The sequence below is a fragment of the Melanostigma gelatinosum genome (assembly GCF_949748355.1).
Source record: "Melanostigma gelatinosum genome assembly, chromosome: 22".
Lineage (NCBI taxonomy): Eukaryota > Metazoa > Chordata > Actinopteri > Perciformes > Zoarcidae > Melanostigma > Melanostigma gelatinosum.
In genome coordinates this window covers 9559958-9848315 of record NC_136655.1, presented here as the reverse complement: position 1 = coordinate 9848315, position 288358 = coordinate 9559958, and the positions used below count along the sequence as shown (strand labels likewise).

At 44.0% G+C, this 288358-nt stretch overlaps 4 protein-coding genes across 4 annotated transcripts; 2 read left to right on the top strand and 2 right to left on the bottom strand.

Moving 5' to 3' along the window:
* Positions 1 to 9248: 9248 nt before the first annotated feature.
* On the bottom strand, positions 9249 to 10382 carry gpr85 (G protein-coupled receptor 85; the record flags this gene model as incomplete). The annotated part of the gene is made up of 1 exon (XM_079294813.1): positions 9249 to 10382. One exon carries the CDS (start codon positions 10380 to 10382, stop codon positions 9249 to 9251), a length of 1134 nt encoding a protein of 377 aa, XP_079150939.1.
* Positions 10383 to 83472: 73090 nt separating this feature from the next.
* On the bottom strand, positions 83473 to 90562 carry ppp1r3aa (protein phosphatase 1, regulatory subunit 3Aa). The gene is made up of 4 exons (XM_079294161.1): positions 89821 to 90562; positions 88803 to 88861; positions 88341 to 88432; positions 83473 to 87853 (listed from the first exon to the last, which is right to left on the bottom strand). The coding sequence occupies exons 1-4, from the start codon at positions 90552 to 90554 to the stop codon at positions 84746 to 84748; spliced, it is 3993 nt and encodes a 1330-aa protein (XP_079150287.1). The 5' UTR covers positions 90555 to 90562; the 3' UTR covers positions 83473 to 84745.
* Positions 90563 to 104690: 14128 nt separating this feature from the next.
* On the top strand, positions 104691 to 193120 carry foxp2 (forkhead box P2). Its single transcript, XM_079294049.1, has 17 exons — positions 104691 to 104757; positions 135778 to 135964; positions 152807 to 152896; positions 162020 to 162157; positions 163796 to 163885; positions 165666 to 165846; positions 167099 to 167387; positions 169270 to 169374; positions 175402 to 175489; positions 177257 to 177340; positions 180429 to 180639; positions 181666 to 181769; positions 181939 to 182040; positions 184400 to 184521; positions 184806 to 184875; positions 185669 to 185994; positions 190177 to 193120. Exons 2-17 carry the CDS (start codon positions 135788 to 135790, stop codon positions 190319 to 190321), a joined length of 2322 nt encoding a protein of 773 aa, XP_079150175.1. The 5' UTR covers positions 104691 to 104757; positions 135778 to 135787; the 3' UTR covers positions 190322 to 193120.
* Positions 193121 to 215070: 21950 nt separating this feature from the next.
* Positions 215071 to 237061, top strand: mdfic (MyoD family inhibitor domain containing). Its single transcript, XM_079294357.1, has 5 exons — positions 215071 to 215304; positions 215591 to 215788; positions 217684 to 217794; positions 228859 to 229224; positions 234404 to 237061. Exons 2-5 carry the CDS (start codon positions 215695 to 215697, stop codon positions 234652 to 234654), a joined length of 822 nt encoding a protein of 273 aa, XP_079150483.1. The 5' UTR covers positions 215071 to 215304; positions 215591 to 215694; the 3' UTR covers positions 234655 to 237061.
* Positions 237062 to 288358: the final 51297 nt, after the last annotated feature.

Below are 288358 nucleotides of genomic sequence, written 5' to 3'. Positions count from 1 at the left end.
CATCAATATACCACAAATGACCCCCTTCTTGTGTTTCCAGAAGGGAAGTGGATCAGCATAGAAGCAGAATGCAATTTAAAGTCAAGTGGATGATAGATTAAGTATATAAAAAAGAATCACAAGGGAGGAAACTCCCAGTAAATGGACCTTCATCCCGGGTCAAAGCAGCTGACGGCTCATGTCTGCCTTCATCGTGTGCCTTTTAAGACTTAAGCATACAGTTGTAGGGACCCAATTTAAGATTAAAATATGAATGGGTCACATTTACAATATAATCCAATTATAGAATTACATGATTGAAAAAAACCCAGCAATGTACGAGTAGATTAATAAATAGAATAATCTGCATATCACATACAACGCACACAACCTTTCATTGTTTGTTCAAGTGCAGGTGTGTACAGCTAAGTAGCTAATACAAGCAGAGTGTAATTCAATTAACACCAGCTCAATATCATCACAAACCTGAATTCCTGTTCACACACACGCATGTCATGTAAACTACCAGAGCAGATGCAATAGTGCTGCGCTTAACTTGAGTTGCAGGTTTTCCGTTTGCACTGTGTGCATTTGGCCCACGGGGATCTGGGGCCCGAGTGGCTGGAGGAATGGCTGCAGTCTTTCACAGCACTGTGCTTTGAGGGCCCATGTGCTGTTGTTGGTGACTAATGACGAAGGCTCTGTGCTGCTTTGGGCCCTTTTTTTAAATCAGTTTTTAAGACTATTTCACTGCTCTCCGAACACCATACAAACATGCAGAATGCATCAGGGAGGGTTCAATGCACACTGAGCGGGTACACCTTATCTCAATTAACACGCCGTGCTTGTTTTCAATGTGGACTTTGCCATCTAAGATACATCAGGACATTTAATGGTGCAGTATGTACATAAAGAACGGCCTCATATAGCATGCACTATGTGTGTATATTAAGCCTTTATACCAGCAGTGTAATCAATCCCTGAGATGAAAGCTATTACCTATTAGCTATTCTCGGCAGCAAATATATTTCTTCATGAGGAAAATTGAATCCCTTGGACGCAGGAGTTCGAAAATTACTTTTTCACTGTGACCATGTTTACAGAAGAAAGACACATATTGTTTTTTTTAGGCAAGCTGCTGGGCTTGCTTTGGTTCCGAAACATCACATTAAAGGTTTGTGGTTACAATGGAACAAGACTTTAAAACAATTTCAACTTATTTTCCCACCCTAAAGGATGCAACAGAGATTCTAAGAGAGTTGATACATTTAGAGACGATGCCTGCAGATATGCATCCACAGGAAGTTCAAGTGAATTCCCCAGGGAGGCTCACTTCAGCTCATTCTCTTGATCTGAATGTTACCCACACGGGCAAACAAATAGAACAACACAGCAACGGCAAATAACGAACACATTCAAAATGGTTTAACACTCAGCTCTTGGCTAGAGCCAAATTAAATCCTTATCCAACACAACAGAAGTCCTTATTATTATTGTTGTTTTTGTTGCAGTGCAGAGAAGGTTTGATTTGTTCCAGGTGGTGAGCTCTATAATTAGCACAACGAAAGATGAATCATCCCGTTCCCACACGCACACAAATATTCTTTTCTGCAAATGATATGAAACACAAAACAAGCAACAACAACAACAAAAAAGAGTCCATCTCGATGAGCCATTAAATCCATTCGGTGCCCAAACTCAGCCAGGATGAAGTCAGTGTTTTGTTGTGTCATTTTAGTGTTTCCAAGGCAACGCAATTCAGCAGATTTTCCTGGAAGTGATCTGCTTCATTTGCAAGAAAACTCTTCAAAGCAATGACTCTGCACCGCAGACACGACAATTAGCTCTCGTCAATGTGGCGCCACTGCAGTTAGAAGAAGAACGATATGCATGCGTACGTGTTTAAAACAACAAATGGACAGCAGAAGTGCAGGCGACACGGCTATCACTCAAGTCGGGTATCATCGATCAACACGGCCATCAACACATGCTCTAGAAATTAAGATGGATGCCAAAAATGTGGTTGCATCATCACATGGATTTTGTTCCACAAATGGAGCATAAATGCAGCAAGTTTCAAATTTGCAGTCGCAGGATGGAAATTGCTGCCTGTCACCTTCCCAAGGCCCCTTTCTTCAGCCTGTTATTACACCCGTGATCGCACACATATCCAGCCATTACCTGTCACCGAATGTAAAGACGGTGACTTAAGAGTTCACAACGCTTTAATTCCCCCATCTCCCTCCCCTGTCTGAGAGATGAAGAGTTCTGTTTCCTCCCTTCTGTTCTAATATCATAAACGGCAGAGAGGAGGAGGAGGCGAGAGAGCTCGCTAGGCCGAGCCTTTGTGAGCATGACGGGCCTGACTCACGAGAATGAGATGTTTCCAAAAATAAAGCAAGGAGGGAGATAGAGTGTGCGCTGAACAGGCTGGAGCACAAGACAACGAGTGGATTAACTCCCTCGCCACCCCCTCCTCCCTCCCCCCCTCTTCCAAAAGCCCTTGGATCCATCACAAAACATGCCGAATTAGTGGGAACAAATCGTCTGTATAAACACACGTAAACACTTTCCCCAATTGCCGTGATGCAGGAATTAGATAAATAAATAACCAGATCAATCCTCGCAACAACATTGGATTCCTAGCTTTAAAAAAAGATCTCTGAATGCGCTTAGAAAGTCTTTTTTAACATTTATTTTTCCTTTGCTCCTGGCGGGGACATCGTGCCCCACTGTGAGCAGATGTAAGCAGCTGGTTGCATGTTGTAAATAGTTACCATAATGTACATGTTTGGCTTTTAATCGCGACAGATTGCCCTCCGCAAATACAGTGCTCTGAAAATATGGCAGTCTCAGCCTCCTTGCTGCGAATCGTAATACTCTGAAAGCCCCTATAAGCCAGATAGCAGCTTCTGAATGTTTTAGTCTGTTGGGGAAATGTTTGCAGTGCCTGCTAGTTTTGTCAGTTTTATCCTACAAGCTTGCTGTAATTTGAGTGGAATAAAAGGACAAGCCTGCTCTTTGGTGGAGAGGCTTTTTTTTTTTCAGGCAGATGCTAGCAAGTCGCTAGCAACTGAAATCATTGCAACACTATTCAATTTGCATGTGACCCAAATATTTCTTCTCCTTTCTGCTGACTTCTGTGGGTACGTCATCCAGATCACCTCATTTCAGACTCTGTGTGTGTGTGTGTGTGTGTGTGTGAAGCCTCTGGTGGGTAAGGTGATTATCTCAACAAAACTTGCAGAGAGACACAGACAGCGAGAGAGCACTGGGCTTGCAATTGGTCAGCTTCCCCAAATCTAGAGTAATGAAGGACGAACAAAGCCCCCCAAATGACAGTCCTTACAATAAGATAAGAAGACAGGATGTCAAAGATGATGACGCTGATAATTTGTCATCCAGCGCATTGATTCCCCATCAGGACTCGGACAGCCGGACAGGGTATCATGGGACCCTTTAATCTAGCATGAAAGACACGGGTAATCCTTGTTGGAGGATTACTCCCGACCAGTACTCTCTCTTCGCATATACTCCAACTGGTGTACATGCTTAAGTACTAGCCCACCAACCGTGATGTACCCGTGGCTCCATCACTCATCCTAAAACGAAGGGGACATGTTTACTCTTGACTCCCAGCGAAACCAAAGAGCATTTAAACGGTCAAGAAACAGACCCTACGTGAGCGTACATCCTGACCTGTACTCAAAACACACACTGCAGCTGGCTCAAACCATCCATTCACAGGTTGGTGACATTATGCTGCAACATTTGCATTCCTATGAACAGCTCAATTTCTGCACAACACAATGTACATACAGTTATCAAAACATTGCTGACGTTTTTTCTTGCAGGAATAACCACAATCATGGAAGCCACTTGTAACCCTGCATGTGTCCTGCATTATCACAACAACCTCCTTTTGTAGGGTGGAGCAACAGAGCAGCAACAGTGCAGTCGTCGTATAAGAAGCAGGGATCCTGACCAGGTGTGACGTTGAGCTTGAAGGAGGAGTTAGCGTATTTTGAGAATACACAAACTCACTTTCTTGCAGAGAGTTAGAGAGATAGAGAGAGATACTGGTTAAATATGCACGACGGAACCTTTGAAGCTCCATCCGCAATTTAATCAGTTAATATTTAAAGCAGGGATATTCTTTATATCAGGCATTTGCATGATTGGCTGCAGGAGTTGGGTGGGTGTGTGTGTCTATGGGGGGGGGGGGGGGATTAAGACATAAAGACTATATACTATACATAAAGATATTATGAGGAGGAATCTTTATCCACTTGCACATTCGTATCAGGCATCCCGTTGATCATTGGAATTCAGAGGCCTGCACTGGCTGTCAGACAATAAATGCAGCAACATTTTTTTTCAAGGGCCGTTCCCCCCCCCCCACCCCCAACCCCCCCAGGGAAAAGAAATCCTTATTATGTTGTGTTTTATTGCAGTGTCTCTCCTCCTGTATATTTACCTAACAACATCCTATTCTTCATTAACATGGGGCCATCTTGTATTATCAGAATATAATGCAGGAGGTGATTCACGCACATGTTTTGCAAAATGTATGTTGTTTCAAATTCTGCACATGCATTTCTCCCCTTTTTAAAAAAATCCCTTTTTGTCGAGTGAACCAGCATGTTTTTGAAAGGATTTGCCTGCTGTCCCAGATGTTTTAGTGACAGCGGTGGCCTCTGGATATTGTATCTAATTGCTTTGGAAAATGACAGACATTTATTTAACGATGAATTATGAATGGACAGAGCGCAAGGCAGGATTAAACTCTAACAGCAGCAAAAAAAAAAAAACAATGTTAGTAACACCTACACATGTCGACACACGGTCACACGTTTGTGATCATCGCATTGTCATTCATTTGATCATTACCAATTTGCTGAGGCACATAAGCCATAAAGCTGCAAAGCCATTAGAGAGAAGACTACTGCAGCTCTGCAGTTCGATGACTGTTAACCAGGTAGTCTGCTGGAAACCTCACTCCTTGTACCGACAACACACACACACATCTGCACACAAAGAGCAGAGTAAATCATTTGACCAAACATCCCACGTAAAACTCCACCAAGCACACGTTGTAAGTAAATGTCATTTCACAAAAAAAAACGCCCTGGAGAAATTATGCAAAGCATATTGAACCAGTACTTCACCAGCTCCGTTCTCAAGCGCTCACACAATCAAACAAGTATGCAGAGTATAGGTCCTTCCGTTATCCTGAGTAGCTTGACAGAAGATTGAGTCGACCACTCCGTTCCATTCAAGGCAGCTTTTCATATCTGAGTGCTTCTCGGCACAGACCCTTACTGCACTTCAATTAAGGTTTGACGTGCATTACACAGATAGAAAATGCTGAATAATGCAGAAAGACTCACATGAGATGAGCTCCCCCCCCCCCCCCTTTTTTTTTTTTTTAGAAAAAAAGCCAATGTTTCTCAGTCAACAGATGGTATTTACTCAAATTATAGACAGCAAATGAGGGCTAGGGTGAGATGCTTTTTTTCAGAGCCCATTGGCAGTCCATTAAAAAAACTGAAACTGTTTGTGCAAATCCACTGAGATACAAGGAGAGTGACATGGAATTAGGGACGGCTGTGTTATTCATTGGCATCCAAAATCCAACAGGAAAGTCCTCTGATGGTGAAATGAAAAGTATCTCCATGCAAAGCCTTATAATTGCCTCACCAAAAAAAAATGATCCATTTTCGCTTTCTTCCACGATCTGAACACAAGTGCAAAGAAGCGATCTCAGTCAGATGGTCCAGCACACTACAGCAGTCCTAATTGCTTTGATTATGAACAATATGTTTCTCGATGTTTCTCAGGAGACATGTTACCTCGGAAGTAAAGAAAAAAGAGTTCAATGTGAGAGCTTGTCTGGCTTTCAAGCCGACCACCTCTGCCTGTCTTCTTCGCTCTGACGTGGAGGGAGACAGAGAGTTACTGGGACACTCAAAAGAGCATGCGAGGAAATGGGCCAGTGCTCAAAAGTGACACACTTTGTGATTTGCAGATGCTGAATGAGGCTAAAGTATACATAAGTGGGATATTAATTCCCGCTCTCGTCTCAAGAAGCACAGCGTCAGCCCCACTTTAAAATCCCACAAAATATAATGTTTAGTTTCATCATCATCATCATCGTCGCCTCATTCATCAATTTCAAGAGGCATTGTACAAAAAAACCAACAAGAAAAAGACAATATGTGAAACCAGACTGGAGCATTTGCAAATATCTAAACATTCCTTTAAATTTCAAGAAATGCTCTCACAACATCTCACTTGGCCTTAGTGGCTCCGAACTGGAACGACCAAAGTCCAAAATAAAACGGATCCCTAATCGATATTTCTCATCGGTGGAACCTGCATGCAATACCTGGAGTGTTTTACAAGCCATTTCAGCACCATATGTTGTGTTTTTTCAGGCACCCAGACTCAGGTCATTACTTATTTCTTGGTTTCTTTCCGAAATATGAAATAGGACAGCGGAACACATTTTGGTTAAAAAGCAAAAAAGCAACAATGATGTCTGAATCGTAAAAAACCTGTCATATAATCTTGAATTATTTAGTTCACACTCTATTCTTGCAGATGCACATATGAGCTTTGAGACACTGCTGAATGAATCCTTGTATGTAACAATACAACTTTTCCTTATAATTTGGTAACATTTATTAATCACTGGGGCATTCAAGGTAACAAATGTCTTGCAAAACGAGTATGCATTTGAAGGAAATGGGCTTCATTTGTTCATATTTCCGTCGTTCTCCGTTCCACATTTTCCGCCAATTCATTTTCAGTGCCGCTGCACATCAATGTGACCTTAAAGATGAGGGAATGGGACAAACCATCATGTCATTTGTGGCTACAGGGCTCAGAGCAAGGGTATTCATGAATCCATAGTGCTTTGCCATTATTCCATATGAGTCGCACATGTTACATCTGAAATTCAGTGGTATTCCCCTTTTAACACAGAGTGAAACACTGCCATGGTGAGCATGCCCTGGGATATATTCATGGGGAAGTGTCAAACACACTTCACATTCAATGTTTGGCACATATTCTGTTTTGACAAGGGCTCAAAGACAGAGACGACACATTCTCATACAGAGAATAGCGTGAACATAAATGACACATCCTTGTAGAAATACCACTTCACTGGTCACTTCAGCACCAAATATGGACATGATAACAGCAGCGGCTTCAAAATATGTCGCAATCACAATGTAATGAGTGTTCTGTAATGAAGCCTGATGAATTCAAGTGACAAAAGGACATTTTAGAGAGACACATCTTTGACCTGCAGGGGGTGAGGATGTTGGCGAATTCATCACTTGACCAAGCACCATTTTAAAACACCACCATGACAGCACCAACCGCTGAGGGGTTTCCCCAGCTGTTAGCATCGCCTAACATGATCTCCACCCAATGAGAGGGATGAAAACGAATGTTGTAAAATGGAAACTTTTTATTTTCAAAAAGCAACAGATTACACAGTTTAACTTTCAGCAAAATGCAATCCTAACTGAAACTGTACTCACATTCGGGACTTCAAACTGAAAGACTCACATACTTACACACAGTCTAGCTATATTATACAAAAAAGAATACATAATAAATATTAAAATGGCCACAAGAGAAATAAAGTAAGTCATTGAAAACAATCAGTATTGAGCAAATGTAGGGAAAGTAGAAACAAGACGGTGTGCCTTAAATGTCTTTGTTGTTTTGTGTTTTTTTTTTTTGTTGTTTTCTTGAAACATTTTTTTACAAATTGTGCAAGATTTTCATACTAAGGCTCTGGTCTTGAAGTGACTGTTGTCTGATCCACGCAGCACACGCGCTCTGAGACGTACACACATGCACCCACCGACACACACACACACACACGCACACACACACGCACACTCCCTGTGCTCTGAGCACTCTGTGGAGGTGTAGCAAACCATCGCAGAATAAAAATGGGCTGCTCAGTGTATGGCCTGCTGTGATGCTCATGGGAGTGGACCAGCTTTTAAAAAAAATATGGACATGCACTTCACATTGATGTGAAAAAGAAGAAAAAGAACCTCCCCCTTGCATCTGGAAAAAAAGCGACTTTTTAGGAGTGAATGAAATCAAAATAAATGAATAAATAACCCAACAACCAAGAAACATGACAATATCATAACCATTAAGGCAAGAACACCCGGAGTGGCATCAGCAATACTGTAACAATATGATAGTGATTAGGTACATGGATATGATGAAACATTAACGACTTCTTCAATGTCTTTTTCAAGCACAAGTTTGTTCTTAAAAGTAACTTCTTTTTTTTTTTTCAAAATCCAAACAGCATTTCATCTTTATTTCCGCTTTTTTTGTTTGTAAAAGGTGATAAGAAAATAACAATGCCAGACACGAGGGACATATGGATTGTAAAACTACCAGAAATTATTTCTAGTTTTAAATTGCAACTTCAAAACCACACATTGTAAATCCCCATCGTTAAGCCCCCACCCCAGTAAATGAAAAAAAGATATCACTTACATTAAAACCATTTTATCCTCTTGTGACGGTGTATTCCAACAGTGACCAAGCTTTGCTTTACTTACAGCGATTGTGTAGTCTGTTGCAAATTAAAGCATTCATTGTTCAGTTTGGAAAAAAAACGAACAAAAAGGAAAGGTTGTCCTTTGCAATGCAACTGGCAACTGTTGACCAAAAAAAAAGCATCTTTACATCTTCTTTTTAGTGCAACTCGTAAAATGTAAAACATTTCCAGTGATTCCTTGAGAGGTATCGTTTTTTGTTTTTTAATATTTTTTCTTTTTCTTTATGTATTTCACACCTCACAGAATTACGCATATTCAAAATATCCAAAGCAAAAGGTTTTGTTTTTATTGTTTTGCCCATTCGGTTGTTTTTTTTCTTCTTTTTTTTCAACTTTTTGCTTCTCTGCATTGGCATGGCCTTCCAAAATGTCTGTTTACTAGAACATAAACACAGGAGGGGATCCAGACCTCCTGCGCATTCCCATTCTCTTCAGCCTCCATGTTTCAATCGTTTCATATTCAATCATCCCGGCAGAGCCTCGTGATTGACAGTCCACCTTCCACCTCTGAAAACAAGGGTTAGGAGAAGGAGGAACAGCAGGAAAACTGGAGGATGAAGAGAAGAGAGATAGAAGAGAGAGCGCGCTGTACAATGGGAACGAGCCCAGATCAAGATCAAGCGGGGCAATAGAGACGGAGGAGAAAAAACCCACAGCAAAACCTTCATATAACGCAGTAGGGTTCCCTTGGTAACCTGGATTTTCTGCAGTAGAGGAGTGTGGTGCTGAAGCAGCGCCGGAGCTCCCTGTTGGAGAAGATGCAGATGAAAGGATTGACCCCAGCCTGGGCAAAGCTCATCCACACGGCGGCCGTCAGGTAGCCCCCAGGGACCACAGGGCCCCTTGCAAACACCCGCCAGTAGCAGGCGACCAGATAGGGCCCCCACAGCGCCAGGAAGAAAAACGTCATGATGTAGAACATCCTGCTAATCCTCTTCTCTGTTTTGAATTCATCCAACACCAGTAGACGCCTGCGGCCCGCTGCGTTGCTGTTCTGCCGGATGCCCAGCAAGGTAGGCGGGGTGGGGCCTCGACCGAATCCGGCCAGCCAGTTGGCCGCCGCCTGCCCGCTGGCGCCAGGCCCGTGGAAGGTCCAGTTCTGGCTGACAGCAGGCACAAACTGGACAGGCTTCATCTTTCGACGGTCGTGGACGAAGAAGATGAGCTTGAGGTAAACCAGCTGCGTGGCCAGGAGGATGAGCGCCAGCAGGAGCATGAAGCCCAGCGAATCATTCGCCCTAAAGGAACGGTGCTGGAATGTGCACTGGTCCTCCTCCCGGATAAAAGAGTACGTCCCTACATCTAGCACCGGCGGGAACGCCATAGCCACCGACAACGTCCACACCATGCAGATGACAGCTAGACAGGTCCAGAAGGTCAGCCTCTTGGTGTAGAAACGGTGGTGTGCGATGGCCAGGTAGCGTGTGACGCTGACACAGAACAGCATAAACGCTGTGTGGAAACAGGAGAGCACACCCAGGAAGGCGATCACTTTACAGGTCAGCGTGCCATAGGTCCAGGTGGATCCATTCTTGACCGAGGTGAAGACAAAGGGGAAGCAGATGGCAGAGCGCAGGATGTCAGAGGCGCACAGGTCCAACAGGAAATAGTAGGGCGCTCGGTGCAGACTCTTGTCTTTGACCAGCAGGATGGAGATCAGGAGGTTTCCAACCACACCGACTCCAATGATGAAACCAAGAGAGGTCAGTTTGAGGAACGTGGCGAGAGGAGAGACATTCTGCAAGATGGTGTGGTCCCCTGCATGGCTATAGTTCGCCATAGATGGAGGAGGGATCATAAAGATAGCGGAATAGCTTCAGCCAAGTATCATGATCTGGAGGTGGCAGGGGGAGGCGTTAGATCCATTTGGCGGTGGGCTTTGAAGAGGTTTCCAGGCATATAGGCAACCTCTCCTCTAAGGCATCCTTTGTTCCTTTGTCTCATCACACCTAAAAAAAAAAAAAAAAAAAAAAAAAACTGAAAAATATTATCCACCCATCAGCATTCAGTCCCACACAACAGCTGCATTGTTTTCAACCGCACATTCACAATCCAGAATGAGATAAGCACTCATTTCCTTCTGTCTGCCGTTATTTATTTATTTCACATTTTAACATCTAGAGTGGCACAGTGAAGAGCCCTGTCTCAGCTTGAACACTTTGTCTAGATCCAGACAGACAGACAGACAAGCAGTGATTGAGCTTGATAAGATGAAAGCATCAATCTATTACATTGTTACAATTATTTCTAGTGGCTTTGGCATTTCCTGAACAAAAGATAGCAAAAGGCACAGCCCAGCCTTCATGAAGAAACGACGCATCTCTACCCCTCGGAAAGCAACGGTTTAGACAAAATAAAAAGGCTCGGTTTGGTTCGATTTTCTTTTCTTTTTTTTGGAGTGGGAGACATTTTTTCAGCGCACAGTGAACATTAAGAGAAATGCGGTCCAAAATATGCTCTTCTTGATCACATCCTACACCCTGCAGCACAGAGGACGGCTCTCTAAAGCGGAGGATGCCTCGAATAAACTCGCCCTGCCTTCGTGCATTGTGGCAGATCGACGGAGGGAGCATACATAATAAAGCCTTCGTGTTTTTTTTGTTTTTTGCTTGAATAAATGTTAACCGGATTACTGCTCTCACTAATAAGCAGTGTTCCCATTTAGGCGTTTATTGAGCCTGTCGATTTTCCAGATCATCTGTTGTATTCGTAATTACCAAGAGGTGCGAGAATATACTGTGATACTGACACCAGAGACGCATTTCGACATATATTGGGCTTGTTAGTGCGCGGGTGTGATTACCCAATATGGGTGGTTGGAAGTGATAACAACAAACCTGCTGGTAATAATATTACGGGTTGTTATACTCGATATCTATGTTTTTACTGTCTGGAAAACGACACATAGCATGTGGTAACATCTGATTCCATGAACATTGGCGTTTGTGTGTGTCTACTTACGCGTCTCTAAATGTGTCCTCTGATTGTCGGTCGAGTGTTCTACGCGCGTCTGAATCCGACCGATTTCGGTGAAAAAACACGGCAGGTAAAAAGCATCGTCCGCGCGTCCCAATCGGCTGGATGAAGCATAACAGTGTAGCGGATCCGTACGTCCATTAGACTGGAATAATTCCCAGGTCCCCTCTATGAATTGCACAGAATCGCAGCCACCACACAAGCCAAGGCCAAAAAAAAAAAAAAAAAAAAGAGAGAGAGAGAGAGAGAAAGACAGATAGACGATCACAAGATCAATCGGAATCCTACCTGTTGATAATCCTATTTCGTCTCGCTCCTGGAGGTTATTTACATTGCACGAGCCGGGGTTTTGCTGTTTTTAAAAAGCCTGTTTTGTTGCCTGCCCCCTTTTTTTTTCCTCCACGGTGAATATCCTACAGTAAACGGAGCCCAGTGCGCATGCGCCCTGCATCCCTATTTGTGATCCAAGACGCGTCTTGTCTCTTGTTGCAGCAGCAGCAGCAGCAGCAGCAGCAGCTTCCTCTCTCTTGGTAACATCTGCTCAACGGGGCCGCTGCTGGCCGGTAACGCGTTACAGCAGTTGGATACTCATTATTTCCTGTGTAGTGTAAGGGATACCTATTTTACTGGCAGCTTCAGAAGAAGAGTCCAGATAAAAAAAATACATCTTAATTCATTGTGCTCATATATGTTTCACTCCACACAAATGTCCCCATTATGTAGAAAGTGAAGGGTTAAATCAGGCAGCCTATAAGGTAGAATGACTTCTCCTGTACTGTATATGCATAATTGACAAGCACTTTGGGCACCGTTGTTCAGGGCAGCATGATAAATTCATAGGATTTGATTTTTCAGCCATGTATGGAGAGAAGGGATGTCATGAGCAGCGTAACAAGGGAACACTGATTCAATCAGCCACCTGTACACACACTGAGACGCTGTCATATACCTGGGCTGAATGTAGGGAATGTGTGCGTTACAACTTCAACATGGTATATGGACGATGTGCAGATTTCCTTTTGTTGATGATTACAAAGGAATGCGGATGAGAACTGGCTCCTTTCCATGCAGTTTACCATATATCACAGACTACTCATTGATAATGAATACAAACGGTCACATCAGATACAGTAGAGGCTGAATCATTCATTTCACTGCAAAATAAACTATTTTACACCCATCCAGATCCATCGAATGTCAATAATTGTATATCATTCTAAGTTCAAACAATGACGATTATATTAGCTGCGGAAATACATTTACAGAAGTTGAGTAATTCAACTTTTTACGACATTACATTTATCTGACAGCAAGAGTCAGCGGTCAGAATTTACATGAAGAATATAAATAATAAATTACAAGACATCGTCGAAGATTAAACAAGTGGATCCCATCGTTTTGGCTTGTAACCCCAAAACAGAAATGTCTACTTGGAGCCCATGTCACATTTCAGATGTATTATGTGTTATCAGTTTATCCAAAGAGACGGTTCCTCTCTTAACTTTTCTGATGGTTTCATTAAATGATTTAAGTATTTGAGGCCCAAAGAGGTAAAATCATTTTTTCACACAAAAAGATTCTTCTTCTTCTTCTTTCCAATTCCTTATCTCACAACTCCTCAGACTAATCCTGCGACCCTTAAGGGCCTGACCCCGTTAGGATGAACAACAACTTATATAATGTCACACAGGGGAAATTTTATTTTACTTTTGATACTTTAATTACACTTTGCTGATAATACTGCTGTACTTTTACCAAGTCCAACATTGAATGCTGGGCTATAACTTTCAATGCAGTATTTTTACATTATATCATACTATTTTTCCTTAAATTGAGGATATTGCGTGACTGCCCTAAACCTTTGTGGCGGCTTCCATTTTTAAACATGGTAGTCTGTCATAAAAACCAAAAGAGTCTAAATATCTGGGCTTGAAAGCACTCTATCCACACCAAAATGAAAGAAGAGTAGAGGTGTGATTATACAGCAGATCACTCATACATCAAACAAACCAGAGAGCTGTGAAGAGCATCAGATGAGCAATTTATTATTCGCAGAGCTACTGTCGCATGTTCTAACAGCGGCAAGTACAACAACAGCTCCACTCTTTCCATGTAATTATTACACTTGTCACATTGTGCTTTAGACAATGGTGTGTTGCAGACATGAACACATCAGGAAATCACAGTAATCACACCAAGCATGGGAAATATGCGCATTATACACTGCAAGCATCTTTGTGACAATGTACAGGAGCTACAGCATGTATTTTCATTTATGAAGGCAACAGTGTTTGGTCTTCAGCTTCAGCAGTGCAACAAATAACAGCTCCTGTTTCGGGACTTCCTGGTTGTCTCCCTCCACCTCCTGCAACAGACTCCACGTGATTCCCATTGCGCGTGACGCATTAATTCCAATAAGGCACGTTTATCGTCAGTCGCTTCGACACAAACCATCGTGCCAGAAGGTCCGCATTATATCAGACGGATAGGTATTAATGCGGTCGGTGATGGCAAGACCGTCGCTCTCACAGCTGTCCGTTCCGCCTCCGCGCGTACCAGCCGAGGAAGGCGCAGACACCCACCACGGCCAGGATGGTGCCCAGGAGCAGGGCTAACGCGTCGCCCGCATCGTAAGCCTCCGCCGGGTGGATCAGAGACAGAAACGTCAGCCAGACGATCGCCGCAGCGTTCGTGAATTCAACTTTGGGAGCCATGTTGAGCGTTTCCGCGGTTGCTGTTGACTTTCGGGAAGTGCCTGCGTCAGAGGCACATGACAGCACCAGCGGATGGACTTCCTGGTGCGCTCAGCCAATGGCAGCGCTGTTTTATTCTAACCTGTGTGCTTTCTGGGTGCTTCCCCCTCTCTCTTAAAGAAGATACACTTTGTATTTCGGCAAGCATTTGCCCCGTGATATAACATGTTGCATAATTCTGCTGTTGTTTTGATTTCTGTTTCACAGATCAAATAAATACAATCTGGTTCTGGGATTCAAACTAATTATTGTACACGGTGAGTGGATTTGCGACAACGCCCCCCTTATTAGTGACGATCAGTCTGACAGGCTGTCAGTGCCCCCCCCCCCATCAACATCAACAGCTCTTCTCTGAAGCTTGATATTCCCTCTGAAGACAAACACGTGTTGACATGCATAAGCTATACTGTGGTGTGAGACATTGGTTGGTCAAGGTCTGATCAGATGCCAAACACAGCCACAAGAGTAAAGTATTTCCACATTAAGCCTGCCTCGAGATTGGGGAACTTTTGTGGTTTACTATTTTAGTTTGAATGGGAAGAGGTTTTCCACACTAAAATAACTCTTATCTCCATTTCCTACCCGGCTGCTGTGCCGTGCCTCAGTACACCCCTGATCTCCTGAAATATGTTGAAATTGCTGCGAATCAGCCCTGTTGCAATGACTAAACACGGCAACGTCTCGGCTAATGCTACAAATTGTTTGGCTTGCAGAGCTGGGTGGAGGGGTTGCGCGGTCTATATCTCTCTATGTGCTCTCCTGGGGCACTTTGCCTGGAATGTAATTCGCGAGCACACAAGCCAAAGCAAAATATTGACCTTGTAGGGCTGCCATTCCTCTGTACCTGCCTGCTCCTGGCGAGGAGATGAATCGGCGCACATTCCCTCTGCTCACTCTTCCCGCTTTCTCATGATACACTCTCTCTCTTGGTCCTGCTGTCTGTTTGGCAACACGTCCCACATACACACGTGTGTGTACATACGCTTTGCACGTTTCTACGTCTGATCTCTGTGGTTGCGTTTGGCTGACCACGAGGCCGGTACAAGCTTCTTATTCAGAGCATAAATCATGAAACAGATGAAAATCTGTCTGTTTATTCCTGAAAGTTATATTCAGTACCTAAACTGAAGTAAATTTGAGCTCTGAATAACAACATAAAACCCAACTTAAGAGATGTTTTTAATGTGATAAGCCATCAGAGGTGTCCTCCAGATTCACACTCTGCACTGGTAGATACACACAGCAGCAGCGGCAGCGGCACTTATCCCGCATCTCAGCAGTGTTGGTAATTGATCAGTGGGAGGATGAGAGAATATCCAGATATCAGAGTGTTTGTCAAACAGGCCAGGACAGTGACATTCATCTTCCCTACTTATGTGTTCTGCATCGTAATGTGCTGCTCAGCACATGAAGGCTCCATCCCTACATTCGTACACTTACTGAAAAGGACTCATATGGATGTGCATCACAGAGAAACAGAGTATCTTCATTCTCCTCACTTTTTGTACAGGGAAATATAGACTACAATATTGCAGCTATTGTGCAGGTTAGATAAAACCTTTTCTGCTCACATTTGTGGAAACGGCTATCTTTGCTAAGAGGCATGCTGTCTCATTCTGACTTCTTTGGCGTGCCATACGTGGTGTAGATGTTTTCCCATCTTTTTCAAAAAGGACACATAATGGCGATTATGTAGTGTTGGCGACATCATTCAACATTTGTGTGCTTATAAGTTTGTATTTCACCAGGAAAGGGGAAGCCAGCAGGCCAGGCTGACTGTTAGCTTTGCTTGCTACTGTTAGAATTGGTTCCCGCTGGATGTTTGCCGCCGTTCATGTTATTTCAACTGCTGAGTAAATTCAAAGGAAAAGGGTGCAGCTGGTATATGTCTTTCTTTCATGGGTCCAGTTGCGGTGATGGCAAAAGACCTGTAACCTGAATTTAAAGTTTCTCTGTGTGTGTGTGTGTGTGTGTGCGCATTTCCAGTGACTCCACTTTTTTATCTATCCGTTCCCTTTTGACTTTAAGAGACATTTCTTCCCCTCAATGGAGTTAAAGTGCTACTGCCAGGAAGTCAGTGGCATACCTGGCAAGGAAGGCACTCCATCAAAGTATCAATCTCAACTGGTCTTTTAATTCAGTATGGGCTATGTGGGTATATGCATGAGGGTTAGTGGATTATGTTTGTCTCACAAAACAGAAGAATTACAGTTCGTTCTGTAATATATCTGTGTATTTATATTTACCCAGTGGCGGCTGGTGGAAAATGTTCTAGGTAGGGCTGTGTGCCACATCCAATCAATTTCAGCAAACATCCCAGAATGATTTAATGCAAAACAAAATGAAGGTATCAAACACGCATTACTACTTTGCAGTTAAATATTTAACATTTATTCCAACATGAAAGAAAGCAGTAAATAACACTTAACACTTAAACAAACACATCAGGACATCGTATTGTTGTCCCCCTCACAAGCAATTCAGTACAATATAATAATATATATATATCATATAATAATATTCTGTATGATATAATAATATATATATCATATAATAACACTCACTATAATATAAAACACAGACATATAGACATATAATTATTTATTTATAACTATATATCCATTTGCAGGTGCTTCTTATCCCTTAGACCGCTGTGTTCATTGAAAATAGCATGGAGTCTGGCGTAATAGTCTGCTACAGTTCCACCAGGCTTTTGCTTGCATGATGTTGTTTTTGTCATGTTGATTCTCGGCGGGAAAGCAATTGTCAAAGCTGTAACCAGTAGGTAATCATGTCTCGATATGCAGCATTGTCAGCGTGATCCCAGTTGGTTTGTACCTGTCTGGCATTTCCTTGACATGCTGCTCGAACCGTGGCATAGTTGGCTGGGCAATGTTTCTTCATGAGGAGGCGTCTGAGTTCTCCTTCAGTGGGGCTAAACTCACGGCAGAATACGATAACTTCATCACCAAACTTTGTGCCTGATACTTGAGGGTCTGGCAGATGTGCCAGGGCGTCGGTCATGTCTCTGTCAGTCCAGGGTCTGTGGACCATCATTGCTCCATCTGGACCTGCCACTTGGACCATCGGGAATGAGAGTTCAGGTCTTTCCTCGTCGTCGTCGGTTCATGGTCCTCGTCCACTTCTGGTGTCACACGAGTGGTTGTAGGAACCTCTCTCCAGTTGTTCCCAGGTCCTCATGTGACTTGGCTGGGCTGCCTAGTTGGGACATGGCGTGTGCAGCCTGCTGCATGAGGTTGGCGACGGAGGAGATCGTGCTCGTGAGGTTGCTGGCAGGAGTGCTGGTTGGAGATGTGTCGAAGTCAGGCTGTCTTTGGTGTGGGCGGGCCTTGCTGTGCTGCTGGACCGGGTGGAGGGGCCACATATGGTGGAGGTGGGGGAGGACATGCGTCCAGTTCAGGATCCACCCTGTGCAGTGAGGGATAGAGAGAAGAAGATTTCTGAGAAGCTTTATCTGCCTCTTTCTCATGTGGTTTATCTACTTTAGACATATTTTTACACTGTTTCTTTCTTTCCATTCTTTCAGATTCATCCTTCCACATTTTCAAACTTATTTTTGTGACTTTCTATCATTTCTATAACTTTTTTAACCTGATCTGTGAAATGATCCTCCTTGAGGAAACCCACATTCATTCACCCATTCATTCAGATGTTAACAACTCATTTCACCATACTTTTTCTTCATGAAAATGACATTAAGCCCTTCAGGTGGAGGAACCTGGTTACTTCCCTGTAATGCAATTGTAAGTAAAATTGCATTTAAAGAACTGAAAAACGATAAAAACAAAATAAAAAGTTCATGTTACAATTGGTTATAATCACTTCATGGCAACTGCAAAATTGTTGATTTTCATATCAGTTCAGTATCTAGTGCTGTAAGATAATTAGTTTCCATCCAGATTGACTGGTCTAGCAATGTTTCATATGTTATGTGTAGTTATAATCTCCATAAAGAATCTCAACTACTTTCCAACGGTGCGGATATATCCCAGCAACTAGTCTTATAATGTTGTAGATGTGAATTTAGCTGCTTTGATTTCGTGTTTAGAATAATATTGTAGATCTTATATGAAAATGTAGCATCTTTTACAATGTTTAAAATGTGAAGTACAGTTGTTTCATTTATTGAATGAGTTACAACTTTTGTACCGTCCATGCTGACTGGACTAGTCTGGGAATGAGCTATAAGTTACACATTTATCTTTAATGTCAAATGTATTATTGTTAGATGAATTAAGTGCCCAGTGCCATACAGTTTGTTTTGTCCAGTTTGACATCATATTCTTGTAATGTTCAATTTTAACACAGTTCAAGGAAATTATTTTAATAAAAGAGTTGAATTATTAATTGACACTTATATTTGTTAATTTTTCCACTAAATGTCCAATGACATCAGCACATTCATTATTCTAGTGTTGTAGTTGTGGGTAATTATTAAAGCATATTTTATTACCTACAAATAAGACACCAAGATCATTAAAATCGGGGAAATACAAAGTTTTATTAAGAAACCAAATTTTCGGGAGGCCCAATTAGTGGCCATCTTGGATTTTTGAATGGCCAATCAGGCAGGTTTGACCAGATACCAAGATTTCATGCTTGTATCATAATTTGCACCATTAATCTACTATCTGCCCAACTACATAAAACATGACACAATCATTTATATCAGCATTTTAAGAGTTTATATTTTTTATTTTTATATATATATATATATATATAGTTTCATTTCTTTGCCATATTGTAAGGAACATGAGAAATCATTACATTCATAAATTCAAAGATAAACATTCAATCTGGTATCCATAGTAACGACGCCATCAAGGACTCCATGGACAGAATGTTGTCCTGATGACATCACGCATTCTGTGCCTTTAATGTTGAGGTCTCCATGGATATAGAATGTTTTCCTAATGACATCACGGATTCTCAGCTACATATAGTCCCTCACCGTTGTTAACAGCTGATAGCAAATTCTTTCAGAGACACACTTGACAATTGCATTGGATAACTCTCATACAGTATCTCAAAGTACTCATCAAGTTGGTTCAGAAACACAATTGCAATGGAAAACTCTCGTACAGTATTTCACACCAGAAACCAAGTTGGTTCAAAGATGGAATTAAATTCCAAAGAGGTTGAACCTCCAATGGATTTTTACCTCAGTTCACTGGAGGAACAAGTAAGATGTGAACTGTTGGACAGTGAGGCGAGGCTCACCCGAACAACAACCAAGGACAGAGTCCTCCTAGAAATTAATGAAGACCGTCTTCAACATTTTCTAGATGTTCTCCACGAAAAGACCGAGGAGGAGATGGACATATCTAAGATGTTCTGTCAGGCTAACGCCAAGCTGAAGCTGAAAAATTGTCATCTGCGATGGCAAGAGGAGAAGTCTTCCTATCAAGCCCAGTTGGACGAACAGAGAGCGGCGACAAACAGGATCGCAGCAGTTCTGAAAGACACACAGGACCTGCTGGAGTCTGCCCGTCACGTTCAGCCTAAAACTACCACCGAGGAGGAGATGGAGGTATTCAAGAACTTCTGTCAGGCTGCTATTGATAAACACTTAGATGTCATCAGTCAGCTCAGCGAGGCTCTTCATAAGGCCGAACAGGAGCTGAAAAATGGACATCTACAATGGCAAGAGGAGAAGTCCTCCCTCAAAGCACGCCAGCAAAACAACTGTGACCACTTTCACTCCCAGGTGCAGGTCATCGCATCCATTCGCGCACAAGAGCAGGAAGCAGTAAAACAGAAGCTGGAAACAGCTCAGGCTTTCTATACAGCCCAGCTCGACGAACAAAGCGCAGAGACAAACAGGATCGCAGCAGCTCTGAAAGACACACAGGACCTGCTGGAGACTGAGCGTGTTCAACATAAAACTACCACCAAGGCTGAGTTGGAGATATCTAAGAATCTCTATCAGGCTAGAATTGTTGAACTGGGAGATGACAACAGTAAGCTCAAGGCAGCCTTTATCAAGGCTGAGAATGAGCTGAATAACAGAGTTGTACTGTGGCAACAGGAGAAGTCTTGCTACTTGGATCGGAATAAAAAAGCCTGGGGACTTTATCATACTCTGGTGAAGACCACAGCTGATTCTGGAAGAATGGAGGAGGAGGCTAAGCAGACCCTGCAGAGATTCCAGGCAGACCATGAAGGCCAGCTGGAGGAACAGAGAGTGGAGACAAACAGGATCGCAGCAGCTCTGAAAGAAACACAGGACCTGCTGAAGACTGAGCGTCTCCGTTCCCAGGAACAGTCATCCCTCACGGCACACCTGGAAAAAACCTGCAGGGACCACGATCATGCCCAGCTGAAGAACATAGCTACTCTTCAAACATTGGAGGAGAAAGCTACGCAGATGGTCAAAAGAGACCAGGCATCCCAAGCCCAACTCGACGAACAAAGAGTGGAGACAAACAGGATCGCAGCAGCTCTGAAAGAAACACAGGACCTGCTGGAGACTGAGCATCTTCAACATAAAACTACCACCAAGGCTGACTTGGAGATATATCTGAATCTGACAAAGAGGATCATAGCAGCCCAGAAAAATACAGAAGATCTGTTCGAAACTGAACGTTTTCTTTGGCATCAGGAGAAGTCTTCCCTCCTTCAGGCCACCGAAGATCTTCAGGCCACTGAAAAAGATCTTCAGAGCCAGATCAAGAACAAGCAGAAGAAGAAGAAAAAATGGTTCAAACTCTTCTAATGCCCGGCTCCCTACTGTCAAAACATCAGACAGTAAACATCAGACAGTTTGGAAAACAGTTACTATACAAAGAGTGGTTCTTAACCCTGGTTCCAGATCCTTGACCGGATCAAGGATCTGGTGCCCCTAACCCTAACCACTCTTTGTGTATGAACTATTTGCCAGACGCAGAAGTCCTGCATTCAAAACCTTAAAAAAAATATATATATATATATACAAAAAAAAAATATATATATATACATATAAAAAATAAAAAAAGTATGTATATATATATATATATATATATACACATATATATATATATATATATATATACATCAAAAAAAAAAAAAAAAAAAAGAATAAATAAATAAATCTCCTCCGCGAATCGCCACCTTATCGTGGTGGAGGAGTTTGAGTGGCTCAGTGATCCTGGGAGCTATGTTGTCCGGGGCATTAGCCCAAGGCAAAGAGGTTTCAGGGGAGAGCCCAGACTAAGAGCGGTTCAAAACGACCCATAGATAGCCCACGGACTTTAGCCACCTCGCCCGGACCAGGGAAACCGGGGCACCCTCCCGGAGCCAGACCCAGGAGGGGAGCTCGTAGGTGAGCGTCTGGTGGCCGGGCCTTTGCCCATGGGGCCCGGTCGGGATCAGCCCGAATAAGTTTTCAAACATTTTAATATTCAATAAATACAAGACTCCAGTTTAATTCTCCATCTCCGTGTTGTCTTAGTTAAGTTTGGTCTCCAAAGTTATTCTGGCGATCTAGAAATGGGGTACCGTGTTCTGTGGAAGATATTTTTGAAGCAAAATTTAACATTGGTCTCTATGGAGCAGAAAGTTGGTTTTCCTCTCAATTAAAGGCTTCTGTGCCAAATGTGTAAGTCTGTGGGATTCCACAGTCATTTGTCTACGACAAGGACAAGATTAGCTACTTTTACATCCAGAAATTATGCATAAAGAGTGAAGATTGTGGACACAGTGGCAAAATGTTTTTTTCACAAGAATCTCAAACTGCTCTTCACTCTAGCGGTGACATCACGCACTCTAAGCTGTGCAATACACACCCATTATAAAGTCAGAAAAGGACTGAAAAATCATATAAGTTAAATTGCTGCAGTTCAAAAAGTGTAAAATATATAAAAAAGCTGAATCATGTGGCGATAGCTCAGGGTTTTCTCAACATTGTAAAGTTGAAATGGTGTCTGTAGCTGAAAGTATGAGGAAGTATAAGGATTTGAAATTTGAAGAGAGGATTTGAACATTTTCTCCATAGAAACCCAGTCAAAAAAAACTGCAAAAAGCTTAATAATTCAAAAAGTTTAAAGGTTAGAAATATTGAAAGATATAGCAGGGATGTCCTTAAAGAGCTGAACATTTTGATAGTTGAACGGTTTCTGTAGCTTAAAGAATGTGGAAGGAGTTAAGTAGCAAAAAGCATACGGAAGAAATATAAATTAAAGAGGACCAGTATACCATCTGTATGCAAGTCTTTTGAAATGCATGTGTATTCATGCAGGTCTGAACGTGTGAGCGTGCCAGCCGTGTGTGTACAGTACGTGTGTATCTGCCATTATGTGTGCTCATAAGGCGGGCTGATGTATTTCTGTCCAATTAGCTAGTGACCCAATTCTCTCTGGCTGTCTCAGAGTCACCGTGTGGTTGTAATGGATTCTCTCTATCATCGTATCCAATCTCCTTGTTTTACAGTGTTTAAGTTTATTTACAGTGGAACACCACTCAATTTAACTCGCACGTGACTTTTCTCTTACCAAGGCGAGTTCAATCAATATATGTAGATCTGACCCCCGTCAGAGCGCGCACACACACACACACACACACACACACACACACACACACACACACACACAGAAGCGGGAGCTCTTCCACTGACACTGATATGTTTTGTGGCTTTAAGGTGGATACATCCATACACATAACTAGTAAATTCATGTATCCAATCTCCAAGTATAAGATTGTCAGGCTCTTTTAGCAGAATCATTCATTCTTCTCTCTTAACACCACATAGAGCAGGGGTCTCAAACTCCCCGCCCACGTCATTTTATGTGGCCCGCGAATCCGCCAGCAAAAAATAAAAGATTTTTTATTTTTATTTTTTTAAAGTTAATCAAAATTATGAGATTGAAAGTCAAAAGGATGAGATACTTAAACACACAGTCATAGAAGCAGCTCTTTGGCTGGTTTCTGTATTTGACATGGAAATGTATTGTGAGTACATTGAAGGCTATTAAACTTGGCTTTAAAACACATCAAGTACTTCATGTGGGATTGTGCAAACGTACCCTTGAAAGGATTTTAAGCATTGAACAAATTTATTGTAATAACTTGTGTTTGATATTTGTCTTTGCTATTTTCTTTAATAGTTTGATCTTTGATAGACTAATGTGGGTTTATTAACCCTAAATTAAAAAGATTTAAGTTGTGCAGAAATGTGCTTAAATATATTTTTTACAATACAAAACAATGTACAATATTTTTACACTTGAATAAACAATAATCAAATGCAGACAGTTATTTAACAACATGTTACGAGTAGTTACATTTACAACCGGCCCTTTGTGGGCGACCATGATGCTGATGTGGCCCGGAGTGAAAATGAGTTTGAGACCCCTGCATTAAATCATTCTGGGATGTTTGCTGAAATTGATTGGATGTGGCACAGCCCTACCTAGAACATGTTCCACCAGCCGCCACTGCATATAACCATCTGATACTAGCCCAGAGTTAAGCATATTCATCCAGCAAACTATACTTACCTTGGTGTGTTACAATAGAGTATTATTTTATTCAATATGTCCATCCAGGCAAATTGGTGGATCCAAATGTTGTAAAAAACCCATATATGATATAATTTCTTTGTAATCATCCAAAATAATGTTCAGTGTATGGGTATTTTTCATGACCACATGGTCAAGTATGTTTTTGTATACTCCTGTGACTTCAATAAATGAAAAGTACTGAGAGTTTTCTCTTTTTTTTTTTGTTCAGAACTTAAAAGCAAAATGAATACAACAGTCTCAAGTGAACTTATAGAAAGGGAAAAATATATGGTCCTGGCCAAGGGGACAGCAGAATGTAATATAAATCAAAAACAGCTGCTAAATGCATTTTACAGGACAGGTGGCAACATTAAATGTGTTTGAGGTACGATGAAGTGACAAAGCCAGTTCTCAGAGTCCCTGGTTTTGTAATCATCATCTGTCCTCAATTACTTTCCGCAACAGTGAAGACTGAGTTCCACCTTTACCAAACAGCACAAAACATCTCTCCCTGAAGATTAATTATGTTCTGAAATTGGTTTCTTCAGAGAAAAGCTGAAAATCAAATGTATTATTGTTAGATGAATTAAGTGTCCAGTGCCATACAGTTAGTTTTGTCCAGTTTGACATCATATTCTTGTAATGTTCAATTTGAACATAGTTGAAGGAAATTATTTTAATAAAAGAGTTGAATTATTAATTGACACTTATATTTGTTAATCTTTCCACTAAATGTCCAATGACATCAGCACATTCATTATTCTAGTGTTGTAGTTGTGGGTAATTATTAAAGCATCTTTTATTACCTACAAATAAGACACCAAGATCATTAAAATCGGGGAAATACAAAGTTTTATTAAGAAACCAAATTTTCGGGAGGCCCAATTAGCGGCCATCTTGGATTTTTGAATGGCCAATCAGGCAGGTTTGACCAGATACCAAGATTTCATGCTTGTATCATAATTTGCACCATTAATCTACTATCTGCCCAACTACGTAAAACATGACACACTCATTTATATCAGCATTTTAAGAGTTTATATTTTTTATTTTTATATATATATATATAGTTTCATTTCTTTCCCATATTGTAAGGAGCATGAGAAATCATTACATTCATAAATTCAAAGATAAACATTCAATCTGGTATCCATAGTAACGACGCCATCAAGGACTCCATGGACAGAATGTTGTCCTGATGACATCACGCATTCTGTGCCTTTAATGTTGAGGTCTCCATGGATATAGAATGTTTTCCTAATGACATCACGGATTCTCAGCTACATATAGTCCCTCACCGTTGTTAACAGCTGATAGCAAATTCTTTCAGAGACACACTTGACAATTGCATTGGATAACTCTCATACAGTATCTCAAAGTACTCATCAAGTTGGTTCAGAAACACAATTGCAATGGAAAACTCTCGTACAGTATTTCACACCAGAAACCAAGTTGGTTCAAAGATGGAATTAAATTCCAAAGAGGTTGAACCTCCAATGGATTTTTACCTCAGTTCACTGGAGGAACAAGTAAGATGTGAACTGTTGGACAGTGAGGCGAGGCTCACCCGAACAACAACCAAGGACAGAGTCCTCCTAGAAATTAATGAAGACCGTCTTCAACATTTTCTAGATGTTCTCCACGAAAAGACCGAGGAGGAGATGGACATATCTAAGATGTTCTGTCAGGCTAACGCCAAGCTGAAGCTGAAAAATTGTCATCTGCGATGGCAAGAGGAGAAGTCTTCCTATCAAGCCCAGTTGGACGAACAGAGAGCGGCGACAAACAGGATCGCAGCAGTTCTGAAAGACACACAGGACCTGCTGGAGTCTGCCCGTCACGTTCAGCCTAAAACTACCACCGAGGAGGAGATGGAGGTATTCAAGAACTTCTGTCAGGCTACAGTTGATGAACACTTAGATGTCATCAGTCAGCTCAGCGAGGCTCTTCATAAGGCCGAACAGGAGCTGAAAAATGGACATCTACAATGGCAAGAGGAGAAGTCCTCCCTCAAAGCACGCCAGCAAAACAACTGTGACCACTTTCACTCCCAGGTGCAGGTCATCGCATCCATTCGCGCACAAGAGCAGGAAGCAGTAAAACAGAAGCTGGAAACAGCTCAGGCTTTCTATACAGCCCAGCTCGACGAACAAAGCGCAGAGACAAACAGGATCGCAGCAGCTCTGAAAGACACACAGGACCTGCTGGAGACTGAGCGTGTTCAACATAAAACTACCACCAAGGCTGAGTTGGAGATATCTAAGAATCTCTATCAGGCTAGAATTGTTGAACTGGGAGATGACAACAGTAAGCTCAAGGCAGCCTTTATCAAGGCTGAGAATGAGCTGAATAACAGAGTTGTACTGTGGCAACAGGAGAAGTCTTGCTACTTGGATCGGAATAAAAAAGCCTGGGGACTTTATCATACTCTGGTGAAGACCACAGCTGATTCTGGAAGAATGGAGGAGGAGGCTAAGCAGACCCTGCAGAGATTCCAGGCAGACCATGAAGGCCAGCTGGAGGAACAGAGAGTGGAGACAAACAGGATCGCAGCAGCTCTGAAAGAAACACAGGACCTGCTGAAGACTGAGCGTCTCCGTTCCCAGGAACAGTCATCCCTCACGGCACACCTGGAAAAAACCTGCAGGGACCACGATCATGCCCAGCTGAAGAACATAGCTACTCTTCAAACATTGGAGGAGAAAGCTACGCAGATGGTCAAAAGAGACCAGGCATCCCAAGCCCAACTCGACGAACAAAGAGTGGAGACAAACAGGATCGCAGCAGCTCTGAAAGAAACACAGGACCTGCTGGAGACTGAGCATCTTCAACATAAAACTACCACCAAGGCTGACTTGGAGATATTTGAGAATCTCTGTCTGGCTCTGGCAGAGACAAAGAGGATCAAAGCAGCCCAGAAAAATACAGAAGATCTGTTCGAAACTGAACGTTTTCTTTGGCATCAGGAGAAGTCTTCCCTCCTTCAGGCCACCGAAGATCTTCAGGCCACTGAAAAAGATCTTCAGAGCCAGATCAAGAACAAGCAGAAGAAGAAGAAAAAATGGTTCAAACTCTTCTAATGCCCGGCTCCCTACTGTCAAAACATCAGACAGTAAACATCAGACAGTTTGGAAAACAGTTACTATACAAAGAGTGGTTCTTAACCCTGGTTCCAGATCCTTGACCGGATCAAGGATCTGGTGCCCCTAACCCTAACCACTCTTTGTGTATGAACTATTTGCCAGACGCAGAAGTCCTGCATTCAAAACCTTAAAAAAAAATATATATATATATATACAAAAAAAAAATATATATATATACATATAAAAAATAAAAAAAGTATGTATATATATATATATATATATATACACATATATATATATATATATATATATATATACATCAAAAAAAAAAAAAAAAAAAAGAATAAATAAATAAATCTCCTCCGCGAATCGCCACCTTATCGTGGTGGAGGAGTTTGAGTGGCTCAGTGATCCTGGGAGCTATGTTGTCCGGGGCATTAGCCCAAGGCAAAGAGGTTTCAGGGGAGAGCCCAGACTAAGAGCGGTTCAAAACGACCCATAGATAGCCCACGGACTTTAGCCACCTCGCCCGGACCAGGGAAACCGGGGCACCCTCCCGGAGCCAGACCCAGGAGGGGAGCTCGTAGGTGAGCGTCTGGTGGCCGGGCCTTTGCCCATGGGGCCCGGTCGGGATCAGCCCGAATAAGTTTTCAAACATTTTAATATTCAATAAATACAAGACTCCAGTTTAATTCTCCATCTCCGTGTTGTCTTAGTTAAGTTTGGTCTCCAAAGTTATTCTGGCGATCTAGAAATGGGGTACCGTGTTCTGTGGAAGATATTTTTGAAGCAAAATTTAACATTGGTCTCTATGGAGCAGAAAGTTGGTTTTCCTCTCAATTAAAGGCTTCTGTGCCAAATGTGTAAGTCTGTGGGATTCCACAGTCATTTGTCTACGACAAGGACAAGATTAGCTACTTTTACATCCAGAAATTATGCATAAAGAGTGAAGATTGTGGACACAGTGGCAAAATGTTTTTTTCACAAGAATCTCAAACTGCTCTTCACTCTAGCGGTGACATCACGCACTCTAAGCTGTGCAATACACACCCATTATAAAGTCAGAAAAGGACTGAAAAATCATATAAGTTAAATTGCTGCAGTTCAAAAAGTGTAAAATATATAAAAAAGCTGAATCATGTGGCGATAGCTCAGGGTTTTCTCAACATTGTAAAGTTGAAATGGTGTCTGTAGCTGAAAGTATGAGGAAGTATAAGGATTTGAAATTTGAAGAGAGGATTTGAACATTTTCTCCATAGAAACCCAGTCAAAAAAAACTGCAAAAAGCTTAATAATTCAAAAAGTTTAAAGGTTAGAAATATTGAAAGATATAGCAGGGATGTCCTTAAAGAGCTGAACATTTTGATAGTTGAACGGTTTCTGTAGCTTAAAGAATGTGGAAGGAGTTAAGTAGCAAAAAGCATACGGAAGAAATATAAATTAAAGAGGACCAGTATACCATCTGTATGCAAGTCTTTTGAAATGCATGTGTATTCATGCAGGTCTGAACGTGTGAGCGTGCCAGCCGTGTGTGTACAGTACGTGTGTATCTGCCATTATGTGTGCTCATAAGGCGGGCTGATGTATTTCTGTCCAATTAGCTAGTGACCCAATTCTCTCTGGCTGTCTCAGAGTCACCGTGTGGTTGTAATGGATTCTCTCTATCATCGTATCCAATCTCCTTGTTTTACAGTGTTTAAGTTTATTTACAGTGGAACACCACTCAATTTAACTCGCACGTGACTTTTCTCTTACCAAGGCGAGTTCAATCAATATATGTAGATCTGACCCCCGTCAGAGCGCGCACACACACACACACACACACACACACACACACACAGAAGCGGGAGCTCTTCCACTGACACTGATATGTTTTGTGGCTTTAAGGTGGATACATCCATACACATAACTAGTAAATTCATGTATCCAATCTCCAAGTATAAGATTGTCAGGCTCTTTTAGCAGAATCATTCATTCTTCTCTCTTAACACCACATAGAGCAGGGGTCTCAAACTCCCCGCCCACGTCATTTTATGTGGCCCGCGAATCCGCCAGCAAAAAATAAAAGATTTTTTATTTTTATTTTTTTAAAGTTAATCAAAATTATGAGATTGAAAGTCAAAAGGATGAGATACTTAAACACACAGTCATAGAAGCAGCTCTTTGGCTGGTTTCTGTATTTGACATGGAAATGTATTGTGAGTACATTGAAGGCTATTAAACTTGGCTTTAAAACACATCAAGTACTTCATGTGGGATTGTGCAAACGTACCCTTGAAAGGATTTTAAGCATTGAACAAATTTATTGTAATAACTTGTGTTTGATATTTGTCTTTGCTATTTTCTTTAATAGTTTGATCTTTGATAGACTAATGTGGGTTTATTAACCCTAAATTAAAAAGATTTAAGTTGTGCAGAAATGTGCTTAAATATATTTTTTACAATACAAAACAATGTACAATATTTTTACACTTGAATAAACAATAATCAAATGCAGACAGTTATTTAACAACATGTTACGAGTAGTTACATTTACAACCGGCCCTTTGTGGGCGACCATGATGCTGATGTGGCCCGGAGTGAAAATGAGTTTGAGACCCCTGCATTAAATCATTCTGGGATGTTTGCTGAAATTGATTGGATGTGGCACAGCCCTACCTAGAACATGTTCCACCAGCCGCCACTGCATATAACCATCTGATACTAGCCCAGAGTTAAGCATATTCATCCAGCAAACTATACTTACCTTGGTGTGTTACAATAGAGTATTATTTTATTCAATATGTCTATCCAGGCAAATTGGTGGATCCAAATGTTGTAAAAAACCCATATATGATATCATTTCTTTGTAATCATCCAAAATAATGTTCAGTGTATGGGTATTTTTCATGACCACATGGTCAAGTATGTTTTTGTATACTCCTGTGACTTCAATAAATGAAAAGTACTGAGAGTTTTCTCTTTTTTTTTTTTGTTCAGAACTTAAAAGCAAAATGAATACAACAGTCTCAAGTGAACTTATAGAAAGGGAAAAATATATGGTCCTGGCCAAGGGGACAGCAGAATGTAATATAAATCAAAAACAGCTGCTAAATGCATTTTACAGGACAGGTGGCAACATTAAATGTGTTTGAGGTACGATGAAGTGACAAAGCCAGTTCTCAGAGTCCCTGGTTTTGTAATCATCATCTGTCCTCAATTACTTTCCGCAACAGTGAAGACTGAGTTCCACCTTTACCAAACAGCACAAAACATCTCTCCCTGAAGATTAATTATGTTCTGAAATTGGTTTCTTCAGAGAAAAGCTGAAAATCAAATGTATTATTGTTAGATGAATTAAGTGTCCAGTGCCATACAGTTAGTTTTGTCCAGTTTGACATCATATTCTTGTAATGTTCAATTTGAACATAGTTGAAGGAAATTATTTTAATAAAAGAGTTGAATTATTAATTGACACTTATATTTGTTAATCTTTCCACTAAATGTCCAATGACATCAGCACATTCATTATTCTAGTGTTGTAGTTGTGGGTAATTATTAAAGCATCTTTTATTACCTACAAATAAGACACCAAGATCATTAAAATCGGGGAAATACAAAGTTTTATTAAGAAACCAAATTTTCGGGAGGCCCAATTAGCGGCCATCTTGGATTTTTGAATGGCCAATCAGGCAGGTTTGACCAGATACCAAGATTTCATGCTTGTATCATAATTTGCACCATTAATCTACTATCTGCCCAACTACGTAAAACATGACACAATCATTTATATCAGCATTTTAAGAGTTTATATTTTTTATTTTTATATATATATATATAGTTTCATTTCTTTGCCATATTGTAAGGAGCATGAGAAATCATTACATTCATAAATTCAAAGATAAACATTCAATCTGGTATCCATAGTAACGACGCCATCAAGGACTCCATGGACAGAATGTTGTCCTGATGACATCACGCATTCTGTGCCTTTAATGTTGAGGTCTCCATGGATATAGAATGTTTTCCTAATGACATCACGGATTCTCAGCTACATATAGTCCCTCACCGTTGTTAACAGCTGATAGCAAATTCTTTCAGAGACACACTTGACAATTGCATTGGATAACTCTCATACAGTATCTCAAAGTACTCATCAAGTTGGTTCAGAAACACAATTGCAATGGAAAACTCTCGTACAGTATTTCACACCAGAAACCAAGTTGGTTCAAAGATGGAATTAAATTCCAAAGAGGTTGAACCTCCAATGGATTTTTACCTCAGTTCACTGGAGGAACAAGTAAGATGTGAACTGTTGGACAGTGAGGCGAGGCTCACCCGAACAACAACCAAGGACAGAGTCCTCCTAGAAATTAATGAAGACCGTCTTCAACATTTTCTAGATGTTCTCCACGAAAAGACCGAGGAGGAGATGGACATATCTAAGATGTTCTGTCAGGCTAACGCCAAGCTGAAGCTGAAAAATTGTCATCTGCGATGGCAAGAGGAGAAGTCTTCCTATCAAGCCCAGTTGGACGAACAGAGAGCGGCGACAAACAGGATCGCAGCAGTTCTGAAAGACACACAGGACCTGCTGGAGTCTGCCCGTCACGTTCAGCCTAAAACTACCACCGAGGAGGAGATGGAGGTATTCAAGAACTTCTGTCAGGCTACAGTTGATGAACACTTAGATGTCATCAGTCAGCTCAGCGAGGCTCTTCATAAGGCCGAACAGGAGCTGAAAAATGGACATCTACAATGGCAAGAGGAGAAGTCCTCCCTCAAAGCACGCCAGCAAAACAACTGTGACCACTTTCACTCCCAGGTGCAGGTCATCGCATCCATTCGCGCACAAGAGCAGGAAGCAGTAAAACAGAAGCTGGAAACAGCTCAGGCTTTCTATACAGCCCAGCTCGACGAACAAAGCGCAGAGACAAACAGGATCGCAGCAGCTCTGAAAGACACACAGGACCTGCTGGAGACTGAGCGTGTTCAACATAAAACTACCACCAAGGCTGAGTTGGAGATATCTAAGAATCTCTATCAGGCTAGAATTGTTGAACTGGGAGATGACAACAGTAAGCTCAAGGCAGCCTTTATCAAGGCTGAGAATGAGCTGAATAACAGAGTTGTACTGTGGCAACAGGAGAAGTCTTGCTACTTGGATCGGAATAAAAAAGCCTGGGGACTTTATCATACTCTGGTGAAGACCACAGCTGATTCTGGAAGAATGGAGGAGGAGGCTAAGCAGACCCTGCAGAGATTCCAGGCAGACCATGAAGGCCAGCTGGAGGAACAGAGAGTGGAGACAAACAGGATCGCAGCAGCTCTGAAAGAAACACAGGACCTGCTGAAGACTGAGCGTCTCCGTTCCCAGGAACAGTCATCCCTCACGGCACACCTGGAAAAAACCTGCAGGGACCACGATCATGCCCAGCTGAAGAACATAGCTACTCTTCAAACATTGGAGGAGAAAGCTACGCAGATGGTCAAAAGAGACCAGGCATCCCAAGCCCAACTCGACGAACAAAGAGTGGAGACAAACAGGATCGCAGCAGCTCTGAAAGAAACACAGGACCTGCTGGAGACTGAGCATCTTCAACATAAAACTACCACCAAGGCTGACTTGGAGATATTTGAGAATCTCTGTCTGGCTCTGGCAGAGACAAAGAGGATCAAAGCAGCCCAGAAAAATACAGAAGATCTGTTCGAAACTGAACGTTTTCTTTGGCATCAGGAGAAGTCTTCCCTCCTTCAGGCCACCGAAGATCTTCAGGCCACTGAAAAAGATCTTCAGAGCCAGATCAAGAACAAGCAGAAGAAGAAGAAAAAATGGTTCAAACTCTTCTAATGCCCGGCTCCCTACTGTCAAAACATCAGACAGTAAACATCAGACAGTTTGGAAAACAGTTACTATACAAAGAGTGGTTCTTAACCCTGGTTCCAGATCCTTGACCGGATCAAAGATCTGGTGCCCCTAACCCTAACCACTCTTTGTGTATGAACTATTTGCCAGACGCAGAAGTCCTGCATTCAAAACCTTAAAAAAAAAATATATATATATATATACAAAAAAAAAATATATATATATACATATAAAAAATAAAAAAGTATGTATATATATATATATATATATATATATATACACATATATATATATATATATATATACATCAAAAAAAAAAAAAAAAAAAAGAATAAATAAATAAATCTCCTCCGCGAATCGCCACCTTATCGTGGTGGAGGAGTTTGAGTGGCTCAGTGATCCTGGGAGCTATGTTGTCCGGGGCATTAGCCCAAGGCAAAGAGGTTTCAGGGGAGAGCCCAGACTAAGAGCGGTTCAAAACGACCCATAGATAGCCCACGGACTTTAGCCACCTCGCCCGGACCAGGGAAACCGGGGCACCCTCCCGGAGCCAGACCCAGGAGGGGAGCTCGTAGGTGAGCGTCTGGTGGCCGGGCCTTTGCCCATGGGGCCCGGTCGGGATCAGCCCGAATAAGTTTTCAAACATTTTAATATTCAATAAATACAAGACTCCAGTTTAATTCTCCATCTCCGTGTTGTCTTAGTTAAGTTTGGTCTCCAAAGTTATTCTGGCGATCTAGAAATGGGGTACCGTGTTCTGTGGAAGATATTTTTGAAGCAAAATTTAACATTGGTCTCTATGGAGCAGAAAGTTGGTTTTCCTCTCAATTAAAGGCTTCTGTGCCAAATGTGTAAGTCTGTGGGATTCCACAGTCATTTGTCTACGACAAGGACAAGATTAGCTACTTTTACATCCAGAAATTATGCATAAAGAGTGAAGATTGTGGACACAGTGGCAAAATGTTTTTTTCACAAGAATCTCAAACTGCTCTTCACTCTAGCGGTGACATCACGCACTCTAAGCTGTGCAATACACACCCATTATAAAGTCAGAAAAGGACTGAAAAATCATATAAGTTAAATTGCTGCAGTTCAAAAAGTGTAAAATATATAAAAAAGCTGAATCATGTGGCGATAGCTCAGGGTTTTCTCAACATTGTAAAGTTGAAATGGTGTCTGTAGCTGAAAGTATGAGGAAGTATAAGGATTTGAAATTTGAAGAGAGGATTTGAACATTTTCTCCATAGAAACCCAGTCAAAAAAAACTGCAAAAAGCTTAATAATTCAAAAAGTTTAAAGGTTAGAAATATTGAAAGATATAGCAGGGATGTCCTTAAAGAGCTGAACATTTTGATAGTTGAACGGTTTCTGTAGCTTAAAGAATGTGGAAGGAGTTAAGTAGCAAAAAGCATACGGAAGAAATATAAATTAAAGAGGACCAGTATACCATCTGTATGCAAGTCTTTTGAAATGCATGTGTATTCATGCAGGTCTGAACGTGTGAGCGTGCCAGCCGTGTGTGTACAGTACGTGTGTATCTGCCATTATGTGTGCTCATAAGGCGGGCTGATGTATTTCTGTCCAATTAGCTAGTGACCCAATTCTCTCTGGCTGTCTCAGAGTCACCGTGTGGTTGTAATGGATTCTCTCTATCATCGTATCCAATCTCCTTGTTTTACAGTGTTTAAGTTTATTTACAGTGGAACACCACTCAATTTAACTCGCACGTGACTTTTCTCTTACCAAGGCGAGTTCAATCAATATATGTAGATCTGACCCCCGTCAGAGCGCGCACACACACACACACACACACACACACACACAGAAGCGGGAGCTCTTCCACTGACACTGATATGTTTTGTGGCTTTAAGGTGGATACATCCATACACATAACTAGTAAATTCATGTATCCAATCTCCAAGTATAAGATTGTCAGGCTCTTTTAGCAGAATCATTCATTCTTCTCTCTTAAAACCACATAGAGCAGGGGTCTCAAACTCCCCGCCCACGTCATTTTATGTGGCCCGCGAATCCGCCAGCAAAAAATAAAAGATTTTTTATTTTTATTTTTTTAAAGTTAATCAAAATTATGAGATTGAAAGTCAAAAGGATGAGATACTTAAACACACAGTCATAGAAGCAGCTCTTTGGCTGGTTTCTGTATTTGACATGGAAATGTATTGTGAGTACATTGAAGGCTATTAAACTTGGCTTTAAAACACATCAAGTACTTCATGTGGGATTGTGCAAACGTACCCTTGAAAGGATTTTAAGCATTGAACAAATTTATTGTAATAACTTGTGTTTGATATTTGTCTTTGCTATTTTCTTTAATAGTTTGATCTTTGATAGACTAATGTGGGTTTATTAACCCTAAATTAAAAAGATTTAAGTTGTGCAGAAATGTGCTTAAATATATTTTTTACAATACAAAACAATGTACAATATTTTTACACTTGAATAAACAATAATCAAATGCAGACAGTTATTTAACAACATGTTACGAGTAGTTACATTTACAACCGGCCCTTTGTGGGCGACCATGATGCTGATGTGGCCCGGAGTGAAAATGAGTTTGAGACCCCTGCATTAAATCATTCTGGGATGTTTGCTGAAATTGATTGGATGTGGCACAGCCCTACCTAGAACATGTTCCACCAGCCGCCACTGCATATAACCATCTGATACTAGCCCAGAGTTAAGCATATTCATCCAGCAAACTATACTTACCTTGGTGTGTTACAATAGAGTATTATTTTATTCAATATGTCCATCCAGGCAAATTGGTGGATCCAAATGTTGTAAAAAACCCATATATGATATCATTTCTTTGTAATCATCCAAAATAATGTTCAGTGTATGGGTATTTTTCATGACCACATGGTCAAGTATGTTTTTGTATACTCCTGTGACTTCAATAAATGAAAAGTACTGAGAGTTTTCTCTTTTTTTTTTTTGTTCAGAACTTAAAAGCAAAATGAATACAACAGTCTCAAGTGAACTTATAGAAAGGGAAAAATATATGGTCCTGGCCAAGGGGACAGCAGAATGTAATATAAATCAAAAACAGCTGCTAAATGCATTTTACAGGACAGGTGGCAACATTAAATGTGTTTGAGGTACGATGAAGTGACAAAGCCAGTTCTCAGAGTCCCTGGTTTTGTAATCATCATCTGTCCTCAATTACTTTCCGCAACAGTGAAGACTGAGTTCCACCTTTACCAAACAGCACAAAACATCTCTCCCTGAAGATTAATTATGTTCTGAAATTGGTTTCTTCAGAGAAAAGCTGAAAATCAAATGTATTATTGTTAGATGAATTAAGTGTCCAGTGCCATACAGTTAGTTTTGTCCAGTTTGACATCATATTCTTGTAATGTTCAATTTGAACATAGTTGAAGGAAATTATTTTAATAAAAGAGTTGAATTATTAATTGACACTTATATTTGTTAATCTTTCCACTAAATGTCCAATGACATCAGCACATTCATTATTCTAGTGTTGTAGTTGTGGGTAATTATTAAAGCATCTTTTATTACCTACAAATAAGACACCAAGATCATTAAAATCGGGGAAATACAAAGTTTTATTAAGAAACCAAATTTTCGGGAGGCCCAATTAGTGGCCATCTTGGATTTTTGAATGGCCAATCAGGCAGGTTTGACCAGATACCAAGATTTCATGCTTGTATCATAATTTGCACGATTAATCTACTATCTGCCCAACTACGTAAAACATGACACAATCATTTATATCAGCATTTTAAGAGTTTATATTTTTTATTTTTATATATATATATATAGTTTCATTTCTTTGCCATATTGTAAGGAACATGAGAAATCATTACATTCATAAATTCAAAGATAAACATTCAATCTGGTATCCATAGTAACGACGCCATCAAGGACTCCATGGACAGAATGTTGTCCTGATGACATCACGCATTCTGTGCCTTTAATGTTGAGGTCTCCATGGATATAGAATGTTTTCCTAATGACATCACGGATTCTCAGCTACATATAGTCCCTCACCGTTGTTAACAGCTGATAGCAAATTCTTTCAGAGACACACTTGACAATTGCATTGGATAACTCTCATACAGTATCTCAAAGTACTCATCAAGTTGGTTCAGAAACACAATTGCAATGGAAAACTCTCGTACAGTATTTCACACCAGAAACCAAGTTGGTTCAAAGATGGAATTAAATTCCAAAGAGGTTGAACCTCCAATGGATTTTTACCTCAGTTCACTGGAGGAACAAGTAAGATGTGAACTGTTGGACAGTGAGGCGAGGCTCACCCGAACAACAACCAAGGACAGAGTCCTCCTAGAAATTAATGAAGACCGTCTTCAACATTTTCTAGATGTTCTCCACGAAAAGACCGAGGAGGAGATGGACATATCTAAGATGTTCTGTCAGGCTAACGCCAAGCTGAAGCTGAAAAATTGTCATCTGCGATGGCAAGAGGAGAAGTCTTCCTATCAAGCCCAGTTGGACGAACAGAGAGCGGCGACAAACAGGATCGCAGCAGTTCTGAAAGACACACAGGACCTGCTGGAGTCTGCCCGTCACGTTCAGCCTAAAACTACCACCGAGGAGGAGATGGAGGTGTTCAAGAACTTCTGTCAGGCTGCTGTTGATAAACACTTAGATGTCATCAGTCAGCTCAGCGAGGCTCTTCATAAGGCCGAACAGGAGCTGAAAAATGGACATCTACAATGGCAAGAGGAGAAGTCCTCCCTCAAAGCACGCCAGCAAAACAACTGTGACCACTTTCACTCCCAGGTGCAGGTCATCGCATCCATTCGCGCACAAGAGCAGGAAGCAGTAAAACAGAAGCTGGAAACAGCTCAGGCTTTCTATACAGCCCAGCTCGACGAACAAAGCGCAGAGACAAACAGGATCGCAGCAGCTCTGAAAGACACACAGGACCTGCTGGAGACTGAGCGTGTTCAACATAAAACTACCACCAAGGCTGAGTTGGAGATATCTAAGAATCTCTATCAGGCTAGAATTGTTGAACTGGGAGATGACAACAGTAAGCTCAAGGCAGCCTTTATCAAGGCTCAGAATGAGCTGAAGGACAGAGTTGTACTGTGGCAACAGGAGAAGTCTTGCTACTTGGATCGGAATAAAAAAGCCTGGGGACTTTATCATACTCTGGTGAAGACCACAGCTGATTCTGGAAGAATGGAGGAGGAGGCTAAGCAGACCCTGCAGAGATTCCAGGCAGACCATGAAGGCCAGCTGGAGGAACAGAGAGTGGAGACAAACAGGATCGCAGCAGCTCTGAAAGAAACACAGGACCTGCTGGAGACTGAGCGTCTCCGTTCCCAGGAACAGTCATCCCTCACGGCACACCTGGAAAAAACCTGCAGGGACCACGATCATGCCCAGCTGAAGAACATAGCTACTCTTCAAACATTGGAGGAGAAAGCTACGCAGATGGTCAAAAGAGACCAGGCATCCCAAGCCCAACTCAACGAACAAAGAGTGGAGACAAACAGTATCGCAGCAGCTCTGAAAGAAACACAGGACCTGCTGGAGACTGAGCATCTTCAACATAAAACTACCACCAAGGCTGACTTGGAGATATATCTGAATCTGACAAAGAGGATCATAGCAGCCCAGAAAAATACAGAAGATCTGTTCGAAACTGAACGTTTTCTTTGGCATCAGGAGAAGTCTTCCCTCCTTCAGGCCACCGAAGATCTTCAGGCCACTGAAAAAGATCTTCAGAGCCAGATCAAGAACAAGCAGAAGAAGAAGAAAAAATGGTTCAAACTCTTCTAATGCCCGGCTCCCTACTGTCAAAACATCAGACAGTAAACATCAGACAGTTTGGAAAACAGTTACTATACAAAGAGTGATTCTTAACCCTGGTTCCAGATCCTTGACCGGATCAAGGATCTGGTGCCCCTAACCCTAACCACTCTTTGTGTATGAACTATTTGCCAGACGCAGAAGTCCTGCATTCAAAACCTTAAAAAAAAAAATATATATATATATATACAAAAAAAAAATATATATATATACATATAAAAAATAAAAAAAGTATGTATATATATATATATATATATATATACACATATATATATATATATATATATATATATATATATATACATCAAAAAAAAAAAAAAAAAAAAGAATAAATAAATAAATCTCCTCCGCGAATCGCCACCTTATCGTGGTGGAGGAGTTTGAGTGGCTCAGTGATCCTGGGAGCTATGTTGTCCGGGGCATTAGCCCAAGGCAAAGAGGTTTCAGGGGAGAGCCCAGACTAAGAGCGGTTCAAAACGACCCATAGATAGCCCACGGACTTTAGCCACCTCGCCCGGACCAGGGAAACCGGGGCACCCTCCCGGAGCCAGACCCAGGAGGGGAGCTCGTAGGTGAGCGTCTGGTGGCCGGGCCTTTGCCCATGGGGCCCGGTCGGGATCAGCCCGAATAAACACCATGGAGCAGCCACCCTGTGGACCCACCACCCGCAGGGACATGCATCGGGGTCAGGTGCTATGCAGACCGGGCAGCAGGTCGGGCAGGAGGCCTGGGCATGCCGATCGCCGGCGGCATGGACTAGCTCTAGGGACGTGGAACGTCACCACGCTAGCGGGGAAAGAGTCGGAGCTGGTGCAGGAGGTGGAGCGATACCAGCTAGATATAGTTGGACTCACCTCCATTTACCCCTTTTACATTTTGAACTTTTGTTGAAAAAAAAGTTTTCAAACATTTTAATATTCAATAAATACAAGACTCCAGTTTAATTCTCCATCTCCGTGTTGTCTTAGTTAAGTTTGGTCTCCAAAATTATTCTGGCGATCTAGAAATGGGGTACCGTGTTCTGTGGAAGATATTTTTGAAGCAAAATTTAACATTGGTCTCTATGGAGCAGAAAGTTGGTTTTCCTCTCAATTAAAGGCTTCTGTGCCAAATGTGTAAGTCTGTGGGATTCCACAGTCATTTGTCTACGACAAGGACAAGATTAGCTACTTTTACATCCAGAAATTATGCATAAAGAGTGAAGATTGTGGACACAGTGGCAAAATGTTTTTTTCACAAGAATCTCAAACTGCTCTTCACTCTAGCGGTGACATCACGCACTCTAAGCTGTGCAATACACACCCATTATAAAGTCAGAAAAGGACTGAAAAATCATATAAGTTAAATTGCTGCAGTTCAAAAAGTGTAAAATATATAAAAAAGCTGAATCATGTGGCGATAGCTCAGGGTTTTCTCAACATTGTAAAGTTGAAATGGTGTCTGTAGCTGAAAGTATGAGGAAGTATAAGGATTTGAAATTTGAAGAGAGGATTTGAACATTTTCTCCATAGAAACCCAGTCAAAAAAAACTGCAAAAAGCTTAATAATTCAAAAAGTTTAAAGGTTAGAAATATTGAAAGATATAGCAGGGATGTCCTTAAAGAGCTGAACATTTTGATAGTTGAACGGTTTCTGTAGCTTAAAGAATGTGGAAGGAGTTAAGTAGCAAAAAGCATACGGAAGAAATATAAATTAAAGAGGACCAGTATACCATCTGTATGCAAGTCTTTTGAAATGCATGTGTATTCATGCAGGTCTGAACGTGTGAGCGTGCCAGCCGTGTGTGTACAGTACGTGTGTATCTGTCATTATGTGTGCTCATAAGGCGGGCTGATGTATTTCTGTCCAATTAGCTAGTGACCCAATTCTCTCTGGCTGTCTCAGAGTCACCGTGTGGTTGTAATGGATTCTCTCTATCATCGTATCCAATCTCCTTGTTTTACAGTGTTTAAGTTTATTTACAGTGGAACACCACTCAATTTAACTCGCACGTGACTTTTCTCTTACCAAGGCGAGTTCAATCAATATATGTAGATCTGACCCCCGTCAGAGCGCGCACACACACACACACACACACACACACACACAGAAGCGGGAGCTCTTCCACTGACACTGATATGTTTTGTGGCTTTAAGGTGGATACATCCATACACATAACTAGTAAATTCATGTATCTTATATCCAATCTCCAAGTATAAGATTGTCAGGCTCTTTTAGCAGAATCATTCATTCTTCTCTCTTAACACCACATAGAGCAGGGGTCTCAAACTCCCCGCCCACGTCATTTTATGTGGCCCGCGAATCCGCCAGCAAAAAATAAAAGATTTTTTATTTTTATTTTTTTAAAGTTAATCAAAATTATGAGATTGAAAGTCAAAAGGATGAGATACTTAAACACACAGTCATAGAAGCAGCTCTTTGGCTGGTTTCTGTATTTGACATGGAAATGTATTGTGAGTACATTGAAGGCTATTAAACTTGGCTTTAAAACACATCAAGTACTTCATGTGGGATTGTGCAAACGTACCCTTGAAAGGATTTTAAGCATTGAACAAAGTTATTGTAATAACTTGTGTTTGATATTTGTCTTTGCTATTTTCTTTAATAGTTTGATCTTTGATAGACTAATGTGGGTTTATTAACCCTAAATTAAAAAGATTTAAGTTGTGCAGAAATGTGCTTAAATATATTTTTTACAATACAAAACAATGTACAATATTTTTACACTTGAATAAACAATAATCAAATGCAGACAGTTATTTAACAACATGTTACGAGTAGTTACATTTACAACCGGCCCTTTGTGGGCGACCATGATGCTGATGTGGCCCGGAGTGAAAATGAGTTTGAGACCCCTGCATTAAATCATTCTGGGATGTTTGCTGAAATTGATTGGATGTGGCACAGCCCTACCTAGAACATGTTCCACCAGCCGCCACTGCATATAACCATCTGATACTAGCCCAGAGTTAAGCATATTCATCCAGCAAACTATACTTACCTTGGTGTGTTACAATAGAGTATTATTTTATTCAATATGTCCATCCAGGCAAATTGGTGGATCCAAATGTTGTGAAAAACCCATATATGATATAATTTCTTTGTAATCATCCAAAATAATGTTCAGTGTATGGGTATTTTTCATGACCACATGGTCAAGTATGTTTTTGTATACTCCTGTGACTTCAATAAATGAAAAGTACTGAGAGTTTTCTCTTTTTTTTTTTGTTCAGAACTTAAAAGCAAAATGAATACAACAGTCTCAAGTGAACTTATAGAAAGGGAAAAATATATGGTCCTGGCCAAGGGGACAGCAGAATGTAATATAAATCAAAAACAGCTGCTAAATGCATTTTACAGGACAGGTGGCAACATTAAATGTGTTTGAGGTACGATGAAGTGACAAAGCCAGTTCTCAGAGTCCCTGGTTTTGTAATCATCATCTGTCCTCAATTACTTTCCGCAACAGTGAAGACTGAGTTCCACCTTTACCAAACAGCACAAAACATCTCTCCCTGAAGATTAATTATGTTCTGAAATTGGTTTCTTCAGAGAAAAGCTGAAAATCAAATGTATTATTGTTAGATGAATTAAGTGTCCAGTGCCATACAGTTAGTTTTGTCCAGTTTGACATCATATTCTTGTAATGTTCAATTTGAACATAGTTGAAGGAAATTATTTTAATAAAAGAGTTGAATTATTAATTGACACTTATATTTGTTAATCTTTCCACTAAATGTCCAATGACATCAGCACATTCATTATTCTAGTGTTGTAGTTGTGGGTAATTATTAAAGCATCTTTTATTACCTACAAATAAGACACCAAGATCATTAAAATCGGGGAAATACAAAGTTTTATTAAGAAACCAAATTTTCGGGAGGCCCAATTAGCGGCCATCTTGGATTTTTGAATGGCCAATCAGGCAGGTTTGACCAGATACCAAGATTTCATGCTTGTATCATAATTTGCACCATTAATCTACTATCTGCCCAACTACGTAAAACATGACACAATCATTTATATCAGCATTTTAAGAGTTTATATTTTTTATTTTTATATATATATATATAGTTTCATTTCTTTGCCATATTGTAAGGAGCATGAGAAATCATTACATTCATAAATTCAAAGATAAACATTCAATCTGGTATCCATAGTAACGACGCCATCAAGGACTCCATGGACAGAATGTTGTCCTGATGACATCACGCATTCTGTGCCTTTAATGTTGAGGTCTCCATGGATATAGAATGTTTTCCTAATGACATCACGGATTCTCAGCTACATATAGTCCCTCACCGTTGTTAACAGCTGATAGCAAATTCTTTCAGAGACACACTTGACAATTGCATTGGATAACTCTCATACAGTATCTCAAAGTACTCATCAAGTTGGTTCAGAAACACAATTGCAATGGAAAACTCTCGTACAGTATTTCACACCAGAAACCAAGTTGGTTCAAAGATGGAATTAAATTCCAAAGAGGTTGAACCTCCAATGGATTTTTACCTCAGTTCACTGGAGGAACAAGTAAGATGTGAACTGTTGGACAGTGAGGCGAGGCTCACCCGAACAACAACCAAGGACAGAGTCCTCCTAGAAATTAATGAAGACCGTCTTCAACATTTTCTAGATGTTCTCCACGAAAAGACCGAGGAGGAGATGGACATATCTAAGATGTTCTGTCAGGCTAACGCCAAGCTGAAGCTGAAAAATTGTCATCTGCGATGGCAAGAGGAGAAGTCTTCCTATCAAGCCCAGTTGGACGAACAGAGAGCGGCGACAAACAGGATCGCAGCAGTTCTGAAAGACACACAGGACCTGCTGGAGTCTGCCCGTCACGTTCAGCCTAAAACTACCACCGAGGAGGAGATGGAGGTATTCAAGAACTTCTGTCAGGCTACAGTTGATGAACACTTAGATGTCATCAGTCAGCTCAGCGAGGCTCTTCATAAGGCCGAACAGGAGCTGAAAAATGGACATCTACAATGGCAAGAGGAGAAGTCCTCCCTCAAAGCACGCCAGCAAAACAACTGTGACCACTTTCACTCCCAGGTGCAGGTCATCGCATCCATTCGCGCACAAGAGCAGGAAGCAGTAAAACAGAAGCTGGAAACAGCTCAGGCTTTCTATACAGCCCAGCTCGACGAACAAAGCGCAGAGACAAACAGGATCGCAGCAGCTCTGAAAGACACACAGGACCTGCTGGAGACTGAGCGTGTTCAACATAAAACTACCACCAAGGCTGAGTTGGAGATATCTAAGAATCTCTATCAGGCTAGAATTGTTGAACTGGGAGATGACAACAGTAAGCTCAAGGCAGCCTTTATCAAGGCTGAGAATGAGCTGAATAACAGAGTTGTACTGTGGCAACAGGAGAAGTCTTGCTACTTGGATCGGAATAAAAAAGCCTGGGGACTTTATCATACTCTGGTGAAGACCACAGCTGATTCTGGAAGAATGGAGGAGGAGGCTAAGCAGACCCTGCAGAGATTCCAGGCAGACCATGAAGGCCAGCTGGAGGAACAGAGAGTGGAGACAAACAGGATCGCAGCAGCTCTGAAAGAAACACAGGACCTGCTGAAGACTGAGCGTCTCCGTTCCCAGGAACAGTCATCCCTCACGGCACACCTGGAAAAAACCTGCAGGGACCACGATCATGCCCAGCTGAAGAACATAGCTACTCTTCAAACATTGGAGGAGAAAGCTACGCAGATGGTCAAAAGAGACCAGGCATCCCAAGCCCAACTCGACGAACAAAGAGTGGAGACAAACAGTATCGCAGCAGCTCTGAAAGAAACACAGGACCTGCTGGAGACTGAGCATCTTCAACATAAAACTACCACCAAGGCTGACTTGGAGATATTTGAGAATCTCTGTCTGGCTCTGGCAGAGACAAAGAGGATCAAAGCAGCCCAGAAAAATACAGAAGATCTGTTCGAAACTGAACGTTTTCTTTGGCATCAGGAGAAGTCTTCCCTCCTTCAGGCCACCGAAGATCTTCAGGCCACTGAAAAAGATCTTCAGAGCCAGATCAAGAACAAGCAGAAGAAGAAGAAAAAATGGTTCAAACTCTTCTAATGCCCGGCTCCCTACTGTCAAAACATCAGACAGTAAACATCAGACAGTTTGGAAAACAGTTACTATACAAAGAGTGGTTCTTAACCCTGGTTCCAGATCCTTGACCGGATCAAGGATCTGGTGCCCCTAACCCTAACCACTCTTTGTGTATGAACTATTTGCCAGACGCAGAAGTCCTGCATTCAAAACCTTAAAAAAAAAATATATATATATATACAAAAAAAAAATATATATATATACATATAAAAAATAAAAAAAGTATGTATATATATATATATATATATATACACATATATATATATATATATATATATATATACATCAAAAAAAAAAAAAAAAAAAAGAATAAATAAATAAATCTCCTCCGCGAATCGCCACCTTATCGTGGTGGAGGAGTTTGAGTGGCTCAGTGATCCTGGGAGCTATGTTGTCCGGGGCATTAGCCCAAGGCAAAGAGGTTTCAGGGGAGAGCCCAGACTAAGAGCGGTTCAAAACGACCCATAGATAGCCCACGGACTTTAGCCACCTCGCCCGGACCAGGGAAACCGGGGCACCCTCCCGGAGCCAGACCCAGGAGGGGAGCTCGTAGGTGAGCGTCTGGTGGCCGGGCCTTTGCCCATGGGGCCCGGTCGGGATCAGCCCGAATAAGTTTTCAAACATTTTAATATTCAATAAATACAAGACTCCAGTTTAATTCTCCATCTCCGTGTTGTCTTAGTTAAGTTTGGTCTCCAAAGTTATTCTGGCGATCTAGAAATGGGGTACCGTGTTCTGTGGAAGATATTTTTGAAGCAAAATTTAACATTGGTCTCTATGGAGCAGAAAGTTGGTTTTCCTCTCAATTAAAGGCTTCTGTGCCAAATGTGTAAGTCTGTGGGATTCCACAGTCATTTGTCTACGACAAGGACAAGATTAGCTACTTTTACATCCAGAAATTATGCATAAAGAGTGAAGATTGTGGACACAGTGGCAAAATGTTTTTTTCACAAGAATCTCAAACTGCTCTTCACTCTAGCGGTGACATCACGCACTCTAAGCTGTGCAATACACACCCATTATAAAGTCAGAAAAGGACTGAAAAATCATATAAGTTAAATTGCTGCAGTTCAAAAAGTGTAAAATATATAAAAAAGCTGAATCATGTGGCGATAGCTCAGGGTTTTCTCAACATTGTAAAGTTGAAATGGTGTCTGTAGCTGAAAGTATGAGGAAGTATAAGGATTTGAAATTTGAAGAGAGGATTTGAACATTTTCTCCATAGAAACCCAGTCAAAAAAAACTGCAAAAAGCTTAATAATTCAAAAAGTTTAAAGGTTAGAAATATTGAAAGATATAGCAGGGATGTCCTTAAAGAGCTGAACATTTTGATAGTTGAACGGTTTCTGTAGCTTAAAGAATGTGGAAGGAGTTAAGTAGCAAAAAGCATACGGAAGAAATATAAATTAAAGAGGACCAGTATACCATCTGTATGCAAGTCTTTTGAAATGCATGTGTATTCATGCAGGTCTGAACGTGTGAGCGTGCCAGCCGTGTGTGTACAGTACGTGTGTATCTGCCATTATGTGTGCTCATAAGGCGGGCTGATGTATTTCTGTCCAATTAGCTAGTGACCCAATTCTCTCTGGCTGTCTCAGAGTCACCGTGTGGTTGTAATGGATTCTCTCTATCATCGTATCCAATCTCCTTGTTTTACAGTGTTTAAGTTTATTTACAGTGGAACACCACTCAATTTAACTCGCACGTGACTTTTCTCTTACCAAGGCGAGTTCAATCAATATATGTAGATCTGACCCCCGTCAGAGCGCGCACACACACACACACACACACACACACACACACACAGAAGCGGGAGCTCTTCCACTGACACTGATATGTTTTGTGGCTTTAAGGTGGATACATCCATACACATAACTAGTAAATTCATGTATCCAATCTCCAAGTATAAGATTGTCAGGCTCTTTTAGCAGAATCATTCATTCTTCTCTCTTAAAACCACATAGAGCAGGGGTCTCAAACTCCCCGCCCACGTCATTTTATGTGGCCCGCGAATCCGCCAGCAAAAAATAAAAGATTTTTTATTTTTATTTTTTTAAAGTTAATCAAAATTATGAGATTGAAAGTCAAAAGGATGAGATACTTAAACACACAGTCATAGAAGCAGCTCTTTGGCTGGTTTCTGTATTTGACATGGAAATGTATTGTGAGTACATTGAAGGCTATTAAACTTGGCTTTAAAACACATCAAGTACTTCATGTGGGATTGTGCAAACGTACCCTTGAAAGGATTTTAAGCATTGAACAAATTTATTGTAATAACTTGTGTTTGATATTTGTCTTTGCTATTTTCTTTAATAGTTTGATCTTTGATAGACTAATGTGGGTTTATTAACCCTAAATTAAAAAGATTTAAGTTGTGCAGAAATGTGCTTAAATATATTTTTTACAATACAAAACAATGTACAATATTTTTACACTTGAATAAACAATAATCAAATGCAGACAGTTATTTAACAACATGTTACGAGTAGTTACATTTACAACCGGCCCTTTGTGGGCGACCATGATGCTGATGTGGCCCGGAGTGAAAATGAGTTTGAGACCCCTGCATTAAATCATTCTGGGATGTTTGCTGAAATTGATTGGATGTGGCACAGCCCTACCTAGAACATGTTCCACCAGCCGCCACTGCATATAACCATCTGATACTAGCCCAGAGTTAAGCATATTCATCCAGCAAACTATACTTACCTTGGTGTGTTACAATAGAGTATTATTTTATTCAATATGTCCATCCAGGCAAATTGGTGGATCCAAATGTTGTAAAAAACCCATATATGATATCATTTCTTTGTAATCATCCAAAATAATGTTCAGTGTATGGGTATTTTTCATGACCACATGGTCAAGTATGTTTTTGTATACTCCTGTGACTTCAATAAATGAAAAGTACTGAGAGTTTTCTCTTTTTTTTTTTTGTTCAGAACTTAAAAGCAAAATGAATACAACAGTCTCAAGTGAACTTATAGAAAGGGAAAAATATATGGTCCTGGCCAAGGGGACAGCAGAATGTAATATAAATCAAAAACAGCTGCTAAATGCATTTTACAGGACAGGTGGCAACATTAAATGTGTTTGAGGTACGATGAAGTGACAAAGCCAGTTCTCAGAGTCCCTGGTTTTGTAATCATCATCTGTCCTCAATTACTTTCCGCAACAGTGAAGACTGAGTTCCACCTTTACCAAACAGCACAAAACATCTCTCCCTGAAGATTAATTATGTTCTGAAATTGGTTTCTTCAGAGAAAAGCTGAAAATCAAATGTATTATTGTTAGATGAATTAAGTGTCCAGTGCCATACAGTTAGTTTTGTCCAGTTTGACATCATATTCTTGTAATGTTCAATTTGAACATAGTTGAAGGAAATTATTTTAATAAAAGAGTTGAATTATTAATTGACACTTATATTTGTTAATCTTTCCACTAAATGTCCAATGACATCAGCACATTCATTATTCTAGTGTTGTAGTTGTGGGTAATTATTAAAGCATCTTTTATTACCTACAAATAAGACACCAAGATCATTAAAATCGGGGAAATACAAAGTTTTATTAAGAAACCAAATTTTCGGGAGGCCCAATTAGCGGCCATCTTGGATTTTTGAATGGCCAATCAGGCAGGTTTGACCAGATACCAAGATTTCATGCTTGTATCATAATTTGCACCATTAATCTACTATCTGCCCAACTACGTAAAACATGACACAATCATTTATATCAGCATTTTAAGAGTTTATATTTTTTATTTTTATATATATATATATAGTTTCATTTCTTTGCCATATTGTAAGGAGCATGAGAAATCATTACATTCATAAATTCAAAGATAAACATTCAATCTGGTATCCATAGTAACGACGCCATCAAGGACTCCATGGACAGAATGTTGTCCTGATGACATCACGCATTCTGTGCCTTTAATGTTGAGGTCTCCATGGATATAGAATGTTTTCCTAATGACATCACGGATTCTCAGCTACATATAGTCCCTCACCGTTGTTAACAGCTGATAGCAAATTCTTTCAGAGACACACTTGACAATTGCATTGGATAACTCTCATACAGTATCTCAAAGTACTCATCAAGTTGGTTCAGAAACACAATTGCAATGGAAAACTCTCGTACAGTATTTCACACCAGAAACCAAGTTGGTTCAAAGATGGAATTAAATTCCAAAGAGGTTGAACCTCCAATGGATTTTTACCTCAGTTCACTGGAGGAACAAGTAAGATGTGAACTGTTGGACAGTGAGGCGAGGCTCACCCGAACAACAACCAAGGACAGAGTCCTCCTAGAAATTAATGAAGACCGTCTTCAACATTTTCTAGATGTTCTCCACGAAAAGACCGAGGAGGAGATGGACATATCTAAGATGTTCTGTCAGGCTAACGCCAAGCTGAAGCTGAAAAATTGTCATCTGCGATGGCAAGAGGAGAAGTCTTCCTATCAAGCCCAGTTGGACGAACAGAGAGCGGCGACAAACAGGATCGCAGCAGTTCTGAAAGACACACAGGACCTGCTGGAGTCTGCCCGTCACGTTCAGCCTAAAACTACCACCGAGGAGGAGATGGAGGTATTCAAGAACTTCTGTCAGGCTACAGTTGATGAACACTTAGATGTCATCAGTCAGCTCAGCGAGGCTCTTCATAAGGCCGAACAGGAGCTGAAAAATGGACATCTACAATGGCAAGAGGAGAAGTCCTCCCTCAAAGCACGCCAGCAAAACAACTGTGACCACTTTCACTCCCAGGTGCAGGTCATCGCATCCATTCGCGCACAAGAGCAGGAAGCAGTAAAACAGAAGCTGGAAACAGCTCAGGCTTTCTATACAGCCCAGCTCGACGAACAAAGCGCAGAGACAAACAGGATCGCAGCAGCTCTGAAAGACACACAGGACCTGCTGGAGACTGAGCGTGTTCAACATAAAACTACCACCAAGGCTGAGTTGGAGATATCTAAGAATCTCTATCAGGCTAGAATTGTTGAACTGGGAGATGACAACAGTAAGCTCAAGGCAGCCTTTATCAAGGCTGAGAATGAGCTGAATAACAGAGTTGTACTGTGGCAACAGGAGAAGTCTTGCTACTTGGATCGGAATAAAAAAGCCTGGGGACTTTATCATACTCTGGTGAAGACCACAGCTGATTCTGGAAGAATGGAGGAGGAGGCTAAGCAGACCCTGCAGAGATTCCAGGCAGACCATGAAGGCCAGCTGGAGGAACAGAGAGTGGAGACAAACAGGATCGCAGCAGCTCTGAAAGAAACACAGGACCTGCTGAAGACTGAGCGTCTCCGTTCCCAGGAACAGTCATCCCTCACGGCACACCTGGAAAAAACCTGCAGGGACCACGATCATGCCCAGCTGAAGAACATAGCTACTCTTCAAACATTGGAGGAGAAAGCTACGCAGATGGTCAAAAGAGACCAGGCATCCCAAGCCCAACTCGACGAACAAAGAGTGGAGACAAACAGGATCGCAGCAGCTCTGAAAGAAACACAGGACCTGCTGGAGACTGAGCATCTTCAACATAAAACTACCACCAAGGCTGACTTGGAGATATTTGAGAATCTCTGTCTGGCTCTGGCAGAGACAAAGAGGATCAAAGCAGCCCAGAAAAATACAGAAGATCTGTTCGAAACTGAACGTTTTCTTTGGCATCAGGAGAAGTCTTCCCTCCTTCAGGCCACCGAAGATCTTCAGGCCACTGAAAAAGATCTTCAGAGCCAGATCAAGAACAAGCAGAAGAAGAAGAAAAAATGGTTCAAACTCTTCTAATGCCCGGCTCCCTACTGTCAAAACATCAGACAGTAAACATCAGACAGTTTGGAAAACAGTTACTATACAAAGAGTGGTTCTTAACCCTGGTTCCAGATCCTTGACCGGATCAAGGATCTGGTGCCCCTAACCCTAACCACTCTTTGTGTATGAACTATTTGCCAGACGCAGAAGTCCTGCATTCAAAACCTTAAAAAAAAAATATATATATATATACAAAAAAAATATATATATATATACATATAAAAAATAAAAAAGTATGTATATATATATATATATATATATACACATATATATATATATATATATATACATCAAAAAAAAAAAAAAAAAAAAGAATAAATAAATAAATCTCCTCCGCGAATCGCCACCTTATCGTGGTGGAGGAGTTTGAGTGGCTCAGTGATCCTGGGAGCTATGTTGTCCGGGGCATTAGCCCAAGGCAAAGAGGTTTCAGGGGAGAGCCCAGACTAAGAGCGGTTCAAAACGACCCATAGATAGCCCACGGACTTTAGCCACCTCGCCCGGACCAGGGAAACCGGGGCACCCTCCCGGAGCCAGACCCAGGAGGGGAGCTCGTAGGTGAGCGTCTGGTGGCCGGGCCTTTGCCCATGGGGCCCGGTCGGGATCAGCCCGAATAAGTTTTCAAACATTTTAATATTCAATAAATACAAGACTCCAGTTTAATTCTCCATCTCCGTGTTGTCTTAGTTAAGTTTGGTCTCCAAAGTTATTCTGGCGATCTAGAAATGGGGTACCGTGTTCTGTGGAAGATATTTTTGAAGCAAAATTTAACATTGGTCTCTATGGAGCAGAAAGTTGGTTTTCCTCTCAATTAAAGGCTTCTGTGCCAAATGTGTAAGTCTGTGGGATTCCACAGTCATTTGTCTACGACAAGGACAAGATTAGCTACTTTTACATCCAGAAATTATGCATAAAGAGTGAAGATTGTGGACACAGTGGCAAAATGTTTTTTTCACAAGAATCTCAAACTGCTCTTCACTCTAGCGGTGACATCACGCACTCTAAGCTGTGCAATACACACCCATTATAAAGTCAGAAAAGGACTGAAAAATCATATAAGTTAAATTGCTGCAGTTCAAAAAGTGTAAAATATATAAAAAAGCTGAATCATGTGGCGATAGCTCAGGGTTTTCTCAACATTGTAAAGTTGAAATGGTGTCTGTAGCTGAAAGTATGAGGAAGTATAAGGATTTGAAATTTGAAGAGAGGATTTGAACATTTTCTCCATAGAAACCCAGTCAAAAAAAACTGCAAAAAGCTTAATAATTCAAAAAGTTTAAAGGTTAGAAATATTGAAAGATATAGCAGGGATGTCCTTAAAGAGCTGAACATTTTGATAGTTGAACGGTTTCTGTAGCTTAAAGAATGTGGAAGGAGTTAAGTAGCAAAAAGCATACGGAAGAAATATAAATTAAAGAGGACCAGTATACCATCTGTATGCAAGTCTTTTGAAATGCATGTGTATTCATGCAGGTCTGAACGTGTGAGCGTGCCAGCCGTGTGTGTACAGTACGTGTGTATCTGCCATTATGTGTGCTCATAAGGCGGGCTGATGTATTTCTGTCCAATTAGCTAGTGACCCAATTCTCTCTGGCTGTCTCAGAGTCACCGTGTGGTTGTAATGGATTCTCTCTATCATCGTATCCAATCTCCTTGTTTTACAGTGTTTAAGTTTATTTACAGTGGAACACCACTCAATTTAACTCGCACGTGACTTTTCTCTTACCAAGGCGAGTTCAATCAATATATGTAGATCTGACCCCCGTCAGAGCGCGCACACACACACACACACACACACACACACACACACAGAAGCGGGAGCTCTTCCACTGACACTGATATGTTTTGTGGCTTTAAGGTGGATACATCCATACACATAACTAGTAAATTCATGTATCCAATCTCCAAGTATAAGATTGTCAGGCTCTTTTAGCAGAATCATTCATTCTTCTCTCTTAAAACCACATAGAGCAGGGGTCTCAAACTCCCCGCCCACGTCATTTTATGTGGCCCGCGAATCCGCCAGCAAAAAATAAAAGATTTTTAATTTTAATTTTTTTAAAGTTAATCAAAATTATGAGATTGAAAGTCAAAAGGATGAGATACTTAAACACACAGTCATAGAAGCAGCTCTTTGGCTGGTTTCTGTATTTGACATGGAAATGTATTGTGAGTACATTGAAGGCTATTAAACTTGGCTTTAAAACACATCAAGTACTTCATGTGGGATTGTGCAAACGTACCCTTGAAAGGATTTTAAGCATTGAACAAAGTTATTGTAATAACTTGTGTTTGATATTTGTCTTTGCTATTTTCTTTAATAGTTTGATCTTTGATAGACTAATGTGGGTTTATTAACCCTAAATTAAAAAGATTTAAGTTGTGCAGAAATGTGCTTAAATATATTTTTTACAATACAAAACAATGTACAATATTTTTACACTTGAATAAACAATAATCAAATGCAGACAGTTATTTAACAACATGTTACGAGTAGTTACATTTACAACCAGCCCTTTGTGGGCGACCATGATGCTGATGTGGCCCGGAGTGAAAATGAGTTTGAGACCCCTGCATTAAATCATTCTGGGATGTTTGCTGAAATTGATTGGATGTGGCACAGCCCTACCTAGAACATGTTCCACCAGCCGCCACTGCATATAACCATCTGATACTAGCCCAGAGTTAAGCATATTCATCCAGCAAACTATACTTACCTTGGTGTGTTACAATAGAGTATTATTTTATTCAATATGTCCATCCAGGCAAATTGGTGGATCCAAATGTTGTAAAAAACCCATATATGATATCATTTCTTTGTAATCATCCAAAATAATGTTCAGTGTATGGGTATTTTTCATGACCACATGGTCAAGTATGTTTTTGTATACTCCTGTGACTTCAATAAATGAAAAGTACTGAGAGTTTTCTCTTTTTTTTTTTTGTTCAGAACTTAAAAGCAAAATGAATACAACAGTCTCAAGTGAACTTATAGAAAGGGAAAAATATATGGTCCTGGCCAAGGGGACAGCAGAATGTAATATAAATCAAAAACAGCTGCTAAATGCATTTTACAGGACAGGTGGCAACATTAAATGTGTTTGAGGTACGATGAAGTGACAAAGCCAGTTCTCAGAGTCCCTGGTTTTGTAATCATCATCTGTCCTCAATTACTTTCCGCAACAGTGAAGACTGAGTTCCACCTTTACCAAACAGCACAAAACATCTCTCCCTGAAGATTAATTATGTTCTGAAATTGGTTTCTTCAGAGAAAAGCTGAAAATCAAATGTATTATTGTTAGATGAATTAAGTGTCCAGTGCCATACAGTTAGTTTTGTCCAGTTTGACATCATATTCTTGTAATGTTCAATTTGAACATAGTTGAAGGAAATTATTTTAATAAAAGAGTTGAATTATTAATTGACACTTATATTTGTTAATCTTTCCACTAAATGTCCAATGACATCAGCACATTCATTATTCTAGTGTTGTAGTTGTGGGTAATTATTAAAGCATCTTTTATTACCTACAAATAAGACACCAAGATCATTAAAATCGGGGAAATACAAAGTTTTATTAAGAAACCAAATTTTCGGGAGGCCCAATTAGCGGCCATCTTGGATTTTTGAATGGCCAATCAGGCAGGTTTGACCAGATACCAAGATTTCATGCTTGTATCATAATTTGCACCATTAATCTACTATCTGCCCAACTACGTAAAACATGACACAATCATTTATATCAGCATTTTAAGAGTTTATATTTTTTATTTTTATATATATATATATAGTTTCATTTCTTTGCCATATTGTAAGGAGCATGAGAAATCATTACATTCATAAATTCAAAGATAAACATTCAATCTGGTATCCATAGTAACGACGCCATCAAGGACTCCATGGACAGAATGTTGTCCTGATGACATCACGCATTCTGTGCCTTTAATGTTGAGGTCTCCATGGATATAGAATGTTTTCCTAATGACATCACGGATTCTCAGCTACATATAGTCCCTCACCGTTGTTAACAGCTGATAGCAAATTCTTTCAGAGACACACTTGACAATTGCATTGGATAACTCTCATACAGTATCTCAAAGTACTCATCAAGTTGGTTCAGAAACACAATTGCAATGGAAAACTCTCGTACAGTATTTCACACCAGAAACCAAGTTGGTTCAAAGATGGAATTAAATTCCAAAGAGGTTGAACCTCCAATGGATTTTTACCTCAGTTCACTGGAGGAACAAGTAAGATGTGAACTGTTGGACAGTGAGGCGAGGCTCACCCGAACAACAACCAAGGACAGAGTCCTCCTAGAAATTAATGAAGACCGTCTTCAACATTTTCTAGATGTTCTCCACGAAAAGACCGAGGAGGAGATGGACATATCTAAGATGTTCTGTCAGGCTAACGCCAAGCTGAAGCTGAAAAATTGTCATCTGCGATGGCAAGAGGAGAAGTCTTCCTATCAAGCCCAGTTGGACGAACAGAGAGCGGCGACAAACAGGATCGCAGCAGTTCTGAAAGACACACAGGACCTGCTGGAGTCTGCCCGTCACGTTCAGCCTAAAACTACCACCGAGGAGGAGATGGAGGTATTCAAGAACTTCTGTCAGGCTACAGTTGATGAACACTTAGATGTCATCAGTCAGCTCAGCGAGGCTCTTCATAAGGCCGAACAGGAGCTGAAAAATGGACATCTACAATGGCAAGAGGAGAAGTCCTCCCTCAAAGCACGCCAGCAAAACAACTGTGACCACTTTCACTCCCAGGTGCAGGTCATCGCATCCATTCGCGCACAAGAGCAGGAAGCAGTAAAACAGAAGCTGGAAACAGCTCAGGCTTTCTATACAGCCCAGCTCGACGAACAAAGCGCAGAGACAAACAGGATCGCAGCAGCTCTGAAAGACACACAGGACCTGCTGGAGACTGAGCGTGTTCAACATAAAACTACCACCAAGGCTGAGTTGGAGATATCTAAGAATCTCTATCAGGCTAGAATTGTTGAACTGGGAGATGACAACAGTAAGCTCAAGGCAGCCTTTATCAAGGCTGAGAATGAGCTGAATAACAGAGTTGTACTGTGGCAACAGGAGAAGTCTTGCTACTTGGATCGGAATAAAAAAGCCTGGGGACTTTATCATACTCTGGTGAAGACCACAGCTGATTCTGGAAGAATGGAGGAGGAGGCTAAGCAGACCCTGCAGAGATTCCAGGCAGACCATGAAGGCCAGCTGGAGGAACAGAGAGTGGAGACAAACAGGATCGCAGCAGCTCTGAAAGAAACACAGGACCTGCTGAAGACTGAGCGTCTCCGTTCCCAGGAACAGTCATCCCTCACGGCACACCTGGAAAAAACCTGCAGGGACCACGATCATGCCCAGCTGAAGAACATAGCTACTCTTCAAACATTGGAGGAGAAAGCTACGCAGATGGTCAAAAGAGACCAGGCATCCCAAGCCCAACTCGACGAACAAAGAGTGGAGACAAACAGGATCGCAGCAGCTCTGAAAGAAACACAGGACCTGCTGGAGACTGAGCATCTTCAACATAAAACTACCACCAAGGCTGACTTGGAGATATTTGAGAATCTCTGTCTGGCTCTGGCAGAGACAAAGAGGATCAAAGCAGCCCAGAAAAATACAGAAGATCTGTTCGAAACTGAACGTTTTCTTTGGCATCAGGAGAAGTCTTCCCTCCTTCAGGCCACCGAAGATCTTCAGGCCACTGAAAAAGATCTTCAGAGCCAGATCAAGAACAAGCAGAAGAAGAAGAAAAAATGGTTCAAACTCTTCTAATGCCCGGCTCCCTACTGTCAAAACATCAGACAGTAAACATCAGACAGTTTGGAAAACAGTTACTATACAAAGAGTGGTTCTTAACCCTGGTTCCAGATCCTTGACCGGATCAAGGATCTGGTGCCCCTAACCCTAACCACTCTTTGTGTATGAACTATTTGCCAGACGCAGAAGTCCTGCATTCAAAACCTTAAAAAAAAATATATATATATATATATACAAAAAAAATATATATATATATACATATAAAAAATAAAAAAAAGTATGTATATATATATATATATATATATACATCAAAAAAAAAAAAAAAAAAAGAATAAATAAATAAATCTCCTCCGCGAATCGCCACCTTATCGTGGTGGAGGAGTTTGAGTGGCTCAGTGATCCTGGGAGCTATGTTGTCCGGGGCATTAGCCCAAGGCAAAGAGGTTTCAGGGGAGAGCCCAGACTAAGAGCGGTTCAAAACGACCCATAGATAGCCCACGGACTTTAGCCACCTCGCCCGGACCAGGGAAACCGGGGCACCCTCCCGGAGCCAGACCCAGGAGGGGAGCTCGTAGGTGAGCGTCTGGTGGCCGGGCCTTTGCCCATGGGGCCCGGTCGGGATCAGCCCGAATAAACACCATGGAGCAGCCACCCTGTGGACCCACCACCCGCAGGGACATGCATCGGGGTCAGGTGCTATGCAGACCGGGCAGCAGGTCGGGCAGGAGGCCTGGGCATGCCGATCGCCGGCGGCATGGACTAGCTCTAGGGACGTGGAACGTCACCACGCTAGCGGGGAAAGAGTCGGAGCTGGTGCAGGAGGTGGAGCGATACCAGCTAGATATAGTTGGACTCACCTCCATTTACCCCTTTTACATTTTGAACTTTTGTTGAAAAAAAAGTTTTCAAACATTTTAATATTCAATAAATACAAGACTCCAGTTTAATTCTCCATCTCCGTGTTGTCTTAGTTAAGTTTGGTCTCCGAAGTTATTCTGCCAAGTACACAATGCTGAGGTTATCTGTCCTTAAATGTGTTTGAGGTACGATGAAGTGACAAAGCCAGTTCTCAGAGTCCCTGGTTTTGTAATCATCATCCATCCTCAATTACTTTCCGTAACAGTGAAGACCGAGTTCCACCTTTACCAAACAGCACAAAACATCTCTCCCTGAAGATTAATTATGTTCTGAAATTGGTTTCTTCAGAAAAAAACTGAAAAGCTGACCCTTTAAAGGAATTGCTGCTTTTGTAGTGGTTCAGTGCCCCATCTATAATGAATTGTACTTGCGAGGGACATGACAAATGGATTTTCTTGTGTCTTTTGTGGCAGTGTTGGAAATGTTAAAATACTTAGGAGGCCCTGAATCAACACAAGAAAGGGCAGCTCGGCTCTGCGTAACAGTGTTGGACCACACTGACTCACACACACCGTTAGGGACGTGGGATGAGCTGAAACACATCACAAGACCTGCAAAAAGATGAATGACGCAGTGTAATTATCTATTCATATTGGAAGCTGAGAGCGAGTCTGAGGGTGGATGCTTGACAATCACGCATCTGAGTGTTACGCTGACAGTTGTATTATGCTTTAAAGGGCAATCAATTCATCCTTGAATTTTTGCTTTGTTTTTACAGAGACCAGAAATTAGCTTGAGATCATTTTTCCCAGCGAATATTTAGCCATTTATTGTATCAATGTAATGTTATCATATGCAGTTATAACCTTATTTCTCAGTGCGTTCCACTGATATTTGAGAGCTTCTCTTATTTGTCTCTGTTTTTGGCTGAGTGCAGCTGAGGGCCGAGTCTATGAAAAGATAAAAATCATGCTATGTTAAAAAAAAAAAAAAAAAAAAATGAAAGGGGAGCTTTGGTATTTGTCAATCTGGACTCATGACTAATGGGGACAACAACTTTTCAAAATCGGCCCAGTTTTGAGAGCAAGAGTGCTTTAACTGCCAGTAGCAAAACGACCTGTGAGGACAAATGAGCAGCGGCAATGCAACATGATGTTTACTAAAATGACTTGTTTTCTTTCCACTGAAAGGCTCAGATTCTTATTGTAAGTGTCAGACAACATTGTGGAAAATAACCCTATTCATACCTTTTGCATGTTCAGGTCCGTTTGTTATTGTGTAATTACCGTTAGTCTCGTTCTGAAATCTGAATATGGGGCAGCAACAGGTCCCACTCTTTACAGCACTCTTCCTCTGTGGGCATCACGTCACAGCACCCACAGGAACAGCTTCGTGGCCTTGCAGCTGCTGGTTCATCCTCTTCTGCCTGTTGTCCTCTCTCTCAGGGGCGGGCTGGCCATGGGGGATGCCGGGGATTCAGGCCGACGGGTAACCCCGGTCCAATACCGGCCCACGGCCATTACTAACCGGCTCTCGCTCTGAGATCGCCGATACCGACTATATTCTATGCTTCACAGAACACGTTAAATGTACTCTAATACTTAAAGTCAATAATCGCTGACTGAGATTTATACTAGTCCTCGCGATCTGTATTCACACTCATGGTTTCCATCTGCGAGCCGGCAGCACCCCTACACAATCACACACCCAGCATGCAATCTGCCCCAAAGAGGCGGGTCTATGAAGCAGTTTAGCCAATGATGCTTTAATGCTGATTAAATATATAAATGAGTGACATACAATTTAGCCAATCAGCGTCCTCAAATAGATTTGCGCGTTTCCGTCCGGACTAGTCTCTACAGGCGAGCGCGAGCACTGCTCCTCCAAGAGCCATTTGAGAGGAGAACTTTGGCGGAGAAGCTGCACAATCAGACAGCAGACTAACGGGAAAGGGAAGCAGTACATGCGAAGCTTCTCTACTCGCTGAACACCAGACAGGTTTGGCTAGCTGGATGACGTCATGCTAATAACTGATTTAGCTTTTTAAAACAATAGGGACAGATCCAGCACGGACAGTTTGGGAGTGAGAGACATGAAGCACCTGCTGAGAAATGATATATACCGTAGTTATAAATAAATAAGTATATATATGTGTGTGTGTGTGTTTCATATTATAGTGAATATTATACGCTATATATATAATTATATTATTATATGATTTATATTATACTGAATTCCCTGTGTGGGTGACACAAATGAGATGTCCTGAAGTGTTTATCAAAGTGTTATTTCTGCTTTTTTCATGTTGGAATAAAAGTTAAATATTTAACTACAAAGTAGTAATACGTGTTTTATACCTTAATTGTTTTGCATTAAATCATTCTGGGATGTTTGCTGAAATTGATTGGATGTGGCACAGCCCTACAGAGAACATGTTCCACCAGCTGCCACTGCTTATAACCATCTGATACTTGCCCTGAGTTCAGCATATTCATCTCGCAAACTATACCTACCTTGGTGTGTTACAATAGCGAGTATTATTTTATTCAATGTGTCCATCCAGGCAAATTGGTGGATCCAAATGTTGTAAAAAAAAACATATGATATAATTTCTTTGTAATCATCCAAAATAATGTTAAGTGTATGGGTATTTTTCCAAGTAGGCCACTGACTGGTCGATACGTGAGATGCATTGAGTGGGCAACGCGCCGTGTATTGAGTGGGCCGGTCTGGCAGTAAACTCCCGGGCCACTTCTTTCCCCCCAGTCCGCCCCTGCACCAAGCTGTGCTTTCTTTACTCCAACACAACAAACTCTTCCTGGTACTCCTCTCCCCACCTCTCACTCACTCACCTCCCACGAGATCAATACATGACCAATTTCAAAAAGTGTTGTCCCCACTAGTCACTTACACACAAAAACATGGGGAAGCAGGATCCAAGCTGAAAAATACCCAGGTTCACTTTTAGGTTTTAGGTTCACTCTGCTATGATTTCTTTCCTACCTGAAGGTTTCTTTCCTACCAGCTACTGAAAGTTAATTTACTGAAATATAATATTCATTGAAGCAAGCTTTAGATCAGGGACCATCTTTGAAGCATCTCCTTCAAGCAGGACTTCAATTTAGAAAAATAATTGGCATTCTTTTGAAATGTTAGTCGTGTTTCTTCAGACTGGTATTCAATGGGCTTCAATGGGCGAACCAGCTACTCAGTAATGTAAAGTTGTGGGCTGCAAAACCAAAACAATCAGCTGAAAGACAGTAAAACACACCCTATTAGGCTACAGGTAACTGTAGAATCAAGTGATAATACTCTGGGTTTGTCACTATGACAGACTTCTTGTCCATTACAGATGAATGTTTCTTTGTAAAAATTTAAAATATGAATTTGTACATTTTAAAGTATTTGCTCTTAACATTAAAAATAAACGACCACGCTTTCTGTAAAGTTTATTTCAACACTTGGTTCATTTGGTGTGGTGTATGAATAAAATAAGAAGAAAGGAAAGCTAAAATGATCATCATATTACGGCTGAGCTTCAAGAGAGATACGTAATGGTTGTCATAATCGTGGTTGTGTCTCCCCGTGATTTGCCCAGTGGAGTTTCTCTCTGAAATGAGTCGAAGCAGAGTGAGTCCGAGCAGTGTGTAGCAGAGGGCAGCAGTTTGCCTTTGGGCTTGACAGAGCTACGAGAAATGTATTTCAAAAAGAAAATATTCCACAACAATGACTACTACTACCCCGTCAAAGTGATTTATTACAAAACTTTTAAATACGAAAAAAATGAATCATTTTGGGATGAAACCTCAGTCTTAGTTTACAAAATGATAACTCCATCAGGCTGGGTCCTTTACATTTTTCATCTGTACATTTACATTTACTACATTTACATTTACCTTCCATAGCTTTATAGTGTCTTTACTGAGCTGTTCAAATGGTTTCATTTCATTAGCACGTTGACTGTTGAGCCTCTCCGAAAACAAACTAGATGGCCGCCTTTGAATAGATGGAATAAAAGTACAGTGCTGATGTATTCAAGGTGATCGAGATTTCTTCAGCTGCACACTAATGTGTAGCCTGCGTCAAATAGGGCCCACAGCTGAGTACATCACAGTTACTCAGAGCATGTGTGAGCGTGTTTACATGTATATGCATGAGAGATTGATAGCTCATCACATTTCCTGTCATGGTGTTAAATTTCACCTCTGTAGCTTGCAATTATGAACGCAATGATGTGGTTGGTTCAGCATCTGCAGTGTTCACTTCCACAGAAATGTCCGTCCAAGCACACAGACACAAAAGTCACAGGCTAAAAGACAGAGCGGTCTAGAAGAATTTCATGGTTTGATTTATTGATATGATGCTTGATGCTTTTTTGAAAATATTGATGAAATGAATGTCTGTGCATGGGATGTTGAATCCATATTTTTCACCTTATTGCAGACTGCTAGTTGAAAACATCAATGCCACTCTCAAATAAATAGAAAGCTGGTGAGCTTAGCTTAGTTTAAAGGCTGCAAGCAAGAGGAAGCAATTACTTCTTGGCGTGTTACTCAGTTTGATTTTGGCCTCTTTTTTGTTGTTGTTTTTCTTTGTCTTACCCTTTATGATATATTTTGGCTGATTATGTGTCAATGTACTTCACTTGTTCCAAAAATGCCAGCAGGTAACATTCTTTTTTTCTTTACGTTGGGACCTCCCGCTATAGCTGTTTCCCCATTTCAAGACTTGTGCTGAGCTACTAAGCTTTTCTGTTTGCTGCTGCCTTTAATTGAACCACATTCAATTCATATATGAATCAATTTCCTGCATTTCTGCATTTTACTACTGTATTTTATTTCTTACACTGTTTTTAATGTTTTAATGCAATGAATGTTCTTAATTGTTTTTAAATCTCCTTTTCTTTTGCCTCATGTTTTGATGCTTTTAATGGTTTTATGTGAAGCACTTTGAATTACCTTGTTGTTGAAATGTGCTATACAAATAAACTTGCCTTGCCTTGCCTAAGCTAATTGAAAGACTCGAGATTCATATTTAACAAACACATATCGTGTTCTCAATGTTCTTGTCGAACCCTTATGGAAAAAAGCAAATCAGCATATTTCTCTATAGTAATGGCCACAGTGGTGCTAATTGCATTATTAGTCAGAAAGAAGTTGATGAATGTCACGTTAATGCTGCATTATCAGGGTTGGAGTATTTAATTTGATCTGATTCCTCTGGCAGCTCTAAAACACATTTCGCATGAAAAAATAAACCACTGAAGCCGTCACATTTAAGATATAAATGTGTTGCCATTGTGGGCCCCATTTGGCCAAAATGAATGAACTATAACATGGAATTTCACATTAATTAGCAATATACGTGTTGATTGTATTTTTCTATGATCTATCTACTTTGGTTCAGATTCAGACGAAGCTAATGCTAACACACTAAAATAAAACTGTGAAGATAGTCAACATTATACTGCTGAACTGTGGCATTTTGCCACTGTGAGCATGTTAGCATTTAGCTCAAAGCACCACTGTGCATGTGTCTACAGCCTCGCAGAGGCACTATAGCATGTCTGCAGACTATCAAGTCTATAAAGGGTCTCAAAAGGTCTACCATGATGACATACATTTCTAATGCAGTATGAGTGGCCTTGGTGGTAATCATATTCCTCGCTTGAACTGTATTAATGGTAGACTCCTCTCACTGGATGACAGAGAGTTTAGTCACTCGTGTTGGAGAGGTGCTGACCATGCTGAACATTCACATTGGTAGAATCTTGCAGCTACCTGATGCATCAGGCATTAAGAACTAACATCAGAAAAACACATTAGAAAAATAGTTTGAACAAAAAATGTATCATCTCTCCTCTCTGCTCGCCCATTCTTTTTATTCATTTGCTGCCATAGGGAGCACCCTTTTCATTTAGGATCTCATTTGTGTACGAGGAAGGACACAAAAATAGCTGCAGTAAAAGGCCTCGAAAGAGCATCCCTGGCATCAGGTGAAACTGAAGAAGAGAAAGGAATAACTGCAATAGTTCAGCAGTGCAAGGGAATTATTACAAAATGATGAAACGGGGAAATAACCTCGGTTTGCTGTCGCATTCATTATCATTCCAAAACATTTCTAAAGGGGAGCCTATGTGCATACAGCCAGGAGCTAGACCCCTGTTCCCTCATGCGTCATGTCAAATTGCCGCCGTAAACAACCTATTGAGTGACCTATTTATCTGGGCCAATTCTGCTGGCTCACTCACCCCAATTACTTTGCCGGTGGAATGTTTATTCTGGACCACTTCACATTGGTTTACACTTAAATCAATACTTCTGCAGAACCAGAAACAAGCCCATGTGCATGGTCCCCTCACCACCACTTCTCATGCATCCTGAACATGTTATATATAAGTAAGTTAAGGGCTTCGCAGGGAGAGAGCGTGTAGCTGTACATGTGATATTCTTAAGGGGCAGGAAGAGAGGTTCATACGAACTATTTTGTCTGTTTTGTTTTTCCTTTGTCGTTTCAACTAGGGTTGTCAAAGATAAAGCATCTGTTGGGAACATGCATCTCAATGGCTGCCAGACAGAACACAACAATGTTGTTCATTTGTGTCTTTGTGTTCTTGAAAAATATCTCCGAGTGCAGCCTCCCAGGCTGCAGAATGCATCAGGACGTCCGTTCCATTTACTTATGAAGTCGTACCAGTGCCTTTTTTCTGCAATTGAGCCGTCAGCGGCTGTCAGTCGGGGTAAATTAACGAGTCTGCTGATTGCACTGCTGGTCATGACAGAGTGCAGCTGGAGCAGTGCTGTGTCAAGCCTCGGAGATATTTTCAGCTTACGCCTATCCTTTCTCCCAAACAGCCAGGTCAAGTAATGCTCTGCAGAGGATCAACTGAGGGCTCCATTCTGACCACAGCCGATATCTGCTACCAACAGGAGTGTCTAGTGGTTAGAGACATGCTGCCGTCACCAGAAAGCCACAGGCTCATGTCCTGCAGGGGCTGATGCATCTATAGTGTCCTTCAGCAAAACACTGCATCTTAACTTTATCTCTGCTCCTAGAGATACATGCGAGAGACATAGCACTGCGTACTGTAGATCAGACAACGGACACTTTCACTCGCTTAGTATAGCATGAGCAAAGTATTAGATCATATGCTGGATTGGTCAATGGAGAACATTTTGGGTACGGATTGTCTTCGGTGCATCTTCTCTTTAAGACTCCCAGGATTTCTACAATGCAGCTTCCTAGTCTGATAAAACCATGATGATTCACTTAAGAGCTGCAATCTTCCCAGTTCGGCAGGGAACATTATTCAAAAAAAAACTAGGCTGTGTCATGGACTGAATAAAGTTTAAGTGTTCTTACAGCAGTCTATGAAACTGTGTGTAACAAATGACCCTGCCACTTAGCCTCCACTGTGGCTTTCAACAGAGCTATCTGGCAGAGAGAGAGAGAGAGGAGATGAGGAGACAATGTAACTGGCCTCAGCAGGTCCATTTATCAGTCCACGCACATGGACTTTCCACGGTGCAGACACATATTCTGCACACATCCACTTTCCAAAGGCCTGTGCTCACTGAATAAATGGGAACACTGAGAGTGGTGGCGTATGCATATTAGCATGCAGCTAATGTTTTGATGCTTTTAATGGTTTCATGTGAAGCACTTTGAATTACCTTGTTGAAATGTGCGATACAAATAAACTTGCCTTGCCTTGCAGCGCTCTCTCTCCAGCTGACGCCTGACTATTCACAAAAAAAGTCAAGATGACACCATTTCCATATCGCCTGCGTCGCCACTTGTCGTCGTGTCAAACATCGGGGTCAAAGTTCAACAAAGCCGCCGACATCAAGTTTGACTTTTATTAACATTTTTGTCGGTGTAAAATATTTGCTGGCTGGAAAACAAAATAATTACACAACCACAATACATATTTTGTTCTCGTGTGCTGATGAGAATGTAGCTCCAGTAAGATGCTTGTCATGGCAACAGCACCGTCTTAGTTTATTTTTGCATCATTTCTGCTCATTTTGTCTCTTCCTGTCACTCAAGAGATGGCCTTTTTTACCCAGCAAGCAGTATTCCTCAGCCCCCCCCCCCCCCCCTCTTCAGTCAACTCAGCATCACCTGCTAGCGACCCGTCATTCATTCCCTTAATAAGCCACTCAGTATATATGCATCCCCCACCTACAAACTGTGAGTTTGAGGCAACACAACATTCACCAGAATTGTCACAATGCTAACACTTTGGAAATAGTCCTCCGATTGAACATGTTAATTGGCAATGCTGCAACTTTTGGGTTGCGGGCCAGACATTGTTGATATCATTTGTGATCGTTAACAAGGGTTAAAAGCAATTCAACATTTGTCTCATCACGCTCCCACCGCTTCACAGGCTCAATTTACATAGTTAGCTACTTGGAACTGCTCACAGGCCATACAAAAGCGAGTGGGCACGCTCTCTGAAGAGTCAATCAACCAGAGGGGAAACTAAATCACACAGGTCTGTGCCAGTGCAGCAAAGATGCTATATTGAGATGTTGTGCATAGCAGTACTTCAGATGGATGTTTTCACAAAATGTAATACGGACACACAGAATCCCTAGTCTGTATTCCATGTCTCTGGGGTCAAAGGGCAGTCTGTTCATATGTTCATATGTTCCTTTCATCGCCTCCAGCCAGCACCCAGTCGTGCTCACCGAGAAAACACAATGTCAGAGAGCGGGCACGATTTGACCCGATCCGAGCCAATCAATCTGACTCGAAAAGGTGTGCCAGCTAGCATGATGGGAAAGGACCCAAATCCATTCTCTCCTCCCAGCAAACACACCCGGATACACACACACACCACTCCCGAATAAAATATTCTCCTTTCAACCAGCAGTGACTGGCCTGAGTAAAACAGGTGTAACAATAGAAGGTCAGGTCAAGGAATGAATGTATAAGTGGGGTATATTTCTTGGTCATTCTACTGTTGTGACTCAGCTGTCCATGCATTAGTCACACGGCTCTCAAAGCCGCAGCCTTCAGACACTCTCCAGTCAAGGCTTAGTACATTATAAAGAAACAAATCACACTTTGTAAAGAGGCTCAGTGCGTCTTGTTCTTAGCAGGGGTAATTCAGAAAATCTAGTTTTAAAGATAACCTTGATTAATAATGGGAATTTGGGATTCCAGTTCATTCGGAAGTGTTTTTATGCCTCTGATGTTGCACAAGCATTGACGAGTTAGACGTTTAGACCTTGTGTATGTGCATGGTTTGTGTTTAGATGTCGTCATTCAGCAAAGGAGTGCACGATCTGCAGCTGAAGAATAAACTGAGAAAAACACCTGGTACCCAAAAGTGAGTCGAGTAGAGTCGAGTTGGGCAGAATCATGCAGTGGCAATTAGGCAAAGTGAGTCAATGGCACATTTCAGAATTCTCCTTGGATTTCAAAACATATTATCGCACAAATGACTGTGCTATTATAAAGACCTGCCAATGCCCTCATAGCTGCTAAGCTCTTTAGGGAAAACAAGCCTTCGAAACAGACAAGGAATCAACAACCAATGCCAAAGACACAGCTTATTGGTCGGAAGGGAACACTTCAGAAGCTGCGTACATTGAGAGCATGATACAGCAGGTGCATCTAATTTCAAACCATGTTTAGTGGGAGGGGGGGGGTATTGCTGTCTTCCGAACAAGATCTAACACCCCATCTAATCCAAACTGCCATGCTTAAGTGTGCAGTGACTACCGGCTTCCGGTGTCACTGCCCTTACGGGGCTGCATTTCCTTTATAAATAGAGTAAATGAAAATGATGAGTATATGATGAAAAAACAAACGAAAAAACAAACACTGGTTGAAAAAGATTTAGAAAGCACCACTAATTATCACAATGCTTTACACAATCCATAATAAGTTATTGGTAAAAATTGTTGTAATGTTATAAAGTGTCTGCGGAAGCAAAACACAACTTCTCTGAGAAAAGTCACACTACTTTGGCATAAGCAGCTCTCCAAAGCTTTATATGAAGCTTGATATTATTTAAGTGTAAAACAAAGCAAAGTATTGTCAACGGTCGTATTTTAAAGACTCGCAGAGTTCTCAACCAAACATGAGTGCCTTTCTTGGAAAACCATTGGTTCAGGGTCACCGCTTCAGTTGAGCGTGAACCTTTCATCCAGGGGGCAAAGCGTTACATCTTCATCCTCTGCCTCACAGTGGACAGGCCCGGGCCGCTCCGTATCTCTGTGTCTGCATTTCGTTCAACGCTCATGTGCTTGCCAGCGTTCTTGTTTGGAGATGTATGCATGCTCGTGTGTCCACTGAGTGCTAAGGTTCCCTGAGCTGGTGCCAGGAACGTAGAGAGAGGAGTGATGTCAGGGATTTAACAACATAATCCCTATACAACCTCATCAAAACAGCAAGGGAGATGTCTTTGGAGTCTAATTTAAAAACAACAGCAACAATGAAACATCATTATTTTTTCCCCCCCTCACTTTCTTCTGTGAATTAATTTCTCCCTGCCATCACCGTGGCTTCATAGGTATGGCGTTGCCATCTCTGCCTGGAAGAAATATTCACAACGCAAAGAAACTTTGCCTTGTCTGGTTTGTTTGTAAGCACTTTTGCGCCAATCTGTAAATGCATGATTTTGCACACAGGGCTTACATAGATTTGTTTTTGCAATCCTGGCATTGATTGGCGATGCAATTTCCCAACCTCTGAAATCCTTCAGGGCAATTTCCATATACTTCTTGCTCGCATAACAAACAATGAAAAACAACGAGTGGGGAGTGGAATAATGTATTTTGACAATGCAGTGCAGTAGGGAACAGATGGTAGACCGAAATGAAGTCTGCATTAACTTCATCTAACATTACATAACATAGAAAAGCTGCTGTTGTGTCACCTTGCTGCATGGTTGTATGGCTGCACAGCTACATTTGATCATTTGGTTGCAATGAAAGGAAACCTTGTTAAATATTGTCACGCTTGGGTGAATTATGCAGACAAACACAGCATTATGGCATAAGTCATCGTACAGCCTGAATGCCTGCAACCTTTTGATGGCAAGTGTTTGTGTTACGTAAAAATCACACTGCAGGCATGCATTCACAGAGGGGCATTTTCCTTCCAAGACATTTGACACAGAACAATACGACTGTCGTGCATTTCCTTCTTCTCACACGTTCGGGCCTCGCCCTCGTGCCAGGCAAAATGAACATGGAGAAGGTTCTTGGCCAACAGCTGTTGACCCTCCATCTGACCTGGGAGACTTGTGGGAACCTCTGGCACTTGGCCGCGTCATCACACACACACACACACACACACACACACACACACACACCAAAACTCATCCGCAGTTTGCACTTTCTTTTTTTCTGTGTGGGGAGAGATATCAGCCTGACTGAACGTTATTGAGAGCCAGAGGACTACATGCACTCAGGCATGCATGCACACACACACACACACACACACACATACACAAACCCTAACCTTGAAAAAGCTCCGGTCCCCAGGGAATATCCCTGAATGGCCTGTTTGCAAGAGCAGAACAATTGCTCGTTCACTCCATCTTTTCATCCCTCCCTCCATCCTTCTATCTATCCAGGGAAACGAACGCGTGAAACCTTGATTCATGAGCTACTCGTACAGCGGACAGATGTTTTCCTGGGACACTGGACTATCTAATTTGTAATCATGAAAACAAGGAAGTAAGAAAGCCAATGAGGAACACAATTGATATTCACAATTCCATAACGCACTGTCATTTTTTAACATAGCTTTACGCACTGGGAGGTTATGACCCAAACACATCCGTGCTCAATTTCCACTTTCCATTTGTCCAGAACATCTAATAGGAGTTGCTATTGCTGTGACAAGGACACATGATCCCTTGCTGGCTTCCCATTCATGAACACTACCAATTGACTGTTCGCTTAACCCCTGCCCCCAACATAGATTGTCCAATTATAGTTCACCAATGGCTTTGCCTGCCATTTTTGAAGCCATGGATTCAATAATTGCAGTGCATTTTGAATGGTACATTGTGGTGGGCAAGTGTTTTCCCCTATACTGCCCATACATTGGGATTTGGTCGGTTAATAATCACACAGGTGACAAAACCTGGCAAGGATAAAAACTGTGAGGAGGATTTGTGGCGCCTCTTACTTGAGAGGATGCCACCAGCATCGATATCTTCACTCCATTCACACCCCTAAGCTCCTGTGCAAAGGGTTCATCTCAAAGAAGTCATGTAAGGTTATCTCCGCCAAGGTTCAATCCCAGCCATAATGAGGCTCAAAGCACTCAGCAGAATAAAACATAAAGAGTGGAATGCTAAGTTGTGCCCTCAGTTGGCAGAGGCAAGAGGCTTTTTTGACAACCCTAATATCATGCAGTAACAGAGATAATACAGCTGCTGATATGACCAGTCAAATGTTACTGTGATTCCATATCACAATATAATAGGTACAGCATATCTGCTCTAAGCCTTTAAAGCGATGAAGGCTTTTATTCTGGATTTACCTCGGCTATCTTTTGCATTCTTCTCCAGTTTCACCTCCTCTCCACTGGCAGGTTGATTTACACATTCATGCTTCAGCTGTATTGGACCACAGCAGAATGAACAGGCCCTCATTTCGAGATGTGATATGTTCTTCTCTATCTCTCTCGATCTCTCTCTCTCTACTCTTTCTCACTCTCTCTGTTGGTGGCTAGGTTCTGTCATTGGCTCAACCTGCCCCCAAAATGAGTACCGGTATACATTTGCATGCATTAGGGCTCTCCCGTGGCTTGCCTTCTACCCGCTGTGCCGTCGAGTCTGATTAATGATCCGAGTGTGCCACTTCTCACAGCAGCTGAGCAGACTGCCTGCCTGCCCTCACAACACACCAAAATGGGGGGAAAAATGTAGATTTTCATTTGCTACAACAACAAACAAAAAAAACAGATGCTTGCCCACATGCATGCAAACACTCAATAATACTTTATCTCACGGAATGTGCATGTGGCATCTCACGGCATGTGCATGTGGCATAAAGAGTGGAGAAACAGGACCTTTTTAGCCATATTTAGTCCAGTATGTAAATCAACATTTTTTTTTTAAATTAAATAATACATCCATACATTTTCCCCATTATTCTTGTTGAAGATTATCATTTGAACTAGTCCGTAATAGGTCCAAATTGTGAATTTCTTACATTTTTTAACACCATATCGCATAATAATAATACAAAATACAATGTTATGTACAAAAGAGTTGAAGCTACGAGGGCATTGTACTGTACATTGTGAGCAGAACAAAAACTAAATGAACGACCTACAAACTTGACATCAATCATGGCGAGGGTGTAATCTGCCTTGCCGAACATGACCAACTACGACGGTCATTTGGTGCAGCCGCATGCGCTGCTGTGTTTATTAGCCGTTTGACATTTATTTCAAGGCAGAGGAGAGGAGGATGGAAGGGAAGAGAGAGAGAGAGAGAGAGAGAGAGAGAGAGAGCTAGAGGAGGGAAATGGGAAGGAATGATGCTGAGGAAGGTTGGGGGTAGCCGTGGAAACCCTCCATGCGTCGGCCCATGCGTGAGCTGCCATTGGCGGAACGCTCGCCATGTTGCTGCTAAGGATTGCATCGCCTGGTGCATGGAAGACACCTCTCACGCTCTCGTCCTCCTTTCTCTCCTCCTCCTCTCTCTCTCCCTCTTCCTCCCTCTCTTTTTTCTCTCTCTGAGTCAAGCTGTCTCCCACAAGCGGAGCAGAGGCTAGTTCGTTCAAATGGAATCCCCCCCCCCACCCCCATTTTCAAAATGAGGGCAGAGAGAAAGAGCGAACAAGAGCGGGAGACAGATTTGAGAACAGAAGCCATATAAATACATTCATTTCTTTAACTCTCTCGCATGCCCTTCTGCAGCTGTGTTTGTGGAGGTTAACGAGTGCTGTGTTGGTGTCACCATACCACAGTGGTCACATCTCATTTCCGCTGTGTTTACATTGCAGTGCACTCAGCCTGTCAGGCTCGTGATTACTCTCCCCCCATCTCCAGTGTCACAGATGCTGCCTGGTGAGCTTGGGCTGGATTGAACCCTTTGTACTGTGATATTTTATGGACGTTGAGGGATTATAGATGGGCTAGCTATCTAGTCAACAACTATGACGGCGCCTTCTGTGTACGTGTGTAGATGTTTATGTGAATAAACACGGCTGTCATTTGGTTTTTCAACACGGAAACACCCGTACTGTTTTATCTTCCATTTGCTTTGGCAAAGCAATGATATGAACCAGCTGCAGTTGAGTCCCCAGAGATCACAACACATGAGAAAAACAATCTGAATTCAGTCGACTAAAATGGTCACTTCTTTAGGTGGAGGCGACGGTAGAGCGTTGTCATGGAAATAGGCAGTACAGTGCGTGAGACTCTAAAACCGGTCTGTTACCATGGCAAAGGCTTCATTTATCCAAGCATCAGTTGTAGTTGTGTTAATCATGGCGCGCTCTGAAATGTATGCCTGATAGCGCTTTTTCAAAAAACACACTCATTTCCCAGAGATCAAGCATCTGCTACAGAATGATCATCATGTTCCCGCGCATGCAGGATCCTTTCTGCCGGTTCTAGTTCTATGATATGAACCTGCTAATCTTTCTCTGTCCTCCTTGTTTTTGCATCAAAGACACATTTGATCAAAGGAGAATTGGAATGACACGTAACACAAGACCTTACACTTTTACCATTATCTACTCATCAGAAAGGGATGGAGAAAAAAAAGAGGCATTTGTAGTAAAGCGAATGAAAGGGAACCTGAGGTCTTTGTTGATTCTGATGCAAGGCTTTGAGACTCGACCTGCCGATCCTCAAAGGCGACCTGAGGAGAAGTCAAAAGTCGTTGCCACCTTCACTTCGCTTCATCGCCATTCTGTAGGTATCGGCTGCATTTCATTATGCTGGAAATGCTATTTCGTCAACCTGATTTGTTTCTATGTATCTTCCCTTCCATCCCACAGATGGAAATGAGTGATGAGGGAGGTGAAAGGATAAGACCTCTGTAAATTGCCCACTAAGATGTGTGTCCATTCCTGAACTTGTGATTAAATGTGTGTGTTGTTGTTGATGGTATTTTTGTGCAACAATGACAGAAGGCAACAACGCCTGCAGGAAGAAAGAAAGAAATAAAGTAGGTCCGGCAGAAAGAGAAGCAGGGAAGTGTGTCTCTTTTCTATCGATTCAATGCAAAGGCAGTCGTCATGGCAACACAGCGGTCCCACTGTAAGCGGCTTTCACCCTCCGCCCCCTCGTGCTCTGCTCGACAACAAGGTATACAGGCACCCGCCGACACCGGGCGATTACGATATGATGATATGTTGCTCTTCTGTTGGAGCGTTTTGACAGGTGGGCTCCAGTGCTTTCCATTCCTTTTCTGAGTTTATCTGCATTTCTGTGTTGGTGAGGATGAACGAGTGTGTGTGTGAAAGGGCAGGGAAGGAAAGGAAGGGATGTCAGGAAGAGAGAGGGAGAGAGTGGAGAGGCAGTGATTCACATAAGCTGACAGTAGCAGGCTGAGGTGCTGTTTCCTTTCGCCTGTCACTCAAACTAAAATCAATTGGTGTATAAAGCAATGAGGGAAACTGGACTTGGGCATCCTGCTCTCTTTCTCTCTTTCTCGCTCACTCTCTTACAAACACACACCATGTCCATTCCAACGCTATTCTACTGTACACTCTCTCACACACACACACATTTACAGTATACCACACACACACACACACACCCATCCTCTCACATTTCAATAGCCTGGTAGCTGGTGAACCATAACAGGCCTGTCTCCTCTTACTCTCGGCTTGTTAGCAGAGTGAGAGAGGGAGGGAGGGAGAAAGAGAGAGAAGTGAGAAAGAGAACTACTGTACATTTGTGAGAGAGGAGGTCACGGAGTGCGAACATGTGAATGTGAGTTAATGCACTTCATAGGAGAAGGATAATAGCTGCTTCCCAGAGACATAATGTCAGCTTAGTGAAGAGAGACTTGATATACTTTCACTGATATCTTTGGTATATACTGATGAAGGTCCGCTAAACCAAAAGCTCAAATACAGTGTAACACTGCATGGATCTAAGTGAGCAGCTATCTCGTGATACCTTTGATGAAATAAAATCATAATTCTGTCCTTTTTTAAAAGCCTATGAATGTGTTTTCAATGTCTCATGTGGTCAAATGTACCTTAACGATCCATAGTTGTGGCTGTTCTTCGGTGAAATGCTTACACCAGTATGCCAACGTGCTTGACAATGACCACGTTAACGTGGTGAACTTTAGCCGGTAATGCTTACTTTGTTCACCATTTTAGTGAAGCGTGTCAGCAATGCTAATATTTGCTAATTACCACTGAAGACAAGGCAGGAGGGGTTCATCTTCCGGGGACCCGTAGAAAATTGAGCCTCATGCACTCTAGACACACCTGAGATATCGCTTTTGCAAGAATAGGATGGATGCGAGGTTCATCCTTGAGGTGGACGTTGGTACAAAATTTGGAGAAATTCCCCCCCCCCCCCCCCCAGGTGTCCCTGAGATATCGCTCTCAATGGACAAGACGGACGCACGGACAGATGCACAGACATAAAGACGCTCAGACGGACAACCCAGAAACATAATACCTCCGGCACAGACGCCATGAAACCTTTTTCCACTGTAAGTCAGAGGACACAAAGGATAAAAACACTTTAGATCTGACTTAAAAATGGATCACCATTGTTTTTCTCATTTGCGTCTCAGGGCTTTCATACTTTCCATTAACAGAAAAATCATCATCAGTGTGTCGTTTTCCAATACTTTTATATTGGGTGAAATAAAAAATGTTCTGAAAGATAGACTAACCTGGCATAACAGGAGCTAGAGAAGCAAATCATTTGCTTTTGTGGAAAGATATTGAAAACTAATTCATAACATCCAGACAAATTGCTTGCTGTGTTGAACCCCTTTCATTGAGGCACAAAGGCAATTTTACAGGGATTCTTCCTCGGCGAGATAAAAACATACATCACTCCGTGAGATAAACCATTCTCAGATCCGCTTAAAGATGAGCGGAATGATGAGGTTACAAGAGTTTGGCTTTCCTGCTGTGGATTGGAGCGTTTTTAAAAGTGCGGTTTGTGTCGTGAGTGCCTGTGTGCAATAGTACGCGTAACCATCTTCACAAAACTGAAACACACACTTCCACAGCATTCAATGAACTGCAATGAACTCCGCAGAAAAGAAATTGCTTTTTGTACCACAATTTAGAGGAAAAACAGTAATTTTATTATCTCTTGGTCTTTTATAGGGACACTATTATTTGTCTGTGCTGTGAAAGTCTGGTGCAATCTCTCTCTCTCACACATACACACTGATGAGGTAACATATTTCCATACAGAAAATGTCCTCTCCTAGCGCCATATTAACTCTGAAGGCATGGTTAGCAGGTCTCATGTTGTACTCTCAGTATGTGGCAGTGTGTGCATGCATAAACTACAGCAGAGTGTGTGTGCGTGTGTGTGTGTGTGTGTGTGTTCTCATATTGGGAGTTCTGTTGAGAGAGCATTAATCAGACCCAGGGGACCTGGGGCTCAGACAGGGCCTTCTACAAGATGTGTGTGTGTGTGTGTGTGCGCGTGTGTGTGTGTGTGTGTGTGTGTGTGTGTGTGTGTGTGAGATGCGGGATGTGGAGCAGTGTTGGAATGACTGCTTTTGACAGACATCTGATCAGCGGACCCAAACGGAATCTGAATTTAATGGAATGTTTTTTTTGCTTGTAATGTAATATTATTATTTTAAAGGGAACAAAGCAGCATCTCTGTTCGTAAAAAACTAATCGGCGGAAAATCTGCTTTTTGGTGCCCAGTACTTTTACGGGATCTGAGTCAACGCAAACCAACATTTCCATTCTTTATGATCGGTGTGAAGTGGAGCTGGGGGATTATATGTACAATATTTGTGTGTGTGGAGAGATCAAAGAAATGTACCCTGAGATGGATTCTATGTGCAGCGCTAACACAAGGCCATCAGACAGCAACCTGCACTGAGGACTTTAACACTGGGTAACACTTCGGACAGGTGATTTAAGTCGCACACACTCACATGCATCACGCATATTGACACACACACAGAAGCGGACAGACAGTCTTTTGCTGGGGATCTTTGGTAGCGGAGCAGTTTGGATTCAGGGTCGCCTCATACACAGCATCAATGGTCACTTCTCATACCTCTATCTGTCTTATCCTCCTTTCTTTACATCCTTTAGAATCCATCCATCTGTTCAACACCTAACATCTCACATATTTATCCTCTGATTTTGTCCATTCTATTCCATCCTTCTTTCGCAACACTTGCCTGTTCTTCACCTCATGTTTCCACATGCATGTAGCTCCTCATAAATTAATGCCTTGAATTTCCCTCCTCTGCCCTCTTAATCCTTCTCCTCCACCCCTGGCAGTCTGTTCCATCTGTGTCTCACTCTCATCCATTGTCTGTTGTTAACCTCACATTGCATGTATGTGTGTGTGTGTGTGTGTGTTTACAGTAGCTATAATAGTCTTGTGTGGCAAGTCAAGAGGATTACTGCTGGGCATATCAGTGGGAGAAAAGAGTAATCGTTGAGGAGAGAGGGAGGCAGGGGTAGGTGAAGTAGCGACACAGACAGGCAGAAAATAAGAGGAAGTGGCTGGCAGCAAGAGCATCAAAGGGATGATTGGTGTTACAAAAGCAAATGAGAGTGGACAAAATATTCCCTTTCAAAACAAGTCAATTCGACGTTACAGTAATTGCACCGCTGAGATTTTAGATTCTTCATAAAAAAAAGCAAAAATGTCAAAACACTTGTTGCGTAATTTGACAGTCAGAATTTTCAATTTACTTCATATATACTGAAGACAGAGTGCAATTTCCGAGCCAGATGAAATGTATGTGAAATGATGTGATTCAACCCTGCAAAAAAAATAGCCTGAGACGATTGCTGCAGGGTGAAATGCAGGGGTAAAAACAGCAGCAAGAGAGGGTAGAATGAAAACACAAGTTGAGATGAGGAAAAAGATTGAAGCCAAATCAAAAGAGAAAGACAGATCACACTCATTGTGTGACCTTTTCCTCAAACAATGGAGAGACAGACAGAGCGAGTGAGGGAGAAGGCTCTGTGATGAAACCCACTTGTGTAAGCCCGGCTGCCAACAGTATGTTGGTTCTCAATATGGTGCACTCTTTGTGTAATCCGAACTGCCCACACACAGCCATATAATGCAGCACACTAGCAGAGACACACGCACTCTACACATTCTGCAGCAATTCACACACCCGTACAGCCCACACGCCCACACGTGCTCAGGCATCGCTATGGGTGCAGGCACACATGTGAAGTGAGGCTTCCCACACCTTACACGCAAGGGTGCAGCACACAAACACACATGCATGCGGTACGCAGGCACAACACATGACACAGTTTACCTAGGCTCCAGACTCACTGAATGAATCACCCTGAGATCTGTCCCTTCTGTCCAAAATGCTTCGCCTCAAAATGCCATTCTGCTGTAAAGAGCAGGCAAGGAAATCATTGGATAATGTTCCTGTATGTCTGTTTGACTGGTCATACAGAGGACAAGGGCATGATACAAAAAATGCTGTAAAAAAAAACAAATCTTCAGAAGAAAATGAACTCATGCATTGTGGCTTTTTCATTCTTTTTTTTTTTACACTTAAATAAGAACCAAAATCAAAGTTGCCATATGGTTTGGGCTCCACAACAGAAATATGTATCTTTAGGCATCACAATACCCGTGCAGGTCCCATTTTACTCGTCTTAAAGGATCCTGAGGGCCTTCAAAATGAACAGACACCGTGAGCTGTGAGTGATATAAACCTTTGTACGACCAACATCCAGGATGGAGAGGAGAGAGAGAGAGAGAGAGAGAGAGAGAGAGAGAGAGAGAGAGAGAGAGAGAGAGAGAGAGAGAGAGAGAGAGAGAGAGAGAGAGAGAGAGAGAGAGAGAGAGAGAGAGAGAGAGAGTAAATGTGAGTTATATGGTTCGTTCGAATGTTGCTCTGACATTTAGGTCAGGCCAATGCTCTAAATGGCATGCAGACAGATTTACTGAGGGCTTTCAGAGAGACCAACTGCTTGTCTTCTGACTGTCAAACACTCAGGGCCTGCCTGGTCATCACTGAAGCTTTTCTTAACCCTTTGCTTCCTTTACCTACATGTCAGTTTCAAAAAGAAAGCACTCCTGAATAGCATGCATGACTGTAGGAGGCTCGCATTCAACTGCTCTGGTTTACTTACCAATCTGCAGAGTTTCAAATGTTTCACTCAGTCTTAACATTCTGTTCTCGCAAATGTGGAACAGCAAACCTAAGCCCAACTAAAAAAGACGGACCAGCCTGAGATACACGAACACTTTCTATCGCTGCAGCGATAGTGAATTAAGCTAGTTTAAGTGTAGCTTTTGCAGCTGGGTTAGTTTAAGGGGAAAATATCGGAAAGCTTAATATTGTATCAGCTATAACAGAGTGCGGTCAACCTTTGAAAGAGAGATATCTGTCCTTAGGTTTTCGTTAAAGCTTCCACCCCAGTTCAGACACTACATTAGCGTGAAGTTAAAAGTTAAAATGCTTAGACTGGACTAACCGAAGAGCGTTTGTGCCTGAACATTTCCACTGACTCAGGATATTTGAGCAACGTTGTTGAACATGTAACGATGCCATGCATCTACATTAGTCCTGTGTTCCTACATTGGTCTCATATTTACAACATCAAGACCTCATAGTGATGAGGTTATTGATAGAAAACCATTTTTTCTTCAGTCAATGTAATGCAACATGTCTGAGGGTACAGGCACATTTTTTAAAAGCAGATGTTCTTTGTGTTAAAGGGTGCTTTAAGAGAGTGTTGCATTATGGGTTGTTTGTATCGCCTCAGTGTTGCTATGCTTCTGAGTTTCTGCCCTGTCTGTCTATAGTGTGTCAACCGGTTGTCAAGTGAGTTGAGCAGCTCATGTGTTTTTTCTGGCATCGGGAAAATCAGTGTGAATTGTCTCCTGATGTTTTTTTTTACTGTTGCCTGACAGAGAAAATATTCCTGTGGGGCCCAAAGTGCCAACATCCAGGAGCTGGACAGGACAGCGACACCACTTAAAAGATTCACATTTAGACTTCATTGGACGTAGCTTTCAAATGATATGTTCAACTTTACAAGAGAGAAAGCTTCAAGAGACGAGCTCAAGTGATTGGTTCCATCCTGACACATGGCTAGCCTAATAACAAGCACCTGAGTCCACTGATTATTGCAAATCCTCTGCATTTGGAGATAGTAAAACACAAAAATGATTCCTCTTTCTGATGACATGCTGAAAACTCTTGTTGTTGTCCTCAGTGTCAGCCCTAGAAAACATTTATTATAAACTGAGGTAAACCGGGAGGGCAACACTGTTTTGACAGGAAGTAGTTTAAGTTGGAAATCCCTCTTCTTCACAGAAGACATTTTGGCACGTCGCAGCAGGAAAAGCACAGTTATAAATGATACGATTAATGACGGCTGGATTCCATTTAGCTGTCTGGGTTTCAGCTGCCTGGTATTGTGCATACTGGCTCAATGTGGCACTGCTGTGGCTCACTGGGACAGAACAAAGCCACTGTTGGTTAGTAATTAGCAACGGCCATGCTTTTCCTACAATGACGTTTGTTGTGAAAAAAAGGCAAATAGTTCGGCCAACGAGGCTTGGGATTGATTAAAGTCATTCATATACATTTAGTCGTGGTGGTTTCTGCCATGCACTATAATTAAGAGCAGTGATCTTAACTGTAAATGGCAACATTGAGACTTCAAGAATGTCTTCTGCTTGTCTATCGTACAGAGCTAAATGAGAGAATCATAATTAAAAGAGCATTACTGTAAACCACAGGATAGGGTTTATACACTTCCTATACTGCCATCCTCAACACGCACAAGTAAATCACTTTCAAATGTGTGTGTCTACGTCAAAATTAAGTATCTTAAAGACTTTGGAAGCAATGAGTGATCCATATACCTGAAGTATAGCCGTATGTATTGGATGGATGGTTGGGTTGCTGACTACGTGTTTTCCATATTGTTTGCTTTTGAGAAAAAAAAGTCAAAAGTGGGTTCCTGGCCTTGAAAATATTAATGAACAACAGCTCGTGGCTTGTTTTCTTGCAGTGAACAAAGAAGTGCCTGGCACCGTGGTTTTCTACAAGGTTCAGAGAAAGGCCGCCGAAGGGAACATTTCCTCAGGAATGGCATGTCTCCTTGTATTCGTTGGCCGAGTTGCAGGACAGCAGAGAAAAACAGCTCAGCGTGATTCACTCTGCACTGCAAAAGCACATATCACAACTGCTGGCTGAAGAGGGCTTCAGCCAGCAGTTGTGATATCATGAGGTAAAATGGGGTGAGAGTATTTGGCTACACACATTTTAAGGTTTAATACTGTATTTATTGCTTTTGTCTCCAATCATTTGGTGCTGGGCACCAAAAGATTCACCTTTGCACTCCTTCAAGTTCCCTCTCCTTGTCACACTCTTCTCCCTATTCCCCGTTTGGTGCCAAACCCATGACTAAATGTGACATAAGCTCATGCATACAGTATATACAGCATTCCTCATGAGTGAAATATCTGCCCCTCCTCCTCCTCCTCCTCCTTCTGCTCATCTTCCTCCTCGTTCGTTTTTCTCACACCTCCTCGTTGTGACGAAACAAACCCGGCCGGCAGCACTGAAGATGACAAACGGCACCGTCATCTCATGCTAATGCAGCAAAGCAAGCACCCTGGAAAACAAAAAGCCATTAAAGCGCAAGATATATTACTATTTATATTATTTAAAATGCAAAATAAAGACTGCTATAAAAAACATATATATATGGCCATGTTGTGACTGCTTCTTTCCTTAAAGAGGCAAATTATTTAAACAGTAAACACATTTCTGAGTGAATAGTTTGGGCAATGAACTGCAACACAGCTGTATTGGCCTCATGATACCACTCCACTGCCTTATTCTCAGATGAATATTGCAGCAGTCAGTGTGGTGCAATTAGTGCGGAATGGGAGGTGACGGTGTGCCAAGTGACAGCAACAGAATGCCTGGCTGTCTCAGCGATGCAAGAGCCAGCGGACATCTGGGAATGTCGAGTTGCTGAGGGTAGCGAGAGAAGGAGGCAAGGGGTAAAGGGGGGGGGAAGATGAAGCTGGCAAGGTCGAAGGTTGAGAGAGCGGGTTCAGGCCGCACAACGTGGCCCTGCACTCGCATATACCGTGTCCTCATGCACCCTCTTGTCCCCGCTCGTGCACTTCACTGCACAGTGATTTTCGCAACGGGGAGTAAACAAAAAAAAAAAGAGATTGTCATGTCTTTGTCACTTTTTCTTGTTCGGACTACTCGTCATGCAAAAAACTAATTACATCAGTGTTATGCAGATGGTGTCAAATGTTTTGCTCGAGGTGATTTTACGTTTCCTGTGTTATTTCAGTGTCAACCAAAACCATCAGCTATGATTTTGGTTTTAGACGCGCATGTCTTTGAAAAGTGGCGCTGCGTTGTCATCTGCTGGAAGACATGTAGCATTGCAGTGAGGTCTTCATAAAAATATAAATAAATGAATATAATCCTTTGGTGTACAGTCAAAGTATATCCAAAGTGTGCAACAGTATCTTGACATGACATTTGAACTGTGGGTCACCTCAGCAGAAAAAAAAGGTTGTTTCTTTCTTTCGTCCTCATTTTCTCTTTGTTATTAAATTCCCCAAATAATCACAAGACAACAGTAGAGCTTTTAATCTCTTAAGGCTTTGATGACTGATATCTGGCCACAGGAAGCTTGTGTTGAACACCAATATCGGAATGCTCTCCTGAGAATATCTCTCACATGATGACCCTTATTATAGTTTGCCTGCATACGCACGTATACCGAGACGCCAACACAATCCAGTGTCCACACTGTAATGTGAGAATGAGGAGAGCGTCAATGTGTGATGATGGGCTCTCAGTTTAGTCACGACTTGTATCACAAGGTACAGGGTGTGATCCGGAGAGTTGATAAACATGTCTCCCCCTCAATTACCTCGTATGAACCAGAGTGGAAGCTATCGCAGGATCATTCTTGAGTTTTAGCATCCATTTTTACTACAAAAGGATCTGAAAAACAGTCCACGATGTCAGACAGTTTTGGAATTAACAACTTTCACTGAATGAAGGGCCAGAATAGGCATATTTAGAAGTAATTCTGACCTGAAAACAGGTGAAAAAGCAGTTAATCATGATTTCATGATGTGTGGATATTATTTTCTCACTGCTATCTGGATTTGTAAATGTGCCACCGTATCCCTCTACCGAGTGCAGCCCTGATTCTGTTCATGTTGACATGTGATTTAGTAAATAACACAAGTAGCCTTGCCCCTCATGGTAACCCCCAGCTCATCAAGACTCCTCGTTTCTCACTTTCTTCCTGTCACTGCTGCTTCTTGTGTGCACTCGCGCTACAGTAGTGGTGCCCTGTGAAGAGTATAGCCTCGCCTTCACCAGTGCCAACGTTGGCTTTTTGGCCAGTTTTGCTAAAGGTGTCAGCGTGGGATTGGAACCAGCTTACAAAAGGTCAACATACCCCAGACGGCATCGAGTGACTTCTGCTGAGCCGCAGTGTCACTCAGAGAGGCCACTTTATCGCACACGGTGTCGCACAGGGAGACTTATCTGCTTGCAGCTGATAAGCAGATACTATGTAGAGTGACACAACAGCCTCGCCGGCACTGATGTATCTGTGTAAATATAGTACCAGGACGAGAGACACTTTATGTTGTCATTATTAGCTGTGAAGTGCATAATATTGTAAAATCCGTAGAGCTAAAAGTAGCTTAGAAACACATGTCAGTCATGTTTTGTTGATTTGTGTGCTCGTTTAGGGTTGGACACAGCTACCATTTTGCATGCTGCCGTCCATCAGATGCTTGCCGGACGGGTTTTCTCATCAGTACATAGAAGATGGAAGCATATACGTAAGTACACACAACTGACAGACGCATTATAAAAACACCCATGGACACATATGGATACATACAGACCTTTTTCCACCCACTCCACATGCTTGAAGATGTAGAAAAGTATGTTTCGAAATTTGTTTCTGAAATTTGTATAATTTTTTCCAGTGGAATATTATTAACTTCAATGACTGACTTCACAATGATCAGGCAATCTACAGTGTGGGTGTAATACAGCTACCGACACATTTGAATTATCATCAAGGTGAGCAGTTGATTAGTTATCTTCGTTGAAAAGACCTGTGTCACTTAGAACACATTTTGATAACTGTATTATTTACAATTATTTTCTATTACATCCCAAAAATACTCAATACCGTGTGTATATAATTCACTTCTTCCTGTGCATACTTGTTGCACTTGCTTGTTATCGTGTGGTTATTTTTATGTTCCAGCATATGGACAGCAGGCTACCTCACACCAGTACCAATGAAGGGTTTCCCAAATGGCATGTATCCATTTAGAAAGGCATCTGGCACAAGCAGTGAATTGGACATTGCAATGTATCCTATTGTATTATTAACCTTGTTATATAGTACATTTAGTAAGTCACATGAGCAACATGAGCTGGGATGAAATGGACAGTTCGCTATGTTAATTTCACTTAATCCCAGCTCCTGTCAGCAGGCACTAAAAATTGAAACGATAAATGACTCCGTAGAGACGGAGGCAGAGATGGGAGCCTGGTCCTTACATTAAAGACAGCCTGCTAAGGTTCAAAGAGTTGATTTGTCTGATACTCGACGTGTAATTCGACCGAAGCTTCCGAAGATTAAATTCTTCAAAGATCATAATTCTGACATTTTTCTTAATGCTACAAGTTCATCGAAACAACGAAATTACCTTTTTGAAGCAGTCTCCAAATCCAAGAAGGAAGAACTGCTGACTGGCCCTCCGGTCTGTGAAGGGTCTTATCTCAAAGTCAGTGACTTGTTTTATGAGAAATACTGATAATAATAAAGAGTATGTGGCTGTTAATACACAGTCTGTGAACAATTGCCGGGATCCTAATCCTAAAACCCAGAGATAGCAGATAGAACATGGCTACATATTGGGCACAGATAGATCTAGCATACTTTTTGCATTCGTCAACAAACATTTTGACGAGGAACTGGTTACTTCTTGTTGAGTGTAATGAAATAAATATACAAATTGTTTCTAAACTCTCTCTGCTGGTGTCATTTGCTATGAATGGGTCCAAAATTAAGTAAAAGAAGTAGAAAATGAATCAACATATTTCACCAAAAATGTGTAAATGTTGTAAAAGAGCCAAGAAAAAGTTAAAAGTTTTTCTTTTATTGAAGAAAAGCAAAGAAAGAGAAACATTTCAAATCTCCAATGCCCCACAATGCATCGTTTGTCTATATCAGGGCTCTCAAACTCATTTTCACTCCGGGCCACATCAGCATCATGGTCGCCCACAAAGGGCCGGTTGTAAATGTCACTACTCGTAACATATTGTTAAATAACTCTCTGCATTCACAGTTTAAAGTAGTCTTCAATGTACTCACAATACATTTACATGTTAAATGTACAGTAACCAGCCAAAGAGCTGCTTATAACTGTTTAAGTATCTCATCATTTTGACTTTCTATCTCATAATTTTGACTTTCTATCTCAGAATTATGACTTTCTATTATAGTTATGACTTTCCATCTAATAACTTCGACTTTCTATCTCACAATTTCGACTATGGGGATATTTTTATTATTATTAGTCTAACTTTTAAAAATTGTTTTAAAAAAAACCGGGCCGGGAGTTTGAGACCCCTGGTCGATATGAATCAAAGACAGACTAACTTTGTTCCATTTGGTGCATTGTAAAGTGATATTGTGCCCATACACCACTGCAAATATACACACATCATACACATAATTCTTTACACCAAACCAGCATGAACTAACGCATTCAACAATCTAATATTAATTTCGTCAAAGAAAGAAAAGATATATACTTTTTATTTGGATTTGAATGTTAAGATGATCAAAGTTAATTCAAGATTTGAAAAGATACATTTTGTTGAAAAATCGAACCTCTCCTGATTCACTGATTTAGTGGTTCCCAATCTGGGTGGTTGGGAACCACCACAACGGGTCTATATTTACATTATAGAAAAACACATTTCTACTACACACCAAAGTGCATTTGTCATAATTTCCTCTCATCATTTAAATACAACAAAAGCAAAATCACTAATAATAATAATAGTAATAATCTGTAGACTTGCAACAAGTGACAATGGGTCACAAGTAGGAAGTGCTTGGTTAGGAGTCACAAATCAGAAAAAAGGTTGTGAAACACTGCACGAAGAGCACTTAGAGTTAGAAACAACCAAATATAAACACACAACCAAACACACGCTCGTGCTGTGGGCAGCATTTTGTTTTATTGCAGCCATTTTTGTAGCTTCCAATCTTTTTATCAATGGCCTACCAGCCTGAATAAACAGTATGACGATAGTGAAGACATGACAACTAATTTGAGGTTGATGTACTGATACAAATGCTACACACAGCAGTTTGTAACACCCTTATATATCTCTAAACTCCCGGCCTATCCCTCCATCACCTTGTCTTTCATCCCTCGATGTCTCTTCCACTTAGAAAACCACCAGCACAGTGAAAATATGTAGAGCGCAAAGAATGCTGGGAAGTCATACAGGAAAGCGATGAAGACGAACCCAGCAACTATGAGGATGCAGAGTAGACTGAGGATGTATAACACACTCCGCCATACGACACTATTGGACTCTTTTAGTTCGTCAGAGGAGGAACCCGGATGTTTGTGAGATGTATGTGCTGATGGATTGAAACTCTCCCTGTGGGTGTCTTCCATTTGTCTGCCTGTGTCCTGACGGGTGACTGATCTTTCCTGTATTTGAGTGTAGTTTTCCTGATCCTTTAAATCTTGACTGAGATGAGCTATTGAATTGAGAGGTTCTGGGAGAAAGTGAGTTTGCTCTGCTGTGGTGAGTGACTGACTTCTCTCTTTTGGGGAGTATTCATTGCTCTTAGTGGCTACGGTTTGCTCTAGGCCTTGACAGGGGCTTGGATTTGGATCTGTTGGCAGATCTGTCAAGGAAAATACACCCGAATCAAATGCATCATTCAAGTCCTTCTCAAATGGATCGTGGCAATCTTGTCTAATATCAGGTACATCTGCCAGCTTGCCCGCCATTCCATCAACAATATCCGTGTCTCTATTGGAGGCCTGTTCTTTCCGACCGAACACCTCCTCCCAAATCCCCCTGACCAAATCGTCTGCAAATCTTTCTATGAACATCTCCTCTGATCCAGACTCCATCACTTCAAGTGCGACAGCATTTTCTGCTGTAATAGGGTCTTTTGTTCCCTCTGACAATTTCTTACACTCAACACGTGGAGAGCCCTCAACTTCTGCTGACAACTCTTGTTCTTTCAATTCAGCCGGCGCATTCTCCGTCTCCCCCTGAGCGTTCTCCGCATTTCCCACCGACTCCCCCAGTACTTCTATTTTCAGCTTTCCAATACTCACCCTCTCATCTTTGTCTCTCTGACTCACATCTCCCTCTGTTCTTTCTAATGTCTCAGGTTGGTGTTGAAGCTCTGTTGAAGTGTCTCTCTTTGCAACGTTCTTCTTCTTCTTCTTCTTCGCTTCTTCAGGGCTTAATTCACAGCCTTCATCTTCTTCCTGACCCTTCATGTCGTCCTGGGAATGAGTCGATCTCATTTTCACCCCCTCCATGGGAGTTTGGCTGCATTTATCTGTTAGAAAAGGTCTGAATGTATCATGGTCACCTTTCATTTCCCTGGGTTCCGCTGTTTGTCTTGACTGTGCTGCTGGGTTTATTCCCTGTTGCTTCTCAATTATTCCATCACAACTCAAACCTTTTCCTTCCTCCCTCTGATTTGAGACGAGTACTTGTTCATCTGTTTTAGATTCCACTGCATTTTCCTGTATTTGTGTCAGTGTTGAGTCCTCTGATTTCTCAATGCACTCCTCTTCCCCTGCTCTCCCCTCCCCTCCCCCCTGCCATGGTAAAGCTTTGTCATAATGTTCCTCATTTAACACCTGAATAATTCCCTCTTCTGCATCAATTGGTGTCCTTATTTCATTGATTGCTGTACACAAGCAAGGTTCCACCTCTGTCTTTTTACATGCTTCCATGTCTTTGTTATTTGATGCAACATCTTCCCTCTCGGATTCCTCCAATTTGGATTCACTTGCCATAATTTGGCTTTGCCTGAAAGATGTTTGGCTTGAATTGGATTCAACTGCATTTGTCTGTGCGAGTCTTATTTCGTTTTTATCACTCTCATTCTCCTGTAATGGATTTTCACTGTTTTGGTTCAGCCTGAATTCCTCGCGTTGCTTTTCATCTGCATACCACTGGGAGATTATACACTCCTCTGTTTTCCGCGGCCTAAATATCTCCTCATCTGTAGCTCCTTTATTTTCCGTACAGTTACTCCCTTCCTCCATTCCTTGTCTGGATGCGGAAAAGACAAACCCCTCCCCATCCTTTGTCCCCTTTCTGATTGTCCCCCTAAATGCCAGCGTGTCATCCGTCACATTGTGTGCGGTACCTGTAACCTCCCCTTCTCTGCTGGAAGAAAGCCCCTCATCCAGCCTCGCTCCCTGTGAGATCCTATCAACGGCGGTGGCATTCTGAGACTCTGGCATTGCCGTCATATCTGTTGTCTCTGACTCCCCTGAGCTTGTTACTAAGTCAGCTGTGTGTGGTGCTAAGGGCTCGTCTCGTCCTACTCCTTCTGCTTTCCCTTCTCTTTCTTGCTCCCTGATCGCATGCTTGTGACACTCAGCTGAACTGTCAGCATAGCCCTCGGACACAGGCGTTGCCCCCCTGAGGCAAGACTCCCACAGAGTGTCTGTTACGGGTTGTGTCGGTGACCTTTGGGATGCGTCTTGTGTCGCTGTGTTGTCATCTCTTGGGCTGTCGACACATGCCTCTGCCGGCTGGTGGTCTTCGGCGTTCGCGGCAACATTTGCCGATGCTATTTGGCAAGTATCTGACAGCAGCTGACATAAAGCTGAGGTGTATGCGTGTGAGGTGGTGGGCGCATCTGTCTCCACCTGAAATTCATGCTCTTGACTGCTTGGTACATATTGAGCATTGGGCTCTTTATCATTTGAGGGAGACACTAGCGCCGCTGTCTGCAGCCATTCTGACTCTGGAACAGCAGAATGGTCCGCACAGCTTGGCCCATTAAGAAAAGCCTGCCATGCGTCGCACACGGAGGTGTTTTTATCAGTGGTATCATCTGTACCGTTACCAAAGGTCCCCCACATATCACTAACAGAAGGTGTGTCCTCTTTATTTTCCTCTGAGGCTTTTGACAGGGTCACTTCAGCTCTTCCGGTCCAGATGTCGTCCATGTCAGCAGCCCTCCACTGCTGGTCTTTGTCATTGTTCCAGTCCAGCGTAAGCAGAGGAATCTGGTGGTAGGTGAGCACCTGTGGACTCCCGTTGGATTGTTTCTTTTGCCGTTTATGGAGGAAGCCGGCAGAGTCGTCCCACAGAGTTGGCAAAGGCTGAGAAACTCTCAGGCCGTTGGCTGAGTCGTGTGAATAAGCCTTTGGGACTTGCTGCCTCCTTTGGGAGAGGTAGTCCTGCACACGTGCCATACGTGCTACTCTGTGTCGGCTTTTTATGCTTTCCACCTGTCGAAAAAAGGCCAAAAGTCAAGCCAAGGGTTAATGTTTGATCCAGTTGAACTATAACTAGAGGCTACCAGTTTTGTCGGTCTCTAAGGTCACAAGCTACTTCAAATCCTCACACTTGATGATAAAACTGGATGCAATGGCCCATTCAGTTTTCTTAACATTACTGTGATGATGCAATGCATTGCAACAAAGCTGCTACCTCAGCACATAAGCCTAATTTTGTTTACATCACCACCTTTACTGCACCTTTACAAGCAGGTTGCATTTATTATTAATAGTTTGCACAACTCAGACATGCTCTCAAGTGTCAGGTGAGCTGACTTTTCATATCCTTTTGGGGCCCACTGAGCACCGTGTAGTGTGACATGCGTCTTTGCTTCAGCTGTCGTATCTTTGCAGAAACAACACAGATACTTCCTCACTTTATATTTACAGCGGTGTCAAGAAGAGTCTGTTCCTCCAGAAGATGATAAATGAACCTCACCAAAGGTTTGTGTTCTTCCTGGTAGAGTAACGATTGTACATCTGTGCTGTTCTTTCTGTTCGCCTCCTCTGCTTTAGGTGTAGCCTCTGCATCTGCAACAAAAAAAAACAAGGGTCAAAATTAGCTTGCACGCTCATATACACACACACACACACACACTTAATTCATGTACATGCATGCATGCACACACATGGAAACATTTAAGGGGAACAACGACCATTTTAAGAAAAAAAAGATATTATTATGGAGGCTATAAAACGTGATGGAGAAAGAAATACTGCAACCTGCTCATGAAATCCACTGGAACGGTGAACTCCATGACAGGATTTGGACAGCAGCTAGCTTGTAGTTACAGTGAGGAACAGCACTCCAGGAAGGCCATCATGTTACGCAGCCTCCAGAATCATGTCTTTTTTTGTTTTTGTTTTGAAGTGACCGTTGTTCCCCTTTAAGTATACACACCTGCAGCAGCTGTTGATGGGTTACTGGTCTCCCTGGTCTTTTCCTCTGCAGCTCCCCTCCTATGGTTCAACATGAATCAGAAATAACATTACATGAACTAACAGGTGGTTGTTTTTACAGCTGTTAAATCCCATTCTTTTTACATTCTGTTGTATTGTGAGGGGTTGCATTTCAAAATGCAGTTTCAACTTTTTGACAAAATGTTGCCAACATTCAAACAGGGGCTACAATGAAACTCTGTTGTATTCATGTTTGGCTGTATTTGCCTCTGTGGATGGTGACGGTCAAACCATTCCAGCTTTTCAAAGGATATGAGCATTTAAATGACTAAAGTTCCATGAAATTGTAAAATAAACATTCTGCATTTTATCTGATATCCTCAATACCCTTTATTCTGCTGTTTTTCTTCGTCTCATCTGCTGCACCTGCTAAGATGATGATACACAGTAAGAGGTGTAACACTAAATAGCTGGGATCCTTATTTCCATGCAGAGAGCATAAGCTTGTACCAGCAGCCTTTGAAACTGAGACAATGTAACTATTAATCGTGTGTAATGTGTTTGTCTGCTCTATTATCCCGTTTCCAGAGCTTTTATTCTGCAGCAAGTCAGACCAGAACAAGAGGAATGAATGTGCATATAAAGCAGAAACAAAGCATCTTGTGAATTGGAGTCAAAGAGGAGAAAGTGAGCATATCTGACAGTCTAAGCCACGGTGAGACGTCATGGAAACCTGGACAGACACCTGACCTTAAATGGGCAATATGTGTTCTGCAGCCCAAACATCCATTGCTGAAAAGTTACATCAGCGCTGACTGTAAACACACAATTGCCCTTCCAACTTCCTCCTAATGAGAGAGCAGCACCGTTTAAACACTCGCACTGTGTCACATTTCTTATCATGGTTATTTGGGACCTTTTCTTGTGACAAAAAAATAACTTTTGCCAAAAGTGTGATGTGACTTCCTTCAGCAGAGGCATGTTTTAAAAAAAAACGATTGAGAATTAGCTTCTCTCACCTGATAGCTTTGAGACAGCTCCTCTTGCTCTTGTTGCCGATACTCTCCTCTTGCACTTGAGCCCCATTCGCCTTTGCATGTCCTTTCCGGTGGCAGAACAGCACATAGTTCATTTCCTTGTTGTTCGCCCAAAAAGTGCCCACTGAAGTGTCATAGCGGAGACATATCTCCACTCTGGTCCCCCCTCGTTCAAAGGGAGGCACCAGAGTATACTTGAAGGTAAACCTGTCTGTTTTCCTGTCACTGGATCCAGGCACATACTCCGCTGACAGGTCAAAGTAGTTTGTCCAGCCATCCAGGGTCATCCGGGCATTGACAGACTTGCTGTAGCACAGGTTGACCACCCTGACGATGCCACGGAGTGTGGTGGTTCCCGGGAGGAGCTCGATGTTTTCGAGCTCAACCATCTGGTCTTGGAGCCTCTGGTCTAGCTCCTCTTGGGATGAGGGAACAGTAAACAGACAGGACATGGAGAACTCCTCGAAGGGATGGGTCGCCCCATTTTTAGGGGGCTGGCTGACGTCTAACTCTGCTACTTCAGGGTTGTCAAACTCCTTGACTGACACCAGGTTTAGGCCGAATGCATCTGCGAATGACACCTTCCTCCGACTGACCTGCGGGGGCCCCGGTTCGGAGTCCTCATCTGTTTCATCGTCCGTGGTGGAGCCCATCGGAGACGAGGCCTTCATCCCTCCCTCTTCCCGCTCCCCGTTGTTTTCCCTCTCCTCCTCCATAATCTCCCCTTCCTCTTCCAGGGTTGGGATGTGCAGACCCTCCATAATGCGCGGTGGTCTGAGAGGCAGCTGTCTGCCCGTCCTGCCGTCCGTCTGGCTTGGAGGGTGGCACGGATCAGAGTGCCCCTAGCCTGGCTGCAGTGATACTGTAGAAAGGAGAGCAGGCAGAGGACGCGACTTGACAGATGGAGTTCGGTTACAGCTGAACATTGTGAGTCTGAGCCAGGCCTATTAATAGGACGCTTATAACTGGACCAGGGCAGGCCAGTTATCCTCTCAGTTATCCCCGCACAATATGTTTGCAAGTTACCAAATAAATAAAGGGAAATACAGCCTCTATAAAGCACTTTAGAGTACAACTCATGTCTAAACAGGTCCATGTTTGAAATATATTGACAGGGTGTCTGTATTTTGCTCCTTCAAATGTGAAAATTGTCCAAGATCCAAACTAATAATCTGTTTTTTTAACTTTGTTGCGGCATAATAAAAAACACAATAATGACATAACTGAGATGGGAATTTTAATCCGAGTGTAGCGGAATGACACGATGTCTTCTGGTCATGGTGGCAGGTGATAACCGAGACTGTCGTGTAACCATATAATTTTATTAGCATGAGAATCCGTGCATGTAAACACACAGCTGGACAGCTCTGTCAGATGGTGCTTCTCTCTGGGTTTGCATGGAATTGGAAACTGAACTATGCGTAGTGTAGCATGTTAGCATGCTAACATGCTACACTACGCATATTGTAATCATCAGCATGTCACCATTGTCATTGTGAGCATGTTAGCATGCCAACAGTAGCATTTAGCTCAAAATACTGCTGCGTTCAGCATCACGGAGCAGCTAGTGCAGCAAGTCACTCGCTGTACAAAGATGCTGTCATTTGTCACATATATTCAATTACACACAAATTACTATTAGCAACACTGTTTTTTGGAGAATTGACATAATGTCGTGCGGCAGGATGCTACAGTGAGTTGACCTGCAGTTGAATAAGCAACGTTTAAGAAGCACTGACGTATCCCCAGCACACTGTCGCCCCTACCTGCTGCATGGGAAATGCTCTGGAGCTGATTCTGACCTCTGACCTCCATGTGCAGAAAGCAAAAAGTAAAAAAAGAAAATTCCCTGTTGAGATCGACAATGTCTCAAATTATTATAAGTGCTGGTACTGTGCTTGAAAGGTCTCTGGACTGAGTATCTACAGATCCTCTCGTATCATTGTGATTGCAGGCAGCCTTCATTCTTTAGGTTCACTGCATCGTGGAACAGAAGACTGAGGATTGTTCTGTTCTTTGCAGCGAGCTGAGTTTTTTTGTGTGTGTGTGTGTATGTGTGTGCCACCGTCTCGGATAGGAAGTTCAACTGATCCTCGATGTGCAGTGTAACTACACCCCCAAATCCAGTATATCTTGTAAATAGACTTCAGGGCTGGTTATACAATCCTTCACAGGTAGGTGAGCAGCTTTGTGTCCTCAAAGGACCGTTTGTTCTACGTTTTCTAAGCCAAAGGTTCTCTTGTTACTTTTAATTGCAGTTTCGGACTTTAAATAGTATCAGAAATTCTCATTTGCAACTTTTGTAAAGGCAGATGTATACGAACAAGTGTTAAAAATGCTATATATTAAAAGTTACAAACAATTATTCAAGACACTGCCAACACCTCTATGCATACAGTCTGTAACACTTTAATAACATTCCAAAAAGTAATCAGCTGCTACTGATTTTTTGTTTTAATTCCATTTTAAGGGTTCACAATTAGACAGTAAGCTGACAACGTATGAGGAACAACTTGCACTACGACAAAAAGCAATCAAACGCCAAATCAACACCTCTTTAAAAGTGTTAAAACAAATGTGTTTGCTCCAATTATTTTGTGAATTCTATGTCGAATGTATATCGGTAGATGGCACTACGTGATCAGATTAGAAAATATGTCAAATTAGACGACACATCAGCCAAATTCATTTGCTTTCCCAGTTTGTGATAATGAGTTCCAATTGTGCAGATTGTGTTGGAGGAAAAAACTCAAACATTCAACATAAAGAGAAAGGAGAAATAAGAAAAGTTCCCAGTTATTTACAGTCCATTGTCTCATGTTACCTCGGACAGACTGTTAGTAGAAGTGACCAGTAGGTGGCAGCACGCCACCACAATTCCACCATACACGCTTCCTCATCACATCCGAGACACTGTTTCCTCCTACCTTTTTATTTGATGGATTTTTAATTAGCAATAAGGAACTGTTCCACAAACAAAAACACAAAAATCCAACAGACCAAATGATTGCATGTTAGGCAATATGATACTTCTGTCCCATTTTTACAACCCGGACAATACTTGTTTTGTAGCACATTCATTTTCATTTTCTCTGACAATTTTTCTTGAAAGCCATAGGCCAGTCTTGGGACATTTTGGATGAACTGAATAGTAACGGTGCATCATATTCCCATTAATGCCCACCAATGTCGGAAAGTTTGATAAGTAGACCTACTGGGAAGGGATGACACTATTATATTAATATGAATAATAATCACTCATAAGAAGTCGAGTATTTTTTTATGCGTTTACAAAAATCTCCGGGGAAACACACTGGATGCAAACTGTGCTTCTTTCATTAAGGGAAAAAAAATCACATTTAGCACAATCAGCCAGTATAAAAATTGATATTAACAACATTAAATATAATAAAAAAAAGTGTTGACAGTAGAGAGAATAAGACAAAAATACACGTTTCTTACATTTTTAAAACGTGTCCCCCTCCCTTTCTTTGTTTTCACTTGATAATAATCTGGTCATTCATTTCTTGACCGTCTCGGCGGTTTGAAAAAAAAGAGAAGAAAAGAAAGAGGAGACAGAAGAGAGCAATGCCTTACTGTTAGATGTATGACCTCCTGTTAAATGAATAAATAGGCTAAATTACCTTGTGGAGGTATGAGAGAGTGGATAAGAATAAAAAAAAATCCTTCAGTCAAAAAGTGCATCTAGATCTTTTTGTAATAAAGTATTGATTTAGCAGTGATTTTATTGGAGTGAGTCTCAGGTAGTCTAAACTTATGTTTACATTAAAATACGCAATTGCGTATGATGATAATTGTAATATAATGTAAGATATTACCGTCATTGATCACCCATCATTTCTACACGACCATTAATGCATTTATGTTTCACTGCAAACTGAATAATACGGTGGATGTCAAATGTATTTCAAAAATAAAGCCTTATTTAAAAAAGTGTGCCACACGTGATGCTGAGATTTAAATCCAGGCTTGGAGGATGCTGAAGATATAGTCTATTTTGTTTCCTGCTTTACACAATCAAAAACATGTTATCTTAATATTGTATCGACGTAATTCCTATTGATTCATTTCTCCAACAATGTTTAGCCTTCTGATTTATTTTATAGGTATAAATAGAGTGTGCGAGCGATGTAGTTTACCATACAAATATAACACACAACTTCCTATAAGAATATCTTAAAGATCAGAGGGGAAAATAATAGGTGAACGTTAGATCTCGGTCACTGTTGAAGAAGGACACCACAGAAAAAGTAGACTTGTTGATGTATTACAGGAACATCACGGGGATATTCATTGTTTTGTTTGTTTTCATGCTGTTTCCACTTGTGAGGAATAAACATTCTCAGATCGGGCAACGGGCGAACTCAGCCTGTCTTTCGCTCGGAAGAAACCGTCCCGTTACTGGAAGGTTACCGGTTCACTCCCCGACAACAATGCACGACTATCGCGGAAGCTTCCTTTAACGCTCAACTCTCCGATATGAGCGACCGCTCACGGGAGAAATACCACACCGCGAGACGTTTGAAAAACGGGAAACAAACTTTTATTTTCTTTATTACTTTTTGTTTACATAGCAGGTGGCCCTGACGTCACACGGGGTCGCAGTACGCCCAAGAATAACAACACACACCTCCGCGCACAAGCAAGTGCCTCCCCTGGGGTGTGTGTGTGCGCGCGCGTGTGTGTGTGTGTGTGTGTGGGGGGGGGGGGGGTGTTTCTAGTCCCAAATATACTTGCTTGCTGGGATACTGCTTGATGTGTGTTTGAATCGCAACGAGGAAAAAAAAAAAACAAGCCGCGTCTTCCTCGCATTGCGCGTCATTCAAACAGGACTCGGTGTACTGCTTTTCCCTCTGTTGCATTAGTAATAACAGCGGCGTTGACGGGAGACAGCAGGAGCGAGTGTGTGTGTCTCCGACAGCGGTGCCCAGCGGAGGAATATTCGAGCTTTTTTTTATTTACTCTGCAGCTTGTTGTTCATCTGCGCTATGGTGAACTTGGACAGTCACGTGTGAAGACATCTCTGCAAACACGCGAGAACGGCGACTCCTCACCTGGTGTGTCCCTTTCGACTTTTTTTTGTCCGCGAGGAAAAATAGAAAAGGCTACCTGCCATTTTTTTTTGTTGTGGTAAGTTTTTCTGCCCGAGAGCATGTTTCCTCTCCGCACTCTTTAGACTTTTTGAAATTAGGAAGTGGACCGCCGGCCACAAGTTTGTCCTGTGTTGTCTCGCGCTTTGCGGCTTGACTTGCGACATCATTATTTACACGTTGCGCGTGGACTTCCTGTGTTTTTTTTTTTTTTTTTAAATTACCGAGCGGCTGTTAACATATTTCACCCAGGCTATTGTAGATCGCCCTATTCATGTTGGTCCTTTTAGACAGCTCTGTCCAGGCTTTGCCTGCTCTGATCGCTGCACGCGGACTTCTGAAAAGCCGAGTTATTGTTTCCCATCTGCACATTGTCTTAACATTTTAATCCAAGTTGTAAATGCGGCTCGCAAATTGGAGCGATTTGTGTTCACCACCAAGTGATGAATGACATCTAAAACTAATTTGGAAAGAAGTTGTCAGAAATGTGCTGAACTAGGTAATATTTGGCTGTTGGTAAGTTATATTTTAATTTGATCTACTCACTTTGAACAATATACAATGTCAGATTATATCTCCATTAATGTTCCTGAAAACCATTTTGACATATATTTAGTGTGTGCTGTCATGTATTGGTTATTGTTAAATTGCATTAAGTACTGAAAACAAGTAAACAGTGAAATAATTGTGTGTAATACATCTCGTTATTGTTAAATCCTATACAGAGTACATATGGCATATTTTCTTATTTTTTTAGATAGTCCAGGATTTCTGCTGTTTTGAAATTCCTTTAGTGTTGTAGCCATGGCATCATCTGTGACACACAAGGGTGGCATGTAGTTTTAAAATATCTTTTAATGTCAGTCCTCATGTTTTGAAAATAGCATTGTCACAGTTTCTTAAGATCAAACCTACACAAAAAAAATGAAATGCATAAAGCACACGATGCACTTGTTTGTAATTATCAATGCTTTATCTGCACGATGATCAATAATCTATGATTATCTGCAGTCAACACCTTACCGTGCTTTGCTTGCTCCATTTTAATATTCCATTTTTGTCCAGAAACAAACGGGGATGCTGGTAGAATGTATCAGAATTCATGATGATTGATCTAAAATCCTACCTCATCAATCAAAGCAGTAAAAGCTCAGAAAGAGCTCCCGCTGAGTCTCTCTATTTCACTCTCTGTGTCTTGCCACTGTGGCCCAAAAAAAAATCAATCGATGTAACTTCTTCATTTTTTATTTATTTTTTTGGTAAAGAAAAGGCTAACAAGGCAGCGAGGACTGCTGAACTCGTCGGGCCTGTCCTCTGATCAGCTTTCACCCCTGGATTAGCTGAAGCGACCCTCCTTGTTCCAGCCGCAGGGTGCACAGGTGTTCCCTCCTCAGTTATGCAGGTGTGGGCCAGTTCCTCCCCCCCCCCTCACTCAGCAGCTCTCACTCTTCAAAGGCCAGGCGGCAATAAATGCCCCTTGTGAAATATGTCATAGACGGTGGGTGCACAATCAGCCCCTTTGTTGAAGAGCCCCCCTGTAATCATTTCTTAAAGCATGTTTAAAACAGTGCTTGTGTACTTGCTGTCGGAGGGGGGGTGCAGTAAGTAAGGCGACTTGCATTTTGTGGAAACAGAATGCATTTTTTTTTCTTCTCCCCAAGGCAGTGGCAGAGCTGGAGAGAGGCTTGCCATTAGTCTCCCTCCAACACTGACCGTTGTATGGGAGCAGTGCACTTATTACCCTGACTCTCCCCACTCTGCGTCCGTCTTTTGATTGCTGCATTTATCATCGGGCAGTCGTGCTCTACATTATGGTAATAGGAAAATGAATGTCCTCCACAGGATTAATGTGTATACCCTGTCATACGTTTCAATCATTTATCAATATTAAGATTCAGCTTTCAGCTCAGTGAACACTGGTTGATGCATGATTTTTTTTTTTTTATCTTTTAGATATGGAAATTGTTGCTTCCACCTGAGCTGAAGCAGAAAATGCTTTGCCATTTAATTCTTTTTTTAATTCTGAGAGTCCTGTATGGAAAGGCAGTGCTGTGAATGCAGAGGCTGCTCGAACAGACTTCATGCAAAATGGCGACTCCAGGATCACATTCAGAGTCCAGGAAGGGGATTTTCTGCACAGATCACATCCATTCCGTGTGGAGTCCGAGTACTTCTTCTTTGGCAATGAAACACTTGCTCACGTTTTGGATTAGGTTTTTAGAATTGCACCATCACCCATCCCCCAACACCTCTGTAATGAAACAGACTGCTCGCTCAGCCCTTGAGGTGTTGCTGCATTTTTTGGGGGGGAAAAAATGGGTAAAAAAAAAAAATCAAGGGAGTGGTGCACCAGCTTCACTTTTCCAAACATCTCCCTGATCCCCATCCACGCGAGCTACACCGTGAGTTTTCAGATACCGCTAACTTGGCCCTTAGCTTCAAGGCAAGGCAATGCAATGGCAAATGTTCAGGTTTTTTTTTTTTATCCCAGTTAACTTCATAGAAATGTTTCCATGACAACCTCCATGCAAGTTAAAGCAACCAGAAGTGATCAAGTTCTTTTTTTTTTTTTTCTTTTTTTTTTTCTTCTTCCTCCTCCCCCTTATCCCCCTCTCTCCCACTTTGGTTCCCCTGCCCCCTCCTCCTCCTCTCCCCCCGTAAGAATGGAATTTGTGTTGACAGTTTTGGCCTTTTAATGGCACTTTTGTGCCACGCAAAAGTATTTGTTTACGAGGATCATATACTGCAGGCTGTCGGCTTCGGAGAGATTGACTTCTCCAGATAAAAGAGTGCATTACATGCTTAAGAGGCCACCCCGTTTGCACTGTAATTATCCACATCACAGTAATGATGTGTTGTGTGCCACAGTTACAAAAGAGTCTTGAGACAGCTCAGACTTTTCTTAGTTACGCTCTTCTGGGTCACTTCTTAAGCCCGACTCGACTGTGAGGCAGAAACGTTGTGACTCTTTGGCTGGAGAAAGCCGTGCAGGGTGGGGTCAGGGGATGGGGATTAGAAAAGGAGATTGCAGGCTGCTCACACACTGAACTATCTGAGGAGAGAGTCAGCCGGTGACTTATTCTCTTCACACCAGCCAATCGTTTCATCTCAGTTCATGATCACACGTAGAATTTCATTTTCACGGTTTTTTGCTCGGCCAGGTTTTTTTTTCCGCTTACGTATTTACTCAGACCGAAACAATCAAGTGTCAAAACATCTCGCAAAATATCACCTCTTACGTCATCCTAGACCCCCCTCCAAGGATCGTAAAAAGCCGCGAGAGGTGTGTAGCGTTTGGCTGGTGCGCGTGACCTCGCAGTGCGTCAGATTCCGAAATGGAAAGCGACATGCATGTTGAGTTCTCAAGCAAACGTTTTTGGTTTGCTTACACAGTGTTTCTTCAAAGCTGTGTTCGATAATTTATGCCTCTTCATGAGGTTTAGAGTTCACCTCTTGGCACCGTCGTCTTGACGCTGACGTTGTAGTTCAAAAAGTCTCCCGTTGGGCTGACGCTCCAAGCCGCCATAAGCTTGGCCTGCAACACCAGCTGACTTGTCGGTGTGTTTATCCAATAAACGATGTAGTCATTTGAATCGCAGTACAGAACAGCAGCCACAGACTGTCCCCCCCCCCCTCCACTTTCTTCTGCTTCCCTTGTTGAGTCAACAATTGCATGTTTACTTGCTGGTCAGTGTGGTGTGAAGGCATCACGGCAGCTTTTATACAGGTCACGGTCAGATGAACAATGTCCTGGTGTGAAAGAATGTGTTGGTTTTGGGGTCTCGCCCTGAATTAAAGATAGAGGGTCACTCATGGTAAAAGGCAAGGTCGCTGTTGCTTCCGACCGCATTCAGCCGCATTCGGCCTGTCACTCGTAAACAGTCAAACCTCATGTGAGACAGCGCCGGGGGCTAACAGCGGTGGCTGAAAGTCAACCTCTTGTTGAGAGGGCCTTCATCAAGACTTCTCTGGCATCTTTTAGTCACAACGACAGCGTTTGATTGTTAGTGGTGTGATGGATTCTGGTTGCTGCACATTTGACAAAAAAAACAACAAAAAAGGAACCCTTCTTTGGGTCAATCCCAACCTGATTAATGTCTGACAAGCAGGGGGTAATGATCTCAAATAATAAGATGGGTTTTTAATCTATGCGTGGCTATAATAGCTGAGCTTCAGCCATAGGCCGTTGCGTCCAGGATACAGAGGCATCAATGCTTAACACAGTGGCTGTTAGCTCTGCCTCACATCGCCAAGGACCTTTCCTCTTTACCCAGAGAGACGAAGAAAGGACAAAAAGAAAATGTTTATTTCAAACATGTTGTGAGAGGTAAAAAAAACATTTGGGGGGGGGGGGGGGGTATTCGTGACAGTAACAGTTTTTGACAGGCACATTAGGCTGCAGAAAGAGCATCCAGCTCGGGGCTGAGGGCATATGGTGCTGCCTTCTGCCGGCGTAGCTCTAGACCAAGTTACAACACTCGCGCAGGGTCACGACTGTCTCAGGTTTGTTCCTTCTCTCTCGCTGATCAAAATAAAAACAGGAGGAGAAAAAAGAAACATGGAAGTGGGGGGGTCGGGTGGTGGTGGTGGCGGTGGCGGCGGTGTTGAGTGGGTTTGGCGGGCAAAGGGGTGTTGTACAGTATAGCTGCGTCTCTCAGTAAAGGACAAAAGGGAATGCTTCCAGTCGAGCCCTTTGGGCCAGGATGTAATTTGGTCCAAAATGTGGAGGAGAGACATTTGACATTGCATCACTGTTAGTTTGTGTTGTTTCACGGCAACACAATTTTTTTGTCTCTGGCATGGCATATAGGGATTTGCGTAATAGCAGTTATCTGGTTCCAAGCAAGTATAGTGTCGTGTTTTCATCTCCTCTCACCATCTGAACACCCGGCGTGTGCTCTTAGATGGCAACCCCGGATACTACTCCAAACAATTACCTTGTTTTCACCACATTGGCTCCGTTGTGTTTTTCTACTCTGTAATGTGGAGAGGATGGACTTTGGATAATGTGTAGGATGACGCAGGGCTCTGGTCTGAAGACAGCGGATCGGCGGGGAGGGTAATTACAGGCTACTGTGCAGCTTTCTGGATTTTCCCTGGATCACGGCTATAGGCCTCCAAGCTCAGCCTCCATTGCTCGTCTCTGAGAAGGAAATGAAATAGCTACAACATATGGAGGCAGCAAAACAATGGTTTATTTTTATGATATTTGATGAGTGGTTTTTAATTTAGATTGTCACTTCTGGCAAGCAGCAAGGCAGATGGCGCAGACTTGAGTGCCCATTAGAGCCTAAATACCTCCAGGCAGCTGTTGGTCATAAACATTTTTTTTTTTTTTGAGTTTTTTCTCTCTGGTCATAAACTTGTTTTTTTTTTGCTTTTGCGTTTTCTCTCTCCAACATGGCTTGGGTCAAGAGGAGTCAAACCTGTTACAACACCTGTTTCTACATATGCAAATCTGTTGTTTTGTCATTTCATTAGGCAAGGCGAAAAGACAAGGGTCCCTTGTGGTTGCAAATGCGACTGGCACCGGGCCCAGTTGGCATGCTAACACAGCAGAAAGATGCTCGAGGCGGGGTTGAGAGGGGAGGGACGAGAAGTTGGGTTTCTGTGGCGGAGCGACTCAGCCGTTGGATGCCTTCACATTACAGCTCAATCCGGATGATGGGCTCCCAAAAAAAAACAATTCCAAGGCAAAGTTGTCTTGGAATTGAGGAGGGCGGGGGCCCCATTAACCGGCTTTGTCTTTTCTGTAAAGAGTAGCGGGAAGTGAATGACGGAGGACATGCCCAGTAGCCAACAAAAACTGGCACACGCGTGTCTGGCACACGCAACACGCCCCCCTCTCCCCCTCCCAGTGTCCTCCTCCTCCTCCGCCTCCTCATCCCTTCATCATCTGGCACTCTCCCGCAGCGCTCGCCTCTTAACCACATGTGCCAGTGCCGGGCCTGCTCTTGCTCCGGGGCTAATTGTTCACTGGTAAACTGCATGCTTGTTGGTGGGGGTCTCCCCTTCATCCAGGCACACTGCTACAAAGCAGGGTGGTGGTGGTGGGGGGGTGCAGATCATGATCTCTCCATGCAGTTTATTTTCGCTGTATAAGTCTGAAGATTGTCGGTTGTTATCCAGCCTTTGCTCTGAATGCAACAAATACACTGTGAAATTAAAGGGTATTGCAGGAGCGTAATGCAAAAGCTCTGTTCGAGATTACCAAAGCTGTTTGCAGACCTGGGGGGGGGGGGGGGGGGCAGCGGCAGCAGAGTATGGTGTTGTTTCATGTTCATGACAGTCAGCCCAAGAAGCTCCCTTTGGGATTGGATAGCTTTTATCATTTTTTTTAACAGGTATTTATTGATGTTCTTTGACTAGCCTGCAGTCGGTTGTAAAGAGAGATCCTTAAGGACACTGCATTTAGGTTGATTTTGAAGGTTGCTTAAAGTTGAGATTACATGTTGATATTTTGCTCCGTTTGTTTTCTTTTCTAGTTGTCCTGTGAATCTGAACTGTGGCCGTGTCCAGTAATCCGTCACTTGTTCAAATCAAGTGCTATTGTAGTCAATTTCTGAGTGCCTTCCTCAGCCTCGACCAAAGAGTCGGCTGGATGGATGGAAAGGACTAGTCCCGGTTGTGAGTTAATCTCATCAGATAACGAGGCCTTCCTCCTCCTCCCTCTCCTGTCTCTCCTTTTCTTTTCTCCGCCTCTCTATCTTCCTCCTCCCTTCTCTACCGTGGCTCGGTGGGTCTGATTTGTAGTTCTGCTCCTCTCTCACTGCGCAGACGGCATTAAAGCCAGGCCCCCACAAGCCCCCTCTGATATGGGAGAGTTCATTAGAGATGTGCCTTTGATGGGCAGCCTTTTCATGTGACGACCGGTTTTTCAAATACCTTGATGTAGAAGCTTAAGAAGGCATTGTGCAGTAAGCCCTCCTTTTGATGCGACTTATTTAGATCTGCATAGTAAATCAGGGGGGAGTAAATAACCAGCCAACAGATGGAAGCAAGGAGATAAGGCCCCAGCGAACAATCGCATTTGTATTTTGTTATGATGTTGACAGCAGCTAAAATTCACTAATCTAGAGCCACTGATCTGCATTTCAAAGAAATCTCATTTAGCAGCGGGAAGGATAAAGTTCCTCTCATTGTGTCTATTTTATTGCATTCTTCGCTAATTTATCTGGCCACAGATTTAACGCGCAGGGCTCGGCGGCAGGAGCCGGCGTCCGCACGTTGCATAGGGGGGTCTTAAATACTGTGAAAGCGGTTACGTCTAGACTGTGAGCTGAGGGTAATTACACGTCTGACCGTGAATAGAATGAGTTTGAAGACTCATCTTTCTTCGGGCGGGCCCGAATTGCTCGACTAACACTGATAAGGAGCATTTTGGTCCCCATAGAAATATTGCCAGTGACTTTCCATAATGCCCCCCCCCCATCCCCTCCTTTTACAACACCAAGGATGGTATTTACTTTTAAGATAAAGTTGTTGTGTACAGTAATCTGACTTGTTAGCATAATGTCCGCTTTCATCGCAGGACCTTCCTTTTTCTGCCGCGTGGAAGTATTTGTGGTCCGGGTCTTAAATAGTTTATCTTGACTTAGTGCACGAACGCTTTATGTAAATATCAGCCTATAGCATTATTAGTCCTTCATGAATACTTGAATGCATTTTTCCGTATTTATAAGTTGATAGAATTTACCAGTGGTTTTGTATTTGGCATGAAGATATGTGCGGTATTTGTAAAACCCCGCGAATTGGAGGTCATACAGACTAATAGCATTCCTAATGCTTTTGCAGTGAATAAAATATGACATCCGCACAGCCCAGAGGTGTTGTGATATTGAAGTCTGCTCAGCACCAAATCATTTTAAGTAAAGGGGCATTAACTTGAAATAGTGTTTTATATCTAAATCATATTTAAATCAGTTTTTCTTTACTTCAAGGTAAGGTTGGCAGCTGTAGTCATCCCATGCCGTCTTTTTGCAAAACCACATTACATCTTTTAGTCCTTCAGTTGTTCACTGATATGTAGATTTTAAATGCAAATGAATCTTACGATTGCATATGATCCGAATCTTGGCAAACCAGCAGCGCATCGGTCGGTGCCCGCCCCTACCTCAAACCCTCTCACCCCATTCTGAGTAAATGCAACATTTTCCACCAACTCAAAACATCGAACAATTATAGCAGTTGGCATGTTTTGTTTTCAGCCGTGCTCGTTGAGCTGAGGGCTTTTTGTACAGTTCAGAGAGCAAATTCCTTAGAATTCAGCTGTCGTTGGGTGCCTGTAGGGGTCATTGGAATTCTGGGAGAACGAAGGGAAGAAGAGAAGAGAAAAAAAAAGAAAGTCTCGGGAGGGGAACATCCAGGCCATTTTCGTGCCCCACATGCCCCCCGGCAGCCAGAATGTTTCCCCCACAACGCTCTTCAACGAGGGGAATAATCTATTTTGTTTAGCCTAATGCTCTAAACTGCGACTGTGCAGTAAAACTGTCCAAAGTAATCTGTAGCTGCAGTTGTGGGTTTGTACACTGCTGTAGATGTGGGATTAACACCATCAACTCATCAATACTAATGGTCTCTAAATTATACCGATGCCAGAGCATGTGTCCTTAGATGTAGACGGCTGAATGGACCTACAGTACATGAGCGGTCAATTGTGTCAGTTTAATAGTGTGATTTACTTGGCGTTGAGCGCTTGTGCCTTCCAGGCACTCCACCTTTTAACTTGAGAGAGTGAGAAGTGTGTGGGTGGGGGGGGGGACAGTACAGCTTTAACTGTACTGTCTGCTGCCTGTTTGTGCATGCACACACACACACACACACACACAAGCTCTCATGCTTCACAGCTAAATCCAGGTGCACTTTGTTGTTCCAAAGTGTATTGCTTTCTCCGACAAGCCATGCAGACAATAGTTGTGCAAGACACAATCTAGCCCACACATGTCCACGGCAGCACTGAACGCACCTAGCAAACATACAAAGAGATCAGTCGCTCACGAATAGCTTGGGTCTAATGGTATGCTCTCTGATTTGTCTCACCTCAGACAGCCGACATCGCTGGACTTCTTCTCCTGCTCCCGTGACGGACACCAACGGCGAGTTCTCTCCCTCAGGGTGAGTATTTGAACACGGCCCCCTCGTGTCCATCTGTCAAAGAATCCTTAACCTTGAGGAAGATTAGACGAGCATTACCGGTGTCTTTCCAAGGATCAGTGTTCGAATGAACAGTAAACTACTGTGAAACGCTCAAGCGTCATTCTTCTTTCCAAGTAGAACTCTTTTTAAGGCATGTCTGTCTTGTCTTTGAATAAAACGACAAACTAATTTCGCTTGTCTTCTGTTCATCGCGGACCCCGACTGTGTCTTTGGATATGGTTTTACAGTATTGTTAGCCCTACTGTGTTTGGGTGATTGTATTGGCTTGGCGAGGTCAGGGGCGCCCCATTCCCCACTCAAATGTTACAAATCTTCATCTTGTCCACCTTGATAGAATTCCCCCTCCACTGGGCAACCTTTCAGTTGTGCCTGTTTGGTTTTCACACCCCACGGATTTTCAATCTACTCTAGCTTAGAAGTTATGATATGCATTATGGCCGGCCAATGTGGGCAAGCCTGGATTTACTTTGTTGATGTCTTGATTGAGATTTGTTGCCGAACAGAACGGAGCGTGTACAGGGTTCTGGTGTGTGTTACTCTATACTGGCTTTACAGCAATGTGCTCATATTTGTTTATTTCTTTTAGGATGAAATATGCACACTCTGTGCCCGTAGAAAAAAGCAGACGACACACACTGTAAAGTCCAAACTGGTAAGTGAAAGCAGTTTTCCTTGTCTTTGTATGCCTGGTGTTGCGTGTGGTTTTTTCCCCCCAGATAGACGTGTCCGCTGTAAAGAGCCACGTCAGTCATAACTGTTGGTGAGGTTTGGCTTCAGAGTAACACAATCCTGGGTGCTGAAATGACAAAAAAACAGCAGAGCCAGGTATGAGAAAAACATACCCGTTAGTGCACGGACCTAACTTCATTCAGAACCGTTGACTAAAATGGCATCATTTAAATAGTGCATGTAGATTTCCGGTAGTAACTTCTCAAGGACAGCGTTGTTTTAGCTTAGCATCGAATAATAAACACGTGTGAGTGAAAATATGTGGGTGATATCGAATATGATCTGTCAAACGGTTAATATCGAATGAATCCGACTCTTCGATCGATCCTGCATCGTTGCAGGTCTGCAAAACTAGGACATGATCAAGGATAGCTTCCTTTTCCGAGCTAATGATGCGAGGTGGTGTTTGTCACCAAGTCAGCCCACAAATGAAGGCGAGGAATCTTAAGTTCACGTCATGGGAATGGCCAATTATATCTCCATCGTGACTAACGTGGCCATTCTATTGATTAGAGCTCTCGTATACACTCCTGCATCCATTCCGAACACTTCCATGTGGTGATGGTGAGAAGAGACACTTTTAATGGTGTTTGTTTGGCAGTATATCAAGTAAACATGGCAGTGAATAATCACGTTTTTGGTCAAAAGAATGGTGTGTGTGAATGTTTTAACAGAATGATTTGCTACAGGTATGTTCCATGTGCTGCCACTCAATAGTCAGTCATGACTCTATGAATTGTTTTAATTTAGTCTGCCCAATTATTCCCAATAACAATGAAATGTATGGTGACTTTATATAAACGAGTAATGGTTGGTTTGAAGCTGGAAACTGTTTGTCCGTTTGCTTTGAGGTTTATTGAGGTATTCTCCTCCTGACCTAAGGGAGGAAATCTATACAGCATCGTGAGGAGCGCCTTTGAGGTCCAGATGTGATTAAAGTGTGTGGGCAGGCGCTAAGACGCTGGGTGGCTGGGTCCACCTCCCCGAGAGTCCTATCTTTCCAGAGTCCAGATTTCCTCTTCCACCTAAAAGAGATTTAAATATTAGTTCTTAATTTGTCTAGTATTCAGTTAAATCGTCAAAGATGAACTCTTACTGCATATCTGCTGGCCTGAAAAAAAAAGGTCCTTCTAATCATTGCAAAAAAGAAAAGTGTAATTGCCCCAACACTGCAAGCAGTACTTCCAATGTAGACATATATAAAAAATCTACAGCAATTAAATATATCTTTGGCTGCTTTAGAGAAGCTGCAGTTCGGACTGAACAGCCCTCTGCTCACATTTCCAGTTTGGAATTGATTTCTTGTCATAGATCAGAGGCCTCTTGTCCTTCCACTTCCAATCCTCAAATGGTTTCCCTGAGCCTGCTAACTGTCGTCGCTGCGAGCGGCCAAACGGGGGGAAACCTCCACGGATCTTTACCCAGGGCACTCGGAGCAGTCGAGGGGGTAGAGGCAGAAATCAAAGGGACTTGGATCATTCCCCATCGGCAGCCTCCATTGTCTGGCTGATTTTGGGATTGGTGGAGAAGGTGAAAACTGCGGGCTGGAGTGTGGGGGTGGATGGAGATCAGGCAAAAGAACCCCCTTTTTTTCCCCCTAATCTTCATCCACCATTAACCCCAGTGCCCCAGTGTGTGGCTGAGATCAGGGCCATTGGTCAATCCCCCATTCACTGCCACCCAGAATATTTTAAAGTTAAGCCCCCTCGCTTAACAAAAAAAGTCTTACTCATCAAAGGTTCACTTTCCCCTCTCTCCCTCTCGTCCTTCCTTATGCTCCCAGTCCCTAGGATCTGCTGCCGTTCTTCATGCACCCCTCTCTCCACGGTCAACTGTTTTGTCTTCACACTTAGGCAAGAGGGAGGGGGGGGGGAGAGGTTGGAAGTTTTTTGGAAGTTCCCCAAGTTTCCATATTCCGATTTAATGCGGTTGGGTTTGGGGTCTGATAGTGCCGTGCTGTGAGCAAATTGGAGCAAAAGGGGATCGACCAATGAGGTCCTGCCCTTTGCTGATCTCTGTGATTTGGAGCTGTCCTGTTTTTAAATAGACTCCGGATTTGTACTTATATTATTTCCGCAGAGGAAGTATTTTTCACACCTGTGACGTATAACTTTCCAGCTTTTTTTTGGGGAGGGGGGTTCTTTGCTGCTGAGAGGGCCCCATATGAAACCCATCACACGTCGACAACATAACCATAACAAGGCTGAATTCACTCCAGACCTCCGACTCCATACGAACATTTCAGATTCTCTCCTGTTTCGCTATACCATACCTTTTTTTTTTCTTGGCAAGTGTCAGGTAATTATCTTGCACATGTCTGGGTGTGAAAGAGAAATGACTGAGGGACAGAATAGAAAGGATGTTGGAGATACAGGGCAGAGACGGTGAGGAGTGAAGGGGAGAGATTGCATGGAGAGTGTTTGTCCAGAGTGCACAGTTGCCATGAGAATGGAGTTAGAAAGTGGGGAGGTGAGTATAGGCTCACAATGAGTATTGCCATCATTTCTTAAGGAGAAGATAAAGAGGCTCAATGAATCTATCGATCCTAGTGGCTGCCTGTGCGGGTCTTTTCTTTTTTTTTTTGTCTTTCCCCCGAGCTATCTTTTAGACAGTTTTCTTTTTCAAATACCAAATCTTCATGTTTTAGTTTTTTTTTAACAGAAGAATATGTGATAGTAAAAGATACATTTCACCCTGAGCAAACTTAGCCTCAGCATACATAAGGCCCCATCAATTGCTCCGCATGTGTGCACCTCATATTAGAAATGACTGCTACTTTAGAATTGACTGATTGCAAAACGCTGCATATGCAGGGATCTAGTGTTTCACGTGTTATTCTTTCCGTGCAGCTTAATTGAAGAAAGCTTGGGTGCGGAAGCTGGGAGTTGATGGCGTCTCTCCAACTCGCCTGAGATTATTGTGAAACCCAACCTGAGGCAGGCATGACATCAGAGCAGCCTGACATTAGTTTGAACTCCTCATTTCAGGTGGGAAGAATTATGAGTGGCTTCACTCGCAGGTGATGGTGTCCAATGAATCGGTCGCACACAGTCGCACATTCTTCTCCCAAGGTCTAAATGCTGATTGTCTTGACAGATTGAACTCGCGTGTTATCGCCAAACTGTCACGCGGCCTCATTTTTTAGCCTGCACACATAGCCCTTTAGTTTATGTTAGCCCTTCACAGTCCAGTGTTTTATAGGGATATTGTCATTATGACATCAACTAAAGCTGCACTATTTGAACCCCGCTGATGAGTTCGATTAATCTCAGAGATGGCATACTAGGTCTCAGTGCAAAGGGCTATTTTGAGACAAGTCGATGCTGAATTCTTAGTCTATGAGACATTTCCAACACACAAACATTAAGTTAATATTGTCACATCCTCCTGTGTTATCCAAAGAAATTGGCTTCGAAAGAAAATCAACCTCAGCAAAAAAAAAAAAATGGCAGCAATGAGATTGTGGCTTCCTGTGGAGAAATAAGTCTTACTTTGTTTAAGTATTCAAGATACAAAGGAGGTTTGTATGAATGTAAATTAGATAGTTTGTTCTGTTCCATGCTATGTGTATATGATGAGATTTTGTTTCATGCGTATGGTTCAGATGGTTTCACTCAGAATCTATTTTCTCATTGGTGATGTTTATTATGAAAATGACACATTTGTATTGTCTTAACATTCTTAAGATTCCTTCATGAGATAGTGCCCTCCTCCACTGTAGCTCACGCTCTCTCTTTTTTTTTTTTTCTCTTCTTCCCAGTGAAAGTTTCAAATCAAACCACACGGTCACAGCCGATGAAAAAGCTTTTACTCCAGAGGCAACAAGCCAAGTCCTTTGTTCATAATGATCACTTGATCGCGGGCCTGAAAAGGGATACAGGCGGCGGTGAAATCCGACAAGAGCTCGGAATCTTGACTTCCTCACCGCAAGCCGCAAGCTCAGACAGTGCAACTGTTACTACCTGGTTGGAGACGAAACGGGCAGAAAGCAGCCGCGTGTGTGTGTGTGTGTGTGGGGACAAACCTACACACACACACTCACACACAGCATGCTCGATTTGGGTCACGGAGCTGACAGACAGTGGAATGTGAATGTGTGTATGTTGACAAACTCCACTGCACTCTGAATGGGGTTTGTGATTACACCTCATCATGCGTGCTGCATCGCTCCTGTCCCCGGCCCCCGATCCTTCTCCCTGTGTCTCTCTCTCTCTCTCTCTCTCTCTCTCTCTCTCTCTCTCTCTCTCTCTCTCTCTCTCTCTCTCCCCATTTCTCCCTTCTCTCACCACAATGCCTCATGGGCAATCATGTGGTCACACTACCTGACTCGTTGCTGCTCAAGACTGCAGTTGACAAAAACAGCCCGAGGCCCGTCATGTGGAAAAGATTCAGTCGGCACACAGCGTACATTCTACCCCCCCCCCCCCCACGCACCCCCCCACCCCACAACTCCTCACTTTCCCCCACTAAGTAACCGAAGCACCGGGGTGTTTCCTTCTCCTGCTCACCTGTGAAGGGAAGTAGCACAGCCAGCTTTCCTCCGTGTCTGAGTGTGTGCAAGAGTGGATATTTTCGTGTTAGCAACTTTGCGGCCACAGTGCGTGGAATCCCGCTTTAAACAGCCTTGTGTGCACAAGTGCGTATACGTGTGTGTGTGTGTGTGTGTGTGTGTGCTTTTGCCAACCCGTCTCCCTCCCACACTCTGAAAGACGCAGGCAGTTTCTCTCTGTCAGTTGAGTTGCACTCCTCATGTCATGTAACATAAAGCTGGCGGTCAGTGAGAGCTCTCAGCTGTCAGTCAGCTTGGTGGTCCTGGCCTGTCGAGCTGCTCACCTGTGTTTATTGGACAAGACCTGCTCCACACTGGCCAGGGAGAGCACCTTGTCTCCGTTCCTTTTCTTTTTCTTTCTTTCTGCCATGCTCTCGCTTCCACTTTGTTTTTGTCTCTTCCTATCATTCCCTTTGTCCGTCTTCCTCACTCTTTCTCCCTGTCTCACAGCACACTATCACTTTTTATTTAGCTTCTGTCTTTCATTTTTATTTTGTATTATTTCGCCACCTCTTTGTCAGTCCTTCGTTGGAAGCCGCGGCGTCTCTTTCGGCGGCGGTGTTCATCTCTTCTCCGCACCTGGCTGAGCACACGCCGCTAGACGGCTGATTGAAACCCGTATCTCAAAGTTGCTAATGTTCACTGAAGCATTATATTGTAGATAAAGTAAATAAACTAGGTTACCATGGGAGAAATCTCTGGAATAGACTGCAGTGATCGGGCAGATGACACACACACACACACACGTACACACATAGCCGTGCACAGAGGCTTTCTCTTTTTCACATAAACAGGCGCGCACACACACACGCACATCATGGGAATGGCTGCAAAGGTGTCAGTGATGTTGAGGTGTGAGCGGAGCAAAGGGTCGAGAGATATTTGCTGTGGCTCAGGAGTTTCACAGGTTTAATGTTTTTTGAGGCGCTCTCTCTAAAAAAACGAACAGTTGGATGCAAGAGCCTGCAGTCAAGGGGCTGCTTATGTTGTCAGTCCTTAGCATGAATTCAGTATATTGTACAACATTTTTTTAATGCAGAGGTCATTTATTCTTCGCTTGGTGAATTCCCCGGAAGCCATACTTAACCAGATAGTTAAAAAGATGTTCAAAAAGTATGAAGAAGGAAAGTTATGAACTTACCCACAGCCAAAAGGTAGTCTCAATCATTTCAACTTCTTTTATTCACCTTCTCTTCAATCTGAACTCTGTCATTTTGCCTTTTCTTTTCGGAGGTTCCTTCGAACCGTTGTCGGTCTGTCCAATTCAAATGTTTTTTTGTTGGAAAGATTCATTAGCTGGGCCAGTTAGCATATAGGTCAAATGCGAGGGCGGCCTCTTTGTGGCCACAGGGTTTTAAACCAAGGGGTCCGCTGAATGATCCCTCGGGTTGGAGTGCTGGCGAGGCGCTGAAGCCACACATCGAAAGAACGCGGCGTTCATATTTTCCGCCATGGTGTTATATGAAACTCCCTTGTATTTGCCGTGGTTCCATTTTGTGCCGTAAAGTGGTATAGGTGACATGGTAATACATTTGCATTGTGCCCAGTGATAAATACTCTACCAGGTCTTACTCACTCCGCTGCTTCCGAATGTGTCCGGACGGCGCCTGCATTGTCAAACGCACCGGGTTCATTCAGAACCTCAGTCTCCCCACCCCCCCTTCCGCCTTTTGTCAAATATTTCTGCGCGGGTGATAGTTTTCTCATTTATTTAGTGAATAGTCGGGCGGGTGGAGAAGAAAGAGAGTTTTTACATTATGGAAATGATGGAATGGGTTATAATCTCCCATGTATTCATCACGGCAGACATTGGACCCTTGTGATACCGTCCTCCAATTGGCCATTGTTCCGGTTCCCCTTTTTCCGCGAACTGTTCCCCTCAATGGGCAAAGCGGGCTTTAATCCTGTCTCTCTTTGGAATGACAATGTTTACCAGCCATCATTCAATAAGGAGCCACGGGCACGACACACCTCTCTCTGTCACTTTAATGCTGCGTGAATGTACGAGACCCAGAGTCAAAAGAAAGGTATTGTTAGCCCTCTGAGCGATAGGATGGAAGGGTGAGGCTCGTTCGACAAAGTGATCGGACGTTTGTGCGCGTGTTTCCTAACCCGCGAAACCTCTCGATACTTTTTCACCTGAATTTCCTGTCTCACGATATACATTACACTACAGTTAAAACATAAGCCCTGAACAGGCCTTTGGAGTCCAACACACTGACATGGCAATGTTGGGTAATTATTGCCTGTAAGTAGGGATTAGGGTTATGGATGTTGACAGTAAAATGGCTCTCAGAGCATGCGGATCAGACGCATTCTTGCAAAGAGTGAAGGTGTTTGTGCGTAACACCCTCTTCTTTCACGTCGCCCCCTTGTCATGTGTTTACAGTTCACCAGTAAATACGGGCTTATTTTTCCCCACTCACGTCTCTCTTATTGTGAAAGGACGCACAAGCCAGCTAATGCGATTTCTGAATATATGAAAGGAAGAAAAATCAAAAATCCAAAGGAAGCAAAGATGTTTGTCTGGCTTTATTTGCGCTCCGCTTCCCTTCCTCCCTTCCAAATTGTTTCCCCTTCAAAGTCTTGACAGCGATATGGATTAGTGCCATATCTGCTAACAATCATCAGTGTGTTTTCACCATTGTGTCATGCACTGTTTTCTACCACCACCGCCCCCCCCCCAGCCTTACCTCCTGCACGTGTCTCCTGCTTTCGTGCCAAGCAAGAAATGAAAAACAATCGCAGCGACCTCCAGCAACCCCTTCTGACGCACAGACAGTTAAATGGTTTGTAAGACGTTTAATTACCAAATGGTACAATCGTCATTCATCTCATCATTAGATGTATGATATTAAGTGAATTGCCTCCCTTGGGTCTCTGTGTTTCACAGATCAATAGATTTAGATGGAGCTTGAAGGGGGGTGGGGGGGGGGAGGCAGTTAAAACACTTCTGAGGCCCCTGATATGAACATGTGCATTGTTTGTGTGGTGCACCACGGTGACATTCCCTCATTTATTTATGCAATTAGCTTTTATATAGGTTTAATTATGCTAATTTATCTGTCTGAACCCAGGAATGGCTGCATGTCACTTTTTTCTTTGAATGGATTTGCGGCTCGTGGGTTTATTTTGATGGTGAAAGGACATGAAACAATAGACAAGGTTATGGCACCGCCGACTTCCCATCGGCAGAGTGCTTGCGTTTGCACTTTGGGACACTTTGTTGGTATCAAGCATTGTTTGAAGGCATTGTGGAGATTGCTAATGCAGCGTGTACACCTCCGAGGCCCGGTAGCCTGCAGCTTGATATCGCCTGTATTCCCAATGTGAATATGGCTGAGTGGTGATCGGGGACTTGCTGCACCACAAGCTGCTATTCACTGCAGCCGGCACTACTAGCCTGAGTTAATTGTCCATTATCTGCTATTATCTAAGCTCTACCCCTCTCTGTCTCTTTTATTCTCTCTCTCGCTCGTGATTCGAGCCGTCTCCACCAGTTTCACTCTCTCATCAACAATATGCTGTGTCCACTGCTTCCCCCCCTACTTACTCTAGCAACCTTATACCAGTGTTGTAGCCAAGTCCTGGCAACTGAGTTCAAATAGTAATAATGATTCCCTTTGTTCCAGAGGCACCTCGAACATGAAGTCAGCACAGCATCATTTTCATCTCTTGTCTTATCGTCTCCCTACTCGAGTGGGAGGTGCTCTTGTGTCTAGCATTCCCACCCAGAGTAAAGATTTGAAGAGTATTTTCTCTGAAAACATATGCAGATGTACAGATTACATTTGAATTACGCTTTTTCAAAAGGAATGTTTTATACGTGTTGGATGCGTATCTGTTTGACGAGAACAAAGATCTCTTGTTCGATAAATAAATACCATGAATTGGAAGTTTACAGAAGAAGACTCTCCTCTTAGATTGATCAGGTGATAGATCTGCTGAGGAATCCTCAGAAATTTCACTTGATGGCACTGTTTTCCTTTTTGATTCAGCTGAAGCAACAGGGCATGTTTTATGTATGCTGGGCACAATGTGAAAAAAAGAGAGGCTGGCTGTGCCACAGATATGTGCGTCTTCCTTTCTCTTCCTGTCCTTGGGCACAGAGGAACACGCTGAAACACTGACAAACAATAAGATCATGCACTCTACTATTAAAAAAAAAAAATCATCATGCATCAGATAAAATGCTTGAAAAATCAAGTACATATTGGCACAGGTACTGCACAGTTGTTCATTCATTTTTTTGGGTGTTTTGCTCGATGCTTCTTTTTCTTTCAAAAAAAAAGAAGAAGTTTGAGGGCTTTATTCTGTGTTTCATTTCTTGCCTGCTCGGAAAATGTGATGTATATTTTAATGTAAATTTTAACTGTCACTATTCAGCAGTTTAAATGAATTAAATTGCATTTCCTCCTGTGCTGCCAGGCGATGCTTTAATAATTACATCAACAAGATGATACAAATTATAAAGCCTGGAGTGTTTCTGCAGTTCATTTCAATCATACACCTCTCAACTGATATAGTCGGATCTTCACCTGCAATTAGTCCCCCCCCCCCACACGCACACACACGTGCATACACACAATGTAATGCATACATTATAAAGTGCTACACTTTTTATTCGAGTTTAGAAATAAATGCAAAGTATCAAAGCATAAAACTCAGTTGAAAGGGAGAAATGGTTGCCCTTTGTCCATTACTCTCCCTGCTGTCCAACGGGGAGGGAGGGGGGATTAAACCAAGTTTAAATAGAGGTTGGATGGATGGATCGGGGGTGCGTAGGGCGGTGGGGGTCAAGATCATATTAAGAGCTCACAAAGCAAATGGTTCAGCGTTGGTCTGGTGGCCCTGCCTCATGAGCAGCCTCTAAAGACGCCATATATCACCGTGAAAAATAGCTGGAGCTTGTGTTTCAGCCTCGTGCGCATCATAAATAAAGGTGTGCCGCGTATAATTGAGGCTCGTGCATGGGGGAACGCGGCTGGAGATGAGAAATGGAAATCTGTGTACTGGTAAATAGATAATCACACAAAAGTAATTGAGGTTTTCAAACCCCAATCTAGTCTGCCAGCATGAGCTCGTTTGCATGTTAATCACGTCGGTGATTTGCCTTCATCACAGGGAAGTCCGTGCACACTCCCATAACCAGCTTTTAATTGCATTTAAAATGTCACAGAGGTGGAACACATGTAATTTAGCCAGAACTGTGTCCAAATTAATGGGTACTACTGAGCCGCTCCATTGGACAGGGTTGGAAATGAGAGAGGCTGTCCATTGTTTGGGTCTTTATTAGAGAGTCTTTCAGTCGCTCCACGATGGCATCTCTTCAGTACATATCAAGACTTCAAAATGAAATCTGACGAGCATTTTGTGAAGGACTGTAACACGACTGTAGATGCCAACTTCTTGCAAAAATAAGCCAAAATGGATGGACATTAGAAAGGTGGGGAAAGAAACATGAAAGGGAAAGACCACAAAGCCAAAGTGTTGGGTTTTAAATGGAGAAAGAAGGGGGAATAGTTTATTTTCTATCATCACCAGGTGTTCTGTGGCGGATAAATTACCAAGATGATGTTTCCATAACACAGCTTAGGGCACTCTAGAGAGGGGGAACCTGCAAAACAGACCTATTTAATTTTTCATTGAGGTAGACCATCAGGAGCAATAAGCCAATATTCCTCTAACCCCTTTTTCCAGATGCCTTCCACACGACTGTACCTTACCAAAACCCAAGCCCCTCTTACTGCTTTCTTTTCCAAAAAAAGGAAAAGTTCTGCCGAGACCTACATGAAAGGAAGGAACTGTTGAAATGTTAATTTTACCATCTGCTATTGAGGCCTGCTACCTTTTTTTGTGTGTGTGTGTGTGTGTGCATTTTCTCCCCCCCCCTGCCTTCTTTAATTCCCAGTAGTTCTGTTCTGTTTCATGAATGTGCTGCTATTTTGGCTGTTTGAAGTCATGGGGTCTCTGCTTCAGCATGGCTTTGACCGGCTGCAAAATACAATGCCACATGCTGGATGGTGGAGGCCGTCCATTCGGTCCCTGTTAAACGCCCGGTCCCTCCCGGTAACCCCGTTTCTCATACCAGTCCCAAGGCTCCAGTTCCGCTGCCGTGCCCACCTCCAGCACACCGTCTGCCCGTCTCCCTCGCTGACTTAGTCTTGCCCTTGATCTCTTTCCTTCCTGAGTGTTCACATCTTTGGGGACCTATTTAGTGTGTTTATCTTAATGCTGAGGATTTTAATCGCTCGTTTACAAGACCCCTAGCACCTTTAGCCAATCAAAGTTTTTTGCTCTCTCTCAGCACACATTATATTAGTTTTCCTGTAAGCTCAATAAACCCCAGCACATCCAAGATAGAAATTAAATTCCTGACAACTGTGTTCCTCCATCTTTTTTCTTTTTTCTTTTTCTTGTGTCCCGTCTTCTCATCAGACAAGTTGACACATTTAAAAAAAAAAGCCAAAGCATATTGCCAAGTTTGCTGTGAAGATTTTGCCAAATGGAGAGATTCCATTGTGAGATTTGATAGTTGGCAATTAGGGTGAGACATCCTGTGTGCAGAGTTGCTTAGCATTTTCCTTGGCCGGGACCAGATTGTTTAGTCTGCTCTCATTGTGAGCTGTTTCTGAGCTGCACTTGACGGTTGTTTGCAGAGCGCTGGGGGAAAATGTGAGAGGGGCCAGTGCCTTTTTCTCTATTTATTTATTTTCCCCGTCCTCGGAGCTGGAATCTGATTTGTGTTCATGTTTCTCGATTCTCTCTGAGCGTTTTTTAAGTGTGGCTGCTGAAATCTAGACTCTGTATGACCTCACTGTGCGGCCTGTGTTTCATTAATGACCAGCCCTGTGGTTTTGGGGGAGAGGAATATTTTTCATATGACACCGCCTTGCATTAGCGCGGAGCGGCAGCTGCACAACCACAAAACCATCCAATTTTGTGGCTTTGAAAGGTGTGAAAAGTTCAGCTCCCTATAGCAAGCGTTGCATTCATAATTACAGTCCGTGTGTACGTGTGCGTGTATGTGTCAAGGAGCGGAACTACTGAAGACTTGTAAAAGTAACAACTCAAAAAGGAAAAAAAAGAAAAAGTCACCTGCTAATGAAACATTTGTCTTTCATTCTGCTCGGCTGAAGTAAATAGTGGCGATATATATTTCAGAGTGAGACGTTTACACACTCCCAGGGTTGACATGCTACGCCTAAGAGAAGCCACCTAAAATAACACGCAGACATTCAAAGTGGTGTAGATAGCATTTTGACAGCTTGATTCATTTGGAATAAATATTTCATTTCAACATGGTTTCATACTGTTTGGACCCTTAGAGCACCTAATACAAGCAAGTCTTTTTAAGTCTTTAAAAAAAAAAAAAAAGAAAAAAAAAAATATGTTTTTAAGTGCCACATCTGGCATAAGAGGTATTTCTTCGCAGATTGATTGATTTCCCAGGCTTTGGTGGAAGCAACTCACGCGGCAATTGACTAAAAAGCAACGATTCACAGACACCCCTCCCCTCCAAATATAACCCCAGACACTAGACTACTGTAACTCTGTCTTGTACCTCGCAGGATATTGAATATCCAAAAGGAAACCTCGGATTTGTCCCGTCCCCAAAAACAAAGAGCCCTTGTGCTGCCGCCCTCCGCCTCTCGCTCGCGCTCGCTTTTAAAACCAAACCGTTGCCGTCACCGCAACACAACAAACGCGACTCATTTGAATACACCAGATAGCTTGTGCGTATTTCCAGATCATCCCTAGCCATTCATCACTGCACTCCCATGGCCCTGGCAGCATTAAGTGTGGTGGTTGTCAGCTTGAAGGCAGGAGGTGGAACAGGGAGAGATTGAGGTTAGTCACCAGGGCTCAGGGAGAGTGAACAAAGGAGAAGATTACCTAATAGTCCTGCTATGTATTTTGAAGTGGAGCTGTTTGTTTGGGGAGGTTCGGGGCTGGATGTGCAGGGAGATGTTTCACAGGCAGCTGATGGCTACTTTTAAGCTGTCAGAAACACCACCTTTGCCATTCGTCTTCCCCAATAGACGGCAACAGGCTACGACAGGGCCAAAGAGGCGATACAGAGAGAAAGTTAATGATGTTTCCAGAGTTCGCAAACTCTGGAAAATGTTGCCTCCAAGTATAATTGGGTGCCTTATTGTAAATTAAAAGTCATCCTTGACAAGTGTTTTTCAGCCACTGATGCACGCTCCGCACACTTATTTCGGGGTCCGGTGTTACGAGATCTCTAATGAGTCTGCTCTCGACTTGTATGTGTTTTGTAAACAGGTTGTCACCGAGAAATAAAAGTTCTCCATTTTGCTCACGACGGAAACGGATTTGCTGGTGTAAACGACTTGATTACATGCCAAGACTGCACACACAACAGACTGAAACGGGGATATGCTTGTGCGCATCTGAGAGCAATTTGTTTAATTTGTTGCATCGTTTTCCTAAATTAACCTCATTAAGGAAACGTAGCGTTGGAAAGGTACACAGATACGTGATACGTGCAACGTATTGCGAGTAATTCACCAGGTGAATCGATTTTGTGAACAAAAGACTTTTCTTTCTTGGATTTCTTAAAGGCGTTGTTGGACAGTATGGCCCAAACCAATCTGTTAAAAACTTTGAAAGTGGTGTCACTGAATTTCTTTTTCTTAACCCGTAAATTGCAGTCTTCCTTTCTCCCGTGATTTTGAACAAACGGTTCCATCTCTCGATTCTCTGAAATCCCCGCCAGCCTTTTTCTGTTTTGATAAATTGTTCATCTCGTCCTATTTTCAAAGTCATCAGCGATTGCTTTTTAGCCACTCAGAGTACTGAACATGGACGGCTTTTAAAGGGAGTGAGTAGCTATGATAAGTGGCTCAATCCTTGTACGAAAGAATTTTTTTACTGAAGATTTAATAGCGACTGTATAATGAATTGTAATGTATTCTCTCCAATTGCAAATTTCCTCTCCAGCTCTTCTGCCGTCGCAAAAAAAGTCCATCTGAATATTATTGTGACCGGCTTTTTAAGAACACAAATCAATTGCATGGCTTTAAGTTGTTAGATTCATACTTTTGTTCCCCCCCAATGCCAAATTAAATGGTGCTTGTACATCCGGAACATCTAACCAATTTCAAGTAGTGACATCATGGTCAGCTCCAAGTCAACTATATGTTTTAGCAGAAAATACAACCGTTCAGCCGAACATTTCAGCCTAGTTTGAACTCATTGAAAAGCGGCAGGCTTATGAATCATCTTTGCTGTTCCCAATTTAATGGAACATACCTTTTCAATGGCAGCGTGTACCCGCACATCATCAAAGTGAAACTTCACAAAGTTCCGCTTAACTTGTTGCCGAAATAGTTTCTCGTTTTTTCGAGGAAATTGCAGCGCGCCAGGTCTCAAGAAGTGTATCGGGTTGGAATCTTCTCTGAAGGAAAAATTGCCACTTGCATACTTGTCTTTGACCAAAGTGAAGCCCTCACCCACTCCAGGGGGAACACGCACTGTTTAGGAAGATATAAAGGAGTAATTTTATTACTCGGTACATCGCCCCCTCAGAAGCCATTTCATTTCTCCTTTCAGCTTCCACAGAAGCCTTTATTTGATCTCATATTCCAGAGTATGACGGGCCTCAAACCAGTCGGACTCCGTTTATTTTCATTTGGGAAAACACATTTAGTGTTGGTGGGGTGGCAGTGGATGGAAGTGGAGAGCAGGGGGTTCGGATGTGGAAGTTTCTCTCTCACATGCTAATGTCCTCCTGCAGGGATTTTTTATTTCCACTGTGCCTGAGATTGTTGGGAGCCAAAACTTTATATTTAATTCTCCCAATTTGATCAGTGTGGGACTTCCTTCAGCGTTATCAAGACTCCTCTCCTCTCCACACAAACGCGTCCTTGCAGATACCTGTTCGGTTTGCATCCAGACAGTGAGACCGATCCAGCTGGATGCCCTTGACTCAGCACGCTTTGAAACTGCAGATCATTGCAAATTGTGCCATTTTATTAGGCAGCCCACTTAGGCAGCCCAGATGTAGCTGGTCACTCGGGAGCGAGACGTCCTCATAACTTTGAGACGTTAGAGCGGCCACAACACACGATTGTGGAGTCAAAATGAACCCCCAATCCCCCCCCCCGTCCTTAAAACTCCACATCTTTGGCTGCTTACCAAAACCCTGGACCAGCTGTCTGGAAGAGCTCAGACTGTACCAGAAGTCCTGCATATCCTGAAACTCTGTCTCTCCTATTTAATAGTGTCTCTGTCTGTGCCTGCAGCACCTACTGTATATCCTCTCCAGCCCTTTTACTGGTGACAGCACAATGAAAACATTTTTTGTGAAAAGTGTCGTTTCAGTGCTCCGGAAGTCCCACTCACGGAAATAGTTCCTCTATGTCTTGTGTGTCTCTGTTTTCTTTTATTTTTCTCCTTTTTTCGGGGGGGGGGGGGGGGGGGTCGTAGCCTCCACTGGGCTCAGTTCCACTCGATGAATTACCTCCAGATGTATTTCCTACCCCCCCGCCTTTCGCCCTCAAATTAGTGGCTAGTAAAAATTAGGTTTGAATTAGCCACGGTGTGGAGAATAGAGGTGTTTGAAATTTCCATTTAATGAGTTTATTATTCTTCGCTGGAATGCCGCTTTTTTTTCCTGAATTAATTTGATCAGGGCGGGTTTTTAGGTGTTATTGGTGTCTAGTTGAATGGCGTTTTAGTCATGAATGGATGGCGACCGTGTCAGCAGTAAGTCAGAAGGCCGGGGGTAATCGGAGGACTCTGAAGTCCGCACTCCAGCAGAACGCTCCGTGCCTCAATAGCTTCTGGAGATGATTCCCAAACCATCTCCATTATCCAATTCATAGTCTGTATTTAATTTGTCTGCCGTCCCGCGTGGAAGTACTTTTCGTCGCTACTTGCAAATGCATCGGCAGGATTCCTCGGGCCTTAGACGGCGGTTGTTGCTTAGCGTGTACAGGTGTTGTGCTCTTTTGACTGCCAGTGGAGCTTGTCTTGCTGCCATTCAACTGTGTAGTCACGGTTCTGGGAATGATAATCTCTTTGGCAGAGCTTGGAGCTGTGGGATCCTCAGACGCTACAGATCACTGTCATAAATGGGTTTCAGATTCATCACGAGCGTCTGAAAACGACTATTGTGTCTCTTCTTTTATTTTTTAGCTGTTCCTTCATCTCGATGACATCCCAGTGGCCGGTAACATGAAAAAACAACAACTCTGTAGCGTGTAGAAGGAATCTAATTTAAACTGCAACCGCCTTCACTGTATGATAATATCTACTGCTGTGACAAAAGGGGAAGTTGTCTGCCATGCTCTGCTCGTTCATCTAATTCCAATCTGCTGTATAACAGGTAAACTGCTGTGGGCCGCACTTGCTTGTTTGAATTTACCCGGCTCAGCCCGAGCCTTTGATTTCAGCATCTCCTTTAATTCGAATGTGCTTTTGAAGAAAAGCGTTTTTATTTATTTTTGCCTTTTATATTTTCATAAAGAAGTGCGGTTGGGCATTGGAGGCAGCTGTGGCGGTGGGATAATAAGAGGAGGCGCAGGGAGGGCCAATTTAACCGAGAGTGTCTGTCGCTAGTCTACCGGCTCCTTTCCTTTCAAGAGGCCCGGTCAGCTCGAACTGTCTTGACTTCTGCCATTTCGATCTCGTTTTGTTCCGCTGCTGTAATGTATACTTTAATTCCCGCCCGCCTGCTGTCTGCGTGCGGCAGCGGCGTCTGCAGGAGCAGCTGGATGGGGAGGTGCAGGTATCATTAAGCCTTGGAGAGGCACCAGCAGAACGCTGCTGAGTGCCATACGTGGCTCCTCGCAGCGCGTGTTGATGTTTCTGGGGGCCAGCGAACGTACAGCCTGGTTTATTTTCAATAGGAACCCGAGGCCGGGCTTGGCCAGAGAGTACCCCCCCTGGCCCCCCCCCCTGGCTTCTTACTCGGGCTGTTGATATTGAGTCAAGCAAACACTCTCTCAGGGATGTCCTGTTGGGCACTCAGCCAAAGTCGCATATGGAAGTCACATGTGGAGACTCCCAGAGGAAGGCAATTCACACCCATCGCTATGTATTAAAATACATAGCGATCTATGTATCCTTGCATACGTTTTGTGAAAAGCACTACATATATAAATAATAGCTATTTTGTTGACCGAATCACCGAGCCTTACGTTTGTCTCACTCGCTGATTTAGAAATTGTATATTTCCCAAAAGGACTGCTATTTCTCAAACATCAAACGGAATCATGTGTTATTGTGATTGCAGTAATCAGGTCCCTCTTTACCTTCACTCCCTGCTCTCAGGTTTTTTCGCAGTGAAACGCGTATGCAAATATATTTTGGACACTGTCATTATCAGCCACTTAATAGGCATTTCATTAGGGGTTTTCTGGATGCACGGTGCAAAGGCAAGTTGCCATGGATACCCTGGTGCTTAAGTACAGTATATTAAAATGGTTGCTGCCTTCCAGCCACTTATATAATCACTGGTCCGTAATGGTCTCTGCTCTCTGGCCATAAGCAACACGTTGCGTGATCGACATTGCACCTCCTCACTAAGCCGTATTTGTTTTTTTACTGATTTATTAGTAGGCAGGACGAAGTGGCTCATGAATTGTGCTTGTGAAACATTTGTGTGACATGTGATGGATGGTGTGTGTGCTCCGTTTCATATGTTTTTGCTCTTTGGAAACTGGTTATCATTGTGTGGGAGTTTGTTGGGGGCAGTTGAGCACATTTTAACAGACGGTGAAATCCCTTTATTTTGTCTGACTGGCTCTTAAATGTGAGGAGGGAGGAGGGAAGTCAAAAGCTAACATCATTGATGCTCTTGGCAATTTGGCTTCAATAAATATACAACCCCCGCAGTCAGAGAAAATCCACAAAGTCTTTGTCTCCCTGTGCCATTCTCTTTGTCTTCTGTCCTCACGCCACGTGTGTGTATTCAAAAGGTCACGCATCCTTTTTCATTTAAACGCACACTAAGCGTTTTTCTCTTGCAAACTTCACTCATTTCTGTCATCAGCGTGCCACGTTTTTAGGCTAATGGCTGTTTAAAGGAGCGATTCACGCGGCTGAAGGCCGGGCTGCCTCTGACTGACAGAGCTCAGGGCGGCGAATGCACTTCGCGGTGGATGCGTGTAGGTGGCAGAAACCGGCGAGGGAAGCCGCTGTGATGGCCGCTTGACTTTGTCTTGTGCCCCGGAGGCAATGCACTTCACTCTGGCTTTAATTGAAAATGAATAGTTAGTGGTGGTGTGTGTGTGTGTGTGTGTGTGTAAACTGTGAAAACGATAGCGGTGCTGGGAGACGGGGAGCGTCGTGGCGTTGCGCTGCATCGCAGATCCACTGCTCTGCCGCTGCTGCTGCTCCTGGGTTGGCAACCAGCTGCTGCCAGCCTCGCCCCTCCCCACTGTACCCACTACACATGTCTATCTCTCTCCCACCCCACCCCCCTTCTTTTTCTCTCTCTCTCTCTCTTTCTCCTTTCACTGTTCTGCTGCCGCCACATCGGGACGCTGGTGGGCCTGTTCGTCTCCGTTGACCTTGGCAGCGGGAAGAAGAGACACGGGGAATAAACACCTGAAGGGAGGAGGCACGCGATTGTCACAGATGTGTAGAAATAGGCATAGCGGTCCCCTAGTGAAGCCAATGTTTCTAAGGCCAGGGCCTCTTGTTTGTCTTTTCCAGTGAGGCACTCTGAGTAGTTTATTAAAGGGGCTGAAGGAGCTTTCTAGCCCGAAGCCCTGAACGTTGAAAGAGAAATGGGAGAAATTACTGGCATAATGTGGATGCTTAGAGCAATTAACAGCAGTTGTTTAATGTTAGCCCCCTTTGCCTCTCTGTCGCTGTGTTTTTTTCTCTCTCTCTCTCTTGTCATCCCCCTCTCTCTCTCCCTTTCTCTCGCTTGCTTCAACTCCCACCGTCTCTCCCACTCTGCCGAGATTGTTTAGTGTTTACCTTTCCCCGCTTCAGAGCCCGCTAATGAAAATGCTACATCTTTTGGTCTGTGTTGGTCTCTAAATAATGATATCATACGGCTGAAATATGCTCCAGCGGAGCCTGGGCGATAATGTGCTACTCGGAGCCTTTTTAAATCACGCCAGTGCGCCGCTCAGAGCTGCGAGTTCAAGTGGGCTTTACCCCGTGTTCGGGGCGCCACGTCTTATCCTAAATAAAGTTATCATAGTTGCCGTGGGTGCCTCTCTTTTCAAACATAAAAGTTCTGGCACTCTCAATAACCTCTTGCTGTGGCTGTCTGTATGCCTTTGTGCACGTGTGTGTGTGTGTGTGTGTGTGTGTGTGTGTGTGTGTGTGTGTGTGTCTGTTGGTGGGTAGCTCATTTTATTTTGGTGTTTCATCTCTGCCAGATTTTAAAATGTGTGTCTGTATTTGAATTTACGTACAAACTTATGTCGGCAGATGTTTAAAAAAAAAAAGAAATAAACAACAACAACAAAAGTCCCCTCTTGTATTACATCTCTCAGGCCCATGTGGCAGAGCGAGCTGGTGGCAGATGGACTGGCTTTCTGCATCTGCTGTGTGCAGACTGGGGGCTTTGTACTCCTCTCTCCTGGGGAAGACCGAGCCTTTCTTCTTGCCAGTAGATTCCTGTCTTTTGGAGCGACGAAGAAAAACATCTGTGGCATGCAAGGGAGAGAGAGAGAGAGAGAGAGAGAGAAGGAAAGGAAAAAGACGGAGGGAATAAAAAAGAAAAAGACAAAAGAATTGGCAAACACCATTAGCCCTAAATGTTCCAGCTCATTGCCTGTTGTGCATTGTTTACAGAAGGGGAAACACGGTGATGCATCCCATTCAGCACATCTGAGCCCAAGCCCGGCTTAATTCAGCTCGCTTCAAGCTTTCGTCGGCTTCTTTAGCAGGCGGTGGGGACCGGCGTTTTTTTTTTTTTTTTGTGTGGTCCCAGTTAGAGATACTGAACTAATTCATTCGGGGAGAATTGTTCAAATAATTGAATCCTCGTGTAAGACATCTGCACATACACGTGTGCGTTTATGTGCAGTGGTAAACCAAGCTTTTAAAAGCTGTGGCAGAAGGGAAAATGCTGTGAAATGTTTGTCAGCTTGTGTGTTTAACTTATTTTTACACATTTGTTTTTTTTATCGACACAATATTAAAACCCATGGACTCTTCACTGTCTTGAGAATACATTTTTAATTTTGCCAGGCGTATTGTTTCATTCTTAAAAAAATGTACTCGGAGTGGAGACAAGTGGTGGTAGCATATTGGCAAAAAAAAGACTGAAAAAAGCGTGGTCCTTGTGTTTTGTATAAGAAAAAGTGAGGGAGCATGAGGCTTGTGGAGGTCCCCCACCAGTTCTGAACCTTTGTGGTCTCCCTCCCCTCTCAGATTCCTCCACAAAACGGCTCCTCTGAACCCCCGTTACACACACACACACACACACACACGCACACGGTTCCACCCCCCTCACCATTTCTTTGCCAACTCTCGCCACCCTCCGCCCCCTCCTCCCAGCCCCCCCCCCCCCCCCCCCCATACCCCACCGATCAAGCCGCTGGTTTTTGTGTACTATTGGTCCTCCGGCGTCAAAACAATCCAGTGGGGCTGCCCGACTTGTTTTAATTAGGCAGCACTGAAACGGCAACTGTCTCCCAGACGTGACCAGGCAGAGGTGCTCTCCCCTTGCACTACTGTAAATACGGCTGTAAATACTTCTCCGGTGATGTCTGTCACAGGAAGCGTCAGCTAGTTTTCTCTTTACTTTTTCACCCCCCCCCCCCTCTTTTTTTCCCCCCACTTTTGATGCTCTGATTTCGACTAGAGGCATTTCCCCATCTCTGCATTTTTGATACACACTTACGCTTCCAGGCTTCTGAGAATACTTCTTCAAATGCTTCTTACTGGGGAGAGTGGATTTCTCACTCATTGTTTCAAAGGTAGGTCATTTTGTCCGTGACTCTGTCGCTCTCTCTTTTGCAGTCTATTTATGTTTGGATGTGTACTTGTGGCATCGTAGCAGCGCTTTGTGATCGAAGTGTTACTTGGTAACGCATGGATGTGATATGGCTAATTGTTTTTAAGAGCCCTATGCACGCCGGAGCACAGTGTGGAGGCTACCGACTGCCACTCAGCCCCTCGCTAATCCCATTCAGACTCTTTACATCCACACGCGCACGCACTTTGACATGCACACAATCGGAGCTGAAAAGAAAAGCACTGAACTGTGCTAGACTGAAGCCAGACGCACATACCTTTTGCGCCGAACGCACCTCTCGTATCGCGGCGACCTCCAGCCCTTCTTCTGCCTCCGTTTCCCTCTCGTCTCAGCGACACCGCGCACATAGAGCAGAGAGCCAGTCGGGCAGGTTGTGTGTGAGAGAGAGAGAGAGAGTGTGTGTGTGTGTGTGTGTGTGTGCGTGCACTTGCACAGGAGAGAGAGAGAAAGAGAGAGAGAAATCGAGAGTGTTCAGAGAAGCAGATGTGCGATTAGAGCGTGAGCCGGGGCAGCGTGCAGCCGAGGTGCAAGGGGAGAGAGCCGGCGAGCATCCTGCAAGGAGTCCCAGCACTCCCCGTGTGAAGATCCCCTCACGCACACTCTCTCATTCACACACAGGACCCACCCACACACACACAGGCGACCTACACACAGTGCACATTTTCACCCAAATTCTCATCAAAAAAATATTCCTCTTTATGCTTACTTGCAAAAAGTAGCTTAATATAAATAAATATCATCATTTGAAGGCAATGCCCTAAATTAAAAGACAGCAAAACAGAAGTCTAACTCATAATTGCTGCGTCTCATTTCCAATAAGATGTGGTATGAAATGATATGTGTTTTCCAGTAATTGTGATATATTTCATCAGCGGCAGGCATAAGAAATGATGGTTTAATTATTTCCAGTGAAGAGAGAGAAAGAATCCACCGTGTCTCTGTCATAAATTTCCATTTTGTACACTGCCCCCCCCCCCCCCCCCCTTCCATTCACACTCGCGCACACACACAAATGCACACACACACACACGGTCTCTCCCTCCGCTGTCCCACTCTTTTCCTTCTCTCCCCCAACTCAAGCCTCTCCTATCGGGCCTGCATGTCCGACCCGCACAGGGGGCCCCGGTCGGTAATTGCCCCGGTGACAACTGGAAATGATAGAATAATTGTCAGGAGAGGCGTCTGGGCTTTCTTTTTTCTTTTTTTTTCTTTTTTTTTTTAATGGGGCGAGGGTTGATTTAAGTATGCATGAATGGCACGGTGGTGGTGAGGTGGCGAGAGGGAGAGTAGAGGTAGTGAGCGGGAGCGGGGGGATACTGGGGCGGGGGCTGGGTGGGGGTGGGGGGGGGGGGGGAGCTGGCTTGTTTATGATGCCATCCCCCATAAACACGGCTGAAGTGATGACACAGATAGTGTTGCCTCTCCACGGGGTGACACCAGTAGACTTGCGGCCGTTGCTTCTAGACTCCCTCGGCATTGGCAGAGGCAGGCGCTCTGTTCTCTGGTCAAGCTCTCTGGCACTCCTCACCTTCAGGTAAAAAAAAAGAAAAGTCAGGCAGACTGTCCATCCATCCGTCATCCATCCATCAATTCTGTGTCATCCGGAGTCGACTCCAGGCTCTTGGCTGTGTTTAATGGTTGTGTTTTATTGCCGGGCTGTGTCTCCAGCCTTCCCCGCTGCTCGTCTCACTGTGTAACCGTGCAGCCTCGGTCTGCGGGCTCTGTTAATCTGCTGCTTAATTAGTGCTGATGAATGGCTCAGTGTGTGTGTGCCTGTGTGTGTGTGTGTGTGAGTGCGTGCGTGTGCACGCGTACAAGTGAGCGTGCACGCACCGCTCTGTGTTTGCGTGTCGGTTTTGCGAGCGTGCGCGTGCGTCTGTGAACTCACTTGCTGTGGTAGTTTCTGCTCTCGCATTAGCTGTGGTGTTTTTCAGATGTTGCCACTTGCTTGCTAAGCCAATCATTGATCATTAAAATCAAGAGGACGGAGATTTGCTGTTGCAGTTCAACAGAATGAAAGGGCACAGCCACTGTACAACCTTTCAAAAGCTAATAACAGTCAAATATGAATCGGTTGCAGTTGTGTGTTTTGCGAGGGCAACGCTTTTGCTTGGAGTTTGACTTATTTGTTTTTCTTCCATCTTTTGGTGTTGGGGGAGAAAACAAAATCTTTGGAGCAGATGTTTAGTTTGAAGAGAGGAGAGGTCACCAGACTGACAATCGGTGAAGCACTAATTATCTTTATCAAAAGGCGAGTGGGATCATTTGTTTACTTAAATATTGATGAGGGTGAGCAAGGCACGGTATTGGGCGATTGTGGGCATATTATTAACATTTCATCGGGCTTTGTGCAGGAATGCGAAAGGGACTCCTCTTCATAATTTAATACCCGAATGCATAATGAGCTATGTGATTAGTTCACATGGAGAATTGGCCAAACCCTATTTTGAAGGCAGATAATTTACATTGTTCTCAAGAGTCTGGCATATAATAGCTTCTTTAGCGCAATGAAATTAAATGCTACACATTTTATATTTCAGCTTACAAATCCCCCTGGCAATATTCAGCTTTGAGTCCCTCTCTGTCCACGTCTGTCTCATTTTCTTTGAAAAAAAAAATAAAAAATAGAAGCAGGCGAGGGGAAATGAATTTTAAAATAGTTTAACTAAAACACATGTTTACCTACATGTTTTATTTAGAATGCACGCTGGCCAATTAACACTGTTCATTAGCAGAGCCGCGTTATTTGTTTTGAAAGTTGAACCAATCACTTTGTTCTGCTAATTGTGATGTAATTTCATTTGAGTTCCCGTAATGATGATGCCGCTATTATCCACATAAATGATGCAGTTAAGCAGCACGCTCTCATTTGCATGTGCTTGAAGGGGAGAGAGGCTGAAAGGAGCCGGCTCGCGTATCACTCTGCTTTCATTTTCCAGCTCTGTTCACTCCTGCCCTATGGGTCTTCCTGGCCTGTCGCTGGCTATTGATGATCACCACTTTCATCTGCATTTTTGTTTTTAATGACAAAGAGGCCTTTATTTGTCCGCTAACAGATTCCTAGAACCGCGTGTGTTTTAGAAATGAAATCGTGGAAATATGAGACTATTAAAAAATGCTAATTAGTTTTTTTCTCTTCGTCTATGTATCAAACAGGAATTGAACAATTGATTTGTGTGCCTCCGTGACACACACCTATACACACAGACGCACTCCCCTCACTTCACATTTTCAGTGGTTCTGTTTTTTGATCGTGGCATGTGGACACGGGGGCTTCTTGAATTTCATATTTCCATATCAAAGTGGTGCTTTGTTGGCAAGGGCTTCATTTTGAATCTGTTGATTCCATCGTCATCTTTCGGTTTGGACATTATTCAGATGTGGATTGAATAGTCGGTTGTGTGTGTGTGTGTTTTTTTTTTTTCTTTAAATGGAGAGGTGCAGTCAAGCTGTCAGGCAGTACACAGTCAACCGGTCTCTGCATATTTTTTTTGTAAAATCAGTTTCTTCCGAGCAGTCTTGAAGTCCCCAACCGGGGAAAGTGTGACTAAGCCGCTGTTAAAGGCTGGCCCATTATCTATTTCTTCCTGGGTTAGACTTCAGTCATTTTCCTGTGGACAGATTCTTTTTTTTCTCCTGACCAGTCCCCCCCCCCCTCTTCCCCCTGTTATGTGCCTAATTGGTTACATAAATCTTGTCTGGTATGAATGAGGAATGTTGCGGCGTTGTCAACTGCAATCTTCACCCTTATTTACCAATTCATTAAGATCTATCGATGCAGGACTGCTGAGGGGGAATGACAACATAAATCAGAGCTGCAGACATAATGGCCCTAATCAAGCAGAAATAACTGGAAACGTCACAATGAGCTATGTCTCTGTAGCTGCGCCCGGCCGCTCGCTCGCTCCCTGCGCCTGTCCGCTGGATCTGCCGCGCTGCGGAGAGGACCGGAGACTCGGGCCATCCAACTGTGATTAGTTCCTCCGATTTTTTTCTCTTCTCCCCCTTCGACAAGTCACGAGACCAGTGTAAAAGAATTTGTCCATTTTTCTCCTTTTTTGTTTTCCAACTCTTGCTCCATGTCAAACGCCGGCTCAGTCCTGATCGCTTCAGCTCAGGTAGGGGGATAAAACGTCTTTTCTGAGTGGAACACTTCCACGCATTTGGGGGTCTATAAATACAGTTTGGTCTGTAAGCACTGCGTTCACCGGCGCACCTCCTCTGCTCTTGGTAAAGATGATTGGACGAGACAATGAGGCCTCCCCTCTTTATAGGTCAATTAGCCCTGATTAGGTGGGCCGAGTTAATTAATGGAATTGGCAAATATGCAAATGAGAGCCGACTGATCGGCTTTCGTCACTGTCTCGCTCAGCCACAGCGGCGGGTGCTGACTCCTGCTTCAGCACAATGAGGTGCCCGATGTGTAACGATGATATGGGACGAGCCTAAATGCAGGAGGGGGAAAAAAAACCGAGTTTCTCTCCTCCTCTTTTACTCTGCTGCTATAGGGGCGTGCTGCGCTATACAGTCGTATATTTAAGAAGTGCGGATTTACTGCTTTGTCAAGCAAAAAGGAAAGAAACTGTAAATGAGGATATTTCATCTTAAAATGTTCTTCCCCTTTAAGAGCGAATGATCCATTGTTGATTTTAATTTAACGTTTTCACGTTGGCCTATCATTCGCTTTTTTATTAGTCATTGGAAAGCCCATGTACAACACCTGTTTTGTTGTATTCCAGAGCTGGTTGTGTTCATATAAAATGAATTTGTATGAACATAGCATCACGCACACTATTCATGAGTGCCTCTTGCATTTGATTCTGAGGAGACATTGTGGAGACTCTACAATTGAACATGCACTTTACACCCTTTCCTCTGGTTTTCTTTGTCATTTTTTACCCCTTTCTGTACTCCACAAACACTGACTCTGACACACACACACACACTCCCACTCCATTCAGTGACACTCACACACTGTGGCAAATAGTCTGTCTTTTATCTTATTCTGTCTCATCTCCTTATTGTAAATAGAGGAGAATTAAGTTCTGAACATTCTTGACTGAATGTCTCCGATCACAGAACTGCGATGTATTGTCGGCTCAAATGAAGAATTGAAATATGACTGAGCTTTTCCTCAATGTAGGGCTCATTGGACAGGAGATAACCACATTTGATTCTGTTGCTTTGAATAATGTTAATCCCGAAAAGTCCATTATTCATATTCATCTCTTTTCATTTGGCCCCACTCCTGATTTTGTAAATATGATTTCGTCAGCCCCCCCCCCCCCCCTTTTCTTCATTCTCCATTCACCGGTGAAAACACTTTTGAAATTCCTCTATCTGAGAGCAGAAACCATTACCATACACAGAAGTAGTCATTAATGCTCTTTTATGGTGGCCATTTAGTGCCAAAAAGGAAGCTTTTAATTCTAAGGCACGGCAGCCTGGCATGCCTTACTTAATCCGTGGGACTGGGTTTCGTCGAACGTAGCTCTCGAAGTGGTCGTTTTTTTTTCCATCTCCGACTCCAAACTCACTGCTTGAAGCGGAAGGCTGTAATAAACTGCATGTGGTCTCCCTTTGCTGTGACAACTCATTCGAAATAAATTACAGTGCACACCCAAGTACAAACAAACATATGATCATAATCAACAGTTCTTTGAAGGCAAAAATGTACGGCACGCCAAACAGTTTCCGATTTAAGTTATTTTAAACTTCTTTGCTCTCCATTATTTTAGATTACATTCATCATTTTGAAATGCAGTGGTTTTAAGCACAATTATTTTTTTTTTGTCAGCACATATGTGGCATTTTGATTTATTAAGCAATCTGAAGTGTTGGATATGTGAGCCCTTGCCCTTGCCCAGTTACTTCTTTATTTTGTATGCATAGTAACTTATGGCAATGATGAATTAATTTCACTCAAGCACAGAATCTGTGATTATTTTAAAATGGTGACCATATCTCGACTTGATCAGAGAGCTGTGAGGAAGTCAGCAGACTGTGAAATGTAATTTCTATTATCATTTTTTTTTTATTTTGATCTCTCAAACCAAAAAGAATTCCAGCCAGCCACCTGAAATGCAAACTGATAATGAACATGCGTCTGGGATCACAGATTTACAGGTCACTCTTTTCTCCTTTCTTTGCAATAATTTTCTTTTTTTTGCAACTCATGCATATAAAATGAGGGAATGGATCAGTGTTCTAGATCGAGACACAGTGGAGAACATCCTCACGCTGAAAATGGATAGGCCTGCAGACTCGTAACGAAAACCAGTGTCAAAGCCCGCTGTGTGTTAACAACGTAACGCGTGTGTGTGTGTGTGTGTGTGTGTGTGTGTGTGTGTGTAAAATTCCCCCGCGTTCCCCAGACAGTGTTGGAGTACAGCAGACAGCTGTGTATTCCCATGAGATGGATGGCCAGTGTCATAGTGTGTGTTTACTGCACATGATGGAGCGGGAGACAGGCCAGGTAATGAGGCTACATTAAGGGCTTTTAGAGCTCGCAAACAAAGATGGAGGGCTGCTTCTTTTCCCTTTAATGATAGGTGTGTGTGTGTGTGTGTGTGTGTGTGTGTGAGTGTGTGTGTGTATATGAGCGAAAGAGAGAGAGAGAGTCTGTGTTTGAGGCGACGAAAGGCTCAATTCTCCTCACACCTTTGCTGTGTCACTTCTCCGGAGATAGGGCAGACATTCTCCCAATCTCTGCGGCAGATGCGTCGTCGGGACGGTTTCCCAGATTCCGCACCTGATGGAGGAGACAGATTTGTGAAGTGCGAGATTTGGAGAGTAAATATTTGCTCCAGCTGAAGAGGAATAGCAAGCAAAGGCTGTGGTTGCACAAGGAATGAGACAAAAGCTGGAGTTGGTCGGAAGCTTTGCAAATAAAGTGCCTGCCTGCGTCTATCTTTCCTTCATCGGGAATGCCTTTCTTTCTATTGCGCCTTCCACCTTAATAGAAATGTTGGAGCCATCAGCGATCTTTCGGCGACAGTAAATTTAGAGAGCGAGTTATCTCCGTCTCTCCACTATCTTTCCACCACCCCCACAACCTAAACACTTAGTATCGCTATCATCTTCCTTCCAAACGCTATACGTCGACAGAATCACCAGCATATTACCACGGCAATAACAGCCGTCCTCCTCTCTTTTTCCCTATCGCGATAATAAGTGGTCTAGGTTCTCCCTCATTGGAAGATTATGGCTTGAGGAAATAGCATCAAATAGTGGGTGTGTTGGAACGCGGGACACCGGCAATTTATGGGATGTCAAACACGCGTGTGGGCAAGCCGGCAGCCTCGCTCACGCAGCATTAAAGCCGCCTGCACCGCCGCGGATGACAGCGAGGGCCCCCGGTCGATATTGTAGCCGGGGGGGTGCCGTGGTTCCCTTCCGACCCAGTTGGTTCAGGACAGCCTGAGCCAGGGTCAGGGCTGGTATCCCTCAGGGAGAGGGCACGGGGCATTGTGGACCTGTAGTAGGCACACACACACACACAAATATAGATACATGCATACAGGCACACCCTCAGGTGCCGAGTATTGTCACTATCTGTCTCTCTTGAGTATTGTGTGTGTGTGTGTGTGTGTGTGTGTTTGTGTGTGACAGTTTCCATCACCCCCACAGTCAGATCCGCAGTTCGGTCGCCCGCTCATCATTGCAGCCTGGCTGTGTTTCTAATTGACATTCTAATTGGCAGATTTGAATGCCGCCTTTAGATGGCTAATTAATTTATCTCACCGCTGTCATTAAGGTTAAAGCACCATCTGATCTCTGCGAATATACTTTGCATATATCTGCATTATCATTATGTTGCTGTTAAGACGTATTGCACCGATTGTATTTTGGGTGAGAAGACTATGGCACTGAGATTAAGATGGGTGTTTGGGCTTTTATTGTTTGTGTGTTTTAAATTCAAATTATGTCTCCAGGTATTTTTTTTATTTCAATTTTTATTACTTAAGCTGTGATGTTTAATTTCTTATTTTCATCCCTTTTTCTTTTGATCATATTCATATTTTGTAGATCAGTAATCACGTGTAAGTGCATTAAAAGCACATTTAATTCGCAATTTTCCCTTGGATTCCCGTGGTGGTTTTGCGTTGCATTCAGACGTTATTAACAATCCTTATTTCCTTGCCTCATATATCTTCAAGTTTTCTGCACATCCATCGCTGTTCCCAGAAAGAAAGCGGGGAGAAAAAAAGAGAGATCCGGGCTCCATTAGAATGTTCATAAAATTGTAGTAAAGGCAATCAGACAGTCTTTCTCTGAATATTTTAAACATCGGGCATGTAAAATTTATGCCTAATTTGAATACTTATTAGCTGGCTGATCTCGGCTGCAGCCTTGAGTTTCTTATGCTGAGATTCATCACCGGATTGGTTGTCACATTGTGCCAGTCTTCCCCCTCCTAAACCACCACCACCACCACCACCTTCCTCCCTCCCACCCACTCTCCTTTTCTCTCTCTTTCACTCTCATTCTTTTCATCTGTCTCTCTCCGTCACACCCCACCTTACCCTCTCTGCTCTCTCTCTCTCTCTCTCTCTCTCTCTCTCTCTCTCTCTCTCTCTCTGTGTCCCTCTGTCTTTTTTCTGTGTCTCTCCATCAGTAGTGAGCGCTGCGGTGTTTAACAGGGGCCTGTTTGTTCACAAGCACGCCTTGTCCTGGCCTCTTCCCTATTTACTTGTGTCCCGGGCAGCTGTCGCCCTGCTCTGTGTAACAGCTCAGCCCTGTTTGTTCTCCCTGCCTGGATCCTGTTTATCCTGGCTGTGGACATCCTTTAAGGCCTGTCCTGTATCTGCCCCTCGTCAAACACACACACACACACACACACACACACACACACACACGCACACACACACACAAGGACGTGTACACACTTCTATTAAAACGGTATTTACTGGCCAAAGAATACACATGGTACCCTTGTGGGCTGGGCACAAATGCTCACACGCACACACACACACACACACACAATCATAATCACCATTCGCCCCTCTTTTGTTGCATGGATGTGGCTTCGCTGGCATTGGGATTGCACGGAACTTCCTCCATAAGGTAGCGAAAGTTCTTCCAGTTTTTTTGTTTTTTTTATCCCCTTTTTAAAAGATGAACTTTCTCAAATATCCCTTTTTAAAGATTATAAATCATTGTTTTTCCAAATAGAGAAGGAATCCATGACTGTGGCTTACATTCTGAGTTGCCTTTTGTTGGGTCTGAGTGTCATTTATTTATTGTGAGACTGTCGACTGATGTTGGGGGGGGGGGGGGGGGGGGGGGGCTCCTCTCTGCCCCAGTGAAGGTGCAGAACATTAAATGCAGGAGAAAATGATAAAACATTTATTGCTGGAGAGAGAGGAGGTAATATGCATAATTTATGCTGTTTTTAGCACAATCATTAGTGATATTCGTGATAGATTTTTTTCTCCTTTTCTTCCCTCTTTCACCAGTTTTACATATCTATTAGATGCCGAAATAATTCATTCAATAACTTATATTTATTTTTTAATTTGTTGTCTTGCATTTTAGAACCTCCGCCATAAACTTTGATTGCAGCGTGGTTTAATTGTGTCCCGTTAAGAGAGGATTTTTTAATTTTTTTTTTTTTACATATATCACAAAATATATGAATATATCAGGTTTGAATAAAGAAGATAAAGGAATCAATCCAATGGATGACATATGAGCATCCTGCCTATGGAAGCCTGTGATTTTATTTAGCCACAGCACAGATGACAAACCCATTATGGTGTTCATCACCAGCCTTGCACCATGTGATTTGGGGCCACCTCCTCCTCCTCCTCCTCCTCCTCCTCCCCGCCACCAAATTTTAATTTTGCATGATTAGCTTTGCGTCATTAGGCAACTTCATTCAGATGCGACGCTCTAAAAATCTCGCAGCCTCAAGACGTCAAATATTTTAGGAGTGCCCGCGCTTCTGTGTGTCTGTCTGTGCAGCCTGGCTGTCCTGGAGATATTAAGAATCAAGCATATGCTCATTTGGGAATCACACAATGACGCAGTTATGTTTTTAATCCTAATTTCCTACAAATGTATTTAATATCGATGACAAAAATAATACAACTTTTTTTCTGAAAGCCAGATGCTTAGATGCATGCCCAAATTGTACGGATGAAAAACATTTGCCACATTACCCCTCCCATTTTAAATAGCACCAGGACGTGCATCTCTTTGTATTGCTTCATTTACACAATGAATGCATAATTGCTCCTCCTGCATCCCCCCCCCCCCTCCTCCTCCTCCTCTTCTCCTTTCCCCCTCCCTCTTCTTTAAATGCTTTAATTTGCAGTGGGGGACTGAGGGCTTGATAATGGAAGTGTAAAAAAAGAAGGGGAAAAAGGGGGGAATTGTGACTAGAAGAGCCCTAACCGGTGCCTCTTAATCACTTCTAGGTTTTAAATCATGATGATGCAGGAGTCGGCCACAGAGACAATAAGCAACAGTTCAATGAGTCAAAATGGAATGAGCACCCTAAGCAGCAGCCAATTAGAGGCTGGCAGTAGAGATGGGAGATCAAGCGCTGGTGACACGAGCAGCGAAGTAAGCACAGTCGAGCTGCTGCATCTGCAACAACAGCAGGTAAGTTGTGTTTCTCCCCCGTCTCGTCTCTCTGCCGCTCTCTCTCTCTCTCTCCCTCTCACTCTGCTTTCCCCTCGCTCTCCCGCTCTGCTCTCTGCTCAGGCAGCGCTGGGGTTTTTCTACATAGACACGAGGCACAGTGAAATATTTTTGCTGTGTTTTGTATGTTTTTTTTTTTTAGTACAAGGGGGGGAAAAAAACAAACATTGTTTATTTTATCGGCTGTTTGTGTTGTTGGGAAATGTTCCCGGTAGTTTGTTGTGCTGTCAGCATGTTTTTGCCTGAAGCTTTTGCCTGTAGAGTGATGGAAATGTTTTGCAGTGACTGTTTTAGTTGGTTTTATATTTGTTTGTTTTGGGGGGGGGTTGCATTGGTGTTTGTAGTTGTATTTATAGAGAGCATGTTGCAGCAACATGAGGCCATGTTAGAGTGTTAGTGTATGTGTGTGTGTGTGTCAGTGAGAAAAAGAGGGAGATAGACAGAGAAAGGGAAAGAATATGTGCGTTGGAGCGTCGTACGGACCCGTTTGGGAAGTGTGTATGTGCGCGTGTGTGTGTATGTCATGGCAGCGCTGTATCCACCAGAGGGCCTCCTAACTCGGCACTAGTTGGAGGCTCACACACACACACACACACACACACAGACACTCTAACCACGGACCCACCAGCGGCAGAGAAACCTTTGACCGGGACACTTTTGAAAGACCTATTCGCAAGCAGTTCCCACAACTAATTTGGATTTTTTTTCTCACTGTGAGACTATTCCTTCTCTGACTGACTTGCTCATGTTATTGTCTTCTGTTGGATATTCATTGTCTCGATTTCCCTTTCTTGTGTCGGAGGCACAAATAACTAATGCCAAATATGTGATGCTCTGTTTTCAATCTCTTAAATATCCATGTTTTATTGTACCGGCTCTATTCTTCTCTGTCAGAGCAAGTTGAGGGTGAGGGGTGAGGGGGGGGGGGGGGGTGCAGGAGTTGTGAAAGTCAGTCGCCAGCAGAGTAGAGGAGTCAAGTGTCTCTCGTGTCTTTTCACGGTGAATGATGGCTTTGACAGTTTGCCAAAAGAGCAGTGGGAGATGAGGTCAGAGGGCCATGCTTTGGGGTGGATGGGGGACAACGCCGCGGGTTTGTAATGCTGCGCGCTGTCCTTTTCGTTTGATGGGAATTTTCATGCAAGCTTATATTCACTTGTGTGTGTGTAAATTTGGAGGCAGCTGAAAGCCTGTGGCCAGTGTGGTCGGGGCAATACAATAGATTACGCCGTGTTTCTGTGTGTCTGCATCTGTATGTGTGCAGAGGGGTGGGGGGGGGGGGGGTGTATTTGGTGTAGCAAAATGAAGCATGTCCCACAGGCAACCCCCGACTCGCCACCTCTTCCACCACCCCCCCCCCCCCCCAACTCACCACCCATCCTCCATCCACAGTGCAACCCCAGTGGTCCTGCTGGTGGCTGCAGCGGCATCACAGCGCTGTGGCCTTGCCCGCCTGCCCCCACCCCCCCCCCCCCCCCCCACACACACATTTATCACCACTCTGCCATTCTTCCTATACACACTCACCTGATTGGGGTCAATTCTCTCCCTCTCTCAGTCATCACTCTTTTACATTTGAAGGTGTCGGGCAGAGGACTGCTCTCTATCTGTGTCGATGCTCTCTGCAGATAGAGAGGGTCAAATAGAAAGAGATGGAGCGCAGGATAACAAGGCAGTGTTCAACGGCTGTACCATGGGGCCGCACATTGATGCCTTACGTTGCACTAGAAAGTAGAAGGAAACTGTTCTGTAAAAATCATTTTTAGATTACATTTAATTATTCTTTTCTTGCATTTAAAATGCTGGAAAATATAAAAAAGTGTAAGTGATTGTATTTCATTGACAACTGCCTGCATCTATACTCATTTAGAGAACGTTACTAAGATTAGTGTCATTGGCCTACGCAGAGAAAAGTGTATGTGAATGTGTGTATGTATATGTGAACTCAACAAAGCTGTGCCTTTTTAAAAAAAAAAAGAAACGGGCCGTGAGAGAGAAAAGCGACGTAAGCATAAAGTGTCTAGTTAAGTCTCTGAGATGGACGTATACGGCTAAAGAGCTGGTAGTGGTGGGTGGGGTTGTGGGGCAGTTGTATGACAGTGTGAGCCTTGTAAAGGGGCCAGCCCAAGCCAGAGACAGACACATTGAAATGAGCAGTCCAGCTAACAGGTCTCTGGAGGCTTTTTAAAACAGGGGCCCTGTGCTGTTAACTTCACACACACACTTCCTGTGGCGTGCTCACACTGCGGCTCTTTGGAGAGAGAGAGCGAGAGAGAGAGAGAGAGAGTGCAGTCCGACGAAATATGCAGTTCTTTTTATGCATTTCTGTTAGCACAGAGCTGTGCTATTAGTTGTTAGTGTGCTCATCTGAAGATGGTGATGTTGTGGCAGGTGTGTGTGTAAGTGAATGACAGCGTGCATGTGTGTAGGAAGCATGCATTTGTGTGGTCATAAATTCATGCGTCCATCCATCCTTGCACTTTTTTTTTTTTTCACCTGTGCGAAGCTAAAAAACAAATCCAGTCCACGTCTGCTCTGAGTCCATTTTGAAGGGAGGCTGTTGGGCGTAATTTTCCATCCGTATTTGGAATGACATTGAGTGGTCCGGTGGGTATAGAAGCTCCAGTCTCTCATCACGCTGCTGGGGGGATGATTAATAATAAGCACTGATGAATTCTCCACTGTCCCTGTGGGTTCTGCCATTACCTAGCAGCTCCAAAATACCACCTGCAGCTATAATTAGAAAAGCAGCATCTTAAGGTCTCGTCGCCTCAGATTCGGCCAAAGGGCTCATAGGACACGGATCAAGACTTAAGTTACAGGAGCAATTTTTCCTCAAATCAAATATAGCACTTGTTCTTATTTTATTGCAAATCCTGTCTACAATCTGTGATGCTGTATATACGGGTCGTCGTGTTCCACGTGAAAGCCACACGCACACTGTTATCCATGTATCTGAATGATAACCGTTGTGTCACAATTGAATTTCCAGCCCCTAATTTCTGCCAGGGTTTCATCACCCCATCCCCAAGGTTGTCTAAATAGACCTAATTAGATTTGCGATCACAGATTAGATACCCACTGTATCTGATTGCAATTTGCCAGCTGCAGATATGTATCAGAGCAAATGATGAATGTTGCTCAGCCCTAATTACTTTGCTAAAATGATCACTATGAAAGCTCCCATGTTCATAAAAAAAAAAAAAAACCAAGAGCAAAAAAAAAAATTGTGCTGAGCTCACATTACCGCTCAATTTATCATTGGCCATAGTATCTCGTAGTTTTGTGTTTTAATAATATATGCTGCTATGTATGTACACGGGAGCTATATGCATTGATCTTTGGATCTATACCATAATGTCCCATAATGAGGCTGTTAGTTGATTACAGTGGTCTGTAGACTTAATCCTGCACAGGGTTATCAGTGGGATTGATGAGCCAATACTCAGGACCGCTGCCCCTTCTAAATGCACTCACTACTGTACGGAGTGTATTGATACTCAGAGCAAGATGGAGGCGCCGGCTTATCTGTCGTGGCCCGGTCAGGGGTTTCAACCGAAGACCTCTGGATCGCTGTAGGGGACCGCCTTCTGTCACTACAACCTGCTCTACTCATCCAGATCACTGACTCGTTAAACTGAGACATAATGAGGAAACGGCCGCTTTACAGAATTAGACTCTCTTGTCCCAAATCACACATCGGATTCCTCTGCTGTTGGCTGTTTACACCTGGACTTTACAAGAGAGTGTCGCGGGGGCCGACGTGTTTGGTAAACTGGTTAGCTATGCATTGCGGGTGTTTTCCTGAGGCACGTGATGCAGCAAAATGCAAACCCATCCACCCCCCCCCCCCTCCCCCATTTAAAATGACTGCAGCATTGTGACATAAATTACAATAAGTGCGCGGAGGTGCCATCTTACTTCCAAGCTATATACCCTTGTCGCTACACGAGAGCTATGCAGTGGTCCAACTTGAGAGTGACAGCAATTAACCTGCCTTCCTAGCTGCTTAGCTGGAGGAAATAGAAGGGATGAGAAATATGACAGCAAGTGATGGGTAATATTTAGGGTTTAGGGGCAAATTAAATTCTCCCCCAAAATGAAAGCCATTAGGGAGAAACTTACCCCACAGACAAAGGACAAAATGACGGTGTGTGTGTGTGTGTGTGTGTGTGTGTGTGCACGCTCACACACATGAGCTCACCTCCCTCTTTTAACAACCCAAGTTTGTTGTTCAGTGTCGTTAAAGGCCGAAGATACTGACACACGATGTTCAAGCATCTTTCTCTCCGTGCCCTTTACCTGCCTCCCTGTCATTCCCTCCGTTACATATTTGAGACACACTCAAACACACACACACGCGCCCGCACACACACACACCTAAGATGCAAATCTGGGCTTTGCCCTTGAGCATAATTTAAAGGCCTAATCACCCAGACTGTCCCTTTGGATGGAAAGGGGGAAGGAGGGAGGGGGAGGGTGGTGTCTCTCATTTGCACCCTTACACAAAGAAGCTCATTAGGTTTATCTTTCAGGCCGGAGATTGCCCCACTCAACTGTGTAAATAAGACACTGGCCTTCGCCTGATGCATCAATCACCTCTCCGGACAGGAGACAGACCTCGGCTGAAATATGAACGATTTCATAAAGGAGCCTTTTGTTAACCGTCGTCATCTGTGTGAAGATAAGGCTTTTCTGTAAAGGCGGGAGGAAGCATTAGGGAAGCGTGTACTGTATGTCTTTGTGAAATTATTTCCCCCTTTCAGTTGAAAGGACGACTCTTCCCTGGCAATCCTTGTGTCCGACTTTATTTACAATGAAAGCCATCCTTCTTTTTATTTCAAGCCTGTGTATCGGCCGACAGTCCCTACAGAATGGTACATGCAGGCCTGAGATATATAGGCCTGTAGTTTCCCCCTTTGTGATGACACTAAAGATATAGGTTGTGAATGACAGCATAGCTACTGTATGCCCACCCTTCCCCAGACAAAACACAGTATTATTCTATTATCTGTATAGACGCCACTTCTCCCTCTGTCTCCCCTTTATTCCCCCTTTCCCCCCCCCCCTCCGTCTCATTCTTCAGCTCCTCGAAACCCGGGCTGTCCATCTCTGTTTAAGACACATTACATGTGGCCTCCTGGAATTTACAGTGGCACTCTCCCCAGTAACTCCATTTCGCACCGGAGTCCCCCGGGAGCGTGGCGAAATGTCAAGCTGCAAGGCTTGAAAAGAGAGACGACAAGAAAGGGGACGGAGAGAGCGAGCAATGGAGGAGAAGAGACGAGAGGATGAGGGAGATGGACAGAGTGAAATGTGCCGGACACAAATACTTATGGCTATTTTATGCTCAAGCAGTCGGGTGCTGTGGACGAGGCAGCGTGGCCGACAAGTCGAGGGGCAGCGCGGGTGGAAAATACACACGACCTGTCGTGTGTGTGTGTGTGTGTGTGTGTGGTTACAGGATATCAGATCAATGCCACAGAGGTCACTTGCTGTGATAAGCTCCCTTTTTCCCGCTCGTATGACAATAAATTTACAATAAAACAGAAAGCGCATGTAGATAAATATTGTTATATATTTTAATGGAAGCCAGTTGACATCATTCAATCTAGATTAGGCCTTTGGTTTGACCCGACAACGTTCCTCCCCCCCCCCCCCCCCCCCCCCCCCTTTTTTCCCTGTGTAGCGCATTAGCCCAGTGATAAATGAACTGGGTCAGGGTTAACCACCTCAGTATAAATAAGAGGCCGCCATTCAGAAGCACATACTGTGGCCAATAGTCCTGCAGCCTCAAGCCAACCTCATGCAGGCCAGGATCAATGGCCACTTCACAACTCATTTCCTTTTACGCCTCCCTAACTGGCCCGCTCCAGCTCTGGGAAATAAATGGCACTGGGATCTATAAGTCCACGCACACAAACACACACAGGCGTGCATACGCACACGCGTACAAAGACACACCTGCACATGCCCCCGAGTGGACTTGAGCGATTGCTCCGGCTCGATATCCCTCCGCAATAATTTATTTGCAAACCGCCTCGGTGGTGAACGGCGTATCATCTTTCCCGGGCCTCACAATCGAAAAACAGGCATTCTGTCATTGTTTGTTGCCACTCCCCTGTTGTTGGCTTAAACAGAGTGCCAGTCGTTAATACGGTCGGGGTGGAGCATTACTGTCACCCGCAGCCTGACAATACACGTGTAAATGGCTCTGTTTTCCTCTAATGTGGAGTTAACAGCAGGATAGAGAAAACACGTGTGGAGGGGGCTGCTTTCACATGCACACAAGGTAACGCATTGCTGTCTGCTTTTCCTGTAAATGCCCCCCCCACAAAAAAAAATAAGGCAAGTGGCTTATAGTCATTTGATAGGCCACGACACCGCTATCCATTTAACAGAGCTTAGAAATCCTACATATGCATATGCCGGGGTGTCTTAAGCTGACAACCAAAAGACAGGATTTGCTAGAAGGCAGCTTTGGAGTGTTGTGAATTTAACAAGCATGTCTAGTATTACAGTTCCCTCTCCGCTTTAGCCATGAATAGTAACAAATCAGACTCTGAAACGCATGCCCGATGGTTTGTTGTGTGTACACCCCCCCCCCCCCCCTCCCCTCCTCCCCTTCTCGAACTAACATTAAAATGACTTCAAATCTGGTTTAGAAGACGACGAGCGAAAAGTAGTGGCATCTTTGATGTCACCTGTGCTCTCTTTCTCTAATGCGCCCGGAATCTCCACTAACAGATTCCAGTTTTTTGTTTTTTTCCTTGCGCTTGTTAACACTCCCTGTTGCTCCGATTACCTTCATCCCTGACCCATTTTTTGAACATATAAATGGCTCTCTCCTCCTCCCCAACTTGTTTGTAGTTGTAACGCTTACCAGGCTGCAAGGGGGAGATGCTTTCTTTTTCTTTTTTACGCATTGCCTCCGAACACTGTATACATATGTAAGAGAGCCAGCCGGGCTCTCAGCCCTCTCCTCTTCCGCAGCTTTTCATACGAATGCAGTAAATAAGCTCAGGCCGTGGGGAATTGAAGGCTCCAAACAGACGAACTGACTGACATGTCACTTAGCGCTGGCTTTGGTCTCTCTTCACTGCGGGCTTTACGGCTGAAGCTGCTGGGTTTTTATTGTGTCCCAGCCAAGGCCAGGCCCTCACTTTGCTGTCATCTGTATCATTTTCAACTTTGTTACAATGTCAGACATATTATTCCCTATATTTTTAAATGTGGGGGGGGGGGGATAGAGCAAGCGGTTTGGCATATATTTCGTTTAGTTTGGGAGGATATATACTGATCGTTTGTCTTGGGGCGGATACAGAGAACAAGATGTACTCTCGCCCGAGGTTAATGATGGAAGTCACACTCGGAGCCCTTTGCAGCAGAGATAGACAGGCCCCGCCGCCCTCCAGCCTATGGTCCCGCTCAGACTGCCTGCCATTCCTCATCAAGACCTAACCGCTGCTTATTTACACACACACACTGTGGGACTTAACTCGCACGAATTGATCAGCGATAGCACTGGAAAGCTGCTTGTTCCACCCCGATAAAGAACGACGCCCGTGAGCATATGCAGAACATGCTTTGTGGGTCAGGCGGCGGCACTTCAAGCTTGACGAGACACTAAGCTGATATTGGTTTCACGCTTGAGCCCGTGGTGCAAAAAAAAATCTTCCAATTGAAACCCAGAGATTTGATTTGTTTCTGCGTCTGCATTTATCAGAAGTTTACATGATAAATATACATTAGCCCGGTGGCTTGGCCATGCGTGGTATTGTTTCAGCGATGCTGTTTCTCATGCATTCCTTTCCACCTGTTTGGACTTCATCATCCAATTCGGGCGTGAACCTGATCATCATGATTTGCACAAAAGCTTCAAAATGGTTTGTCGGAGTTTCGCTCGTCACTAGACTTTCCCGGGATTTTTGTCGGAGACGAAAAACGTCTTTGTCGACACGAGTTTGAAGTGCGTGAGTAGAGAATTCCTCTCAAATTCACTGGAAACGGCGTGTATTTCTTTTCACTCGTAACATATTCTTTGTGTTAGTAGTGTGCCAACTAGCCCAGCGTCTGTACCTCTTGGCCCTAACTTAATTGTGTAATGCCTTGACTGCAGTCCTAAATGATATGTCATTTATCTTTTCATACAGATTTCAAGCAGAGGTTTTATTTTCTTAATAGCCACAGTAATTGTTCTGTCCTTGTACAGAGTGCTGTGAAGGGAGCGATCATGCTTTTGGCACATTTATCAAAGCCCAAGGGGGGAAAAAAAAAAAAATGCAGAAAGGAGGCCTTTTTCCCCTCACATCAACGCACTAAGTGTGCGACAGAGTGATACATTTTCTTGTTCGGAGAAATTACATCCACTAACTTGAGCTACTTCAGCATGAAATTGAAAAAGAAGCATTTCTTGTGAATTTCCATTCTTGATTCAATGAAAGATGTAGATTAGCCCTTTTGGAAAAGGGTTGGGGAGCAAGAACGAAACTAAAGAAGTGTGACTCTGCTCACGCCGGCTTGTTCTCAGAAGCGTGATATAGGATGCTGTTGGAAAAGGCTTTGTTTATGGAAGTAAAGCTCAGTCAGGCTGGTGGCAGATTAAAGAAAAAAAATCCCTCTCTCTCTCTTCGTCTGTGTTTGTGTGTACGTGGTTTACATTTATGTATTCACACAAAAACCTGATGCAATTTTCCATTTGTATCACTGGGACTCTCCAAGCCTCTTCGCCTACCTTACCCCAGTCACAGTCTGTGCTTGTGATAGCTCCCCTCTCTCCTTCTCTTTCTCACTTTTCACACACACACACACACACAAACACATTTCACCAGACCCGGCTCCGTCTAACAGCGTGTTCTGGTTGAGGGTGGTGGTGGTGGTGGTGGTGGGGGTGGAACACTGATTGATAGACGCTGGGTGTCAGAGTGGAATGCAGATAACTATATCTTCCACAGCTCACTTAAAGGTCAAACACACATCGCATGTAATTGGAATATTCACAAGACAACCACCAAGGTACAATGCCGGGTGGAGGGAAGAAAGGGAGGAGCAGCAGCACAGGAAGAGAGAGGTGTTACATAAGCAGAGCGACTGAGGGAGGAGGAGGGGGGGGGGCAATGTGATCCGTCCACTGGCCGATGTAGTGGCTGTTTATTGAGATGATCTTTAGGGGGGAGTGTGGCATTCATTGAAAGATACGCCTCCCGCAATGGAGAGCAATCCTCCTTGAGCCGACTTGGGACTGATGGCGAGACAAAGCAGTCCCATAAACATGTTTAAACTCGGTAATGGCCACGATGTGAAGCCATAAACAGTTGTGTAACCGTTAATGGGAATCTTATAAGCTTCAAATAATTGTCTGAAGAATAAACAATTTGGAGAATGTCCTGTTTACAGAATATGTTTTGTGCTTTGGCGGGTGAGGTGAGGTCATTCCTACAGCTAAAGGTCAGGGTGCTCTCTCTCATCGACCCCAGAACAACAGAGTAACAATTAGACTCAGCACTTAACCTGAGCTCTGCAAGACGAGACAGACTGACACTCGCACTATTGACCTTTATGTTCGTGCACGCGTCTCCAATGCACTCGTTTGTGTCAGCACATTCATCTATGTGGTATTGGCATTCTGCACAAGACGAGCTCTTTTTTTTTTTTTCCGCGGCGGCTGCTAGTTGCCTGGTTGCCACAGTGAGATTGCCAGTCGCCTCTGGCCATGTTTTTTGGAGTGGGAGCCTCTTAATAAGGCCTTGTCAACAAAGACAGACACAAGCTCTGTGGAAAAACAACTTCATTCTGTGTCTGATCCGCTGGCAAGAATGGCGAGAGAGCCCTCGTCTGTGCAGAAACACAACAGTGTTTGTTTTTTAAAATAATAGCGTTGTACTGTCATATTCACAGTGTGTTGTTGCCGCAGGTGACTTTATGATACCACATCGTTCACTCACATTTACAATTTGTAAGTGTTAAGATCATCACTGTGCTATTTATTTATGAGCAGCGAGGTCGAAGCAAAGGAGTTCTTCCTCGCTCGTCTCACAATTCCAACTTCCCCGCTTGGCTCGGCCGCTTTTCCAAAATGAACCACTGGCTGGCCTGAATGCAGCGTTTCATATCAGGTATTCATCCCGCTGTGTGACCTCCGCTCGCCTGGAACTGTGAAAAGGAGAGGGATCATAATCACCTGAAGAGGAAATCAAGCGCTTCAGGGGAGAGAGAGAGAGAGAGAGAGAGAGAGAGAGAGAGAGAGAGAGAGAGAGAGAGAGAGAGAGATACGGCACAGGTCAAAGTAAAGACTTTGCTCAAGCCACCAGCAGAGATGGGGGGGCGATGGGGGGGCGATGGGGGCGCTGTGGGGTGAATTGAAGCAATGAAGCAGGGAGGAGATGTGCTGAGACAATGGACAGAAGAACGGCTGAAGAGCAGAACCAGTTATGACATCTGTATGACTAATAGACTCATAAGCAAGTATTCTGTATGTTATGTCAGATTATTTTGAAAACAAGTGTTGTCAGGTCTTTCTAAACTGATAAAAAAATTGTCAAAATGATCTCTTTTTTTCTTTTAAGGAGCTGAAAACAATTCCTCTCCTTTGCTGGAACAGATGGAATATTGTGTTTTGCACAGAATATCCGTGGCGATAACAGCAGGAGGCGAACGTTAGCGGTTTGCAGTGAACGGCAGGCAGGCAATCGCTCCTTCGCGGTTGCTGGCGCCGTCTCCCGACGTCTCGGCAGACACGAACGTATCGGCACATATGCACATATATTCAACTCCCTCTCGCAGACATAAACACACACTTTACCCGCGATAGGTAAAACAGACACGTGTTTTGTTTACGTTAGGGGAAAATCTAATGCGAGGTTACACAATGGAGCTCCACATCCCCAAGCCCCTCCTACCGCCGCCCGCCACTTTTCTCCCCTATACCGAGCTTTCTTGCTGGGGTAGGAGCGAGCAAATTCATCTCCTCAATCCTCCCGGGAGGGTGTAGCTATGCAGCTCTGTTTACTGTGGCAGAAAGTTAATATAAATTTTCATCAGTGGGGGAAGTTTACACATATGATTCTATTTGTCCTTCATTATTAGCACCTGAGTCTGAGGCTGGGTAGGCATAATTGTCTACAGACACAGGCCAAATAGATGCAAGGGAAAGGCAAATAAGCACACCCCGAAATAATTTGATGCTTGTGTGTTACAATCCTCCACCCTAGGAATTCTTAATCTAGAGAATCAATAAACAAGGGGTGAGCGACGTGGGAGAGAAGGGGTAAGAGAGACAGAAGGATGAGAGGAAGAAATGAATAATGTGATATGAGCTGTGAGGAGGCGGGAGGGAGGGGGAGGGAGAAAGAAGTCGAGTTGAATTCAAAGTGCGGCGGAAGAGGTGGAAAGGAGTTGACGAGAGCAAGCGATCGATACGGAAGGTTTCCTTCCCAAACACCTATTATCCACTTCAGACAAGAAAGGAGCCCACGACCGTAAACGAACACAAGCCACATTTTCATTTTTCCGATGAACTGCTTTATATGTAGAGCCGGTGGAAGCTGAAGTAGCTGAAGACGCTGAGATAGAGGGAGCAGAGTGGGACACAGAAGCCCATTGTTCTGCTGGATAGCTTTTACCTCCGTCCTGAGGCCCAAGCAGATCCTCCATGGACTTCTCCCCCCCCCCCCCCTCCCTCCCTCGCTCACTGCAGACTGTTGATTTATTGAGTCAAACATTAAAATGCTCATTACTCCTACATGCTTTTCCCTTTCTCCCTTCGTTCTGTCTCTCTGGTTTCTCTCCTGCGTGGTATGTTCTCATGGAAGCACCATCTGAGAAATCACCCACAGGTTCCTGTTGGGACACTGCTTTCTTTGGGATGGCCCACTTGCTGCTTCGCGTGCTGTTATCAGAGCCAGACAGTCCAAAGTTCAGTAACGGGAAGGGAGCCTGGGTGGAACTGATGCGTAGTAAATACACTCCGTCATGTACCCTTTCTTAAAGCAACAAATTTGCTTTTGGAAGGCACTTTCACATTAGCGTCACATAATCTCAGTCATTTTTTATTATTTCCTTTCCAAGTACTCAACCAAGCAGAGGTGACTGAAAGCAGGCGTGTGCATTGTGCTCTGTGCGGGTTTGTGGAGGAGATAGGGGAGTCTGGAGCCATTGTCGAGGCACCGGCGCGTCATCGCCAGTTCTGACCTTTTCACAAAAGGATCGGAGTCGCTCTTCTCCTGTGGCCGAGTTTCTCAAGGTGAAGGCGATCAATAGCAACCATGGAGCCTGAAAACGGTTGTGACTGAATTGCTGGAGTGAGTGTTAATTTGAGCGTTTGAAGATCATCACTAAAAGTCATTACCCAATCACTAATCTCAGGTTTTAGCTCGAATAGATGTCTTTGTAATCTCAGCGCCATCCAGCTGTGTCCGTTCTACTATTCCTGCGTGAAACCAGTTGAGGGGCCTCTGCTGTTCCGACGATGTTTTCACAAACTCAGGGCCCCACTTCTGTATTCAGACATTGTATGGGACATCTTATCCCCCCCCCCATCTCTTCTCATTTGTCTATCCTCTCCAACCAGCCCCTCCAAATCCATATCCATCCATCCATCTGCCCTGAATCCACTTTTCTAAGAAGATGGCGTGTAAATATTTTGGTGTGGAGTGTCAGCGCATATCTCCCCCGCCAGCGGGGCCGGCAGCCTCGGTCCAATCAGCCATGTTTGTTTGTTCAGCTTAAACTGTTTGTGCCTTGTTTTCCGTGGCGTGCGACTCTCTCCAGCCTGAACAAAGTGTCACACTTTTTCCTTCCCCCTCTTTCGCCGTCTGTGTTTCCTGGAAGCGAAGATAAGCCTGGTGATGCGTGTTGTGTGTGTGGGAGTTGTCAAAGCTGTCAGCATGACTGGAGTTGTTCTGGCCTGCAGCCTAGTGTTGAACAGCAGCACTTTACTCCCCACAACAAACACATACACACCGAACACGACATCTGCTCTGCACACCACAGACGCAACCCATTTCTTCTTGATCAACAACTGATGCGCCATGTTTACTGCTACTTTCTGGAACATGGCCGGGTCCTGTAGAGGCCACAGTGTTGTGAAGACCTGTTGAGGGCAGCTTATTTCATACCCGGTGTCATCGTTCCAATATGGGCTATATTTCCCCCCCCCCTCCCCCCCCAATAACCACAGCTCCCCATGTGACCTACGCCGGGAAAGTGATCCGCACTGTCCAAACACAATGTCACAGCCCCTCAGTTATATCCAATTCCAATGCCATGGCTGCATCTCGTGCATGCTCCAGGTGGATTTCTTGCACGCGAACCCCCCCCCCCCCCCCCATCCACCATGTGTGCAAATAAGCAATCTGGAGATTTGTAATGGTCCGGGCCCAGTACTGCAGGACCTGTTAATGTATTTCATGCTTGTTTAAGATCTTTGCATGCTCCTTACAAAGGTGCATTGTGATAGGTGCTCCTTATTACCCTGCTCTGTACAGTCTAAACACTGGGGCTGGGACACTGGAGGATACTGGGAAGGGCGGCGGGGGGGGGGGGGGGGGGGGGGGGGGTGAATGGATGGCTGATATGTTTTTTTTCCCCTCTTCCCCTCCCTGTCAGTCTCCTCTCACTCGCTCCTTTTCTCCCTCTCCAGTGATCTCTGCATGCCTATTAACGTGGCAGAGGAATGCCTGTGTAAACATTCTTGTTTCTCAGTCCGTTTCGCATAATAGTTGCCTGTATCGCCTTTCTCCTGACCTCACTATCTGAAACCAATTACACCGGATCCATTTGGGCTGAATCTTATTTTCATAAGGATCCCCGTGTCCCTGTGGTCTTGGTCGCTCTGTGTGTTATTTTCCCTCTTATTTTCTTCCCTCTTTTCCAACCTCAGTGATGGATATCAACATCAAATATGCCTCTGAGTGCCTTGTTATTTATATAGCGGGGGCCTGGCTCTTTCTCTCTTTCACTCTCTCTCTCTCTCTTTCTTTCTGTCTGGCTTGCTCTCTCATTCTGAAGAATGTGTCACATTGTGCTGTTTATACAATGTGTGCATTAATAGGCCGGGGATGTCATTTCTTCTTTGCATAGCAACCCAGGTTAAATAGGCCGGTGCGCCTGCACTCGTCTGTGTTTTTGTGTCCGCTCCGGCGGCTCTTCAGCAAACTTTTGATGACTTTCCTTGGCATGTTGCGCTTTTCTTTTTTTTTTTTGTGCTTGGAGATGAGCTCTCCGGCTTGCCATCTCTGTGGAGTGGAAAGTGGGTGGCACAAATTGGTGCTTTTTACTGTAATGGCTGAATACTCGGAGCCAGTGTAAGTGAGCGGACAGGACTTTTTATTTATTTTCTTTCTCCCACACCTTCCACGCCGTCACTGACTCTCAGAGAAAATGGCTAACCCCACTTCCACAGAGGAAGTGACAGGTAGTTTCAGGCGCGTCGAGCCACTCTGGAGAAGTTAGGCCGGTGTTGATACGGTGTTATGTTTGGAGAAGTACTCTTTATGCAGTCTGAGCAGACTTCTTTTCCAATAAGCCGCATGTCGTTGATCTCTGTGCTTCACCCCTGTGTGTCACCTCTCATACCCGCACCTCCCTCGGTATTTACCTGCCATGGATATTGGAAGTGCAGTTAAAAACATCTCTTTCTTCATACTCTTGACCCTGTGTAATATAGCGCAGGGCTCTGTTGACTTTGGCTTGATTCACACACGAATAAACACTTCCTCCTGACAGCTACCTTGGTTTTGAGCAGCCTTCCCTCCAACTGCTGTGCGCGGGGCTCAATAAACCTCATAATTGCTTTGATTCACCAATCATGGTGCGATTAATTAGGCCCCGCGTTTTAATTAGCAAAGCGATTGGCTGCATTCAAGGAATTTTGTTTCTGTCTTTCGCCGTCGGTGAGAGGGAGCCAGAGTCAAGCAGCGTTTGATTTCCCGTCCGTTTTTGAAAAAGTCCACGCGCAACCAAGCGCCGCGCGGCTTGCGCGTGCCCGTCTACTGCAGGTGTGTAGGTACTTTTAATGTGTGCCACCACAGGCAACCTCGTGTGTGTGTGTGTGTGTGTGTGTGTGTGTGTGTGTGTGTTCTGAAAAAAAATCTATGGCTCAGCTTACAGTTGTCACACACACACACACACACACACACATACACATAAACCGGTGGCGACTAGGATCCTCTTACCAAGGAGACAGATCAATGCAGTTAGGACCCAGTGCCAGTGTAATGTGTTTGTTTACTTTAGTTCAGAAAGCCTGGCTCCTCCTGAGCATCCAGCCAGACAGCCCCCCCCCTCACCACCACCTCGTCAAGCACCCCCCCCCCCCCCAGCTCTGTCTTTTCATAATTGATCAGGAGGTGGCTGCGTTCCCTGAGGGGTTAAGACGTGGCAACTTTTCTTTTTTTTCCTCCTCCCTCTCTTTTTTTTTTTTTTTACTGCCTCTCCCTCTCTCTCTCGCTCTCTCTCCCCCGTCTTCTCCTGTTGTTTGCTCAGGATCTCAATGTACTAGTTCAAACATTGTTCCCACCAGCTGGCAGAGCTGCGCCATATGCACGCCCTGTCAAGGCAGCTGTTGTCATGGATACTGGCAAGCACCAGAAAATAAAAAATGAGCACCCCTGATTCCTGAGGAAGTGTCACTCTCCATCTTTGAGTTTTATTTTCTTCTCATTTCTTGCATCCCCTCACTCGTCCCCTTCTTTTTTCATAAAAAAAAAAAGGAAACACCTGTGAAGTTGTTGTGTTGTGTGTGCATATGTGTTTTTCCTCTCCCACTTGATGCTCGTGGGCCTGAAGAATACAAGGTATACACGGCTGTGTGGAGCAGCAGCTGTGCACAATGTTCCTTTCTGCCACATTCTTTCATCCGTCTGCTCTTGAAGAATCGGAGTGAAGCTGCTAGCCCAGCTGCCGCCGTTACCTGTGAAGCTGGAGCTCGCTCCTTGCGCACGTTCAGTGCACACAAAACCGGGGCGGGAGGGGATCTTAAATCCCATCAAACCCTAGAGGAATGAATTGCACCACATTCCAAACCTCTCCGATTCGCAGCATCTCCATGTCTGGCAAACACATCAAACGGCGTTGATGACAAATTTTACAATTTTCTTTTTTTTTTCTTTTCCGTGTGTAAACAGCTGAGAACTAATTCCATCAGACAGCGAAAAGGTCTCTCTTTCTCGATGTACCTGTCCATGTTTCTATCTATCTATCACCCATCCCCTGCTCATGAGCATCCTTAATGCATAGTGTGAAACCTGGGCCTGCTAGTTAATTGACTCGGAAATCTGATGTTGATTTTGTCAACTTTAATTACAGCTCCCAGGGACACTTCACACGGCGCTGCCTCTACTTCAAATTGATATTATGAATATGCAAATGTGGTGGTAATTTGCCGAGAGAAGTGGGTATTTCAGTTGAGCACACACTAGACGGGTCAATTCTACCGACGCTCTGTCTTTCTTTTCTTTTCTTTTTTTGTTCAGCCCACCACCACCCCTCTCCACCCTTCTTCTTCGGGGGTGCTCGAGACAAACTGTATTTATCCTTGATCACAGCTCGGCGACTTGTTACTAAAACGCACCTCCGACGCGGCGTTAACCACGTCGGAATGTGTTGCGGAAAATACCAGCTGATATTTGACGGGGTTTTCACTCAGAGATGACTGTTTTGTCTCTGAAAATGTGAATTATCGCTGCTGTCAGCTTCAGGAAATGTAATAGTTTATTCAGTCTTTTCCTCCCTCCTCCCCATCTTTCTTTCTCCTTTTTTTTTCTTTTTTCTCACACTCTCTTTTGTCTTGTGTTTCTTTCTTCCCAGGCCCTACAAGCAGCGAGGCAATTACTCTTGCAGCAACCAGGCAGTGGCCTGAAATCTCCAAAGAGCCAGGACAAGCAGCGTCCACTGCAGGTACGGCAGCTCCCCGTCTCATCTCTTAAGTCCATCCATAATACATGCTCCTCCGAAAAAGAAGATTTCCTCTGCTCCACAAGCGTGTTTGATTTGCCGACGCAATCCTCGGACCTGCCATTTGAGTCCTAAAGCCGGGACGAGGCCAGTCCCCGGGAGGCTAAGCGTCGCACAAACGCAAGAAAAAAACACACAACACAGACGGATCTCAGGGAAAAGTTTCAAGAATACATTTTATTTCTCAGTGAGGCCGCCATCAAACTGAAGAATAATCAATCCGTGAAGTAAATCCAAAAGGTTGGATGACAAATAGTTTGATCTGCATGGTGTTCTGCAACAGATCCATAGAATCGTTGACAGTGGGGAGATCCAGAGGTTCGTTATTCTTCAAAAGACATGTCAGCCTAACTAGTGGGTTACACAGACAGCTAATTTTAACTGCCTGCCATTTCCACTCTTCACAACTAATTTGCCTTATTGATTCATGGAGCTGTCTATGTCTGTTGTCAGTGATTTGGGAAAAGGTCACACATATGCACACACAAGAACAGTTGCGCACCGACACCACGGTCACACACACACACATACACACATTAACTCATCCTCACACTAGCGAGTCTTTTCATTCTGCTCATTGAAGTCAACAAGACAGTTGGTTGCTTTCCCCCCCCCGTCCTCAAATTACGGAAGGCCCCTTGACATCTGCTCTGTGTTTTTATTATTAGTATCTTTTTTTTTTTTTAAATTCAGTTTGAAATTGAAGTGTGGGAGTTTGTGCCCTCCACTCGGCTTAATAAGTGCTATCAAGGAGCAATGGTTGAACTCATTAGGGGCTCTGTGCATTTCATTAATGTCAGGGAAATTGGCGTTAACCTCACCCAGCTGATATTTTCACAGAGTCTAACAATGGCGACACCTTCAATTGGAGTCACACCCCTGTGTACCTAATTACGTACTGGCGAAGAGATAAGGGTCGGCGAAGACTCGGATATGCGTTCGCATTTAAATAATTCAACTCAACCCCATCGATATTACCGGTATATTCACACATAGTGGCATCAGAGTTGTAAACATGTTTTTTAAAAGGGTGTTTATTTATTTGTGTGTGTATTTTCTGTCTGTTTAGCTGTGTGTGTGGGGGGGTAAAGAATTCCTAATTGAACAGAAGCTCTCTGTAGCTTATTGTTGGGGTCCATTGCACTTCTTCTATTTGAGGTTCTGTATGCCGGAGCGAATTGATTCAAACAAATGGGATCCTGATCTGCACATGCCTGCATAGTCTCCAAGTGCAATACATACATGGCAGGAGGACCAATATTGGTTGAGTGCAGTGTTGGGTGCATGATAACCGTCAGCCCATGTCCAAGCCCCTGCCTCTAATAACACCAGCAGATGGTAAATATTGAATATTTACATTTGCTTACTCCATCCTTGCCTCGCGTTGCGGCGATATGAATCAATATGAATCAGAAGGGCCCTGCCGATCGGCCCTGTCCTCCCAGCTCCCAGCTAATCCATCTGTTGATCCAGCCTTTATTAACGTCCTCACCTCTTTGTTCCAAAAAAAAAGTCTCCATGCAGAGCGTCAAAGGGAGAGGCACTGCTGACTCCCCCCCAGTGATACACACTGGCAAACAGGACGCAGTGCATTCTGGCCCAAGATCATCCTTACAGTGGGAATATGCTGCTGTGTGCCCTTGAATCCACTCATTTCAAATGACATTTTAGCCTTAATACTCCACTGTGCAAATATCAGTGCGAAGCAGAAGAAACTCCGACTTGATTAAAAAGCCTTGTTTTGCTGTTCTTATTGTTCTATTTCTGCCCTCCTGTCACTAACCAGTTGTCTGGAGGGAGTTTACACAATAAAGCTGCATTATTTACCTGGATTACGAGGCCACAATGGGTGCTACAGTGCAATATTTCATGAGCGTCACGGCTCGGCACGAGTGAATAGCAATCAAGCTGCATGTTTTCCACCAGAGGAATCAGGCGGATTGATCCCTGTGTATGATTAGCAAAGTAGAAAGTGGGAAAGGGATTAATATTACCATGACATCCTGCTTATGGTAGAGATACTGATAAATCCTCTGCCAGTCTTTTTTTTTTTTTTCTTCTTCTTGTTCTCCCATCTTTGGTATTTAAGAGCGGGAAATGATCCATAGATCATGGCATGTAAATTATTTAGTACACAAGCATCTAAGTGCCTCAGCTTGCAGTTTTAATTACGCGTATTAGCAGCTAAAGGCTCTCGCCTGACTAATTCTATCCGCTCGCTCATCGCTGCTCCTCAGGAGTTGATGATGCGGAGGCAGGCAGCTCTGGCATTCACATGCACACACACACACACATGTATAAACCAGCCCCACAAACACACATACAAACACGCACACAAGCTGCTTCTCCACATTTGCGTAATGTGACAGGTCTATTATTACACAGTAAGCCCGTGGGAGCACTCAATAAACACCTATTTCTCCCTGTAAATCCCCCTGCCTCCGCCATGCTGCTTACACGGCTCTCCCAAGGCACACAACACCCTCTCGTCTCTGCGCCTCTCTGTGGCAATATCCCCCCTCTGAAAGGCATTTATACACTGACATTTGGAATACAAATAAAGGAACGCGGACAAGGAGAGGCGGAGAGGATTACAGCGGCCTATGAATCTGACAGTTGTTTCGCTCGCGCGCAAGCGTACATAATGCATCGACACACAGCCTGCGCTCAAACGCGAGCAGAATGCAACTTAAAAGTTTTCTACATTGCCAGAAGTGACTTTGTGCAACGACTTGTTTGTCCGTGGCTCCGTGGTCCGAGCAAAGTTAAAGCTAAAAGTTAAAGCAAAGTTAAAGCTGCTTAGCGACGTGTTTTGGATGAATTGCTCAAGATTAATGAGAAATCCCACAAAATAAACTGCAAAACTGAACTGACTATCTCACCACATCTGCTCCTCACATGTCCACCCCGAGGCCCCCATTGTGACACACCCACCACCTCTATATGTCACGGGGCACATTTAAAACCGCTCGAATGATCCGCCACCTTTGACAGTGTGAAGGTACCCCCCACGACCCCTCCTCCCCGTCGTTAACATCCAGTTCAAAACCTGCGACTGCTGCTGCTTGTCCTTGTCTTTAAATGTGTCGTACTTCAGGTTTTTACGGTGTGTGTGTGTGTGGATCGGGGGAGATGTTGGTTCAGCCCTGTTTTCTGTGATTCTGCAGCTTCCTGCCCGGGCCAGTCAGATTGGCTGTGGTCACTGGGCCATCCGAGGAAGTGTCACACTTTTAAAGGTCAGGTCCACGCGTTCTTACCGCTGAGCGAATATCACCTCGATAGCAGAACTCATCTGCTTATTGGCTTTCATCCGGAACACACGCGCAGATGCGGTGGAAAGGGCTGCGACGCTATAGGCTCGGGTTTAGGTTAGCTGACTCCAGCGTGCGTGGCTAAAGGATTGTGGTTCACATTTACATTTATGAATATATCTTTGCGCTGCATCCCCTCTGGTTGGATCTGAAAAAAGAGGGAGAAATTATCACTGCGAAGGTAAAAAAAAAAAAAAAAAATATTATGTTATTCATGAGGAAAACTTCTGTTGACTCTGAGAGAGAGAGAAAGAGAGAAAAAAAACCATCAGCACATTTTAAGTCAAACACCCTTGGTTACTGCTTTTGTAACCAGAAAACAAGATTTTTTTTCTCTCCCTCCCTCGGCTCTCTGCATTTACAACACCTACAGGACAAGATTGCTAAATTGCGAGCACAGAGAGCAGGTTCATCATTGTGATGCAAAAGAAGTTGAAATGCAACCCCAAGGCGAGGAAGCTGAGTTTGGTGGGGGGGGGATCAAGAGAAAGTGAGAGGGAGGGAAGGATAAAAAAAAAAGTAGCTCAGACCTTTGATGTAGCAGCAACAAATTTACCTTGTGACAGAAGATACATGGGTGCAATAAACGAGTTATACCAGCCCTTACACATGCAATCAGATGATTCCGGCCAGGGTGTTAATTGGATCCTAACCGGCAGATCTGATACGCCTGGGCCCCGGTGGTGAGGGGGAGAGCCTTTCCAAGTGATGAACTATAATTCACTGAGCTGCTTGAAGCACTTGTAATTTACTGTGTGTCACTGATGAAGAGGCTGATCCAGTGGAGGCCATATTACCTGCAACATCAGAAGGACGTCTCCCCCCCCCCCCCCACCACTCCTCTCGCTCTCACTTGTGCTCTCGCTCTCTCTCACTTTCTTTCTATTCCAGCACACTTGCCTCGCTCTCTCTGCACTTCCCGTTTTAATTCTCTCCCCCCTCTATCTTGTCGCTCCCATTTACTCTTGAAATACGTGCACCTGCAGGGAGGAACAGTCGGGAGTGAATTGTGCCAGTTTAATGATAAAGGTGTAACAATTTGCACTGATAATGACACAAACAATGTGCACGAGCAGTGTCACACACAGCTACAATGTTGTACACCACGTTCGAGGGGGCTTAATCAATGACTATCTGCATGTAGAGATAAATCAATATGGAAATTGCGCTAAGCCCGTCCCAATCTCCTCAGGCTTTTTTTTTTATCAGAGGCTTTTGCATGATGGGTCTTTATGTTATGATAAATTGCACTTCCCATGCACTGCTGCCAAACTGCTATGGAAATTGATTTTGGAAAAACATTCTGTAATCTACTTAGCTTCGGTCCTGACAATCTGGAGTATCGATCTCCCGGAGCTGAAGACACAACATGCGTTTGAGACGTGTGGCTCCGATGTGATTTTTACTTCAGTGAAACACACGAGTACTTCTTGCGGACCGCGCGCTCGAACTTCACAGCGACGCACACACCCGCCAGGCCAGCTGCCCTCTAGCTCTGGTGGTCCTCAAGTGGAGGGTCCCAGCTATCAATAATCCCGTGGCCATATTTGGCCAGTAATTGGCTCTTAAATGAGCAGTGTCAGCTGAAAGGGAGTTGAGAGGTCAGAAGTCCACAAGCTATGAGGGGGGGGGGGGGGGGGGGGGGGTCTGGGTTAGGGCCCCCTGGGAAGCTCAGGAGATTGAGATGAAATAGGGGCGGGGGGGGGCAGGTCACTCTCCTTTTTCTCTCTCGATTTCTTTCTCGCTCTTCCTGTGTGTGAAATGAAGCTAGTGGTTTAATTAGCAGTGATTCTCTCTGCCAAGGATCCACAGTAATTACCGACGAGGACTCGTCCATTTCTCATTGCAGTTATCTTTAGCAGTGTCTGTAAAGCAGCTCAGTCCAGTGCTGTACAGGAGCAACCTCTGTCGTTGATAACCGCCCCGCATTCGTTGCCCCCGCGATGTTTATGGCCGACATCTAATCACTAGTCCCCCCCCCCCCCCCCCCCTCCCCCCGCTTATTACTGCTAAGTGAATTGTACAGAAGGAAATCAAATCACAGGAATTCCTCTCATGCTGGACTTTAATTGTTTAAGTTTGAACTCTGGAACACCACTTATCTCCTGCTTTAGGTAATTTGAGTCATAAAAACCCATTGCTGTACAGATAAAGTGCCACACAGCCGAGTGGGTCTAATTGCTGGAAGTGTATTTGTCCATGAGTCCAGGCAGCAAGAGGCAGAGAGCTGCGTTAGCCAGCCAGTGGAGGTGAAGGCGTTTTCTGTTCAATGACAGCATGCCCAGTTAGATCAAGCATAACGAGAGACTCGGGTGCCAGCTTTGCCTGGAAGAGATACCGGAGCTCTCCGTGGAAGAGCTTGACCTTTTTGCGAGACATCGGACAGGCTGGTTACAGCCTGCGGGTGTAACAAGAGTGGTGTAATGATCGGCTTGTTCTGGTGAGGGCCCCACCAGTGTTTTCACATCAGGAGCCAATTTAAAGGTCCTTTGTTGGAGCTCCCCAACTTTGAAGGCAAACCACATGGCTGCAAAGTGTATGTCAATACAGCTCATGGTTCTCTTTAAGACAAGGCACACAAACAAATAGGGGTTAGAATGGTGTACACAGTTTAAAAAAAACATGTTAGCGAAGCAGGGGTTACATTTAAATGAATTCATTTGGCAATTGTAATTTGAAAACTACCCTTTCCATCCGATTGTGCTCCATTTAAAAGCAGGAGAAGCACCTTCTCTGTTATTAAGTTCCCCAGTGGGCGCATCAGCTGCAGCTAATTTGAAACGATTTAATAAATCCCATCAATGTTTTTTTTTGTGCGCTAGATTTGGAAATGTATCATTACAGTGCAGCAGAGGCAACGGCCCAATTGGGTATCATGGCGCGTGGATGTTTACGCCGCTGCCATCGTCGAGTAAATGCTCATTAATTTTATCCCGCCGTGGCAAAATCATTTCTGGGAGAGGCAATTCAGCCGCCTGCTCCTTTCAATTCACCGCTCACGTCAATCAAGCCCTCGTGCGGTATCCTGCAAAATGGAGGTGTTATATTCCTGCAATTATCATGTCATATACTCTAAAATGTAAATGAACGTGTGTGTAAAATTAAATTTATGGGTTGTCAGTGAAGAATAAGAACCAGGAGAGCAATTACTTATCTGCTTTCATCTTGGAGCCTCCGATACGTCAAGCAGAAAAGCATGCAGTTAAACGCTGGAATTAGCATTGTGCTGCACTTCACAATGGACGTGGGCCAGTGCCTTTTCTCCCCTCTTTCTTCCTCCTGCCTTTTCTCCCTTTTCCTCCCCCTCTTTTTGTTTGGAGCGCTGGTGAAATGAAGATGATTATCACCTGTAATGTCTCTGAAAAGCTCATGAACATGTGAAGGGAACTTCCCATTTTCATAGCCAGGTTGTTGTTTGTTCTTTGTTGAAGTCTTGTTTGGTTTCGCTCTCCGGTGCTGAAATCCTCACATTCTTCATTTACCGGTATCTGCCTATGAATGCTTATATTTCACAACTTACACAATGAGGAAACAGTGTGAAGTACAATTTCATTTAATTCCACTTTATATATGCGCGTGCATACGTTGGTGTTAAATCCTACATGTCTAAGCCTGCATCCCTTTTGTGAACCAAAACATCTTTGTGCAAGCATCCAATTAATAGTCTTAATGAGTGCATCACTCATGTTGTTTCTCAGCTGCACTCGTCCCATTGTCACGGCATCCAACACAAAACCAGGAGTGACTGCGGGGGTAATTACTTACCCAGCAGATGTACCTTTAAGGGTTAATAACGTTGAAGGTGTAAGCAGAGCATTTGCATAATTACACACGGACTGTTTAATTTGCAACTTTTTGACGGCTTTTGTTCAGCACTTCGCGTATTTTGTGAATGCATTTTCATCTGGTACTCTTGCATAGAGGAGTCCAGAGAAGAAAAGAGATGTACCACAACATCCTCCTCCTCCTCCTCCTCCTCCTCCTCCCACCTTAGATGGAGTCCCTTCTCTCTAAGACCCTAATGAACAATGGAGGCAGGATTTGTTTGAATATGAATATGAATGTGCAGCGGGGCCGGCTGGAAGTTGACCTTCAGCTGTGATTTTCAGTTCATCAGGATTAGTCAAGGCGGGCGATCAGGAGCCACTAATGCATAATGACTTCTAAAATGAAAAATGTGTAGTGACCATGCAAATGTCTCGGCTAATCAAAGAGGGGGGAAAACCTGGGGTGGGGGGGGGCGGGGGGCGTTGAGGAGAGGAGAGCTAAACAAGGACGTGTCAAGGCCTGACAGAGAGAGGGAGAGAGAGAGGGAGGGAGGAGAGACATGCATGGAAAGTAATCAAGGCAGCTTGATTAGCTGGCGATGAGGACAGGGATGTCTTATTGGCCCCTTGACACACCATATAGGCGAGCTACTGTCATGGCAGCTCCAATGCCAAACACTGTCGCAATTAACGTCAGCGAAGGTGTTACGACGTGTTGATGTTTTAATTGTGTTACAAAGCTTGTCTTTCACCAATCTTTCTTGACAGGATGCAACATTTCAGCGCTAAAAAAAAAAAATGCTACATGAGTACATTGTTGTGCTAGAAGAGGCCAGCGAAGTGTGCGCACGTAAGGGGAATCGACTGGTGAACCGTCACGCTCACGGTTTGATTTTGTTTTCCAAAGCACCACTCGAAAAGGCAACACAGTGTTTTCTCTTCCCCAAGAAAGTTGTTCAATTTTTAAGCAGCTGCGAGGAGCTGAAACTCCATAATGGGACTGTTGGCCCACACTCCACCCTGTTAGAATGTGTGCACACTGCACGCAATCAAAGCGCGGATGGAAACGCATCCTTTCTCGATTGATCCGCCGCCTCTGAAGTCGCTCGCGCTGCCGCCTTAGAATAATTCGGCGGAAACACAGGATATGTGTCTTTAGTTTTGTTTTTTGGCAAAGTTCTTCCACTGCAGTTTTTGACGGCTCGCATTTCAATGATTATCTCCCTAAAAATGACGTACATTTTTTTAAATGGCATGTCGGCAGAGCGCAAGACACAATTGTGCTTTTGTGAGACAGAAAAAACTGAAAAAAAGTCACTGCAGTAAGCATCGAGTAAAGAAACTTCCATCTATATAAACACAAGTGTCCATGTCTTTTTTTTTTTTTTTTAACACATCTCCCTCCCCTCCGACATAAATTTATGTTAAGGGTGAAGCCACGACCCACCTCATCATGCGGCTGATGTGTCCACTTCATCAGTGTAGTTTTAATCAACTTTTACAGTTGTGCACTCCCGCTGTTTCACCATCGCAGCACTGATAGGCGTGCCAAAGTGGGGGAGTTCAAGGGTCGTGCTAATTAAGGTCTACGTCTATTTAAATCCTCTCCTCTTTTCCCAGCGGGGGTGGAGGCAGAGAAAAATAATATGAGCAACACAAAGGCACAGCACCCATCTGTCCTTCAGCATCTCCTCTAGGCTGCCAAGCGTCACGGCCATGGGAGGCCTGCTCTCCCTACCTCTCAGTCACCAATTACTACACTCCCAGTAGATCCACGCCAGTAGGCCTGACGCACCTCTCTAATGCTCTATTTTTCCAACCTACTCTTTTTTTTTTTTTTCAACTCGTCCCTGCATCTATTTCCCACCTATGTTTTCATTGCTTACCCTTCTCCCTCTGTTTTTCACACACTTTCCGTCTCCTTTCTGCCTAACGTTCTCTCTCTGTTCTGCCTCTCGTGCCCTCCCCCCCCCCTCCCCCCCGTCCAGGTTCCAGTGTCAGTGGCCATGATGAGTCCCCAGGTGATCACGCCGCAACAGATGCAGCAGATCCTCCAGCAGCAGGTGCTCTCCCCCCAGCAGCTCCAGGCTCTGCTCCAACAGCAGCAGGCTGTAATGCTGCAGCAGGTACACACTCTCACCCTTGCATGCATGCATGCACCCCAGTAGACAAACATTTTTTGGCACAAACACGAATGGAATGCGATCCGTGTCCCGTCACACAAACATTAACTTCCACCGACCTGGAGAGACACATACACAGAACGACACGCATCCAAATCTCGACCCGCAATTACACGTTACTTCATTTAATCCTTAAAACATCGTCATCAGGCGTTGTTCTTTGTCCGACGTCCGTGCAAACATCCACACGGACCCTCCTTAACTCGTTAACCCTCCGCATCCCTGAGTCACTCCGACGCCCCGCTGTATCGCAGCCACCAGTCGCTCATGCCGACTCATAACAGCCCCGTGTCCTTGACACGCTTTACCGAGAGGAATCTGGAATTGACGTACTTGTCTCGGCGTGTCGCCGGTTCAATTCCCTGACGAGCATCCGTCAGGGACTGAGAGAGTAGGGCACAGTTGGGTTGAACACCAGGCGCTGAGTGATGGGTGACGGATGATGTAATATTTGGAATCGGCTTGAGAAAGCGCACACTCGGCACAGTCTGGTGTCAGAGTTGGAATGCATTTGTCATTCGTTGATTTGATTAAGGGAAAGAGAATTGTTTAATTAAGAGTGTCAGTCATTCTGATTATTCCTCTTCATTAAGAAGCACCCAGACTCCAGATGTGGTTTCAGTACGGCGGCGTGCAGCCTTTGCGCTGCCTTTTTCCCACAGCAAACCCACTTAAAATGTTCAGTTTGCCTGTTTTTATAGCAGTTAAGCATCCATAATCCTAAATCACAGGCTCACGACCTGTCCTCAGTCAGCGTAAGAGTGAAGTTATATTATTGATTTATGTTGATTAAGTGACGACAGCAAGAGTTACAAAACAGGCTCCCAAGAGCTCACTATTATTGTCGATAAAATCATATGGATATTTATATGGCAGTTAGCAGAGAACCATGTATTCCATCGGCCTGTTTCATGAACGTCTCTTTCAGGCCAAAAAGCCATCTTGAAGATGATATGAAATACAACTGAAATCACTGTGTAAATAGCCGTCATAGCATGTGTGTTAAAGGTATCAGTTCAATGTGGCGAACCTGTTCCTGAGAGGGTTCATTCTGTTCATTTCAGCTCCTCCAAAGGAAGCCAGTGCACTCTGGCAGCCAAATGCGTAGTTACTATGATGAATTGTTGCCCCCCTACAGAACGGTGGGACGATTAAAAGTCCATATGGAGAGGACTGTGAACGACAGCAAGGATACAAATGCCAAAAGCAGTCGAAGATGTTATTTACAATGCGAAACAGTGTATGCATCACCAACATGTGCAGGCTTAGGAGTAAATGTCGACTTAATTATTAGGGATCTACATTGAGGTTGTTGTTTTTTTAGCATGTGAATCTATTTGAATTAGTAGTACAACCGCAAATTGACATCACGTCTGAGTAATATCATTTAGAAAAATGAAAATAAATACATCTTAAAGCAACCCTGCTTCATGGCCTTTGAATACAGCAGCATTGTTTCGGGTTAAACATTTGCATTTGACGCAGTTTAGAGATGTGTACTTAGACGAATATGGATTTACCCATTCTCTTACTCTTCACTCTTTCGCCGTCTCTCGTGTGTGTGTGGGTGTGTGTGTGCAGCAACACCTGCAGGAGTTTTATAAGAAACAACAGGAGCAGCTTCATCTGCAGCTTCTCCAGCAGCAGCACCCTGGCAAGCAGGCTAAAGAGGTATGTGCACCACATGCACACTTATTGTCACCTGTGATGTTTCTACACAACCGATGATTCCAAATGAGTACAAAACCATTAGATACGTTAAAAACAAATGGGAAATTCGATTATTCTCTCCAGATGATGGGATTTCTTGGTTTTTATTTGAACAAAATCACTCACTCGCTCGCTGATTTAAAAGGCAGACCAGAGACAAAGGGTCCTCGGTCGAAACTCGTTAATGAAGTGTTCCTGCAAACGTAACAACACATGCACCGCCGCCAAAGTTACAGCGTACGGCGCCCATAAATCACATTGACAGGCAGCCGGTCGACGCGACAGACATGGCTCCGTCTCGTACTCTTTGGCTGTCGGAGAAGAAGAGACGAGCAAGACAGCCTGAGCCACATTGAGCATCGTCGCGTTTGAGAGGCAGTTCCAGGGCCACATCCAGGCAACACTGTACGAAGCAGTTAAATTGATCAGAAAAAAAGGTATCACACAACACACACTCGGCCTTTCAGGTTTCCCCTCTCTCTCTCTGCGTCTCCTCATTATGCTGCCCCTACAGGAAGCTGCAGCTGACCTCCCGGCGGCTTTGTTTCTGTTTGGATTTGTGAATAGAGTTTTTCAGGGGCCCCCGCCATCAAATATGGAATAGAAATTGCTCCCTTATTTCTCTTGAGGCAGGGTGTGGGGGGGGGGGGGGGGGGGGGGCGGTGGTGTGGACAAACTGCCTTCCTCCATCACTCCATTATGCAGCCTGTTTTCCAGTGAGCGCATCACAAGTTTTACCCCCCCCCCCCCCCCCAATGCTTTTGAACGTCCACCGTGATGCTGACATACAGAAAGACGTAAGCATACCATGCTGTGTGCACATACACGTGTATATGGAGAGGAGAGGAGCGCAAAATACTGACAAACATCAACATCACAGCCAAAATGTGACCTTTGTGCGTCCTCTCTTTTTGACATCACAGGCTGGAAGGACTGAACGTGTTCCATCAAATCTAATAGTGTGCACTTATAGCCAATTACGACCTGCGTTTTCAGATTCAAAGCTTTTTGTTTCCCCCCCCCTCCTAAAAATTCACTCCCTCTCTGACTTGTTTTGCTGCGGTCACTGAGTTTGGTGTTTTTCGTTTTGTTGTTGTTTTTGTTTTGCACGGCGCTTACGCAATTGGCTTTCTGGCCCAGCGATAAACAACTGTGTGAGGCAGCGAGGAGAGCTTCAACGGGAGAGAGAGCGGGGGGGGGGGGGCGATGTGCGTGCATGTGTTTGCACTTGTGTCTGTGCATTCACACGCGTGTGATGCTGTAAATCTCTCATTCTGCCAGCTCCCTCTGGCCACGTAAGCTGTAACAGACCATCAGTGAAGGCGAGAAAATGAACTATCATGGGTGTTGGAGGGGGTTGTGGGATGGGGGATTATACCAGAGGCTTAGTATCATACACAATCACAAGCCACGTACACTGATGGGCTTGAGAGCTGGTATATCAGTCTGTGTGTGTGTGCTCACAGGCATCAACACTGTGGTACAGCCCAAAAAACTGGAGGGAAGACTAAGTGAGCACAAACAGAGAGGGAGAGCGTGCGGAGGTATCGCTAAGGTCACGGCAGAGGCGAGTGAGCTCAGACTCTCTCCACGCACAGCGCAAACACCGCTCCGTCTTCTCTCTCCTCTCCCACTAGTCAGTTGTGAATTTGTCTGTAATTTTCCCCTCCCTCCTCTTCTTCTCTTCGCTCCTCTCTTGCTCCTCTCCTCCTCCTCCTCCTCCTCCTCCTCCTCTCTATAGCAACAGCAGCAGCAGCAGCAGCTGGCCGCCCAGCAGCTCGTCTTCCAGCAGCAGCTCCTGCAGATGCAGCAGCTCCAGCAGCAGCAGCACCTGCTCAACATGCAGCGGCAGGGCCTGCTGTCGCTGCCCGGGCCCGCTCCCGGCCAAGCCGCCCTTCCCGGACAAACCCTGCCCCAGCCAGGTAAGAGGAAGAGGAGGGGAGGGGCCGTGAGGGAGAAGAGGGAGGAGGGAAAAGTAGTCGTGTTGTAGTCTGGAGCATGTGACTTGCAACAGTGGTCACATGCTTCCTGTGTTTAGCCCGCAGGTGTAAGTTTCTGCTTCTTTCCTTCCTGTCAGATTTCCATCTCACATCTCCCCGTCTGTCCCGTTCCTCTTCTGTCTTTCCATCATTCCTGTTTTTGTTGTTCTCATTGGTATGCACCTCCTGCGTTATCTCTAAGTATGTCTGTATGTCTGCTTGCCCCTCATTGGTATGCTCTTCTACCATCCACTTTGTCCCTAACTCTCCACATGATCGTTTTATTTTGTCTTCCATTCTTCCTATCTCTCTCTCTCTCTCTCTCTCTCTCTCTTCTTGTCTGATTGTGGCTTTCTTTGTCTACTTCTGTTTCTCTCTCAGCTCTGCCTACGTTTGTGTTTGTTGTTTTTCCCATCTCTGTTCCTATTCCCCCGCTCCCCAGCCCCCTCCTTCCTTTCCCCGGGTTGTTGTTGTTGTTGTTGTTGTTTACTGCCTTCACTGAGAGCCAGTGAGAGGAGAAAGAATAAAAGGACAGCGAGAGAGAGAGGGGAGAGCAGGCTCCATTTTCTTCTGCTGAGCCAAGTAAACACCTATGTTTGTTGTTTACCGCCAAAATGGCGCTGAGAGAAAACAACAGGGGGGGGGGGGGGGGGGGGTTAGAAGGAAATCAAAGTAAGTGAATATTGCCTGATTAGTTCCCAAGCTGAAAACAAGCAGTTGGCAAATCTGGTTTATCTCAGATAAAAACGTGCACACACTCATTGCAATCAAGGTTCTGTCGTTCCTCCTTGTTGAAAACACAACACATCTTTGACACTGAGGTCGACATGAGTGATCTTTCAGCAAGTTTTTAAATCATGACTTACAGGGGCAGAGAAGAAGAACACTCTCGCGTTCATTGAGCAGTGCAGTATCAGTTCAAAGTCAGGTCGGCAGTGAAGCAGCATCGGATGAGAGTCTCACTGAGGGCAAGGCCGTGAGTCATGCGGCTTTATGCAACTTTTATGGCTGTTGGATAAAGTTTGCAGAGTTTAGGCTTTAGTCTCTTTCGTTGAGCAGCCATATTGATACAAAACTGGATACATTTGATTCAATTGTCTCTTTTTCTCATCTACTCCCTCCTCAACCCCTTTTTACTCTCCTCTCCTCTCTGTCCTTCCCTGTCTTGCCTCCTGTGCCCTCTCAATCCTTCTAGCTGGCCTGAGCCCAGCAGAGCTCCAGCAGTTGTGGAAGGATGTGACCGGAGGCGGCGGTCACGCCATGGAGGACAACTGCATCAAACACAGCAACAGTGGCACCGGCAGCGGCGGCGGGGGTGGCGGCGGTTTAGACCTCTCCACCAACAACTCCTCCTCAACTACCTCCTCCTCCAATCCCGCCAAAGCGTCGCCGCCCATCTCTCACCATTCCATTGCCAACGGACAGTCCCCCGCCCTCAACCACAGAAGAGAGAGGGAACGGGAACGGGAACGGGAGCGAGAGAGGTAAAGCAATTGAAATGCCCCCCACACACACACACACACACACACACACACACACCTTTTTGATGCAGCAGCAAGGAAAGAAAGCGGAGAAGATGAAAAGTTTGCAGCGGCTTGTTTTCTACCCGTCACACGAGCTTGTTTTTGTTTTCTGTGCCATGATTCCATGTAGGAGCACATCAGAACGCCGCACTCCCATCCGGAGTATTTGTCTTCGTTTAAAATCACAGCATTGATGCAACGGGGGGAAACGAGATGTTTTGTTTGTTTGTTCAATAGTTTATTAGTGTCTGGGTAATATTAAAAAGGTAACAGCCTTGTTCTCCCAGGGGAGCACGCGTGCCATTGAACGCACTTAGCTTGCACACGCATATCAAACGCAGGGAGAGGAAGCCATGCAGGCAGGCGCACTTACAACAAGCCTCTCTGGCAGGCAAGACGAGGTAACCTCCTTGTACATTCAGTATTTAGTGCTTTCTCTCGCTTTTTTTCTCTTTCTTTTGAAAATTACCTTCTCTGCTTGCTTGTCATGTAAACAGAATACGTGATGCCTTGAGTGGCGTTTCCAGGATGTTTATCCTTGTGATGGCGTCTTTTATAAATGCACCCAGCACCAAAACACCGACTGTTCACATATCTGCCTATCTAGCCCATGCATTATTCAAAGGCTTTTCTTGGGCGATATTATAATAAGGACTTAGGGTAGCAGTGTGCGTGTGTTCCTGTGTGTGGATGCTGGGTAGAGGCTCACACTGGAGGTGGAAGTGCTGTGTAATTGGTTTAAAGTAGATGCTATCTCTCCAGCGCCACTAAAAGGAGGCTTGAAAAAGATACCTTTAGTAGGACGACAGAGGGAAAGACAGAGGTTGGGAGGGAAGGAGAAGAGAGGGAAGAAGAAGAAGAAAATACGTTTTATCTGCCTCTGTCCCGAGGGGTGTGTGGTGTCTCATAATGATCGAACAAGGAGTATTGTCAGGAGCACTGCTTACTAACATGCCATGGATCGATGTGGGGAAAGCCCCTCTGTAAAACATAGTGTGAGCTCTGCCAGCACTAACACACACACACACACACACACACGTATTCTTGGGCCACACACAGGCACGCCGGCACATAACGGTCGACCACACACACGCATGCACAGGCCGAACCAACAAGCAGACACACGGACAGACGCACACGCCAGCGCCAAGCCTAAAGGTTAAACTGTCATCTTTAATAGGATGTGCTGTCTCGGCAGGGTCGTAACTTATTTGGGTGCCATTTGAAGAAACGCCAGAGCACCCCTGCCCCCACTGTCCTCAAAGAACATAAGTTACACAAGAGTATTAATCTCCTGATGAAAATGATATGGCTGTCTGGATTTTGAATGTTTGCTTGAAAGCGTCCACCCCTCCTCCCCCGTAACGGCTTGACAAGAGGGGACGGTGGCTGCAGATCCTTCTAGACTCCCATCGGGGACGTTCGCTCACACATTCGTCTCCGCTGCCTCTCAGTTAATGGAGTAGCCTATCGTGGTCTTTCTTTGACTGATTGGAGAGGAACTGTTCGCGACGGTAACACACTGTATTGTTTCTCGCACCCGAGTGTTCAAAGGTTTCCCATTTTAATCGGCCAATATATTTGTATGTTTCTCTTTCACTCTGGCTTTCCTTTCTATCTTTGGTTATTGACCAATTCAATACCTGACCTGTTTGACCGCTTTCTTGTTGATTGTCACCTGACATGCACAGAACTCCTCAAGCCTTTGCAGATTCCGTCATGAACTCCATGCTACCCTCTCCTTCTCGCGCTCCTGACCTGCCTTCCCTCTTCTTCTCCTTTTTTTTTTTGTTGCTTTCTTTGTCGGCTTATTTCTTGTTTTCTCTCTTGTCTTTTGCTTCAGTTCACTACATGAAGAAAGTGGAGGGACCCACCCCCTGTATGGTCACGGTGTGTGCAAGTGGCCCGGCTGCGAGAACATCTGCGAGGACTTCGGACAGTTTTTGAAGTAAGAGCCCACTGCAGTGACATTTCATTGGTGTCTGTACATCTATTTTACACACACACACACACACACACACACACACACAGCATCCCCTTTCTGTGGCTACAGAGTGGCCTGACAAAGAAAGCATCACCGCCTTTCAAAGAGTGCATTTTGACCTTCCAGACAGCCGGTTGACAGGGTTCAGCTCTGGCAGTGCAGGATGCACACCAACTCTGATCCATAACAAATCTCCTTCCTGGCGTGGAAGGCCCTGATAGGTTTGTGGAAAAGCGTCAAAAGCTAATGGCAACTCGCACGGCCGCACACTTACCTCCACAACAAAGGCCCCCATTCACTGTTGTCATGGTGCAGGCGCCAGAGCGAATTAACTCTTCATGCTCCATCAACAATTTAGTTAATTAGCTCATTTGTAATTGGCCGGCTTTGTTGCCAGGATGTTAGTGGGGGGACATCAAAGGAAGAAGGTGTTTGCAGCACTGCCGATTACAGGTTATCACATTGCCACTCACCAAGAACCTCTCTCCCTCTCCCTCTCTCTCTCTCTCCCTCTCTCTCACTCATACACACTATCACTCTTTTCCTGGCTCCCTGCTCCCACACAGAGAAGAAAAGAAAGGGAACGCTTTCATTTGAATATTCTAATTAGATTTGTAATTAACTGTGAAATAACGATCTGGCGAGTGTTTTTCACGGGCTGTAAATGTCCATGTGAATTCACATAAACTGCTGAAATCAGGACATTGTTCGGGTGTATTTTCCAAATTATGCATTTCTCTACAGTGTAGTGACTGTAATAAGTTGCAGAAAGCTAAAAAAAAAAATGTACTGACACAATAAAACTAGTCCACCCATGGGGGAGCCGCTGCAGGATTTAGGTCAGGCTTTCACTAATTCTACAGCAGCTTCTGAATTATAGCTAAAAGGTGTATCTGTGAAAGGATGTGACTCTAATATAAAAAAACGAGTGTTTACCAGTATTTGAAAGACGCAGCCAGACATGACGTGAAGCTGCATTTTCACACTCTATCAACACATACAGCACACTCAAAGGAACAATAACAGTGATGGATTTAAATGAATCAGAGGTGAATATATATATATATATATATATACAGTGTATATCCCAACTATTGCCTGACAAGTGTGTTTGCTTATCCCCTTTGGAAAATGTGTCACAAGTCAATGCCAAAATCCGTTTTCTTCAGCCAACGCAGCACATCCAGCTCGTATGATTTTAGAAGCCGTGCTTATGAAAAGCCAGTTTGCTGCGTGCACGGCATCGTCCAACACTGGACCACACGTCCACAAGTCCAGGTGGAAGACTTTGCCTTGCAGCTCGGGAACAAACGTGAGTGTGTGAGGAGGCAAGCCTGTATAAGATTAGCAGGTTTTCTGATTTCTTGTCCTATCACCTCAGTGCACTTACTTCAAGAAGACATCCGGCTGTCCCTCTGCACCGTGCGCTCTGTTCACGCGCAAACAGAACCTAAGTCTGTGTGCACTGAGGATACTGTGTCTAGGTAGCTTAGCATGGTTATTTAGGCGAGGGGCCCGAGACGCACTGTAGAAAGCGATGTGCCTGTGAATCCGGTAAGCTGGTAAGCCAGTGCAAAAAGGATGCACGGCTGCAAAGACAAACTGAGCGACGCGAGCGATGCAGACAGAGAGAAAACAGGTCGATTTCAAACTTTAAAGCGAGAGCACAGGTTGGCAGACTGTTTTGTAAGAACGCTTGCCAGAACATTGGCTGCTACAACACAGAACAGTGTCTTGGTTCAGCTCCCCCCCCCCCACACACACACACACACACACACACATCCCTGCAATGTCAGAGGCTGGCTCCATACTGTAACCCAGCCAGCACATGAAAACAGGCACCAACAAAGAAGGCAGACTCGTCATCAGAACAAAGATGGCTGCTCGGTGGCGTGCCTTGGAGCAGTGATTGTCGGTGTCAGAGGGAGTCCTTTTATGTTTCCGGAGATGCCAGTCGGCTACACACACACACACACATACACACACACAGGCACAGTTTAAACGGGGTTACATAAAGCGGGTGTCAGATTTAGATGACAGTTTAGATGTTGGTAGTTGGGAGCGGGGAGGGAGGGGGGGAGGGAGGGGGGGGGTGCCCAAGTCAAGCTGGCGTCTCGTAGCTCGCTGTAGGGGCTCAGCGGCGGTGACACGTTTAGTCATCCGTTGTTTTGTTGCATGAGGAAACTTGTCAAGATCAGCATTTAATAGCTCTTCAGTGCGCTTTTAAGTGTTCTCACCTGGAAAAGGTAGCCGCGAGGTGGCTGGCACCCTGAATTAGCTCTCTGAAGTTCAAAATGAAATAATATTGCTTGGGAATGTTTCTGGAGTGGTGGGTGTTGGTGGTTTTGTGTGTGTGTGTGTGTGTGTGTGTGTGTACTTGCGTTAGAAACAGAAGAAATACAGAGGGTGAAACATGAATACTATTAGTGCATGTGCTGGAGCTATTTGTGTGCCTTTATGGGAGACACAGAAAATAGAGAATGCAATTAATGCTTGAACATTAAGCCACTTCACATGCACCATTTTGCATATCTGTATAAAGCCATGCCTGTACGAAACCTTCGTCTTACTTACTGCAGTTTATATAACGACTACAACACTTGTGGATATAAATCACTCCTGTTTTCAAGCTTCTCTAAGCTTAAAAAAAACAACCAGATTGTTGTTTTTCTTCTTCTATACATACATGTCGTGTCCCCCCTCTTTTTTGGCCTTTCACCGTGGTTATCAATATCCTCCCACCTCAATAAAATGCAATCTTATCCCGACATAAACAGATAATTGCTCCCACACACACACACACACGCTGAACTCTTCCACTCTCTGTCACCCATCTGCTCTCCTTATTCCTGGCAGGAATGCCGGCTCCATGTTAAAATGGCAAGCTCGGCCGCTAACGCCAACCACTGTGTCTGTAACCCACTGCTAATTAAACCCACAAGGCTGTAGCCAAGTGTAGCCGTCTCAATGTAATGTACACACACACACACACACGCACACTGTGGAGGCAGGCCCCTGGATAGCTGAGCTCCCCTCCACATGTCTGCTGCACTGTGACAAGACCTTTAAAACGGAGGGCATTACTTATGCACCACCACCATGGGGAGTGTGTGTGTGTGTGCGTGTGTGTGTGTGTGTGTGTGTGTATATACTCTTGTTTATGCATGCCGGTAGGTGTGCAATGTGTGTGTAGTTACATATGAGTGTGTATGCATTAGTTTGTGTTTGGTATCGGTGTGTGTTTGTGTGTCACGTGCACAGTTTGGGGGCCTAACGTGCTGGTCTCTACTGGGCCTTTGTAGCCCCTGATAATACACACAGACAATTAGAAAAGGTGCACCATCAATATCTGCTGGCTTGAGTAGATTTATGTTTGGGCCCTTAGTGGACGTTGATGGCCTATACATATTCATATGCACAGCTGTGGGGGGAAACCTTTGAGATGTTTTGTTCCCTTCTCTTAAGCGAGTAGAGAAACTGCAGCATCCAATAAAAAAAGAAATCGTTATCAACGTCTGTGTCTCACCTCTCCCTCCCCCCTCCCTCTCTATTTATCACTCTCTTTGTCTCTTTATTTGCTCTGAGTTCTCTACCTTTGCCACATCCCTCTGTTTCCATCTCCATTCCCTTTCTTCCCTGTTCACACATGGTCTCTTCATCACACGAGTAATTCCCTCTTCAAGGCAGAAATCGATGTTGCTCTAAACTGTCAACATAAACAGCAGCCAGCCAGGCCTGACAGTGAGACCTCGACCTCTAGGTCTAACCGATTACACCTGGATGCTCCAGTTAGTTATGAGTCACTTCGACTCTTTTGTTTTTCTATTTCCTCGTACAAAATGTTGTTTGTTTTCACCTGCAGATGATTTAGATGTGTTCATAATTACAGGACCAGCGACCAAACGGCAGCAAGGATCAGAGCTACAGTGTAATGACAAGTGGAGAAAAAGAAATCATACGACAGCGATGGGATGGAGGGAGATAAAATAAGAGATGGGAATAACACAAAGTACTTTTTTGCCCACATTTCAGTAAATAAGGCATCCTTTCATTCATGTTTTCTGTCTGCCCCCCCCCCCCCCCCCCTCTTTGTGCAGCATTATTAATGCACACTAGGACACTGCCATTCGAATATTTCATAAATGCATGCGGTAATCTGGCTGTAATCGCCTCGCTAACTGGCCAGCGGTGGAAGGTGTGAGTGTGGAACTAGCTGGAGCGCCATCGAGAGGCCTCATCACGATCACACGCAAACACACACACACACACACACACATTGACAACATGTGAGGAAAAACAAGCAGCTTGTCGATGAGAGGCAAACTGAATAAAGATTTTTACCCTCCTCTCTCTCTCTTTTTTTTTTTTTTTTGTAATGAGGTATCTTCAGGGACAGCGAGCAGCCCGCTCCGTGCTTTTGAAGCAGCTGTAATTCATGACACACGCCATACATCAAGTGCATAAGATAGCATTATGGGCAGTGAAATGAAAAGGGTATTTGCAACATTAGTTCCCTCATCCTGCGAGGGACGTGATTAAATGATGAATGTAATGCCCCCTTTTTGCATGCGCATTCTGAAACAGCAATTAGGCACAGGGCTGGAGAAATCCACCAGTTCGTCCCTCCCCTCATCCATCCCACTCCCCACCCCTCCTTTTTTTTTTTTTTTTTTTTTAATGCAACCTCATTCTTGATTTATAATGAAAAAAAATTCTGAGCATTCGACCTGAAATGGTGACAAAAGTATGAGCGGGGATGAGATGGACTGCTTCTAAATGTGTGCAGTGTAATTGAAAGGTACAGAGCTATTGTGATTACAAATGTTCTATTCAGCTTTTGATTGGCAGCCCAAGAAGAATCCGGCTCAATGAGTTCTTGTTTTGCAGATAAACAAGAAGTGAGGGGTGTGGAAGACAATCGAGGAGAATGTGGTGCGCGTGTGTATTTCTGTGCGTGTGCGGCAATCAGTGTTTGCGCAAGTTCATGATAATGTAAGTGAGTGTGTGTGTGTGTGTGTGTGTTCTTAGATAAAGCGAAAGCCAGGGAGAGAGGGCGAGAGAGAGAGATTTTGTTCTCCCTCTAATGCACTGGAGGCAGCGCTGTAAATGATCATTGAAGGGTCTGCAAGCTAACCTATAATTACTGGAGATAAAGTGGCAGCTCTGGCATTTCATAAGCATGCCTCCTCAAAGCTTGCTTTGTGAGTTTGTCACCAATGATCATTTAGATAGAGGCTCATTACCCAGCATCACAACACTTTAGAAACCCCTTTCGCCCCATATTTGCACGCTCGCTTGTGTGTGCATATGTGTGCTTTACCCAGGAATAAAGGTCTATCTTAATGGCGAGGCTCTTTTGTTTCCGACAGACGAAATCCAATCAAGACAAAAAAAAAAAGAAGCTCATTGACTGTTATGGCTGTCTGGCTGCCTTTTTCCTTTTAATGAGGCGAACACACCAGATACATTTAATATGTCTGCTGCTGGATAATGCACCTTCAGTGGAAGAGCTGCTTTTGTGTGTCAAATGTTGCCCGGGTGTTAAATTGTGTGTATTGTTTTCGGTAAACGGAAGGAGACAAAGTCGTTCTGCTGGGCAAGCATCTTTTATTCTCTGCAGAAAGCAGCGCTCGGGGTGGTGCTGAAGTTAGCCATCTCAACTGGCACGGGCCCATTGTCATGTAAAACGTGGCACCACACACACCGTCGTGTTGCTTCTAATTACCTCGTTTCAGAGTGGAACAATGGTTCCTAACAGTATCCTATAGATGATTGTCCCAGTATAGAAATATTATCATTAAAACAAAACAGTGGTGAAGTTGATACTGTAATTATCATCCTCCGCCATTTGGACCATGGTGAAAATGAATGGAGTTTGCTGTCCTCTGCTGTCTTTGACATATTTGATAGATTTTAATTTTCTCTCTCTCTCTCTCTCTCTCTCTCTCTCTCTCTCTCTCTCTGTGTCTCCCTCCCTCCCTCCACCTCCAGGCATTTAAACAGTGAACATGCCCTCGATGATCGGAGCACAGCCCAGTGTCGAGTCCAAATGCAAGTCGTACAGCAGCTGGAAATACAAGTAAGTTTTCTGTCGAGTAATACAGAGCAAAAAACACACCTCAGTGCAGATTTGGAACAAAGCTATATGTATTGTCACACGTTCTTTTTGCCATTGTCCCATTCTACGATATCGCGAACTCGTTTCTCATTTAAGTCACTTTATCATCCAGTGACAACAAATTTTTCCGAAAGTTATGTGAGCGAGAGAAAGGCCATACTGTGGTCTGCTTAATACTTCCAGACGAGCAGGACATGCTGAATTCAACAAAGCCACTAAACAAAGGAATCCTCAGGCCTTACAACCAAAGCCATTATGGCTGTTTTAATTGAATTAAGCGTGTGCTTTATTTTCCTCTGCTTTCTTTTCCTCTTTCCAATTAATAGCGAGCGCATCTCTCCCGCTCTGCCGTGTTAATTAACTGCACTTTGCACCTGAAGAAAGCTCAAAAGGAGGGAACTATTTCCAGTAGGTGGAGCGTGACCTTATTAAGAAGTCACGCTGGCTCGATAATGAGAGCGCTGATTGAGCGACATTATTACTCAGCACTGCCGACAACCGCTCCCCCTTCCTTTGAGAAACAAATAGATACGTATGTTTTTTAAACTAGCCTCAAACAAAGTGTCGGCTGGAAATATCCAGTCTGCCAGTTGAAACCGGGCCATCGTGCTTTGCACGGCAAGCGTGTTTTGGGTCAGACACAAAAATGATCATAATTAAAATCAGATCAATGCTTTATGATTTAACGGTAAAAGGGTTTACGTTCTGACGAGATCCATTTGGAACTTGTGTTCTCTTCCTAGTAAAGCCGAGCATTTCCTCACCCACATACGTATCTTCTGGTGTGATAAGCAGTTTATATTTAATTGTTCGGCATCTGGTCTTAAAAGTAAATAAATTCTGTTGGCCTGTCAAAAAAAAAGGATTTATGTTATTTTATTTCATTTTCTGTTTGTTTTTTTTGTCATTGAAAGGAATCTATTGAAGCTTGTGCTTTACAGTGTGACCAATTACAGTGCACTTGTGTTGTCTTGTCCTGTCTCTTCTCTTTCCTCCCTTTTCTTTCATTCCTTACTCCCACCATCCCTCTCTTCCTCTTTTTTTTTTTTCCACGAGAGCCGTCACTAGTAATGAGGCCCAGCTCTGTCTGAGTGTGCACCTCTGTGTGTGTGTGTGTGTGTGCACGCCTACTCGCGTGTGTGTTTCTCCGTGTGTTTGGTTCTTGTGTGTGTGTGTGTGTGTGTTAAGGGTGTTTGGGGGGGGGGGGGGTTGAGCCTTTCACTTGGTCCAGTCCCTGTCACTCCCTGTGAATTAGATTGATGATAGACGATGGCCAGGACCACTAACTGGACCGGGGAGGCGGGGGCCGCCTGGCACCCTGTTTGGAAGACCCCTTCACCTCTCAGCAGCGGCTGGCTGCGCTCCATCCCCCCAACGGTGTCCACGGGACTTTGAGCAGACGCTCAGCACCACCTAATTTATGGCCCAACTAGCTTGTTACTGTCAGAGTCTCGCTGACCTAAATTCTGCTATTGACAAAAAGATGAAATGCTATTTGTTTGGCCTGACCTGTCTGCACCCTGTCCCTCCCCCCCCCCCCCCAACCTCTTGTTCCCCTTACAAGCCCGGCAGAACCGTCTCTTTCTCGCTCGGTTTCTATGAAACATCTTTCTTTCTGTCTGTCCACCACCCCAAATGTTATGTCTCATGTTATTTATTCTCCTCCTCCTTTCTGTTCCTCTCCTCTAATCTACCCTAATGTACTCTCTTCTTCTTCTCTCTTAACAGCTTTCTAAAGAACGTGAGCGTCTTCAGGCGATGATGGCCCACTTGCACATGCGGCCCTCGGAACCCAAGTCATCTCCCAAACCAGTGAGTGCATATTGCTCTGGCCACCGTTAACAGACTCGGCTGTGAATGAGGGCCCCCGCACAGAAAATGAACAGTTTAACCACGCGGCAGTTGTGTGAGCGACGGAAGATGAAGGGGGGGGGGGGGGGGGGGGGGGGGGGGATGGGATTTGTGATACAAAGTTCTATCTGCTGTATCAGGTATTGTGCGACCGTGAGAGGACAATAGAGTTCGCGAGTGTATTAGATGGCAGTGGAGTCCTCGTCTAAAATACGGGGTCATTTCTTCGTGATGGATATAATAGCCAAAACAACCTGTTGGCTGCTGATGACTGTTTGGCTCGGTCGGCTGCGGCAGCACTCCAAAACGGAATGAGAGAGGAGAAGACATGTCATTTTAACAACAAACTCCTGTAAATTACAGCCGAGTGGAGAACGATGGTGTGGTGTTGACATAAATACCAGCAGTGCTGCTGGAATTGGTCGCAGAAAAGAAATGGCCCGAAATTGTGAAAGGGGTCCTCGAAGAAGTGAAAAGATGTCATTCGGCGTTTTCTTTCTCTCGCCGTTTACTTTCAGATGGACATGATTATGAATACACGTCTCACAACCAGTGTTTGAATTTAATAAGATGATACATTTGAGCAAACGTTATTTCTTTCCAGTTTTAGACGTTTTTTTTAAAATACTTCAGAGCAAAACATTGTTGGCGTGTTTCTGCTGCTTAGTAAGTGCCTACTTTCAATGGAATCATTTTCCTCATCACCTCTCATCATAGAATGTAGATAATCACAAGATAGCATAATTATCCCATAATTCCATCAGGAATCAAACTCCCTTTTTATTATTCAATCTCTCTCTCTCTCTCTCTCTCTCCTTCTGTAGCTTTTTTTTGTTTAATCTTCAAAACTCCAGCAGCTTGGCTCCTTCTCGCCCAATAAAGAATTTTGCAGTCTATAATCCACGCCTGAATATGAATGAATGACGCTTATGAAGTATTGCATTACATAAAGCACACATGAAAGCGCGGCTAATTGCATTTGATGGTGGGGGCAATTCAGACCGAATTCTTAAACGAACAGTTAAGTCCTCAGTTTTAAGGCTCCCCCGCTTTTTAAGATGAAGACTTGGCGCGGCGAACAACATGCGTGCGTGTGTGTGTGTGTGTGTGTGTGTGTGTGTGTGTGTGTGTGTGGCAAAAGTGACCAGACATAACAAAAGAGAGATGCTTGTCTTTATTTTGAATTTAGTTTCCATATTTCCAGTATGTGAGTGTTTATCAAATTCTCTTTTGAGCAAAATGCTGTTGGGATTTCACAGACTCTAGTCTGGTTTGGTTGCATGTAGAATGCAGGGAATGAGCAATCATATTATACACACACACACACACACCATTTGCAAAAAGACTGACCATAATTAGTAGTTTTCTGAAAGCAATGTCCAGTACATGGCTGTAGTTATTGTTTTATTTAGATGTTTTTGACTATTGGCTGTGTATATACATTCTATTGTGTTATTGTTTCATGTTGTTGTCTAATGTTGTGCACCACCCGCCATGACGAATTCCTTGTATGTGAAACATACTCTGGTAATAAACGGTTGTGATTCTGATTCTGATTCTGAAATGTAATAATAATACTTCTATTAATAAACTTTGTTCATACAGCACTCTGAACTGTGTTACAAAGTGCTTCACAAAAGGAAAGGAAACCAAACAAGATCAAATGAGAATAAGGCCAAAGGAAACGAAGACGGTAACGATTAGATAAATGGGAATAAAAACAGTATAAATCAAAAACGTTCACAAATAGATGGATGTACTTTCTCAACTGTACTCGGTATATATGCACCAGCCCTCACTGTGTAGCGGCTCATTACAGCTAAGTGGGCATATAATTATCATCTGCAAACGCACACGCATCCACTGGAGTCTCTCAAACTTGACATTTCATCGTATTTATCAACACATGCCACAAATGACCGCCCGATACCTTCTCCTCAGCCTCGCTCCTCCATCTCTGCGTGCCTTCGCCCCCCCCCCCCCCCCCATTCCCTTCCTTCCTTCTTTCAAGTCGCTTTTAATTCAAACTCTCGCATCCAATGCATTCCACTTGTAGACTCACAATTAAGGCAATTTGGTCTGAATATGTAACGATGTCATTACCATTCCAACCAAATTAGCGCAGAGACTAAAAGGTCAGTTCGGAATTTTCCAGTCAGTTAGAGCCTCTCACATGAGATTTGGGAAGCGGCTGCAAAAAAAAAAAAAGTGCTGGAAAAGCCGGACGATTAGCGAGCCCAGTTGGCATTCGTGCCAGAGGTGACGAACACTCTCTGGTCCCAGATGTTGAAGGAGTGGAGGAGACACAGACAGAGTGAGTGTGAGTCCATGCAGTATTTTTTTTTTTTTTACTTAAAAGTGTCTTTTTTTTCGACCTTCGAGAAAGAACATGAACCTCTACTAATTGTGATACTTCCTCGTGAAGTCTCACTGGATGAGGGGGGATAAATCAACTATAACTCTATTAATGACTTCCAGCGATCAGAGTCGCTGCCAATATCTACGCCGACGGCGCCGCAAACAGCAGCTTCAGCGTTTCCCTTTCATACCAAAGTAGAACATCGTGTCACGAGTTTGGGTGGTGGTTCTGCAACCCGGCTCGGATAACCCTTGTCGCCCGATTCGCACCAGCAGCGAGTGCGATTTTTCACCAGCTGATCGCTCCAGTGTGGAAGGAGTACGGGTGATTGTAGTGGGGGAGATAGGGAGTGATAAATAGAGAGATAAAGAGAGATGGGGCTGGGATAACACGGAGGCTGATCGTTGGATAATCTTGAACAGCATGCTCTAATTAGAATTCTTATGATACAATTTGGTGGTTGTAATTAGTGGCGATGGGCTGGCTCCTCTCCACGAGCCTTGTTAGTGGAAACACAGCTGTGTTAGAGAGGAGGAGAGCAGACACTCTGCTCTGTCAGAGAAACCACGAAATAATGCCACCCTCTCTCTGTCTCCCTCCCTCTCTCTCTCTCTCTCTCTCCCTCTCCCTGCTGCTTGCATCTGCCTCGTTCTCACCCTCCGCCCGCGCTCTATCTTCCTCCAACCCCAGCTCAACTTGGTGTCCAGCGTCACCATGTCCAAGAACTTGCCCTCAGCATCGCCCCCCAACTTACCTCAGACACCCACCACGCCCACAGCACCTGTCACACCCATGGCCGCCATGCCCCAGGTGCCATCAATACTGGGAGGAGCAAACGTCCCCAGTATGGGAGCCTTGCGCAGACGCCACTCGGACAAATACTCCATGCCTCTGTCGTCAGGTAGGACCAACTACTCGGCACTGAACATGACACAGAAATATGATCGTACGGGGCAGAAAGTCCACTGTCAAGCGAAGTTTTACAATATGCTTGATTGCATGTGAAGCTTAGACAATAACAATGTAAAGGTTTTGTGTTGTGAAAATCAACTCCTAAATTGCTTGAATATAATGTGAATTGAGCCACAGACTGGAGCATTAAGACCCTGAGCCTATTAGATGTTCATTTAGCTCAAATTCTCATTCTGTTTCGGCACATTTGACACATTTGATTCAAATTTCAATTCAGAATTTGTTGACTTATTTTTTCCCTTTTTAAACGGAATTTCTATTATAATATAATGACATCGAAATTGCAAATTACCTCAACCCTGAACACTGCACTATTAATAGTACTCAACCCATAATTGCAATACAGTGCTTTTTTTTTTTTTTTTTGCACACATAGACACACACGCACACACACACACACACATACTGACATAAACACACACACACAACCACATAGGCTTGTTGGTCTTAGCAATGTGAGACGTCTGGTGGGTTTATAAAAGCAAGCCTGTGTTTAATCACTCTATATGTAAATAGACACGAACTTCCTCTGCATAAATATTACATGAATGTTAATTAAGTTCAAATAATGGTGGAAAAATACAATATTTATTACATCAAGACATTCGGTGTATTAAGCTTAGCATTTTAAACGGTCCGTCTTTGATGTTGATATTTACTCTCTCCATGTTTAGTGTGGCGACGTATAAATTATTCAACTTCAGCCGAACTAAGTACACGGATCTCATTTTATGGACGTATGAGTGTTTAAGATCTCTCGCGAGAGAGATTAATTAAAAATGCATTTTGTTAGACATAGGAAATGCTGATTTGATGTGCCCCCTCTAACCCCCCTCCCACCCTACCCTCTTTTTCTCCCCTTTCTCTCTCTCTCTCCCCCCCCCCCCTTTTAATTTAATGTAACCTTGGGTAAATTCAATACCTAAAGGACTAAAATTTTACCCAATTATTTCAGGTGGTGACACAGTATTTATTTTTCCAGAGATTGCCCCAAACTATGAGTTTTATAAGAACGCAGATGTCAGACCGCCATTTACTTATGCAACCCTCATAAGACAGGTGAGTGGGAAATAAATTAACTTTGCCTGATTAGATTAAAATTAATTGCTGCATGAATCATGGCAGCTTTCTCAATCCGTTGGTGTGTGTGAGAGTGTGTGTGTGTGTGTGTGCGCGTCAGTTACGTGGTCTCGTTAGTAAACCATTATTTGATGTCATCTCATTTCAGGCTATCATGGACTCTGCCGACATGCAGTTAACGCTTAATGAAATCTACAGCTGGTTCACGCGCACGTTCGCCTACTTCAGACGCAATGCTGCAACTTGGAAGGTAACCCCAATGTGCCCTCAGCCCTCCACCTCCACCTGGCTATGCCCTTTCCCTCGTCTTCCTCCCGCTGAAGTCAAAAACCAAAGCTTAAGAAAGCACATATTTACCCAGCGCCCGAGCGATGAATACTCCTCTCCTCTTCTTCCTCACCTCTCTCTTGGAATAGAGGCCATTGTTCCTCTTATTTATTTGTCCCTTCATTCCGCCTTTTCTGCTCGGCGATGACAGCTGAAGGAATTGTTCTGCCTCAGCTATCGTTTTCCTAATTTGGGTGCAATTAATAGCGGCGGCTCGGCGTTCGAGAGGAGAGCGCCGCGATGCACGAATTATACAGCAGCCACTCCATCATCAGCACCTTTTGTTAAGAGAGACACCCCACCTCCTAGTCCTGCAACCACCTTCTCCCGCATATCATTGGTGAATTAGTAAGAAAGATGGCTGTTTGCCTGCTAACCAGCTCTCGGCTGTGTGAAGGGTGTAGGCTCACGGGAACTCGCATGTACACAAACGCATACACTGTGTCTGAGAGTGGGTTCAAGGGTGTGGAACGAAAGACGGGGAGGAAAGTGAGAATTGGCCTGTCATGGAGGTAGCACTCCTTATTTACCCACACAAAGGGCCCATTTGTGTGTCTGTCCCTACAACTTCATTCTCCACAAAGATAATAAAAAACAAAGTCTTTCCTGCAGCACATGTGTGTCTGCCTGCTGATAAAGAAAGCCTCGCTGAGCGTCAGTGTTTTGTCCCCGTGGCCCCTGCGCGTCATTCGTCAGCCGCCTTTAGCCTTTGTGGCTGAGCGGAGGACTGGAGGGAAAACCCCGACCGCAGCCGCTCATCAGCATGCAAGACGTGTGGCGCGGCACTAGATTGAGCAAAGTGAATTAATTTGGATTTGGGATGCAAATGAGCACATTGGGCGTGTGATCGGCAATTCAGGAGGGCATGCGAAAAAGATCGGTGCCCTTTTCCAGTTTGTTAGGTACAGTGCGCGCCATGTTTTTGCTGCGTAGTTATGTTGTGACAAGATGTGTTCTCAGAGGTTTTGTGGCTGTTGTTTGCTGCACAGCATCTCAAATGTTTTTTTCTTGCTTTCCTCTGTTCCCCGCGATAAAATAGCAATGACCAAAAGGTGATCTATTTACAGCCACATCTCCACAATTCCCTTTGTAAGCGTTCGTGGGATGATCAGCATTTTGGGCTTGTCATTTGATTAACGGACCAAAATTAGTTTTTTTTTTTTTTTTTTTTAAAGAGGGAAGAAGAAAAGAGAGACTGAAATGAAAGGTAGTTTAATATCTCAGCTTGGTCTCAACAGCTCAAAAGAACGACCCCCCCCCCCCCCCTTTCCTCTCTTTTCCTCTCACCCAGAAGCTTATTAGTTCTAACTATATAGCATGCATAATAAAACTGCTCATTTGCTCATTAATATTAAAATTATCATATTCAGAGCCATGGGCATTAAGATCAATCAAATCCTGGGATTTTCAGGTCAGATGCGAGATCTGCTTATGAGTTTTTTTTTCTTCGTTTTTTTTTTTTTGAGTCCCTTTTTCTTGGAGAAAGAGCAGTACACACACCGAGCTAAGGCAGATGATAAATATGAGCGGCAGGGATATTAAAGCCAAGGTTATTATTTGTAGAGTCTGATGCATGTTTTAATTATGGTCGTATTCATTTAAGAGGGCCTTTTTCTCAATAGGTTTTCCTTATTTTGTAATTAATGAAAACACCTTACTGGTTTATTGTGTGAAAGATTAATGCCGCTTTAATTTAAACACAGCTTTTCATAATACATTGGAGAGGTAAAGTGTCATTTAAGCATGTATTCAACACCCGATGTGACACCACATGGAGAATATTTGGACGTATTAGATGTCAGATACAGTTCACCTTAATCCTCCTTATTCTTTCAGGCCCACACACACACTCACACACACACACTGACACAAGGGCCTCCTGATGACTGTCTTTTTTCTTGCAATACTGTCATCTTTTAAGCGATGTGTCCATTAAGAGAAATGCTTTTCTGGAGCAGAAAGGGTTACTGACATCACCATTATCAAGGCCGGCATTACCACTTCTGTCACCACCATAAGCCATTCGCTATGCTGATTACCTCCTTTTAGCCTACTTACTCTGATTGATATGTACTGTGTGCAGGACTTGTAAGAGCATTCGCTCTCACTCAATTTTCACTAATTAAATCAATGGTGCGTGAATGTTAAGAATTTCTTCAAAATGCATGAAAAAAAAAAATCAATTTCCAAGCTTTTTTTTTTCTTTCTTGACGCTTAATGAATGAATGTGACTCGTTTTACCTCATCCCTCTCTCTGACCTGCGTGTCACGTCTCTCTGCAGAACGCTGTTCGCCACAACCTCAGTCTGCACAAGTGCTTCGTGCGCGTGGAGAACGTGAAGGGGGCGGTGTGGACGGTGGACGAGATGGAGTACCAGAAACGCAGGTCGCAGAAGATCACAGGGTACGAATCATTTCACCCCTCCTTAGATCTAGATCTGAAGGGCAACGACATGGAGAGGATCAGAGGGCCCGAATTCAGTCCTCTTCTTGGAAATGCACCCTCTCTCCGCCTCCTGTTTCTGTCCAGTTATTGCTTACTTCTTAATCACATGGACTGTTTTGTCTTTCTGCTGTGCAATTGGTTCTTTAGCTGCTAATATTAGATATATTTTCACAACATTATTACGAACACGGCAAGTTACAGGTTGAACTCATTTCTTTTTTGTTTTGTTTGAATGTATCCAGAAGCCCTTCACTTGTCAAGAACCTGCCCTCCAGTCTTGGCTATGGAAGTGCACTAAACGCCAGCTTACAGGTATGAACCCAAAGCTCTGACTCACCAGCTGCCTGTTTGTTTGACTGACAGGCAAGACCACTGCCTGACTGATTGACGGAATGTGTGACTTGAATGAGCACGGTTGCCGTGAACAATAGGGCTCCACATTAGGACACACACACACACACACACACACACACACATAAGAGAAAGCAGGTTATTTTTGTCCTTATTCTCAGGTTTCTGTATCTCTTCTCCTACACCTTTCCTCTCTCTCTGTCTTTCTCTCTCCTTCTCCTCCTCTCTTCTTCCTGTACACCATCAGACTCAGAAGGCCACCCTGTGGTCGAGTAAGGAAGCACCCCCCCCCCCTCTTTCTTTCCGTCCTTTTTCCCCCTTCTTTTTGCTGTGGCAGCCACCCTAGATTGATAGTGGCATGTGCAAATGCAAGGGCATGTGCATTAATATTTATCTAAGCTGTCATAAATGATTTGGCTTCATAGGGTACACCGGCGAAGGTGCTCATGGCAAAAACTTAAAAAATTGAATCACTGTATATAACTTTAATGCGCAGCAGGCGAAAGTGTCAGGAGTTTTTATTATTTTGAGGTACGGTTTTGGGGGAGTTTTTTTAATAGCCGCACCACGCAAGGGCATATGAATGGCGGCTGGGGGGGAGGTAGTTGTCCGCAAGGTGTCACATGGGGGGGAAACAGCCAGCAACAGAGTAGAACAACTTGAGCATGAGACAACTGTGATGAAACATCCTTCCTCCATCTTCCTCCGAACTCTAATCCTCAATAAGCCTTCTCCGTTTCCCTCCGTCCTGCAGGCTGCCCTGGCTGAGACCTCCCTGCTGGGGACCCCCGGCTTCATGAACAGCGGCTCCAACGGCCCGATGGGCGGCAGCTGCCACGGCCTCCTGGGCGGAGATCCGTCCATCCTGGCGGGCTTGAGTCCACCCGGACTGTTGGGCGGGAGTCCGCACGGAATGTTGGGCGGGAGTCCGCACGGACTGCTGGGTGGCAGCCCCCCAGGTATGCTGAGCGGCAGCCCCCCCAACCTGTTGCACTCTGCCCACGATGGTTTCAACGGCTCACTCGACCACCTGGACACCAACGGACACGGCAGCCCCGGATACTCCCCACCAGTACACATGTGAGCTCCAACAGATTACTCCTGCAGCCGATACTCCATCCAAGCATGAATAAAAGATAACTACTGTTTTTATTTATTTTTTAAACAATGTATTGGTGTTCATTTGATTATTATTAAAAAAAAACAGTAGTCAAGTCAAAACAAGAATGTAAACCATCATTATCCTTTATCCCAGAATCCCTTCTTGAGATAATTATGTCACACATCCTCCATTTTTTCTTTTTTTACGAGTACCTATTTGAGAATGCGAGCACATGTTCAACCACCCACCTCCACGCCTCCACTCGCTGTCCTTATGCCCTTTGTTAGTTTAATTGCTTGATATTTAACCCACAGTACCAGTATGTTCTTCAGTATGCCATGACCCCGGGGGCAGGGTTCAGTTTCCACTATCTTATCGTATCAGACTTCTCTCTCTGTCTCTGCTTTGGTTTTATTTTAATGGCATTGTGCTAGTACCTGAGGTGAGCCTGAGGTTTTTGCATAACAGTTGCTTCAAACTCTATAAATAGGCTCTATTACACATTCATCTTTAATTACACCACCGTCTGCATTATAGGGTTTTAGCTGCTATGTTTTATGCAAGACTGTTCCTATTAATATTGAAGTGTAATTACTTTAAAAAATCTCTCCTTTTTCCCCCATCTCTGTTTTAATGGAGCCGAGAGAGAAAGAGAGTGTTTTTTTTGTTTTTTTTTAAAGAATCTCATGCGAGTTTCAGGAAATGTCTGAAACAACCTGAGCGGGCCATGTCCCTCGCTGTGGTGAAAGCAGCATGCAGGGAAAACACACACGCTCACGAGAGACAAACAGAAATCGCACATTAATGATTCTCATCCGCTGCCCATCAAAGCCCATGTTGCAAAGTCGGGCGACATCAGCTAACCGCTTCTGTAATGGATAAAGGGTGCACTCGGGCTGCATGCCTCTCTCCGAGTGTGTCTGTGAGAACAGGGAAAAGAAGTGTTTGGTTAGCCCGACCAGACATCTATACGTTAATCTCGTTGGACGTGTTTACCCCTCTCTGAAATGGGGTGTTAAGTGGAGCAAATCTGCCCCGGCTCGAGACAGAACCCCAGTGTTACCACTCCCCCAGGTCATTTAACTTTTACTAACCGGACGGCATTGACTTTCTCTTTCTTGCTTTGCTCTCTCTTCTCTCTGGCCACGCTGCCTTGACACTGACATGAGTGGCTGTGGAGGATGAGATGCATCCATCCATCCCTCCCTCCCTCCATCACCGCCTGCCTTTACGCAGCCACGACAACCTCAAAATGGAAGAAATGTGTTTTTCACGACTGGCTTTTGCCGGGATGTTGTTTAAATAATGGAGTGGCTTGTAGCACTAAACTAAATAGCACGTCACCTTGAAGGCCTTTCTCAGGAGAGTGACTCCTCAGCACAACCAAGTCAATCCAACAATGAGACAAACCTCTCCTTCCCCGCAACGTCTGAAGGTCAACGCTATCTGCTTAACCGCCAACCAGATCGCCCCAGGCCATGCTGGCTGTGTGTGTGTCTGTGTGTGTGTTTGCGCTCGTGTGCAGTACACTCATGTCGACCCTAAGGGGTGAAGCTTAAAAGAAGTAGTACTGTATATTAGGAGAGACTGTGCGACTGTATAATCAGCGTGAGCGCATTAGCAACTCCACACCAAATGAGGATGACCGGAGTGGAGCATGTATTCCTAGAAAGCAACTTCCGGAGTGCTGGAGTCAAATAAAAGCAAATCAAATCGACGTAATATCACTCTATTTCATCGGCCGCGTCTTGTGCTGTCACATCAAATTGTTTGGTGTTCGTCAATGAATCACAGTGAGGTGTTATGAATATCTTTGGTTGCCCCCCCCCCCCCCCCCTCAGTCCTCACTGCCTCCCTTTACTGCCCCCCCCCACTCCCCGCGTCCTCCCCCACCTCTCCCCGTCCCCCGACCTACCATTAGGCCCGTGGACTAACGACCTTATTTGCATCCCTGACATACCTCTGCGTGATTGCTGGTGCTAATCTCCAATTGATGTGAGAGCAGGCATCTCGAAAGCACGCACACACAAACGCAGAGCACGACGTATTTATTACACCGCAAAGTCCAGCGTTTACTCCTGAGCGACTCAGTAATGGCAGCCAGCCATTAAGTACTAAATGGCTCATCCACATATTTTAATAAAGTGTCAGAAAGCTCAGGCCTGTGAATATGGTCCTGCATATTTTTCCTTCAAAGCCACACAAAACAGCTCATGAGCTGCAGAGTCGAATAACGGAGGAGATCTTTGGTACGCAGTGTATAAACGTTAATAAATGGTGTATAGCACACTATGACGCGGTAGTAAACGCATTAGTGTTTTATTAAAGTGTTTGTTGACAACTTTAACTCCTGTGGGCACCCATCATTTGAGGGTGGTGTATAAATACAATAAATGACAATACAGTAAATATTTGTATTTTTTGACAAATACTGTAGTCATCACTTAAAAATGCCCTTCTAGTTGGTACAATCACATTAGACTGCATTATAAATGCTTTATTATAAACAATAATAATAAAGGGTTTACAAGATGCTGCTTATGAATCCTGAATAAAGGGAATTAAAGTCTTAAAATGTACCTTTATCCTTTACGAGTTCATCATTGTACACGTGTTTGCAGTATATTTCAATGTGTCTGGATTTTTATATCAAATGTTTCATCATCTATAGATATATGTGTAAAAGTCCCAAACTCAATTTACTGTTATAATAAGTAGTATTTAAAAAGGCTGGGGAATAAATATTGAATCAGTTGTTGACATATTCTCTGCGTTTGCATTTTTTGTTCAATAACTTACATGTAGGAACAAAAAAATGAGCACGGTTGGATTTTACTGTATTTCACAAAACAGCGACAGAATTGAATTTCCTCCTCAATAGAAATGAGTCTTTTCATTCAGTGGGCTCGGTGGTGTCGGGTCACAGTGTTTCTGTTTGTGTGTGTCTGTTCCCTCTCGATGGAAACAGAAATATTCATCGCTCCGCTTGCATCCTGCTAAGATCAGCCTCTTCTTTTCATCCCGCCACATCAGAATATGAATTTACAGTGTTTGGTTTGAATATTAAAGTCATCTGTACCTTTTTAAAATTCTCTTCAAATTCAAAACCCCTCATAGTCATAGTCCAGGGGGATTTTCTGATGCATCCGACGCGTCGGAAATAATTAGGTTTTGTCAGATTTATCATCGTGGCACAAACCCCTCTCCCCATCCAGGGCCCCCAGATCATGTTATGCCTTGTTTGTGTGTGACAGCATTATTATTCTTTTTTCTTTTTTTTCCTCGCCCAACACTTTTTTTTTTCCGCCCACTCCTCTGTTGTTCTGAGGGGAGCGACGTCCTGCTCGCAGCGCCGCTGCTGCTGCTGCTTCCTGCCCGGCGCTTATTGACAGTGGCTAAAGATATTCATCCATTTAGAGTTAAAAACATGTATCATGGTGTCCGAGCCAACTGCCGGGGCTGAAGTTGATTAATGGCAGAACCGAGCTGCCGGTTTTTCCTCTTGAGGAGCGACATGCACAGCCCCTGCATATTAACGAGTGGCTGCGCTTTCTATTAACTAGATAAAAAAGCCTCTCCTCTGCCTTTGCTCCAGGGGGCTTAGGGATGAGAAATTCTCCATTATTTATCATGTGGCCTGTTTTTTTTTTGTTTTTTTTCCCCTTTTTTCCTTTTTCATGTATTTCAACCTGGTGTCATCAGTAAACTTTTAAATGCCAAACATGTCTGGAACATCACAGCTTATCGGCCTTACAGGGGCCATGTTTTTCATGCAATTTTCATGCGCTTACTTACAGTCGACGTGAGGCATCATGTCGAATTAGTGTCTCGAAAACAACACGGTTGTTACTTTCACTAGATGATGCATGTAATGGCTGTTATCTGCCTGTTTTCTGATACAACAAAATATGTATCTGTGAGCTGAACATTGTGTATTCCATGTGCAGAATAGGGGCTTAACAACCAGAAAGCCTTTCTCTCTTTTAAATAATATTATCTATAAAGGTAATAATTCGCTTTTCTTTATTTTCTTGCTCTCTTAACTGCTAACAGCTGTACATTTAGCAGGTAATTCAAAATGACATCAATGAGGTCAAACAAAATTTCCCATAAAACATATGAAAATCTAACGTTTCTCGCCGATGTGATTGTCTCAATAGGCTTCCCATTCACGTGAAGGAGGAGCCACTTAACATGGATGAAGATGACTGTCCGATGTCACTGGTGACGACAGCCAATCACAGTCCAGAGTTGGACGACGACCGGGAGCTGGAGGAAGGGAACTTATCAGACGACCTGGAGTGACTAGGATACAGTTTTTGGTCAACATGTCCCTTCACCCAGCCGCACTGTTTCTCTCACACAAACCTTCTGCAAGACTCCAAACCACTCCACAGTCCAAGCAACCACAGCTGACTCTCTCTTTGTCTCTCTCACCACTGGGACTATTTATTGAGCATGCAATCCGGATGGAGACCGGTCCGAAGGAACTCTTTGTTGCAGCCCTTTGGGATCCCCCACACATGACAGGCATGAGATGTCTGATTAGAATTAACTCTTTGAGACCTATTTCATTAGACAAGGCGTAGCCACACACAGTACAAGGATGATGGACTCATGGATGGGGGGGGGGAGAAAAAACATGAAACAAATGAGCAAATCATGTTCCGTTGAAAGCTAGCGGCCTCATATACTGCCAAAAAGGAAGACGTTTTATGTGTGTGAATAATCCAACCCCCCCAGTAGTTGTTCGTGTCTAGAGACAATTGCTGGTTCAATTCAAGTTGTTGCTCTGTTATCATTTGCACAGGAGTAGTCTCAGAAATTTGTGTCACTGCCTGTATGTTGCTACTATAATGAAAACCAGTATATTATTTTTAGCTTCTTTTTTTTATTTTATTTTTTACCATCGTTAATTTTACAATCTGATTTTTAGGCACCAACAACTGTAAATGCCATTCCCTGAATCACACCAGTCATGGAAACGCGGTAACTGTTGTTGCAGCTGTCCAGAAAAAATAGTGGGGGGAAAAAAGAAGAAAAAAAGTTGGCTTCCAGTCTATTATCTGTTTGTGATTAAAAGTTAAAAAAGTTAAAAAAACAAAAAAAAACTGGAAATCAAGTTGGGGGAAATAGTAGTTTGTATAAAGCACCATTTACAAAAACCAATGCATTTCCGCATAATTTTCTTCTTGCTGTTCTCCTTACCTCCTCGTTCTAAAGCTTTGTCTACCTGCAAACAGTCACAGGCAACAGCTAGAAACCAAAGCCAACACTAGCAATGGCCAATAGCTTATAGGCAGAAGCCACCAAACTCCTCTTGGTCCGTCTTCTGTGACTTTAAACTAGTACAAAGAGAAGCTTTTGTTTCCGCAAAACTACCTTCGAATAACCTCTGGGATTGTTTCATTTAGCCCTATACAAAGATGATCACGAGATAGAGAGGGGGGGGGAGTAAATGCTGATTTTGATGTGTAATTTGATAACTCATTGAACGTCCACTTTGGGGATTTTCTGCCAGACGTACTGTAGGTAAAAAAAAAAAAAAAAAAAGTGATGTGATATTTGAACTGCAGGCATTTTTTTTTGTGATTTGACTGGTAGAGAGCAGCTAACTGTAAAAGTGGATCCTGACCAAAACAAAACATTTGTGTGTTCAATGGAAGTGCAGAAACATTGTGTTCTTGTGAAGTTTCTTTTCTTTTCTTTTTCTATTTGAATTTTTTTTTTTTTACTTTGTTTAATGCATAACACATCACACATCATTTTATTTCTTTGTTTGCGTTCTTTCATTTCTGACCTGGTGAATATGTAATGTTCTAAGTGGGACTGTCAAAATGAATGTCACGTCTTATTTCCGTGGCGGTTTTTGTTTCCCCGAGCTGCGTCGAAAACCGAAACTGAAAACATCGCTAACCAAACATGAAAAAATATCTAGTGAAGCCAAAAAGTCATAATTCCAAGCTGATATGAAATGGCTCGGTTACCATGTGAAAGCAAATAACAATAGCCAAGGCAGAGGAGGGTATCGAAGGCGGAAGTGAACCTTTTCTAGCTGATATTTGCTTTAACGTCATCGAGTGCTCGTCGTGTGGTTCACAGCTTCTAAACTATACAGATGCAGCCGGTGGAAAGCGCTGATGTACTCTGTGTAGGTAACCAGCTTTTTATAACACACTTGTGTATTTTAAAGAGAAGTAGTTCACCTGCAGACTACAGTCCCATCCTTTTCCCTCACGGCTAATGTCATCTAGAAAAGTGTTGTTGCTTTAATGGTCATTTCTGTTTTCAGTAAACCAAAGTTACACAAAATTCTGCCTCCTCTTGTATGGGATAACAAAATGCTAAAACAACCACACACACCCTGTCAGAGACGAGCATACATGCAGGCGAACAGACACACACACATATACACACAGACCCCCGAGCTTTTGGTCTGCCGACCTCCTTGTTTCGGTTAACTCTCCAGCTGCAGAACATGTATGCTGTCAAAGAACCGACGAGTGGCTTTGTATTGCGCTGTAACGACCAAAATGGAAACACTGTGCATATGTTGTTTTCAAGCGTTGTGCCAAGTCAAGGAGTTGGCTGTGAGAGCTTAACGCGCAGACACGTGCAGTACTGTACAAACACGCAGCATGTAAATACACACACACACATACACACATGCCAGTTCCACGTCAAGAGGGTACTGGGCCCAGGAACAAAGCTTATCCCTTCAATACTTAGCTGGAGTCAGCAAAGCGACTTGAAGACGACGTTCTTAATAATCTTATCACACCAAATAAAAAGGACGCCGCTTCTTTCAAACAAAAAAAAAAAAAAAGAAGAGAAGAAAAAAAGGGGTTCTCCCACTTACCCAAAAAAAAGGCTTTCTAAAAGCTTCTACCTCTGCACAACAAATTCAGAACAATTATGACAGATTGCACGAGTTATTAGAACGCCACCAAGAGCTGTGACACACTCTACAACGCTCGTCTCCCAGGACGTGGCTCAAACCAACGTTTACATTCCCTGCGTCAAGATACGGAAGATTTGCATTGTAATAGGTTGTCCTCAAACATTTGTAGAATGATAATGTATAGATTACCTGTTAGGGAATATTGTGTTTTCAAAATGCATGTCTAAAAATCATTTGGTGGACTGGAAACAAGAATCAATAAAAAGAATAATAATAAAAATCATCGGGACGATGGCCGAAAATGTACGTACAAATGCATAGGAGTGCGTTACCTCAGATATACTGTTTTGGGAGGGATACAACCTGTCAGCCACAGAATGCATATTACCTGTAGATTTGCATGGGTTTTGTATCAATTAAGTTAAAAAAACAAAAACAAAAAAATGTCTAAAATAGTTGCTTGCACATAATACCAGAAAGACCTCCAGAACTGCGATCTGCTCCTCCACTAGATTTTAGGATTGTCTGGATTTTCTGGGTTGATTTTGTCTGTATTTTGATAACTGTGCATACTTATGTAAAAAAAAATTGTTGGTGGACCCATAAATTTACCAGACTTTTTTTCTAAGAGGAAAAAAAAAAAATCTCAGTGTTTCTTTTCTGACTTACCTGAATTTTTACTGTTTCTCTCTCATCGCTCGCTAAAGAATAGCAAAACCTGCTTTTTTCTGCATCTGCTTTGCGTAGCTGTAAGGCTTTAACCTAATGTGTGTATTTATTGCTTGTACCTCTGTGCATACTTTATGAAGCATTATGTCTGGCAGTTGAGTCATGTATCCTTTCTACTGCTATCCTTCTCTAATAATTGGGAATATGATCCCCCTATGTACACAGTAAATTGGGACTGTAGCAAACATATGTTTATGTAATTGGTGAAAACTTTTTTTTTTTTTTGTTTGTTTCATTTCCTTTTTGATCGAGATTCAACGACTTTTTTTTTTGATACTTTTCATTACCGTGTACCGTGTCCATACGTTAAAGGTTCTCTGACATTAGAACGTCGTGGTTGAGAATTGTAACAGACGTTATTATTTTCTGTATTCATGGCATTTCACTGCTGAATAAAATAAAGGACCAAAACTTGGAATTTGAAAAGCAACTGTCTACCTCCAGCATCAGAGACTCCCCCCCCCCTCCACTGTTACACATATATCTTTTATTCTACAAAGGCACACAGCCATGAAACTCGAGCACACTTTCAACGTTTCAGAAAGCTGCTACTCCGGAGATGTGAAGGAAGGGGTTGTAAAAAATCAAATTAAAGTTGAATGTATGTGTTACAAGGCTTTGTTCGGGCTTCCAGCACCTAGAGCCTTGTTTAGAAGAGCGGGTACAAGGCACTGCATTGCCCACCCCTATGGACCCCGTAATGGGTTGAGCCTTTGTATGATTCAAGCCCACTGCTTTCACCACAAGCATGTCCCAGAATGCACTGCAGTACTGAAATACTTTTGTAAGAGCGACTCACCCAGCTATATCGGCTTCATTTCTGGGCGATACGTATACTGCAAAAGTGGTTTGGGCACAAACCATATTGTAAAGTCTGTTGTCATGCTCGCGTAGAGAACTATTAACATCAAGGTCCTGCATGGTGTGGAGAAAAAAACAAAGACGTATAATTTCATCAGACATTTTTCATCCATCTTCAAGACAGCACTTTCCCCTTGACACTTCAAAAGAACAGAGAAAAAAAAACCAACACGCCTTTTAGCCTTTTCGATTGATGGATGTTGACCGATAAAACGCCACGACAGGCCGCGTGGCTAAATCAACTCCAGCAGGCCTACCGCACCTTGTCGGTCATGGAGCAGCCACACGCTGACACCCTCATTGAGATTCAAACTGAACCTACCATGACCAATAGGTTGCCCATTAGCTCGTCTGTATGCCGGGAGCCTTCTACACGTTCCAACGGGTGCTCTGGGACATCGTGGGACCCTCTGAATCATGTCCGTTGGTCATTTAATCGTAACGCTGATGCGTGTTCTTTTTTCCTCGTATGACGTCCCGTGAGAGGTCAAGACAACAGCATTTTTCATGAAGGCACACAGACACATCTCTCCCCCTCAATGACAGTGCCAGGCATCAGCCATGGCAGGCCCCTGTTATCTCCTCAGCAATGGCGTTCCAGAGCATTAGCGAGCTCGCTAAGGCACTCGTCTTCCACGGCTGTTTATGCACTTGGAAGTGTTTGTGAATTCAAGTGAGGGATCGCATACGGAGCGCAACAAGGGCCGCTGTGTCCTACACAACATCAGAGGGAGCGCCGACATTAAAGTGCGAGAGTGCCTGCTGTAGACCCGTCTTTCAAAGGCCATGAAATAATAATGGGTTGTGGTTAGAGAGGTATCCGTGAGTCACACTGGCTGCTTTTCATAAAGTGGAGTTATTTACAGTACGATGAATAAAAGAAAGGGTAGCTGCTGGTGCAAGTCTTTTCCACATGAATGCTGGGGGGGGGGGGAAAGAAGTCCCTTTAATATACAGTGGCAGAGCAGTCTACTACATGAGAGGCTGGGTAACAGAGAATGCACTGAAATTTGAGTTCATTTTCTTGAAAAAGCGAGTGATTTGTAAGCTTTTAATGCAATAGTTTAGCATATTTGGAAATAAGCTGACTTAGTTTGCATGGATGATACCATTGCATGTTGAATGTGGGATCAATCTTCGCGTCTAATTCTCTGGATGAAGTGCACGTTTTAGGCAAACGACTCCTTTAAGTTCCTGAGATGTAATAGCTGTCTCCTCGGCACAATGGTAAGAGGCCAAGTGGCTTACGCCCTGCCCTTCTGAATTAGATGCTGGCATCATTCATTTCATCTCCAACACTGACCAATTAGGTCAATTTATGAACCGTCCCCTTGTGGGATTGGGTGGTAAATATCTCTAGTCTTGCAGTTTATTGATTAAGAGTGCCAACTCTCTCTCTCTCTCTCTCTCTCTCTCTGCCTGTCTCTTTCTTCCTCTCTCCACCACTTCTGACCTGACGATGCGTGTCGGCTCCCGAGAAGACCCTCGGCCCCCAGGCTGCAAAATTGCCTGCTAAATAGTCCGAGGCAATGGCAACGCTAATTGAGATCATCATTATTATAATTGCGAGCCCTGAAAAGCGCGTCTTAAATAATTTGCATTGCTCTCAAGTTGATATTGGACGCAGTGCAAAAATAATTGCATCGCTCGGAGGCACGATGCTCGGTTCGGTGGTGGTGGGCGAGGGGGACTCTTGTGCCCGCTCCCCGCCCCCCCACCCGGCTTCCAGTGGCCGCCCACCCCGGTGCTGAGTTGGGTGCCACAAGGCGTTCCGCTCCATGTTGGACCGCCTTCAGAGGAGTCACGTGTTTTGTCGTGTCAGCAGCGGTGGAGGTTTCGGTCAATTTCCACTCAAATCAGAAGATTTCCAAATGAGAACTCAAATTCCCATGAGATCAGGCTTAATTATTGTCCCATGTGTTGTGTCCTCCACTGGTCACTGTGTTTTTGATGTAAATCTCAATCCACCTGCCCCGCCGCTACATTTCTGATTTTCCACTCTTGTCGAAAAGGAGCTGCTGCGATAGACACAAAACAAAAAAACCTGTGTGACCCCGATACATACAACTTCACTCATCATTACATCAGAGGGACCTGATGTGAAGGTACTTTTCACTTTGTGTGGATGTGATGTGCAGGCACCGGTGTAATGTATGCAAGAGGAGCGCCTATTTCTCCAACTGAAACAAGGGATTAACCCAACAAAATGGTGAGAAACTGCTGATATTCATGAATTCTTGCCTGTGGCATTATCTACACACACACACACACACACACACACACACACACACACACACCCTATCGGGTTCTCTCTCCTCCTGTCTCACTCACACAAGCACCAGAGAGACTTGACAATGAGACGAATGAATATTATAAGGTGACATGATACAGCTCATTGTTTGTTTTCTTTATGCTTTACTGACAACAACAACAAGGCTTCCTGGCTTGAAAATAGGCACATCAAACAAGAATGAAGGGAGTAGAATCAGATGAACTCGATCCTCTAAGAAACAACACTCCCCTGAAACACACTCTTTATCGCCATGCGTGTGCCCTCTCTTTTGCATGTCGTATCTCTCTCTCTCATACTTTCTTCCCCCCCCAACGTGGAGATAAATCAAGCTGTTTGAGGTGGATAGTGTGCAGGTGGCTGAAGAGGTTATGCCAAAAAAGGAAAAAATCCAAACTATCATCTTTAATCCATGGTAATCACCTCTGGCCTTAATCACCAATTCATAATGGAATTTATAATGGGATTATTTCAATTACCTACCACCACCGGCACCACAGAGTACTGCAATTAAATTAGGACAATGCGATGGTATGTCTTTGTCTCAAATCTCAATATGTTTGTGTTTCAGGAATCTGGTGGCCTTTTTTTGTGGTTTGTGGAACTTCTGGAGGAGAAGTTTGATCTTTTGAAAAAGCAAGATTTTTATTTTATTTTTTTTAAAGAAACGGGAAACCTCGGGAGTTGATCATGTGGGGGGTTAGGGGTTGGTAAAGAAAAAGAAATATCTAGCATCAGAGAGGAATGGTGGGTTAAATCACTTACTGGGGATTTTTAATGACATTTCAGTGTTCCTCGTATAATTACTCTTCATCCGAGATGGGCCGTAATGCTGTTGGACAGTCGCGGTTCAGGCTCGCTAGCTCGCTTCATTAGCGTGTCATTCCTATTTCACATCACAGGCTTTAATTGTAATGCTGAATATGCACAGCTCTCCACAGAAGCCTAATCAAAGTGGATCCACTTGTATTATTAATATCAGAAATCAGCCCGCTTGCTATTTTTTTTATGAATAAAAGACTACAGACGCATAAATCAGCTGTCATTTATTAGCATGGCCCTGGCATATCCGCCAGACATGCAAGAAGAGCAACCCACCCCACCTCCATTCCTCCCTGTATCACTCATCAAGATTTAAAAAGAAGAAAAGACAGAGAGGAGAAAAGAGAAGAAAAAACTGCATTAAATATGCATACTAATTCCGCCATGAAGTAATCAGATTACAAAGCAGGAAACACCGGGCGCAAAAAAAAAAAGAAAAATGTGGACGGCTGGCAATAGGAAGGGGATGGAGAGGTTCAAGGGGAGAAAGGAGGGATGGACAAATACAAAGAAAAGGTGGGGAGAGGAAAGGAGAGGGAAGAAGGGAGGATTAGAGATTTACATTCAAACGCAAATGCCACGAGAAAAAGGCACCACAGTGCGGAAGAGACGGCGTCTTTGAGGACGGCCGGATGCAGACTGAAGAGACTGAGGTGTGGCTCTGCACAGGTTGTGCTGACCAACTGAAAAAAACATTTAAAAAACAGCTGTGTTTTTAAATCCTGTGGCAGTGGGAGTCAAAGTGCCGCGAACCGCTAATCCACGTCAGTGGAAGGCTTTGGTGCTGATGCAGATGGCACATCTGTCTCTGAAAAAGAGATGCCGACTCTTTGGGAAATTAACCTTTACTGTGTGGAGGAGAAAAGAAGCTTCCTTTTTCATGTGTAGGATTTTTTTTGATTTTTTTACAATGACAGAATAAAGTGCATTGCAATGTGGTAGCCTATTTGTATTCAGCATATAGATGGATTCTGAAGGTCTTCATTTAAAAACAATAGATAATCAAGGCAAAGAAGAGACATTGTATGTGGTTTTTTATCACCTAGGGTGAAGAAAAGAGGTTGCAGTAATGTGGAGAAGACAGTGGTGGAGGAAGTATTCAGATCCAGGATGTTACAATACTTCTTTTACTGTATTTAGATTAGTCCACATGGTTCCCAAACTAGGGGTCAGGATACCTCTGGAGGGTCACAAGATACACCTCAGAGGCCGTGACTGATGACTGAAGGGGTCGGAAAGAAGAAAGATGTTCCTGCATTTTTCGATTGCCTGCCCTGCTCTGATCAGTTCCAACATGTGCCTCATCAGTCCCGCTCACCTGTTCTCACTCCCCTTGTTAGTCAGACGCTATTTGCACCCCCTCAGTTCCTTCTGTTCTTTCCCGGCCGTCTTTTGTTGCCGGAAGGAGTTCTCATTTGCCAGCGTCTATACCCGGCTGTACCTGCCTCCACCGTCTGAATCAGTAAGCCTTTCTGTGTCATTCAATCGTCACCACTCAATCTGCACTCAATCTGCACATTCTGCGTTTGCCATTGTACTGTTAAAAGATAAAATGCAGACAGGATTAATACATGTTGACATGCTGGGAATGATATCACATTATGCAGCTGTGACGCCCGAAAAAAAAGACAAAAGCATCATAAAACAAAAAGCCTAATCTGTTTACATCATGACACAAAAATGCTTTTTGTTTTGCCCGGTTTTCAAGTCGCAGCCCGACAACAAAAGTACGTGCCACGAGACAACATTGTCACATTTGATGTCGGCACGCAAGAAAAGTAGAGACGGCTTCAGGTGCATGAGACGGACGTGAATCATGAATCAGACATTCATTAGGCATTAATGTGGAGACTCCTCTTTCAGAGCCACATCCTTCCACGCCCGGTGCCGATCTATAGCTCGGGCCAACACCCCCCACTCACTCACTCACCCCCCACTCACTCACTCACCCCCCACTCACTTTCGAGCTGGTGACGTTTTTTTTCTTTGCCACATTCCAACGCTGCTGGTTGTTCTGTGACTGCTTCACCTTCCTTCCTTCCTGACATTGATCTGTGTCTCTCTCTGTTACGGCTGCGACATGCAAACAGGCCGCTGTAGTTGCCGAACATCAATTCAGTGTCAACACGTAAAGCGGGGAATCCGCCACTGCTTTGAGACAGACAGGGTTTGTGTCTGTGTAAACTGTACATTCACCGGCTGATGGATGAAAAGGCTGTAGAAACAGAAAGGGAAGAAAAGTACTGTCGGGAGAAAATGACTTTCCAGTGTACTGTACATGCTATAATCCTGGGAGAAGGCAGGCGGGGAAATGATAGTGGTGGTGTGGGGGGGGGTGTTCAAGTGCAGGTCAGCTCCATTACCTGAGTCCAGCATGTCTCTCTCACATCCTGAACATACATATATAACCCCAGCTTGATGATATTCTCTCCCAATCTCGCTAGTTTCCATTCCAAACCTCTTTGATCTGTGATTTGCATTTTAGTGCCCACAGGGTGAAAGTTATTTGGATGAGATTTTTATTTTATTTTTTTCTTCCCTCTCTCCCCCACTGCCTTCTTTTTCTGCATCTTCTCACTCACCCATTCACCATACCTGCGGCTTGTAAACTCATACCAACCCCCCCCCTTTCCTCCCTCTTTCCCCAGCTCCCTCCCTCCCTCCCCCCACTGCCGCCACTCTCAGGATCTCCTTTTTAATATCAGCCATGCCCCAGAACGAAACAAACAAATTAGCTGCAGGTATATCGGAGCGAGTTCCAATCTCGGTTTCTCACCTGTATGTGATCCTTTGGGTGAGAAGCCAGCCCCTCAACATGGCCTCCAAACTGTCAGAGCACGGCTACAGACAAGTGGGATGAGGTCCACCTTGGCAGCTGAGGACTTTACTGAAGTATAATGTTAGGGTATAGTTTTAATGTACTTTTTCCTCTATATTTCATGTCCCTCTATTTCTCAGGGAAGTGGGGGGTTTTTTTCTTTACTTTTTGTATTTAACAGATAAAGGATAAGTGTCAGATAAGGCTAAAGATAAATTCGTAGTTTGTCATTTTAGGGAATGAACTCATTGGCTTTATTGCTGAGTTTAAATGAGAAGATTAACCCTACCCCTCTACTGCACAGTACACATGCTACATTTGGGCTTGCTTAGCTTAGCACAAATACCTTAGCTCCTATAACGCCGTACTGTGTTGTTTTTACTTTTAGTTTTTTGTACACTAAGCTGGATGTAATGTGTGAATTATCGAGCTTTAGAGGGTTTTTGGAGGTGTCTTTTGTTGCCCCCCATTTCCTGTCTTTATGCTAAGCGAAGCTAACCGGCTACAGGCAGTATAGCCTTGTATTTCGCATACAAACATGAAAGTGGTACAGTGTCAAACTTCTTTCACAGAACGAGTTCACTTTAAGTTCATCCTGTCTGTACTTTTACTTTACACAAGTGCATTGCAACTTTTACACCTGAATAGTTCTTCCAGCGTGGGCCATTGGACAGCTTTCCTTGCCAAAAGAAAGAGTCTTCCCACGTCTGTGGACGAACAGCTTCATCGCCCTCTAGACCAGACATCCGTCACAGCAAGTCTGCTCCTCGCTGGCTGCCCATTTCATGTTTCTTTTAAACTATTTCTGTTTGTTATCATATCAAAGAGGAGGCGTGCGGCTATCAAACGTGCGAGGTGCACGCTCTCAGCCGAGGGGCCCGCTCAGCCAGCCACGCTGCGTTCCTTATTCTATTTTCTCTCTCTTGCTTTTTGACCAATGTCAGTAACAGCTACCGGTAATAAAATGCTTGTTAGAGTTTGTGCCGTTGCCTCGCAGCGTCGGCTTTGATACATTGTCAGGCCATTTGCCAGTGTTTCCTGATTACCTTGCCACCGACTGCATGTTTATTGATTGGGAGTTAATAAAGTGTGGGGGGGGGGGGGGGTCCACTTATGTCGCCCTCGCTCGCTTTGCAAAAGGTGAGGCTTCCTTTGATGTGGAAGCGATACATTGTCAGGCAACATAAAAACATGTGTTGTAATGTCAGCTTCGCTCCGAGCCACCTTTTGTGCAGCGCGGTGGTTTGTTCACTTTGACTCTTATTGTCATTGTCGGAAGGAATTGAAGGTGCAAGTAAAAAAAACAACAACAAATGCTGCCAATTACTTGCATTACCTGCAGGCAGTCTGGGTGACTTCATTTCTGCTGTCTACAATGCATCTTTGCATCTGGGTGTCTTTGTGCGTTGGTGCTTTTATGTTTTTCTTTATGTGTAGGATTCACTGCAGGCCTGTCATCTTTGGATCTGTTTATCTGCTGGCTTCTGTATTTCTGTCCCCCCCCCCCCCCCCTCTCTTTCTATACTGTCTGTCCCCATGACAGTAAATATGGTGATTCCTTCCCTTGCCAGCTGATTGTCTTTTGTCTCCGTCCCCTCTCGCTTCTCCCACTGCTGTTTACCCTGGCCCGTCCCCAGACGCAGGCCGCCTTACATTATTTTCTGTCTTCTTCCTCTGGCTGTCTTGTATCCCCCCCCCCCCCCATCCCCCTTCCCCCCCCCCCCCCCTTCTGAACTCCACTGAGCCAACAGTCGTGTCAAATCAAAAATAACATCTTTAAAAATTCAGTCAACATTACCCCCTACAAACAGCGAGGGCCTCCTTGTTGCCTATTCATGTATTCAGGTGTACATTGTATCATGGCGGAGATGCATTCGGAGCCCAACATGGCAGTTCCATCAAAATGTGATGCATTCATACATAGTCACCATAGTAAACTCTGTTTGTTTGCAGATAACCGGGCTGTTTACCAGGGGCCGGGGCGGACGGGCACATGCAGATCGGTGTCTTATCAGACAAGTGGTGGCCCTGCACCTGGCGGCCGTGTAACCCCCTGCGAGGTCCCCGGTGGAACATGAGCCTGTGGAATAATGTCAAGGTTGCCCCTTTTTTTAATATTTTCACCATCTTTCTGATGCTTTCTTACCGCCACTCTGTTTCTGTCTATATTGTGATGCCTGCTTGTATTTTTGTTTGCAGTGCTGCGACATATGTGCTCGCTCAGCACTAAGAACCCCCCCCCCCCACACACACACACACACACACACACCCACACACCTCCTTCATTCCCTCTATCTCCTCCTCTGTCATCCCTCTCTGCTCTCGCAGTATTTCCATCCTTGGTTAGTGTCATATTCTTGGGGTCAATCCACAGCGCTGTAGCCTCAGGCCGGCTCCCAGGCTTGTGTATCATTGTGTTTGCTGATCACTTTTGCTGTCTATCATAGCCCAGCATTTTTCAAAATTTCACAATTAAATCTGATCAATTATTCAAACATGTATCTCCCCCCCCCCCCCCCCCCACTATGCCTGGGGGATTTTTAATCAAGCTTCATATTTGCTTTAAATTAGCACTGTCAAGTGTGCATTCGTGTAAAATCCCTGGTATCATTAAAGATTTATCAATAGGAAATCTGTTTGGGTTGATTTGACTGTTAATTGGCTCGGAGGCGGGGTGTGGCTTTACACTCATCTGCAACAAGTGCCTCTGAGTTGGATTAGAGCTGCGGAGAACAAATATCAGCATCCAATGGACAGAATTGCATGAGCTGCAAAGTGTGCCGAGCGCCGTCAGTGAAAACCTACACAGCCGCTGAAAAGAGCCGGCCATTCCAGCTGCCATTCCAGCTGCATAATCCAGCTTCAATGCGTCTCCCATGAAAAATGAATACAGTGTTTTCAGACCACTTTACTTTTTTGTTTTATTATGTTTAAATTTGTCCTCTTATTAATCTGTCCTCAGTTCCCTATTTATAAAAAAGCAAAACGAAAATTCCAGACATTTCTGCACATTTATTAAAAAAGCAAAAAGTATTCCTACACTTCGCTGTGGTACAGTACATTCTGCTCAGGTGCCTCCCATTTGTTTTGATCATGTGATCAAGCTCAGAGACGGAATTGTGTCGAGGCACGGATCTGGGCAAGGACGCAAAAAGAAAATCTTGCTGCATTGAAGGTTCCCAAGCGCACAGAGGCCTCCTTAATTCTTCATTCAAGATTTGACCAGACGGAAATTTCTCCTCAGCAAAAGGCGCACGAAAGCCTGCTTGGAGTTTGCAAAGAGAAAAACAACCTTATGGATTCTCAGACTGTGAGAAACAAGCTTCTCTTGTGTGGTCATGAGATTGAACTGTTTGGCCTGTGAGCAGCAGGGACTGGTGAGGGTGGCGGGGAAAGCTGGAAGGAGCAAAGTACAGACGTATCCTTCATGAAAAACCTTGTCCAAAGCGCTCAGGACCTCAGACTGAGCCAAAGGTTCATCTTCCAACAGGACAATGACCCAAACACACCGCCTAGACAACACAGGAGCTACTCTGTGAATGTCCTGAAATGGCCAAGCCGGACTTGAACCCAGTCAAACATCTCAGGAGAGACGTCCACTTGAAGAACCTGAGATCTGCAGAAAATCCCCCAAGTCCAGGTATGTAAAGTTTGTCACATCATACCCAAGAAGACGTGGAGCACATTAACCGCAGAGCGTTAATTCAAGACACATGCCACATTACTGCAACGTCCTGGGTTCGATTCCTGACTTGGGTCCTGTTGCATGTCAGACACCTATCGCAGCCTGAACGTCTGCCTCGCATTGTTGGATATCTGGCTTGTAGAAGTACACATTGAAAGCAGGTTATAAAGCATATTATCTGATGTGATTGTGTACAGCAGCAGACTCCCATTCACCATTGCCGTATTCCCTGCCAGACAACAAGCTAAAAGGAGGCTGTGCTCTACAACACAATAATTCTCGCCAAGTGTTTTACTTGTTTGTCTTTCTACGTTGGGTCTGCACAAGCTCCCAACTAAGCTCCATCTTAAACATAAAAGAAAAATCCGGACACACTCTCCATTGTTATGATTCATGTCCACGCAATGTCAGTTTGTAACATGCATATGTAAACACGCGGGGTGGCTGCACATAGGAGGAAATCTGAGGCTTGATGTTTTTGTTAGCTTAAACTTATGAAAAACAGGTAAGTATGTGTGCGTATGGATATTCATGTATGCAAGATTTGATTCTTCAGTTGGCAAAAAAAAAAGTGTTGCCCTAAAATGTAATCCTTCAAATTTCCCAAAATGGAATTGTTGAAGAACTTTAGTAAATGCACTTATTATCGAATGCAAACAGTATATTACTGTGGAATCAACCAAGCTGGTTCCATGTATATTAAACCAGCTTGTGCATGAAACAAAACTGAAGCTAAATCAGCCGCGTCAGCATGATCTCAGTAACATTGAAGAACACATCAGCTGGTACAATAGAATGGTGAGCCAGGCCAGATGGCAACCACATGTCTGTCTAAAGTCTCTTGGAGGTTAGACCGAGGTCCAAGAGCAGCTCTGTGATCCTTGCTCCCTCCCTCTATCGCTCAATTTAATTCCTTCTTTTATGTCATTTGTGCACTTTTCCCCACTTCTTTTCTTTTTCTTTATGTTAAAGTTAAATACCCCCCAGCAACAGATGAGAGGAAATGGCAGCGCAGCAAGTGTTCAACATTCTCTTGTCCTCTTTACGTATGAGTTTCAGTTGTTTTTTGGGGGCACGTTTGAAGCATTTTTGAAGCTATATCAGAGATGACATGTTTTGTGCATATTTTCAAACCGCTTCCTTTTGTAATGCAAATGTCTGTGACTGTGTCAATAAGTAGGAAGGCAGACACATGCTGAATGGATAGCCTGCAACTTTGGTGGGGCCGAGTTTTGACTGCTGTGAAGGATTGTAATGTTAACTGCTTGTGATGGGGGGGTTGTTTTAGGGCTTCACTGATTCGACTCAACCACACTCGCACATGATTTACCAATAGGCTCACACACACACACATCTTGTGGGTTCTCGCGTTTGTGCTCCAGTGCTCTCCATCAGAACTCGGCCCCCAACACACACACACACACATACACACACATACACACACATACACACACTGCGCTTCCAGGCCTCCCCACCGCCCAAAGAACCTGCAGCACATCTGTCTGCCCTGCATCTCCCGCTCTGCTCCTCTAACCGTGGCCAGGTGTTTGCCCACAGCCACACAGCTCTTCATCTCCAGGCCGCCAGACCGACGCTGATGTAATTGCTCTCTCCGCTGATCCATGAAAACAGGGAGAAAAGCGAGGGAGAAAAGCTGGGGGGAAAGTATTGCAAACGACAGAGAGAGCGAGAGAGACAGTCTGTGTTGTAAAGTCAGACCGAGAGCTGGGATTTTGTTACGGAGAGGTGTGGGTGGTGATTCTGGCGAGGAAGAATATGTGTGTGTGTGTGTGTGTTTTATAGAGGGTGGAGTGTGAGGCTCTCTGTGTGTGTGTTTTTTTTCTGAGAAGGTCAGGGAGAAGTTGGGTGGAATGTGTGTAGAAGTTGTCGAGAGTTTTATTTGTGTGCGTGCGGAGCCCATCTGCATGCCTGACCTCTCCCGAGAGAGACAAAGCAGCTCCACAGTGGGACTGTCGCGTGCTTTTACTGGTTGTGTTGTGAGGGCAATTTCAATTGATGTATTCATGATATTTATATATTTAAATATATTTATAAGGGGTTAAACCCACAGGGGGAGGTGGCTTGCCATTTTCCTAATGACATGCAAATGGAGTGTAATGTTTTGTTCTGTCTCAAGCCCATTCTAGAGAGTTCTGTGGTGTTACGGGAATAACGCCACACATCTGTATATGTGTCCTGAAGAGTGGAACACATCAATGACGATACGTTTCAAGTTTGGCCATTTGGAAAATTCAAAATTCCCATTTTTCATTTACATTATCTCTGGGACGCTCTCATCCAGTTGCATGTAAAATGCGTGTAACGAGAGCTTTAATCACCTGCGTTACATGCAGTCAGTCATCAATAATTACAAGGGTGCGTCCTGGCAACAGATCTAACAAATTATGAATGTGTCCTTTTGAAATGATCGTGTATTACAGAAAAGCTCCAAGGCTCACAATGATTCCCGTCATCTAATTGATATAACTACCAGCATTAAGTGATAACACCACATTCAAATTCCAGTCTGCTCGTGATCCAATCCTGCACACAGTATGTTGATAATGCTGCAACCACTGCATCATTTAAATTGTACAATTTTCCGCTCCGCAATAGAACTAATTCACCAAGCGTATCCTATTTGTTCCGTCATGAAACAAACAACATTAATTTCATAGTCAGAGATTGCGACACTTAGCAGAGACCCCCTGGAGTTCTGAATGAAGTGTTGGATTCGATTAATGTTTCCTCCCTATGTGGCTAACCTGCGGCACGGCGATGAGACGATACTCTATCAAATTAGAGAATGGGAGGGGAAAAGCCTCCTGCTGTTAAAGATCTAATTACCGCAAACACAATAAACAGCTTGATTGTTTTTAATGTATGCTATTCTACCTTTTCCCCAACAACACAACCCGGCTGCTTTACTGAAGTCTGAAAGCATGTTTCACTGTGCTCAGTCGACTGATATTCTATATTTTGCTGAAGAATAAATTCATCATTCTTTGTGTTATTTGCAACTTCACAAAGCCCCCCCCCCCCCCCCCCCCCCAGGAAAAGCATGGACTTTGAAGCCAGTTTTTGTAGTGGCCAAACTATGGAAATACAACTTCAGGGTCTGTCATGTTGATGCCAGTAAGAACACTTCAATTGCCCAATTAGGTCCAAAAAGTTGTAAAACAGCTAAATCCAGAGTCATTTTCTCGTGTGAGCGAGCCAAGGCCGAGCAGTTGGGAGACGGGGTTGAAGGAAATGGTTGTGCGCTCGCTCTATATGTTCCCAGAACATTCGTCCCCAGTGGTGTAAAGCACGTCGCCCTGCAGCGTTACCACAACGTTCCTGGACAGTAACCGTATGAAGTTCTTTAAATGTTGCAATGTGACCTCAAAATAACCAAAATGGAATGTTCCCCTCCAGGCATACAGGGCGCTTTGAACTACTGTAGCATTGTCATAACAAAAAAGAGGACGTTTTAGGATAATAAGACAATTTCCCAAAATGTCAAACTCTTCCTTTTAAGGTTAATGCATTAAAGCTCTAAACGTCTTTGTGTTGAGGTCAGCGTTTTCTCAGCATGTGTCTTGCAGATTGATTTTATCTGGCAAACGTGTTCAACATTCCTTCTGTTGAATTCATGCTCAGACACGATATTTGAAGGTTTTTGCTCAACTTTTTTTCGGTGTGGGAGAGAAATGTTCTTATTCATTCAGTGGATGTCACTCTCTACAGATGTCAGATTTCTCATTCAGGAAAAAAAAACTCTTTGCTGATTCAGCATAACAAAACATTTGCCTTGCAACAAATTGAATTCTTGATGTTAATTCATGTGTTCACTCTTGAAGTGTGGCCCATGATTTAAGCCTGCCTCTTTTGTACGTCCAACTTTAATCAATTAATGTCATTACTATCATTGCGGTCCAGCTGATTAGGTTAGTTCATCATTTGCAGAACTCTCTCTCTCCAAATCTCATCCTCTCCAGCAATGCTGACATTTGGAGAATCCTTGATTAACGTAATGAGACAACTTTGACGGGAGATTTACAAAATCCCCCTGTTCTCCTGTCCTGACTTGTTTCCATGCACGTCTGGTTAATGCTGGGAGTCCATGGATTAGATGTGACATTTATTAGGGCATATTTATCCGAAAGATGTATCGAAAATATCCTCAACGAATTCGTATTTACTGCATGTAGAGCGCCGTATCACTGGCACACACTTTTTTGACCTTTCATCAAAGTGTCTTATTTTCTATTTCAGCGTGTTTAGATGAAAAATAACAGCTGAGGAGGAAGAGAGAGAGACACACAGATAGACTCTGACATGCTGTTGTTTCTTTATAAAGGAGACCACGGAGAGCTCCAGTGGTTTATTGATTTTCAGAGCTGCTCTGCTCACATTGTTATCCCAGGGTGCTGAGTGCTGTTCATTGGACACACGCAGCACCTCAGGCTGTGATCCCTGTCTGAGAAGCACCAGCTCTCACAAACAGGCCCTTCCCACGGCACACAGCCCGGCGCCCCATTCATACCCATTCATGCCTATACATCTCAATAGCTTCCGCTGTGGAGGTAGCAGGCAACCATTTGGGGAATTGGGGGCACCGTGGCTCATCCTCACATCTTTGAAGTCTATTCTTTGTGCAGAGGAAGGATGGGGAATATGCTCCCTTTTTTTTCCAGATGAGAGAATTCGACCGGTATTCCACTGCGTAATGTCGGGGTGGGAGTGTTGTGCTTTGGTGGAGTTGAAAGGTTCAGATCAACAAGGCAAGCTCATTTATTTCCAGACTTATTCTCGCAGCAGCTGTTGAGGAGGTTAAATGAGTTTGGATAAGCAGCCACTCTGACATTTAGGATGTTTACCCGGCCTCCTTAAACTTATGCTAACAGGAAAAAACCAAAAGATGCATCTCCCCCCCCCCCCCCCCCCCCCTCCTTCCACTAGGGAAAAGATTACTCATCCGAGCACTTCTGTATTGTCCACTATTCAAAGCAGGCCGTCTGAGCGCCGGTGTGTGAAGCGATGTCATGGCTGCCGCTCACCTTTAGCTTGGGGTTTGTCTTTAATTATTGTCAGGGAGGAACACACAGCCCAGCTCATCAGCTGGATAAATATTTGACCGCTGTTCCATAAATTGGCATTGGGGGTTTATTTTAACGACTCATTCTGTCCAAGCCAGACATCATGCGCCGAGCGACGCACAGTGAATTGGCTCTCTGCGGGTGACCACAGCTCGTCTCGGCGTGAGGTAAATTAAAACTCACATTTCTGTTGAGGAAATGAGAGATTTCATACACTTCCTGAATTTGTCTTATTTAATTATAACCTATGTCAAAGCCTAATCTAGGCAGCTTAGGCAGGGCATCCGATTAATCAAGAAATAGGTATGTTTGTGAACTGTGGAGGAGCATGCAGGGAACTGTGCGTGTGCATATATATACATATATATTCATGTGTGTGTGTGTGTGACAGAGAGATAATTATTACAACGAATATGGGAGCATATTTGTGCTTTGTTTGTGTATCATTCCTGTTCATGTGGGTGGCTGCGTGTGTCTGTGAGTAAATTTGATCTGCCTCAATCCGTGGGGTTTCGCTAACAGGCCTCAGGGGTACACGCTGGCACCATGTGGCTCAAAGCAGGACGCACAGGCTATGAGGCATCACGCCTCAACAAATACGGCTCCCACTGTGATTTTAGCCAGTGTGTCTTATGCTTGGCTTATGGTTTATGCTAATCGCAAAATCTGCGAAGGATCATAGAAATCCAAACAGTCCGACACCTCTGATTATCATTCCACGTTGGACAACAGAAGGCGGCAGAGGACGAAGAAAGACACAAAACTTTCAGGGGGCGGAAAAAAAACGCAACATTCGTAGAAATTCGCTCAGTTGGTGGGATTTGGGTTCCAAATGAAACGGCGTTTTGAAAAACAAAGTCAGTTTCGTTCAAGCATTAAGCCGCTACTCCTAATTCACAGTTGCAGTGATCGTGAGCGTTTCTCACCAACTGTGGTGCGCCTGAAGGTTCAGATGGCATAAGTCTACAAGTCATCTCTGTCACGAACATGTAGCGTCGCATCAATTGTCACAATTGTAGCCCGATAAGTCAACTCCTCTGTAAGCCTGAGTGGCACGCGTGTGATGTAAAGTAGCATGTCATTACTCACTCCCGCGGTGTAAAATGTCATCATGAGAGATGTGTTTGTTCCATGTGTTGTGATGCTGGAGAATAAGAGGCGGATATAGTTTCTGGCATGCAGTGCATCAAACGTGGGAGTATTTACTGTCCAGCTTGTTCGTCAGATCAAGTGGTCTCTGCATTTAGACCGAAGTTTTAAACCAGATCCAATCTGGTTTTTACATATCATCACAACATCAACATGTGGCAGAGCGATGAGCCTATAACGGATGGCTCCAACACAGTTTCTGTCTTGGCCACTTCGGCTGATTGTCAATCACGTTTAAATGAATCACAGATGGATGTCAACTTTTGATCTCGTATTCTTCCAGGAGCCGGCGGAAGGCATTTTGAAAATCCTCTCTTAAGCTGTGGTGCAGGCGTCTTCTTCACATGTGGATTTCGCATTTCTTCCAGGCCAAGTTATTGTGATAAACCGCAGAGTAGGCTGTTTTTAACGCCAGTATTAATCGTCAATCACCTGCTATCATCTTTCTTTATGCGAGGGATGCATATTTATGAAGTCTGGTGCGTTCGTGTGAACATTTGCAACTGATTACGTGCGCCTTTCTCCCGCCAAACTCTTAGTCCAGATGTGCAGCTCAACAAGCCGAAAGTCAGTCATTATTCAACTGCCAGAGTGCTTGCCCCTTGAGGAATAGGTTGTTTGTTTGCACTGAAACAGTAATCAACTGCAGTAACAGGTTTTATTCTGATCATAGAGGTTTTCTTCTTTAATGAGTCCATCAATTCATGACCCATTCATGTCTATTCCCCATCCACATGGAATGCATCAAACTGCCAAACATAGTCTGCTTCCTTTGACAGTTGGACCAATAAAAGGTAGAGCGTTTTGATCAGACAGCCTCAAACAATCCTTTACTGAGAGGAGAAAAAAAAAGGACTTACCATAATGCTATTAATCATGTGAGGGCGTCAGGGTTCAGCTGGTGTCACGGTCAGCTTCAAAAAGCCATACTTATTAAGTTCTACACCTTTGAAGATTTGATCAGGTACAGGTGCTGGTCCTTGCTTGTTCAAAGCGACACCTCAACTCTTTCGCTCGCCCATTAAAGTAGACGCGGAGGGTCAACGTGGGCCAAGTTTTGCATCTCTAATAGAATTGCAGCCTGCTAAGGAAGAAGCTTGTTAAGAATAATTAGAGGTATTCTGTCCGACAGACGCAGTTCTCCTTTTCACTTCAGTTTCCGCAAAAGTTTTACTCTGTAACAAAAAAAAAAAAACTATGTCGCAAGAAGCTGGTGATGATAGGGGAGCTCACAGTTCATGATGAAGGTGTATGAAGAAAACAAAATTTGGACTACTGAGACTTTTTGAACTCTATTAACGGTGTATTAAAGGAAAAGTTTCACATACTTTGAACGTAAACATAAAATGCATTCAAGGCTCGCAGCAAAGACTTTGAATGTTTACTGCAATGTGAGTGTGTGTGTGTGCGCACAATGGAAAGCCACAAACAGAGATGTGTGTTTGTTTGGGGCCTGTTTCCCTCCTTTTTTCCAGTGAAAGGCGGATTAGGCTTGTTGGCAGCGTGTGCACCAAACTGAGCCCGGCGCTTCTCTTCGCCACTACGCACTCCAGCAATCAGGCAGGCTGCCAAACAAACGGATGAAGTCAACAGAGAGACCTTTTTTTCCCTTGTGTCTTCTGAGATGTGACTGCAACAGATGCAACGCATGACACCGACGCTTGACACAGTGTGACAGCCTAGTGTGTCTACACAGCCGGCTCCACTTCGACTTATTTTGATGTGGGGGGGGGGGGGGGGGGGGTGACACTATGCACATGATCACACACAAGATAATGTTTGTCAGCAGCAACAGCGATGTCACCGTGTAAGAGAGACAAAGACAGACAACGTGGGGGTTGATTTCACGGTGCAGTCACGCTGCGTGTACAGTCCCTCTGAAGATTTCCATATGTGGGGGGGGGGGGGGGACTTCCGTTTTTCAAGGTGCCGGCTTTGATTTGCTCCGTGCCTGATTCAATCTCCGAGGTGAACTATTGTGTATGTAATGGCCATTACACACCGCAAGGTCAAAATCCCATTACTTAAATACAATTTTATCCCTGATTTCTTTCCTTATAGGCCCCATCTCTCACATATATATCTCCACATTGCCACCCAGATAGGCACGCTGAAAGCACTGCATGCCGGTTAACAGAGTTCTTGGCTTTGAGCAGCTCTAGGGGATGGAGTGAGGGAATATCTGGATGCAGGTAATTACAGTCTGAGGGGGCACAGAGGTCCTCTGTGATTACACATCAGGCCTGTAATGGATTCAACACTTATAGACGGATAGAAAGAGAGAAGGACGCTTTCCTTACCTTCCCATCGCGAAAGCAGGGGACGGGCAGCTGAGAGCAGGCAAGGTGGGGCGGGGTAGGTAGGTATATCTGCAAGATGGATTACGTGAGGTTTGCAGAGTTCAACATTGACACAGATTCATCGTAAATCATTATGCTCGGGACCCGGAGTGATTTCTGCATTAGGAGCAGAAAATGGAGTTCAGCCAGTCAATGAGGGAGGGCATATTTCACATCAATCACCTCCACACTCATGTTACCAAGGCTTAAATCTCACTTATACTGTTACCAATAGGGTTCAATGGCTATGATGGCAATCAGCTCGACAGCGCACAATACCCTACTGACTACACAGAGGACACGGCATGAGGCTCCATTGCCATTTATCTAAAGTGAATTATAGGAATTGAAACTGAGAAAAGGGAAAGATGATGTTGTCACAAAAGAGGCAAGGCAAGGCAAGTTTATTTATATAGCACATTTCAACAACAAGGTAATTCAAAGTGCTTCACATGAAACCATTAAAAGCATAAAGGCAAAAGTAAAGGAGATTTAAAACATACATTGAAACAATAATCGATGTCTCCCTGAGACATTACACTGCACGCAATCAACCATACACTGCCGCAATTCTGCAATTACTCGCACACAAACCACGTCTGGAAAAGATCTCTGCCGATCTGCGTTTTATAGTGTACGCCTTGCACGAACTCGGCCCCGGAGGAAATGGCGATATATTGTGCAGTCCTTTTAAAACCATTAAAACCATCAAAACATAAGGCAAAAGAAAAGGAGATTTAACAGCAATTAAGAACAGTGTAAGACATAAAATACAGTAGTAAAATGCAGAAATGCAGGAAATTTATTCATATATGAATTGAATGTGGTTCAATTAAAGGCAGCAGCAAACAGAAAAGTCTTCAATCTTGATTTAAATGAGCTGAGGGTCTCAGCAGACCTGCAGCTTTCTGGGACTTTAACAAGAGGTTGTTTGTATGATAATTCCGGCCTGGCCTATATTTATAGTTTCAACTTTTAAGTCATGTTGGCAAACTTTCCAGCTGACTTCCAGTTTCTTTCTGGTTCGTTGGCTAGAGGCCCGGATCCAACCAACACTTCAGATACTGGACGTTTCAATGAAGCACGGGTCTCAGACAGTAAAAAAGTACAGTATGTTATACTACAGAGTAACCTGACTTATTTCTGGGGTCAATCAAACCCCAGAGAGGTTTAACCTCTTATCAACAAACTGTTCTAAAACTCTAATAAATGAAATCCTAATTGACTTCCTGTATTTGGGAGGGGTAGTGCTATTAAAAAGTTCTGTCAACACAACCACAGATATAGTGAATAAGAAAATCCGTTGTATTTCAACTTGATTTACAGCTGGGGTATCTGAGACGCCACGCATTACTAGTGGGGCATTCTCTGTATCAAGCTTGTGGAACATGTCGTAGTTTATCAGCCATTCTAATAAAATTAGGACATGTCATCAAGTGTAAAGCTGATAAAACAATAATATTTATGTGTTTCTTGAGCTGTTGTGAGTGTTGGAGCCCAACACTAGGATTATTCAATCATATTTAAATTATTCAATGTATAATATGTATGCAATAAAAGACAGAGGTTTCACAGAATGGCATTTTGGGTAATCACTATTAATGGTTTCATTTAATCTCACTGACTTACTTTATATACCACACTGCTGTCACTTTACATTGTATTTTTTAGTTCTCCAAAAGCTCTATTGTTTCATGTTGTACTATATTATTATTTTGGTGGTTTGCACCTCTTATTAGTTCTTTATTTTACTCTCTAGTTATCTGTAATTCTGTCCTTGTGCTGCAACAACAACCAGTTTATCTCAGCTTGTATCAGAAGTGTTCAAAAGCATTTTACACAAAAATCCTGTAACTTATTTGTTTCCAAACATGAAGCATTAAGAGTTACTTTTAACTTTGGAAATTCTCTTGATTATACTGACACAAAAGTATCTAATGGCCTTCCTCAGCGAAAGTCACGTGACAAGTCAACGTAAAAACAAGACCACGTGTAAACAATTAAAAATGATTATCTCCACGACATCTCAGCAAAACTGGGATTTATTTTTTAATCACATATCTGTATTCAATGTTTAATTCCCAAAGTAGGCGCCACTAAATATGATGTTTTGACAAGTTTGTAACATACATTGTAACACATTTCTTTCCACATATTTAATGTAGAATAAGCCTCTACAACGAAAAAAAAGTTCCACAACACTTTATTTTTGGGAACACATTCAGGGAGGGCTTTGTTCACTTCTCTGCTCGCCAACCGGAAGCGACGGGAGAGAAGAGCGGCTTCACTTCACTGGCGCGACTGCAGGAATCCGGATATGATGAAAATGTTTTGAGACGCAACTGTCCTCAGCGAACTACCGCCTCTCAACGTCGAACGCGTCGAGAGGACTATTATTGATAGTTTGTCATACGACAACAACATCTGGACGAAGTTGGACCCGGGACACACTGGCTGCTAAAGGTTCCCCGGAGAAAAGTTTTTGAACGCTAAAGTTACTCTTTCACCCAGTTTCGTCTCTTTTTTTTTCTCCTACGTTTCGGGGAAGGAGTCGGAGGAAGGAAGGATGGGAATAAGTCAGATTTGAAGCGAGGGAGTTGTCATGTTTGAAAGGTAAGTTATGCTTTATAAACAATACATCCTCTTTAGCTATAAACAGCACTTAGCGAGAGTCTGACGCTTTTTTTTAGAAAGAAAAGAGGAGTGCGCGCGCGCGCGTGTGTGTGTGAACAAATGGGCTGCACATGGAGTCTCAGCAAGTTTATGTTAAAAAAAAAAGCGAGAGAAGGGAAATTTCCACGAAGTTTCACTGCGGCTCGACGTCACTTTCTCTGCGTGTGAATAAGCAGACGACTGTCTCGTGTTGAGTGATGACACGGTGTTGCTTTGTGTCTTCAAGCCTCAGCTGATGATGACACACTGGTTTTCACACCGCTGAGGGGAAGGGAGGAGATCTTCTTCTACTTTCTTCTGTGTGTGTGTTCCAAAAAAGACGACTGTCTCATGTCCAAGGAGACCGTCCTTCCTCCGGATGGGCCGGCAGGGCCAGGGAAGGGCCCTCAGCAAGAGACAAGTCCCCTACTGTCAGCCTCACAAGGTAAGGAGGGCACACACACACACACACACACACACACACGGCAGGCCTGGAATCACTAGCATGGGGGAAATACTAATTCACAATTGAGGTGGCCAAAGCGGGGGTTTGGGGCTCCCGAGGGGGCCGAGAGAGGTTCCCAGAGGTCCTTCGGCGAGATGTAATTGAAGTAATGTTTCATTAAGTAGTAGGAGAGTGAGGAAAAACCTCCCCAAAGTCAAAATATGTCTTTGCACTGGTTCACACACAACAACATAGTTCACATCAGATCATCATGCATCAGATGCATGTCAGAAGTTTTCTCTCGTGAAGGTTCATGGGTTGTTCTTCTCTCCATGCAGCCAGTGCACTTGCAATGAAGCTGAGCTATGAATATCGGTGGCATATTCCGTCGAGAACTCGTGTTTCTTTTACAGTCAAATGTGGGAGAAAATGAGTCACCAGCCGCATCAACAGATTACTGGTGCAGATCAGCGTTTATCGCTCTGCTTGGGACAATATCAGCCTTGTCTTTGTAAATTATAATCATGTGATTTTTAGTACACATCAGTATCTGTGCTCAGTGTTGAGCCTCGATAATGTTTTTAGCTTTTTCCCCCTCAATAAAGTCTGAAGCAATGCTCTGGTGACTATTAACAGCAACCACAGCCAATTATAGTTTTTAATTAACTTTCTAGTTGCCCCTAAGATTATCACATGTAAAATAAGCTAACCCCCCCAACACCCCCTTTTTCATTTTTCTTCAAACAAGCAATGAACCGTTAACCATCCTATTTATACCAAGCATCATTATGGCACTGTCAAAAAACAGCAAAGTAGGACAAAGTAAGCAATCACTGGGGCTGCTGGATTGCGAATGGATTTTCGCTGGACCTTCAAAGGCGCGTCGCAGTTCAGACTGGATTTCCCCTCCCGGGAGACTGTGGATGTACTGAGAACAGAGCAATTTATTTCTAACTGTGATCACTAAATACCGAGATGCATCACACAGTACTGCTAACGCAACCGCCGCTACCATACATCAGCGCCAAGCTGAGGTATGTGCCATATCTATCTCGGGCTGCTGGCGTGAGCCCATCCGTTCCACTCCCGCCCATCCATCACTGCTTACAAACTGAGCGTGTTGTGGCGTTGGAACAAACGCGGCGAGCTTTGCTAAAAACGAGATTGCTAGCTTACGCTGAATCATTCCTCACCGTTTTTTTTTTGTTTTTTTCTCCTCTTCTATAGAATGGCAGCAAAAGTAGCTCAAGAGACGAGTGAAAAACTTGCAAGCTATGAGAAAAAAACAAAAACTGAGCTATGAGCAGGCATCTGGCACCAAACCAGTGACTCAAGTCATTGTGGAAGGTTTATTTACTGAACAAAAGCAGCAGTGTGTGTGCGATGAGCGAAGGGTCAGCGAGTCTTGGAAGTGGAGAAGCCAAGAGGACGCGGCTCGGAGAGACGAGTGAAACCGTCTCTCGTGTTCTTGCGCAGCTATCTGGCCGAGAGTCTTTGCCCACATACTTGTTCCAATACAGATGAATGCAGCCTTTATGTGGCAGTGAAAATAAGCTTGGCAGGTAACAGAAGGAGAGAAAATGAGATCCAGCGCTCTGGCAGGGCCTTTACCTGAACCGCCCCGCCATGTTGTGCAACCATTTGCCAGCGGCCCGTGTTTTTTCTGGCTCAAAAAACCACCTCTGCGCCTCCGGCTCGTCCCGCTATCCTTGATGCTTAGTCCACCGTGGCTGACCCTGCAGTAAAAGTGAACTCGCGTTTGGAGGAGTGGCTGTAATGCACGTTCATTTAGAGCAGTTGAGCTCGTAATAGGGATGACATTAAATCAAACGGAGTAATATTTTGTGTGTTTCCTTCTCCCGCCATGTTTCACACTCGACGCTTGTGACCCCTAGATGCTTGCGACAGTGAATCGTCAGGAAGAACACCCTCTCCCAGGAAACCAGCCGCCGAAAGACAGAGTCACGTGACGGAGGAGAAGCCGGATCATTGCAAGCCCGTAAGAAGTAAGTTTTACCAACGTGGGACCGCTGTGGGCGGACAGAAGGATATCTTGCTGCTGTTTATTTTTTTAACGATAAACAGCAACGAGCCGTCACATTGGAGAGAGTGAAAATAATGTACCTAACTTTGCGTTTGCATCGTCGGATGGTTGAGCTAAATGCAGCGGGTGTTTAGCATTGTTTTATTTAACATTTTTTTAAGCGCTCCGACTGTCAAGAATGGAAGTTGTTTTGACAGTTGTACGCAGGGTCAGTTGGCCAACCAAAATATTGGCTTCGGTGTTTCCAATTAAAACACGGAGATAGCACCGAGGCCTCTTGGTGTGCGCGCTCGCTCATTCTGCCATCGTGACCAAGGCTTGGCTCGTGTGTCCACTTTCGCTTCTCCCTTCAACCGCAGCCCAGCGTTTTGGAAAAAGGGGAAATCCTGTTAGTGGTTTTGGCATAAACTGTCTTTACGCACTGATTGCACCTTAGCCACATTTCCCCTCCCCCGTACAAAACATTTACCTTTTTTGGTGAAGAACTGTGCCAGCTGCTGGAGGCATTTCTCTGCTTCAGTGTCATTCAGCTTTCATGCTAAGATAACATAGGGGTATATTGCTCGTAACCATAATCTACCACGCCAATAACAAACATTTTTTGGTCATATAATGATGAGTTTGCTCTTTTTTTTCTGCATTTCATAACTTGGTAAAACTTTGGAAGTATTGTAAACTCTGAAATGATCACGTTGCAAACGCAACATGCAAATGTCGCGACACGGGGAGGTTGTACAACACAATAATTTGGCATTGAACTGCTTGATTTACGAGCAGCTCTAATTAAGTCTAGATGCACCTCTTGTTCAGGGAAATGATTTCATACTGAGCTATGGATTGCAGGTCACAAAATGAAACCGGCTAAAAGCTTTGTGTGTTTTATTGTTCTTAAGAAGAGTGAGATGTGTCAGCAAAGGCTAATAGCAGCTGATTGCTTCCATCCATGTAAGTGCCACGCTATAATAAGGATTCTGTTTGCATTTGCCACAACAGTTCTTTTGTTTCTAGGTTGTTAACTTTTCCAGGGCGCCTTTTCCTGCCTTTTCTATTTTTTCAGGTATCAAGCTTAATGACTTGCCGGTGGCGTGTTTACTAAATCAGTGAGGAAAAGAGATTCAGTTGCAAAAAATACAAAGTTTCTGTCAAGAGGTCTTTCTAGCTTGGCAGGTGTGTGTCGAGTATTGCACTTCTGCAGGGAGGCATGCTTTTCTTTCATCTCGGCAGATAAGCCCCTGTGACAACAGTTTTGCGTCGTAATTGATGTCGCCCCTGTCAACCCCCCCCCCCCCCCCCTACACACACACACACACACACACATACACACACACAGACACACAACCTCAAAGGCTCTCTCTTTCCCATACACACAGTTTAGTAAGAGAATTTCTGAGGGAGGAAGATATGCTTCTTCTCTTTTGAGAGAGTTACAAGAACATTTATAGTCCTGTCAAATGCAGGCAAAACCCCCCCAAATCTGTGCGCTGATAATAAATAATAACCTTTGTGAAAGTTTTATGTGCCCGTGTCTCTCTGTCTGTGGTTGAATCGAAGCTGGAAAATGATTGTAGGGGGGGGGATCAAGTTTAACCCATTAGTGTCATAGTCTCACTGTGGTTTTGTTTGGTGAGGACGTGACCAATCGGATTGCTAGCTGGCTGGGTAATTGAGAGCCCTCTTTTCCACAGAAACAGGAAATCAATAAGAAATCATCTGCCTGCCTACATCCTGCAACCCCACCCCACACACACACACACATACACACCCGGCTGTCCGATTGAAAGCTTGTGTACAGTATTTGGACACCGACTTTTCACAACAAGAGGAAGCCTATTGTAGTGTTGTAATAACGGCACATATCCTATTTCAGTCATGAGAACATTGTCTTGACAAGTTGTCTTTTTAACCGAAGGGTCCCCTTAAAGCAGGAACGTAAAACAGTGTATTTAACAGGGAGTGACTGAACCTCGCCACACAATTAATGATTGTGTGTGTGTGTGACTTAAAAAGCTGAAATTATCATGATGAACTGGGTATCATCAATGCACACGGTTATACAGGAGTGTGGTGGTTGCCATTGCCCTGCTGCTTGTTAGACGGAAAAAAATGAGTTAAACTTTGCCCTTCCTGTTGAGCCGTTGTCCGTGAACGGTTCCTCCTGTGGCTCCACCATCCTGGGGGAGGAGGAGGAGGAGGGAGTATCTTGCGGGGGGAGACTGACATTCCTCAAGAGACCGTTCCGGGTTTTCAAGCAGCTGATATCTCCTGCAAGCAGGGCCTCGGCTCCTCCAGCCCCTGCCTCAGAATGAATTGCCACCACCCGGCACCAGTTTTAGGAGTTTTAAGCGTCACATTATTCACCGGATAGTCAAATAAGTTCTTCTGTTTGATAAAGATGACCTCGCTAGCTTCCAAAGAACAGGTCTGGGTTTTTTTTTTTTATCTCAGGAATATTCTGTCGTGAGAAAGGAAGGTCAAATAACATGACTGTCATTTCTTTGTTTTTTTAAGAAAGACATTATTCTGGCCTTTGTGTGAGTCCCTGATTGGACTCTTTAGTGGCACACCTTCGTGCAGAATTGACCTTTTGGAAGTGAATTTGTGACCCCTAGTAAAAGGGATTGTGTAACGGGGGGGGGAAAAGAGTCTTGCACCCGCACCTTTTCTTGCACGAAAAAGATTCCTTGATGGTGCTACAATTCAGATTTATATACAAACCTATAAAGTGTTATTATACTAGGCAGTTGGGCAGAGTTGGATGAAGATAAAACAAAGGGCAAGTGCCTCTTCATCATTCATTTCATCATCAGTGCTGAAATATTCTTGCTGGAAGTGTTGAATCAACATTCTCAGACTGTCACACTTTGCCTCATGTATATTCCAAAAGTTGCTAAAGTACTTAAATACTTTTTAACCTCCTGACAGTTTCTTTTTCCGCCCCAGAATGTTTTTTTTTTTTTTTAAACCCTACAAAGTGCATGGTGATTGTTATGCAAGATTCATATCTTTATTGTAATCTTCAGAGCCCATTGTCTCTGCAGGAATAATGTGTCTAAAGCGCAGACCTATTATAACGGAGCCGTAATTTTCAAGTGATTACTTACTAGTGGGTCATGGAATCAGGATCTGTATAAATAGGGTGAAATGCTAGTGTAGGGGTTGATTAAAATAGCCATTGTGATTCTACCTCTGTTGTAATTATTTTCTCATTGTCTTGGTGCAGATAGATTTCATATGGGAAATTTCAAGTGTGGTAATTAGCATATTTTACCCGAAGTGCCCGAGCCGACTGTTCATTTTTTCTTTTTCTTTTTTAAAAGATATTCAAAATACTTGAGCCAAATGATGATAGATATGACTATACCTCAACATATGGACCGCAGTCCTTTTAAGCACTTATGTTACAAGGCATCATAATGTACATGGAAGGAAGAGGGGTTTTTCTTTATGCTCTTTATTGCAGAGAATCTGAATATTAACAGTAATCCTTTCAAAGACGTCTTCACACCAATTGACCTTTGTGTCCAACGGGTTCTTTTGCAGCACGTGTCTGCTGTGGTGCAGACGTGTTCAGCAATACCACAGTATATAATGAAAGAAGAGTCCTGCATTCAAAGCGTTACCGATATAAAAGTACATATGTATATATTTGCATGGATTCATCAATTTAAAGGGACAGTAAGTGGAAAAATATGGTTTTTAGTTTTGGTGAGAACTGTCACTTATATCGTAGTTGATGCAACTTTCGACTACTTTCTGTATTGTTGGTCGGTTGAATCTCTCATAATGCATCAAATTGTACACAATGCATAAATACTGAAGGTAGAGGTAGACGGACTGCTCTGCTCATCATTACCGCCTCTCTAACCAATGCCACAGCAGACAGCGTCAGTCCCTCTCACAAGCCACTCGGAGAGAGAAAAAGAAAAAATCAGCCAGTTCAAATGAGAGCAGCGCAGGGGGGGATTACTTGGCCTCTAACAGGGTTTGGGCTCCAACATTAAGGTTAAAACCCTTTTCTTTTATGAGATCTCTGCTGATGTTGCCCCCGACCCCCTCGATCCTCCAGCTCCTTGCCCTCTTCGTGTTTGCAGGTTCAGTGCCTCTCTGCTAGGTCATTCTGTCAGGCCCCCTGATCAGTGGAGGGTGACCGGGGACCTGGGGATGGCTCCCGTCCAGACACACAGACAGCCGCTGCCGACACGGAGGCCCTGGCTAGTGCAATACTCCCCCCCCTCCCCCCTCCTCTCTTTCAGGCTAGAGCTAAAATCGATACGGGCGTCTCCGTGTTTAAAAAGCCACTCAAAGGCAGACGAGCACCTCTGTCCCGAAGGCTGATCTCTCAGCTTAAGGCCCTGATTGGCATCCCGAAGATGCGAGGCGCTGACCCACAGCTGTCCCATTAGCAGAGGGTTAATGCTGAGATTGATACTGAGCAAATAAAGGAACTAGGTGTGGGGGCATTTTGATAGACTGTCTATCCCCTCTCTGACCCAGAGACAGACCTCGGTTGTATTTTGGCTTTTCGGGAGTGTTTGAGCTTCTGCCAGATCCTCATCTCATGACTCCAGCAGTGGCTGCTGTGAGTGGATCGGCCGCAGATGCACACTGTATTTATCTGGTGTGTGTGGTTGATGTCTGCTGTTTTGCATGCGTACACCTTTTGTTTGTGCGCATGTGCACATCTGCGCGCCTGCTGTTGAATTTCAAACAAGTGAGTTTCCTGTGGAACTTCTGCTTCAGCGAGGAGATTTTGAAGCTGTGTGGAATATTTGAGTCATCGATGTAACTGAAACTGAAATACCCCCATTCCCCCTTCTTCCCTCCCGCCTCTTCCCCTCCCATTCGCTCCTGCTCTGTTGCTTTTTTGTTTTGAGTCGTCAGCGAGGAGAGGGTGGGGCACGTTTTTTTTCTCTGAGTATGGAGCCTGGCAGCTCCCTCAGGCCCGCTCTGAGTCGCGTCATAATTGATCTTTCTAGAAATTGTGGGAGCTAGCCGTGTAAAGCCTAAATCCGTGCAAGATGTGCAGCTTTTTAAAGATTCTGCACTCGTGCGTTCGGCTGACTTTATACTACACTCTTTCTCCCCTCTTAGATGGTAGGAAGCAGATGAGGGAGAATAAAAGGCGTTTGACGTTGCTTAATGCAGAAACAGGCTCGTACAAATTCATCCCAGGAAGAGGAAGAGAATAAGGCACCATTTAGTGTGTCTCTCTCAGCAGCAGGTTGCAAGGCTTTGAACGCTCCGTGATGCATTGCCTTCTGCTACATTAGTAGCACTCAAATTAGCAAACCGTGCCAAATTCCACACAACAGTGGAGAGACCGGAGACTCCAGTGGTCGGAGCTCGGGGGGTGGGCTGAGTGCGAGCGACTTCCCCTCAACGTGATTCATGTCAGAGAAAATGGCATTTCATTGGGATTGTCAATGATTTAGATAGCAGTCGGACATATTAATCTGGGAAAATGTTCCGTTTTGAAATCAAAGGATAATTGGTGACCCCCTGCTCCCCCCCCCCCCCTTTTCACAGCACTCACACACACCTTAGCCAGCCTCTTGCACGTGGTACGCTGAGAGGTTCGTGTCCTCAAATCAAGCTCTTGTCTTTCAAGTTGCATTTGCTCCTGTAAAATGTAATTAAGCAGAACAAGGTCCGGGGAGGGAGGTATTATTTCCACTCAATCAGCAGCAAAATTTGAAATGAGTAAATCCCCGATGCCCTGCTCCTCTCAATGTTGGGTGGGGGGCGGCGGCGGTGAGGGAGGGGGTCTGAAATAATATTAAGCTCTGTCTCCGCGTGTCACTTCCCCTTCAGCAGGTTGGAGGAGCCACATTTGAATGACTGTCACGGAGAATTAAAACAGGGCGGGGAAAATAAGTCTGTCACCACTGAAAACCAGCTGAGCAATATTGACTGATGGGCCCTGGAATGGGATGTTTCCTGCTAAAGTGAGACGCTACACAATGTGATCAGCCTTGACAGGTGAAGACGGCTAATAGAGTTCTGTTGCAGGTTGCCATAACACACCCCCACACACACACACGCATAGAGAGCTTGTCACTTTTGCTGATGAGGATCCAATATCAGAGCAGGTAATTTAGCTATCCTCAGCGGCCATCATCACCCGCGCTGCCGCCATCATCGCCATTTCATCTTGGATAAATACAAAACATCGCCTGCGTGTGTGTATCGACTGACAGGGCCAGGATTGCGGTGTGCGATGTCCAGAGTCGCGTTTTCTGTCACGTCTGTTGGAACAAGTGACATTAGTGTTCGCCCGTGCCACGTCGCCGTCCACTCTAAACAGCTCAAGACGAGGCCGCACCGTTTCGAAAGACGGCCCGCGTCTTTCCGCTGCAGGAGTCTCTTCATTTTCCAATCGAACGCTCGTTCTTGGTTTGCCAGTTGACATCCACCAATTTGCTCTAATTTCACACCCGCTTATATCTGCATTATGTTGATGCTAATCACAGTTAGTGGGGTTTTGTTGTTGTGCTGGGACACTTGAATGACGATCCTGGAGTCGCTTGTCTGTTCCGGCCAATGCGTCCTTCTAGACAATGAAGAAAGTCCTTGTCCCGGAGTTTAAGGTCAAACGGTAAACGGGTCTTTGATACGCCCAAGGAAAATTTCAATCAGAGCCCTTTGTAATAACATTCATTGTACTATTTTCCCCTCTCTCTCTCTCTCTGTCCCCTCTCACTCTCTCTACAGTATAATTCCCCTGGTTTTGCGTCTATAAATATGGACAGGGAAGATGTATAATTTCTAATGAGAAAATATATCCCTTTGGATTGAAAAGCAGGGGCTGGTCCACGCGCTGCTGTTTGTTAGGAGGAGAGATGATACCTCGGGCTGTTTTGGCAGAGAGAGGAGGTGCTGGTGGTGGTGGTAGGTCATTGCACATTTACAAATTAGCATTTCAATCATGCAGGTACATGCCCAGCCGAGCAGAAAATATACATGTTTTTCTAATACGCGGCCGCAATAAGATAAACAAAACACTGGCCGTGTCAGTGGAATTAGCATTTCAAAGCTAACTGTCGCTGTGTATTCTGCACGTTCTGCTTTTTTGGGATTCGTAACTAAAAACAAAAGACTTCCACTCTCCACTTCCGTTCACTTTTAACTCACAAACTCGTCGCGTTGCGTAATAACGGCTATTCGGAGATGAATACAAGATCTGGATTGTGTTGTTTACTTGGTTGACGTGATGTGACGTTGGGATAACTTGCATGCTCTCTATGATGGGCATTCTAATAAGCCTGGGCAAACACCTTTTTGGCTCCCTTCTCCTGTTTTCTCTCTGTCTCCGGGGCATTCATATTAAAATGGACAAAGCTTCAGAAACTCCCTGCCTTACCTGCGACTGTCGGCATCGCGGCGTGTAAATGAGAATCTCCACACACGCCCCTGTTTGACCCTCTGCGTTATATCTTCATGTTCTTGACTATTTTTAGAGTTCTTGTTTATTATACAGCGCTGTTTCAGTTGGCATGCATGCATATTGCTTCCTGGTAGGTTTGGCTCTTTGTGTGTGTGGTGGGGATCCAGTAGGCTTGTGACATATACATATATATACACTCATCTTCTTCTTCCTTCTGTCTTTTGGGTACAATTTCCAGCTCCCTCCTGTAGGACCTGTTTTCTGTGACAAAAAACGGAGGTGTTTATATCCTCCGTTTTACATACAGAGCGCACGGCTCTGGCGCAGCGCCAGCGCTCTCCAGGCGCCTCGGCGCTCGGTCCCTGTGTGGCGCAGCCACTGAAGACTCTGTGACAAATGGCAATTATATTTGTGTGTTCTTCATGAATCCATCAAACACTGGCCTTTTAAAAATGCTCCCCAGATATTTGAGGCTGTCAGCTACTAGTAGCTGGGACCAAATTGGGATGCTGCTTAGACAGTCAAGAACCACTCACCCCCTAGTTTCCCCTGTGATGTGTGTGACAGTGTGTGTAGGGGAATACCATGTTTTATTCAACTACAAATGTACACGCTCAACAGTTGTTGATGTGCTAGAAATTGGGCGGTTACAAGTCCAATTTGATGTGTGTGCGTGTGTGCGTGTGTGTCCACTTCTTCCTCCAGAACATGGTGTTTTAATGCAACCTGTCAGGTTGTGTGCTGTCGGTTATCTCAGGACACCTACCGATCTCCACGAGCTCGTGTCAAATGCACAACCGCGTATGATTTTTTTTTTAAAAGTTGCCGGGAGTTCGTATCAAATTTTGATGCCGTTTGTGGTTCCTGTTGTGTTATGCAGCAGGGACAAAGCAGCAGCACATTTATCAACAGGCCCCCGCTCATATTTGTATTCGTCGGCTGAGTCCTCGAATGCGGAATTAAACTTAATTTTCAAAAATGTCATGACTGCATTATATTATGACATGTCCAACTTTGCCCAAATTCTGGCTTCTTCCAAGTGGACTTGATGAATTTTCCTGAATCTCTATTGTCCGTAGGTTTACAGTACACGACAGCCAAGTGCTAATGAACACATTTCTCTCACTGCACTGCAGGTACAGTGAAAGTTTCTGATGGGCCAACTCACCAGCGTCGCACAAATCCAACAGGATTCACTGTACTTCTGCTTTCTCTCATTACGTCTTCATTTGTCTCACGGTGACTGTACAAGTCCGTCATTGCCATCTTTTTGACAGTATCGTCATTATCATGATCAATGATTATGAATATTACTCCATTGTGTCCATTCGTCTCAGTCACAGGCGCTCATCAGGATGAAAATAAAGACCTGCCTGTGTTAAGGCGATCCAGCAACGTGCCACTGAGGCACACTTCTCTGCAGACTTTGAACCACTTTTTGGGGCTTTGCAGTGTGTCAGTAACCTGAGTCGCCGCTTATGTACTCTGGTTTTTTACGTGGTGGTTTCTTAATAACTATTTATACTTTGCTAAATTGAAAGCTTGACTTCCTCAAAAGGAAAGGTAATTATGCCTCCCAGTCTACTTTGGCCTTTTTGTGCATGAACGTGTGTTTATGTGGGTTTGAGTTTAGCCTAAATGGGAAAAACTACTGTTATTATGCGAGGTACTATGTGGGTGATTGATTTGTTAAGTCATCCTCTAGGCAGGAGGTTTGCTGTTGTGTTGACGTGATACTCAAGAAACGGGTGAATTATTATTGCTGTGCCTCTTTAGCTGTGGTGTGTGTGCGTGTGTGCTCCTAGCTTCCTATATATTAACAGTTTGCCAAGCATTAAAGCAAAAGACTGGTGGAAAAGAAAATTGCACGTATTAACAAGAGGCGAAAAACGTGGCAAGCTGTCAGAGGTAAAACTGAAGAACAGTTGTAGCATACTCCGCGTCTCCTTGTTAGCGAGCTTTAGTCTCGCCCCACATTGTCATGGGCAGACTGCAACGCTTTTGTCTTTTGGAGAAGAAAAATCCATCAACCTGGTCTTAAACCACTGCATAATGAATTCTACCGTGCGCTACCCAGTTGTCTAATTCAAATTGCATGGAATCCTGATCCCTAAAGTCTATATTTGTTTATCGAGGCAGCATGGAGAAGCCTGAACGAGGAGAAGGCAAAAAAAAAACCCCAGTGTGTGTCTTTAATTGCTTTGTTTTACATCCACATCCGCGTCCGGCCTCTCCCAGGGTGATGTGTTGTTAAAAAGACGCGAGGCCCGATTCCCACACACTCTCTCTCCCTCTCTTGTTAACCGTAATTGCACTTGTTGGTGAGCTGACAGAAAGAAAACAGAGATGGAAAGAAATTACCAGCATCGTATTAACTTCGCTGTCAGTTTGCCTCCCCTTTGGAAAATGTGGTTTATTTTATTTTATTTATTTTTTATTTTTTTGTGGACAGCCGCAAAGCACTTCAACTAGATTCAGCTCGTGCTCCACTGCTGTGAAGTATGGTGGTGAAGATACCATACATTCAATGTATGTATAGAATAGGAAAAGAAAAGATGAATACGTATACGGTTCACACACAGACTTTAAAAAGAGATGAATAATTCACAAACTCTCAAGTTAACCGTGCACTGGCGGCGCGTGCCCGTGCACAGCGGCTCTGATGTGGCGGGAAGGTAATGTAGGAGTAACTCCCAGTAGAGCTGAATGTGCAGGTAACTCTCTCAGTAAAATGCCACCTCCTTTGCTCACTCACATCCTTCGCCTTCTTTCTTATCAGACAGGTCGCTGTCTCCTGACTTTCTGTTGCTGTCACACATGCACTTAGAAAGGCCATCTCTGAGCTTTTCAGAGGAAAGGAGATCATTACTGTTGCAGACAGCAGTTTTTTTTTTTTTTTTTTGTATATGCACAGTATCACAGGCTCTCGTTCTCTCTCTTTTTTTTTTACCGCATTAATCTCCCTTCCCCGCACAGTCGTAACTCACCTGGGTACCGCTCCCACAAATGTCTCGTCTGCCTGCAGCGGTGGCTTTTCGTGAACCTGTCACATATGAGCATCCTATATCTCTCCGCGCTCCTTTCTGTCATTCCGGGTTGAAATGTTTGCCATGTGATCGATATGATCGTGTTAGGGGAAACGTTGGCAAGATTTGCCGAGAATTATTTAGGTGTGTCTCCATTACGGTGTTCTGTTTGAAAGAGCTGAACATCACAGGTGCAGAGAGTGCAGACAAAGTTCTCTTCAGTTAGAATAAAGTAACAGGGTTATCACGCTCGCACTCCCGTACGGGTAACAGGAATCCACAACTCTTTCGTTTTCCATAAAAATAGACATTACATTTAGTCAGTTATTACAGTAAACCGCTAGTTCCTTTTGATGCTTGCGTGTTTCAGTGGTTTGTCCTCCTCATTTGCATCAAAAAGCATGAATAAACAAGCAGCCTTCTGCTTTGTTTCTATATTCAGTTATATTAGATTGTCTTGTATTAAGACCCTGAGCATGCAGCTGTTCAGTAGTCAGCTGGAACATGCAAGAAAGCGTAAATTGAATCATTTAACTTGTCCTTGAATCCTGCAACTACACAACCGGCTCTTTGCTAAACATGAGTAAACATGATTTTCTTTTCTTCACGTCTCCAGCTCAACCCCAGTCTCAGACGGTGCCCTCGGAGCCAGCCGAGGGAGACGCTGGCAAGGACCAAAATATCTTTCGCCACAACAGCACGCTGAGTAACTGCAATGGCATCCACCCTGGCGTCGGCGGAGCCAGGGCCACGCGTACGTGCTCCTGCGGTGGCAACATCGGTGCGGGCGCCGCCACGGGTGGGTCCGGCCCTGGCACGAGATCAGCCTCTGCGATGACGACGGAGCAGCAGCAGCAGCCGTCCACGCTTGTGTCGCAGAGGGTGCAGAGGAAATTGAGGTCCAGCTTGTCGGTCAACAGTGACGGCAGCAGACGCAGTAAAGGCAGTTCCACGGGCTCGCAGAAACCTCCTTTACCAGAGGGTGAGTGTCCACACACAGGGCAACGGCCACGCCGAGGAAAAGAGAGCACAGACGCATTGATGCTATCTTTTTTTCAAACACTTGTTTGCTTGCTTGCTTCAATTTCTGCATCACATCTTCTGTTGGTTAAACATCCATTTCATCGGCCGCAGAATCGAGTGCTCCAGTCATAAATACACCAACATTCATTTGTCAGAGTGGCGTTTAACAATGTAATGGGATGTGAAACAGATGTAATCCTGGTCAGTCATAAGCCATAGAACAGCGCCTTAACCATTGTTCATAAATACAACGCATTCCAACAATGTAATCTGTCAAATCAGCTTCAGGATATTCTCTTAACTACTGAAAATAGCTGCTCTGCACCCTCAGTGTCACTTTGCTCCCGAGGCAAATCCGCCCTTGAGCTTGCGTTGTCCTCCTCATTGCGCTGTCCTCTTCATCTCACAGTAGTCCAGCCTTTCGGAACCAGTTGGTGATGATGGATTCTTTCACACTGCTCCGCGCTGTTAGGATCCACTGGCAGACTTGAGAAAAAGCTGCTCTTCTCATGCAGCGTGTCTACGTTGCTCATAGCTCTGAATAGCATTTACGGCTAACTGGCTTGGCCAGTTGCTGCTAGCACAACAGCTATTCAGAGCTGTGAGCAACAACAGTTATTGCCTCATTGCTTTTCGTTTGGTAGCCATGAGAGACCTTAGTCTGTAATGAAAGTATGTCTGCATGAAAAGATGTACAAAGATATATTATATATTCGCAAATGCTAATCGCGGTTAGCATTTCCCCATTTGCCGTAATGTTAAAATTAGCTTAGAAGCTAGCGAGTTGGACATGTACTGTTAAAAGCATCTTGCCGTTCAACCTTTTTTGTTAACAGTCCTAGTGAGAGGTAGGTCAAAGGTGCTTCATCCATATTGTAGCGACCCTGTCAGTAACAGCTGGTAGCAGAGGGGTTGCTGGTAGCAACTGTTCTGTGTGGGAACTAGTAAATGTTGTGTTAGACCGGAACCGGAAGTTGATGTTGTTGTTGTGGCGGAGAAAAGCTACGGAAAAATCCGTATATAAATTGCACCGGACTATAAGCCGACGCCTCAAAGCGTGGGGTAAAAAGTAGCGGCGTATAGTCCGAAAAGTACGGTAGTTTGATGCTCGGGTCCAGATTTATTTCTCAATTACTTTGATTCTGATGTTCAGTTTGATTTCAGCAAAAATCCTTATGAAGGCATCGCGACCTGCTGTCGCACAGTGAAATGATATGCCATCAAACCAACACCATCACAGGGATTTCTCTGCTGAAATAAGATATTGATAATAAATCCTTACCTTCTCTCACCTTTTAATGATGCGAGGTGCACGACCTCTCATATTTATCACTCCCGTCAAGCAAATGACATCTTATCCCGCTCCTGTTGCTTTTATTTTCTTTAACAACAAGTCAGAGGGTCCGTTTGCCATGCAGGGAAGCCGTCACTTTGTCAGGTGCAAGGCCGAGGTGAGTCCAGTAATGAAGGCGGTTGGCTGGTCCTTTTCCATAGGGGAGATAGGTGTGACCGTCTAACGAGGCCCGAGAGCACAGGGTGCCTATTAAGTCGTGACCAGCCTTCCCCGGGCCCCTCACTGCCCCTCACACCTCTCTGGGCCCTTTCTGGCTTCTCCCTACATCCCGTCAGCACCACCCTGGCCCTCATTAACGTCGCATCCCTCCTCCACCTATTGTACTCTGCTGCTGTGCGTGTGTTTGTGGACATGCATGTGTTCTGAAGCATAGACAGAATGAGGGTTTAGGCATGTTTCTTTAAAGCAGAGGGGCACGTCCTCTCTATTCATCAAACCCAAAGAACCTTTGCTGTTTTTGCCTTTTTATGGGCTTCTACTCCGAGGTGAAGATGGAAAATAATGTGATGTTATGCGTTATTAAACGATCCACAATGGTCAGGTTGAGATACAAGTTTAATTGAAGGACGAAAAGTTGGCAGTCAGATCTTTATTTGATGATGCCTGACTTGAAATATGCAACGGATCATCTTGCGGGCGAACCAAACAAGGAGGCACACATCCACAACACTGCACAGCAGTAAAGGTGGGACGCATCCACCAGAGGGATTCCTGACGTTCCAGTCATGTTTTCAACATCTTAATTGGTAAAGAACAGAAGAGAAAAGGGTTCAAAAAAATAAATCTAACGGCAGCAGCTCAACAAGTCTGTCTCATTATGGCTCTTGTGTTGCTTATTTGCAGATGAGAGCTCTCAGAATCAATATGTTCTCTCTCGACTATTTATTTCCCCCACGGAAAACAGCCAAGCTGTGGTGTTTGAATGTTTACACGGATTAACATAATCTGTTTGCCTGTGAAATTAGCCTCCTAAACAGCCCCCTGAACACAGGAAATAAAAAGGCGTCAGCTAGCAGGAGCTAGCTCTGGGGATTCCGCTGCTCTCTGTGTTTCTTGGCACACGCCGTTGGCACCGTAGCCAATTGTGTGATAACGCCACCGCTTCTGAGGAGTCATTTAACACGCTGCTTTTGTTCAGCAGGGTGGGTTGCCTCAACTCTTGTCATCCAGTTTGTGTTTTTGTTAATTGTGTGTAATCAGTTAAGGCCTCCAAGCTGCTCATTTAGAGATATAGGGCCAAGGCCGTGAGCGTAGTCCCCTTGATGTCTGTCTGTGTGTGTGTGTGTGTGTTGTGTAAGCACTAGTCCTCTAGCTTCGCCTTTTCCCCTCAGTCATGCATTATAAACAGGCTTGCTTTAAAGTCTATGTTGTGGACCTTCTCTATCCAGCCCACATCCTCTGCCCTCTTTACCCATGTGCATTTCCATGGCCACCGAGGCTTTGTCTGATCAATCTCGCTCTCTCTCTCTCTTCATCTTTGTCCGTCTGTCCATCTCGCCCTCTCTCTCCCTCTTTGTAAGTTTGAATGTTTTGCACAGCTTGCCGCTCTGAGGCCCATCCAGCTTGTTTTGTGTCATGCCGCTCCCTTTTTCATTTTTTATATATATACATTTTTTCATATGAGCTTTCCAGATGTCTCTAGCTATTTCCTCAGAGGCGCCGGACGCTGTTTTTTGGCCCCTGCAAACTCTGGGCTTCATCGGCGCTCGCTGACATTAAACAGGAGCGGTGTCAGTGCGCGCTGTTCCGTCTGTCTGTTGGTTGGTTTCACCCAGTGTCTCTGTCTGCCTGTCCGTCTGTCTTTCTCTGTTTTCGCGGGAGATGTGCCTCGCGTCCAGCTCTCTTGTGTACAGTATACGACCCCCCCCCCCCCCCTTTCTCCTCCTCCTTACTCGCCTCTCTAAGATCCAGACTAATCGCTGGTGTTGAATTATACATCCAAGTGAATAGCTGAGATGGCCGGCCGCTGCTTAATGCCTATGTGCTGTGTTTATACCGTATTCACAGGCCGTTACATTCTCAAGGCTGCCATGGCTATACCCTCTGGGTCCTTCAAAGTTTGTTAGGCTGAACTTTGAGGTTTTCTTCATGGAGCTTTGGCCCGGGCAGCGTTTATTTGTTCTCAGTGGCATTCTGCAACACTCAGATGGCAGAACACTGCAGTGGATGCCAGTATAGAAGGTAGCATCAGTTTTGTTATTGCCACCATGAAACAAATCCACGATTTGCCTGGCAGCGATTTACTTGCATGTCCACACCAGATGTTCGGAAGTGATTTTTATCCTCATGCGTCTTCCATCACTGCCAGTGTTATGGCCTCAGATAAGGATAATAAGATTCATTCAAACTTCACGCACGCACGTACGTACTTGCTCGTTTCATGTTCCCTTCGCTATCTTGTTTGTATCACAGGCAGCTAGTGCTCCTGGTCAGCTCCGCAGCCCTGAGCGCTGCAAAAAATGGAGTAAAACAAAAAAGAAGAAAAATTCCCCTCTACTTTTGATTAATCAAACATGAGCATCCAGCGGTCCTCAGCTTGCCTTCCCCATGCTGTCCTCCACACTCTCCTCCTTTTCGCTCTCCCTCTAACCCAATCAGTAACAGCCTCTTCTGACAGCTCTGGATGGGCTGATGAAAGTTATGCAAATGTACCCTGTTTGTAATGCTATTTTTCTGCATCCATCCACATCATGTCTTTTTAACACTCCAAAGCAGTGGCGCTGCACTGGCCCCTGGTTCAAAAAAGGAAGACAGCTGCAAGGAGTATATGCCAGGCACACTTACCGAGTGATTTACTGACTCTGATCCAACTGCAGAGAAGTTCTGGTGTGCAGCATGAATTGTGATGTAATGTGTGGGCTGTGCATACACAATCCTTGTTCTCTATTTAATCTCACCTTGTGTGTTATGTCTTACGTTTCACTTAAAGAGTTTTAGTGCAATAAAAAAAAAATAACTTCAGCTTTTATAAAGTGACTGACTGAATTCAGATTGCGTTCCTTTCTTGGAAAATGAAAATAGGTAAATTGATTTGATTACATTGCTATACATAACGATATTGAAGAGACTTAAAGAATTCTAAACTCTTTGGCTCTGCATCCTGCACTGACATTACTAACACACCGTCGGCAGAAGCAAAACATTTCATTTGTTCTTTTTCATTACCTATTCAAGGCGGAAGCGTTTTAATGAAACTAATTCAGCCGTTCAGAAACAGATTTGCGATGGTTAATGGGCATATTGGTAATTTAAAGGGGAACCCTTTATTGCTGCTCCACAACAAGCTGAAACTTGCCGCCGGCGATTTAAAGACGGTCTCTGCGAGGAGGTTAAATGTTAATCGGAGGGGTGTGAGCATTGCCCGCATTAATCCACCTATTTACCAGGAGGGACTCTTGGACTTCGGTAATCATCTTTGTGTGATCAACCGAGCCGTTTGCATGATAATGCCACAATTATTTAACGGTTCGTTAATCAAAACTGCAGGAAAGGAATTAATTTCTTTGAATTTCTCTTATTTCTTTCAGCCCCCCGCCGCCTAGTTAGCCCTCACTCTTTTTACTGCTTATACCTACTCCGTTCCACCTGTCAGCCTGCCGAGCTTGCAACTCCTCATTCAGCCTCTCCGCTCAGCGCTGCGTACTGAGCGTTTGCATTTTGATTTACTTCTGATGCACGTTCTAATTCTGTGTGTTTCCTGTGTTCCTCTTTTATGAATTAATTTTATTCATGTGTTTATTGTACTTTACAACTCGTCACTCTGGCTGATTTGCCGTTGACCCAGACTGCTGCGTCCACTGCATCTTGGCCTGCCTGTTCTGCGAGTTCCTGATGCTTTGCAACATGGTGGCCACGCAGGCCTCGTGCGGCGCGTGCACGTCGGAGGCCTGCTGCTGCTGCTGCTGCGCCGACGACCTGGGCGACGACTGCAACAGCCCCTGTGACATGGACTGTGGCATCATGGACGTCTGCTGCGAGTCTTCAGATTGCCTGGAATTCTGTATGGAGTGCTGCGGCATCTGCTTCCCCACATAGAGAGGCCCGCGCTGGCGTCTCTGCGGGGCATAACTGGACCCTGACTGGCAAAATGGAGGGAAACTGCTGCTGCTGTCACTTTCAATTCAGCAACAGACGGAGGGAATTTGTGAATGTCCCTTTTTTTTTTTTCAGTGTGTGTGCAGTAGAAGGTGTGGCTGAGTACAGCATGGTTTGAAAGATGTATTTTGACACTGGGCTTCTCCATCAAAAACAGCTCAGCAGGAGCTCGCAGTGACTCCAGATGTATGAACATGACTGTTACAGCGTCGGTGTGTAGCAAGTTGTCTCTTCTAACGCCACAACGAGTAGGATTTGTAGGTTGCACTTTGTCACCACAACAAAAAAAGTGTTTCCTCAGCGAGGGTTCCGGTGCTCCCCAAGTGGGTGAAAAACCAACGCCAGACAAACTTTTGTGTTTTCAGGGATAAGTCCGCCATTTTCTTACCTTCGTCTTGGCTGCGTGCGTGCGACCTGGCACCCGGTCACTACGTTTTTATGAGGGTTGACGAATAAGCTGCAAAATAAGGCAGAGGGCAGGGTCTCTGCAGATACAGACACTACCACACACGTCTAGATGGTCATAAGTGATGATTGAGAGGGATTACTTTTGTATGAGTCGAGACTTTTTTTTTTAAGGAAATCCTGCTTGTTGTGCTTTTTAAAGCTACTACAAGGAACTGGAACTGATTTTGACGGTAAAGTCATCGTGTTTTCTTGGTCCACAGCACTTATTTTATTTGAGTGAGATCTGAGTCTGTCAGCGGCGGGTCGGTCGCTAGAGTCTGAGCTGAAGGACTTTCCGGTGAACCTGCATGATGTCATCCGATTTCATGCGGAAACCCGATAACGACGCATTAAGAATAACTATATAAATAGACAATCTTCTCACTGATGGTCTCGTTTACTTATGTAGGTCATATAGAGGTATCAGTATTAAATTGAGACTGTTTCATACATTCACTTTAGGTATTCTCTCCTTTGCGTAAGACGTATTATCACAGACTGTCTTAAAGATTTTTGTTACATCAGGAATGCTGTCTAATTGTATCTTATCTTTTTCGTCATTTTGATGAAAAACGATTTATTTACTCCGATTTTATTTTTCAATACATGATTTTTTTTTTATGCTCAAAATCTGAGGTTACAGTCTTCGTACTGTACAACACTGTAAAAGGTTTATGTGACGCTTCATACATTCTTAGTTGCATACTGTGGATTTGCAACACAGACTCTCATATACGGTTATCTACTGTAGCGCTGTAGAACAGTTGAAACTGGTGAACTGCATCACAGATGCTACTTTGTAAAACCAAAAGGAACGAATGTGCTTTATTTAAGTTGTTTTTTTACTTTTCTATTTCAAGCATTCCTTTTTAATTTAAGTTACGGGAAAAAGAAAATTCACACAATTGCTGAAATCATGATGGGAAGGTCAATGGAAACATCTTTTATCGATGCATCTCACATCTCTCCTGATTTGGCAGTGTTTGAAGCTTAGGGATTACTGGAAATACAGCGAAGACACTCAAAGAGAAATAACATCTCACTGCGGCGTAAAGATAAACGTGTTTCTGTCTCTCTACGAGTCCTACTCTAATTTTAGCCATCAACAATTAGGCTTTTACCAGTTGCGTATGGTGGTACTTTTCTGTGATGCTATTTCACATGCATACTGTGTAAATGTGTTGAACTGCACTCCGTTCACGAGGGGGTTTGATATGGAATTAAAAAGCGGCGGCCCTCATGCCGCATAAGCGGCTTTCGGGTATCAAGCGCAGTGACTCGCAATACAAAACAAAGGAATCATGAACTGTCATGTTGAACTGGTAAACTAATGCAGGGTAAAGGCAGTTTTCTTCTCCTCTGTTTCCTAATTCTGCGTATCTCGAGATGAGTTTGTGGTGAATCACCAGTCGAGTCATCTTCTTGTCTTGGAGATCCTCTTTGATGTTTCAGTGATGATACTTAACGCTGGGCCTTCATTAGCACCGCCTTGCTAACCGGTTACAAAATGATGTCCCCTTCCTAACGCCAACAAAGATAATGTGCTGTCATGTACAGATGGTCTTAATGGCGCACCGTTGCCGTGTCTAAGGAGGGCGGATAGGCACCTCTGCAGCACATTCTGAGCAGAAAGTAAAACCTCATTTTCCATGTTTATGATTAACTCACGCCAAGAGTGTCAAAAAAACATTATAGATAATGTGAAGAATTCATCTAAAAAAAGAGAAAAATGTATACATTGCTATGTGGCTACAGTAGTTGTCTGATACTATACGATGTCTGTTTCTCTTCTTCTGTGTACACTTGATCATTCTCATTTTCATCTCGATTCGTGAACTTCGAGCTCACAGCTCATTTTTCTCACTTTTGTACATTATCTTCAATCTCAAAGAGAAAAGTTTAGGACAAATAAAACGTTAGTTTGTTTTGCACATGATCTTCTAGTCAATTCATTGTTTTGTGTCTGTCGTCCTCATTCCGTTAGTCAGGATGGCGAACTCTTCTCAATCCAATCGAGCAGATAAAAGACACTGTTGTCTTTGTTTTCACCTGATGCTTGCATGCAGGCTCAGTCCACTGACTCACTAAGCAGTGATTTCTACGGTTCAGCACTTGCATGCAGTCCGCAGTAGGGAGTTTACGGTAACATCTGGAAATATTCTAGTAATTACATCAAATAGGGATCCAGCAATTAGGCAACTATTTTGATTGTTAAATAATCTTTTTAGCAATTATCTAAGCGAAAATGCCAACAGTTTCTGGTTCCAGCTTCTCAAATCTTGCTTTTCTTTGGTATATATGAAGGTGTGTAATGAATATCGTTCGATTTTGAAACAAGACATTTAAATCTCCGTGGGCTGCGGGAAATTATAATGGGCATTTCTCACCATTTTCTGGCGGATTATAGACCGACCAGTTAGTCGATTAGTCGACCAACCGATGTAATTAGTCGATTATTTCCCGCCACTGTATTATTTCTTTCCTGAAAAACAGTTCTGCTGCTGTAACTGTATCTCCGTACCTCCTTGCCATTGCTAAACTTCTGCTATTATTGCAGACACTGCACCCTTTAATTATATCACAATGCCAAACTTGCATCTCTCTTATGGGGAGACTTGTGCGCTCTGAACGCTGGGTTGTATTTTCTTATTTCTCTTGTAAGCGAGGCCGCAGAAAATGTGAGTTTCATGATGGCCACATCTGTAACCTCTGCCCTCTCCTCCTCCGCTCCTTTATCCAGTAGAGAAGGCGCCGCTCACCTGGCAGCGGCGTTGGCGCTAAAATGGAAACATGGCCAACGACACTCAATGAGTTCATCAGGGGAACAGGGACCTCCTGCTGGCTGTAACAGCAGTCTGACCTTCAGCCGACGCCACCCCCTGTTAACCCCTCAATTAACCTCCACGTCAGCCCCCCTGCTGGGAGAGCAAGGAGGATGAGCCCCCCCCCCCCCCCTCCACCCTTCCATTCTATCTTTATTTCCTTTTGTCATTTTCTGCCTGGATACACCCTGGCCCCGGGAAATTACCATCTTATTTCACTAATGCGTTGGGGACAATATCACTGTCCAGAAAAAGTCTGTAATCACACAGTTGTACTTTTGTTCTTTCTTTCACTTTCTTGCGTGTTCACAGAGGAGGCGGAGGGTCGGAAATATTCCGAACTCCAGGTAGAGTGTGCAATGACCTTTTCACAAAGTTGTCCACCTTTCCCCTCCCTCTAATCAATCCCCCTCTGATCGCTCACTGTGTGCTGGATTGTAATGTCACAATTAGGACGGCGCCATTGTTTCTGTTTGCTGTCTGGGGAGAAATTCGGCACTCCTCTGATCTCCAGGTCATTTCTCTTGCAATATTAAATAAATTAGAGCGTGGCGGTGGCCGTCTCCTCTGACTAGCTGCGTATTAATCCATCCGTCCCCTCTTCCCTGCTCCAATTGGGTGGGATGCAACTCTTTCGCTCAGAAAATGAAGGTCTGCAGCCCTCGGCCATGAGAGCAAATTACTGCTTTTGCTGTTGCTTTATAGAAAGAGAAAAAGCAGATGTGTGAATAAATGGTGTTTCGTTTCCTTCATTTTTATATTGGAGGAAGATGAAAACCATATTATAATAACGTATAATATGACTAATTAGACGGGACAAGAGTGGGTGGCAGTAACGTGTCACACTTCTCTTTATTCACCATCTGTTTTTTTCCTCCAGATGGAACATCAATGCTTGTTTTTGTCAAATGGCAGAAAATGTAAATCCCCCCCCCCAGTCTTCTATCAATCCATAATAGCCATCATTACCTGATGTGATTTGGATATATGAAAAATATTGTGTTGCGAGTCATTAAAGACAATCATACTGATACGATCCCTTTCAGTGGCTGTTCTTTTAACACTGAGCACATGAGGCTGTGATGTGCATTATGGCATAATGTCATGAGGGATTGTAATCGCCGTACTGTTTGTGACCGCTGCGTAGCAAAGCAGTGCATCTTGTAAATCATTGAGGCAGCAGATCTTTCTCAGTCCATCCTTTTGCATTTATATCTGTAAAACCCAGAACCATGCAGTGCCCTTTTTTTTTTCTTCTCCATTTGAGCACACTCCCAACACACATGTGTGCCGCTGCCCCAACACACTCACCAAGTTTGCAAAGACTTGACCTCGCTGTTTAGACTTGTGGCACCACATTCAAATAAAACGAGACGATCTTTCTGTGCTGTGCAAAAAAAAAAAAGAAGAATTTAAGTAATGTCACTTTCAATTCATCTCCTCAGGTATCGTGGCCCCATTAGGCCTCTCACACGAGGGCCCGGTTTACAATGCAAATAGGGTCTTTACCTGAGGACTCTAATTGACTTTGACAAGATGCCGAAGAAGTCTGCCTTCTTACACCACGTGTGATTTGTTTACTTGTCATTTTCTCCCGCACAAATCATTGACGTGGTTGCCAACAGGAATAGGGCACGGAGATTGCATTAGCAGTGAGTGAGAATGATTCTTTGGGGGGGGGTTTATTTTCAGCCAATAGGAAGTGCTTTTTGTATACTTTTTATACAAAAAAAACCTCAAATGCAACATTCATAAATTGCATCAGTCTCAGAACGGAGTCTCGGCAATGACATGTAAATGATTTCCAAGCGAAACATTTGTAGTCTTTGTTCCCCTTAGAGTGACAATGTGTGATCGTACTCTGCACCTTAAATATTTAAAGACCCCCTTTTGCTAAAGCTTTGCTGTGGTACATGGGCCTCTGACTGCTTTCTAATCTCCTTGTTACCTGGAGGCGTCGCCGCGGCGGTGCAAAGATAACGTGGCAGTTCTAGCGAGATCACGAGACTGGAGCTTGAAAAACAAGCCGTGGATGGGGCACGGTGAGGTTCAAAGGTTCTGCCACGCGTCGTGCCCCCGCGCAGACGGCGCTGACAACATCTGCCTGAGAGAACACAGGAATCTGACGGATATGAAAGGAGCGAAGGAGACGCTGAGATGTCTTCAAATCGTTTCCTTTCTTCCTTTGTCGGTGCTGAAAAACAGCCCCTCCTTCCTCACATCCCTCCTGTTCAGATGTTGTGGCATCCTAAACTGTACAATGTGCAAGTGGAATGTTTTTTTGTTTGTGCTCAGGGAGGGTTTTTCGCTTCACGGGTGCCTGCACAGGTTTTCCAGAGAAAATAACAGAAGCCGGGGTCTTGGACCTGTAAATAAGACATCAACTTAAAGTTGCACACTTTCAACTTTTCCATTTTCCTTCCTGCCCCTGCGTCTGGAAGGCAATAGAGCGTGGGAGAGGCAAATTGAGAGGGACGTGCGGACCGGGGATGCCTGTTTATTTGCTTGTACACGCTCCTTGAGCTATAAATTAGATGTCAACCATTGTTACATGTTATTTGCTGATGTGGACGTGTTGCGGTCTCCCGAGCAGCACTTTTGATTGTTTGTTCTTAACGTCACTTAAATGAACCCCGGTCTCCGCTAGCCTGCAGTCATCTGGATCTCGTGGCTGATTGGCAGGTTGTTTGGGAGGCCTGCTTGTTCGTTTATAGTTTATCTGAGCGTTTACAGGAGGATATGGAGCAAATGCTTGATTTTTCTTTACAAAAAAACAAAAACACCCAGATGTGTTTCTTTTGCAATTTGGGTTTCAATCAGTAGTTTTCTTTTGCAGTGTTCTTTGATTTTCCATTGCAACTGAAACAGGTTCGTCTCTCTCTCTTTCATATATTAAAAGGTTTATGTTCTTTTGAGTGACCTTTTTGTGTTTGAGACCATATTTATTTTTCACAGCTTCCACCAAAAAATGCTTTAAATTGAGCGTAAACATGAGCACAAAACCGAAAAAACTTCCCTCACGGGGGTTTGAGAAAGGGATGTTTACAGAGCCGAGATGCACGTTTGTGTGTTTGTCTCCTCCTAACCCGACTCAACCAAGCCACCACACACACACACACACACACACACACACACACTCTCACTTATCGAGGGAGGGAGAGCGCATCTAGTAGCTTACCTCCCTCCATGCAGAAAGAAAACACGGATCAGGGTCTTAATAACACCAGCCATTGTGGCAAATATATAGGACTCAACTTTTCGCTTGAAGCAGCCTCTTCACATTGAGTTAACATGACTGACAGGCCAAGCCTCTCACACACATACATGCGCACACACACACACACACACACACACAAATGCTGGCTCTGATATGCTTTGTAACAACAGGCAGAAACACAAGATGAAACAAACATGTTCACGCCAGTGTTTTTTCCATATTCTGCTCGGGCAAAGTCAAAGCTGATGTGTCTCCTTTTTTCCTTTGACAAGTAAATAAACACCGTCTTAATTGTCTGTTAGATCTGCTAAAGTGTTTTCCTGCTGTCTCCGCTAAACAGTGACTCTCCTCAGCAGACAACAATAGAGCCGAGAGAACCCCCCCCCCCCCACACACACACACACACACACTACCAGATGCGTTGCCTCAAGGTGTGTATTTGCCTGTCAGGTGTCCTTAATTGTTTAATCTGCTACAAATAAATGCATCTCCTGTGTGTGTGATACAGGGATGCATTGTCAGTGTAAATGCTTGCACTGTTTCGTGCATGCCATTGTCACGTATACATGTCAGGCTTATTTTGTGTTTTCTGATAAAGTTCTAAAAGGGTTGGTTCATTTAAATTACTTTTTAAAAAATATATAAATATTTTTTCACTTCCCTCGAGTGCTTTCTTCCCCAAGCATATATGCAGATGTGGTTTTATTTGCCCAGGTTTTTGAGAAATCTGTCTTTTATCTGTATAATAACACCGTAAAGGTGACTGGCATTTAGTTTGCGGTGCTCACATAACCGACAAGTTTTTAATAAAAAAATAGATTAAAAAAATCAGCAAGCGCATCTTTTTCTACTACCAGTGTCCTCATTTCTTCCTTAAAACTTTTTTCATCGGGACTACTTCTTAAGTACTTTACACTCAAGAGGTAATCCAGATAATCTTTAGTAAGCAGCACATTGATTATGAACAAGTTGCTGTTTCATCGTTTTTTTAAGGAAAAAATAATAAATTCTCTATTGAAACAAAATCTCTATTGAAAATATGATGCAGTTATAAACATGAACACAATTAATTGGAGTATAATATGCTTTACTGATTTCAGAATTCTACGATTATATACTTCCAATACACAGAAGACATCTGTTGTTGTGAAAGTGAATGGGAGTGGGTTAGCTGGGAGGTAAATGTCATTTTCTTGCAATGTTTAGTGGTGCATCTGGTGCGAGCGAAGCTGATTGTTAAGGTGGAAGGTGTCAGTGTGATTTGTATATTTCATCCCACATACCTGTTTCCTCAAGCTGCGTTGTCTGCCAGATGATAATTGACATTGTTAGCGTGCTTTAATTAGAACATGCTGTGCAGTCGTACTCTGCGTATGATGTGCGTCGTATAACTTCGAAAACACAAACATTTAAACCAGCTTTGGTTTACAGATGGCGGTGTATCTGGGAAGTATGCACCGTTACATATTTCATCCAGTGTGTTGAAGACGGATATGAATAGTTCATTGGCACTTATTAATACTGTATGTTTGCTCTTCTTAAACAGAAAAGTCCTGGGGAGCCTTCTAAACAAGCCAGCTCGCTGTATGTTTGAAGCCATCTGAAAGCAGTCATAGGTGCCTCTTTGAGAGAGAGAGAGAGAGAGAGCGCGAGAGAGAGAGAGAGGCACAGAACAAGTGAGGAGGAGGATGCGTCAGATTGGAGATGTCACATCTCATATGTTGCAAGGTGATGAAATGCAGATATCTGCCCTTAAAGAAGATGTGCCCTGCGGACATGTGTGAGATTTATGTGACTTTCTTCCCTTTTCTTCCGCCCCAATCTTCAAAATTCAATCGCAGTGCAACAAAAGGCAGGTTTGAAATATTCTCATCCCCCCCCCACCCCCGAAAGAATATTCAGGACGATTGAACTCGCAGGTTAAAAATGTATATGCAAATGCGGGCTACATTAGAGCATGCACAGGTTGTTAATAAATTAACACGTAGCAGAAATAATTCAGTTTAGCGTGATAATTCTTGGCTGCGAGCTGTCAGCTGTCGCATTGTTCCGGATAGAACGTGACGCTGAGATGGCAACACGAGCAGTGAACTGTGATGTTTTAGTGTACCTTGCTCTTCAGTCTTCGCACTCTTGACACAATAACTGCCTTTTGCTCGCCTGGCTTGCTTCTTTTTTTTTTTTTTTGTCATTTTGGGAGAACAAAAGGTTTAATTAAGGATGCCTTTCAAAGAGAGGTTGACACACACACACACACACACACACACACACACATTCACAATCACACGCGTGCATATCGTCTCAGAAGGGGTTTGTGTTCATGAGAATACATTTTCTTTGGAGCCAAACCGAAAACACACTTTCTGTGTTACAAGATGCATCTTAACCCCGACTTCAATATCTTTTTTTTGGCATGTTTAACTTCTATTATACCTTTCAAAAGCATTTATAACCACCATTATGAAGTGGTGCAGTTGGGAAGAAAAGTTTGAGATCGTAAAAGCTATACGTTTCCGCTCCGGTTGCTAAGCCGCTGATTGTAGGAGGGCATCCTTGACGTTCCAGGCGTGGATGCTGTATGACGAGTGCACTTCCTCCCTTTGCCTCATCCCAAAGATTTGCATAGCAGGAACCCAGGGAGCAGACACTGTTTATGTAGCTCAAGGTGCAGGGGATATGTGAGGTGTCAAGTGACTCACAGTCAAGTTTTTAATAAGTGCCATTTGTTCAATCTGCTGTTCAAACACTCCCGTCGACTCTCAATATCCTTAAAGAGTGTATGCCCTGCTGTCTTTTAATTAAGTCTCGGGCTAATGTGCCACTTAATTGACGAATCTGAGAGATTTTGTTTTCTCTAATTTACTTGGAAAAACCATTGGCAGCTAAGCTTTTTAATATTGGCGTGATGAGTGTGGATACTTAGTGGATGCCTCAGAAGTGGGTGCAGGGGAAGAGACAGTACTTGAAGGGGAGAGAAACAAAGTAGCGCTAACTCCTTCTAACTCCTGTTAGGTTTGACAGCCGGCTGATAGCTAACTATCAGCCGGCTGCCATCGTGTCATTCTTGTTTGTGTTTTTTGCACAGGTACGCTTGCAGATCGCCTCAGTAGAACTTGAATTTGCATAAAGTTTCAGATCGCACGTAGTTGTATGAAGTTTGCCGGTTGAACTTAGTTTATATAAGTTCCGTGCATCACTATCCACGAGGGGGGGGAAATGTCTTCCGCGGCTGGTTGTGAGGAGGGAAACGGGGGCCTATTCTCTGCTGCAGCCTGCTGAAACAAAAGGCTAATTCAACGGTACATTTTTCCGGCAGCTTCGCCAAACGCTCGCAAAGGAACATTCAGCAGCAGCATCAGATTCCATTCACTTTTCCAATTAGGTGTGTGTGTGTGTTTGTACTTGAGTCGTTTGACAGCTGATATTCAGGTCAAAGTGCCACAGTTTTCCCTTTTTACTTCCCCAAATGCAACTGTTTCCTCTAATTTCACTCGTAAAGATGTGATTTCTGTTGTGCTTCTTGATTATGCTCCCTGAGGTTAGCTTAGTGGCTAGTGGGGATGTGGATTGACACAGGTCACATTGCTGGCAACTGCAACATTGTGTGTCGAAGCAAAACACACTGAATCCCCGACCTGCTGACACGCATGTGCGCTCGCAGTCGCTCGGCCTTATGCTAAAAGCAAACCGTCAAAATCAGTGATTAAAGGCCGCAGCCGGTCGCAGTCAGATTGTCAATGCGGACAGAAGCAGTCGGCCCAGGAGACGGCTCGAGGAGGTAAACGCAAGGCCAGGCCTGGTGTCATGTCACCACATTCAGGGCCTGTGATGAAATGGAAAAGCAGCGTCAGGGCATGATAGGACAGCACGGTGAAAGGCCAGTCAACAATGAGTCACCCTGCTAGCTAGCGAGGGAGGGAGGGGAGGCAGGGCCTTGAGTCTGCAGTCGCAGACAATCAGGCCTCTGTCAGAAAGTCCCGGCAGACATGGGGTTTAACTGTGTTGCTGATAGACACTCACACACACATACAAACATTTACAATTACACCTACCAATGGAAACACAATTGCATGTAGTACAACACAATATCCACAAACAGTCCTTTACCATATTCATGCACGCATCATATGCCAACAATACAACACAAGCACACACACACACACACACCAAAATCCAGTAAATAATTAAATCTCCAGTGGCTGCCCTCACAACTACAGTGATACATTAATTGGGCAAAATTAGCATGAATTAAAGCCAATAAGTGTATCGTGTAATTTATTACTTATCAAGCGTAGTTTAGCAGAGGAAGGCTCCGATTTCCCACAAGATTGCTTTAACAGCTATAATGCATTTCTTAATTTACTCTGTGGAAAATCAATTTTTTTCAGAGTTCATTAGGCACCAATATGTTACAATGCTGCTCCCCTGAGCACCCAGCTACAAAAAAAAAAAAAAAACATTATGCAAATAGTTGCCAGTGCATCTGTATGTAAATAGCAGCCAAGGCCGCAGTCAATTCTCCATGGGAAGCTTTGTTAGTGGGCCCTTTGTTTCTAAGCCTCAACCTTGTTCATGATAGTGGAATCTGGAAATTAGGAAATTGCTCCATGTGACAGGTGAAAGCACATATCCACTCTCTTCCCCTCTTCCACTGTACCTGAGATTGCTTCTTGTATAATTTCATCAAACTTTGTCCCACAAAATCGTGCCAGTCTCCCTTTTGGAGTGTATATGTTTCTGTGTTTTTTTGCTTGTTTGTAGTGTATAACATGAGACCTCACTCGTTATAATTGTATAATCAAAGAGTGTTGCGATGGCGTGAGAGCGGAGATCAGAGTCCTCTGCCGTGCTTCCACCGTGGGACCGTATCCGTGCCTCGAACTGCAGACACTCCTCTATCACTCACTCCAAGAAAGCCACAACATAATCCTGCCAAGCTCTCAGTTGATCATCGGTTTACACTCAACTATGCAGTTTTCCATCCCCACGGTATTATGCTTGTGTCCCCATATGGTACTCAGGCTCACAGTCCAGCTGAATGTCTCAGTAGAGGCCATCAGGGATGAGAGCTTCACCATCATCCTCCTGTCTCCGACTACCTCCACAGTATCCAGTGGACATCCCAGCACGCTGCTGGCCTTCCTCACCAGTTTGTCCAGTCTCCTCCTGTCAGCTGCCGCGATGCTGCTGCTCCAGAAGACCACTCCATAGAAGATGGCTGATGCCACCACGGAGTCGAAGAAGGTCTTCAGGAGTGCTCCCTGCACCCCAAAAGACCTCAGTCTCCTCAGCAGAAAGAGTCTGCTCTGACCTTTTTTGTAAAGAGCGTGAGCGTGGTCAGTCCAGTCCAGTTTATTGTTCAAGTGAACACCCAGGTACTTATACGACCTCAATGTCCAGTCCCTGGATGCTCACCGGTGTCGGAGGAGGGCGTTTACCCCGGCGGAAGTCCACCACCAGCTCCTTGGTCTTGCTGGAGTTGATGTGGAGGCGGTTCCGCTGGCACCATCCTAAAAAGTCCTGGTTTAGTTCCCTGTATTCTCTGTCATCATCGGCGGAGATGAGGCCGACGATTGCAGAGTCGTCAGAGAACTTTTGCAGGTGGCAGTTGGCAGAGTTATGTTTGAAGTCCGAGGTGTAAATGGAGAAGAGGAATGGAGCCAGAACGGTTCCCTGTGGGGCCCCTGTGCTGCAGGACACCCGATCTGACTCACACTCTCGTATCCGCACATACTGTGGACGGTTGGTGAGGTAGTCCAGGATCCATGCAGTGAGGTGGTGGTCCACCCCGGTCTGCTCCAGCTTGTCCCTCAGAAGCAAAGGCTGGATGGTGTTGAAGGCACTGGAGAAGTCGTAGAACATGACTCTCACAGTGCTTCCAGCCTTTTCCAGGTGAGAGAGGCATCTCTGCAGCAGGAAGATGACGGCGTCATCCACCCCGATGCCGGACTGGTAGGCGAACTGAAGTGGGTCCAGGGATGAACTCACCAGAGGGCGGAGATGGGCAAGGACCAGCCTCTCCAGGGTCTTCATCAGGTGGGATGTCAACGCCACCGGCCTGTAGCTGTTGAGGTCCTTGGGCCGCAGGTTCTTTGGTACCGGTACCACGCAGGATGTCTTCCATAGCTGTGGTACTTTCCCCAACCTCAAGCTCAAGTTGAATACGTGCTCCGCTATCCCGCACAGCTGGTCTGCGCAGGATTTGAGGAGCCTTGAGCTGATGCCGTCTGGACCCGTGGCCTTCCTCGCCTTGATCCTCCTCAGTTCCTTCCTCACTTGGTTGAGGGACACGCTGGGGGGCTGTGTGTTGGAGTGGGGGTGGAGTGCTGAGTATGAGAGGTGTGGAGGGGAGCCGAGTGCTGTGGGAAGGGGGGAGGTGGGGTAATAATCCACAGGGGATGCAGATGATGGGGGTTGCAGCAGCAGGGAGGTCTGGGTGGGGGGAGGGGTGGATGGCTGACCAACAGCCAGTCAAGTAAAGTGGCTGACCAACAAGTTAAAACTCCACCAACAAGTAAGTCACAACAAGTTTGTCGACATGGAGCTGTCAATTAAATGATATGCTGATGTCTCCAGAGCTGTCTGCGAGTCACCTGAGAAACAGTGCAGTCTCTCAGGTGTCCCGTTGTATTTACTTGATTGGTAAACATCACGACTCAAAAGCATGCTGACAGGCCAGCGTTAACTGCGTTATTATGTGAAAAAAAACCCCCTTCCCCACTGTCATCTTTCCTGTTGTGCAGGGAAAATGAGCCAGTCTGGGAATGATTTGCCATTGTTTTTTTGTAACTTTGGCTGTGCGTCACCAGGATCCTGTAAGTTGTTCTGCTCCATCACGTCATGTGTTTCACTTGGCTACAAGCCACACTTCATTGTGTTGCTCCGTTCTCGGTGTTTTTATGCGATCTGCTTCCTCTCTCTGTCTATCTGGGTTTGACCTTATTTGTCAATCATATTCTCATGTAGTGTGTTCTTAAGAATCCCCCCCCCACCCCACCCCACACACACATTCTCCAACTCACACAGACATGTAGCCTACTCGTTGTCTTCATTGCTGTCTATAAAACCTGCTGCAGCCAAAGCACTGCTTCACCTGCTTTGGCTTGGACTCTCTCCATGAAGTAATCCCAGAGAAGCCCAAAGGCCGTGTCGACCATATGGCGCGACATAGTCTGATTGGTTGTACTACACAGCGTACATTGATGATGGTTGGCTTGAACAGGAACTAATTAGTACAGTCTCTGGAAACTCCATTTCATTAAAATGTCAGTTAATTGAGTTAGCAGTGTTGGAATATGTGATAGCAAGAGTAGGTTATTACAATTTTGTGTGATCCTGCTGCCGTGATTACACCCATTTAATGCGCTACATGGTGGTATTTAAAAAAAGAAAAAAAAGGATTAAATATTGCAGTATAATAAATGCTGAAATTGACAGGAACTCTTATTATTGTACAAGTTTGGTTGTCTGTGGTGTGCTTCTACTGCTTGTTTATAATTCACCACGCCTTAATACACATTTAGTTCTGTAATTAGGTTTCACCTCCGTTCACTGTATGGAAGTGGTATCTAAGCCACCTCTGGCGTACAGACACGGGCTACAGTACATGTCCTGGCTCATGTTACTCCCTATTGGCTGTTCTCCCGGGTCACACTGTAATGGCATGCAGCAAAATGTGACAGGAAAACACACACACATACACACTTGAGCATTTTTCTGTCTGAACTTCAAAAAGCGACTGCCACCGGACACGGAGCAAAACTCTGAGAGTCAGCAAATATTAGAATGACAGCGTGACTCACTTCCTTTTTATCACCACATCATTTACCCTTCCCTTGTTCCAGTGTGCGTTAGGGCTGGGCGATATGGCCTAAAAAAAAAATCTCCGATTTTTTTACAAAAAATCCGATTCACGATTTAAATCGATTTTTTTCCCCCCAAATTTTTGCAGATGACAGAAGCTGTTGAAAACAATTTTTTATTTAATTTTGTGATGATTTTCCCAAGTAGGTTGATAAAAATAAAGTGCAAACAAAACCTGAACATTGTAGAAAGGTGCCTGTAGTATACAAAAAGTATTTGGTCACTCTTTTGTTTCCCTGAATCATTTAAATATAAAATTAAATTAAACATAACATTAAATGGCATTAAATAGTAGCCTTCCATTGTAAACAACTGTGCAAATGTAACTTTTTACAGTAAGCTTTTCTAACTGAATACACTGATACAAACACAGCATGAAATAAAATGTATGTGACCCTTTAACATTCACATTTTCAAAAGTGCAACATCTGATCTAACATCAACATAACATATTTTGCACAGTAAATAAGTGCATGTAAACAAAATCAAGTGCATTCACAACATAACCAACAGTATTAAACAGTAGTGCATGTTTTTTCTAAATATGTTTTGCCAGGAAGACAAGCCTTATCTACTACCTCTGGCTTCAGGCATGCACGGTGGCATGTAACAATGCCCCCCCACACACTGACAAGCCTCTCAGAGGGGGCACTTGTAGCTGGCACAGAGAGGTATTTCTTTGCTAAAGTACTTATCCTTGGAAAGTTAAGTTGGTGACGCTTCCACCAGTCAAGTGGATCGGTGTCTGGGTCAACCTGCTGGACCACAGGTCAGTTGTTGCGGAGTAGAATAACATCCCCTCCAGCTCCGCAGAGATCCTTTGGCGTGTACTATTGTACAGCCGAGGCAAGGCAACGTCAGAAAAATGTTGACGGCTTGGTAGCACGTATCTGGGGTCCAAAGCTTTGAGAAGGTGAATAAACCCCGGCTTTTCCACGGTGTATATGGGCACCATATCTTTTGCGATATACATCGCGACTGCATCCGTGATGGCTTTCCACCGGGCACTCTTCTTCTCATGCGGAGTACAGTTGGTGAATGTCTCCAAAATGCTGGGTTGTTGTTGTGAGGTGGCGGCGGCGTCGCTTGTGCTCCCGCGGTCCTGCTCCCTCCTCAGGGCAACAACACCTCTCCCACTCGGCAGCATGCCTCTGTTTGAGGTGCTGCATTAAATTTGTTGTGCTGCTTGATTTTGTAGCAATAGCTTTTAGACAGACCTTACATCGTGGTGCTGTTTGTTCTGTGTCAGATGACACGAACCCGAACCATTTCCAGACCACCGAAGACACATTCTTCCCTCTCTTAAGAACGAGAGCTTCACTGCTGGCCGCCATTGTTTTCGTTTGTAAACAATGCGCGCGCACTCTACTACGGGAACCCAACGGGGGGGAGGGGTGGGGGCGATTTTCTCGATTTTCAATAAAACACATCGCCTTAAAGCACACATTCGAATTAATCGATTAAATCGATTTATCGCCCAGCCCTAGTGTGCGTACAGAAAAGTGATGATCGGGAAGACATCGGGTTGTTTTCTGCAAGCCTAAAACACGGCAGAGTAAAAAAAAAACCCAATTTTATTTTTTTCCCGGCCTGACTCCTCATTATTACTGCTGTTCTTCCCACGTCGCTGAAACCAGAGATGAGTCGCTGCATCCCACTTTGCATCCCAAAAGGCCCGCGTCGCATCATACACAACTCACCGTGCCATGTTTGTTTCCGCGAGTGTTTGTATATCATATAACTCCTTGCTTGAATTAAGAGGCATCCACCGCCGTTCGCTCTGGGGAAACATCAAGCATTCAAATGCCATTCCCCGGCATGCTTGTTTGAGTAATTTACGCTCAAACGGATGTCATTCCTCGTCTCCAGGTGATCCTCTCTGCCACGCCGACACCGCTTTTGAAAGCTCCACCTAAGAGATTTGCCCAAATGTGTCTGCGTTCTCCCCAAAGTGCTTCCCAGAGTTTCCGCTCTGGGCTTGTTTACCAGTAAATGTTTTTTTTTTGTGTGATTCCCCGAAGCAACATGAGACTTGGTGTTTTCTGTTTCCTTTTTTACAATTTATTTTTGTTGCAACGAACACAGCATTTGGTATTGTGTCCCCCCCCCCCCCCCCCTTGCTCTCCAAAATGGCTGGAAAGGCTGTCTGTAAACAAAGTCTAGTTCTCATTAACCTCTGATTCCCTCTGAGAAATCCACAAACAGGTTGAGTGTCGAACAACCTCAAACAAACTGTACATACACAGGCACATTCCACACACACACACACACTCGTGTCCTGAAGAACAATATGGAAATATTCGTCCTTCCTCCCTTCCCATGCTTAGCCCTGGTGCTCTAGCCGTCTGTTTTGCCTAATTGCTTTAACACTAGCCTGGCATGCTAATTGCGCTGGGCCCCCTGTCACCACATCATTTACATGGCCTGCTTGATTTGAAATTTAATCTGCTTGAAGGGTTTGTGTTTCATGCTCACTTTAAATCCTAATGCTCTGTGGGATAGGAAGCAGTTTGCATTATTGAGACTGTAAAATAAATCCTTGTATATTTGTTTGGCACCAAACAATTTTTTGAATACATATTTTGTATTCTTTTTGAACATTGAACTGATTTTCAGATAGTTCCAGTTGCGGAACTTCCTCTGTTGCAAAACACAACTTGTAATGCCACTTCAGTTTCGCTCGGTGATTAAATCAAAGAGGAAAATTGATGAGACGGTGGGCAGTGCCGTGTCTGGATGCTGGGCAGAGGAAACTGGTGGATGAGATGGGAGCGCGTGGTGTGTTGGCTGGCCTTTTGACTGCAGATGGCCTTTTTGATGTGGAGCTGAAAGAGAGTTAGACAGACCGAACCGACACAGAGAGGGCCTATACAGTATAGTGAGCTCGCATAGCGCAATTCAATCAAAGGCCAAAAGCTCTTTCAATGTCTTAGAGGTTGGGGGCCCATCCCCGTTCTACACCCGCACGGTGTTTCCTCTACTTGTCCTCCACCCGACGACAGCTGTTCTTCTGGAACTGGACTGTGTGACGACGCCTTGGTAGTCTTGATATTCGGTTGCTTCGTGGTCGTCTTCAGTGAGACTTGACTTCGGGGAATTAGCAGAATGGCAAGTGGAGTCTTCAGCAAAAACAAGCAGAAGCTCTGAATGTGTCCCCCCCCTCTCATCAGAAGCACTGCATGCTGAGATGCTCGGTGGGGTATTGCAAGGTCAGTGGGTACAAGAGGCAAGCTCTGCCCCCGCTACGCCACTCCTAAACATTTGCCCTTTCTCCAGCCTGGGCTCCTGTCCCAGCCATGATTAGGCTCGCTCGTGGTGCTTTTTTTTTTTTTATTGGTGTAACTTTTGGAGATCCGGCCCCATGTTTCCAACTGTCTCCTTTTTTTTATAAGGCGAGCACGACTTTACAGTGACCGTGCTGACCTCTCAAGGAGACCTGACAACATACAGCAAATTCAAAGTAACGCTCATTATCCTCAGTGAGGAAAACAGGCGACTGAACATTCTCACACACACACACACACACACACACACACACACACACACGCACAGGGAGGGTCATTTATGTGAAGACGGAGCTACAGATGAACTGGATTGTGCTATTGCGCTTTTTTTGAGAAATTAAAGGCTTATTTTATTTCTTCCCCCCCCCCCATACAAGTGCAACCAAACAGAGAGAATACAGTCAATATTAAGTCAATTATAAATATTTATAATCTACACATTTTAGAAATGCTGTCAATCACACAGATGTGGGGGATAAGCTCACAGCAGCTGGTTTGGTCCGGATGTGATTAAATATAGAAGTTTTGTTCTCGTTGAGGATAGATGTTCCCCCCCCCCCCTCCACTCACACACACACACGCTGGCACACACACAACACACAGAGGCAGTATATTGACGCCTGATGCTGATGGCGATTCATTATTGAGAAGGAAATCGTCTCGATATGACTGGAGCTTGTTATGGGGAGCTTTGTTCCCGTCATCTATATTGCAGGGCATCTTTGTCAGTCAGCACTGTGAGATCCGTTTCTTCTCTCCGTGTGTGTGCGTGGAGTCGAGAAAAGAGTCTCTGTCGTGTTTGTCAGTGCTACTGTCCTAATAACTAACCGCCTTGTTTTCAGTTGATGGGAAACTGAGACACAATACTTTCTTCAGTTTCGCCCCGCAGTTGGTCCCTGATAACGCGTGCTCAGTGTGTCTCTGCTCTGAAAGAAAGCAACGCTGCACAAGAACTCTCTCAAAGGAGAACATTTTTCTGCGCTCCTGTCATTATCCTATTTTCCTTGTCCGGTTCAGATAATTAGCGTGTCTGGCTGTGGTCACACCTGTGACCAAATGCGTCCAGTCACAAAAGCTTGCATTTGCTCTCATGGTTAGGGAATCAAGACCTTTCAGTGAAAGGACTCTGTCCTTCTATCATACCCTTGCTGTTGACATGCATGCATCTACAAAAACTATGGAAGGAAACATCAGTCTTATAGAGACTCTTGATTATAGATCTGGAACCGAAGTTCACATGAAGGTAACGTTTGGACATATTGGTGATGTGATCGGGTTGAATGCGGTGGGTTGAGTCACAAAAGTAGCATTGAAAAGGCGAACCCTGGGGAGAGCTTCTCTACTCAATGCGTGTTTGATAGCATGACTTCATACTTTGTATTCTAGATACACATGTTGACTGGAGAGCAGCCAATGTTTATCATTTGACTGTATGGAAATGCACGAGTGGCATTTTAAAGCACATGATAAAAAAGAAATCCTTGAATCATTTAGGCCTAATCTGACATGGAACGTTTCTGTAGTGTGGTTGATTTCTCGTCTCCTTGTGAGATGTCATTTTTTTCTTACCGTCTCTGTTGCATTTGGATACAGCAACCCACTAAAAGGATCACAGTGCTTTGCGTCGTCTCCGTGTCAAAGAAAAACAAAGAAAATAACAACCGGCTGTTATTAATTTCCTGAAATTTGTAAAACCATCTCCCAACGTCACATTCATTCTCTCATCAACAAGCCTCTGATTGTCGCTTTAGCTTAGCATCCACTTGATTTCATGATTTATTCAAGTTGGGACACGTCTCTGCACGCATATGTCTGTGTTTGCATGTGAGTGTGTGCAGGCGTTGCCTGTATGGGTTTGCGAAACCGGCAAAGTGTTCCTTTTTAAGAGTGCTTGTTGTGTGGCATTCTCTCTTGATTTCATGCTTTGCTGATGGAAAATTAGGCCCTGGCGTATATCTCCGTGAAGAGGTGGTGTAGGAGGAGGAGGAGGAGGAGGCGTGCTGATGGTATCTGTTATTGCCTCAGGACACTCTGCCCGACAACAAGAAAACTAGAGCGATGAGGAGGGAGGGGAGGCTGTGTCACTGGCTGCTAATGCACTCTAAACAAGATGATGAGACGCATGGAATCCCCAACGCGACGCCAAGGAGCCTTAGAATAGAGCATATCTTTCTCTCTCTCTAACTCTCTCTCTCTCTCCCCCCATTTGTTTTTTCTCTCGGCATTGTTGTAAGTGCAGTTATGAGTCTGGAATTCTAAAACATTTTAAATGTACTCTGCTTTTGAATGGCATATAGAAGTGTCGAGGAGCTCATTTGCATTTTTTGTCTTGTTTTATTTATCTTTTTTCTTTTTTTTTTTTGCCTGTCTGTTGCCCAATGAAGCTCTGAGGATAAAGTGCTTAAAGAACTGCAGGCACTTCACTTGAGTTGTTTGGTTGTTCAAAGATACGCCACAGTACACCGCGAGTTGAAATGCAGCTCAGCCCACTGTCAGACGTGTGAGGAGCATTTTGAGGCGAAGGGGGAAAAAAAAAAAGAAGTTCTAATCCCTCTGTGTTATGTAAGTAGAATCAGAGCCTTGTGTATTGTCGGGCGCCTGCGTTCACCATGTCACAAACGATTGCAAAAACTTTATTTGACATGCTATCATTTCAAAGAAATTGTTTTTTTCAGAGGTATCCTCTGACCTGATGCTGAGGCCCAGTTCCAAAACGTAGAGTTCCTTTTAGAGAACGATCTTTTAGAGTATTTGAACTGGACCTCAGCGTCATGTGGGAGTCTTTGTCCTCCCTGTGGGAACAGTAACTTCCCAGTCGCAGTGCTGACTGTGGTCATGGAAGAATCTACTATACACAAGGACTGAATTCCCATCTACGTGTAAGTGTGTGTGTGTGTGTCTGCATTGATGTGCATGTGTCCTGGAAAGTAGAAAAAAAAATCCGATATACCCGATAGTGGAGCTTCACCGGTCAGTGACCCCTGTGCTTGGCCTCTAGCGTCATGTAACGATGTGGGTTTTTCCAAACACGTGATTTGTCCTGGAGAATCTATATGAATCCTCTGGTATTTCATTTGTCCTGTAGGCCTTCTGTGGTTCCATTTAGTTTTTGTCACATACTGAGATTTGGATACAGAAATGTTTCCCACAGGTTGTCATCTTTGTTGACCCCTGAACAGCTGTTCATTGGCACATTGATTTCTGGCTATTGTCTCTTCAGCATTTGGAAGAATTAAATCACAATTGTATGAAAACTGCATCAGCAGGAACACCCAGCTTTGTGCATCCTGTTCCCAGAAATGCTGAATTCGAGCTCGCATAATGAGCATTTTCAGTCGCACAACAAGCACTTCTTGGTGATAAAGTGCAGAGCCACTCTGCAGTAATACTGGCAAACAAGTCAGCAGTTCACTCAGTTGAGTAAAAACTTCTGCGGTTCCGCACTGAGATTGGCGGTGGACAAGGTCTTTCCCGGCTTAAAGGGGAAAACAGTTTGACCATCCAAACAACAAGAAGGAAAAGGGGGGGGGGGTGCAGAGAGTGTGCAGAAGGGAGAACGCCGGGGTCTAGATGTAAAAATGTCCACAACACCTGGGGCCACTCAGCGCAATGACGCACACAACAGAGCGCTGGATGTGGGGACTGGCAAACAGCAGCCACATCTGGACCAGTTTGCCATCGAGGAGATGCTTGATTGAGTTGACTGCTCTTAATGCATTGGACTTGATGTAGTTGATGACGAGAGTGGTCAAGGCTATGTTTACAGCATCTGTTCTTTACTTCTCAGAGTAAAAAGGATTCAAAAGGCAGCAAAGAAAGAAATGGGGAGCGGGAGAGAGATGGAGATGGCATAGATGTACTGCAAATGTATCAATCGCCTTTCTTTTCTTTCTCACTCCAGAATCCTGTAATTGAAGTGAGAGCAAGTCTAGGATCTGAGATTAGCAATCTTAAGTGTCCGTCCGAGCCCTGCGCTTTCCATCTGCAGCAATCACTGAAACTCTAATATTCTATTTCCACAAAGTCATCACCGAGGAAGTTAGGGGAATCTAACTCATTCCAGCCCATCTGAGTCCACAGATAAATCAATATTCACAGACCGATCTCATAAGCAAATGGTGCTGGAAAGGACTTTTGAGGATGGAAGGGGAAAGACATTTGAACCTCAAAGGCACAGTCAAACCACTGTGAGCCAAGTCTTAATTACAATGACCTTACAAGAGGGCAGTAGCCTAAAGCCACGCATCCAGGCTAACCAAGCACCCCCACCAGTGCACAATACACCCCCCGCCGCCATCAGACCCGAGAAATTACTTATTTTGCTTGATTGCTGCGTCAGGGCCGAGAGCGGGAAACGGGCGGAGAGAGAGTGCGAGAGAGGAAGGAAAGAGTGAAGGAAGGAAAACTGGGGAGAAAGTGAACAGTGCCGCGCCGATAAACTGCAGGAGTGATGGAGATTGGTCCCAAAACTCTGTGTCCAAAGGGCCCCGATTGTAGTATGAATTTAGTGTCTGCCTTGTCTTTGAAATTTGACTTTGTGCGTTGTTTTTCTCCTGTTTTTTATGTTAGTTCATGGGATGCAATCATTTTTTTTTGTCAGACCGATCATTAACCGTGTGCACATGATGAATAAATGCTCCGACTTCTCAAGACCCAAGCTTCTGTGTGATGTTGCCACCTGCTGATTAAAATGAAGGAAGTGAGCAACACCTTCGGCTCAGGCTGACTTAAGGTGTGCCGACCCTTTTTTAAGGTGGACCAGCTGTTCTCCTTTTAAGTGACAAGCAGCCTCTCGCTTTTATTTTTTTCAATTTTTATTTTAACTGATGGTATTAATCTGTCAAAATTCTTAATGACGGTTAATTATTAACATCCCTACATGTAATGTACATTTATACGTTGTATAATGACCCTAAAACCAAAGTAATTATCTGAGGTTTGCATTTTTAAGGTCAAGGATGTCTGTGAGGCCAAGTAGCAGCTTCGTTGTCCAAATGCTGGAGGTTAGTTTAATAGCAAGGGAAGAAAGCAAAGTGAAATATCGCCTTAAGCTGAAAGAGGTTGTCCATGGCTTTGTGACACTCGTACTTTTGAGAACATCTCAAATCCCATTGGTCAGCCTGAAAATGACATGATCATCAAGCTACAAAGGCATGTATCACGAACTGAAAAGTTGTGAGCGAGACGCAGTTTTGACTCGACATGATTAATCTGTAGATTCAGCCGTCGTTACTGTCATGAGGTGGCTCACGGCCCCGATGGAAGGCTTGTAAGCGGATCCTCAAAGTGGCCAGCCGATGCGCACTCAAAGCTCTGTGAATTTCATTCACACACACTGTAACTTATTGGTGTTTTTAACCAGGGGCTGATTCACTCGCTTTGCGAGTCAAGCATACTGTGTACACACACATGCACACGCACGTTGACAGACTCCCAACATTTGCAATTTGCATTCCACACTCTTTCCATCTCTCTCTATTTCTAAGAGTCACCGGCTGCCACGAGTTGAACTTGGTTTTTGATTAAGTGTTTGTAGGTAGCGCCTCGGGCCCCGTCTCTCATAGATAAGAAGTAGTAATCCTGGTGTGTGTGTGTGTGTGTGTGTGTGTTATTGTATGTGTTCTGGAGGATTCTGTGGCTCTCTGCCATGGAACCAAGAAACTGTTTAAAATTCATGAATTAAATTTTGCGATATTCTCCCAGCTGAAAAGGAAGTGTCATTAACTTCCTGTCCCCGCTTTTATTTTTTTGTATGAGCTTTTAAATTAGCCCCTTCTCTCTTTAAGTCGATTACATGTCAGATTTCTAATGACAAAACAAATCAGAATTTAGCGCGAGCGCTTAATCTCATTCATCATCTCTATTCAAGATCAAAACATCTGAGTGGAATGTTTTTTTCCTTTTCCCTGAAGAGATCCCTTCTCCCAAAAAACCTCCTTTTAGGAAGTGTTCCCAATGTTTGACAGCATGCCAGTCTTAACAAATGGGAAATGCTGAGTTCCCTTTAATAGATCTATATTCATTTTCAAATGAGTTGATTAGCCAGCACAATGTCATTGGATTCAGGGGCCCATTACACATTTATGATGGTAAATTACTGAACATTTACAATCCAAATGAAATTTCATGAGGAGGGGATATTGAAAAAATGGAGGGAGAGAGAGAGACGCTTTGCGTTCATCCCTGTGGCCTTGCCTCATTGCATCTCTCTTCCTCTCCCTCCCTCTCTCTCTCTTTCTCTGTCTCCCACACTCTCCCTCACCCACGTCTCTCGCACTTGCCCGTCACTCTTGTCGGTTTCTTTCTCACATATCACATCAGTGCCCCCTGTGGTCCAACTGGGCATCACATGAGGGGTCCGGAGCTGTGTTCACTCACACGGCTCATTCGCTGACATTTAAGGAAGTTTGTTGCTTTAATGCTGCCAATTCAAATACTATTTGCTTATCTACAGGTACATTTGCAGGTAAACATTCAGCGATTGTGCTTTTCTCCCGAAATATGTGGAGATGCAGACAGAGTGCAGCGAAAGGATGGATGTCTGGTGCTGAGGAGAGGGCTTTTTTCCCCCCTCTGTCTACGGTGTAGTGTTACATGTAGGTTCAAACGTCCTATAGATCCCTGAGCAAACACCTCTCCTCTCCAATCAGCGCTCAGCGCTGTGCAGCCCTGTCACTGCGTCCACATCAATATTTTATTTTGGCAAATTTGCGGTGACACGCATTAGTACAATTAGGGGCAAGTTTTTACTTGGATTCCCATCTCCGACAAGGAGGGAAAGCGATAAAGGGAAGCTGAACTCGCACTCATTTACTTGTGTCCTTACTCTCTCTATCCCTCTCTCCCTCTCTCTCTCCAGCATGGCTGGTTCGTTCCTCAGCCCTCCACCTCTAAATAATTCATCATCCAATCAATCATTTTCTCTTTGTTTTGGGCCCCAGTGCCTGAGATGAAACGGCCTGCTGCCAAAGCTGCTTTGCCTCATCTGAGGCCTGGAAAACATGATCTGCTGCTGAGATTACAACACACACACACATACACACACTAAAACGCATCTAGCACTGTGTAGTGCTGGTACCACATTCGCTGTTGAGAGTCATGCATTCGTACACATAAGATAGGTGCACACACATGCAGTGAAGAGTTGAAACCTTTGTACATTGACCGGAAATTAGGTCTTTGTGACCAGAAACCTCATCATTTCAGCACATTGAAACCTCATAATATGATGACAACAAAATGATTGGCTTGCTGTCCATTCACATTCCTTTGTTTTGCCAGGAGATTGACTTATGGCTTATTAGAAATGAACTGCAAGAACTGCAATCATAACAGATACAATTAATTCATAAAAGTCTGTTGTCTGTACCTCTTCTCATCATTGTGTCAAACAGGCAAACTATTTCTATATTTAGCTGTTTCCTTCAACAGAAAATAGGTGATTCTACTCATTTAACAGTGTTAAACGTTGAACCTTTATTTTTTTTTAATGGCATGCCACTGTAAGGGAGTTCTGTAACAGAACACAGACTGTGTGTCTGATCTCCCAGCTGTAACACTCGGGTTTGGTTAGCTTATCTAAAGGGCCTGTCTCCGCCTTAAAGCCTGTGTGGAGGCAGCCTTAATAGGGGGAAATGTCTTGGACAAGTGATTTGAAGATATTTTTGCTTCATCCCTTTGGAGCGCTCTGCAGGTGATGCCGCCAATGTCTCCTTCGTTTGATGCCGAACAACACAGATCCGCTATTGAGTGATGGCTTCAAATGCAGAAAGAGTGAGACCCTACGTGCTGCTCTCCCTACTTGAGCTACATCAGAGGAGACTGACATCTATTATGGTAAAGAAAAGACAAGTGTTTGAAAAATTCTAGTACGCACATTGCAGAAGTGTCAGGATTTTTACAGAGTGCAATTTATTTTTTTTGTTCACAAGGTGGTTTTAAGCCAAGCATGTCGATATGAACTCTGCTGGATAGAGCATGAAAGGATGCTGCTAGCCCATCATGGTAATACTTTAGCCCCCTCAAGAAGCCACCGCAAGTCCCTTGTGTCCTTCTAACAAGAGCAGATTAAACCCTTTAGACTATGAGCTCAAATTCAAGCACTTTTTATCCGCTCACTCTCATCTAACTTTTTGTAAAAAAAAAAAGAGACTCGTGTTCGACGTCAAAAGGAGTCTTTGTTCTTAGTTTCTACCTTTACTACTTCACCCGAATTGCTTTTGTGAATGAAACCGAAACTTTGCAGTTTGGGCCGCGGGATTCCACAGCAACTTTCAGTCTGCAGGACTTTTGTGCAACTGATACATTTTAATTTGTTCCTTGTCTTCCTTACTTTTTCATTCTATCATTATTTGTACTTGACTTGAAGCATGAGAAGAGGCATTGGTTTTGCATCTTTTTGGAAATCAGCACCAGCCACGAGCCACATGTTGGTAATATTTGCAAGTGGCTGCTATAGATTTGCGTCACTGACCAGCCAAAAAAACATTCATTTCCAGCCCTGCTTCCCACCAAATGTTTGCAACAGTATTATCTCACCACAATCAAACATCTGTAATTTGTTTGTATCGGTGCATCCCTAGATATCTCCTCTGGATAAGGCCACATGCTGTTTGGTTTAACCCAGTGTTGTTACCTGATCACTCCTTGTGATGACAGTTACTGAACTGATGGCAGAACTTGTGGTTAAGAAGAAGAATATGATGATAAAAGTGTCAGATAGTTGGGGAAAGCAAATCATGTTGTCGTTTCTACAATGCAGACAAACTCCCAGAGGAATCTGTAAAAACTTACACTGTCAACAATCAACATGGATAGCCAAGAAAGCAGTTTATTCCAACTGAAAGCTTCTACCGAATACCGTGAATATAAAAATGCTACTGTTAAGAAAGGTTTACCCTTAAAGGCCGCAGTGTAGATATCACTTATTTCTCAGCACAGGAAATCGAATAGCCTTGTTGAAATGTGCCGCCGGGGACTCGCATACACGGTAAACGCGTGTCTGAAGTCTGATAAATAGCAGAGGTGGCTGAAGAGACGTTAACTGTAAGTGTCCCGGGCACTGTAAAAAGACAAACAGCTTTATTTATCAGACTGGCAGAAACACATTATCAAGACAGACGCGAGTCTATACGGGAGTAAATAAACCAGCGCCAGAACATAAAGAAGAAACTTAAGAGAGAGGGAGATAAGAGTTGAACAAAGAAGATACAGAGAGATGGATGAGGAGAGAGGAATGAAGCTGGTGGGGATGCAAGAGGAAGGGGACAGGCAGCAAGTGTCAGGCGGAGAGCTGAAGGATCACCCAGGGCCTAGTAATCATGCCCCGTAGGGCTCAACGTCAAGCAGCTCTACTGTGAATGAGCGATCACACCTACCTGCCCCCTGTTTGTCCCTCCCTCGCTCTTTCTTTCTCTTTCTCACACACACACACACACACACACACACGCAATAACACCATGTGCAGCAAGTGCAATATCTGCCCCACTTCATGAAATAAATTGGCCACCTACCAAAGACAGCAAGAGTCAGATTACCTCCGGTGAGAAGTCAGCTATGGCAATTATTGTTACAGAATGTGTCGAGAATCTGTTCAAATATGTCATTCCGAAACGTGGCCTCAGCCTGCGTGCCCCTCGAATTGTAAAATATTTATTAACAATTATGAATTAATTGAAGAAAATATTTGGTTCGTATATGTCAGTGTAATTTAGTCGGGGGGGGAAATGTGATGAGTTCTTGGTTTTTATTAGAATATCATTAACCCTCTTGTAATTAACCTCGTTCAAAAATTAACCACGTTATTATCAAACCAAGCAAATAATTGAAGCAGCAGCTTAATTTATAATTTGACAATTTGCTACCTTTTTTTTTTCTCCCTCTTTCATGGGTTTCTTTAATACAAAAAAAAGAGGAAATTGAGAGAAGCATTTAACGGCAGTGACTTTAATGAACATGTAGCGTGTTGAAAAGGAGAGGCAGAATTATCTCGCATTCATGGCATGTGTGATCCGTCCTCTTAAACTGGACAGTGTTGCCCCAGAAGGAACTCCCCCCCCCCCCCCCCCTCCCAGTGAGGGGAGAACTCCTGCTTTCTCCGAGACACAGACAGAGGCCACAAGGGAACGGTATGGAGATTCAGCCCTGGTGGATAACACAACCAAGCTTACGTACAGGTTAAAGAGACCAGCTCAGCAAGATCTGGACGTCAAGGCTCCGCTAAAGAAAAGAGATGGGAGGGGGGGGTGTGGAGGATGCGTGTGGCGAGAGGTTAGATGTCAGATGAAAAATGAAAAATGTTTCATGGAATGTCTTTTTTTGGACTGCCCAATGAGACATGATTGTTGCCCGTTAGGATATGTTTGTTGTCAAAGGCTGTCATTCCATCATTAGTCTTGTGTGTGTGTGTATATAAAGTTTAGGTCGAACTTAAGTAAAGTAAGTCAGTAAAACGAGCAATGCCACAGTGTTGAAATACTAGTCGGTAAAGTCCTGCTTTCAACATTAAGTACCAAAAGTAATCATAAGTGTTATATTATTGTATTAAAATGACTAATGTGTACATCAGATTAATGTTGCGGCTGGTAGAAGGTGGGGCTGATTTTTATTTGACTATATACTGCTGGGTAGATTGTACATTTCTCAACCTCTAATAATACATTATTTATTTGTTGATTTATATTTTCAATGATAAAAAATGAATCTGCAAAGCACCTAGTAACTAAAGTTATCAAATAAATGCAGTGCCTGGAAAAAATACAATATTTGCCACTGAACTAGTGGAGTGGAAGTATGGCAGGAAATGGAAATGCTCTTGTAATTAAATATAAAAAATTGTACTTGCAGTACTTGAGTAAAGGTACTTCATTTCCGGAGGTACTTTCCGGCACAGATGTCGACTTCGTTGCCTTGACCCCGACTTGCTCCCTCCTCAGATGCTAGACATTAAGGAACTCCATCCCTCAGAGAGTAGGAGTGGCTGTCCGCCAAATCGGCCTCATCATTGACCTCAATGGACCGCCACCACGAGTCTCCAGGACAGACGTTTAACTGCCATACAAAAGTCCATGGCTCACTGCCTATTCAATCACTCATGTGACAGTTAACGGCCCACACTGGCTAATGATTTTCTGTCATGTTCGGGCCACGCTGCGGAACCGGAGGATTAAATATCGGCCGACGATGGACACATCACCTACTACAATGGCCCTGGCCTCACCCTCCCCTGTTACACCCCGAGAGGAAAGTGAAGTATGGGGCCACCTTGTGCCGCTCATGGAAGGCTAGTTCGTTATCGCCCCCCCCCCCCCCCCTGTCTGTCTGCGGGGTAAGCTGTTAATACTGTATGTCTCATGGCCTTTGGGACATGTTTGCCAAGTTCTCAAGAATCTCAATGTTGACTGGGGAAAATGGCAAGACGTTTTCTGTCCGGGCCTCTTTCGGTTTGGAGAGATAAGTATGTAAAACCACTTGCATCAGGTGGCGACGTTCTGCTCTATACACTCTCCATGTACACATATGTGAACTACCTTCAGAATGTGGAGGTTTGGTCACTCTTCCTGCATTGTTTCTCTCATTAGGAGTATCCACTTCCTTCAATTTTCCTCTTTCAAAAATATTCTCAACTTTTTTGCTGCTGTTGCACCTTCTGCAGGGATGTCAGTTGTCTGTGTGTACACATGGATATTGAAGTTCCAGGCCACTAGCTCTCTTACTCTGCAGGTCCAACTCGCTTCCTAGAAGCCTGTGCTGCGTCTGAACATGTATCTTGTATTCATCCAGGCTCCCTTCCATGGCTCTCCTTCCTCCACACATCAACATTGTTTGCGGACGGGCATCTCTGGCCGGAGTTGTGTGGAAACTTGGGAGTATTTATTATTCAAAGGCCTTGTTCCCTATGCTGTTATAGTAAGGGGGAGGGGGGGGAGCAAAGGTGTGTGTTTGGTAGAGGGAGATGCAGGGCTGACACAGTGTCACTGACAGGGAGAGCTTCAAAATCCCACAGTCGACTTCCCCCCCATTATTTGTTCCAGTCCAGGAAGGCACAGCTAAGATCACAGTGGAATAGAGCTCCGAGTGTGTATGCGTGTGTGTGCTTGAGTGTGTGTCATTGCTTGGCATTTGTACCGTGGTGCCTCTGTGTGGGATCGTGATGCACATATGTGTATGTATATGTGTGCTCTTTGCATGAGCTGGCACACATTTGTTGAGTGTTATTTATAGCTGTGTGTGTGTGTGTGTGTGTGTGTGTGTGTGTTTTAGGGGAGTGAAGAGCCAAATGATTGCAGGTTGATTTTGTGGTGTATATTGTGTGTGCTGAGGCTTTCACTCACCTGTCATATGGTGGTTTGTTATTACTGGCCTTGGCAGGGTCAGTCTTGAGAAAGCAGCTTTTTATTGAGCCAGACTGAAAGTTTATTCACCAAAAAAAAAAGAAAAAAATCAATTTGATTGATTTGTTCAACTCATTTGTGGTTCACACCGATCTGTATTTACCCAAAACATTGCATTAAATCAATGAAATTAATCACTCTCTCGTTGTCTCCGCCTCGCGCCCGCCTGCCAAACCACACACACACTCTGTTCCCATTGCAAACAGTCATAATGAACAGCACCAAATGTCTACAGCCTTCAGTCCTCCCCTCTCTCCCACCAGGCAAACCCAACTTTGCACACTTTACATACAATATTCATGCCATGTCTGAGAATGAGGGGTTTCACAGTCTGGTCATCTGAAAACACTCTGGCAATCACTGATTGTCTCTTGTCCTTTATGAAAGAGAATAATTCTTTAACATGCGCCAAGACTGTTCAGAAACGGCCCTTTTTTGATGAGTGACACTTCCTGTCCGGATGCTTTTCATGTGTCGAACTCATTAATAAAGCAGCACCCGGGAGAGCGAGACGGGGGACGCATGAAGTGTGTGAGTGTGTGCGTGTATAAGTTTTGGTGTTTGAATTGTCAGGTGTGATTTTTGAGACTCTGATCTTCAAACAACAAGGTTCAATCGCACTAGTTGTAGTGCTATTTATCGTTTTTTCTGACAATCTACCGGTTTTCATTCTGAGCAAAGCGGTGGGTTTTTTTTTTTTTTTGTCAAACACTGAATATTAAAAAGAGTAAGAAGTGGAATTCCCTGCAGTGAGGTGTGTTACCCGCAAGAAAGAATGAGGGGGAGTGAGAATTCAAAATGACTGTAGAAGTGCTCTATTAGAACATAATTCTGTTATAATTCTTTTTTTTTTTTGTTCCTTTCCATGAATTGTCATCAGCAGCTCACTGTATCCGTCAGCATCTTTTGTTCTGGATTTTTTTTTGCTGTCACAAAGTCAAACTGCAGCTTGCACTGTGTCTCATTCTATCACAAATACAAAAGAACATTGTTGCGAATTTGCTTGTCAATGTGTTCTTTCAAACATCCGTCTTGTTGCTTTTGTTGTCATTTTCAAGAATCACATGTGTGTGGTGATCCTGAAGCATTTTAAACGGTAATCTTCGACAGCCTGTTGTGTCCGCGTTGCTGATTGTGTGCGTGCTTGCGCGGTGGCTGTTCACTTTCTCAGGCGTCTGTATTAAAGCTTAATGCACTTCCGTTCTAATAAGACATGGGCCCTTTTGATGAATGCAATGAGTGCATATTTTTGAACTTGTACAATATGCACAGCAGCATCTTATCTATGTAATGCAAGTGTGTTTATGAAGCCTTGAGGCACGAGGATGTTTTCTAAGTGTGCCTCTCTCGGCAGAATGCATTTTAAGTGCCGAATTCATACACACAAACACATGCACACCAAGGCAGGCCGACACACACACACGCACACACACAGTCATTTAGAACTGTCGGCTTTTAATCAGCATGTTAAATGTGTCCACTCATAAAGTAAAATGCTGTAAATGCTTTTCAATATTCATGTTTTCGTATTTGTCAACCCACATTTCATAACAAATTCATGAAAGAAGCCTTTCACACTGCATGCTGGGACTGGGCTTTGTGCAGTGCACACATTTTTGAAAAGACATCATCCATTTCGAGCTCATCAGAGATTTGCATCCCAAACGCCTTTGAAACAAATAAAGATAAATATTTTGTATCATGCATTTTTTAAACGCCACACCGATAAAAACATAATTCCTAAGATTGCTTCTTGTGCTGGGAGTCATTTCTTGTTTTGCAGAAGAGAAACACGAATGGACTTTTATGTCACTTTGTTTAGTGAATAATTAACACTTATACAATATGTGCAATCACAGAACTGTATAATTGATCATGACAGTTGTGTTTCCAAGTCTTCCTCGGCGGCAGCTTGCTTGTGAATACATAACCGGCTGCCTCAGCAGGAGACTGCATGCAGTATATAGGCTGTGTTTAGCGAGTGTTTTCAGAAGCTGTAGACGTGCACAAGAAGCAACTTACTGACCTTACTTGAGCTGAGACATGAGTTGATTGTGTGGCTTTTTGTTGTGTCACAATGCTGAAAAGCAAACGCTTATTATTCCCTCGTTATACTAAGTAACGTGAAACGCATATCTAAAAACATCTAAAACACGGCCCTGGCCTTGGAGGTGCTGCTTTTGTCATCGTAGAGTATCTTCCTCTTCTTATTTCTAGCAAATATGTTCAAATGGTTGTGCTTTTTGTGATTTTAATCCAACGCTTGGAACATTTTTGACATAGAATCAACAGGTTGTTTGAAGAGTCTTTAACCCGAGGCCTCTTTATTTTATTTTTTGCAGATGCCTTCAAGACGATGTCTGCTTTTGATTTTGATCATTTTTTTTACGCCGTTTAAAAAAAAAATCGAAGTAGTTACTTAAAATGAATGCAATCTTTGCTCTGGTGAATTATCTTTTTAATGGAGTGCAAACAGTGGCAGCCAACCTCATAAATGCGTTCACTGGGTGTAAATGGTCAATTAATGTGCAATTAATGCATTTAACAGAGTGGTGATAAACAGATCAGAGAATCAAAACATCATTTCCTCGGCGTTATGTAGAAGTACAGTATTGTGACAGTCACAGCACTTTAATCTAAAACAATAAAGTCATTCGCTTCTTTTTTTTCTTGCCAGAGGATGAACACGTACAGTGTTGGCATATGGTCAGCCGCTCTAACTGAAGCTGACCTCTCTTACTCCCTCTGTCGCTCTCTTTCCGTCTATCGCTGCGTCTCGTTGCCAACATTCTTCGTTTTTTTTACTGGGAAAAGGGTTCACGGTGAGCACATAACCCAACAGTTGGAAGTACCAACCCTCTGTCGCAATAAAAACACATTCACAAGCGTGCCGAATGGGCACATGGCCTGCGATGTTGAAAACAGTCCGTTGTATGATCTAAAATAAGCTCACAGCCACATTTTTTTGGAGGTTCTTGGGGTCCAGGAAAGAGGAGCTAAGCAGGTGTTTTTATTTTCTTCGGGGTCTAACAGGGTTTCTGTAGAAACCACCACATGCAGAAGTCTCCAGCATGGCTCCATCAGAGATCTTCTGAACCCAAAGGGTATTTACATTATCAATTAATAGAATATTTAAGTGTCTGCATAGAAATGGGTCCACATGGAATAGTCATGACCACCTCACAGCACGGAGCCGCAATTAATTGCATTTTGAGAGGAAGCAGGAGAGGCCTCTGCTTCAGAAACAAACCATGCCCTTCACATCCTATTATCGCAAACAGAGTCGGATCACATCTGCGGCAAATGACATTTGAAATCAGACTGAAAAACATTCTGTTCAGGTGAGATCGGTTGAGACGACTAATGAGCTGTAATGTGAGGTTTTTGCTTTTCCACTTTCCCAGAATCCTGGAAAAGCATTAAAAACAAAGAACACACAGCATCTACTGCAAAACGCATCACAGCCTCTCTGAACACTTGATCTCGATCGCTGAGCAACACTTCAAATATCTTCTATATGTGCGTTCCTCTCTTCTTTCAGACAGTCACCCAGCAGTACTGTGTGGGCCACATAATGCTGCTGCTCTCTCCATTTCACCGCGCATTCATCTGTGAAGCGGATAGATCTGCCATTAGGTCGAGACAATGCGGTTGCAGAAATGCATATCGCCCGATAAGGGGGAGACAAATAGGAGGAATTGTGTTTGTTGGGAGCCATCCCCTCCTGGCACGGGGGGAGAGACTCTGAGGTTCTATTTCTTCTGCGCAGTTAACCTTTTTCATGAAACCACATTGCATAATTATGGCGAGAGTCAGCGGCATCCTCCATTGTTGTTTAATTAGCCAGCTAATGTTGTTACTCGGTGCTGCAAACCCTTCATTTGTCTTCCTTAAGGAGCCGCTCTCTTCCCATTACCACAGGGAAATTGAGTTTGTTATTTATTGTAAGAGGAGGATACGCAGCAGCTGTTGTACGTAGGCTATTAAATCTTAATAAGCTCCAATTTCTGCTGTTATTATGTGTTGATGGCTTGCATCAACGTTGTCTTCATTGCAGTTCCTCTTGAGTGTTAGCCGTATACAGTAAAGGGGAGCTGCAGCATGCTTTGTTTTCATAAATAGGTCTGTCAAACCGAAGCTGCTAAGTCCCATAATCCCTCCTGTGGCATTTCATGTGACTTCAGCTCCAGAGTTGTGAAGGCTCAACAGCAGCAGGGGGTTCCAGTGGTAGTGGACCATCCGTGAAGTTGCAGACAATTATTGATCCTGGCGATATTCTCCAGCACTTAACCTTTACACTAGCCGAACGGGATATGAAGTCCTTTATCGAATGTGTACTTTTATGTTCTTCTCTGGTGACAAGCCGAATCAATAGTCCCCCTCCTCACTCTCATTAGGGGCGAGAGCTTCCAAGACTATCTTTAGCCTGTGAGCGTGTCCGTCTTATGTGCCTGGACGGCTAAACAAGTGCAATGTTAGTGTTTTGTCCTCCGAGACTTAAAATCCGGGGATGTGCCGTCTCACATGGTCCCATTGTTTTCCGTCAGGTGCCACTACCAACGAGGAGTGCATTTAAGGATACGTTTCGTCATTGCGCAAATAGTCTTTGAAGCTTTTTGTAATGCTCATGTAGTAAAGAAGCGACTAAAAGAGCTTTTTTTTCTCCTCCTGATGTCGGCAAGATGTTTCCAGATAAGCACGATTAATCATTCCCCCGCATCTGTTCATTCTTCTACACTTTCACCTGAAAAGTCTTTGCACTCGGAAAATAACGCTTCTCCTTCGCAACTGCCCGACACATTATCTCATTAAAATGTACAAAGAAAACTCCTTCTCTTTATCTCTGATAATCTAATTAGCATCAGCCAGATGGTTTAATAAGGGATATCGGCGGCGTTTAGCCTCCCAAACGGCCCGCTGGAGGAGAACAGTGGAGGAGGCTCCTCTCCACTCTCCTCTTCACTCTGAATAGCTCTCCAGGGTTCACATTATTGCTTCCTCTGCCTGAGGCGAACCACTCCAACTCAGGAGTTTAGGGAGGATGAATGCATCCAGGAGAGAGACGTGCTCAAAGTGAATCAAATAGGCAGAGATGTTGGATACTGCTGGGAATGTTTTAAACCAAATAATGGCAGATAACTGACTTCACCTTTAGTTCCCCAAAGGAGGGGAAAACACATCTCGGATTAGGCTTTACACTTTTCTGAGATGTATCAGTCGTTCGGTGCGTGTGTTTAATTGTTGCCTAGGCAACATTGTACCAGTTCTAAGATGGTGTGTGCTTAGATTATGCCGATTTTATATCATAAAAGCACAAAAGACTTGCATAGCAAAGCGGTTTGGGCTCTATTCTTTCTTCCATCCTGCAACGCCGGGAGCTCCGTAGTCCTGTAACTTCAAGCTGTTAGGCCTGACAAGGCACCAGTTCAAATACAGTCGGGCTATCATATCATTAAGGAGGAAAAAGTTCTATGTCCAGATTACATTAGAGGAGTCTTTGCCGTCTGGTTTCCCCGGTTCTGACACTTCTCTCTCCGTAATGAGCGGATGCTGCCGCAGCCGTGACATGAATGCTCAAGTGAAGTCCGGTCGACAAGACATCCTCAGCCGAGGCCCCGCACTTGGCAATCGAGGCAAATACATCGAGCAGAAAGAGGCTTGCCAGCAAGCCGAGCAGCCAGACAGTGGAGCCCAGTCCGCTGCAGCCCTCAGAGCCGGCAGTGAGAGAGAGAGAGGGAGACATGCTCAATTAACTCTCCAACTTCAGCAGGGCTTTTCCTGCTGGCCAGTGGAGAGGAACAATAATGACTGGATTTAGAATAAAAAGATATGCACATCTACAAAGCAAGGGGGGTGTGAGTGGGAGAGAAGATGAGATAAGGGGCTCCTATTTCGATTGACGGTTGGAAATTGTGGAAGGTCAGTGCGGTCTGTGAAGCGTCACCCAGGCAACTGCTGTGGCAAAAAAAAAACACAGTCCAGCCAAGCCTGATCAGGGTGTGAGGCTTCGCTGCTTAGCTTCTCTCCTCTCTTGTTTTACTTTTTCTGTATTTTTATTTATTTTTTCTTGAGGCCTGACAAATGGGGCCTCTAACATATGTCACAGGACAGTGGTAGGAACCTCTTGGTGAGGAGAAAATAATGGGAGTCAGTGTTTAAGATCACGCTTACAAAAAAAGTTGTATTTGTAACTTCATGGTTTATGAGCGATCTCCTCCCAACACCTTGTCACTTTAGTTTTTCATGTCACAAAGTGCAGCAGGTAATCAGGGCATGCTAATGACGTGAGCTTATTGTTAAGTCAACCAGGTTTCCAAACTCCAAAAGGTGCACCGCTCAACAAAAAAGGAAAATGGATTATTTCTCCATCAACCACATTGAGAGGATCATTAGGAAGGAGTTCTGCACACGTGGCCTTCGGTAAGAGATTTTAACAAGCGCCCCGCATCTCTTCCCTCATCTGCGCCGTCGTCGGCATATGCAGGCCGCCAAGTGCTAATTGTGCTCAGCTGCAATTGAAACAACAGCTAATTGTCGGCCTGATTAATTAGGCCTCACGTGCGGTTGTGCATTCCTAAACAAGGAGCCGCATAAATAACACCAAGTAGAGTCCAACAGATGGGGAAGAGTCGAGCCTCCTGCGCTAATTCACCGCGCATGGATATAAACATGAAACCCACATTTTCTCTCTTTCCTTTTGACTTAAAATGCTGTCTTTTCAACATCTCCATGTATAATTCACTCGGTATTTCGTTTGTGAGTGAGATCCTGCAGTTGTACACCTCCTGTAGGGTGGCGTCTGATATCCTGTTCGCTCCACCACAGAAATTGTCTCACGCAGTCGCACTTTTACTCCATTTCACTCTCTTTGCTTTTGGTATTTTCAGCAGCAGTGCCGCAGTGTTTACATACAGTGTTTCGACAGTTTAAAGACATTTGTAGAGTCGAATCCCTCCTCACATCATAACAGTAATTACATACCTGAGCACTTGACACAACCTTTCAGTCTTTTTGCACTTCAGGCACTTTTTTTAACTGTTTTACAATCAATTAGACCCCACAGCCCACTCTGTACCGCTCCACTCTGTGCTGATCAGTAGCTTCAAAGACATTCATAATGTTCTGCATATTTCACAATGTGTGTGTGTGTGTACGTGCACATGTGCGCCACTGTTTGCATGCCAACGCTTCCGCCCGCTTGTGCGCGCGCGTCCGCATGAACTCGTGCTTGTGCGTTGAACTTTGCCAGGTGCTGAGCACGGATCACACACATAGAAGTCTTATTAAACTTTGTGCAGACCTCACTCAAAACTTTGACACACAGAACGCTGAGAGTTTGCATTCAGAATATTAATGCCCTTATTCATTTTGTGTTGACCTTTTGCCTTCCACGGGCTGCGTACTGGGAGTCCAAACAGACAGGAGCTGGTAGAGGGGGAGAGAAACGCACACACTCGCACGCAGTAATGGGAAAAGTCCCGAGCTCTAAAGCAGCCTGCTTGCTTTAAAGCAGCATGTTATGCTGAAAACGCAAGTCGGAGGTACTTAATCGTCTCAGTTTGACTTTTTTTCACTGACATTGATCATTAAGACTGACATGAATCACTTCATCTAGCATGTGACATAAGTGCACATATCTCCGTGTTTGTATTCAAATGTTGATGAAAAAAGTTGTGATGTACAGTGTTGCAGCCATTCAGCCCTAATCGTTCCTACCCCAGCATGTCGGCACATTGTGCTGGCTTCAGATATGACGAAGCAGCTACTGTTATGAGAGTCGGATATGTTAAAGCGCACTTTACAAAGCAGGTGTTCAGAGCTTTACGACTTTGAACAAAGCAAATCCCTTTGGTTGGCAAAACCAGCAACAGACGCATTCCCAGTGCGGAGGCCTCTCGACAGCGCTCCCCTCAGAATCCCAACTGAAACGCTTCCGGACACGATTTCACAATTGTTTACGGATAATTTGCTGCTGTTGCAGACGTAAACGCACCAGACGAGAAGGCTGCGGTTTGCTCACGGCGAGAAGCCGTTTTCACCTCCTTTTATTTATTTATTTTCTCCTTTCGTGTGAGGAAGCAGTGAGTTACTTTACCTCCGGGAAGAAGAAGGTTTGGGGCCATAACAAGCGAAGGGAAATGTGACAGGGACAAAGGAAATGCGTCAGTCAGCCGTGTTGTGTGTTTCTAAGAATCCACTCTGTGTGGAGTTCACTCGGGAGAAATTACTTTCTGCTTTGATTTAATTAAAGCTAAATATTGGGCAATCGTCAGGCACTTGGCAGGGTATGCTTGACACTGTAATTATCTCCCGAGGTGCTTTTGTCTTAAAGGCTGCATTCATCCGTGAAACCAATTCCGACGTTGACTCGTCAAGGGCTGCACATTTAGTTTCTTTAAAAAAAAGCGAAAAGAAAGAAGGCACTGTTTGCTTACTGTTCCACTAAGCCGTCTATAACCTGTCACGCTGGCTGAGGCAGACCTCTGGTGGCTTTCAGAGTCGCGAAACGACGAGCTGTTAAAAACAAAGCCGTCAGCTGCCCGTTAGTCTGTTGCAGGGGAAGGAAAATGTGGCTCTGCCTTTCGGTGAATGTCTCTGCGCTTTTTGAAGAAGGCGCATTTGTAATACAAAGGTTGTCCTAATGCAGGGGGGAAAATAACTACAGTCATGGATTAATGGGTCTTTACCTTCTGTAGCACCCCTCTGAATAAAACATTCTCATGATGGTATACAGTTCTGTGACAAGGTGTATGATTTATAAAGAAATTCAGTGTGTACATTCAGACTGATGCCTTCCCTCCACTCTTTTTTTATTTACTGTATATATCAACCATCTCTCTCAATTCCTTCTGTTCCCTACGCTTTCTCTTTCACTCTCAGTTTTCTCTTGAATTATTCACTAGTGTCATCATGTTGACCTGTTCCTTGTCAGTGCTGTAGGTGTGTGTGCGTGTGCGTGTGTGTGTACACGTCAGTGCTGCAGCTGTGTGGGTGCATCTGTGTGTGACTGTGTCAAGGCCAAGCAACGCTCTCCTCATCCAGTCCTCGGCTGTAATTTGTGTCACTGACTTGAGTTTGATGGGTGAGCACCTCCGCACAACACTGTGTCACAGGGGCGGAGTGGCGGCAGGTGTAAATGTGTACGCACTAGCTTTCTGTGTGTGTGTGTGTGTGTTTCTTTGCGCGTGTATTTTCGTGGCACCTTTGCATGTCTTTGTCTGTCTCCATCCTGAGATGTGGCCATGTGAACCTGCTACGGGTGTGTGTGTGTGTGTGTGTGTGTGTGTGTGTGTGTGTGTGTGTACCTGCATGAACAGCGGTGCAGCTCTTCCCCTCCGTTGCCTGCATCGGCACAGTGTCACAGTGAGGAGCCCGGAGGAGACAGCCGCGGCCACGGCGGTGAGGCGCTCACAGCTGCCACTTGTCACATTAGTCAGCTCAAATTTGGAGGAAATCAAATCGGAACCTTAATTCGCCCGACGACTCCCACGCCCGGTGCAGCCGAAGAGCCCCGGCCACACCAGCGGGCTCTTCCGCCTCCCCTTAACCCCCCCCCCCCCCCCAAAGATGGGGAATCGACTCCCAGGGGACACAAGTCATCAATCTTAAATCACCTCCTCCAAACTAATGGCGGCCCCTACCCGGCCAGTCCTGCTCAATTTAATTATTACTGGATTGACAAAAAACTGCTGAGAATATTTTTGAAGGGAGGAAGGGAAGGCTGAGTGTGTCTTAATGACAGGAAGTGGAGGGGAAGTGGTCGGAGTGAGTCATGAAGGGGGGTAGGAGTTGTACTCGTGCACACGCATGCACACACAGACACAGCTTGCCCGCGCCAACGTTCACACCCGTGTTCGAAATTGCACTTAAACACACTCGCTTTTTACCTTACACTGCCTCTCTCACACACACACGCACACACACGTGCGCCACTTGCACACACTTTTCCATGTGCTGTATGCTAATGCTCATCATCAGTCAGGGCAGATTAAAATGCCCCAGCTCTCAGCAAGGCAGGCCTGGCAGATACAGGTACTGCAGAGACCACCTACCCATTCACACTCAATGCATGGAGACAGGATTCTGGATACAGGGCTGCAGAGCTGCCTCTCCAGCTCCAGCCTTCTCAAAATAGTTTGAGGTTTCATCCGTGAACAGCAGGGCAGGGGGACAGACTTGTGTCATAACACCAATGACAAAACAAATCCCAGCCCTTCTAAATTACCATGCTTAAGATTTTGTCACATGGTTTACTCCATTAGTCCAGACAGGGTCGGTTAAAAAAGAAACCTTTTATTTTAGTCTTAGTGGTGCTTAATAACAATGCCGACAAAAGGGGTAAAAGACAGAGAAAGACACGAGAGGAAAGCATCACTTGATGTTATGGATAAATGAGAAACAGATGTTGTCCACACGCTGTCTGGCAACACTTTTTTGAATGCCAACAAATAGATTGTTTAACTTCTAAAGCCGTGCCATATGTGTGTTCTAATAGCAGGTTCTGCGGTCATGCACATTTATAAGCAAATGACAAAAAAATGTGTTATTTAAACACACAAACATGCATCACAGAAGCACTTATTGCCGGTAATGTTTTCTTTCACCATTAACGCCCTGAAACATCTGTAAATATCAGCAGTAATATGCTCCATCATGCGTACTGTTGCCAACTTCACCTACAGTGACAGAAATACAGTGCACGGCTGTCTTTCAAATGTATGTGAAAGACTTTAGATGCAGGTTGATGTAAATCCTGAAGCTACACGGTTACCTCCCTTACTGTACCTCGACAAAGAAGCAGAGCGAGAGCTTGATCGTGACATGTACGTATTTGCCATTCGGCGCCGCCACAGCCGCCATCTGCCAAGAGTATACAGCTTGTAAACACGTTGACTGTGTCAGCGGCGCTGCTTGTTGAGGCATATTTACCGTTCGGCGCTGTCACCAATTTCACCACGCACTCAGAGTTACGGCTGCCTTGTGAGGAGGCACATGAAAGTGATGGATGAAAGTTTCCCAAACCCAGGGCGCAGGGCTGAATTAAATTGAAAGCTACTGTTTATTCCCCCTGTGTCTTAACGCAGAATCAGGTTTGTTTGCAATTGATTTAAGCCGGGGGGGGCGGTCTTTTGCGGAGGAAAGGCGAAGGTTTTCCTCTTGATGGGAAAAGATGATTGAATTAGTTTTGTCTCGCGTGCCTCTCTCCGCTTGCTCTCTTTCTATCCTTTGCCTTGTGTCAGTGAATCAGATCATCTCTCTCCCCCGTCAACACGCGCTCCTTGTTGAGCAGTCAAAGTTAATTTGCAAACATGCTCTTTGATTTTTTTTATTTATTTTTCTCTCCTTTCCCTCTTCGTCTGTGTCTTCCTCTGCCCACCCCCCCCCCTTTTTTAGAAGTCCTCACAGACAAGCGAGTCTTTTTTTTTTGCTGAGAGTTCTTGTTCTTCCTCCTCCTCATCTTCTTACAGCTACAGTTGGCGTAAGCATATAGGTGCTCAGTTCACACACTGCACCAGCTTTGATGAGATGATGAATCCTGTCTCAAGCAGGTGACGTCTCGCACACACTCTCTCTCGGAGCAATCCCCAGCCACACCTATCCGTGATGGGGTTCGGTCCTTGGTTAAGGGGAGCTTGTCAACCGGATTTCCTTTGTAGAAGAGCCGACTGGAGTCTGAGGGCTTCCTGTGGGGAAAATGGCTACAGAGTCATTATTCATCATCCAAGGCTTTGCCCGGGCCCGTCAAGGCACTCTCTCCCTCGGCAGCAGTCCATCTCTACAGCCATTCATCATAGGCCTGAATGCAGCTGAGAGGGGAGAAAGGAGCGAGACACTTAGGCCCTCCGCTATACCGAGGCTCTAATGAAGGCCCTCGCTCTGCTCTCGTACAAACACCTCAGCGATATTAAGCTGGGTCAATTATCATGTCGCTCTCAGCCAGCCATCAAGGTGCGGGCCCTACATTTGAGTGGGAAGTGTTTTAAGTCGAACTCAGTGAGGAATAGGATATGCATTAGACGGAACTTAAACACCACTACCGGTACTTTAAATACGTTTCTCCGGTGCTTTTAAAAGTCAGCACTGAACTTTTTTTTTCTGTTGCCTTTAGCTGTCCATTAAAATCAGGTTCTATCTAAAGATTCGGTAGATTGATTTCAAATTGTGCTGTATTTTTTTCTAACCTTAATCACTAGACCACATACCAGCGTAATAACTTTGCTCTTACAAGTGTAGTAGGTTTAACGTGTTCAATTTAGGTGCACAGCAGCAAGTAGCATATAAATTTGTTTAGTTTTATTAAATGCAAAGAGCCATGTTGGCCAGCAGTTTTATTCTAAGAGTACACTATGGGATACATTTACTGCTGGAAAGAAAGTGGAAGACTGGGAGAATTAGTTTTGTATTTTAGATGTGGGAAGTGCATATTTGTTCAACACGATCTCAAATTGTTACAAAATCACACAGGACTTCTTTGCAGTAATTGCGCAGCAATCGTAGCATGTTATTTGCACTGAAATGAAGTCTTAAGCGTTCCCCGGCCTCAGCTCAGCCGTGGTACAACAGAGTACACTTACAGCTACAAGCGCAGCCGCAGGTGGGTGTAGAGTAACGTGTGATTATGCAAGGCAAGTTTATTTGTATAGCACATTTCTACAACAAGGTAATTCAAAGTGCTTCACATAAAACCATTAAAAGCATCAAAACATAAGGCAAAAGAAAAGGAGATTTAAAAACAATTAAAGAAACAGTGTAAGAAATAAAATTCAGTAGTAAAATGCAGAAATTGATTAATATATTAATTGAATGTGGTTCAATTAAAGGCAGCAGCAAACAGAAAGGTCTTCAATCTTGATTTAAATGAGCTGAGGGTCTCAGCAGACCTGCAGCTTTCTGGGACTTTGTTCCAGATATGTGGAGCAGAAAAACTGAACGCTGCTTCTCCATGTTTAGTTCTGACTCTGGGAACAGAAAGTAGACCGGTCCCAGACGACCTGAGGGGTCGGGATGGTTCATAAGGTGGCAGCAGATCAGAGATGTATTTTGGCCCCAAACCATTCAGTGCTTTGTAAACCGACAGCAGGATTTTAGTGAGGACTTATGGTTCTGTTATCAATTCTGTTGATTTGTTCAATGCAGTTACCCAGCCCTTGTATGGGATTATAGTCCCCTGGTAACATAGTTATGTAGATTTGTGTGTCGTCTGCATAATTATGATAACACACTTTGTTGTTTTCCATAATCTGAGCTAGTGTAAGCATGTAGATGTTGAACAGAAGAGGCCCCAGTATTGAACCTTGGGGAACACCACATGTCATTTTAGTCAGCTCCGATGTGTAATGAGCCACAGACACAAAGTATTCTCGGCCCTTCAAGTAGGATTCAAACCAGTTAAGTGCTGTGCCAGAGAGTCCCACCCAGATTTTTAGTCTTTCTAGGAGTATGGCATGGTCGACCGTGTCGAATGCAGCACTGAGATCTAGTTAGACTAAGACTGAACTTCTGCCATTGTCTATGTTTAAGTGGATGTCGTTGAAAACCTTAACAAGAGCAGTTTCAGTGCTGTGGTGCTGTCGAAAGCCTGACTGGAAAACATCAAAGCAGTTATTTACGGTCAAGAAGTTGGTCAGCTGTTGGAAAACCGCTTTTTCAATTATTTTACTCAAAAATGGGAGGTTTGATATTGGCCTATAATTTTTCATCGTTGCGGAGTCTAAACTAACCTTCTTTAGGAGTGGTTTAATAACTGCAGTTTTTATGGCGTGTGGGAAGACACCTGAGAGAAGGGATGTGTTTAGAATTTGTAAAAGATCAGTGGTCATGCAGTTTGAAATATTTTTGAAAAAGTGTGTTGGTAGAATATCCAAGCAGCAGGAGGATGACTTCAGATGTTGTATGATGTCTTCTAGGCTTCTACGGTCGATTGAATGAAATTGTGTCATGATATTTGAATGGATGTTATTCAGAGATCGGGACAACACATATCCTGTGGTTGATGTGGAGGCACTGACTGCTTGTCTAATTTTCTGAATTTTGTCAGTAAAAAAGGAGGCAAATTGATTGCATGCCCAGGTGGATTGGAGTTCAGCAGCTACCGACACTGGAGGGTTTGTTAGCCTGTCGACAGTAGCAAATAAGGCGCGTGTATTGTTCTTGTTTTTGGTTATGATGTCAGAGAAGAATGACTGCCTTGCATTTCTAAGTTCCAAATTATATTTGCGAAGTCTCTCTTTGTAGATTGTAGACAGTGAACCTGGAGATTAGTTTTTCGCCACCTGCGCTCAGGTTTCCGACACTCTCGTTTCTCCATTTTGACCAACGTAGCATTTCTCCAAGGAGATCTTTGCTTACCCGAGACTACCTTCACTTTAGTGGGTGCAATGGCATCAATAATATTTTTAACTTTAAAATTGAAGCCATCTACAAGCTCATTGACTGAGAGGCAAGAGAGGGCTGGTCTGGAGGAGAACTTCTGAATAAATAGTTCACTGGTGTTTTCAGAGATGTAACGCTTTGTCACAACCTTGGTTTGGACATTTGTGTGCAAGGAGATTGCACTCTCAAAGAAAACACAGAAATGGTCAGAGAGTGCAACATCAGTCACAGCAACCTTGGAAATGTTTACACTTTGGTGATGATTAGGTCCAGAGTGTGCCCCCTGTTGTGGGTGGGTCCCACAACAGGGGGACCGTCGAGGAGTGGGGAGAGGAGTGTGTTTGGTTCCAGCAATGACCAGCTCTTTCATGTGGTCAGTGAACTCCAGGTGGGGGGAGGATGGGGAGAGTGTGAGAGAGGCTTGCGATCCAAGGTATGGACCCGAAGTAGGTGCTGGGGAGGGAGGTAAAGACTCCTCGTCTAGGAAGGGTGGGGAAAGTGGGAGGTCCAGTCCAAAGTATGGACCTGAAGTAGGTGCTGGGGAGGGAGGTAAAGACTCCGCGTCTAGTAAGGGTGGGGAAAGTGGGAGATCGGAGGCGGTCCCTGATGATGAGGTTGGAGACTCCTCCTTTTGGCTGTTGTTTGGCGGGGCATCCTTCCCGTAAGGTCTCCATGGCGATGCTGTGTGGTTATCTCTTGTTTAAACTCCTCTTGTATCTTGTCCTTGGCAGTAGGGACAGACGAGTGACGCAGGGATAAAAATAGGTTAGAGGTAAACAGTTTTACCCCTGACTTGTTTAGGCAAACTCCATGCGCTGTAAAAAGATGTCTGCGCTCCCAGAAAAGGTAGAAATTGTTGATAAAATGTACTGAATGGTCAGTACATGCATCAGGCCCAGTCAATAGTTTTGCCTGCGGCCCTTTCTCACATTTACTCTCAGTTCTTACCCCGCTTTGAGGAGATAGCTGCTTATCCAGGTCATCAGATGGAGATTTAGGATCCTGCGACAATGGAGCAAATCTGTTTTGAAGTTGTCGGCTTGGTTGTTGTGGAGGTGTTTTGCAGGTTTTACTTTCCTCAGCTGTCCTTGGCTTTGTCCATCTGGGTGCAGGGGTTGAGGAGGAGTTCTGCCTGTGTGCTAGTGCAGGCCAGCCAGTCGCATCACAAATCTCAGGGCGCTGGACTCTGCCTGTTAGTCGTCCTCCCACATATTTTCTCTTCGGCTTTGCACCGAGAGAGTTCCAGGGAGGACTACCATTTGAAGATTCATTATGTGCTCTCTCCTCCTGTTTCTTGGTAGGCCTGGTTGTGCTCGTTAGCTGTGTCTTAGCTGGCGTTTGTCCAGTGTTTTGAGTCCATAGTAAAGTGGTATCATTCCCACACAGTCCATTTACCTCCACGTTTACTTCTAGTCGGTGGATTTTTGTTTCCAAGACTGCAATCTTCTGTAGGAGTTTGTAGTAGTCATCCGTGGAGAAGGGAGGCATCTTGCTGCTACTTAGCTTTAACTTAGCTGCTAGTTAGCATTAGCCAACAATCCAAATAGCTCGATGACTTTCCGACGGATTTGTCTTCACTCAAACGTTGAAGAGTGATATCTGTGATATATCTGGCAAGATATATGTGATATATCTGGCAAATTGAAGCAAGAAAATGCAAGCAGAGGTGCAGAGGCAAGAGCAAGCAGCAAAGCGACTGCACTCAACTCAACGACTGCACTGGATGCGTCTCCTCCAGGCTAATCTGATGAAATGATCCCGTTTTTTTTGGGGGGGGGGGGGGCTTCTGTCCCGTTCTGTTAGGTCTGGGGAATCTCAGTAGCGAGTGCTTCGTGAGAGGCGCCCTTTACATTTGTGTGTAAATCTCAACATTTTGGCGGTCCACAGGAGACTTGTCAATACTCGGAGAGCCGTATAGGCTGTGGCATCCTCACTACAGGGAAAACGTTTGCCTTGAAGTACTGCCTTTCCTCATCTTCAATGTCAGCCCTGGGGCTCCAAGACAACATATGTTCCCTGCATGTCCCCAAGACATGGCAGCCAGCATGCACTCTACGCTAGCTAGTCACACAAAACCCATCATCACACGGCTACTGTCTTCCTCACAGCTTCACCTACCTCTTCTCCCCCTCTCTTTCTCTCTCTCTCTCTCCCCCCTCAACTCCAGAACTGAAACAGATGGCCGCAAATTACAACGGCAGTCGTGCCTTAAAAGTACACCGACAAAAACTCACAGCAGCACCCCCCCCCCCCCCCCCCCCCCCCGTCACCGAAATCATTAATTGGCATTGCGTAAGGGCTGGCTGCTCTAGCAGTGTGTCGCACAGCATGAGCGCCTGTCTAAAACTCACAGATGTAAAAGATTAATCTTTTTGCCTTCAGGTAGGTGAGCTGAAAATCAGTGGGTTAAAAAAAGAGAAGAAAAAGGAAAGCACTCCTGGCTGTTTGGTTCGCGGGGAGAACAGAGAAGAGGGCACATCCGCGCCACCGTAGGACGTATTCAATATTATGTCCTTGAAACAGACCCCACGTGACAGTCGCACTGTTTTTTGTACAGCGGAACGAGGAAGCGAGCGGAATATTGAACATTATCGATAATTTACATCTTCAGTGAAGAAGATTTTTAGTATGTAAATGGTTATTTTAGACGAAACGGGGTTCAAATATTGTATACTTAAATATTGCACAGTATGCGTGCGGACGCAGGGCATGCCCTCTCGCACAGAGGTATGATGTATATTACAATTAAGATTAAAGGTATTAGCAACTACTCATTGCTCTTTTACTGGTGTATTAAGAGGAGCGTATTTTGACATGAGTACAATTACTGCATAATGGTTACTCTGAGTGAATAGATTTGTGCCAACATGACATAAGCAAAATGTGAGTAATTAACTCATAATTAATAAAGGACTAGGCTTCATAGAAGACACAGACGTAGTTGTATTCCACAGGGAATCTACTTCCACACTACGGAGACAATACCGACGTCCGTGTTCTTCATCTCAACTCTCTGATCTGCCATCACCCGCCCAGCCGCACCACTTCACCACCCCAAAATTAATAAAGCTGTGTGTTAGATATTAGCAAGGCAATAAAAGGATGAATATTTCATTCAGACACTGTTATTACTAGGCCATTACATCAGCACTGTGAGCTCAGACCAAAGATAGGTGCCACTTCCTCATGTCAGCAAAAAATAAAAATGGGCTCTGACAATATTGGATTTTGGTCCAAACTTGAATCACAGACAGATTTCTGCTTTGTGCGTAAAGAAGCAAAGAACGCCGGATCACATGCGTTGGGAGCAGATAATGGGGACGTTTTTGTTCGCCGTTTTCTTGACAGTGACTGCAGCGTTTTCTTTTATCCATCTGTCCGTCCGTCACACTCCGAATTCCTTATCGCTCCTTTCCCTCAATATCTTTCATTTTTTCTTCCTCGGTTTCTTTTTTTTGTGTGTTTTTATTTCCATTAATCTTCTTCGAGGGCCTTCCATAATCCATCTCCCCAGCCGAGAGGTATTCCCCGAGGGTAAATTACTCTGGAGGCCTGCCTGGCCCCGCACTGCATCAGATTGACCCTCAGCTTGTTTGCCATTTTGTATACTGCACTGTTTATTTAACAAGGAGCAGAGTGAGTGTGATTTCCAGGGACGGGTCCCTGTGATAGTAGCTTTGACACCCTGCCTGAGTAATGACCCTCATTATGGAGCCTCTGACAGCTCCCTGAAAGGCCTGATTTATGAATATGCTGGGACTGCAGCCCCACAAGCCTCCACGCAGCCTCCGAGCATGGTCTCCCCTCTCTCTGTCAGCACCCAAAGACTATACATACATGTGCGTGGGCGTTCGCACACATACACCGTCTACACATGCACCAGATGGTAAATGGCATACGTACATGAAATCCATTTTTGGGGTTCAGAACCGTCATAACTGGAAACTTTTTTTGCCGAACTTTCTATTTTCCTGTATGGAAAAAAAAAATAAAGCATCAGAAAAATGTGCAACCTCTGCAGGTGGTTTGTAGAAAGTTAGATTTCAATTTTATAACAAAATCAAATTCCTCAAAAGGTGATTTCATTCCCTGATTTGGCTTTTGGTATGCGAAAGTAGCAACATCCCACAGCGAGAGGCCTGAACCTTTTTATTTATTTCATTTTATGTCCTCTTATTGGTCAGTACTTCATGAAAATTTCACACATCTCACTCAAGGATTAACCCGATACATATTAACCCTTCTTAAATATCACACATATCAAAGGGCGGCATAAATAAGTTACGAGGTATATATTTTTTGCCCCAGCAGAATCAATTAAGCGGGCAGAGGAGGGAAAGACGGTCTTTGGGGTCTAGGCCAACCCTTGAGAAGACCAGGCCAAGTGGAGGGGAATCGGAGGGAGGGAGGGAGGAGGAGAGGGAAGGTTGCGCAAATGCGCAGGTAGACAACACGAAAGGAGTAAAGCGGAGGGAAGACGGAGCGGTAAAGGGAGGAGGGGCTATCCAAAGAGTGGAGAGAAGGGAAGAGGTGGGGTGTCCAATGGATATGCATAAACAGGAGAGGCAGGCTGGCACGAGAGCGAACAGCAGCAGCAGATAAAGCTATACAGGCTTGTCAGAATCCAGCAGCTAGGCCAGTGATTTATGAGGATCCCCAGTCAAGACTTCCCTCCAAATCCTTCATCCAGCAGCCTTTTGTTCACAGCAGAGAACCCCTCCTCCTCCTACGCACGCACACACCTCGGTTTGACCAGACCACTCAGACATTCACAAGTACCTGCTCATGCATTTACACGCACAAAGCACCAGAGCTGGACAGATATAAGTTTCTGATTTGAGACTGATAACGATGTTTGAGAATTTAGAAAATGTTACAAAAATTTGGTTACAAAAAAAGCGAATTAAATCAGATGATTATAATGGGAATGTCCATATCAGTCAGGCTTTAGAAAGAGCACTTATAAGTGAGCATTTTGCCGTGCAACGTTTTCTGATATTTGATTAAAAACTAACTCTGATTTGGTGGTTATGAACATACTCAAATTGCTTGTTTGCTCACCAAAAGTCCAACATTTAAAGACATTCAGTTTTCAGTGATATGAGACGGAGGAAAGCAGAGAATGCTCAAGTTTGACCAGCTGGAACAAGACAGTTTAATTGTTGCCAGTTGGTTTTCTGTTGATTGACTAATCGGGTTATTGATTACTGTGTCAGATCATCCCCACTTTGAAACTTTTGGGCTGAAACTAGACTAGAATCAGTGCGTCAGCAGTATAAGTCAGTATTTGAAACATGTAGTCCATATTTCTACTGTTTTGCAGATCTTTAATAATTTGCTCCCGTGTTGCATGTTTTAAATAGTACCTGACAATGAAGTATGAGCGTGTCTTGTCCTTTTTATTCCTGCTCGACATGCGTATACATGATCTTGATAACTGGCATTTTCTTATAGTCTTATATTTAGTTTTTAGGGTGACTCTGTCCTTGGCCTGCAGATGAAACATGGCTTCTGGGATAACTCAGGCGTCCTTATATCAATGTTTGTTGATGTGCTTTGTTCATCTGAAGTGATAAATACATTTGGCACTGTAGTTCAGCCCTGAACCAGGCCCTTCAATACAATGAAATAGTGAGGAAAAACAGACAGATCTACAGTTGGGAGTACATATTGCACATGCACCTTCTCATCGTTCGCTTATTTTACCTTTTCATAGCTGTCGTTAAATACAACATCCAGATGTTGATCCTAACGCTGCCCCATTCATGATTTTTCACTGGGTATTCTTTTCTTTCTTGACACTCTAACGTGGCACCTAAAGAAGAGGTTTTACTTTCTTCTTTTAGCATTACGTGATGTAACTGTCCAAGAGTCGTGAAATCATTCAGGAATCTGTGGTGGTGCTGATCATGGATTTGATTTGTCTTTCTGAGAATTGGCTTCTTGAGGAGAGTAGATAACTGATTGGACACACACACACACTCTTTTCTTTCGCTTTATGCCCTGCATTAAAAAAGCCCTGGATAAAAGGTAAGGAATATGCTTTATTGACTTTAAATATGCATGAAGTTTCAGAGGCAAAGTGCAGCACAGCATCAGGAATGTCCAAAAGCTTGACTACTTATTTCTCTCTTTTTTCCCTCAGGAGAGAGAGAGAGAGAGAGAGAGAGAGAGAGAGAGACTCTCTCTTAGTGACCTAAGATACCCGGAGACAAGTAACATCGCACAACAGAACGTGTTGTGTGTCTTTTCTTTCTCTGCTCAACACACACACACAAAGAGCACCAGAAGTTCTAGGGACTCATCCCTTTGAGAGCCGAGTTGAAAGAGCTAGACCCTCTTATTAAACACACTCTTTCACCTTTAACCTCGTTAATGGTGATTGGTTGAGTGCTGATTGGTGTCAGTGGATGGCGAGTTGCAATCAAACTTCTGATCCACGTCGCACTTTCTGTGGACTTTTCAAGCACAGTAACCTCGCCGTAGCACCCTGTCTTCATCCAATAAAAAGAGAATATTGATACTGTGACGCCCTCTTATGAGTCAATAGATTTCCTTTTGACTCCAGATATTCAACCAAGAGTGGTAGCGCTTAGCTCTGCTGCCCCCCCCCCCCCCCAGCTCATACGAAGAGGCTGAGCCTTATTAGCAAATGGGGATTCTGCAAACATGACAACCACGCATTCCCCACAACTCCCTTGGTAATGTAAATAGATAAATACATAAACAGGCTGTGAACGGCTGATCGCGTTAGTCCCGTCTGATTTAGAGGAATCGGCGGCTGAATGTTGAAATCGGTTATGCTTTTGTTGTCGAGTACAGCGGCAACAGTCTGTGTCAAATGATATTTTCCCCACTGCAAATGAGCTACGCAAAATTGTTTTTCTTTATATCGTTGCATGTTATTTGGCCCCTTAATCTTCTGCCATGGCAGCGGTGGTTCTTCATGATTATTTCAGCCAGCTGAACGATATTTAAATGAATAAATAGCGCGTATTTACCCAGCATCATTGCCTTGTCATGTTGGCTGCATCGCGCCTAATGGCCTTCCAGACTCCAGCTCTATTTATGGGAGTCATTTCATCCTCTGTTATTTATCCCCCGCCCCAACATCCTCCACTCTTTTTCTTCTGAACTCCATCATGCAACTGCCTCCGTTCACTTTTTCCCCGATGCATCGTCTCCCTGTGAATTTTAATTTCAGCAACGTGCTATTAGAAGGGGGTGTAATCCCGTCACTGCCTGTCCTTCATGCCTCTCACACAGTGATGTATTAACGGCAGGGCACACTAATGAATGGAAAGCACCAAGTTGTTAAGTCTGTTTTAAGGTGCCATTTCTATTCATTTGCTCTTTGCTAGGCTCTGTTGATTTTTCTCTTTTCTTCCCGGCCTTTGTCTTCTCTTCACAAGACACATCACATCCACAATTTATTTCCACAATCTCGTTTAGCTTTTAGCACCTCCTGTATGTGTTGCGATTTGTGTCAAATTACTGCTATGAATAGACAAGCGTACACAGTACATACTGAACTCCCAGGCGATCTCTCAAGTCAACAAAACAAAATCTCACCCGCATGCACTACTTGATACACCGGCTTGTGAACATGTTAGATTTCATGTCGCGTGTTTGTGTCTGCTGTGAAAGAGTTTGAAATCAACCGATAGAAGTGTAAACTGCATTTTGATTACGAGACAAAATAGAAATATAAAGCTTTTATGTGAGATGGAGGAGGGGTTTATTACAATGTGTTGTGTATAGCAGTGCTCTATGGTGTTGAAAGTCCACAATCCAGTCAATACCCTCCACTTCTTTACGGATATGGCTGAATCTGATTTCTGTGTTGCGCCATAGCGAAGCGAGCTGATCTGCAGATCACATCACACTTTACACAGACTGGCAACCTATCCCCATTTATATATCCATATCCCACCAGCCATGCAAACCCCCACAATCATGAAGCAAAGGGTGAAAAAAAAAAATGCTTCAAATCCCACAAACCCCAGGATGGGCTAAATTACCGGAGTGCAACAGGGGGAGAAGCTTCATCGTTTGTGCTTCATGCCGCGGCTGCAAGAGAGCGTGCTGCCATTCCTTCCTGCTTGACTGGGCAGATTATGCTCAGGTATCAACCGCAGCCAAGTGTCCAAATAGAGTTGTCAGTTTGGAAACTCAAGATGCAATCATTTCCATGGGAAGGGTAATTATAGGGGATCAAGCCCACGTTACTGTCAGATGCTGGCGCAGGATGAGACAATCACTCACTAATGAAGGATTTTACATATTTGAGGTGAACAAGGTACTCCCTCTCAACTCTCGTGAGCTCTCTGTCGGATTCTCACCGTGTCCTTCTCCAACACACTAAGTAGCTTTCTAATAGTCTGCGTGCAGACTGCTTTGACGACCTGTAAGAGATGTGGAAAGAGGTCAAGAAGAGCATCCGCAGAGCTGACTTATTCCGGTTTAAAATGGCCCCCAAAACAAATGAAGCAGCAGGTCAAACGGCGTTCACCTTTCTGCTGTGAGTCACATGACTCATGAACAGTGGCAACACGGAACGCTGGAGCAAGTGGCATACTCTTCGTTTGTTGAGTAAATGTCTTACCCTTAGTTTAGATGATGTATAACGGTCCCACTCAAAAAACGGCACCGACGGCGTCTGATCTATTGTTTTCTAAACTATCTTTTCAACTTTTTCAAATGTGACTTTGTTCACGATACTTGGGTCTCACAGGACAGCTACGCGACATCTTATAGAATATGATGTATTGCTTCAGCAATAAATATATGAAGCTGTAAACGCCTGCAGCAGTAAAATGCAACGTCAACATTAATGCAGCATTGATATGAATCCAGAAACTGACGGGAAACATTTTACTGCACAATGACAATTTGTTTTTTAGTACTTTCAGTCAAGGATGGGGGGATACGTCCTCCACCACTGGGTTTGAACAGCCCTTTGTTATCTACTAGAAATCAGTGTGTAATTTAATGCTTTTCTGAAATTGCTGTGAAGTTTAAACAATTGACAGCTGATAATTAGACCTCCACTTGGCCGTAGTGCTGAAATATGCCTCAAAATGAATGCGATGAAAGGCGTTCGAGTGCGTGGGAACCATTAGAAACAGTCCTTTTGTTATTATACTTCAGCTATTTGCCAGTTTACTTCAGTACAAACCGTATACATGTATTACTACGAACCAGGATGCTTCTCGTGGTAAATAAAATAGTACTACGATAAATAGA

Bases quoted from the DNA above. Each gene is read 5' to 3' on its own strand.
- ppp1r3aa (XM_079294161.1), bottom strand. From the start codon at position 90,554: ATGGAGGAGGAGAGGGAAAACAACGGGGAGCGGGAAGAGGGAGGGATG. The intron at 88,862-89,820 runs GTGAGAGAAGCT...GTTGAACCATAG, and splicing joins AGCTGTCTCAAAGCTATCAG to GAGGGGAGCTGCAGAGGAAA. The intron at 88,433-88,802 runs GTGTGTATACTT...TTTTTGTTGCAG, and splicing joins CCCATCAACAGCTGCTGCAG to ATGCAGAGGCTACACCTAAA.
- mdfic (XM_079294357.1), top strand. From the start codon at position 215,695: ATGTCCAAGGAGACCGTCCTTCCTCCGGATGGGCCGGCAGGGCCAGGG. The intron at 215,789-217,683 runs GTAAGGAGGGCA...TGTGACCCCTAG, and splicing joins CCTACTGTCAGCCTCACAAG to ATGCTTGCGACAGTGAATCG. The intron at 229,225-234,403 runs GTGAGTGTCCAC...CCGTTGACCCAG, and splicing joins GAAACCTCCTTTACCAGAGG to ACTGCTGCGTCCACTGCATC.
- foxp2 (XM_079294049.1), top strand. From the start codon at position 135,788: ATGATGATGCAGGAGTCGGCCACAGAGACAATAAGCAACAGTTCAATG. The intron at 167,388-169,269 runs GTAAAGCAATTG...CTTTTGCTTCAG, and splicing joins CGGGAACGGGAGCGAGAGAG to TTCACTACATGAAGAAAGTG. The intron at 175,490-177,256 runs GTAAGTTTTCTG...CTCTCTTAACAG, and splicing joins TACAGCAGCTGGAAATACAA to CTTTCTAAAGAACGTGAGCG.